Raw genomic sequence first — 248,947 nt, forward strand, 5'->3', positions numbered from 1 at the left:
GTCAGCTCTTCGGGGACGCCCTGCCCGCGGAGTCCTCCCTGGCGCTGAGATCATGGCGCCCGTTTTCTCCCTTTGCCTCCCCCGACAGCTCCCGACCCTGCCCAGCTGCGGCTGCCCCTGCTGCAGGATGATGTCAGCGCCAGCCAATCAGGGCGCGCCGGGCCACCCGGGCCGGCCCGGCCATTGGCTGCCGCGCCGCTCCCGCCCCCCTCCTGACTCGGGCTCCGCCGCGCTTCGCTGCGGAGCCGCAGCCAAGGCACAAGTGCGGGGAGGGGAATAGGAGGGGAAGGGAAAAAAAAAAAAAACCCTACACAAAAAACCGACAACCAAACCCACCAAGACGCCAGCCGCCATTTCGCGCAACAACAGGCAGAACCCGAGCGAACAGCCCCAGCCAAGCGCCCTAAGGAGAGAGAGAAAGAAACAAGAGACACACGCACAGAAGAGTTAGACAGGAAAAAAAAAATACCCATAGACTCCGCCATGATCACAAGAGGTTTAATCGCCCCCCCTCCTCCCTCAGACTTAATGCCCCATTACAGCCGCCTCCTCTGCGTCCAACCAGCTAGCAGATCCCTTCACCTCGGCTCCCTCCTGCCGCAGCAGCAGCTCTTTAGAGCCCCAAACTCTCTGTGCCCAAGGTGTGGGGGGACGCTAGTCTATGGCGCTGCTGCTAACTGCTTCTCCAGTCACCCGAAAGTGGCGGCTCCATCGAGGCAGGGTAAGAGCTGCCAGCCCAGCTTTTATCTGGTGCCCCGAGTTTGCGCACTGAAGAAGGCTCGCTCAGCCCCTGGTGGGCGTCGAACGAAACCCCAGCCGCCGCCTCCCCTCCCTCCATCAGCCGTAGCGCTGGAGGGGCTGAAGCCGGGCAAGGGCGGCAGGGCGGCGTAGGGGTACAGCGGAGAGGAGATATGGTGGTTAGAAAGACAGGCTGCTTACGAACGGCAGGAGCTGTGTTTGCCCTGAAAGGCTGAGCGAGCTCCTGGCAGTGGCAGCGCCCGCTGGTCTGGATGGAAGCGCGCCATTCCTACTCCCCGAGCGCTGTTCCCTAACAGGCAAACGAGGCTCGTTCTCTGCTTTTCTCATTCATTGCAGAACAGAAATGCCTTCAGCGAGTGCTATCGCATTCGCTCTGAGGAAAAAAAGCTTTCTCCCACTTGCCTTTGAGTCCTAAACGCTTCGGGGAAGATTCTCAGCCTCGAGTGTCTTACTGAAAGTTTCAGCCAAAACCTCCCGAGCAGGTCTGCAAAAATTCCCGCTCCTTTCTCGCTCCCCTCTTCCCCTCCCCTCAGGTAGCTCTTCTGCGTGTGTGAGATCCAGCGGGTCTGCCCGGCTTTTCGCGCAGTTTAGGCCGAAAATGTGCTGTTAGAGATTCATAAAGAACACGTATGCTGACAGCATCGACGGTCGTGAGGAAGAAGCCGGAGGTTGGGGGTGTGAGAGCGGCCGAGGAGGGACTTTTGGCGTTTATTCCTCCGAGGATGCAGCTCTGACTCAGACACCCTCGCTCCCGCCCGCGCTCGGCCCCACAACAGGCCGGGACGGAGCCCCCGCCCCTCCCGCGCGGGCTGCGCCGCCGGGGCTGCGGATCGCCCCCGGCGCCAGCCCCCGCTGCCGCCGCCCCTCCTCCGCTGCCCTACTTCCCTCCTCACGGCCCCCCTGCCCAGCCCCTGCCGCAGTCTGGTGCCGCGGCCGCGCCCAGACCCCGGAGCCGTTCTGCGTGTTGCAAAATGGACTCTGAGGGCTCGGCGGGCGCGGGCTGCGCTCCCGGCCCGTAAGCAAAATGGCGGCTGTTTGGCTTCGCCTTGGTAACCCTGCCCCTGTCAGGCGGGGCGGGTGAGCCCCGTGCAGGGGGAGGGAGGGGAGAGCGGACGCCATTTTCCCAGAGAGAGGCAGTGACATAGAAGGGAGCGTAGGAGGCTGGAGGGAGGGAGGCACGGGAGCAGCGGCGGCAGCAGCGGGGTTTGTACACAGGTCCCAGGGCAAAGGCGCCTTTGAGCTGGTCCCTGTAGGGTTCTGCGCACTGAGCTAGGTTTGGGGGGAGGGGGGGTCTCCTCTTTCCCTTTCTTTTACTAGAGCCTGCTGAGGGCTGAGTCCTGCCTAGGGTAGGGATATCCGCAGTGGGGCTGTTGCATTGTTTTGGTTGGGATAGAGAAGGGGCTCAGCTGAGGGGTCCTGCTGCCTGGCCTGTGACCATTACAGGTGAGTCTTTGGTTATTACGAGCATATTCTGCTCTGGGTGCTTTGGGGGAGGGGGGGGGTGGAAAAAGAGTGAAATGCGACGGGAATGTCTCATTACCTTCGGTGCGAGTATAACTCCTTCCCACCCTGAAATATGTTTAATTTCTGTTTAAGTTGCCTTGAATTTGCTTTTCCTTTTGTGGGGTTTGGTTAAAAAATGGCAGGCTGTCGCTATATCTTATGAATATGGCGGGTTACTGTAACTGGAGGAGCTGAGGAGAATTTTTTGGCAGTTACGCCAGATTTATGCATTATGCTCGGAAAATGAGCCAAAAGGAGCTATTATGTGACAACATAGGCTTCCTTGGGCTGGCGGTTTTCAGAACGGGTTTGTGCGTTATTGGGACTGCGTATTGAGTTTTATGAAGCTTGGGGAAGCCTATTCTTTTCCTCCATCCTGTATATTTTTGCTTTGTGGTACTAAAATGGCTCTTTATAGGCCTAATCTCTTTGCCTTCCACACCCCCGCCTCCCTGCCTGCCTCCCTGTTAATATCTCCGCTTCGTGGTGTAACCTGGACAAACGGAGAGCTGTCCCGAGGAGTTTCTGTGCCAATTTAAAAGGGGATCATTCTCCCCACCCCCTTTCTCGAGGCTGTAAGGAGTTGGAGTGGTGCACCCCTTTCTCGCTTTAGTTTCTGCAGCCGGTGTTCGTGTTCCCTGGGTGGCATATTTCATTCTCTTTCCTGAAGCTGTAAGTGTCGGTGGGTTCGGCCGTATTGCTGCAGACACCGGGGAAGAGAAACAAACGGTTCACTGTGTACTACTAAATAGGGTAGAGAAACATAATATAGCCTGATTATAAAGGTCCTGTATTCCCCCATACTCGGCTATTAGGGAACGTGCGGTGTCTGAAAGCCCTGAGGTCCCTAAAATGCTACATACTACGTGTCGTCAAAAGCAGAAGTTCAGTGCTGCATCTAGATTTACGAATGTTTTAGTCTGTTTATTTACAGCAGTTTAAAGGAATAATAACGAAGCATTTTTGTTACTCAGGGTTCAGATCAGAGAACAGCAAGAGATATCCATGGCAGTACTTGCAATGCATGATTAATTGGTTATTATCACTATACTTTTGAAGTTACTTTTTTTAAAATGTGGAGCAAATTTATTAATTTCCCTCTTTTGTCCTTTAGAGATTCTAAAAATGGCGGCCTCAGGCTGATGTTGTGGTAATCTAATCAGCTCGGGTCCTCCACACCCCATGCAGTGCGTTTGTCTGCAGCATATTAGTGTCTTACTATGTTAAAAAGAAAAGGCTGTTCCCTTCAAATAACGTACAAAACAGCTCTTGGCTTTTACTGCGATTTAAAAATGCTGTGTTCCAGCTGATTAATTTTATTGGTTATGTGTGTGAAAGGCAAGTGAACGAGACCACTCTTGTCGGGGAGAAGGGGGGTGGAAGGAGGCAACAGACTCAGGCAGCTCCTTCGAGGGGTGTGTGTGGTGCTCTAAGGTACTCTGGGTGTCGGTTTGGTAAATTGGAAAGGCTCCTGCGTTTGTGATCGATACGGTGCAGCTGTCTGTCCTGCTAACGGCATAGAATCAGTAATATTTATCAACCACAGTCGTGGATTACGGTCACTAAGACACTCGGCTAAATTCTTCGTGGAAACACATTTGTGAACGTCACGTTCATCTTCCAGGAAATACCTTCACTGGACATCGGTGTAGTAATTCCATATATTCATAGTTAGAGAATACAGAATGAACTGAAGGGAATAATGCACGCGAGATTATAACCTGTTACTTTATTTAAAGACACAGAATTTCTTCTGCTGCCATGTAATTTTGGCATTGCATTTTTTTCTTCAATTTTATATATTGCTAGATAAATTGTGTATGTGATAACACACACACAAGTCCTGAGGGAAGGTGCGATTCCTAACGTCTAATTTTTTTCCTAAATGAAATATGAACCATTTAGTATCACCACTATAAATATGTTTGAGTGGGGGGAAGGGAGGTCACAAGGATTCATTATTTGGTAGTTGGTGTAGTCTGCTCTGATACATACTATAGCAGCTGCAAATTGTATGTTTTAAGCAACAATAACAAAAAATAAATTTTCCCCTTTTTTTTAATGCCTGTCTTTAGTCTTGTCCTTTAAATTAATGAGATATGAAGTCCTATTCCAGTATAGCTTTAGAACCTTCTGGATTTAAGAAATCAAAAGTGAGGTGTTGAAGTGGCAAAGCTGTCTTCAATCTGTGATGAATTTTAATTTAAATACCATTTAGAAGCACTGATGTAGGATTTGAGGTATACCTGAAGTTGAACAGTAGGATAGACTTTTAGGGTATTGTTAATGCATGCCTTTAATGTGTTTTGAGGGCAAAGGCTGAGTGGTTTCATTAATTCTCCAGTAATGCATGCTCCCATCATCTTTATTTATATAAATACAATTTTTTCTTCTAAGCCATGTCTTATTATTTAAAAGTACATGAAAAAGACAAAGAATATATGGGCCTTTATGGAAACCTTTTGCCTTTTTCTTTCCTTGCCTTCAATTGGAAGCTGCTGTTCTTGATATTCTACAGTCTGCAGCTCTTCATGGCTTCTGTCATGTTCTCAAGCAGATATCTGATTGACAATTAGAGGAAAATAACCTTGGACACTTTACAAAAAGTGTTTGGGGAAGGGTAATGAAATAACCAAAAATACTAATTTTCAAATTTTACAGTTTGTTTTATGCACTAAGAACCTCTTGGGAATTTAGAGATCTTCCAGAGTTTTCCTGTATGAGTTTTAATGACTCAGTTTGCCTTCGTGACTCAGTTTCTCCATTTGTATAAACAGATCTCTGATTTGTTTTAAGGAGATGAGACTACAAAACAAATTCTACCTTTATTTTTTAACTCCATTGATGTTTTTATTTATATATTCATAAAGAATGAAATACCCCCCAACCCCCAAAACTAATACTAGCTTCTTGAAAGAGGGAAGATCTGAAATCTAAATTCTTTTTTTTTTTTTTTTTTTAAGAATTCTGTTCCACAAACATTGTGTCACAAATGCAATAATGTGGATTGGATTTATGAATCCATTTATATTAAAGTTTTACATATCTAAAGGAGAATGTTGCTTAATTGTCACTTAGGCTTTTGGGTGAGTGTTTTTGCTGTCTGGGAAATTCCAGGGGGGAAATAATACTGACTCTTTAGACTAAATCTAGGGAAAGTTTCTCTTAGGACTAAGTAACCTCTTCAGGTTACTCTGAGGTAATGAAACTCCTGATTTCTCTTGGACAGCATACACAACTATTAAAGTTCTTCTGGAAAGCAGCAGAAGTGCAGAAATCAATGTCACTCTAAAGGCTGAAGTGTTTCTCCAGTTCTGTTCTTGCTTTGACTAAGGACAGTGTTAATTTTGCATGCATGCTAATACTAATTTTAGTAAGGACTATTTGTGGGACTGAGTTAAGGAGTGGTGTATGTAATTGTAGAATCATGGTATTGTTCTAACTAAATTAATGTAAATGAAGGTTTAATGAAAGTATTTTGCTGTTGTCATGTGACATTCTAACAAAATTTAGTGGGAGGGATGTAGATGGGTAAAGATATAAAATAGAAGGCAATTCAGACTTCTACAGAGATCCTAAAGAGGTGCATCTGTGTTATTTGCCTCGTGACTTCCATGCAGATGAGCATTTGTGAATCTCTCAAAACCAGACTTTGTTGGAGAGTGTTTTTTCAACAGGTACACTGTTGAAGTGTTTCCACTGTGCAAACAGTTCTGATTTATTGCTGAGAGTGACATTTCAGGCATCTCTGGGGGAAAAAATTTCCACAGATGAGAAACGTGGATTAGGGAAAAAATCCTCAATTCTGTGCTTCCAGATTCTGGATTCTTTAAAATATTAACTGTAGTGGTCTTTTGAATGGTGCAAAATGGATATTTCTATCTGCTTCAGTGTTCATATTTTCTTAGTAACAGAAGAGTTGTACCCACAAGACCTAATCTCTTTGAGGATCCAAAATTCTGCTCATGACCTTCACATTACAGAAAAAACCTGCTGTAGTTGTGTTCAAAGGAAAGCTGCTGTTAACCTTTAAAGCATAACAAACAAGTACTTAAAAGAAACCTTTTCAAGGTTTCATATACTTGCTAGGAGATACTGCTATTATATGTATTTCCTTCTGCAAATCTTAATGTAATAATGAAACAGGATTTAAGCTGTGTTGGTTGTTAGAAAATTTTAAGAAGACCTTTGAAGACAGTTAGTTTTATTGCACAGAGTATATGTTTTTAACATGCCTGACCTAAGTGGTTTTGTATCTTACTTTTCAAAATTAAAATATGGGTAGGAACTACAGTAAATTAGTGTCTATTCAAGTTATGTGCTTGAAAAGTGAATGTGAAGAATATATTATAGTAGCACACAGATTGCATCCTGTGCAAGTAGGGTATGTTTGTTACTTTTGCATATTGTATTACCAGAGTGCTGCCTCTTGTTTCATGTGATAGTTCATACACTGCTCAGATGGAGATCCAGTGCTGTAAAACCTGAGTGAGACTTTAAAGGGACCGGCAATTCTGCAAATCAGGCACTTCCAAAATAGTATTGTTCCTAGTTTGAGAATTTAAAATTAGCACTTGGATAGTTTAGGTAGTACAATTTCATATTGCAGGCTCAGGTTAAGGAAAGCTTTTTTATTTTATTCTCATTTGTAGTTGTGTTTTTTGTGTTTTATGCCATCATAATCTAGGTAATCATTCACTTTTCTATCTTCATCACAAAAGTAAATTGCCTTCAAGTTCAAAGACAAAATGATAAGACTAAATTTTAATGACATTATTGTACTTTATATTGCAACTTAAGAAGGAAGCCATATAATCTGTTGTTGGCCTCCTTATCATAGAATGGTGTGGAGATGGAAGGGACCTTCAAAACCACTTTGTTCCAGCGCCCGTGCCATGGGCAGGGACACCTTCCCCTGAGCTGGCTGCTCAGAGGCTCATCAGAGTGTGCCCTTGAACTTCCAGGAGTGGGACATGTGCTGCTTCCCTGCACAACGTGTTTCTGGTGCCTCAGCAGCCTCTCTGGGTAGGATTTCTTCCTACCATCTCATCTAAATCTCTCATCTTCCAGTTTAAAACTGTTCCCCCTTGTCCCGTTACTATCTACTCATGTAAAAAGTCACTCTCCCTCTTTTTTATAAGCCCCTTCTAGGTACTGAAAGGTTTCATTGAGGCATTTGGAGCCTTCTCTTCTCCAGACTGAACAACCCCTGTTCTCTGAGCCTTTGTAGGAGAGGTGCTTAGGCCTCTGGATTATCCCTGTGACCTCCTCTGGATCTGTGCTAACAGATCCACTTCTTTCTAGTGCTGCAGACACCAGAGCTTGACAGAGAACTGCAGGTGGAGTAGAGGGGCAGAGTCACCTCCCTTGACCTGCTGCCCACACTGCTTTTGGTGCAGCCCAGGGCATGGCTGACTTTGTGAGCTGAGAGTGCACGCTGTGAGTTGTGTGGTGCTGCTCACAAACCAGCACCTGGCAGCCTCTGTCCTCCTCAGGGCTCCTTCTCCACCCCTGCTCTGGCCAGCCTGCCCTTGTGCTTCCTTGGCACAGGGGCAGCTCCTTGCACTTGGCTCGACTGAACTTTGTGAGGGTCACACAGGCCCACCTCTCAGGCCTGTCAGGGTCCCTCTGGATGACGTCCCTTCCCTCCAGCATGTTGGCCACCCCTCAGAGCCTCATGTCATGGACAGACTTGCTGACAATGTGTTTAATCCATGTCACCAACAAAGGTTTTAAACAGCCATGGTCCCACTAGCAGTGTGTGAGGAATGCCACTCAGCACTTGTCTCCACTTTGACATCGAGCTTGGCAGCTTTTGCAGCTTGTACAAGTGCAGCCATGCAGCCAGCTCCTTATCCACCAAATGCTCCATCCATCACTTCATGTGTCTCTCCATTTCAGAGTTAAAGATTATTTATCACTCACAGAAACTGATCAAACTAATAGCCTGTATTTGCCACTGAAGACTTCAACTTCATGTAGAATGGTAGATTCAGGTTTTTTTACCTTGAGGAGTTCTGAATATTTCACTTTGTTTGGTGTTCATTACTTTTTAACTCTTCTAAATTGATAGGACTGGAGATACCTTCTGACTGTTGGTGATGCTGTTAGCTTGCCTTGGGTAGACAGAGGGGCCTAACTTCTAATTAGAAAGGTTATAATGGGCCTGAGCTGAAAACTGTAGCACAAAACAGGTGATAGTCAAGTCTAGATGGTTAATCCTGTTTTAACTACTGCTTTAAAGAAAATTTTCTAATAAGGAGTGGTTTTAGTCAGTTCTGCTTGAACTGAAGACTTGAGAATTACGGCAACTTATATATAACTTTTGAGGTAGGTACAGAGTGATTACATGTCTCTTTTGGTTTCCAAACCTATCATTCTAGAACTGTGAAAGAAACATGAATACTTTATATATAATTCATAAACAATACAGTAGTTATTTTACTGGTGATAAGGGTGAGGTTCCTCCCTCAAATGCCTTACCAAGTGATTCCACTGAAATTTTTCCTTTTGCTTAGGATAGGAACGTTTGATGGAAAACTTTAATATCTTTAATATTATGAAGGATTTTCATGAATGACTGTGTTGTGGGGTTCTTTTAAATGCTTGTTCCCTGTCTTACTTTCCAGTGATCTCTTTTGTGCTGAAAGACAAAAGCCAACACTGCTTTTTGTTCCCCTCTGTGTGGCAGTAGTAGTGAAAATTAAAGCTGTTTATTGAGCTTCCATCATTAGGCAGAATTTCTTTGTGCTTGTTTAAAAATCAGGTATTTTATGTCTCTGTTACTATAATTGAAAAATGTACTGAAGCCTCCATTGAAAACACAAAGCTATGGAGTTAAAATGCAGGGAATGGAAATTTCTTAACTCAAATAATACAGTTTTGCAAAATAATTGTAAATAGTTGAAAATAAATTCAGTTTTGTTTTCTTGAAAGTCAGAAGGATCTTTTGATCGTACACTTCTGTAATTTTTCTGTGTCTTTGAACATGAAATAGTCCCTCCATCTGTTCTCTCATGTTTTCTTGCCAGTATCCTCCCCAAGTTTTTGTAAAGAACATTGAAATACTGCCAAATTGTTATGAAAATATATAGTCCAGGTTGAACTGTAGTTAATGGACTTCTTCTGACTGCCAGAAAGAATTAGAAGTTTGTGTTTGAAAGAATGTGACTCTCTGACTTGCTTGTGTTTTGATTCCTAGGCATAGGTGTAGCAGTTAGATGAATGTCTACAAATTGCTTCCATGAGTAAAAGTAGAACCACTGTTGAGCTATTTAGGTAAATCAAGTGTCAGGGATAAAAAAGAGGAGCTAGTTTTTGAAATCTACATAAGTGAAATCATATCAAAAATATGCTGAGCTGAAGTCAGACTTGAAATATATAAAAAGAATTTACTTCTTCTGTAGTAGGTAGCTAATAATTGCAGTAGACTCCCAAGTCTTATTGAGCAGCATAGAAAAAATTAATTAGCTTATTTGGGATCATGAAGCCCACAAAATATTTATACTGTTGAAGGCAATGCCAATATTTATTTTTAGCCACCTGTTTTTTCACCCCAAAATCTGTACTTGTTGGGAGGAATGTTGGTGACTGAATTGCCATGAGGTATACTGTTATATTTAATAAAAAATAAATAGACTTAGCCCATGCAGTTGTAGATGTGAATTTGGGTATTCTTACAGAATGTGGACTGTATATACTTGCAGAAAGCCTTTATTTTTTAGGATGTTTGTCAGAATAATAATGTAAGATAACAGATAAAATGTTTTCATTGCTAAGTCACAGGCAGTTTGTCTAAGTTTAATCAACAGCTTTTTATCATTTTGTGCTAGATGGAGAAATACTCATTTGCAGTAAAATAGCTGATGCAAAAAAATGACATAAAGCCAAGATATTTTTACTGGGAAACTACTTTATTAATGTTCCTAGCCTTTGAATTTTTCTTTAAAGGCATTTTAGACTTTTCAGTAATAGACTGAAATGACAGGCTAATGTTAGGTAGATAATATAAACTTCTCCAGGCAATATGCAATATTGCTATGAAAACATAATTTTGCACCTCTTCATGTGCTGTGGTTGTTTTGTATTTTACAGTTCCTTGGCTCTCCAGCTCAAATAATTGATGGTTTTTGAATGGCTAGGACTTTCTTGTGTAATTTATTTCAGAAGTATGGCAGATGTTTAGTAAACCTACTGACATCAAGCAATTGGCAGTTAATTTTCAGTCCTGGGTGTTGAGTTCTGCAAATAGAAAACCTAAAATCTGCAAGTGTGGTGTGTGTTAGTATATCTCTGTTTACTGTTTCTTTCATTGATTCCTTTTCAATAAACTAATCCTTATTCTCTCTGTAACTGCTTTTACCTTTATTTCCTTTCTACCACTCATTCTTTTTCTCTTCCTAGTCCCCTATTTTGTCTAACTTCCACTGAGAGAAGAAAAGGAGTGAAGAGAGAGAAGAGGTAAGGTCAAGCCTTCATGTTTAAGGGACTAGCATAAATATTTGAGGAAGAGACCTTGCTTTCATTCACAGCAGTAAGCAAGAGCAGCACTGTAGTAAAGGAAAGTAGCTTATGTCCCATGGAAAGCAGCTTTGGTGTGTAGCAGAGGCTTGGCCAAACTGGCAGCCTGACTTGGTTTGTGCTCCCAAGCATGGCTTGCTTTGTGCAGGCTGGAGTCTGTGTAGTGAAGCTGTCACCTGTGTACCAAGGAAAACCTTGTGATGTGATGGAAACTCCAATTTTTTATGCATCTTGGATACCATGAAGGGGGCAGGGGTTTTTATTTCCGTCTTTTAGGTACTAAAGTCTGACCAATTCATAAAGTTTGGCTGTCATTCCAAATGTGACTGTGGTCTTTATTGAATGTAAAATCCTGCATTTGTCTCAGGGTGTTCCTAAGCTGAATCAGAGAAGTTGTGGATGTCCCACACTGGAAGTGTTGAAGCCCAGGTTGCATGGGGACCCTGAGCAACCTGGTAGCAGAGGTGTCCCTGCCTATGGCAGGGATGTTGGAACTGGATCATCTTTCAGGTCACTTCAGACCCAGGCCATTCTGTGATTCTGTGCTAGTGAATTTTGCTTATTGGCACTATTTTAAAAGCATAGTTTGAGGAGGAGTCTTACTTTGTAGTTGGTTGTAGTAACAGTGCTTCTTAAATAAGTTGGTCCAATGATTAAGTAGGTCTGTGTCAGTACAACCAATAATGTGATAAAACAGAAATTTGACAGAGCTGGGAACTTGGTGCCCTTGAGCTCTCTGTAGCTTTCTGGAAGTCCAAAAGGAGCTGGGGTTAGCTATGAGCAGTGTCCTGTGAGGAGCAGAACAATAATGATTTTAGCCATCATCTGTCATGTGTGACTTCAAACCAGCCACAGCAAGTACTTTTTTGGGTTTTTGTCTGTCTGACAGGGTACATGAGAAAAGTTGGATGGACATGAGTACTGACAATGTGCAGGTGACCCTGAAGGGTACTGAGGGGCTTGTGAGTGAGGCTAGAAGCAGTTAATATTGTGAGGAGGAAGAAGATACTGCTGAGAGGGACATAGAGAACATTAAATCAGTGGGAATGCTGGAGCACACACTCCAAATACCAGATTTCTTCTAGAAAAGGTTGTTTCTTCTATATGATTTGCAGGACTTGGTCATTAATTGGTCTTAATATGTATATTTGAGTGTGCCTACTGTGTCTTATTTTTCCTACTCCCTTTTTTTTTGTTTCAGCACAAATTAGAAGTAAGCTATCTGTTAGGTTACCACAGAAAGCAGCAAACAGTAGCAGAGGTCTGAATTTGGACTTGCAGTTGTTTCTAAGTCTGTGCAGTTCTTACTGCAGTGGTGTAACATCTGGAAGTTGGATATCCATCCTCATCTCTTAGGAAATCTTTACAGTTATGGAGCATGCTAGGGGAAACAGAGAAAACTTCTTTGTATGTAGGATTAGTCATTTATTCATGTATTATGCTTCTAGGTCTGATTAAAGGCATGTTACCTCTTGAGAAACAGACAGCAATGAATAAATATTGATTATACATTTATTTTATGGTATGTGTATATATGCTGCTTTTTTTTCATAATTGTGTGTTGATACAAGTATATACATATGCACACGTGCACAGTAGAGTTCATTATTTGAATGGTACCTAGAGTGTGCCATTAAAATGCCAGTGTCTCTTGCTAATTTTAAAATAATCTCATTTCTTGTTAGACTTGTATGCTCAGAGCAGCAGTAGAAAGCAGCAGTTTAGAAAAGCATGATTTTATTTAATGAAACCTTCTTTAAATCTTCCCTTATTCCTTTCCAATTAAAAAGAAAGTTAAAAAATCAAACCCAAGAAACAAACAGAACCCAGCACACACCTCCCAAATCAAAAACAAAAAAAATTCCAAAGGAGGGGAAAACCTGTAGGTAGGAAAGCCAAGTAATAAAGCTTAGTTTGTTGGCCTTGTGACAGTTGAGGACATGAGTTTTCACTCTGTGTTTGTGGAGCCTGACAAACTATTGATAGTTGCATTTTTAATTAGATTTCTGCTGTATAGATTTTTGTGTGGATTTCTTGTGGATTTCTTGTGGTCGGGGGTGGTTCCCATGAGCATGCATTAAAATGATTGGCCTGTAAATGTGAAGGAAAGAATGACAAGAATTGCTTTTGCTCATGATTGCAAAACGTGTGTACACACATGATGTAATTGCAGGGAGGAGGAGAATGTTACGGTTGCATTCTCAATAAATGCAGCTCACGCATAGAAGATGCATGCTGAGGTAATAAAATGCAATAAAACAGAATGCTAACTTTTGGTCCCCTATTACCTGAGATGGCTTTGTATAAGCAAGTGACAATAAGATATGCAGGAGTCAGCAGAGGTCTGAAAGCAGTAATACAGTCTTGGAAATCTTTGCATCTTCCCTGAAAGGCCTTACTGATATGGGAAGCAATAATTAGTTTTGTAGTGGTCCTTTGTAACTTTGGAGCTAACCTGGACTCACAGTAGTGTGAATTTTCTACTGGGAGCAAATGGAAATTAAGAGTGCAACACTTATACATTCAAATTGACTTGAAGTTACAGCCAGGTTAGCATTGCATGCTGGTTAAACTGAAAGGTCTTGCTTAACTTAAGACTGTCATGTTTGTGTGTTTTAACACTGATTTATTTTTTATCTGTAAATCTTGTAACTCTTCTTCTTTGGTCATTGCTTGAGAGGAATATTGACTGTTTCAACAATTTTATTTGTTGCTTCAAGTTGATTCCCTTAAGATTCGTACACATCTCATGAAAATGAGCTTTCTATATGTGTGTGTTGTGATACTTAATATAGCTCCAGGAAATGGTTATTATTTTTTTGCCTGGATTTAAAGGTGTGAGGGAAGGGCTTTACCAGTACTCAGAGTTTAGCAAAAGGGAGCCTCTTCTGTGCTTGTGTTGAGGGGAAATAAGCTCTTATAATCATGAGGTGAACTGTCCATTGCTGGGTAAATTGGAAAACAATGAAACTTTTTAGATGTTGGAGGGGGGGACTGACAATTATTCCTGGCCATTTCAGGTACTCAGTTTACTACATATGGGAAAGTGACTGCTTTCACCTTTGATGTATTTTGTAATTCACTTTTCAAGTTACATAATTTTGCTTTTAAGGAAAGAGTTGTCATATGTAGATAGCTTAGAAGGTTTTAATTAATTTTTCTTCAACTGTAGTTACGTGGATTTTGTATATAGGCCTTGTGAAAGTACAGAGTAGAGAGATGGTAATTTGGTTACTGTATAAATCCTTCTGTAGTGACATGAGTTAAGGAGTTCATGGGTGAAGTTGCATGCATCAGTAGAAAATCTAAATAATTATTTATCTTAAACCAGCACTGTTGCATCTAATGGAATAGCCTGGTTATGGGCTAATTAGAATTAGATTTTTCTCCTTAAACTTCTATGTTTAGGAAGATCCTGGTAATTTGCTTTGCAGAGCCATTCTGTGATGAAATCTCCCAAATCTTGAAACATCTAAACCATCTAATAACTATTTTTTTATCTTGTAATTTTTGATGGGTGATAACTGCAGAGGAAAATATTGAAGAACTTTACATGTATACAAAATTCATAAAAACAGGAACAAAAAGATTTAGTGTTTTTGTAATGCCTAGTGATGTGAGAAACTTGAACTGATCTAGCAATCCATGTACTTAAGTTAGTGTAGTCTTCTGTGTATGTGGGAAAATTCTTATATTTGAGATAGGATATAATTTAATTGTAAGCTTAATTCCATGTTCCACTTACATCCCTTTATAAATTAGGAAACAAATGTTAAGTTTCAAGTTGCTTTGAATCTCTTCCTCTCTTCTAGAGTAAATGTATTTTTTCTAACTTCTGTATACTTTTTGTATTTGTCACATGACAACAATCTGGAAATTGTTCATGGGAAGGGAAAAGCAAGGAACAGTGACACTGCCTGTAAAAAGTTGTCAGATGTGAAGAAGAATAGCAGAAACAGCTTTTATTTTTTCCTCTTTGGTTTTTGTAGTATTGGACATAAACATTGTTAAAAAAACCCCAACAAACTAGACACCCTCATCATAATATAATATTTCTGTAAGTGTTGTAAGTAGTAATGCTGTCTTGATATATTAGTGTCTCTTTAGGATTTTTTTAATGTTTAAGACAAATAAATTGTTAATGGTGTTGCCACCATCTCTTACTGATTTTTATGAAAAGTTTTGTAGGTGCATTTAGACAAGAGCTTTAGTATTCTTAGGCATACAGCAAAGGCTCTAGCAGGTTTAACACTACTGATGTGACACTGAATTACTGATGTAGTTTCAGGAGATCACACCCTGGCCTTCTTCAAGGTTGAGCTCTCTGTATTTGGGGGTTTTTCCTCCTTTGGGTACAAGTGGCAAAGTTAAGTTTCTTCTCCTGATGACAAGTGATCTTAGCAGGACATGAGAGAAAGGAAACCTGTGGTCTCTGCTAGACCACAGAATAATGTTGTTGTAATGGAATACCTCAGGGATAATGTATGAGTTATTTCCTGTTCTTTAAAGCATAAATTGTGTTCTCTTTACAAAGCCACAGAGATTAATATTTTGGAATGTATTGCGCTCTTACACTTCTGGTTTTTGAGTACAATTAATTTATACAAAAAAGGGTCCTGGTGTCATAAACAAAGTGGAATTATGGTGAGGCTTCAGGTATTTTAGACTTAATGCAGCTGTTGTCAAAAAGCTCCTGTGTATTCTCTAGGGGCAAAGAGAAGTGCCATTTGAAGTGTAAATCAGTATGAGTGAATGGTGAAGTGTGATGGGTGTGAAGAGGTTGATCTTGCACAAGATAAATGTTTTAACCAGAAATTTGTCTGGGTTTTAGATGAACATTTTATTATTAGGGCAAGATAAACTTTTTTACTGCACTAAATAAAAGCAAAATTTATTTGAATAAGGGATTTTTTTCCTCCTATAATAAAGCTGTAGGGTGACCATGAGAAAATTTGGTGAATTTAGGAAATTGCCAAAATGCTTTCAGAGCTTAGAGTGTACTGTTACTAATGGAGTAGACTATAACAAAATTGTTGTTAATTAAGGTACAATAGATGAGCCACTTTGCCCAGTAAAGAGCTGATCAATGAACTTTGGACTAGCAGTTTTTATATGGTGGCTTTTAACTCTGTGACCCTGAAATTAACTGGAATAACCAGTGTGGTCTTCCTGTCTTTCAAGTTCATGTACTGCTTGAAGAAAGACTTTCTTAAACAGTAAGTTGTGGAAATGAATGTACCTATGAAAACAGCTTCTTAAAGGCCATGGATGACAGTTTGTCAGAGTTCTGAAAGAATAATTACTTGAAATAGATGGATACTTGCAGGAGTTGGAAAGTACCAAATCATGACAGCAGATAGTATTTTATGACTCATCTAAAATACCAAGCTTCAAAGGATAAGCAATCTCTTCATAGATAAAATTCCCCAGTGGTTGTGTTACTTTCTTTCTGAACTTATAAAAATACTGGGAATATTAGTATGTCATGACAGTGCTTCTGATTCTGACATGGTGGAAAATAATTATTTTCCATCATTCTAAATTTAACATCACTGTAGGGATCATAATTGGATGGCCTATATATAAGGTCACAGTTTTGTTTAATAAGTGGGTGTAGTGTTATTAATTTATCCTAGATCTCCCCCCACTCTCATTACAGGCATTTGTTGAGGATGGCTACTCATAATTAATGAGCAATATTTGTTTGAATTAACTTGGCCATGTAGGTATTGCAAGCCAGTGACTGCCTTCATTCTTCCATACTGAACTGTAGGCAAAGGAAAAGCTTTAGGGAGTTCTGTGTGTGTAATGAAGGTGATAAAAACCAGTGAGTATTGCAATCATGTTCCACTTCCTTTTAGATAAAACATATGTTTAATGCTCTTCAGGCAAAAACATCTTGATTTCTCAAGTTTCTGACCTTACTCAGTGTAGATCAGGTTAGAATTTTTTCCTGAATTCTGACAAACTGTATTTGAATAACTTGCCATATGGCAGGAAGTTGGTTTTGGTTGAGTCCTCCGTTTTTTTGTTGAGTTTTTGTTGTTGTTGTTTTTGTTGAGTCCCCCCTTTTTTTGTTGAGTTTTTTTAGCTCGAATGGTGGTGTATTTGCATTGTCCTGAATGGGGGCATGGGTTAGCCATTGATTTCCAGTCTATACATAGCTATAAAACATTCATGGCTCTTCTTTTTCTGCATTATGTTTTAAAAAAGCCCCAAAATCACTTGATTATCAGATTCAAGTGATGTTCACTGACAACACAGAGAAGATCTGCTTACCAAATCCATGATGGTTGGGTAGTCTCAGTTGTTTTATGTAAGTTTGGAGATGTCACAGCCCATGACAGAGCTTTCTAAATTTGTTCCTCACTTCCTTCAGTCTTCAGGGCATTTTTGCCTGCGTTGTTTTACAGCTGATGCTCTAACTGGTTAGAAGTGTTTAAAGAAAATCTTTTAAGAAAAACCACACCATCAACAAAATCAAGTTTAAGTGCAAGAAATACCTAAGTGAGGATCTTGATCCCAGACAATGTTGTCTAATATGTCTTTTAGACCTACATTGACCCATTAAAGCTGTTTTTTAAGAATTACCTAATGACAGGCATCAAGTAAAAACTCCATTCTGCTGATGATTTGGTAGCATAGGTCACACTGCAGGGAGTACTGGAACAGCAATTAGCCCTGGCCTAGCTGATTTACCTGGATTTAGAAAATTCATGGTTTCTTTAAAGTTGTGTAAATTTTTTACTTTTTTAGAAGATGGGAACTAAATGGTGAGTTGATGTTTCCTTTAAGTTGTAGGTACACCCATTCAGGGTTCTGCCCTATGAGTAGAGTTAGCTATATGGTGGGAAAATGAGTGCTCACTTAAACTGTTAAATGGGCTTATGGGTTTTTCAACCCTTCTATTGAAAATATTCTATACCTGCTTTTGATTTAACATATTTTTCTTGCTACTTATTCTTGACAATAATATATTTTTTCTTAATTGTTTTGCGTAGCTAGTGATGCATTTTTTTACTTGTGGTATTTAGTAAGAAAATGCTCAGTATTTAAATGAGGAAAGCAAAATATTCCAAAGGCTACTTGGCCCAAAAGCTTTCTAGTTCATTGTATTTGATGTCTCACGTAATAGGACCAAATCACACCTTTTGCTGTCTAGGAGAGTGAACTAGCTGTAGGTTTAGGCACTTCAGACATCTTGGCATGTTCTGAAGTTAATTGCCAATCTTCACTAGTGTTAAAAAATTTAGGAAGTTAGATGAAGACTTGCTGCTATCTCATACTTTAGAGATGTCTTGTACATGCCACTTTGTCATCTTGAAGGTGCTGACCTAATCAATAAAAGAAGACAATTCAGATTTAATTCACAGGGTTTATCTGAAGTCCATTTCTCACCGGGGCTTGTGCTTTTTGTCAGTGTAGTGTTTAGCAAGAATAACGTGTTGAAATGAAGTTCAGCCAGGATAGGTGCTGGATTCTACACCCGGAATGGGGCAGCCAAGGATGTATGGACAGACTGGGAATGAGAGGCTGGAGAGCAGCAGCCACAGTAAGGGACTGGGGATCCTGGTCCTGACGGTCTGAACAGAGCCAGGAGGGCCACCCATGTCCAGGGGCATCAGGCACAGCAGCACCAGCTGGGCAAGAGAGGGGATTGTCCTGCTCTGCTCTGCACTGGGGTGGCCTCATCTCGAGTGCTGGGGGCCGTTTTGGGCACCTAAATATAGAAAAGACATTAAACTATTAGTGCCAAAGGTGGTGAAGGGCCTTGAGGAGAAGCTGTATAAGGAGTGGCTGAGGTCACTGGCTCTGTCCAGCCTGGAGGAGACTGAGGGGAGACCTCACTGCAGTTACAACTCCCTCATGAGGGGAGGAGGAGGGGCAGACCCTGATCTCTGCTCTGTGGTGACAGTGACACTGAGGGAGTGGCCTGAAGTTGTGCTGGGGGAGGTTTGGGTTCAGCACTACGAAAAGGGCTTTGAACAGGCTCCCCAGGGCAGTGGTCACAGCACCAGCCTGACCCAGCTCAAGAAGCTTTTGGACAGTGCTCTCAGGCACATGGGGGGACTCCTGGGAGTGGTGCTGTGCATGGCCAGGAGCTGGTCTTGATGATCCTCGTGGGTTCCTTCAAACTCAGCACATTCTGTGATTCTGTGAAAATACATTGATCTCAAAATTGTTGTGCTCATGTAGACATCAGCTAAGATACAACATTTTGTGGTATGAGAGGAGTGTCTTTATTAGGCACAGTATGTGCTTCATTGCGAAGTGGTTTGTGGTCTTGCAATTTTGACATTTTGGTGAGAGTTTGCAATTATTCATTATGTAACTGCTGAAGGTACTGGGCTACTTTACTCAAGTTACCTAGTCATGTGTAAAACCTGGTCTGTATTTGTGTATAAAAGTGCATTAATTTACTCATCTGTAAATAGCTGAGAGCTGTTCACATTTCTCTTGGGTGGGTGTTCTGCCCTGTGTAGTAAGGAAAGTGGGGGACTGGTAGTAACTGGCATACAGGTTGGATCCTACATTCACTCGTGTGAGTCAAGCAGATTGCAGTTTACTCTGCAGTTAAAAACTACTACTGATTATTTTTATTTTACTCCTTTAAAAAAAATCACTTCCAAAAGTGGTACTGAACAGGCACAGTATCTTCTAATGGTGATTTATTAAAATGGAAAAGGTTTCCTATCATTATTGTGAATTATTAGAATTATTTTGTTTTTTTAAAAATACTACATGGCAGTTAAGACATTTGTTTTCTTTTTTTAAGCGCAAAACAAAAGAGAACAGTGCTGGCTAAGACTTAGTTGCGAATTCTCTAACTAGGTTTCTATTGAAAGGTACAGCAACTAAGCTTTGACAGCAGAGGGCCAGTCTCTGGCACTTCCCTCATTGTGCTGGGGTTTTTAATCAGAAATTTGAATGATTGTCCATTTGTAATATGTTCAGGTTCAGGTGTTAAGATCATCACTCTCTTTAAAGAGGTTTATTTGCAGTTAATTTTAGAGAAGATTGAATGTTCTCCTTTTGCTTGTGTAAAATACAACTAGCGAAGTAATTGTGACAGATATAAATGGCAAATTTTAAAAATAAAATACATGATGTAAAATTGCCTGGGTTTGAAATGAGCTGACTTAATCTGGTGCATGTTGTGTTTTGTTTTTGGCAGGGTTTGTGGATGCACTTAGATGTTTGCAATGAGCACTGTGGCTGGCATGCCCCAGTGTTTTGGATACCAATGCATAGGACTCCGTAGTAATCGAATTTATCAGAAACGAACGTCATGAGCATAGTGATCCCATTGGGGGTTGACACAGCAGATACTTCTTATTTGGAAATGGCTGCAGGCTCAGAGTAAGTATGTGAACATAATTTGTAAGTGCTCTTGCCTATTTTTTAATTACTTTACTTTTTCCTTCATGGCCATTTTTTGAATACTGTTGGAGAAAACTTAAAGAATTTCCTTAGTTTTGTTGAGTTTTTAATTACTTAAATTAATAACTGTCACTTCATTTTATGTCAATTTCTTCCACTTTAGGGGAGCAAAGGAGAGAAGCTGAATGTTTCTACAAGTGCATGTTTTTCTTGCTTATCAGACTGACAAATAAAGATGCTCCTTGGTTTACTTCTCATCCTTCAAATATTTTGCCATTTCAGTTTCCTTTTTAACTACATGTAAAAAATTTTTTTGATTTTGCACGTTAGAAAGATAAAATAATTTGGTGCATTAAACTGCAAGAAAGTAGTAGTAATCAAGAAAAGTGTGTGAAGATATGGTATTAGCATTTCAGCTAGGCCTTCATTTTAAGAAATGAAGGCCTAGCTGAAATGCTAATACCATATCTTCAGAAAGTTATTTCTAATTGTAAAGCCAGTAGAAAATGATTTAGTAACTGTGTATAAAGGGTTACAAAAGAGCTAGTGAAATCTTGTATTCAGTAAACTCTGACTTTGCACCAAATATTGTAGTGTAGTGAGTTTCTGGGTTTTAGAGGATGGGGAGGGTGACATGTGGGGTTTTTTTTAGGGTTGGGGGGAGCTGTTCTTGTGCATGTGTGGTTTTTTGTGTTGTGGTTCTTTTCTGTTTTTTCCCCCTAGTCTCCTGTACAGTATTGATGGGCTAAGGTTTAGAAACTGTTGATCTCTGACTGGATACATTTCTTGTCAAGCAAGCCTTTCTGTGTGTGTAGCACACAGAATGTTTAAGAAGCAAGTGGTTTTTCTTCCAAACTTTGAAGGAAAGTTTTAGGAGAACTCTAGAACAGCTTTTTAAAGGGATGTTGCTCTACTGTGCTTCCAGGTATATATGAGGCTATTCTAGGTTTGTGCCATTTATTTGAAGAGAACAAAGAATTTGCAATTCAAATTTTTTTTTTGTTACAATAAATTTTTAAGTTGTTTTATCTTTTTATATTATAAATACTCTTAACCTTGGGGCAAAAAAAATTTTAACTGTAGTGAACCATTCACATTTCTTTTCATTTTTTTTCCTGTGCTTTTCTTTTATGTTTAGAGAGGGTCATGATTCCTGAGGTTGCTGACATTCCTTGCAGACACAGCATGTCATGCTGAAATGAAAATAAATAAATTTAGTTGTCAGTATAAACAAGATAGAGTTCACAGTGTTTTATTTGGTGGATACTGTCGCAGAGTGACCCAGTTAGGAGCTGCTTTTCTTCAGATGTCAAGTGGCTGTTACCACTTAGATTAATTCTTGTCATCTCTGCCGTGCTCACACTGAAGTGTGTGCAGGTGCATGATTGGTGTACACTGATTTAAAAGCCATGTCGCTGTCACAAGAAGTGTGACACAAAGGTGTGTCCCTAATCTACCAGCTTACACGGTTGTAAACCCTTGCTATCACAATCCGTGTGGCTTACTCTTTGTTCTTGTGCATTTTCTTGCCGAGGGTAGCATGTTGGGCGTGGGGTGTATTAGTAACAGTCCTAGAGGGTCTTTGAGCACGTTGTGGGGTTTTCCCAGGAGGGAGGAGCTAGAATTTTTTCGTTGTGACTGGCAGGTCGGATATTGCTTCATATTGCTGAAGCATGAGCAAACGCAGGAATGGGGGAGTGGCACACTTGATTATGCAGCAGAAGCAGCTTAGGGAAAAGCTCTTTGTGTAGTGCAGTCTGCTAGTGCTGAAAGATTTTTCCTTATGTTTTGAACCAAGGCATAAGCCTATTAAAAGAGGGGATATTTTATATGATTAATAGTTCCACATATTTTAATAATTGTAGCAAATAGCTGTGTGTGGAGTAGCCTAGTAAGAGGTTTAAGGATCTTAAAAATAGGGTGAATTAGTTTGTTTATGTTGCATGTACGTAAGTGGGGTCTTCCAGATAGATCTTTGTGTCATTGTAGTAAAAACATACTTGGCCTTTATGATCTTACTAAAGATGGGGATTTGTAACATCTTAGTGGTAAGGTGCTTGTACTTGCAAGCCGAACAAGCCATTTCTGAAGGTCCAAAATACTCTTCCTTCAGAGAGTGCTTGTGGAGTTCAGAGTGTAAATATAAGCTACACATTGGGAAATGCCATTGATGGTACTGCTTTTGTGGTTATATCCATACATGTTTTTTAGGGAGAAGGCCTGTATGATAAACCTCACAATCACAGTGTAGAGATCACAGTACTGAGTTCAGTATCCAGGAGAGAACATTGGTGCAGTCTTACCTACAGATAGGATCAGGCCAGCCTGTACTTGCAGGGCCTGCTGCAAGGTGCTTAGGTAGCAGAACCCACTCCCTGCTAGAGAAGCAGTCCTTGCTTCTTGTTGTCTGGCTGTCATGTGTCTTTGGTTAGATCAAGTGTCTTGAAATAGAAAATGTTGTTTCTCATACAAAATATATTGTGTTCTTTTGTCTGAGATGGCCTTCAGCTAGATGCTGTTCAGGTGTGCTGGTACAAACAGAAAACAAACCTAAACTCCTTGAAAATTAGACCCATCAAACTGGATTGTGGAAGGTGGATGTTGCTGAGAGGTTGCATTTGGAGTTCAGACAAATGTTCAGGAAGTACTTGTAGTATGCTTAGCTCACAGCCTAAAGCTTGGATACCCCACCTGCCTTTGAGCATTTTAGTGAGATTTTGTTTCCTGCTTGAACATCTATAAATTTATGGAAGTGGTTGATGGCCCCAAATTCTAACTGACTGTATTTTTGGGTATTAGTCAAAAATTGTGTGCTTTTTTTTTCTTAATTTATTACTGAATGGTCAGAAGCAAACAATGTTTAAAAGGAGTGGAATGAGGGAGGTGACATTTTAGAGACGAATTGGCTTCCTTTGAATCATTGCAGGTTGATTTCCTTTATACAGGTTAACTAACTATAAAAGTGTAGTGACTGAGGTTTTGTAAATGAACTGGTCTCGGGTGTTGCTTTTAGTTTCTCACTAATGCCATCTGCTGGCAACATGCAGAATATTTTGTTTCCATTTTAGAAATGAATGGTAGGAAATGACTCAGAACATGAAGTTGTTTCACTTGCTAAATGAAAATTCTCTCAAGGCTCTTTTTTTTTTTAAATACGGGCATCTCTGCTTTTTTAACTGATTTTAGAAAATACTATATTTCTGTTTTCAGGGTACAGGAATGTCTTAAAATCACTGCAGACCAAGATGTGCCAAGCTTTTTGTTTTGTTCACTGTGAACATTTTTCACAGTTTTGAATTGCTGACCACAGTGCTTAACAAGTATATATATTTTAGCAAAATACCATGGTCAGTTTATCACAGTAATATTTATTTATTTAGGAAATAACATTTTGATCAAGCTTCATATATACTGTGTTGCAATACAAACACTGTAGTTCGGATGAAAACCAAAAATACAATAAATATCTTTTAGTTATGCAGTAAGACAGCAGTTGTTTGAGGTGAAGCTGAAAAATGTGGTATGATCAGAGGACTGACAGAATTAGTACCTCAGTCTCTGACAGAATTGGCTAATGGCCAAAATACAAGCAAGGAAAGCCTTACAGTGTTTTCACAGCTCTGAATGCTCACATGTTTTCCTCCTGAAACCTTGCTTTCTGGGATGGCTGTAGGAATGCCAGTGGTGAAATGAGGGGTGTCTGTCTGTAGTACAGTAGTTAGTGCCTTGCTGCTTGGGCCCTGGTACCTGAGCCCAAAAAATCTAAAACTTGATTTTTAAATTAGGTAGCGTCTCATGCTTTAATCATCTGTACAATTAAATATTTTACCAAGAGGCATTTCTTCTCAAAGCCTATTCTGAGATGCCTGTTTCAGAAGAAGGGTTTGACCTTTGAACAGACATGTGTAGAGAGGGCATATTTTCTGTTTGAGGTCAAGCACATGGTTGGCAAAGCCAGGAATGATAAGGAATTCAGTAACCTGTTTGTCAGAGTTGATTTTGTCTGTGGCTCTCTGAAGAATGGTGCTCATTCTGTACTGTTTTATGCCATCTATATCACTTTCCTGTTGACTGTAAAGGAAATCTGTGATGGCTCATTTCTAGTTTAAGTGAATGCTCTTGGAGCTCCTTCCCTTAGTTCTTGGTTTGTTCCCCACTTCCCCAGCCCAGTGCAGTGGGTAAGTGGAACAGTAACAGTTACATTCAGAGCTCTAGTGAGCATCTGTTATGATTGAAAGTAGTGTCTGTGCCTGGATAAGCATTTTAAAAAAGTTTTACTGAAAGCTGATTGTGCTCCAAAATTTTTAATAGTTGCCTTTCTGTATCACCTGATTTTGCTCCCACCATTTTTCTAGTTTGCCTTGTTCAAGTAAAGATGTGCCTTTTTCTTAGTAACATTGTTCTCTGAATCTGCTTTATGAGTGTTAAAACAGTTGGTGATAAATGAATGTTTCTGAAAGCTTTACACTTTTGCTTCCCACCACTGTTATGCCTGTAAATATTAAATTTTGTTCTCTTAAGTGGTTTATAAATGGCTGGATTAATAAGAAATGGGTGTAGGGTGTTGGGTGTATTGTCTTGCCTCAGATCTTGAAAGGGACCTGGACTATCTTTTTGATGACTTCTGTAGTCAGATGATGAAATACACAACCTCCTTTTTAGGACACTTTCATTGTTATCTTTCACTGAATGTTCCTGTGTTTAAGTAGCTGGTATTTAGATCATAGTAATACTTATTTTTAATGAAGGAAACTCTCCTAAATTAATCCAGGATGGATTGTACCAGAATCCCCTCCTGCCTGTCCTTAGTAAGCCTTCCTGCTCTGAAAACAGAGTATTTTTCAGCAAGACCTAGGTTGAGCATTGAACACAGAGTGGATAAGAGTGCCTGTGCTGCTGCTTGTCCCACTCAGGAGATGGGGAGGAGCAGCAGTAGAAGCAGTGCAGTGGTCAAGACATCCTTGTTCCTGGAGAAGTTAATTTCTGCCATAGTCATGATGGATGTGTGGCTAATGCCTCGTTCACTGGCATTTTGGTTGGCTGGGTCATCACTAGGATTACTGGAGCACAGAAAAGATGTGTGATTACTGCACAGATGTGTTGGTAAATAGGTAAAAGCAAATTGGTTGGACAGGCACAGTTTTTCATCTTTTGTCTTTATTTTAGTAATGAGCTTGAGTTCTAAGCTGCTTCTAGAAGCTAATTATAACAAATTCCAAATAAAATTGTATTTTCAAGTTGTGAAAGAGTGTAAGAGAGTAAGTGAGGATTTTTCTGCATTTATGAGGTAACAAAGAACAAGTGCTGTCAGATTTGGTTTGTCTTATGCTAGTCAGAAGTTGTATTTTTAACGTTTGTACTTCACATGATTTTTGTGCTCACATGTTTGTTCATTCTCTCAAAAAAAAGGCAGCTGATGACTGTTGGAGACAGTAATCTTTTTAATTTTTTTTTTCCTTTGGACTCTAGAAACAAAAGCCCTCCCCCAGAAGTGCTTTTACCTAGTTTCTTCTTAAACAATTTTATCATTAGGGTATTAACCTCACATGGGAAAAAGCTCTTAAGAAGAAATGGGCCACCAAACCCATTAGTAGGACACTTTCAGAGATGTGAAAATACTGCATTTTGTTCAGAAAGTTAATGATTAATTTTTTTTTCCAAAAAGTAACAAATGTAGGTTTCTGGTGCCCTTTTAAAACAAACTAATATTGCTTCATGGCATAACAAAAAGTCTCTATTAATGTGTAAGAAAAAATCCCATCAGTATCTCTTTTAATTTAAGATTTAATTTAAGTTTATTTTAAAAATTACCTCAAGGAATTAGTAAGATATGTGAGAGGCAATAGAATTCACACATAACAGAAATAAAATTAGAAAACTGAGCCAGACCTGATTTGTAATGTGAATCACATCCGGGTCAGTTCTAAATGTTGATATTTTGTGGCGCCTTTTTTTTTGTTTTGTTTAAAAGAAACCTGCATTAGTAACCTGGATTCATTTCTCTTGGTGTTATTAAATCATATGGTGCAGTGAAAATACTGCAAGTTATCTCAGTCATGCACACATGAACAGCTGCTCAAGAAAGGCCGTGAAGATGTAATTTTTTGTGCTCAAATAGATCTTCCTGTTCTAGTATTCCTTTATCTTTCTTGTTTTGTATTGCGGTTTAGTGTATATAAGCCACGGTTTGTATATTGAAGGAGGCACTGCCTTTGATACAAAACCTTGTCTTGCAAATTATCAGCTTTTTCTTTCTATCTAGAGATAAATAAATAGAAGCTGCCTTGTTTAGGTGCTTAGCCCTGGTCAGATGTGTGCTCGTAGGAGCAGCCGGTGCGGTGGTGCCCGCGCTGCCGCTGTGTGCCGCTGCAGGGCTCGATGGATGTGCGGGCCGGAACGCAGCGTCCGTGCTCGGGCTGAATTCCCTTGGGCAGCTTTGCTGCCGTCAGCGAGCGGCCGCCGGGGCTTGGAGTTTGTTACTGCCCCCATACTGCTTTAAACACAATCAGCAGGAGTTAATTAGAAGTTGTGCAGCAAGTACCTCCAATTTATTAATATAAATCACATAGTAATTGCATTTGTTGCTCTTCTGTCTTTTGCCTTGCAGACCAGAATCTGTAGAAGCTAGCCCTGTGGTAGTTGAAAAATCGAACAGTTATCCACACCAGTTGTATACCAGCGGCTCGCATTCACACAGTTACATTGGTTTGCCCTATGCAGTAAGTTTTGTGCAAAGTATTCTGTACATAATTCATTATGGAAAAATATGCTGGTTTTATCTGGAAAAACTGATTCATGCTTATCTTTCTGTATCTTATTGGGAGTTGGGTAGGTCAGATAAAAATGGTCTGTCAGAAGCAGAACATAGTGAACTTAAAGGTATAGCATAGTTGAGAAGTTAGAAAATAAGATTGAATTGGGATATAAAACATAAATACAAAATTTAAAATATTTTAAATATATAAAATTGGATATAAAAATACAAAATCTTAACCTTTTACTAGAAAATTAAGAAGCCTGAAGTTCTTGCTTGAATAGCCATCAGTGTATAAGCATTTACAATAAATTACCTTTTCACAAAATTCCAGGACCATAACTATGGTGCTCGGCCTCCTCCAACGCCTCCAGCTTCTCCTCCTCCATCAGTGCTTATAAGCAAGAATGAAGTAGGCATATTTACCACTCCCAACTTTGATGAAACCTCCAGTGCTACTACCATCAGTACGTCAGAGGATGGAAGCTATGGAACAGATATTACCAGATGCATTTGTGGCTTTACACATGATGATGGATATATGATCTGTTGTGACAAATGCAGGTAATGCATATTAAAATAACTTTAAAAGTAAAAATTACTTAAGGCTGCACTGAAAGTGAATGTAACTAAATGGTGTTTTAGTTATGATGAGTCACAAAAAATTTCCTCCATCAAAAAAGTGCTTGAAGGTTGTGTGTTTTTCTAATAGGCAACATAGTCAGTTAAGGCCAGCGATTATTTTATAATTTAATTCTGGTCATTCTTGGCTACTCATTAATTCGGTCATGCCTTTGCTTGTGCATTGCTGCTTAATAAGGGTACACCTTTTTTCCCCTCTAAAAAGGATGTCTGTGGTACTCTGTCCCAAGTTATTTGTTAGTAGAGTAAAATGAAGACCCAGGCATTACTTAATGTGCATGTACTAATAAGGCATCTTGGTGAATTATGTAAATGTAAATCAAAGAACTTGAAGGATGCAAAATAATGTGAAAGAAACTTCTTGAGTATTGATTTCTCTGTGCATGATCTTTCTGATTACTCTTCATTTTTCAAAGGATTTGGTTAATAAGTATGAAAACACTAACCTAGGTTCTTAGTGGAGAAGCTGAAGTTAAATATTTTAGACTTCTGAGTTTATGCTTAAGCACCTACTTGATCGCAGTATAGTAAGAGATTGCTTTTGAATACTTGGAATTGGAAAAATAAGAATATAAGTTTTTAGAGCTGATACACTTAACAGGAGAAAACAAATGTTATGTTTCTGCTCTATTAGCCTGTCTTTTTAAATTTGGTTAATGAATACTGCTGGATTTGTTAGATCTTTGTGTATTATAAAACAATAGTTATAGCTACTTATAATATTAATTTGAGCTCCATTCTTCTCTCTGCTTATGTAATAAGCTTGTTAGTAATTTCTCATGGTCCTAAATTCTGATAATCTTGCTCATTCTTTTGAAATGTATTAAGATGTTCTTCCAGCAGTGGAGTTGTAGGCAGTCACCAGTTAGGTAGAGTCTTTCTCCTTTGAAGAAGAGATTCTCTGTGAGGAGCTGAATTTACCACAACTCTTTCCAAGTGGGAAGATAACTCTTTTTGTGTCCCTCATCCTTCTAGCAGTGTAGGGCTGAGTATAAACTACTGGTTTAGGTTAGACTTCAGTCTAGCAAGCAGTCTCTTCCCTGACTCTGGGAAGAAGTTAAAGCTCTTTCTTTGCTGTGCAGCAGTACTACCAGTTTATAACTGGGTGTATAAAAATGTGTATTTATTTTTCTCTTAAAATATATAAGGAAATAAAACTGTTTCTTAGTGTATATTTCTCTAGATAGAAATATTTTACGTACCCTTTTCTAAAAGGGAATTGAATCCTTTTGTTTAAAACCAAACCTCTTGTTGCTATGTAAAACATAAGTCTTGTTACTGAGGGTATTTGTCTCTATCTTGTTCTCTGTTGTGATAATTTACCATTTGTTTTCTGATGTTGGAGAAAAATTTCCAAGAGAGAAAATGAGTCAGCTAGCAGAGTGGTGGCAGAGATAGTGATTGAGATGTAGTTTTAAGCTGTATTGAATCTGAGTAAAGATGACAATGAAAAAAAAAAAGAGCAGCTTACCTTCTCTATGTATTGTGCATGCAATTTTTTAAATTGTTCTTTAAAGTAGGGATTTTGTTTTGATCTTTTCATAGTGTCTGGCAGCACATTGACTGCATGGGAATTGACAGACAGCATATTCCTGACATATATCTGTGTGAACGTTGCCAACCCAGGTGAGTAGTTTGGTTGATTTTGAACTCTGAAACAGAATGGAACAGTGCACAACTGGTATTTTTCCAAGTATCTGAACATTTAGTTACTTTACTGTTTGTTCTGTAATAGTCAATGGGAAATGCCAGAGGTGTGTTTTAATACTTAAATGTGCTGATTTATTTTCTAATTTCAGGAGTTTAGATAAAGAAAGAGCAGTGCTGTTGCAACGAAGGAAACGGGAAAATATGTCAGGTGAGTAAAATGTAAAGCTCTTTTCTTAGTAAAGGTGATAAAATAAGTATAAATTTATATATAAAGACTTCAGAGCACATACATGGTTCCTACAGTTTTGAGAGCCTTCAGCATATAAGGTTCAGTAAATCAATGCCTTTTACTTGATTGTATTTTACCAAGATAACATAGTATCAGAATTGTTGTAGCTCCACCTGTTTTATTAATGGTTTTCAGCACTGTGGGTTTTTTATAGCAGTGTGGAATAATTCAATCTGTTCAATAGTGATCAAGTTTCTTAATAAGCAATGTTGCTTTTATAATAACTGCAACTCCTTTAACTAAGGTGCTGAAAAAAAATGTGGAAAAGCTTTAAGTTTCTTCTCTTGGAATGAGAGAGGATTTCTAAGTCTTCTTTCATTCTGGAAAAAAGTTTCAGGGAGAAATCCTAATTCTTATATGTTGGATGTAGATTGGGTGTTTTGGTATGGCTCTGGAGTTTTTTGGACAATGGGAAAAGTTGTTAAACCAAGTCAATATGATGTAGGTAATAATGATGTTTTGAGGGGTTTTTGCCTTTGATAACCAAGGTGGCATGTAGTGCAAGTACCCATTTCAGTCTGGGTATTTTATGCAAGTAGTTCTTGAACTTTGAAATCTTGAACAGGATTTCAAAACTCACCTGGCCTAAATTGTCAGGAGTTCTGTCTGGCCATTACCAAAGCGTGTTGTAGAATTCTTGGTTGACAGCTGGTACTTTCAAGCTCTATTACAAAAGTAATAACCTGGGAGGAGGTCATCCCCTAAATGTAACATGTTTTACTTCCAGATCATGTCTCTGAAGTAGTGGAGTGTGTGTGTGTATTTTAAGATTTCTTTTAAAATTACCATGTAAATATGGTCCTGCTTCCCATGTCATCTGGCTTCAGAAAGTCTGAGGGGTGTGTGGCACAACTGTGCTTCTTGGTGCAGTTGACGCATGGTGTTGTCTGCTACTAAGTTGTCTAAAGTCCTTTAAAGGTGTTAATGACCTACTTACAAAACCAGGGTCACTTTTTGTCTTGCCTGTTTTCATTTTAACAAAACCAAGCTTAATTTATACAGTTTTCCTTGCCCTACTAGGTCAATCAAATTTAAATTGTGAAAATTTTTGGAATTTAAAATTATTTTTGTTGATTCTGTTGAAATAGTAGAACAAGTAGATTTATAATTCATTTGGAGTTGATGAGTTCACTGACTGCTCTGATATTACTGTGAGGTTGGACTTGAATTTTCATAACAAATAGGGGAAGTTGATGATCTGAGCTATTTAATCTCTTGGGATTTGCAGGCACACTATCTGGTCATTTACTGGTAAATTTAAGGGAAGAGAGATTAAAAATCTTAGGAGGAGCTGATGAGATCTTCCTTTGAAGTTAGTGTTTAACCCTCCTCAGTCTTGATCAGTGTTCTAAATCTGTTACATGAATTCAGTAGGAAAGGAAATACTAAATGTTAAGCCAAAGTATCAAAACAGTTGAAAAGAAAGACAAATTCTGGTTCTCTTTAATCTAAAATGTGATCAAAGTGCAGTATTGATTACTGTGATTTATAATACATAACTTGAATGTCTGTGTTTACACCTCTTGATTTCCATTTAGCTTGGGTGAATATATTTTGTGTTGACTGCTGTACAGTTTGGTTGGACTCAGTGATTTTGAGTAAAAACTGAGACCTGTGTGAGACATTAGTAAAATGGGCAGTTTTCACAGATGATTTCAAGTAGGAAAAGCAAAAGTGGCTTTTGGTGGCCATCAATTTGAATGGATCTTTTCAATGTTTTAGATACTCAACAGAAGCAGAATGTTACTTTTAGCTTAATTATTAGTAATTTACAGGTGTTTGATAAAAGATAGGACTGCATAATTTGCTCTTTAATGAATAAGTCTGTATATATAGGGCTTTTCACTTAAATATGAGAATTCTTTAGAGTAAAATCTCTTTGTTGTAAAGATTTCTAAAGAGTTACTGATTTAACCTTTGGATGAAACACAGCTAACAGTGGGGAGAAAGTAGTAGATCAGTTAGTTTGCTCCAAGAAAAGAGCTTTTAATTGAACATTGCACATGATAGAAAATTTTGTGTGTTAAGCTTTTATGTGTAACCACATCATGCTTTTTCTTGCAATGTTCTTAGCCCATTCTTCTGGGCCCTGTGGTTGTATGAGATGGTGTTGATTTTGTTTTTCTGGTATAAAAGTCCAGTTCTGGTGCAGCTCAGTGTGCAGTGGATTTCTGACTGTGGTTCAGTGAACTGAGCACCTTTGTCAAGCCAATACTCCCTCAGTTTTATACTGGATGTTTTGGGCTTTGCTGTTTGTTTTGGGCTTTTGGGTTTTTTGATGTTTTTTTTTTTTAAGATGAGATATCTTGATGTATAACATAAACAAGGATGTTGCTTCAAGCTGTTTGGCCTTGAAATTGCTGCTGTCAAGATCACTTGCTGCTTATGGGTAAATTAATCTGGGCCCAGAACTTGTGAAATTTGGAGAGTTTGTGTCTTTGCTTCTGACTGCAAGCTCAAGATCTCCCCTTAGTATGCTTTACCAAGGCTCTTCAAAGTGAAAGCAGGTTATGTAGGTTAGAGAGGAGTGTCTCAAAACAACTCCATGTAATTACATGTTCAGCTGAGGTAATTATTTTTTACAGTAAGTTAGAGCACAGTGCAGACAGCAATACTGAAATGTTGCTTCCCTAAGGAAAACAGTGTTTTGTGGGGTTTGGGGCAAGGGGAGAGGTATGTGGCTGTGATGTCATGATTCTGTAGGCACTAGTGTATGGACTGCAGACACTGACAATTTTAAGTTTCTGTTTCCCAGGCATTGGTTATTCTGCTATTTATTCTTCTTTGATTAGACGTTTCTTCTTTCCTTGTGCTTTTTATGCTCATTTAGACAATATTCTCAGCAGAGATGTTAACAAATTCAGTAAACATCATAAATTCCTAGCTTATGAAATACAATTATGTGCCTGATAAGGTGTTCAAAAGAATAACCATGATGCTAAGATGAGATTGTTTGCTATGCACAGAAGAATCCTGTTAAGGAATGTTGTGAGCAGGAAAAATCCAGAGTAACCAGAGTAGCTGGAGTTCTTTATTTAGTAAAGAGGGTTTTGAGAATTAGGACTGCTGAGTGCACTGATTAAAGCAACATCCTTCTGAGAGCAGAAGGAATGTTTTCTCTGCTCTCATATTAAGTATTTGTAAAGCCTGCTTCTGTGGTGTGTGAGAAAGTTTTGTTTAGTGTGAAGTGTATTTACTGAATGCAGAATATTTGGAAAAGCTGCTAAAATCTGAGAAGCCTGTACTGAGCACATGCAAACAACAGTCTCTTATCTGTGTGCATCATCTCTCTTCCAATCCTCCCCATCCTTCACAGCCTTTCATCTTGACAGAACTAGGGTAATCCTGTTTCAGGTCAGGATATGTGTTTGTCTGACATAAATGCTGATGTATGCTAGATTTCAGGCTTTGGCCTTTAGGTCTGTGAGAGCACAGCACAGAGAAAAAGTATCTGTCAGTTTATGTCTGATCATCTCTTTTCTCTTCCTGAGCAGCAGAACGTTACTGTTAGGGGATTTTGAGTACAAAAGGCTTTTGGCTAAATTGACGTATTAACCCTGAAAAAGGCACTTGACAGTGCAAATTGCAGCTGAAATAGTTGATTATGACTATGACATGTGATTAATTAATAGAGCTTCACAAGAAATGCTGGCCAGTCATTAATTTTAATCCCTTCCAGAATTCAGTCATCTGAGAGAATCCAAATGCTGTATTACAAGTAAAAGCTATATATAAGTAAATGTGTTAACAGATTTTTTTACCTTTTTTGTTCTAGTTCTAATTTTGTTTAAAATGGAATATGGTCTTTAATTCCATTCAAAGAATGGAATTTAATCTGGTAACTTTTTCTTACCTTGCATTACAAACCTGTCTTAATTACCAGTTTCTCATTGGTCCTTCATTTTCATGCTGTTGCAACTGTTGGTGAATTTTGCATATGAGTTCTTGGAGCATTTGTCATTATGAATTTTTGTACTTTGGAAACAGATGTAGAGTAACTAGTGAGTGTTCTAGTGTTCTTTCTGCAGTACTTGATTATTTAGAGTGTTCTTTGTTTTCAAGATGGGGACACCAGTGCAACAGAGAGTGGTGATGAGGTTCCTGTGGAACTGTATACGGCTTATCAACACACACCAACGACAATTACTTTAACTGCTACAAGAGTTACAAAAGTCAATGATAAGAAGAGGAAAAAAAGTGGAGAGAAAGAACAGAACATAGCAAAATGTAAAAAAGTAAGTGAATGTAATTTCTCTTATTACTTTGTGTTATAATTTATAGCTATGTGACATTTCTTACCAAGAGACACTGATTTAAAAATCAGGCTATTTTACTACCTGGGTTTAGCTTGAAATATATTACTCTGCAGTAAATTAGTGTCTTCCTGGGTGCCTGACCCCCACGACTTCTCCTTATTTCAAGTTAATATATCCTGCCTGGGCATGTTCAGTTTTATAAAGGAGGCAGAATCTCCCCACAGGAATTGCATTTACTGGACCATTTGAAATAGTTAGAGGTGGTGCAGAACAAGCTTTGGGTTACCCAAAGAAGAATTCCTTGGAAGTCTTCATTTGTGGTGGTTTTAAGTACAGAAATGTTTGCCATTGGTTGTCCATTTATTTGAGTAGAAATTGTGTAGAAGTGTGCTGTAAGAAAGCTAGCTGCTAAACTAGAGTAAAAAAATAATGACATTATGCTGTTTAGCTGCAGATGTACAAACTATATATGTGAAGACAAAACATATGTGAGGAAGTAAAGTACATGAAACTTCCTGAACAAGTGGTTTTCATGGTTACTTTCCTTGGCTTGGATGAGAATTTTGTTTTTTAAAACTTCAAAGTCAGAATAAGTTATTGATGTCTTTTTTGCTATCTTTAGTAAAATGTTTCCTTTTGATTGAATAATTCTCAATACAAATCAATTGCCATGTATTCCTCTGTTACCTCTGATATTTTAGCTTGGATTCTGAATTTCTGGAGAATCAAGTTGTAATGTGAGAGGAAGGTAGAGGTACCTGACTACTGTGCACTTAGTTAGGAATGCTGAATGCTTTTAAAATACATTTTGTGAGACATAACCTCTTACCTTCTTGAGATTTCAGCATAGTTTGTTCTTTTCTTTTCATCTTTCGTGTTTAATTAAAAAGTTGTTCATTAATAGCTTTTCAATTCCTTAAGAGATTTTGTATTTCCTCCAGTGAATATGAATATCTTCATTTTATTCCAGGCGTTTCGAGAAGGATCCAGGAAGTCTTCAAGAGTAAAGGTAATGTGATTTTGTTTGGGTTTTGTTTCGTACCTTAACTGTATGTTACTTAAATAATAAGCATCAAGAATATAATTGGGGCTGTACACTAAGAACTGTTCTCTCTTGGTAGCTAATATATTACATATGCATCATAGTGATTTTAAATTAAGGCATGAGCACTACATCTCTGCCCTCTGAAATTAACTGAAATAATTAGTGCAAATTTTTATTTCAAGAGCCAGTGGATTAATTGGGGCTCATGTGTGCTATGCAAGGGAGTAAAATTGAGTGAACGTTTCATTTAAATTTAGTGGCTCCAGCTTTTCATAACTGTTTAGCAGCAAAGTAATGAAGTAGCTGTACTGAATTTGAAAGCTAAGTTAGTGGTTCTGCTCTGTCAAACCTCCATCTACACCTGGTGGGACTCCTGTATATCTGGCAGGATTTTAGTCACTGGTACTGGCATAGTCTGAGGGAATTGTATTGGGATGTCTGCTTTGTAAGATTTAAATGTTACAGCAGTCTTTAAATTTTCTGTGATATAAAAATGTGCATGGTGTGAGAACTAGGTATTTCCATAGTTCATTCATACTTGGAATATATAAAAACAAGTGGGATGCAATTTATGCTTCAAATGTCTAAGATGTGCCTTGGGAAACAGTGAAGATGGATTGGGGAAGAAAAGTCTCTAATTTTGTGGGTTTTTTTTAATATGGTGCTTGTAAGGTTCCATTGTTTTTTCATGGCTGTCTTAGCATCACACCTTTGAAATGCTGTTTGTGTGTATGGTTTTCTTCATGCACAAAAGAAATGTAACCAGGTCAATTGAATTGCTGAACTACTTGTGTTTTATTAATGTTTAATAGTGTCTCTGCTCAGGTGGATAGAAAAGGGAGCGTTGGCTGGCTGCTGCTGTCCGTAAGGAGCTTTGGTTGGCTGCAGCCTGGCTGCTGCTTGTGAGGTCTGGAGGTACAATGGCACTTTCTTTAAAAGTGAAAGGATCTGAAGCACTACAGAAGGAAATTGTATAGTGAGGAGCAGATAAGGAGGGAAAAATTTGATGTGTAAAGCCTGTAGCATTAGAGTCACAACCTTAATGTAGCAGGTGTACGATTAATGAAGTTTAGTAAGTTATGCAGCAGAAGAAAAGATACAGCATGATCTTTGAAGTTGAAAGGAGAATTAATATAAAGTCTGTGTATTACAGGATAAAAGCTGGAGTTCTCTGTATTTGCATATGTTTCACAAAAGTTGAGTGGGCAGGGAGACCTGACCCTCCAACTCCTGCACTTAAATTCGTGATGCAGTGCAGTTGTGGGAGGAAACAATGTCACTCTCCATTCTCATCCCACTAAGAGCAGGAATCACTGTTGAGGAGGGAAAGCATTCCTGAACTTGGGTGATACTTACTAAATAATAAAATTCTTGAAAGGACAAATGTAATGGGACTGAATTTATCTCAATGTTTTTAAGTAATACAAAGTTTTATACTAGACTTGCTAAAGAAACCCAGCCTGTAAATCAGTGGCATACCTTTGCCCATCATTTTGTGTCTTGTTACAGAATTTTTCTTTTAATATCTTGCCTTCTAATATCTGGTGACTTACTTCAATTTTTAGGGCTCAGCTCCAGAGATTGATCCTACTGACAGTTCGAACTTTGGATGGGAAACTAAAATCAAGGCATGGATGGATCGCTATGAAGAAGCAAATAATAACCAATACAGTGAAGGTGTCCAGAGGGAGGCACAAAAAATAGCTCTCAGATTAGGCAATGGAAATGACAAAAAAGCAGTCAGCACCAGCAATCTGATTTTCAAACCTCCAGTAGAGGTAATGAGCTGTGCCTTGTTGTGTTACTGCATGATGTGTTTGTACATGACATTAGATGCCTTAAAGAAACCCCAAGCAACCAAAAAACCCCAAACCAAAACAATAAAAAAAGCCACAGGAGAAAACACAAAAAAGGGACTTCGCATTCACTTTTTGTTCCTTGTCTCACCAGATTTGAGCATCAGAATTTTAACATATTTTTCAGATTTTTATACATTCTGTACCACCCTGGTTATGTTTACATTTGCATATCATTTATCCTAAAAAGTAGCTGAGGTGTTCGTTTCAGCCTGAATATTGGGTTGCCCTTAGACTGTCTCTTGAGACATAGCTTTAGTCAGCTTTGCTGCTGTTTCTCTCTGAGAGATACCTGGAGTTGTTAGAGTAGAAAGAACCAATGGAACTGAATTTATTTTTTTCCCCCTACTATGTGTATCATGATGTTATTGTCAACATTTTTCTTAAGGTGTGGTAGGTGTTCTGGATGTTCATGGGTGGTATTTCTGATAGTGATTCTTTTTTGACTCATCCTGTAATTTCTAGTTAATGAGGAAGTTGTGCAGTGCTTTTTTCTAGCCTTATTTATCAGTAACTTACCAGTTACTTACACACTTAAAATCAGAGCCATGTAAAAAACTTAGTATTTTGTAGCAGAAATCTGGAGGAGTAGTTACTGTAGCAGATTAATGGAAGCATCTTTGCTTCTTTTTCTCAAAGACCATCATGGCATATGGGACACCCTCCTTAGAGGATTATCCCTACTTACAGAGCCTTTTGCCTACATAGAGGCTACTTCCTTTTTCATTGGTGATGGCAGTTATGAGAGGTGTGAGTTCACTAATTGCCAGGGTATGTATTGGTTTTTAATTAAAGCCATCCTTCCATCTAAAAATATGAAAATTAATTTGGAAACTCTGTCAGGATTCTTTTTTTTTTTTCAATTATTACGTTATTCCCTGTTTTGATTTTTCTTTAATGAGTTGTGAATGTCTGCATGTTTTGTTTTGTTCAAAGGAATTGTAGCTTTTTGAAAGTGTTGTGCAGAACAATGCAGCAGTTCATCCTAGTCATGGTGAGAGTTAAGTGCACTAAAGGCTATAGTACTTGAATTGTAAAAACATGAATATGTTGGTTTTTAGCCATGTCCTGGAGAGCTAAGGCCAAAGCATTCCTTGTGTCTAAATTGATAACTAGTGGCGTTGCTAGGTGAGCAAGACAGCTTGGTCAGTTCAGTTGGAGGTTTAATTACAAAAAGAAGGGGCTTTTTTAGTTCATATAAAATTGTTAAATAGTTGTGAAAATATAATATGCTATTAATGGAAAAATGGTAGAAAGTAAAAATTTATAAATGAATCTGTGTCTTTACAGAGTTATGTGCAAAAAAACAAGAAAATTTTAAAGGCTGCCAAAGACTTGCCTCCTGATGCACTTATTATTGAATACAGAGGAAAGTTCATGCTGAGAGAACAATTTGAAGCTAATGGATATTTCTTTAAAAGGTTTGTTCATTCTTTATGTTTCAGTCAAGTGATTGTTAAAATGATGCTTGCCAAACTGTTGCTTCAAGTACAAGTGGATCTTAGTTACCAGCAGTGTCTTGTATTTTACTTTGTGTGATTAAAAGTAATGACAACTCTGGAACCTTTTCTGTCCCCTTCTCTTCTGGATATCCTTACAGATTTATTCAGGAGCTAGTTTTCTCTTTTTTGTTCCTTCCTACTTATAGAATTCTTGCATGCTCAGCTGGGTAGTTGTTCACCTTAAACCAGGAAATAGACAGGTTCTGCCATCATAGAATAATGACTATATTAATGGTAAAGGCTTTATCCTTTATGAGAGAAATGGATTTTAAGTCCACAAGGCTGAGAATGAAATTGGACACAGGTCAGCTTGGGGCTGTTTTACTGCTAGAGTTCTCTAGTTAGTTTACTGAGCAGTGTGTGGCTGCTTCCTTCTTCCTGTGGGTTGGTTTTGATGCTGCCACTAACTGCATGAACACACCTCCTCAGAAATTTGCAGAATGCCTCTTGAAGGAGATGGAGCTTTTGCTCAGTAAAGATACAAGGTTCCTTGGAACTTGGAATAGCAGAATTTAAAGTATGACTTTATAAAGTATTTGGAGGCCCCTTTCCTTCAGGAGGGTTGGTGCTAGTGATGCTGCAGGTGTTAGGCAGGGATGTGGTGGTCTTACTTTTTAAAAAAACTGTTCTATGTGGCTTATAAATTTCTGAGTTTCATTTTAGGGCCTGTCATAAAAAAAGTTTAAGAAATTTGAAAAACTTTACCAGAGTGTCTTCCATGTCTAGTGCTTGCTCTGTTAATGTTCTCCCTGTGGATCCTATGCAGATGATACAGGGCTGTAACTCCATCTTGAGGTATTCTGAGAATATATGTGGGGAATATATCTGCTAAAATCATGAAGCTTGAACATGTCATTCTTAGATTAGCCTCCAAATTTGGTGTATTGTACCAAGCATCATGTTACAAAGCTGACTAATAAGGAGAATAAGCACTGTTTATCATCTTGAAAAATTAATGAAATTCCCAATTTTCTTGTGTGTTTTTCAGGCCGTACCCATTTGTTTTGTTTTACTCCAAATTCCATGGGCTAGAAATGTGTGTTGATGCAAGAACTTTTGGAAATGAGGCTCGATTTATCAGGCGTTCATGTACACCAAATGCAGAGGTGAGCACCTTTAGAAAGTTAAACTAGGTTTCATTTACTTAGGAATCTCCTTTTCCATGAGATTCCTGATAATCTGAGCAATCCCTACACTTTTTATACAAGAACTTGAAAGTAATTCATGATAATATAATAACATTCTCTTGATTACAGGTGAGGCATGTAATTGAAGATGGAACAATTCATCTTTATATTTACTCCATCCATAACATTCCAAAGGGAGCAGAGATTACCATAGCATTTGATTTTGATTATGGAAATTGGTAAGTATTTGAGAATACTGTTCTAAAATACCTCTAGTGCTCAGTAAGTTACTTTGCAATTCAGAATGACTTTGGTTTTGCATCATTTACTCTCTTGCATGTTTTAATAACAGAAAGCTCCTTAGGCACTGTATTTACAATGAACAGTGTGTGTGGGCAGAGTTGTGTATTTTTATTACTGCATTCTGTGGCCTGCTCTTCAGCCAGCTTGGATGCAGTGCTGTGCAGACCTGCCTTTGCTGTGTGACCACAGAGCGCGTGTGCTAATCAGCACGGGTTCACACTATCTCAAGATACTGGGCACTGTTCAGAGTTGTAGACATACTCCTTCTAAAAATACATAGTAGTTGTGTTTAGTACCAGTGACAGCCTGTTTCAGTTGAACAGGTTTGAATTTCCTGTTTATTCAAGTGGAGCTTAAAATTGTGCTAAGTGACACTGAGTTTGGTGTGCTCGTGCTGTAAATTGTGTCTGCCATTTTTGCATATAAAATGAACTGTCTAACTTCATGCATCTGTTTTATGTTGGTTATATTTCCTCTTAGGATTATGCTCAGGTTTTAGATGTCTTTTGGCCTTCAAGCAGAATACTAACTTGAATTTAAAAGAATTCTGTGTGGCAGAGCTAAAGGATTAACCTGTAGATAAGGTTTTTGAGTTACAGTAGCATTTCATTTACTTAGGAATCTCCTTTTCCATGAGATTCCTGATAATCTGAGCAATTTAATGTTTAATGTGAAATATCAGTGATTTAGTATTGAAGGGTCTCATTGCTGTACAGCCTAATCAAATATGCCTTCTTGCATTTAATTACTTACAGTAAATACAAAGTGGATTGTGCTTGCCTCAAAGAAAATCCTGAGTGTCCAGTTCTCAGACGTTCCGAGCCTACAGAAAACATCAATACTGGATATGAAACTAGAAGGAAAAAGGGAAAGAAAGAGAAAGATGTTTCGAGAGAAAAAGAGACTCAAAATCAGAACATCACATTGGATTGTGAAGGAGCAACCACCAAAATGAAAATTGCAGATAATAAACAGAGGAAGCTCTCTCCCCTCAGGCTGTCCATTTCTAATAATCAGGTACTGACACAAGATGCTCAGAAATAATTTAAACTTTCTCATTTGAGAGTGATTTTTGATCTGTGTTTTGTGTCATGCTTTCAAGAAATGATAGCTGGTATATGGAATCTTCTCCTGATCTTTTTATGTAATATACTGTGCTTATATAGAACATTCACAGGAGAACTTGTATTGTTTTTCAAAATTGAAGAGTAGGAATTGTGGGAAGAATAAAGCTGTTAAAAGTGCATTTACATTTTCCCATACACTTTCTTTATGGTAGCACCATATGTATCACCCTAGGAAAAAGCTACTAATTGCCTGGTGTCTATGTTTAGATATATATATTTTAGGACAAACTTTAAATCTTTGTCTAGTCCTTTATGTAAAAGTGAAATTGCATATAGGACTAGTGAACACTTAATTAGTTTCAAAGTTACATTTTCATGCTTGTTTTTTCTTTGAAAACAGAAAACCATTGTTAGTTAGGTAACTTCTGTGTTTCCATATGATGTGGCACCATCATTAGATTCTATGGTGAATGTTCAAATGGAAAATGTGACTTCAATTGAGTACACTTCAGAGCTGAGTAAAACTTCAATTACTTCTGTGTAATTGATAACATCTATTTTGGCATTCATTCCATTTCACTAAAAGTAACGCTTTTTTGTGGGTGGATAATATAAAGCTCCTAACTATTTAACTGATTATAAAATGATTAGAGCAGTGGCCTGTTGTTAGTGTCCTAAAGTTTCCTTTGTTTTGAAGGTTTCATTCTGATAATTCTTTTTGCTTGGTGGGATGAGGGAGTGGGGATGGAACACTTTTCATCCTGATTTGTTAGTTTGGCTGCTTCTGATGTAGTGATCTGAGGATTTTTAGTTCTTTGTAGCTTTCAGTTCACTCTAATTTACCAAAGGAGTAGAATTTCTGTAAAACAGTCGCTTCCATCTTGCAGGAGCCAGATTTTATCGATGATATAGAAGAAAAAACTCCCATTAGCAATGAAGTAGAAATGGAATCAGAGGAGCAGATTGCAGAAAGGAAAAGGAAGATGGTAAGTTGGGAAGCAAGTAGCTGCCTAAAAGGCATCATTAAGGCTTAGTGACACCTGCTCTTCCCATGCTAATTGCTGCCTTTTTGTGGGCTTGTACAATCTGAGCATGTGCAAAGTCAGATCCTTACATGAACTTAGCCTTAAAATGCAAGGCTTGCTATTTGAGAACAGTTCATCTGGGTTCATCACTGCATTCTGACAAAAATCTGCTTTTATCTTCAATTGTATATCATTTTTTAGTGTCTTTAGATGATTTCTGCAATGCCTGTTTTAGATCTCATTATTTGCTCTTTTATTATTGCTTGTGATTTGTAATGGCTATTTTTATAGCTAGCATTGGGAATTAAGATTTTCCCCTATTTTATTTTAATTCCCTACTTGAATAAAAAGTCACAGAAATCCTAATTTTTGGATTTTGATAGAGCAGTATCAATAAATCTAATATCTTAACATCTGCCTTTTTTTTGGTTAAGTGTTCAAAAAATTAAGCAAGTTCTTAAATTCAAAGTAGGATTTTCTTGTTTGTCAAGCTGGTATGGATGCAAGCCTTTCTTCAGAAGTCTAGTATTTGCAGTGATTGTAACATATGCCTTTAATCTGAGCTTCTCCTGAACTTGATCTTCATGTCAGACATATACTGAACATGTTTAGAAGTACTTAAAAAAAAATAGGAGTGAGAGTAATTACATATTTAAATATATGGAAGATTACGACTAAAACTGATCATGATTATTGTTAAATCCATCAGACAAGAGAAGAACGGAAAATGGAAGCTATCCTGCAAGCTTTTGCCAGACTAGAAAAAAGAGAAAAAAGAAGAGAACAGGCTTTGGAAAGAATCAGCACAGCAAAAACGGAGGTTAAATCAGAATGCAAGGAAGCACAGATTCTCAATGATGCTGAGTTTATTCAGGTAGTTATCTGGAGCTTTATTATAAAGGTAGCTTTTAACATTGCCTATTTTATCAATTTGGCTGGCACGCTGCATGTTAAGATGTATGTATTTTTTTTTTAATCTCTGAACTCAATTATATGTAACCAAAATGTTCTTTGACATTACATTTTATTGGCTTCTGAATTTTTTCCAGGTAAGATCCATATAGAATTCTTTAGTGAAGAATTTCAGTTACATGAATTTATGCAAACATACACACACCCACAACAGCTGTGTAATTCAGTCTGTCTTTGAAGTTCAGGATGGAACATTTATCAGTGTTGACTTTAGCCACAGGAGGTGACTGTCCTTAGGCACCCTCTGTAACCAATGGAGAGATACTTGTTTTTTCAGTGGGTTTTTCAGGAACACATAGTATTCTAATCTTTCTGTCATTTTAAAGCAAATGGGTTAGTAAAGTGGTTTTTTCCTGAGTTCGTGCAGATGATACTTCATGTTTTATAACAGATTTTAACTCTGTTGTTAATGGATGCTTCTTAGTTTGCAAATACTAATTGAATGATTCCCAGTCCAGGTTGTTTCCCTGAGCTGTGTGTGTCAGCATTCTCTTAAGTACCTTTTGTGACAAAGCTAAACACCTAGCTAAACTATGAATTGCCAAAAGAATATTCGATTGAAAGACACGGTGATATAAGCGGTTGATTTCTAGCTTAGGGATGAATGAATGTCGTGATCTGACTGGTGATGGGTGTGTGTGAGCACTGCTGATGATGATACAGCTGGTGCTTGGGAGGAAGCTACAGGAAATGCTGTAATTTCCCTTCAAGAAGGAGAGAATTGTTGTAGTTCTGACAACAAAAATGAGATTGAGACTTCCTTCTGTAAAAGAAGAGGGAACTAACTTCTTTTTTTTCCTGAGAAAGATAAGTAGCTCTAAACATGTATGGGATCTGATTACTTGACTTTTGCCTTGTCCCAGGAACCGGCAAAAGAAGAAACTGCCACCAAGCCCACCCCAGCCAAAGTTAACAGAACTAAGCAGAGGAAAAGCTTCTCCCGGAGCAGAACTCACATCGGGCAGCAGCGCAGGCGGCACAGGACCGTCAGCATGTGCTCAGATATCCAGCCCTCCTCTCCTGATGTGGAGGTCACTTCACAGCACAACGAAACTGAGAATGCAGCACTGGTAGCTGAGCCTGAAACAGAAACTGTTGTTACAGAAATGGTTACTGAAACAGAAGCTCCAGCACTTAGTAAATGCCCTACAAAGTATCCAAAAACAAAGAAGGTAAGTCTCTTGAGGGATGAGGAAAAGATGGACCTTAACAGTTTTTAAAAAATTATAGGCTGCTTCATCAGCGTGCAACTGCGTGTATGCACTGTTTTTAAAATGTTTACTCGTTTCTTGAAAAATCACCATTGTATAGTCACTCATTGGTAATAGATTAAAATATGTGTAACATCGTTTGGTGGAAGTTAGTTTGGATTGAAGACACTTCCAAAATACATCTTCAGAGCAGTTTGGGAACAAAATGTTTTCTAAATGAGCTTTCTAAATGGATTGAAATAATATACATAACCAAAATATAATTAAAGCTGAATTTAAAGAGAAACCCAAAGAAATAAAAGTTGCCTTTCTTCCTTTGTTCATTGTATGCTTCAGATAGCAAACAATATCTCCAAGAAACTCACTAACTCCTTGTACTTCTCAGCTGTCTGTTCTGAAGTAAATGGATCTAAACACCCCAAATGTGTATGTGCATGTCTGGAGGCAAAATTCTTTACTCTTTAATGCTGCTTTGCTGTAAAATTTCTTTCCATTAGACTGCATTGCAAAAAAGTTGTACGAAATGGCACAATATTAAAAGACACTCAGAAATCTTAAATCTGCAAGTACAACTAAAGCAGTACAGCTTTCTGCTTTAAACTTCACAGAATGCATTAAAAAGTATTTGTAGTGTGATTTATAAGAAAACTTTAATCAGTGGAGGAAAAGGGCGGGTGGGGAGTGAAAGGTCAAAACTTCTTGTCAAAAGAAAAATAACAATTTTAAGATGGTTTTCTATCTTAAACCCCCAAACATAATTTAGATTAGTTTTTTTCAAAAGGTCCCTGAGTCATTCTGTAACACTGCTTGTTTGCATCACTGTTACATTCTTGTGAGGGGGAACACTTACTTTCTTGCCTGTTGCATAGCAGAAAAGAACGAAGAAATGTTTAATACTCTGAAACAGCAACAAAGTGCAGTCAAATTCAGGCTCCAGGTATCTGTGAAATGTCTCTGCATTGCATCCATTGTACCCTAAGTGCAGAGAAGGTCTTGCTTTAAAAATTAATCAAATAAAAATGGATTTTAAAAAGACAAAATAAAATTTATTATGATAATTTGTGTTAAAGTCTTGATATCATATTAATATTTACTGTTGTGTGTCCTTAATTTTGAATCACTGTAAAATCTAGGAGGTTAGTTTATCTGTTAATAAAAACTAAAATTTACTGGCATATTTTTTTTAAAACACTGAACTAGCTAGGAAATACTAGCCTTTTTGGACCAGTGTATCTTTGTGTTCAATTACACCTCATTTACTACTACAGTTGGAGAGTGTTGAAGGCAGGTGCCTGATGTGTTGACTGAGGCACAGTCCTGACAGTATGGAAATCTGATGAGGAGCTTCTTTAATTTTGCTCTGTTAATGTTACACTATTTCTCCTCAGCCTGGTACTCAGGCACAAGTTGAAATTTTGTTTTGGAATTCTGTTACTGAATTGACATCCTAATTACAGTTGATCTAGGCACTTTTATTGTAATGTTCAGTGAGAATTAAATGCAGAAGAACTAAGTGTAGTTTACAACAAAAGGAAATAACTAAACACCCCTGCCCCTCCCCCAAACTGGTGTGTCAGCAAACCTGTACTGATTTCTTCTGCTGTTCCCATGATTTCACTAAAACTGAGCTCATTCTTGCCAGGTCTTCTTAAACTTGGAGCCTGGAAACTGTATCTGGTTTGTGTAGTAGTTGACTAGATGAATAATTCAACTAAACACAAAAAGCCACTGGTAAACACACTCATAAAACACTAATTTTTTTTCTATCTCTGTTTAGCACTTGGTTAGTGAATGGTTGAGTGAAAAGAGTGATAAAGCAGGGAAGCCTACAGACACTGTGCCAGAAAGGCCTCTACGCATAACCACGGACCCTGAAGTTCTGGCTACCCAGCTGAACTCCTTACCTGGCCTCACTTACAGCCCACACGTGTATTCAACTCCAAAGCACTATATCCGTTTTACTTCTCCATTCCTTTCAGAAAAGAGGAGGAAAAAAGAACCTGTGGAAAACATTACTGGCTCTTGTAAAAAGGTAATGCTTCTCTTCGTTATGGTGTTCTATCCCATATTAATTAAAAAGAAGTCTTTATTTATTAACATAAATTCAGGCAGAAAAAGGCTGTTTGGGAAACCAGTCATACTACACATTTTGAAATGTTCATCGTTAAAGTTTTAAGTTGCTAATTGGAACTCCTTGGTTTTTTACAGCGTTGGTTGAAGCAGGCTTTGGAAGAAGAAAACTCAACAACGATTGATAGATTTAATTCACCATCACAAGAGAGATCTAGAAGTCCAGCCATCAATGGTGAACATAAAAGTCCTTTATTACTGAATGACAGCTGTTCCTTAACAGGTGTGAAGCTTTCATAAATACACTGCATAAGTGCTATGATGAAGTAGCTGGTTGTGGAGCACTGTTTTTAAATTGATGACTTGATGAAAATTCCAGGGATGGATATTTTCATAGTTGTGTAGTAGTTGGGAATTTTTCCCCCTTTAATGTGTATTAGATAAGAAACCGTTATATATCCTAGCATTTACAGTCAACAAAAGACTAATGGTTTTCTATTAGTATTAAGAGGTCAGGTTATAAATTTAATTTTCTATGCTTTCTCTATACTTAGAATCCCTTTAAAATTCAGTATGCCAATGTAGCACAGAGGGGGGAAAAGCTGTGTAATCTTCTAGGCATAATAGAAAATTGGAGTGCACTGAAACTACCTTTTAGCTGAACAGTCTTAAAAATGCATAGGAGTTGACTTGGCCTTCTCTGGAGACATAGGCAGTTCTTCCCAGCATCCTAGCACACTAAATTCCCTTACTGATATATCTGTAGGCTGCTAAGAGTTTATTTTTCAGGAAGCCTGTAGGCTGTTAAAAGTTTATCTCTCAGCAAGCCTGCCCTTCTGAGATTTTTTTGATCTTAAAATTCTTTAATTTGGAATGAACAATTTCATTACCTAAAGTAAAGCAACTGTGATTGTTCTATCTAGAAATCATACAACTTTTTTCTAATTTTAACACACAGATCTAACCACACCACTAAAAAAACGAAGACTGTATCAGCTGTTGGAGTCTGCTTTCTCAGAAACCTCCACACCTACTCCTTCTCCCTATGCCACACCAACCCATGCTGACATCACTGCCTCCGAGCCATCGTTGTTTGCCACTCCTCCCCGGGTAAAAACAGAGGATGAGGCTTGTCGAAATGGTTACAAACCCATCTATTCACCAGTTACTCCTGTAACTCCATGTATACATGGAAATACCATGCACTTTGAGGTGAGATTTGTCATGAATTCTAGAGCGTTCAGAGAAAGTGTTCAGACATTGCAGTGTAAATCTGTAGTTTGTACTCCTGCTACGTAATGGGGGAGAGGTATTTCTTTAGGCTAAAAAATTAATTGACTTGCAATTTCTTCTTGTTTATTTAGAATATTTCCTCACCTGACAGTTCCCCAGAAATAAAAAGGCGAGCTTACAGTCAAGAGGTAAGGAAATCTGCAAAACCTGCAAATGGTATCATTGCAAGTTCCTGAGAATTTAAAGGCTAACTTCCCCATAGATTTTACTTGCTTACTCCTTTATATTTCCACTTTACCTCTTATATTTTCTGTTTTAAACCGATTTTTCTCTGTATCACTTAAAAATCATTATTTGGATCAGGATCCCCTTTTATAATGGAAAGGAGTAACTACTGCAATTTGTAAATAGGAACAGAAAGAGAACACTTTGCTTTCCAGGCTGTAGTTAGATTCAGATTAACATTTCTCCTTGTTACCAGCATTTCTTAATTGTTTGTGTGGATCCCAGTTATGCTCAAAGTGAAAGAGCAGAGCAGAAGGTTAGTAAGTCAGCATAGGTGGTGGATTAGTTGAAGGAGTGCTGTTGGAATGTGCCTGGGCATTCCCAGCCTGCAGGGGGCATGTGTCTTGCCATGGGGCTTCATCCTAAAATTCAGAGGTGTCTTGGAAACACTTCCTTGTCCTGCTTTGAAATAGGTGTTTTGACACTGAGGGAGGATTGCTTTTACATTGAAGCAAGTGCTTTCAAGCTTTCTGGCCTGGGACTTGCTCCTTTTGAAGCTCTTCCCCTTCCTCTGTCAGTCATAAATAAACCCTGACACTTAATATTTCTTTGTATTTTGGTTAATGTACATTTATTAAAATGCTTTCACATAATACATGGGAATAGTAAAACTAAGAATCTGGCTGTAGAATTGTTTCTTAAAAATTGATAAATTAATGGTACTGGCAGGCCTTTAATCCCACTTAACAGCACATCTGAATGTCAGATGGGTTTGATGGAGCATGAAAAAATAGTTACATGTTTTTTCTTCATGCAGGGCTATGACAGAGCATCGATTCTAGCACTGAATTCTTTCAGAAATTCCAACCTGACAGAAATGGGCCTGCAAGAAATAAAGACTATTGGATATTCTAGTCCAAGGAACAGAACTGATGTCACACGGCAGTGCACTGGAGAAATGGAATCTGTGTCAGACCTCCAGCTGGGACTCGAAGTAATTGAGCAAAGTGCACTGCATAAAAACCTGGAAGCCCCCACACATGATAGGACTGATTCAAACAGCCAATTAGAAACTGCTCATTGTGGACGGGGCACAATTTATTCTTCCTGGGTAAAAAGTCCTGACAGGACAGGTGTAAATTTCTCAATGAATTCTAATTTGAGGGACTTGACCCCTTCACATCAGTTGGAGGTAGGAGGTGGATTCAGAATAAACGAGTCAAAGTGCCTGATTCAAGACGATGCAAGAGGCATGTTGATGGAAGCATCTGTTTTTTGTACTTCAGAAGATGGAATTGCACCTGGCTTTGGAAGGACTGTCAATAACGACAATTTGATGGATGGAAATTGCACACCCCAGAACCCTCCACAAAAGAAAAAGGTTATACATTTAAGAATCATTTGGTCTGTCTTCCATTGTCTGCTGATGATGTTTTTATAACAGAAAGAACCCCAGTGTAATAAAAACCAACTCATGGCTCATGTTTACGTACTGCAGTGTAGTAGACATTCAGGAGAAGTATTGAAGGGCAAAGAGCAAAGCTGCATAAAACTATTAGTAAATTTATTTTTTCAACGTAAAAGATACAAATTCTATTTCATATGAGTCTTAAATGAATTGCCCAATAAATAATTGCTTTTCAGGTTTGAAAATGGTTGCTTATGCCACCTGGTGTTACAATGCTCTGTTATACAGAATATATACTATCGTCTTAGAGACCACATACTGTGAACATCTGTTATAAATTACTGCAAGAAGTTGCAAGAATAGATTTGTGTTACTCAGACTTGAAAGTTAAAACTACACAGAAATCCTTAGTTCCAAGAAATATTTTTCTTGGCTTAATTTGAAAAATAAGCTCAATCTAAATTTGCTGCTCTCATGAAACAGTTGTAGATAAGTGATATTGTCATGGCTAACTCAAACCAGGATTGGAAGTTACTTTGTGTAATTCTTAGACTGCATTGTACTGTCAGGTTGACTCCCTTTGCAGAAAGAATGACAAAGATGGAAGGCAGTGGGCTCCAATGTACCAGTTTGCCTGTTCTCCCTCATCACACACTCTAGTAATTTTTCTTGTTTGAAAGGTGTGATTTATTTTCTTTACAAAGTAGTGGTGAGGAGGTTGAGGTTTTCTGCATGTGTACATGCCTGCACAATGGGGTTCAGGGCTTTTTGGTCACATTGCAGCCCCTTGTATATTCCTGCTCCTCTGGGGCATCCTGCTGTGGAGCATTGAGGAGTCTTCCTTCAGTAGTTCTTCATCAGGACTGGATTTTTGTTTACTTGCTTCAAGCTGAGACATAAATGGAGCGATATTGTAGGAGCTCTGATCTTACCCGGTCACGGCCCTGAGAATTTGATAGATTGTGTGTGTGTTACTGCAGCCCTGCTATTTTGGCATACCAGAGAAGAAAACAGAAGCCAAAATTCCTGTAAATTGACAGTCTTCTTTTTCTGAAGGCTAAATAAGCCTTCACAAATCCCAGCAGCACTTAGTACTTCAGTAGCCTTCCCCAAGTCCCTTGCTGGCAGGGATTGTTCCAGGTTGTTACTGCTGAGAGCTTACGCTGCACTAATCCTCCACTAAAGGAAGGTGTGGCTGCCCCTGACACCCCCAGTCCCAAGGTTCTTGTCTAACAGGCTCAGTTTGAAGAAACAGCCAGAGCAAATTGCATCTGTACCCCTGAAAGAGAAGGGGGTTTAGGATTTCTGAGGACACACAAAAATTTGAAACCTTAGATAGTATAAAAAAAGAGCTGGTGGGCTAGATCCCACCTAAGGTGAAAGGTGAGGATTCGGGAATTTTGTAGGAGACTCATAAAAGCCTTTTCCCTAGAGTCATGTAAGATGGCAATATCTTTAGGTAGGTCTTTGTAGGATGTTTTTGCATATTTCTGTATTTTTGTGGACATTTGCTCCTGTTTTCCCTTACTATTGCACAAGTCCTTTATCAATACAGACCTGTACATTGTGCCACACTACATGGGTTTCCTAACATTTAAGCTTTCTTTAAAGCAGTATTCTTTAGGGGGTCCCTGTTACATGATGTGGAAATAATACTAAATTGTTTGAAAGTGAGATCAGTTCTTTACCTGAACTTTTTTATGTAAAATCAGGTATTTTTCACTGTTTTTACCCTGACATATGGATGGGTCTCTAATATATATGTTTGAAAGCAAACAAACAAAACCTCTTAGGACTGGAAACAGCAGCTGCTTTGGTTTTTCTCTCTGTTCAGAAATGGATGTCCAGTTTTTGAAGGATTTAGCCAGTTAAACGTTATTTTTTTTCATTATTGCACTTTAGTTTGTTGGTTTGGATGCTGTATGGGTTCAGAGCAGGATGTTGATAACTAGAAGAAAATCTGTAGAATTAAATGTGATTTTTACCAAACTAGTGTAGTTACTCAATAAAGTAGGTCTGAAGGTCAATATTTTAGCTTTGTAATTCAAATCCTGAAGATTCATGGTGAAAACATTTGAGCCTGTATTTTTTTCACTGAAGGCAATTTACTAACCACCAAAACTGGTTTCTCTTACATGGAACTTTGGTGTAGTGATTGTATATACATAATATATGAAATAGGAACCATGTGTTGTTATTTTTAGTAATAGAGTTAGCTTAAAAATATGTTCTTAATCAGTCTGTCTTAAAGGGCAGTAAAGACAAATTCAAAATAAATGGGAAAAGTAAGTTGCAAATTCTGGATGTTAAAAGGCATGAAGAGTTTAGTGAATGCTTTGATATATGAAGCAGAAGGGTAGTGGGTTCTCATGCAAGGGAGTCAGTCTGAGACCTGGATGTGACATCTCTTGAAATTAGCTTTACTAGATCAGTGTAATAGTAAAATTCTGCAGTTCAGGAGAAACCACAGAGTCCTTTGTAACCACAGCCAAGAGAATGACTTCAGCAGTGGACCTTTTGCTGACCTGTGTCATCTGCTTCTTCTCTGAGGCACAACACATAATGCTTCTCTTGGCAGAAGCATTTTTTTAGTATCGCCTTTACAGTTGGTATAGTAGCTCAGTACTCTGTAAATTCCACTGCAGCTGTGGTGAAATATCTTCAGTTAATTGCTGTCCTTTTTTTTTAACCAGTTACATGGTACATATTACTGAAATACACAGTTCATTTAATAGAAACTGTGATAAAGAAAATGGGTAAAAGTTCCTTTCTAATGTTTGTTTGTGGGTTGTTTTTTCTCTTCAGGTGTCCTTGTTAGAATACCGCAAGAGGCAGCGTGAAGCTCGGAAAAGTGGCTCCAAGCCAGACAGCTTCCCCCTGGTTACTGTATCTCCTCATGCTGCTGGTGCAGGAAATACAAGCAGTAATAATGGTGCTAGTGATGGGTATAACAACAGTGCTGAAAATGGGGAGCAAACTGAAAACACTGCAAGCCTGCCTTTACCACTGCCAACTGCTGTTTATAATGCAGCTCCAGAGGACACTGGCAACAACTGTGCAGTTAAGGAATCTTCCTCCAGTGAGAAGAGTGAACCAGAAGTTCAGTGGTGAGCCCACAAAACTACAGGATTTCAGTTTAATTTGGAAGAATTATTTATATGAATCTAAGTGTTTGGTATTTGAAATCTATTTTTCATTAAGACTGCTGTTGCAGGTTACTGGCTGGAAGCTCTTCTTCCAGCTCAGTGAAGAGTTGTCTTACCTTTAATCTCAGAAATACAGCAGACACCTCATAATGATTCAATTACATGAAGAATTACCCACAAGATATTTATTAAATTATTTTAACTTATCTTCTAATGGCAAAATAGGTATTGGTTTGAGCCTTTGTGTCCTTGTATTTCCACTGCTTTGTCTGTGAGATGAAGAGAATTCTCCTGTTAAATCTCAAAGCCTTTCCAGAAGTACTGTAGGGCATAAGGTGCAGCAGGAGAAAAATCTATGCTGATTGGCAAAGGCTTCTGGAAGACTTTAGGAGGTGTGGTTTTCAGTCCTGGCTGGAATGTGTGTGGGATGTTTGCTGTTGCTTAATTGCCCAGTGCAGGGCTGAGTGCAGCCTGGCCAGCAGCTCCTGCTCAGCTGGGAGCATGTGGTGACACAGCATTGTTGGTGTTTGCTCAGTGCTTCCCTTTTTGCAGACCATATGGGCAGTGTGTGCAATGCCAGATACCCAGACAATCCAGATCCTGAGGAGAGGTGGAGTGTGGATGGGGAGAAGATGGACTTCAGTCTGTGTAAAACACTGCACAGATTTTTCACTGAGATTTAGTAGCTTTAAAATAGGTCAGCTGTAGTGACACCATCTCCAAAACATTACTAGTGCAAAATAAATCCTGCTGATGTTCTTTGTACTGTAGTGATGATGAACCATGGGCTTAGGAGTTGAACATCCTTCCACTCAGATGCTCCAGCTGTTCCAGAAAAGAAGATTTTGTAAGCCATTTGACAGGAGAACATAACAGCCACTTTTCAGTGGAACACTGAAGACTGCACTTAAGTTCCCTGTGCAGAAGCTACTGTCCTGAATTGTGGAAACAGGCTAAACAAGAAGAATTTACTACTTAGATTTTGCAGTAACGCTGCAGAGCAGCACCAAAACTTATTTCAGTGCAGCAATGTTATAAACTGATGCCATACATCCTTGCCAGAAAGGAAAATAGTTTTGTGGAGCACTGTCACTTAGGATGTTCTTGGTCAGGTTGTGATTATAAGAGAGATGTGACTGTTGCTGCATACCCACTGTCTAGCAATTGAAGTTTAGAAGTTTAGACAGAGAGATTTGTAGTTGCACACCATTTAGAGCTGTGCACCCGCTATTAAAGAGCAGATTCTAACAACAAACAAACAAAATTACTACTTCCACTTCTGGGCAATGACAGTTTTCTGCAAATTGAGACTATGAACCAGTAACTGTGACCTTTATTTTTTTTACTTTTCTGTTGTTTAGACAGAGAAGAACTCAGAGATCTACAGATACTTCCTTAATAAGAGGAAATGCCAGTTTTTTAATGTAACATTGTTGCAGGAAATGACTGTATTTAAAGTGGGAGAAAATAGATACAAACCACTTAAGTAATAATATTCCTTATGCACAACCAGTTATTTGGTTGTTACATGCAGCCAACACTATAGATTTTCTCTGACTCTTTATTTGCATATACCTTGTCCTAAATTTGGGCCATGGGAGTACATCCTCTTAAATTTAAAATGGCCTTCTCTTGCAGGACTGCATCAACCTCTGTGGAACAAGTGAGAGAACGAAGTTACCAGAGAGCTTTACTTCTCAGTGATCATAGGAAAGACAAGGACAGTGGTGAGTTGATTCATTGTTTTGAAGATACATCAGTCTAACCAGTTCCCCTGTGGTAATCTGTAACAATTCTAATAATGTGTTTGGGTCTGCTTCATCTGTAGGGGGAGAATCACCTTGTAGGCCATGCTCACCATCTCATGTTCAGTCTCCATCTCATTCAAATCTCATTTCCCAGTTGCAGCTTAAGGCCCCTTCTTTCACTGAAATTACAGAAGGTCAGTAAGCAGATGACCTTATATGACACTTGAGATATTCAATGGTCTAACAGCAGCTTTAATAGCTCTTTTAAAGTCAAATATAAAGTGCTTAGTGATTTCTGCAAAAGATTTAATTTTCCCACTTTGATATTTATGTCTGCTTTATCTCTGTAGAACCTGATTCTGAAAATCCAGAGCCAACTTCTGAATGTCCGTCCCCAGATACTTCCCAAAGGACTTGTAAGAGTCCATCAAAAGCAAGCAAGGTAATGCAAGGTGTTTGCACAACATGCATAGGAATAGCTCCATCCAGCTCTGATTCACCTTTAAAAATGTTAATTGTAGGATTTACTGCTTTGGTGACATACACACATTCATCTATCTGTGCAGTAATTCAACATAGGTAGACATTTGCAAGAATATTTGTCCATATACACTAAAAAGGGGGTTTATTTGCTGTGCTTTCAGTAGGTTTACATGTTTATGGATGAGAGAAGAGATTGTATCTGTGCTGTTCTGAGGTGTGAACGCTGAAGAACTGGCACTCAGAACCAACAGCAGTGATGTGACTTTACCCTTAACAGGAGCTTGCTCTTGCTCTGCAAGAGTTTGGCATTGTTTGGCAGTCTGATAATATGGAGAAAGATGTTGAATAGTGAAGTGATTCAGGTTGTCATGTTTAGTCTGTTTGCTTTCACTACCTCAGCTTTAAAATGTTAAGTCGCTCTGAAACTTGCTTTATTCCTGTAAGTGGTCTTCTCTGGAATTACTTCTTTCTGATTCAGAAATCTACAACTTTTAACAAAGAATGGATTCAGACTTTGACCTAATGGATCATATTTCTGTTACAACTTTAAAATACACTTCAGTAGTCTTTGACTTGGAAGAATTATTGATATATACTTGATAAAAATATTACCTTCTCAAGCTTACTCTGTTACTGATGTTTTTCTCGCACCAAATGCATATCCTTCACTTTAGCACTTCTTTTCACAATCTGGGGAGGAGAGTGTTCTGAGATGTTCTTTTTTGTTGCACGCATGGTTGAACATTTCAGACATTGAGCACTGACTGCCTTTCTTTCCATTCCAGCCCTCTTCACCGAGTCCTGTAGTTTCAGCACAGCCTCTTGGGAAAACACCCACCAAACCCGATTCGCACTGGGAAACTGCAGCTGCTGCACCCGAGACTGAAAGTGCGAATCCGCCCAAAGCTGAGCTGCAGCAGAAACAGCTGACAAACAACGTCCAAGCACTTTCAAAAACTCATCCATCTCAGTCACATCTGCGCAGCTCTGCTGAGCAACTTTCACATTCACAGAAGTTGCCTTCCGCACCTTTGAAGCTGCATTGCCCCCCTTCGCCTCACATAGAAAATCCCCCCAAGTCCTCCACCCCCCACGCGCCTGTGCAGCACGGTTACCTTTCACCAAAGCCTCACTCACAGCAGCTGGGATCTCCATACCGACCTCATCACCCACAGTCGCCTCAAGTTGGGACGCCTCAGAGGGAAACACACAGGAACTTCTACCCGGCGGCGCCGGCCCTCCAGCCCAGTAACCAGGCACAGGCTGGCGGCCCCCTCTTCCCTCAGACATCATCAGGACAATCTTCAGCTTCCTACAGCCAGTTTAACCAACAAAATTTGAACAGCAATGCGCCACCTCCCCCACCCCCTCCGCCCCCTTCTTCCACTTACTATCAAAGCCAGCAGCCCTCTGGAAACTTCCAGAGCTACAGCCAGCTGAAGGGCAGCATACCCCAACAGACTGTGTTTTCATCTGGACCAAATCAAGCACTTCCTGGCACTGCGGGTCAGCAAACGGTGCCGGGCCACCACGTAGCTGCAGGGCATTTTTTGTCCTCTCAGAACCCCAGTATTCATCACCAGGCATCGGCATCTGCTGCTCCTCCTCCTCCTCCTCCACCACCTGCTCCAGGACCCCACCTTGTCCAGCAGCAAAGTACTCATCAGCAGCACTCTGTAGCACATGTTGTCGGTCCGGTTCATGCCATGGCAGTGGCTCCTGGATCACACATTCATTCTCAAGCTGCTGGTCACCATTTGCCACCGCCACCTCCGCCACCGGGTCCTCTCCCCCACCACCAACCTCCCCATCCCTCGACGGGACACCAAGGTTTGCAAGCACAACACCAGCACGTTGTAAACTCGGCACCGCCTCCCCCGCCGCCCCCTCCCTCCGGCGTCATGGGCTCGGGGCACCACCCCTCATCAGCACAAGGGTTACACCACCCCTCTCATCAAGGACCCCCCCATTTCCCTTCCAATGCCCACACAAGCGTCTCCTCCTATTCCTCTCAAGCCCCACATCACACAACGTTAGGACCTGGACCTCAACATCAGCCTGCTGGCACAGGACCTCATTGCCCACTCCCTGGTCAGGGTCCTCACATCCAACCTCAAGGACCAAACAGTATTGCAACACCCACTGCTTCCGGCTTCTGCCCGCACCCCGGCTCCGTGAGCCTGCCCCACGGAGTGCAGGGGCAGCAGCAGGCCTCGCCCGTGCCAGGACAGATCCCCATCCACAGAGCACAGGTGCCACCCACCTTCCAGAACAATTACCATGGCTCGGGGTGGCATTAAAACAGATCCCTTTAGTTATAAACATTTTTAAAATGTTCTGTAATATAAACTGTGTATATTTAATATGTACCTATTCAAGGTACTTTTTAAAGCTTGTACATGATACTTTGTATAAAAGCAAACACCAGTGCTCTTCCATTGTATCCTTTCCATTTTTTGCTTTTTAAAATTCCTGAAAACGTGCTGTTAAGCCAGTATTAGGTATTTCTTTTTATTTTGTAAGTGGACATTCCAGCTGTTTTTTCTGGCAGTAGGTTTGATGCTGCATAATGTTTAAAATTTTATTGTTGCAGTTAAATTCATTTAGTGAAAGTTTTCTATATTACTTTTATACATATGTAATTAAATAAGTACACAGGCTAAGTGATGGCACTAACAATTTTTTTTTCCATTTTCTGTCAACAGTTTTTTGTGTGCATAGAGATAGGAAACAATGCAATACAGATTTTTATAGTTTTGGTGTGGACATGGCTTTTTGTTTCATCAGTTATTTGCAGAAATTGTAATTTAATGTATAGACTGTTTCTAATGTCTCGGACGAGTGCTGTAAATACTGTATTTCTTTCGCTTGTAAAGTTGCTTAAAGCTTCTTTCATTTGATATAGTATTGTATATAATAAGTCTTTTGCAAAAAAAAGTGTGATCTTTGTGAAAGTAGTACAGTATATGATCTTTAATTTTTTTTAATATACTGTCACATTGCAGCACTGGTTGGGCATTTTAATTCATGTTAATAAATCACAATTATGTCAGTTTTACCTACTTGTCCTGAAAGGGTGCTATATCAGCAGGAAAGTGACCTTAAGTCTCTGATCATCCCTGCTCCCTGTGAGGCTCTTCACTTCTCTGCAGTTTCCAGCTGTGGCTTTCCTGCTGTAGCACAGACAGATGTGGAACAGCCTGGTCTTTCCCCTGCTCCATTCAGAGGTTGAGGAATGATCACCCCCAGCACAGCAGAGTCCTGGGTCAGTTTACCATGAGGGTCAGCAGGGGCACTGATGGGCATTTTTATGCTAGAGGTGACCTTGGTCACAGAGAGGGAAGCACCTGCCCACTGCAGGACCTTCCTGCTGGGAGGAGCTGTGTGGCAGTCTGGGGTTTTCCTAAGGGAAGTGATTGATTCCTGCTGCTCCAAGCAGCACTAAGATGGTGCTGTTGTGCTCCTCAGTGCAGTCTGTCTGGGTGAGGCTGTCCCTCCATGTCAGCAGGAGCTGCTCTCAGTGCTGCTCACACAGCAGGAGCTGCTCAATGGCTCCAGCTCAGAGCAGAGAGCAGAACCTGTGAGTGAGGAACGCTGAAATGCCACAGGAGGGAAAGTAGCTGCTCCTACCCACTAAAGAAAGAGTTAAAAAAGGGGGCCACCTTAAATTCTAATTTGCTTCTAACTACAGAAGAATCTTGCTAGTTAAAATCATACACTAGAAATGCTTTCCTGAACACCTGCTGGCTCTGCAGCATGCACACAAGTTCACATTTTACACTAGCTTGTGTAGTGTAGGACAGCATAAGGCTCTCAAAAATAGCAAAAAAGCCCAATGCACCCTCTGTGCAGTTGCACAGACACTGATTCTGATGTGCATCATCCTGTCTAGCCCAGCATCCAGATCTGGTTGCCTCTCTTCCAAACCTCCAGCAACAAAATAATTTCAAACACAAGAGAACGTTAAATACCCACTGTGCTTGGCAAGGTCTGAGTGCAGTGCAGGGAGCTGCTGCTCTGGGGAGCACAACAGCACAAGGCCTGGGCAGGGCTCCCAGTGCTGCTGCAGCACCAAGGCCGGGCAGAGGCAGAGCTCTGCCAGCCTTGGGCTGCCCCTGGCACTTGAGTGCAGTGCCAGCATTTGCTGTGTAGTCAGGAATGCATTTGTAACCAGGCACCGCAGAGCTGGGCTGGGTGTGAAGCTGAATGTAACTTTTACCTCCATTGTGGCACCGTCCTGAGCAGCGTTGTCCTTGCAGCCACAAAGAGCAGTTCCAGGATGAGGGTGAAGGGACTCGGTCCTGAAACCCAACTGCTGCAGGGGCCTCAGCACTGGACATGGACAAGAGAGTTTCACACTGTGGTGCCTTGGCAGTCTCTGGAGGAGTGGCTGCCCCAGCTCGGGACAGCACAATCGTTCCCTTGTTTACAGGACACAGCTGGTAGGAAAGACGCTTTTTTTTTTGGTCACATTTCACCAGCAAACCACTCCCAGCCACAGCCCCTCCTGCCACAGGGCCTGTGGGGCTGCTCTGACCCACACCAGGTGATGTGTTCCATAAATGAACGCGGGAGCTCCTTTCTCTGGCCAGGACAGGCCAGCCCCCACCTCCCACCCCTCCAGCACCCCCACGGCTGAGTCGTGGCTAGGCAAAGAGTCCAATGACCAGCAACACTGTCTGAAAAAACAAAACACTTTAATTAGACAACTGCAAGCACCTCAAACAACTGGTTATTGTTACAGCATGGGGCTATCTTCTCACAATCTAGTTATTGCAAAGGCATGTGAATAAATTTTATATGGACAAAGTCAAGAAAAAAGTGGCACTGTAGTTACATGAAGATCAGGAGTAAGCTTACATTCATCCCACTGACTTCTAAAAGAGGCCCAAACACACCTCCGTACTGTACATTCTAAAATCTGTATTGCCTATAAGCTTCAGCCTATGCAGCTTTTTTCCTAGGAAACACATAATTGTTGCGTGCAACTTACAATGGGCAGTCGTATGTCTGCGGATGGGAAAGAATAAAGCTAGTGCAATTTGTTTTAGAAACATGTAAAGCTATGAATGGAATGAGCATGATCTTGCTTCTTGGATTATTTTACCCACTGCACTGTAAATATCTGCAGCTATATCCTTCCTTAACTGATGCCAAGCACACACTTTTATTATAAAAGATCAGTAATTCTACACAGAGAGTGGTTCTCATGCTCTACTTTTAATTTTTTTTCTTTTTCTTAAGGTATAGTACAACTTACAGTGCTTATAAAAAGGCAACACCATATGGTACCATGTCTTCACTATCACATTGTAAGGGAAATTGCTATTTTTCTTTTCTTAAAAGCACTTAAAATAGGCAAAAGTTCTAAAAGGGAGTGCTAAATGATAATGCATACTTTATTAGAAAGAAGTCTAGCCTTCCTTTAAAGTGCCGTTTGGGGAATGAAATCCTGTAAACCAGAGCCACTTTGTTTAAAACCCAATGAACAGGAACTGCTACAGAATAGAAAGTTTACACAATTCCTTAAAGCAGTTTAAAGTCCACTACATGCAATTGGTTTGCTATAAAGCTCTCTAAAACTTAGTCGCTTTACTCTGAAATTGAGTCCCCAGTCCCATATTTAAATGGAAATAAACATTTACAGGGTGCATTTACATACACTATAATACAAGAATGACATCCCTTTGCCAGAAGATAAAATTGTACAATTCCTTGCCGTAACTCAGTTCTGACTTGATAAATTTCTTACACTCGTAAATTATATAATATGCATCAGCTAAAATATTTTTTTTTCATAAATAGTTACAAAACTTGCCAAAACACATGGGGGGAAGTTTCTTTTGTTCAAAAATCTGACATCTGAATGTCACACAACACAAGAAACAATGCTTAAAGACACGTTAAGTGTTTTCTGAAGAAAGTGGGTGAGTAAACTACTAGCTGAGGACAAAAAGACTACCCTTCCCCAAGAACACAGTGCACAAAAAGCAAAATGTCAAACAGTACCTCAAGCAAAATAAAGGTCTGAGGATTGAAGCCAGCTCACGTGTGATCCTGCTAAAGATTTTGTGACAGTCACCATTTAGGTCCAACGCATTAGAAAGTGGTTGCTGGCTTTTTTTTTTTTTTTTTTTTTTTTTTTTTTTTTTTTTTTTTACAGCTGGAAGATTCTGCTAAGAATTCAGCCACGGATGCCTAAGGCATTCTCCAGCTGAAGCACGTTTCTCTGGGACCATTTCTAGCATGGGGATCAGGAAATCTGTAAACTGTGCAGCATCTTCATGAGGCCAACCATACTTCTCCACAAGCACATCAAAAAGACTCCAAGGTTTCAACTTGGTAATGTGTCGGAGTTCTCCTGCAAACAGAAATATTGATTGCATTAGAAAAACACCCTTTTACTCGTGTCAGTGACTAATCCCTGTTTTGTTTCTCTCCCACTCTGCATTCACAGCACCTTGCCCGGGCTGGCAGTCGCTGTTTAGGAAGGGGAGTGCACACCAAGCTTGCTCAAGGTCATCACAGGAGATGGGTGTGTTCCATGTCCAAGCCAAAAACTGTTCCTACAGCCATCAATCAGCACGCTACACCTGGACTCCAGTGATGCTTCCTGCTGATTTCACTCTCCTGTGCACACAGGCACTCATGCTCCCACCATGGCCAAACCTCACTGCAGGCCTCTCCTTCTTCATCAGCCAAGGAACCCAAATTTCACAGAATCTGCTCCAATCCCAAGATGGAGGGCTCAAAACACAGGTCCTTGCCTCACCACGTGGCATTTGCCAGCAATGCAGCACAGCACTGATTCATCCCTAGCCAAGCCAAGCAGAGGTTCGGTGCTCCAGATTCTGCTCCATCTCCCAGGCAGACACCTCCAGAAAGGCTGGTCTGAGTCCTCCTGAGAGGGAGGCACCTGCTGCTGCCCAGGTCTCTCAACCAACCACCAACAAAAACGGTGGCAGCAGCTCAGGACTGGAGCTCCCCCCAAGAGGGGAGACTTTGCCAACCTGACCAGAAGGAAGGAGGTGAGAACTGTTCTGCCATTCAAACCAGCAACACTACCCAGGTCTGTCCATGGGTCATCCAGCACGATGGGGAAAACTCTTCAGGTTCCTGCTCCCCCCCTGTGTAGAAATGAGGCCCAAAGCCATGAGATTGCCATGAGGTACGTGGGGAAGGGATTGCTGTGGGCACAAGAGGGACGAGCAGCTGCCAGGCCAAATGAGCCTCACTGCTGCCACCAGGATACTGATCTGTCACCTTGTACCACAGCCTCTGCAATCCAGGCTCTCAATAGCCCTCATTCACACGTGGTGTGGCTGCCCTCTCACCACTCACGATGGCAGTAACAGGGAATTTCACTACAGTCACACCTCCTGTTCTCCCAAAAGTGTAAATCTGACATGGGACATCCTCCTTGGAGAGGATGAGAATAGGACCCCACCTTGCAAACAAGTCAACAGGCTTGCTCCTCTCTCCCCCCCCAAGCAGGGACATCTCTTTGGCAACATCTGCCTTCTGTGTCAGACCACAGCCAGGAACACCTGTGTGCAGTGCACTTACACTCTGCAGATGCAGTGCATTTATCACCAACAATCTAATGAATCTCTGGCCTCTTGCTGCAGCAAAGTACTGCAGCTGGCCATGAATCTGTGTATGTGAAAGCTCTTTCTGAATGTGACCAGACTTAAGAGTGCCTGATCTGTTCTGATCAGGAATTAAGCCCTGGCACACCCAGCCCCTCTGATGTTTGGGCACCAGCTGAAACACAAGGGCAGATGTTTTCTGCTGAATTTCTATACTCTTAATGCAACCATCTTGAGCATGTGTATAAGGCAGACAGTCTGCACTGGACACTGCAAAAATCACTTGAGAGACCCCTGTGGTGCTTCTGCACTCAGGAGAGTGCTGGGGTCTCACCCAACACTGGAGGCTTCACAAGCTCACTCCAGCACCTGGGATGGGGCACCCAGGCCACACTGCTTGTCAGCCAAGTGGTTTGTCAGTGTGCTGCTTGTCCCTGCTGTAACCTACTGCCCATAAAATGCCATCTGACACCAGCTCACAGCCAGAGCTCCTGCACATCCCTGTGGCAAGGGAAGCTCCAGGGCAGGAGAAGTAACCCGTGTCCATCTGACTGCCCCAGGGGCTGAACACCTCACTGCAATGATTTAAAAGCCCCAAAGGCTCAGCAGGCCCTGTTTCTGCTGCCTCAGCCCTCAGCAGCAGGTCCTAGGCAGAGTGCAGGGCCTGAAAAAGCAGCTCCAGCTGCTGTCACAAAGCCCCACAAGAGCAGGAGTGCAAACAATCCATCACCCACAAGCTGCAGAAACAGGAGCTCGAGGTGTGCTGCCCACAGGAGGAACAGCAGCAGAGGCCATGTTATGGTTACTGTGTGCACACTCACAGTGCAGGCAGGTCCCACCTGCACCCACAGACACAGAAAGGTTTTGCTTTGGGCCCACAGCTGCCCCACACAACAGGGAGCACAGCACACCTTGGAGCAGCATCTTCATTTCCAGGCTCACTCTCAGTCCTTTAAATCTTTGTGCAACCCTGAAACTTGACTGTTGAAAATCTTACCTTTTCTAAGGTTTCCAAAAGAGTGCATTGGTGACTGCTTACAAGAACAGGTAGTAAATTATGTAAAAGGAATGCATGAAGTCAAATTACTGCCCAAAAGTGACAGAAAAATGACTTGGTATTGACTGCAAGCAAAAAGCTACTAGGAAAAAAATCATGTCCATGGTTTCTCCAGCTCCCAGCATTCACTGCAAGGGCTGCTGTAATCGCGTACCAAACAAGGCTCAGCTCGGAGGGAGGGTGGGTGTGTGTTCCCATCCAGCACTGTCATCATCTTTGCACTCACATTTTGTCATTTCCAGCATCTTTCCCCTCTCAGATCTAAGGTAAGGTTGCACAATGAGGCTCCTGTGCCACTGTGGAAGGAGAGTTCTGCTGTTTGAGTACTCCTCATTGTGTGACTGCCCATGCTATGCCCAGCACAATACTCAGCAGTTTTTCTGCTAAGGAATAAACTCTTTTAGCACTGTGGCTGAAGTTTTTCAAAGAAATTCCATGAAGATTGCAAAAGCCTTTAAGAAGACAGGATTCAGTAAAAAGTATCTGTGTGGGGGCCACGCTTAAACTAGTGCTTTAGTTTTCAGTAAGGATCATGATGCTAACTATGGAAACAAAATAGGCTAAGTAAAAAGAAAATCAACACCACTTAAGTGGACACAAAGTCTTAGAAATAATTTTCATGTGGGTCCTTCTCACTTCCATCCAAAGCATGAGAAGAGCACAGGAAATGGAGGTGCCTGCCAACTCATATTTTCACCTAGCTCAAGATGTTTGTATCATGTAGCTGGAGGAGAGCAAGGCTGTGCCTACATTTAAGGGAGAAATTTAAAAAGCACAAGCCCCACCAGTCTGACACCATCTGTATTCAGGGCATCAGCATGCATTTTCAGAGAAGTGCTAAAAATGTAATACTGAGAGCTTCCTCAGAGAAGCTCTTTATTTGGATTTTTGATAGTGAAGCACACAGGAGATAATCTGCAGAGGACAACAGAGTTGTCAGAGTTGTAAAACTCCTGTTGCCAAAGCAGAGGCAGCAATGATCGCTCTGAAAAAGGAAATGTTAAGCCAGAAGGAAATTACTAAAAAAAATTTCTGAAGGACCAGGGGAGAAAAATGCTATTTAAAGCTGTCTCTGCTGACCTTAACACCGAAAAAAACAGAGCTAGTCTGTAAAATTTGTCAAAGACACATTTAAGATGTGTCACCAGGCAAGAGGAGGATGGATCATTGAACAGTGAGACATGGATGATGTGAAGAACTGGGGAAGCAGCAATGGGATTTAATCTGCTGCTACACATCTATGACATGATCCTGAGAACCAATTCCAGGGCTGGTGGAGCAGTGGTGGAAGTGAGGAGCATGGGGGGAGCCCTCCTCCCCCTCCAGGACATCACAGTGAGTGCTTCTCATGGCTCAGCTTCCAAAGCAAAGCCAGCCCCAGGCCAGCACCTTGCATAGGTTTAGCTCACAAGGAAACAGGACCAGCAAATACCAGAAGAAATATAGAAGGGAACATGGTCTAGGAATAACAAAAATATTTTACATTTTAATGCCAAAACATATTAATAATTCTTACAGTCAAAACAGCTTCCATGAAGACACTGAAGAAGTGGACTCCCTGGAGTCTTTTACTGGGCTCAATCAAGATGAGACTCTATAAAAATATGTGAGCATTTGTGTCACAGTATAAGAAGCAACTTAAAAATGCTTTTCCTCTTTTAAATGCATCCTCCTATTAGAATGTCTAAAACTGCTTCAGGCAATTACTGAGAAAGGACTTGATCCTCCAAACTCTAAGTTACTAGCACCTTTCTTTTTGTGCCTGGGACTTCAGTAGCACAACTCAGATGTTTACAGCACCTCTCTGAGGTCACACTTGCTCATGAACAGGAGCAAAACTCAAACTAATTTTCACCCAAGACTGATGTTTTCAAAACAGGAGCTCAAAGCAAGATTTCTAAGCCCACCCTCAGACCACAGTGAGAAATTCTCCAAGAGCCCCAGGCCTGTACCATGAGGCTTATCCCTAGTGCTCAAGCCACAAGAAGTTGAGTACAGAATGCAGCAGCCTGCTGGCCAACTCTGCACCTCCCTCTCACACCCTGCCAGCCCCCCCACACAAATCCCAGCTGGGGACAGCAGAGGCTGGCAGTGCTGGCGTGGCCAGGGAAAAGGAAAAGGGTGCCCGATGCAAAGAAAGATGCTCAAGGAAGGACACTTGGCACCTCCAGTTTTGTTCCACAAACATTTCAGCTTCCCCAGCCTGCAACAGCAGAATAACTGTTGGGTATGACCTGAAAAAGCAGCTTGGTTTGTTACTCCTTTGCCTTGCATTTGGGATCCTCTGGTTTAAGCAGAAACAGGTGGGATCCAGTCTACTTAATCTTCCACAGCAAACTTGCACCTTTATGGTGTGTGGTTGGTGAACCAAGCCTTTAATCCTGCCTTAAGTCCCACCCTGAGGATGCAAGAGGCACCCCCAGTGCCTCTGAGCAGTGTCACTGATGTTCAGGCCTAGAGGACAACACTGACACTCTGCAGCTGAAGACGCTCATGGAAGCACCAGGGCCTCTCCACATCACAGGAATTTTACAAACTGCCCTCTCCTGTGCCCTGCCCACACTGCAGCTACTGAGTAACTGCTGGGTCACTTTACAGTTCTGCCACATCACTAGAAAATGCCAACCTGTCTGCTGTAAGGTGAAAAATAGGAATGTGAGATACATTCCAGCAGCTGCAATCCCTGACTGGAGGTGCTGCAGGGAATCTCCTGCCCAGCTCTTACTGCTTGACACATTTCCAGACCCATGGGCTTGACTTTGCACACCTCAGTTACCAGGAGACTGTTTGAAGCCCTCTGACACAGGCCCCCTTCTCTGCCCCCCGAGGCAGCTCCTGAAGCTCATCACTGCCTGCTGTGCAGGGAAACACTTGTTTAAATCCACCCTCTGCAAATTCCACTGCCTTTCCCCCAGCTCTTACACGGTGAGTGCTGGCAAACAGCAGCTCTGCCTTCAGCTCATCCACTGACTTTCTGATTACACAAACCTCACTCCACACTCAGAAGCCCCATCAGCCTCCCCCAAAGGGCAGCTGCTCCCTCTGAGATCACCACTGCTGCTCTGCACTGCAATGCCATTGGCAGCCTCCTTAAGGACACAGAGGCACAGGGAGTCAGTCCCTGCTGCAGCAGGAGTATCCAGCACAGAGCAGGGGGGAGGGGCAGTCACCGCTGGGAGGCCATGGGAGGCTGAATCACTGATTGTGTTCAGCCTCACAACCCTGAGCTCCAGAGCCGCCAGCTCAGCCCCCGGACACCAACACCTCACTGGGCAGCCCTGGGCAGGGCAATCCCCAGCTCTGTCAGCAGCAAAGTGCCCTCCCAGCTGTGCTGACAGCCCAGGATGCTGCTGACAGAGCCTGTCCCTCCACACAGCACAGGCTGTCTCACAGCTGAGGGGATGCAACACACCTGGGGCATCACCACATCCCCCACAAGTCAAACCCTGCCCTCAAGAGCAGCCTGGGCCAATTCCATCTGCCCTGCCTGCTCCCTGGGTATGACAGCAGCTCAGTGCCCACTGCCCAGGTATTCCCTTCCTGCCTCTCTCATCCCTTACCAGTAGCACCTGCTGGACACCACTAGCTGGGATCCAAAGCTGCTGGCAGATGATTCTTCACCACACCACAAGCCATGCATCACTTGAGTCCTCACACTTACAGGAACATTAGACAACAGATTCACACAGACACTTGTTAACATCCACACTTTGCTGAGTACATCCCCAAATGAATTTGAAATGAAATTCTGAAATGAACACCTCAAACTGGGGCTTTTCCCAGAAAGCCAAGTTTACATCACAGATCTTCTTTAGTAAGTGCTCTCCATTTAAATGGATCTATTTCTTCAGTACCAATAAATGAACATATTCTCCTTTTGGATAGTATTATGCTTTAAATTAGTGTTGCATAAATACCGTTACCTTTTTTGGTGAAAAACTCCTTGGAATATTTCCCCAACATAGCGTATTTTCGAGGGATTTTTCCCAGCAGTTCAATGATCAATGCTATGTGGTCTGCATTGGAGAACATTGCCAGCAAAACAGAAACATACAACAGTTTAATCAGTACATTGCATGCACACACTAACACTGGCCCGGTACAGACAGAAATAGATTGATCCTGGTAAAAAACACATGAGCACACTGCTCACTCAGTGGCTACTTTGGAAGGATGCTTTCAGCAAAACTTCCTTCTCAAAACAATGAGTGGCAGCTGCCACAAACAAATTTTGCCATGTAATTTAAAATGTACCAATAGTTATTTTTCAGAACATTTGGGTAAAAAAAAAAAATTCAGAGATTCGTGGGAATTTTGCTTTTAAAAATAGAAAATTTTGTTGTGTGATTTCAGGAAATGCTCCTTGCTGGGACATGATGCAACCAGCCACAGCAATTCCACTTCTGTCTGCGTCACGGCACCTTTCAAAAAGAAGAGGTACTACCTCTGCGATTGAAGAATTCCCGAGAATATTTTCCAGATAGAGCAAAGTGCCTTGGGATATTGCCTAGCAGCTCTATGATGTGTGCTATGTGGTCTATGAGGGAGAGAAAAAAAGGATACGGGAGTGGAAGGGGCAGGGAAAGGATGGGATAAAAAAGAAGAGGAAAGAAACTGGAATTAGTAAAAAATCAGAAATAGTTTCAAATCAACAATGTTTGCAGCAAATCCATGCAGAGGTTTCCAGGATCAGCAGAGCTCTGGCATCATTAGTAGCATTTAGGAACAATGAATGATGCCCACATAACCACTGCAAAGAGCATTTACAAGCAAACAAGCATGAAAATGGACAGGTATACAGATGGAAGCAGGAGTTAACTCTGATTTAAAAAAAAATAATTAGTAATTGCCTAATACAAATAAAAATACACAATGTAAACATTATTCCAGTGTCACTCTTTAAGAGAATAATAGAATAAAGTTCAAATTTGTCGTTTCTTTTCTAAACTAAAATGTTGTTATTTTCAATCAGGTTTCCACACATATGCAATCTTACAAGAAGGGTAGTTTAATTCCTTCAGGCAGTTGTTAAGTAGATGAATATCTGCAGAAGGCAGTTTTTGCCCACCCACTGCTAGTGGTGGCACTTAAAACTAAAAAGAAAAAAAATCATATTTATACTCTGAAAACAACGTTTATGAACAGCTCTACTCAAATACAAAAACACCACTGGTAAGCTCACTGGAAATTTAAGAGAAGGTGTATGAAAATATGAAGAAACTCTCACAATACCTCAAAAGAGTCATACCTTCATCCCTGGAATAGTCTTCACCAGAGTGTGGCTCAAACAAGTAATCTCCAGTCGCCAGCTCAAACGCCTACAACGCAACAGACACAGTCAGGGGCTGCAGAAATAACGCCTTCCATCGAGAGGTGTCAGCACAACATCACAGCTCCCTCACAAACCACAGGAATCCACACTCAGCTCCAGCCTGAGACTGATCTGAGACTCAGGAGCAGCCACTTACCTGGGGACATCACTCCTGCAGAGCAGCAGCAGCAGCACAAACCCAGGCTCTGCACAGAGCCCCACATCCAGCCCTCTGTGGGGCTGGAGCCTGCCCATCCCCAGGCACTCTGGCCATGCAGGTGGGATGAAGGAAGGAATCACACACAGGGCCAGAGTGCAGCCCTGCCCTGCAGCCCTGGCAGTGCTGCTCTGAGCCAGCCTTAAACACAGCCTCACCCACTTGTGTGCAGTGTGGTGGTTGTGTCAGCCACCTGAACACATCAGGCATTTCAAAATATAATAATATATATAAATAATACAATATAATATATATAATAAAAGCTACACATGTATCTGACGGGTATTTACCTAGCAGGATGCACGCTGGAGGCTGAATTAAAGAAGTCTGAATCACAAATAAAATCCATTTATGACTATAACTTATCACTTGAAATTAGCCAACAAAAAAATCCATTCATGTCTATAATTAATCACTTGAATTAGCTTCTTGGATTACTCTAAATCTGAAAGAGTTTTTTGAAACACTTCAATGGTGGGAGTAAATGGCAAGATAGATACTGATGAGGAATCCAGAACAGACACCAGGACATCAGATCCCCTCAGAGCAGGCAGGGATGCTAGCCCTGTGTTAGGTGAGGGTAAAATTGACTTTCTCTGTATGGGTGTAATGAACATGAAAAGCTGCAAAGCTCTGAAGCACCTATGAGAGCCCATACTTGTGTCCAGACGTGGATTCATCTGATCTAATTTGTTAAGCTAGTCTCTTTCAGCTCTGGCTCACCAATTGCCCAAGCAGCCACAGGGATCTAATTCCTTCCAGGTGGTTTAAACATCAAACTATTTTCCGTGTCCAAGACATGGGAAAACAACCGATCCAGAAAAGCATTCCAAAAATCAGGCAGAGCTTCCGAGCACAATTCTAGGATGGGATTCCACTCCATTAGAACATTTACTACAAAATACTTGTCTCCTGAAAATAGGCACTTTTCTGTTCCAATTTACAAACTGGAGTTGTTAAATCACCTGTAAATTTAGCCTATTTATGAGCATTTGGCTTCTTCAAGCTGTGAACTGCAGTGTCATCCAAGTGGGCTACAGCCAACATAACTCATTGCAATCACACATGGCAGCCAAGAAAACAGGAACACCCCTTGATGACATTTCTGCTGATCCTATGAACAGGCCTTTAACTTCTAAAGTTACTACCACTAATAAACAGTCATTCACTACTTTTCTTATTCCACTCTTAGCTCAGGATTGACAGTTTGCATTGTACAGCTGAAAACAATTTTATTTCATAAAATACCAGGTTTCTAAACTGAAATAAATGTTAAGAGCAGCCAGAAGTGATCACTGGGGTAGATCTCTGAACACACCACAGAGAACAGTGTTATTCTCCTGAAGTGAGACACAGAAGACCCAAGTGTCCTCTCTGTATCTCATGGCAATAAATTTATTCATAGGGAGAGCTGGAGCAGCTTTCCCAGGAGAGCACACACCAGTGGGGCTGATTCCCAAGGACATTGAGGAACTCCCTGCTATTACACACAGATCCCTGGAGAAGAATGGAAATGCAGCTGAATTTAGCCACAAGGGTAGACTACACAAGAATATAGTTTCTGTCCATAAAATGAAGTATTAATAGCTTGATATGTCTGTGTGGGACTTAAAAGATTAAACTGAAAAACTGTGAAAACTGTTTATAGAAAAGCACAAGAGGTAAGCATACTGCTGTGATGCTCTGAATTTCAGATCAGTTTGTGTATCACAAGAGCTGAAAATTCCCATAGATTTGGGGTATTTTTTTAGTATACCACCTTCTCACTGAACAAAAACCACAGCTTTTGAAAGTGACAATGATGCTTCTCTTTTCCTTTTGTACAGCTCTGACTGCATGCCCAGGATGGGCTGGGGCCACAGCACTTCACACATTGGATTTTCTGACTCTCCCCAAAGGACTCCAAGAACAAAACCACTTCTGACTCAGATGCACACAAGGACAGCCCAGAGGCAGGTGCTGTGGTGTTTGCAATGATGGTTCTTAGCATCCATGGAAGACAATGTCTCACAGGTTCATCTGTGGCAACCTCGTAGTAGTTCCCAGCTACTTTCAGGACAGACTAGCTACACTGGGCAAGATAAATGAAATTAATTTGTCCTCACATAAAAAAGAATAAAACCAGACCAAGGTTTTTGTCATAAAGAATCTGTGCTAGAGATAAATTAGTGCTAGAGATATAGAGATTAGTGCTATCTGTGCTAGAGATAAACACATTTATAAATGTGTTTATAACACATAAATAGCTGTAATAAACACATAAATAGCTATAAGAAGGACAATCCCATCTCTGGATTGTATCAGTTTTTCTGCTCTTTAAAGCACTCTCCAAAGGGGCGGTGCCCTGGAAAGCCCAGGCTGGGATGGAGTGGGAGCCATGGAAGAGCCACAGCTCTGGCTGTGCCACCACACTCTGGCTGCTCTGGGCATCCTCAGCACCCACCCACACCTGACGCCCACCTGCAGGCACAGACAACCCCCAGACCCCACAAGGGAGGTCACTGACACTCTGTGATGACACAGGGAGACCCCAAGGGCAGCACAGTGACCACGGGTCTGCTCTGCCCAGCCCTGACCAGTCTGGGGCCACCAGTGTGACAGTGACCCTGTCCAAGTGGGGAGAGGTCAGGGAGGAGCTGAGGCATTACAGGGGCTGAGCAGAGGAGGCAGGAGGGGAGGCTGGCAGGGCTGGGTCTGCTCAGGGGGGAGAAGGGATTTAATTGCTGCACTCCAATGCCTGAAGGCAACAGTGGAGAAAAACAAGTTCAACTCTCCCCAGTGAAGAGACAACACAGGCAGCAAGATGGGAAATTCCAATCAAACATGAGGGAAAAAATTCTTTGGTGAGACTGCCTGAGTACTGGGACAGGCTGCTCAGAAAGGCTGTGGAAATGCCATTGTTATAGGTACATCCTGAGGTATGTACCCCTCACCTGGACATGGCACTGAGTGACCTCATCTAGCTTTGACAACAACCCTTGTTCAAGAAGGAGATCACTTTAAACCTAAATTTGTCTATAATTTCTGTGACGGTGTTCACAGGGGTTCTTGGATGAGGGAAGAGATGAGGATATGGCTCCATGTTTCAGAAGGCTTGATTTATTATTTTATGATATATATTACATTAAAACTATACTAAAAGAAGAAAAGGATTTCATCAGAAGGCTAGCTAAGAATAGAAAGGAATGATAACAAAAGCTTCTGTCTCAGACAGAGTCTGAGCCAGCTGTGATTGGCCATTAATTAGAAACAACCACATGAGACCAATCTCAGATGCACCTGTTGCATTCCACAGCAGCAGATAATCATTGTTTACATTTTGTTCCTGAGGCCTCTCAGCTTCTCAGGAGGAAAAATCCTAAGGAAAGGATTTTCCATATAGGATGTCTGTGACAAATTTCCAGGATGCTACAAATACAGACTAACTATATTTACTTATTTTCCCTTTGAAAGTAATAAGTTCTAAAAACAAGTTTCTTGACAGAAATTACAACTCTAAAATACCATGATTTTTTAACTTAATGTTGACATTTACCTCAAGACAAGTCAGCATTTCATTTATTATATGGAGATAAAAAATTAGCTACATCACACTCAACATATGGCACAGAAGCCCAAGGCAACATCCATCTTTACTGAGTGTTCTGGCAATTTCTACTTACCACTTTCCTAAGGTTCTCACAGAAAACCAGCCTAGACTGCTTTTCTCCATCTGCAGATGGTGAACCTTTCACAGAAATGGTTACACTGCTGTTTTATAGGCTCTGAAGAGGCTCTATGTATGTGAACCTAGCACAGCACAGACCTGCTGCCATCACTACATAATGGAGCCATATCTAAACACACAATTGGAAATAGCTACAATTTCACTGTGTGACAGCTGTGCACTCAATCTGCTGATTGAAAAATGGATGCATGCCTAGGGAAAGCTTTCTGGGAGAGGACTGGAAGAACAATTCACTTGGACTGCATCAGCCTCCCTGAATTGAAGCCCCAGCTGAAAAAGAACAACAAGCTATAGGCCAGAATTATTATTTTGACAGATGAGATGCAGCTCTTGGCCAGAGCTTCTCCTACCCAGCTGAAATGAAGAGATGTGAATGTGAAGACTGTAACTGCTTTAAAAGCAGGCTTGGTTTTAAGAGCACTGTTCCACAGGTTGGTGGGAGCACAGAAAGAAGATCAGAAAGCTTTCTGAGATACACACACCAACTGATAGCTTGTTCTCCCATGGACATCTCACCCTGAAGAGCCAGGCAATGGAAGAGTATGAAAGGCATTTTGCATGGTTAGTGCTTGTAAGGAAGGCCAAATATACAAACCAGAGACTTGCATGGGATGCTTGGAAAGGAAACAAGGTCATTTTATTTGCTGTACTCCAATCTTGGAATCATGCATGCTGAGTGGCTGTTTTGGAAAGTCAGCTCCTCTGGGAAATCATTTTCTTTTGAGTGTTTCAGGTTGTCCACCCACCACCTTCAGGAAGGTGTACAGCGAGTAATAACAGCATTCTGTACTGGATCTGCCTACTGAAAAATACGTGCATAGCAACTTCAGCTTCTTCTCCCCTCGAAACCACATTTCTGATTTTCAATTTTTCCTCAAAATACTGCTTCTGTGCAGACTGAAGCTTGTCATCACACCTTTGGTATGTGCCACTCACACATACTGACATGATGATACTCGTGATCCCATGGAGACATGATCATTTCTTCCCTGCTTACAACAGTGAAGAGTAGTTAAGGACAGCTCCCTCTCCACTCCACACTGGAGAACAGCACACAAAGAAATAAACTGGGGGCACAAGCCTGCAAGGCACCCACAAGCACTAACATGTAGGTTTAATTTTAACATAACCTAGGATAGCCTGTTCATTCTCCATTCAGTTCCTCCGAGTTCTCTCACACAAACAGAAAAGGCCATGAATAAACCCCAGTGCTGTAAACTTGCCTTGTAGTAGCACATCCTTTGTTTTGAAAGCTCTTTGTCTGTCCCCTCTCCATCACACCTTGCAGTGTTTTCTTTCATCATCTGTCTTCTCTTTGGGTAGATAAAATACCAAGTACAATTTTCACCTTCTCTGACTTCCTGCTGATCTATGGCTGTCATTTGTTTGCTAGGTGTCATTACAAAGAGAGGATATTGCAGGAATCACAACCCTCCACCAAAAACACCTCAGAAAAGTGTTAAAAACTTAAAAAGCTTTGTTCATGTCCCAGCCTGTGACACAGTCACCTCTTGCCAGCAGCTCAAACCAAAGATAATGAGCAAAAGTCAGATGATGAGATTCATCACTTCAGGTGCTTTTCCTGTCCCCAATCCAAGGAGACTGGAACAAGGAAAAGCAGTGGAATGATGGTGCTTGCAGTCATTTCCAGAAGCAATACAAAAGGATGCTGTCTGCTAGTACTAGCTCCCTTATCTTGCCAGGATTTCTTGGCAGCAGCAGTGGAGTACTGTGTTCTGTGTTTTCTGGGATTTAGGAAATGCTAAATCACTCAGAGTCTGTTCAGTTGCTGCTCTAAAGAAAGTAACCCGCTCAATACTTTAATGTGGAAATTCAAACCAATACAACTAAATCATCAAGGATGTTTTCAATCCTGTCAAAGGCACTGCTGCCTCCAAATCCATTCCCTTTTTTTGGGTGAAAATGAGAGATGCACCTCCCTGCTGGCAGAATTTAATTAGGGCTTAGTACAGGAAGGGAACATCTTCTAGAATTTAGTAAATGTGGAGAGATTCCCAGTGCGTAGCTCTCCATGAGAGCAGCTCTCAGTTCCACATAAACAGTCCACAATGTTAAAAGAAAAATAAAAGGGTACTGTACAATTTCCTTAACCAAACTTAAGTGGGTCCAGCAAATGACAGCAACCATCATTCCAACCAAGATCACCAAAGTCTAGAGACAAAATATAAGTTACACTTTGTGGAATTCTTTGCCAAGCACTGAGCAAGCAAACGACTCCACTGAGGTCTGGAAAAGCCCACTGACACACACCTCTTTCACAGCACTTCATGCATGCTCTGCACTGATTATAAGCCTCCAAAGATCTGCATCATCCTCTTTCTTCCCATCCTTATTTTTTTCCTGAGCAATTCTGCAACTCAGATCACCTGAGCAGAGGACTGGTACTGGTCTGAGGATATTCACACTCATCCTTTAAACCTGATTAAGAGAAGTTTGGGGCACAAGAACTGGGCCATGCCAAACCATCTAAAATTAGAAGATTCAGCTCACAGGCTGCTGGCTTACAATGCTACTTATTCACTGACATAACACCAAAGAAACAGCACTGCAAGATTATTAGCCCTGAGTTATCTTGCCCTCTTTTGTTGTTTGGGTAGAGCCCTTACATGGCTCTGATTACAAACACTCCCAGCACAGGTAACCCTGACCAGAAACTGGCTAGTCCCATACTAAAATCAATACAAATAAAACAGGACTTTTCCTTCCTGGAAGCTGCATCAAAACCATCACACTCCTGGCTAGACAAAGCCATCCCAAACTAAGTGAGGCCAGGTAAGGAATGCTCTCCATTCAGACACAATGTACCATGTCCCAGAAGATTCATAATGGAATATTCTGGAAGTTGCTGTGCACACAGAACACAGATGCTTTGCATGTTCAGGGCCTGATTATCAGAGGTCTTGTTTAAAAACTTCACCTTCATCCTTATTATTAAAGACTGTGTAAAATGCACTGGCAACTGGTATGATGGAAAAACACATTCTACTGCTGCTGAGATAAAACACAATCTTCTGTGCTTAACACACTTCATGCCATAAATACAAGCCAATACAAGAACCAGCAGCTGGGCCACTGATGGTCAGTGCTACCCTCAGTGAGCAAGATTATTTCATTAGCAAGGAAAATGCAGTGAAAACTTTAGGCTCAAATGGAGATCTATAAAGTACAAGACCAAGTTAAGACCCCAGGTGAATCCTGGTACCAAACATTCCAAGTCATCCTTCATATAATCCAGGACACATATAGATTTGTGAGTTTTATATACACATAAATCTATAACACAGACACCCTACAAACACTAAGTTCCAAGAAATGCCCTTTTTTTGCCATTTTTTAAATGGAGATGTGAGCTAGAATATCTGACAGTAGTGGACACAAAATACATGGAGAAAATCTACTTTGCCAGTTAAGCAGTGTTCATGTGTGCTTGGTGCTGTCACATTAGGTAAAGTATGGATGGATGGAAACTTGCCAAGGAAAAGTAATGGCAATACTGCTGGACCACTCATTTTGCACAGTACTGCTTCCAAAATGTCCTTAATGACTCAGGACTTGTACTAGCAGAGTTGCCTCTGCTCTCCTTTGGGAGTCCTGGACATCAAGGCTAACAGGGTATCTGAGCTGTATTTTGGCTGAAAATAAGCACCATCTGCTCCAGCAGACAATCCCTTTGAAAACACAGTAAACATGGAACAGAGTGAATTAAATATGAAACAAGAGCAAGATAATCTAGAAGGGCATTTTCTGAATCAAATCTAGGTACAACAAGGAAACCAACCTTGAGAAAGCAAGTAGAGGCATTAAAACACTTTGGCACTTCACAGTCCTTGACTGCCTTAGGGATGGGAGAGGTTCACATCATAATTTCCAAAGACAGCCTAAATAAATTTGGGAGTTTGCAGTTCCACATCAGGAATGCTTTCCTGGCTGTTAATCTCTATTACAAGTCCTCTGCAGGAAGAGGTATTAAGGCCTCCAAGGCAATCCCTACCTCAGAGCTGTTTTCCATCTGATACAGGATCAGCATCCCCAATGCTCTGACCCATTTTCTCAGCCACACAGCAATGCAAACACTTTCTAGGGGCTTTTAAATGATGATTTTTTTTCTGTGAGCTTGAGAGGCTGCTCTCTATTTTTTACACAACTATACCATGATGACAATTATATTCAACAATTGTATGTAAGTGCTGTAATGTTGTAAAATTTCTACTGCATTTCTTAAGGGCAAAAACCTAAAGACTGTGACAGAAGACAGAATTACAGCACTTCTGCCTCAAATGCTTTACTATCTGCAAGGCTTACATAACAAAAAAAGCAGAACTACATTTTTCTCTTTAAAATAATGAAATTTCATGCATAATTGTGAATCTGAGTTAAGGTACCTCCAGTGGCAGTGATGCTTTAGGCCTTTTTCTTTCCCTGAGCTTGAAGAAAGCAGGAACACTTACATAACACAGAGGAGAAGTTGTAATAGGCTGGGAAACCCCAAGTATTGCAAGAATATTACATTCCTTAGATGTGATATTGCTATTTAGTACCCCTCTATCTTTAAATACAGTTCTAGGTAGACCTCAGCCTGCTTTATGTGCCTTTAGTTCCAAGACTAAAAGACTTTATAGGACTATAAAATTAGCAGTGACAGGTACAACTTGAAGATGAATGCAGGGTGTCCAATAAAATAAAAGATTATCAAGTTCAACTGAGGTTTACAAAATACTAGGTAAAAGAAAAAAGTCTCTATAATGACTTTGTAGTTAGCTAAGAGAAGAATAACTTAAGGAATTAAAGAACAAACTGTGGAATATTTTATATGCTTTGTTTCCAATGTAATAGAAAAATTCTCCATTTTGTAAATTTTGGAAATGGATGGGTTTGCTGTGTACTAAAGAAAAAGCTAGTATTAAACTCCAGAGCAGACATACTTTAATTTCACTTATGGGTTAGCTAGTTCCAACACATGGCTTGCTGAACTTCTAGTATCTGTAGAATTTTATGTTCCTTTCAATCCTCCTCCTCCTCTCCCTCCGAGCTGTGTAATTCTTCTCATCACCCACACATGCAAACTGTGTCTAGTATTTGATCTTCTCCTCCTCCTCCTCACACACTTACTCTTATCAGACATGTATTTGTAAAATATAAAGATTTTATTAAGATTTTACTTTTAAAATAGGCAAAGGTATTTCTAAATTTGTTTTTTTGGATATACATACTATCTTAAATGAGAGGATGCAGCTTGTTCATCCTCATTGAGATATTAGGGTGTTTCAGAAAGTTGCATGATCAAGTTTTCACTTTTTCTGTTCTATAAAGACTCTTAAAAAGCTGTAATTTCAGTTGTGTTAAAACTAATTCCACAGAATGTTACCACATATTTTATGCCAATAAACTGAATTCCTACTCTTGAAAGTTTAGAACCAAGCCTAATCCAATCCATGTTTTCACTGCACTTGGCACCAATTTAAAGTATTTCCCTATTTTTGCTAAATCACAGCTAACAGTAGCCCAGGTTCTAAGACTGCAATGAAACAAAAAGTTGTACTTTTTTAGTTACATTTTGTCATTCAGAATAGACACATATTTTTTCTCTAAACTTGCATGTTTCTGGCTACAAGTTTAAAATCATCACATGAAAATTAGATGTGCTCTCCAAAATATTTCCTTTTGATTAAGAAGGCTTGAGAAATTGAAAGAAAGGGAAGAAATCATCAGCAGCGATCTGATACAGCATCATTTATGATAATGTATTTGTGTCAAAACATCAAAAACATCCCCATCAGGCTTCCTTACTAAATAAACAACTGTTTTAAGAGCTTTACTCTTGTAAAATACACATTGCATTGTTCTTACCATACATGCTGTACTCCAGATATCAGCAGGTGTACTGTAACCTGCTCCTATTAAAACCTCTATGGATCTGTACTGTCTTGTCTGGATGTCTTCTGTGAAGTGTTTGTGCTAAAATAGAAAGAACCACATTAATGGGAAAAAAGCACTATAAAAAGACCTGTTCTAAACAGTGAACAGCTAAAATGATGTAGTTCCACTTACCACCCAGCAGGCATTCCCCAGGTCAGCAATTTTAACTCTAATTTTATCTGCATTCCTTGGGTCCAGGGGATTCACCAGTAAGTCAGCAGCACGAGTTTTTGCTAACACAAGCAAAATGCAGAACAGTTAGAATGTTAAGCCCACTATTCATTATCTCTAAGCAGTTTTGCCTTGACACTTTGTTCAGTGTTGTCATACACTGAATACATGACAATAATTTGCTGAATGTTACAAGAAATTTAAGCAACATAAATAGGATTTCTTCCCCTGATTTCTAAATATCCTTATACATTTCAAGTGCAAATTTTTTGCATTTTTTTAGCTGCCAAATGACTCTTACTACAATAACCAGAGGAGCTTCTAAGCAAAACCAGTGTATGTTTCCAGGAACAGATTCAGACAGAAAATGTGAAAACTCAGACTCCAAGAACTCACCCACTACACACATGAAAGATATGTTCTTGGAACAATTTGGTTGAGAAATCCTGCACTTCCATGCCTGGCTACAGTAAAAATCTGGCTGAATTCCTCCTTTTTTTTTTTTTTTTAACCTATCCCAAGGTGTAAAAGACTCACCAAAACCTGGCTAATTTGAGAGCCTAGAGGGCTGTCATCCTTTTCACAAATAATTCAGCACTTAAAAGTTCACTGAAGGTTCTATTTGCCTCAATTATGATCCAGACTAAAAAGGCAGAACTTTGATCTTGCAATCTTTAGAGGCTCTTGGGACACTGAAACCTTAACACCCCCAGCAGAGGTGCTGCTTTTCTCTGTTTTGACATTCCACCTGCTAGTTCCTAAACTGGGAAGAAAGCAGATGAAGGCACAAGACAGAAGCAGGTACCACACATCACAGGGAAGCACAGGAGTGGTCTCTGTTTCCTTGCCCCAAAGCTGCAAGGTGTAAATTGGAAGCTGAAGGTAAGATAAGAAAGAGGTACTAGATCCAAGCACTTGTGGCTGCAGTGACCTGATAAGCTGGTGAAAGCCTTGGAACAGGAAAATACACCAGACATGGCACAAGGACAAAAATGCTGGATGTCTAATGGAGAATTAGGAGTGACTGAAATCAGATGGAGATCTTCAACTGCTGGCACAGGAAGCCTGAATGGGTCATCAGAGCACTGAATTTTAGCCAACCAGAAAAGAAAGTGGTAGGGCCCACCAGAGGAGAGAGGGAATGAAAATATAGAAACAGCAAAAGGCAGAGGGGGCAGTGACCACAACAAACAGCCCTCTAAAAAAGCTGGAATGGAGTCCAAGACTCAAGTTTATAAAAAGCATCAACATAAGGACAGAAGTAAAACACTCAAAAGATAGGAACTAGTAAGACTAGTAAGCTTAATACTAAAGTCTTCCCTTAAAAACATGCTGCATAGTACAGTGCAATATTTTTAACACAATCACATGCACTACTGAAGAAATAACAGGACCTTTCTCAGTTCAGTAGTCTTTGCAAAAAAAAAAAAAAAAAAGACAATGCTGGATAAATCCTTCCCACATGTGTTGCTGAAGGATTGCAGTAAATATAGTCAAATGAAGGGGGGAAAAATGCCCCATGACTAAGACATCTGAATATGACATTATGCAACAGCTTTCTTCAACCTCTTCCTAAGAGAGGGACATGAGCTGGCAATAGGGAAGTGCCTACACTTTTGTGTTTTTCTAAAAAGTTGTGATGCTTAAATCCTGTCTCTTCTTGGATTCTGTATTTGACAAACACAGATCATTTACAACTGAAAGTGAAGGCAGAGTAAGTGCATTTTCTAGAAAATACTCTCAAAAAAGCATCCAGATAAGTTTAACCTTTGAACAAAATTAGTGAACACTTCTGTGTCCTAGTTCCACAAAAACTAGGAAATATCACCTTAATTCTCACAATCTCTGCATGACAATGTACTTAGCAAACATTCAAACACTGGAGAGAGGAGGAGGAGAGTCGTGAGGAAATTAGAGATCTATCTTCAGGGCATTTGGTCACGCAGTGAAAACTTGAGAAAAACAAAACTGCTCATCCACTAAACACAAACTGGTTTGTGCACCAAATAAAGCAATAATCCCAAAAAAAATAAGATGAGACCATGCCACTTAACAATGCATAGCAATGCCTAGAGAAAGAGGAACAAATGAAAGTCTACTTCAGTACAAAAAAAGGAGAATAAAGATATGATGAAAAATTATGTAGCACCATTTAAAAATATTAAATAGCCTCTAACTCCTGTATGCTTCTTTCTAAATACCTTCACCTGTTTTATTACTGTTATACTCAATGTTATTATTGATGCCATTAATATCTGTAACATTCAGCTTTTCTCCCTTCTTCAAAAAAGTCAACTATCACTGAATTTACCGTCTGTCTTCTCTCGTTGCAAGAAAGGTGTGAGAACTGATGGGATAACATCAAGGAGGAATAAAGCAGGTTTTTTTCCCCAGCTAGGGAGCTAAGCTGTTTCCATGAGGACAAAAGCAGCTTTAATCTCTGAAGACATGAGGATTTTACCCACCACCCCAGGAAAACAGCAGTGGAGTCCTTCTGCCTATATGCAGCTGGCAAAACAAAAGAAGAAACTACCAGGCATTCAGGAATCTCCTCTGTATTGTTTCAGGGACTTGAGAGTGTAAGGAGGTGGACTAAAGCCTTATTTGCCAGGATGTTCCAGAAATGCAGTTCTACTGAGCTGTATTTTATTTCACATTTCTTACTTTACCTTACCTGTCAGACCCTCTAATAAACTGTGTGAATTGCTCTTCTAAAGTCTTAAACCCAGAAATACACTTGACTGCATTTTTCAATGCAGCTCAAATTCATCTGTGACAATGTTGATGTCAAGCTTGGTGATCTTCTCCCTAAGCTCCCATTTTCTTCTATCTGCTCACAGATTTAGAATCTCAGTATTTTCTTTATTAAAGCTGAAACCCATATATTTATCATTTAACCACTGGCACTATAAATAAGATCTATGTGTAATATCCTGAAGCTATTTAATTCAATGGCAAAAATCCAGCTCTTTGCAGTGACACCAAGATTTCACCTTCCATGTCTTCAAATGGATTTACAGGCAAAAGTTCTGGACTGATGGCCAGAATTTAAATGTCCAAACCCATGCTGAATATAGAAACACCATAATGAGTTGAGGGTTGGCAACATGCCCTGCTGAGTATTAATAAAAGGTTAAAACAGGAACTGTTTGACACAGAAAGAACAATTAATGAATGAAAACACAGCATAATACAGAATTTTTTCAATATGACTGAGAAAAGATGTGACAATAAGTAACAGATAGAAGCAGCAGCCAGACAAGCTCAAACTTGCTACAATTCTTCTAAAACAATTCAGAGTACTAAGCAGTGGAACACGCTTCAATCACACTGGATTATAATTTCATTTGTCTATTTAAGAACAGGTATTTTTCTTTTTGAAAAATACTTTTTAAGCCAACAATAAATGTTACTGGGCTTAAAAGATGGTGTATTAGTGACTTGTTATCAAAGGACATCAGGTTTCATGATCTCATGCTCATCTACCTTCAAACTACAGGAACGATGTTTATTTGCAACTATAGATTTCCTTTTCTCTTTCATAAGCAAACTGACTTGTCAATGCAAATGTTTATTCTACAATAATTTGTTTATCTAATACCCCTTCAAAGCAAGTTCTAGAGTGGAAAATAACCCATAAATTACAGTTCTGCAACAAAACCCATCCAATTCACCTAAACAATCTTTTCTTAACCTAACCACTGCCTTTGCATTCCATTTACCTGCCTCTTTTAATGCAATACACACCCATGCTACTAGACAAAAGCCATTAAGAGGAACACTTACTTTTTGGCAAATCCCCAGTGCTGGACGCTGAAACCGTTCTGCTCCTGTCATGAGATGGGCTGCTCTCCTCCCTTTCAGTTACAGTGGATCCTTCAGACACAGCAGAACCACAGGCTACAGACTCCAGAGCCCCAGAGAACACCGACGCTGAAAATTCCGAGAATTGGGACTCTGGAATTTTATGACGTCCATTTGGCAATTCACCATTAAACTGTTCATAGGAGCTGCTATAAGAGTAATCACTTTTTGCATTTGGATCATCAAGATTATACTCCTCTGGATTTGGACATTCTTCCTCTTCTTCTTCCTCATCTTCAATCTGTTGTTCCAATAGGAATGGGCCATTCACAATATGGCCGTTTGTTTTGGGGGATTCTATCCACTTAGGGTCTGTAGAGTCAGTGTTGACAAGCTCCTGCTCAACATCATCATCCTTTTCAGTGTTTTCCTTCTCTGTGTCTTCTTTTTCATCCTGATCTTCTGCTTCACCTGAAAAATTTCAGCAAGCAACACATTGCATCACATGTCAATAAACCAGACTAAAATTAGGCAATCGTAATTTTTAACTATTCAGTAACTACCTGACTTCTGACATATCACACAAGGAAACACCAAATATCACTGAAATATGCAAAGCTTCAAATCTAAATTAAAGGTAAAAGGATGGTCTTACTAGACTGCTGGAAAAATAAAAAATAGGAAGGGCTTCAGGAGGGAATAATCCAGAAGAGAATGATGTTATGAAGGGAAGATGAATAAGGCCTTGAATGCAAGCTTTTAAAAATCTAGAATTCAACGTATGTCAATGGAGTCATCACAGAAGCAGGAAAACTCTTTGTAAAAGCAGAACTAAAACAAACCAAACTGAACTACAGTCTCAGTAGTTACATCTTTATCAGGACTGAAGAGCTGACAAGAAAATCAGGGAAGCCAGAATGGAGCTGGACCATAACGATTGTGGTCCAAGTCACCAGGGCTGAACAGGAATTTTAACAAGTGAAGAAGTTGCAATCTTTGTTACCTGAGAGATCATTACAACAAACACTGTAAGAAGAAAAAGGGAAAGAGCAATAATGACTCCAACTATGTCAATAACATTATAGAAAAATGCCTCTTATTGTTCTTCTATTTCATCAGGATACTCAGTTATTCCACTCAATGTGGCATGGTGACTGTTATGTGCTTTTTTGAATACTTTATAGCTATACACTACTATTCATGGCTTTCTTCACTTCTGTAGTAACTTTGATTTTTCTTTACCTTTTGAGGTTTTGTAGTTACAATTTTAACTACAAGAGAAAATGAACTTAATTATTGGAGATTTTGTTCACTGCACCAGATACAACACAGCACAGTTACACTTTCTGCTCTGAAACAGTAAAATCAGGGGCAATAAAAACAAGTAATACTGACCATCATCATTTCCAGGTTCTTCATCTACTACCTCTTCTATATCAGCTGTTTTTAGTTTCACCTCTGGGTGGTACTCATCCTCTTGTTCATTTGATGGTACAGCTGAGGTTACATTTTCTTCTATTTTTTTCCTTTCAGCTTCCCGCTCTAGTTCTTCTATTTCCTGCAGGCGTTTTTCCAGCAGCTCAGCTTGCCTCTTCTGCTTTTTCTTCAGTTTTTTCTTTTTGTTTTTGGATATTTTTCCAACCTGAAATATTAATACCAAAGAAAGAAAAAACAAAAGTAATTATTTTCAAGCCATCTCCAAACTAATTTACAGTTTGATTACCATTTTTTTTTGAAAATACTAGATGGCAACTAATTTAGTAATTATATTACTTTTTCCAATTTACTTCAAATCAAGAATGATACAGGATTACATGAGGCAAAAGTCCACCAAAATTTTACACAGTAAATCATGTTTTTTACATGGTCATCATTAGATATAAAATCAAAATACATCTATACATCTAAGATGTCATAATAAAATTCTTATAATCCCACAACCTTGATAAACACAACAATCTTAAACTTCAATCCAGATTAACAGATGATACTGTATGTGGAAAATAATCAAGCGTCATATTAGCTGTTTACAGAGAAATTCAATACCTTGTTTCTCTCTCTTAATAATGCAGTTATTAACCAGCAAAAGTATTCTGAGCAAAAAGACACAAGAAAACTAAAGAGACTGGAAACAGTGAATTCTAAATAAAACCTGGGGTTTTTTCAGCTATTTTCTAGTGAAAGGAATGCATTTTTATTACTCTCTTCTGGCCCAAAACATATGAATTACAAACAGCAGACGGCCATTATGAAGTTTCTCATTTTATATAACATAAGGATTGAAAAACTCAGGTACAACAACAAGGAAATGAAAAGTGAATGCATTTTAACAGAATTGTGGCTTCCATTTCTACCATCTGATAAATGAGATCTATTCATTTTTCATTCATTGTTTAAATATCACAATAAGAAATCCTCATATAATCAAAAAATAAAGTACAAGGAAAAGCAAAAAACATTTCCTCAAAGCTTTATCTGTTAATACTGTTATTTTCATAAAAAGCCATGGGATCACCTAAACAAGACATTAAATTTCACAACCCTAATAATTTTCATCCATGTTGTATACCCACTGAAATTATACATGTTCTGTACACACAGAAAGCAGCTTTGACCACAGATATTTCTGAACAGCTGTATTACCACTGGTTATTTCCTATATGCATGTGGCAAAGAGATCTTTCAAACCTCAGAAAATTGCCTCAACTTTCAGGCCTTGATGATTAAGGCCTTTATGCCCTTAAGATATCTGCAATGCACAATATTTAGTGCATTCTCCCATTTTTGTCAGGATTTGGACAAATGGGTTATTCCTCAAGAGAAGAAAACAGCAATGCTTAACTTAGTTTGACAAAGCTATAGAACTAAATGTCTGTGAGAATTTCCATCACAGAAATACTGTGTTTAAAACTGGTAAGGCCACAGACATGAAAAGAAAAATGTTCTTTGAAAGATAAAAGCTTTATTCAAAGGAAGCTCTTAAAAAGGGTTGAGGCTACTAACAGTCTAATACATATTAAAAGCCAGAGAAGCACAGAAAATAAGGCAGTTAAATTGTATTATATAACAATACTTACAGGCTTTTGTTGTGGAGCTGTACTCACTAAAAAGACAAAAAATAAATTGTAAATAAAATAAAGGTTTTCTTTTTCAAAAACAGCTTTTTAAAAGCAAAAACAAGTAGAAATAATTTTAAAATACCTTTAACTAAATAAGGCAGTGCTAAGTTTACTTTGTTAGCCAGATTTTTTACTCTTTACAAGTACATGCTGCCTGAAATCATTTGATGTCTCCATTAGAGCATCTGGGATTGGAAGGAGCTAACAGCTATCTGTGTTCACTGTGCTGTGCTTGGCACACAGCTCATGAAATTTAAAAAAAAAAAATTAAAAAAAGCTGAACCATTAAGAGTGGATAGAAATCATGGAACGGCAGAGCAGGTATAGACTGGTTTAAACAGTTCAGGGAATATTAGCAAAAATACAACTACTGTGTTGTACCCAACAGAAAAGCCAAATACTCATGTGTCTTACTCTGCAACGAGGCAGTTTGATTGCTAGGGCTGGAGGCATGAAGAAGTGCCTAAGGCAAAAACCACAGCATATCACAGAAAAAGCAGCTCCAGCACAGGCCTCTCTGAGCAGGATCCCAGCAGTGACTGGCTCTGATGGGATTGCAGTACTGGCACACTCACAGAGCACCACAAGGCACATTAAACCTCCCCTGTGATCAAAACCAACAGAAATATCCAAAACCAGGAGACAGAAGCAAGAGGAACTGAAAATGGGAGAACCTCTCACAAACTTCTTCAGACACACAGGCCTATGGCAATTAAGGAATGCCAAAAAAAATACAGAGTTGTTTCATAGGTTCAGATCCTGCTGCTAAGCTCAGGGAAAAACCTGCTTGAATGCCCCTGAAAGGGCAAGGTTTTCAAAAAGATTCTTAAATCTGAGCACTATCATTGTTATAAAAAGAGAAATTATACACAACCTATTCTATGTGTTGCTGTAAAGGCAACACATGCTCAGCTCCCGTGTGGAAAGCCATATATTTAATTACAATTTGCTAAGAACCAAGTGTGATAAGAATGCCATTCCTTAAAATAATACTTATTTTAATGTCAGGAAGCAATATAAAGGCTGCATGAACAAAATCAAGTTATTTCCCATATAAATAACAAAATATCTAGCTATGTGATTACACATTATGTCAAATTCAATATAATACATTCACCATTTATACAACTTTTCATCTGAAAGTACATCTGAAATGCTAATCCAGTGAACTGGATCCTGATCACTGTATTTGCTCCCAATATAGGAAGTATTTTTAACATACCTCACAGATTTTAATCTGTGATATATTTTCTGACAACATAGCAAAGGGAATTATTTTTCCACTGCCTGTAGCTGATGTGCTCAACTGGCAAATTAGTAGCAACCACAGTACTGAAAATATATAGTACATAGTACTAAAAAGAAAATTACTAGAAAAGCTACACTTCCTCTTTGCTAATTGCTGTGAACTTTTTTACCTTGCCTACTCCTAGCTAAACATAAGGCACAGTTCTATCAAAACTCTTGGCAAACTTAACATAAAACATTTTACAGGAACCCCCAGGAAAACCCCTAGGAAAATGGGCTTATCATGCGTTCAGTTAGTTACAACAAATTCCACTTTTAAGGGTGAAAAACTATGAATGTAAAACTTTTCATTGATTCTTAAAAGTAAGTTACAACAGACAAAACGGCAGATGATTTCACAAGGATTGTGGTGAACTTATAACAGAACTAGACATAATTTAGGTAAGATTAGTAACTGTTGTCAATATTAGAGATGTAAGCTTCCAATGTGACTAAAACCCAGGCATTAAGGGTTGTGGGATGGGAGGGGAGTAAGTTTACACCAATAAATCTTTTTCTGTTTCTGGGGACCCTGAAAACTTGAACATGCAAAACCAGCACAAAATCATTTCCTGACAGCTTCAAGAGCAGGGATAAGAATTAAACAGACATGCATTTTTCACATGCAATTATTTAAAATGTGAATTCTCACTGGATAAAATACTGCTAGCAATACTGTTCTGCTGGCAGTTTCCCACACTGCATTTGAACATGCTGCTCATACCTGCAGAGCCAGAGGGGGGAGGAGCCCCAGCCTTCTGCCACTCGGTGGCCTCAGCTGCCATCCTGCGCACGTAGGCATCGTCCACACACATCAGGATGTTCTCGGGCTTTATGTCCGTGTGGATGATCTTGCACTTGCTGTGCAGGTAATCTAGACCCTGAAGGACCTAATAACAGAGGGAATTTTTAAAAAATCTGCTTGAAACTGCAACAAAATTAATTAAGAAACTCAACTTTCAACTGCATTTTAAAATAAGGCTGATTTTATCACATTGCTCAAAAGTACCCAGAAATTGGAAAAAATACGTTACCAAGTAGTAGCATAAACACGTAATTTTCCACTGCAGCATGGAATTACAGAAGCTTATGAAGCAAAATTGTTTGATGCACAGTAACACCAGTGCAATCTCACCCCACTGAGATTAAAATAAAATTATCTCAGATAGTAGTAAGAGTTCAGTTCAAATATTGTAATTCAAACCTTCAAACTGTTAACAATTGTGGAAAAACCTGATTAGAGTATTAACTAAACTTACCTGTCGAATTATGCTTTTAACACAACGGATGGGAAGGCCTTGATAATTGGACTTGATTATCCATTTTAGAAGATGATGTCCAAGTACTTCAAAGACCATGCAGACATCTGCAATTTAATTAAGGATAACTTCCAAATAAACTTGTTCATGAGATCAAGTTTGCCTGTGTTCTGGCTAAAGGAGTCATCATCCCCTTTAGAGGGAAAATGATTCCCCCAAAAATGAGCATGGCAAATGCTTTGGTACCTTGTTTCAATTATACATAAACCCATACAGAACCAGTGTCCAACTGCAGAGCAAATTAAAATAAAACATTTTAATTACACAAATCTTGTCCATCACTTCTACATGTTAACAACAGCACTAGGGTGAATAATTAAGAAAGTAATTGTAAAAAGTAACTAATTAATTCTTCTTTTCTTTGAGACAGCTGAAAGTAATGATTTGGCCTATGATCTCTATTTTTTTAATAAATTTTAAATTACATTAATAGAAGGTTTTAATAACAAAAGTGTGCAGCAACCATGCTTTAGAAAATGAACCATAATAACCGTTTTTTATTAAGCTGAATAGTCACTTAACAACAAATACTAACATAGTATGAGAATGGATCTCTTAAAGCCTACAGTTTTAAATGCAGAGAATAATGGCAATCACCAAAGAACTCTCAAACAAAGAAATGCAGAACTCAGAAACAACATGCAAAAAACACAATAAATAGACACAGCGTTTACTACTGGCTCCTGACAGAGGCAAACAGTCAATTATCAGGGGAGATGATTAGGACAAAACATGATGTAGGAACTTCCAGTGATTTCTGCTTCAAGGGCTTTCTAAGTTAAGAGATTCTACACCCACACGCCTGGGTAGGTTATCTTTCTATTGAGAAAATCTTCAAGTACTGAAGCTAATTTAAAGTTTTGCCATCACAACATTCTGGCAAGTTAAACAATTAGACTACATCCAATTAATCCTCAAATGTGAGCTAGGAATGACCTTAATATACCTGGAAATCAGAAAACATGTTAAAATCTTAACTACATGATACTATAACCTTGTGATGAACAATATAATGCAAATAACCAAAAATTAATTACTGCAGGAAAATCTTGATTTTCTGACTAGGTCAGAGACCATTCATATGGGAGACCACTTCTACAATGTTAGAAATCTTACCTAACTTCTTTAAGTTTTATTAACTAGAGTCTTGGCAATTATCTTAAGAGCCACTGTCTTGTGTTAAAATGAGACTTACCTTGTCTGTCAGTTTGTCACACACATTCTCCTCAAGTACCTACCTATATACATAAAGGTAATGCAAGTTTTAACATCTGCATCGTCTATACTGAAGTTACACCAATAGTAAAAGGTCTCAAGACTGGTCAAAGCACACTGTAACACAACTGCTGCCAACAGTTAATCTCATTTCACATTCCTGAATTCCTGTTTTAGAGGAGACACTGAATAGTCCTTTCTCACTCACATCAGCTGGGTGAGCTCAGAACTCCATCCCATTCAGGAGAGGAAACAGCCTTGGTTACTTTACCCCACAATGAACACGAGTCACTGCAGAGCACACAGCCATCAGAGAGGATGAGCAGAGAGCATGAGCTCTGCAGGGCTTATTAACTGAGCCCACACAGTCAAGCTGCAAAGCTACAGCAGCACAGATTGCAAAAAGGACACTGCAACATTCAGAAATGAAATATAGGACACCCGCCCACAGTCCTTCAGACCATGCTGCTGCACTCTCCAACGCACATTCCTGGCATTCCTTGCACTTACAGAAATGTTAAGCATTGCCAGTGACCAGAAGAGAGAGGGATGTAGGGAAGTAAACAGCTGAGAGGCAAGGGAGAGCACCAAGAAGGAAGGTGTAAGAGGAATGGCAGAGGCAGGCAGGAAGAGGGAAGGTCATCAGAAAGTGATGTCTACCTGAAAAAAAAGATTGCAACATTCTGCAAGGAGGACTTGGACAAACTCAAGGGACACTCCATACTGGAGAGACAACTGGAAGGAAGAGAAGATACAGAGCAGGCTCAGTGTTGGGAGTAGGATATGCAGAAATGTGTCTGCTGTCTGATTTACTACCCTGATCTGAAAAACATTAACCTTAAGCCAGACTGCCCAGAACAAAGAGTTTGGGAAAAGCTCTGTATTAACTACTAGGAAAGCAGCCTTGCAAGTTCCAGGATCCTCCTACAGCACCAATAACCTGACTGGTGAGAAGGTCCAAAAAACTCCTGCAGCAAAAAAACCCTGAAGCCCACCTAGGAGACATGCTTCTTGTGAAATTCTCTTCAAAGCAGCACAGGGGATGGCTCACAGGACAAAACCAAGCACAGCAGCAAAAGAGAGAGTAAATCTAACATTAATCAGCTGACAAGTACTGGGAGCTGTTCTTTCTTGACTCAAATCCTACCTGTAACTATCCATCTATAAATACACATTACTTAAGCATTTAGAAATATGACAAAGGATAAAGGCTAGTTAAGCTCTAGGACCAGCACAGAAAACTTCAGGATGCATCTCAGTTGCTTCTGGATTGGCAGCATTTAGACACTATGACATAATTATCTATATTCTTTGGAGATACATTTATTACAATCACTCATATCATCAGACAATGTCTGATTGTGTGGGAATGCTTCCTTCTTTATTTTTTCCATTTGTCTCTCAAAACTTGTTCCATTATATGATTATCTGAATCTTTCATTTAAAAAACGCTACACTGAAATGAACATTTACTGCAGTTCTAATAAATGTCCACTGCAAAAAAACATAATAATTCACACTTATTGAAAACACCAAAGTGCCCAAGATCATGAATTCTGTTATTTCATGAAAAAGTCATAATTGCAATCTTTCAAAAATAAACAAGTAGGTAAAAAATTACCAGCCTAGTGCAGCATCCCACATTATTAAAATTCCTCTGTACATAAGCACTTACTGCAGCTCCTAGGAGAGAGAGGACAGTTTGCAGTCACACAGTGCAGGCCAATGGCTCTGCACAATCCCAGCTCTGTTCTCCATGGTTCTTGATAATCTTCTCTGTTTGGAAGCTCCATGACATTTTATGGTATTAGCCATCCAAAGGATTCACCCACCTCTCTTCTGTCTCGTTTTAGCTTTTAAATGCATTCCATAACCAATAATCAAGCCTCTATGAAACATATGTGGTTTTATTTTACAGTCAAGCAACAGATATTTAGTGACTTGCCCAAAGGAAGCTGGAAACAGCAGAGCATGGAAAAGGTATCAAATTACTCTATTGCTCTCAACCTGTGCAACTCAGTGACAATAATGTAGCACTAATATGGCATTTTAAAAAGTAAACAGCACCAAAACACTAAAATCAATTACCTGCTCCATCCTAAGAGAACCCACACCAAAGATTATTTTCCCTAGAACTTAAAAAGGAGCTGATGAAATAATGCAACCAACTACTGCTCAAATAACTCGGATGCACAAGCTCAGGAAAACTCAATGCATAAGATACTTGGTATCATATTTTTGCTGGCAGTCAGGACTTTGACAGGCTTTCAGATGCAATTTAAATGTGAGTCCAGAATCAGTCCATCCTGTACACTGGTACTTTTCTGGAAAATGTACTTTTCAGTAAGGCAGGAACATCTGCCTTCTACATAAAAATTTCTGTACCGCCAGTTTTCAACGTGAAGGCAAAACTGAAATAGAATAAATCAACATCAGCTGTCCAGTTTTAATCTACCAATACAAAGCTACCTCACCCCTTATTTTTCACTGGCACATGGTCTCTTTTGGCCTTCTCAGTCTAAGTGCTATAGTGCAATAAGATATAAGCTTGGATATGATTTCAAAGTATTATCACTAACAAAATTTACTTTTCACACCTAGAAACAGCCCTCACCTTTAATACAGTGGTATACATGTGAATCTTATCAAGAATTTAAGAATATTATTGGGAAATTGCTCTGATAAAGAGATAAGAGTTACTTCTATGTATAGCTATAAATGCTTTATTGTACTCCTTATTTCATATTAGTGTTTACAATAAAACAGTAAATCAAAATTCTTGGTTTCTAAAAATAATTATTCTTCAACTGTACTACAGTCAGATGAAAACAGATAAAAATGGGGAAAGGTAAAGGAGATTAGACACTAGTCTGTAACTGAGAACACCTGACCCCACACTCATTCTCAGCACATAACCAAAGGCTCCAAAACCAATGCCAAGAGACACATCAGTGGGATGAAAGCTGCTTGCACACTCACATGCTTTCTAGTGAGCACTCAGATTTACTGACAGTCACCTTCTACATTCCTCTCCTAGGAGATGGGAGTTGGTAAAAGGTGCCTTAATCTGATCTGCTGAAGGCACAGCACCAAAATCAATGTACAATCAGGCTCTCCAGAGCAGGAACTGTCTCTCTGGCAGTGGGACCCATGAACAATGAGGTCTGCTACTGGGCTCCAAACACAACATGCACACACATAAGTCCAGCTGTAACAGTAAATGAAAGCACAGTAATATAATAAGCCACTAAACAACCTAATATAATCAGCAAGGAGAACTCAGTTTAGCTCGACTCTAAAATCAAATTTATTCACAGACCCAAAATTTACACTGAGAATTAGTTGGTTGTATTTTACTTTATCTCTCTCTTTTTCCATCACCCCTGTTTTGTTTTTTTAAAGAAAGCTTTCAAAGACAAAGCTTTACAACAAGCTTGCCAAAAACAAGGTTAACACCTGGCCAAAAGATGATTACATGAACAAGAGAAGCATCTCCATGACCTCACACTTCTTACAAGAAAAAACAGCTTTTTCATGACACTGACAATTTCTCTTTACCAGTCTAGAACAAAAAAAATATTTCTTGGAAGCTTCAGTAATTACAAATGTTTTCAGTAAACTCCATTTTTTAAGCAATCTATCTCTACTTCTACCAGACCATGAAAGGATATATAAGACTTATTTTTTAATTCTGCATTGTGTTTAGAAAAGCTAAGTTACTTTCACTCCATAGAGTGCCTTCCACACTGCACTTCTCTTGGCATCTACATACATTTTGGTGTTTATACTTTGTATATTTAAAGTAAGATTAACTAGAAAAAAGCCAGTACTAAATGCTTACTTATTTCAGTAGAATTTTTAATGAGAATGCCATGTTCTCAAAAGGATACGAATTCCATTCATTCCAGAAATTTTGAAGTCATCAATGAGCTGTACAACCATATCCTTGTTGGGATCATTAGGGTCACTTTCACGAACCTAAACCAAGAATGCAAACACTGATATTTCAGGAAAAAATCCACTGTAAAATACTGATTAGTTAGATTTCCACACAAACTTAAGTATTTTGGGGCATATGAGTTAATATGTTAAAACATATTAACTCATAATAAGCCAGATGTTTAGAGGACAATATGTAAAAAAAAAAACAAAAACAAGAGTCTAAAAAAATTCTCACTGCTTTTTTAAATTCCTTATTACAGTTATTATTATTATTGAATACTGTACTGCAATAGTGATACTTACACATTTGAGTAACTTTATTTCATCCAAGGCTGTCTCCGTATAATGCTGGGCACTTTTTACAACTTTCATTGCAACAAACCTTTTTCCCCTTGAAAAGAAGAGAAACATTTTCAACATGTACACTGATCTAAAACAAACATACTTTAAAGGTTGGGAAATTTTAAATAGAATATTTCATAGTCTAATGCATTTGTACAGAAAATGATGAAATTACACGAAACAACAACTTTTAACAACACTGTGTTAACAGTGTAATTATTGATATTTTACTCTCCTTGATGCTAATGTCTCTACAAGAGGAATCTGCTTATACATTTTATCATTTAATGAAGGTAATTACATTTTTTCATTAAAGATACAAAAGAAATAAAAATATAAGTCTATTCTGGCATGCTCAAGACAACACACAAATTCAATAAGCAAAGCTAATTTGTCAAAGAAAATAGAATTACATTTATTTCTGAGAGCTTTTATAAACTACACTGTTAATCAAGAGAAAAATAAGACTGTAGACATATTTTTGCACAAAAGGATAGCAAACATTTATATAACTTTATCATGCACATAAAACAGAAGTAACTGCAAACAAAATAAAGAAATGTATTAAGAAAAACGTTTAAGTATGTGGAAAACAAATAGTTTTCTTACTGCATATCCCAGCATAGCCAGACTGTAGAGAAGTGTCCCCATCCTAACTTTCTAATGACATGATACCGGCCATTGAAAAGGTCACCAATTTTCACTGGATGATAGCCTCCTTTCATGAAAAAACAAGTAGAAAAAAGAATATTTAGAAAATAAACAAGAACTCCCAGGTTTTCAAGTAATTTTCTTGTAGTATAAATTTTCCACTTTAAATTGTCCTGTACTATAAATAGGAAATATAAAGAAGACTCTAATGGTAAAAATTCTGCCTTGCTTGGCCTGGAGGGAAAAAACTCATGTCCTGTAACTACTGTAGAGTTTATTCACCCTTCTCTCTTATGGCTTTTATTTATGGTAATATAACCATCTGTTCTCTATTTCCTCAGGCTTATCTTTCACTTCACAGACAGTAAAGAAAATATCTACATTATTTCTTTATCATATTTGAAGCCTCTCCAGTCAACATATTTTGGATGATTGCAGAATCTCAACAGAGATTGTTTTAATTCCCATTTGCTTTCGAGTAATAAAAGCAGCAATAAAATACTTCCTGAGAAAATGTTAAGAACAATGCAGACTTCACTGATGCTCTTCTACTTGGCTCCTGATCCACAGCAGCAATGCATTTTTCTGACATCTGAGGGTTTTACAGCGAGGAGGAAGAAGAGAAAGCAGGCAGCTCTGGGCTGTGTCTGAACTGCTTTTCCATTACTGAAGTCTGCAGTCCAAATTTAAACCACTACCCAGGTTCTCCACAGCCCCATGAGGCAGAAAGGCCAACAGGACAGAGCAAGCTGGAACTCAGGTTTCTAGAGCTGTAATGAAGCCTTTTATTTCCTCTGTATTTTGGGAGACATTCTTACTCTTAGTTAAACACAGGGAAGACAATGAACACACAAGGTTTTTATTCAGACCTTAACTCACCAACAATAACATCCCTAATTTTGCCTAAATTGCAGACAAATAATAAAGCTGCACCATGCAACCCTCCAGGACACCAGCAGCAGACTCAGAGCAGCTTTCAAGGAACCACTTATTTATCTCTTTCTGATCCTTCACAACGTCATGCCCAACTGTAGCAGGATCCTCAGTTACTGACTAATCCATCTAGAATCAGGAAAACCTCCAACTACTTTCTCGAAGTTTCTGGATCTGTTTTGAATCCCCTGAAAATCCTGTTAGAACTGGTTAAGACAACAATGTGAATTTATAACTTAACTCCTTGAATTTAAAACAGAAACTTCTCTCTTATCTCCTTTTATCTGTGGGAACAGTGATGTCAAATCTGGATATATTTTTGTTCTCTTTTTGCTAATAACATCTTCTGCCTTAACAGAAGTTCAACAGTTCTTTTATGAACTCTCCCATGCTGCCAGAGCAGAATAATAAATTTAACACAACTGTGCTGCAGAATTATAACGATTACATACTCAGGAGAAGGATAAAGCTTAAATGACACATTGTGTTAGATGCTGGTGTGCCTCACAAACTCTACAACACACACAGCTTTGATAAATGTGTGCTGAGGTGTAACTGCCGGCTTAGCAAACAGTAGACACAGCATCCCCAAAAGCTGACCCTTCCCTTGGGGCACACCTCCCCAGCCCTCCCATCACTAGGAAGGAAATGCTCATGGAAGCTGCCAGGACAACTCACCCAGCCCAGAAAAATGATACTTTCACTCCCACTGCTGAGGTGTGCCACTCTCAGTAAGGATGCCCACACTGGCTAGTGGGAATTCCTTATTTCCAAATAAAAACCCAAATCACGTTTGGAACACCTGACTGGATCTACCCTCCAGTAGAGAAGGGGGGACCTGGACTTGCTGAGAGTAAGGGTTGAATATTATACTGCCTATCTGCAAACAGAAACAGCATCAGCCACAGATGAAGCCTGAGTCTACTGCAGCCTCACTATCACAGAAATTTTGCTGAATAAACACAAATACATGAATTGGTACTGATACAAAAATTGGAAACCAAACTAAATTTGATTTTGTCTATTTAAGCATCCTTCTAGTAACAGCTGATGGAGATATTTAACAATCTGGATGAATATAATCATTATTTAAGACAGCTATTGAGTGGTTTAATACAAACAAACAAAAATCTAATTACTTGGTAATTTTTTTCCCCACAAAATTCTATGCAGGATGATGAAGTCATAGATGCAACAGGAAAGTTAAGAGAACATACAGGAATTTTACCTTTCCATTACTGAAAAGGTATGCACTTGTGAAGTGAATCAAATCTGATGACCTGCAAAATTTATATGAGATTTCCACACAGATACACCATCACAGATAAAAATATGTAGCTAGGAATAGTTTAGGCAAACAAGAGCCTTTTACGTCTGACTCTACACATAGCTTTTGGCATACTTGTACTTCAAAGGGTCAAAAATAATGAAAAACTTGTGATGGTTCCTTCCCATAAGACACAGAAAAGGAAACAGCACAGAGAGGAAATCAGACAAAGACACCAAAGTTAATAAACTGAGGCTTGGTAAGTTATTTTAGTAAGCTCTACATGTTGGTAGCATAACAATACTATATATGTAAAACTATGTTGTTTTTTTGATTCCTACACCAGTGTCACAACTAATTATAACAATACACCAGCATAAGTGACAAATGCCAGCAGTGGGAGCATATATAGCATGTGAGTGTATATATTTCACAAGATACTTTCCACTGTCCTAAGTCACAGCAGGAGCAGTTTTGGAAATAATCTGTTACCATTCCTGTACATGTTACTCTCTGATTATTCCTATCAGCACCATATGCATTTACAGGTTGTGGACAACCAGGTAACAACTCACTTAAGTTATATGTATATCAAAAACTGGTGCCATCCTATGGTGAATGTAACCATTTAAATTCTCCATGATACCTGAAGTATTTCTAAGTATTAGTAACAAGAAAGCATCTATGTAAAATTAACAAGCTGATAAAAATTATGTGCTTTTGGGAAAACAATACTGGCATTTGAAACTATGCCATGTACAAGTGGCACTGCTGATAAATTAACACAAAATACCCACCTTGTTGTACTGCAGCACATACAGAAGAAAAAAAGTGTCTCTCACAGCTAGCTAGCTACATGCATGCAAGAAGGAGGGGCAGAAAAATGAGGTCATTATTCCTGAATGTCTCCTGAATGTATTGGTAATTGTAGCTGGCTCGTTCTATGTTTGTATAGGGAATTATTCCCTTTGTGAACTGGATGAATGGGAGACATCTCCAGGGGGCAGAGAAGATGATCAGAGAAGCAAAAAATTCTGATTACATCCATGACACAACAGACTCTTGCAAAAAAAAAAATCACCAAGTGTTTCAAGGCTTTTCAGAGAAGAAAAAGTAGCTTAACAAAGTACCCCCCAAAAAACCATGCAGTTGGACGATTGATATTTCCATTCCTCAAATAAATATTTGAAAAGCATTTCATGCAAATTCAGTAACACAAACAGAAGTAATGTCACAGACTCAAACAGGCCCTGGAGGAAGCCCCCAGGGAACGGAAGTCAGTCTGCTTTTCACAGATGGCTGCTAGTCAGTCTCTTTCACATCAGGTGCTAATACAAACTGATCCAATTCCCTCATTAAAAAACACTACTATGACTATTTACTAATCACCATGTAATGTGGTCAAGATGCAAGCCCAGCACACAGTAACATACCCTTAAAAATAAAAGTAGTAACAAAAATACTCTACAGGAAGTACAGCTAACAGACCGTATGCTGAATTCCTGAAAAAAATAATTATATACTCATTATCAAAATTCCCCTCCTATAAAAATTCAGACTGGGGCTGAGAAGAGATGAAGTATGCTCTGGGCCTCAGTCAAAAACCCTGGAAGACTGCCATTTTGAAGACAAATTTAGGAATAAAAAAGACACTCCAGCAGTAAATGGTAATTTCCAAATCTTTATCTTCCCCTCGCTACCCAAAACAGAAAAAGATACTCAAACTAGTAACACATCTCTCCAAAAAATGGAAAATGCATCTAAAAGCCATTTGGGAGTTCTTTACCAAACAACTCATTCCCTATACAGAACATAAAATATATAAACGAATCCCCACGTGGTCATGGAATTCAGATTCTTATGGAGACCCTCCCTTCAGCTGCATGCCAGCAGACTGAAAGAAGGAAATGCAGTGCTCAGTCTTACAGGAAATTAGGGTCAGAAAATAAGCAAATCCTCTACTGAAGAAACAAAAGCACTGCTCTCATAGATAGAAACAAGTAATGATCATGACATCCAAATGAACCAAAGCCTGAACCATCCTTAATGTACTTTAAAAAATTCAAAGCCTCAGGATCAGAAGAATTCAGAGGAACCTTTATGCATACAGAAGTTCCCTTTAATTTTTCAGGAAGCCTACAAGTATTGTTAGTGTAATGTATTTTATTTCAGAAGGATACAGACCTCACTACTGACCTGCTCTAGTAAAACAGGTAACTCACAAGCAGGCTCTCTACTTAGACTATTTTTTTGTTTTGTGATCTAGCTTCTGCAGAAGGTGACATTTTTGCAAAGGATACTGGAAAACAGACAACAATGAATTGTTTGAAACTAATGCAGCCCTTACTTCAGGAAAGAATAAAGTCAGAGCTTTGAAATGCTTAATCTCAAGGAAATACAGATGTTTATGAGTACACAGATGTTTAAACAAACCCTTATTCACTGATGGAACACGTTAAAGACACCAAAAGAGTTATCTTACGCAACAAATGTGTTTTAACACAAATAAAAAAAAAACAAACCAAAATACTTGAGCATGGTTCAGCTACATGTTTTTTTCTTCCCACCTGGAGACTTTGACATCTAGTTTGAGTTTACTGTTTGGCTTTCACTATTAGCATTTTTGAGCCACTTACACAATTGAAATATAATATATTAATAAAACTTCTTACACCAAAATGAAATAGTCACTTTCCATTGTTAAATATGTAAATACAAAACACTTTTCCAGGCTAGGAAGAGGAATCCTTGAAATGGCACATTTCCAGGCTTACACAGAAACTTCTGATTAAGAAGACATTATCACATTTGACACAGGAAGTGGGTTTTGGTATGAGGAATACAGAATACCAGATACAGTCAGTGTGCATAGAGTGCTTTTTGACTATTCAAAAATACTGATCTGAAGAAATAAAATTCTGATGTATGTATTCTTGAAATCTACTACAACAGGTAACCCAGAGTTGACACAACTTTTATTTATCATTTTTCATCTAAGTACAGTGTACACTCTACCCTAATGGGAACAGATTTGCAACTTTAGCAGTGACATTACAATAAATTTAAGTATTGACACTGTTGTACCACACTCATGCTTTTATGCATTTAACCAAATTTAAAATCTGAATATAACCAATTCAAAAATTAAGGAAATTGAGTTAAAATGAAGATGTAGAGAGCCTCAGACAACACTGAGAGCTGTGAAAGACACCATGTGGAAAAGAAGCATGTAACATCTTAGGCTAGTGCAAGTGAGAGAAGAAAGGAAAAATAAAGGATACAGTTTAAAAATAAATTTAGGAAATGCTCCTAAAAGCACCAAGGCATTTTGGAGTATGAGTTGCTTGTCTTGGTTTGGGTGTTTTTGTTTCTCTTACAACTCACATGAATCAAGGGAAGTTGATTCTCTAGTCTTATAATTGGGACATCAGGAAGAATACAGGGATGCCACACTTGTGTATGTATTGAAAAATGCATAAACAAGCTATGGCTAAGTGAAAAAGTAATGCTGAAGACAATTATAGATTAGGAACAGCTCATCATTTCAGGTCGTGATGCATAATTGTTTCAGGACCTGAAATGATGAGCTGTTCCTAATTGTTGTACAAGTAAATTCCATAATTAAAGATCATCTCTTTAAAAATCCCAGAACCAGACTGGCATGGCAGTGTTCAGCCTCAGCAGCAGTGACCTGCACTCACCTTTACAGTAATCTGCGGGATCCTCCTGCTCCTCATCGTCGGAGCCCAGAATCTCCTCCTCGGGCTCGGGCGGGGCGGGCTCCGGCAGGGGCGGCGGCGGGGGCGGCGGCGGAGGCGGCGGAGCTGAGGGAGCTTTCTGCTGAGGCTCGGGCCTGCAATGCACAGAGAGCACACTGAGCACAGGGCCGCGGCAACGGGGTACCCAGCCCTGCAGGGGTGATGAACAACCAGAGAGCACACGGAGCACAGAGCCACCGCAATGGGGTACCCAGCCCTGCAGGGGTGATGAACAACCAGAGAGCACACGGAGCACAGAGCCACGGCAATGGGGTACCCAGCCCTGCAGGGGTGATGAACAACCAGAGAGCACACTGAGCACAGGGCCACCGCAATGGGGTACCCAGCCCTGCAGGGGTGATGAAAAACCAGTGAAGCATCTCACGTTCTCACTGTCACCTCTCACATCCCCTCTGGGACACCGGGGAGACGTGCACAGAGAGGAACCTGGCCAAACCAAGAGCAGCTCCCACGTGAAAGAGCTTGCAAAGACTCAAAGTACAGAATCAGAAACACACGAGCTTTTGAAATCCCTGATGAGCAAATGACATATAGAATCAGATACAGAAGTATAGTATAATCAGTACGGAATCAGATACAGAACAGCTTTTGAAATCCCTGACGTTAGACTCATCTTCTTGAGCACAACTGGGAAGAAATACCTTTGCAAAGAACATCAAGATATTCAAAAGCTCCTGCCTGCTAGCTGAAGGAGGAAAGATCTCATTAATACACAGCAAGAAACAATCTAGAGACACTGACCCAAGCCTTAATGTACTTCTCATCTGTAGCTCCTGCCAACACTGTGGAAAGCTGAACCAGTATACAAAATACTGAAACGTCTATTAGAAAGTAAGAGAAAAAAACTCATCTTCCTAGGTAGTCTATGATGCTCATATCAGGGCATATAATATGCTTTAATGTGCACTAATTATTTTTTTAAAAACCAAAACAAAATCACCAAGGTCTGACACCACCAGGCAAGAGATGAGGTTGGTTTTGTCTTGCAGCGCCTTTTTTTTTTTAAATAAACAACGAAAGTGAAATTAAATTTTATATCCTGTTCCAAAGAAAGCTGTACTGGGTTACTACAAATTACTCACATTTCAAAACTGGCTATTTTCCATATACTTCAGTCCAGGCTTGAAGTGATATGACCTCTGTCATATAATTAAGAAAGCCTTTCCCAAACAGGTTGATGCTGTTATTTTTTGTATTCATGCCTCTTGCAATAAAAAGTATACACTTTCGAAATACATTTGCAAAATAATTTAAGCATTTGTGGCATCAAAAGCTGCTATAACTTACATTTACATCTACTTCAAATTAACCACATCTAAAAAACACCATACTAACAGTATTTTGTCCTTTGTGAAATAAAAAAAGATAAATCTGTAGTTGGCTGATATTTCAGCACCTAGAATTAAGATCCAAATACTTCCTTCATCATGAGTAAAAACTGTACTTATGTTTATCCCACTTCTAAGTCATCTTCCTCATAATTCCTTTTCCTGTTAACACACTGCAATTGTTCAAGACAGACAGACAGACCCTTTGGAGTCAAAGAGAACACAGCTGGTCAGAAACAAATGCCACTGGCAACACTCACCACCTGCACAGCAGCTGCTATTACGCCTTTGCTTAAAAGGACATCACTGCAAGCTGCATTGCATACTAAACTCATCTGCCTGCTACCCCTTTCACATAATAAAATTCTTCAGTCAATAAATGGTCAGATTTAAAAAGGGGTATTTTGAACTAATTTATCAAGTATTTAAGTTATTATGAGAATCTAATGAAGTAAAATAATTTACATCAGTTTTAACCACATGGAACTAGAAAAAAGAGGAATCCATTAGTAGGATAAAAAATAAAAATATTCACAGGTGTTTCTACTTAAAATTATGCTGGTTGTTTGCCTCCCTCTTTCATTTTTGGCTCCCAACAGATGTCTTTATCTGGTACACTGAGAGGAAACTGCAAATGGAAGGTTCAGCACATTCTCTGTCTAGCTAATCCTACTAACAAACCAGATTTCTGACCTTCCTGGTTTCATGGTGCCCAGCAAGCTCCCAGTGACAGCTCCTACACCTGATCTGAAGCTTAAACCCAACAAACCATCACAAAAGGACCTACATTACAAACCCTGAAACTTCATCTGCTGGGCACAGGACCATTTTGGATACATAGATCAAGAACTAAGAACACCTAAAAATAAAAAAATACTGGTTGGACTTGATGGTCCTAAAAGTCTTTTCCAGCCTAAATGATTCTACAAGGCAAGAAGAAGGATGCTCAGTGAAATAGCCTGTACTTCATCCATGTGTCTGAAAGCAGGGTGCCAGGAACACAGGCACATCCATCAGTGCCTGGACTCCTTATTTTGGATGGTACAATCATCCTACTTTGTTCTGACCACAAATATCCATATAACTATTTTGGTCACATGAAATGGTACAACTATAGAAAATGCAGGTAGGGTAGGGAAATGCAGTGTGGTGGTAAGTTCAAAAGTTCACTGAAATAGGTTAAGAAAACAGGGTTATTCTGAGTCCTTCTCAAGGTACTGTATTTGATTTTGGTTTGAAAGGGGTTATTTTTCCTGTCTTCTATCCCAGTTGATTTTTATATTCTGAAGTGTTTTCTTACTATCCTTTGTGGACACCAGAAAGGAAGTAAAGATATTACTGTATTTCCTTTCAGAGTTATTTATGATTTTTATCTGCAAATAACAAAACACTGCTTTAAATTGAGGAAGATCTTGGGTTTATCCATTTAGCTTTGCTTGTGTCTTCTGGAGCAATCAAATATTAGTACAGAAAGATGAGAGGAAAGGAAAGAAACATACTGAGTTACATCAGTATGACTGCTAATTCTGTATTTTGGCAATTTTTTCCTCTAGTTTAGAATTCTTAGCAAGAGATTCCTATAGTTCTTTGGTTTTTTTCACTTTTACTTTTCTAGGATATATGTAAAGATCAAGTCTTCAACACTTCACTTGATGGCTTAAATTCTGCCTACAGGTTGAGTAACTCATCCTGGCATCCCCAATGCAATTTCTTCTTCTGCCAACTCATAGTTTCACAGTGTTAGGAAGGGCATCAATGAGAGAACTCCAGTTTTGCTATTTCTGAATGGCCTTTTATTGAATTGCAAAGATAAGCTATGATGAATGCTTCAACAACACCTTCATTTGCAATTTAGGGCATGAATTGTTTATTCAGCTTAGATTTCATTTTTTCCAGTACAGTCTGCTAAATGTAAATTATTTTTTCTTTTGAGCAGACTTTAAAATACTGTTGACATTAAAAAATCCAACCATTTAGAAACCTGTGAGTCACAAACACAATCTCCGTTTCCTTTTCAGAAATATAATTGTCAAATACTATTAGGACATAAAAAGCTGTTCAACAACCACTATTTCAAGTTATTAGTCTTTCTTATTCCTAAAATGCCATGTAATGATATGCATTAGGTAACACATGCATGCAGAGATTAATATTAAACTTGTTTTTCTTTTTTCTGAAGTAATCACTTGGTACTCTGTGGTCTACCATTATTAGACTGTTCATGACCACCCAAGCATAAACACTTAATTAACACAAGAAGACACACTATTTCTAGACTCTCAGTATTTTGTCAGCAGGTATGCAGAGAACTGACCATCTCCACTGGCTACAATGACAAACCTTATAATTATACTGAAAGAAACACTAAAAACAATTAGCAAACACTAGCCAGCATTTTTTGGTCTTTTAATTACTGCCTTTTCCATGGGCAAAAATAAATTTACAGCAAAGTCCAATCAAAACACAATTAAATCCTATTTTTAAACTGCTCTTAGAGGGAATACTTAGTAAAATACAGAAGAAAAGCTGAAATATTTCTCCTCCACAGTGAACTTGAAGCAAAATGCGTCAAAACCCTGCATGGAATCTTACAAAAAATCAACTGCCCACTGTTATGAAACATAACATTTCTGACAATTTAATTTTACTGTTCTCCCTGATGGACATGTTGCTCCATGCTACCACTGGGTAACAGAGAACAGTAAAAGCAATCTCCTTAACACTCAAGCCTTAAAATGTTGAGAATATTATACTATTAGAAATCCAGAAAATTCCATTCTTTTTTTGCTGTTGTTGATGTTCTGGGGTCATTTGCTATTCTTCTGTTCTGGAAAAGGTAAAACAAGAGCAGTGAGAGTGACTAAAATCACAAAATGCCTTCCATATGGGAAGCATCTGAACATACCAGAACTCCCCAGCCAAGAAAACAAGACAGCAGAGTGCTACAAAATCCAGAGAGATAAAGAGAAAGCAAATAGGAAATGGCTGTCCACTGCCTCATCCCATACAAATTGAGCCAAGTTGACAGAAAACTCAAAAAAAAAAAAAAGACTCATGCAATATGATGGTAAAAACTAAGGTGAACTTTTTTCCCTTAGGTATCACGGATATGAGAAGTTATTTAAGTCCAAACAGGGCTCAAAAAAACTCATGGAGGTGACTGATGGCAAAGGCAGGACTGGTGTGATTTGTGAAGCCCAGCAGCCTGGAATGTGGAACAGCACGCAGCACACCAGGGCACAAGCCTGCACTCCTCCCCAGGAGCTGCTCCTGGCCAAGGGGAATGCGGGAGCACTGGGGTCTGTCCTCCTGCAGTCACTCCCTCTTCACACATTCCCTTATTTTCCTCAACTAATGAATGATTTCCATCACTAAAAACCAAAAGAGACTTCGGGCCTCTTTATCCGAAACCCTCAGAGACAAAAAAACTACGTTTTCATTATGAAGTAATGGATAAGAATGTCTTACACGTAACACTGTTACAGAAGACTACCTGAGGAAAACCTCCTGTTCCCGTGAGGAACAGGCATACAAAAACAAGAATTCCTCTCTATGAACACTCTGCACTCATAGTGACTACTTTAGGTAAACAAAGCTTTACCTTCAAAGTGGCTAAAACCTGCATCTGATTCTCCTACCTTTAGGAAAGCAACATTTCAGAAGGAAATCAGACTGTGTCAAATTAAAAAAAAAAAAAACTTGGGAAAAAGAAATTTATCAGATTAAGAACTACCTCAATCTGAGGGAAAAACAAAACTTCCTTTTAAGATTTTCAGATGAACACAACCAAAGACATTTTTCACTAACAGGAAATGTGAATAAAATTAGGTCAAATGACTTCTTCATATATCAAATAAAATATGGAACAAACTAGATTCTAGTTTATATGAACCTTTTGCCATGTCCATAGAGGTTCTACAGGAAATTTCAATCTGAAGTGGTAAAAAGAGGAAGCAAGGGAGAGGGTGAGCATCAGAAGAATTACACTGTAAGCCTCCTAAGAGATAGGAGCTTTACAAAATCTACTAGTGAGTGTGGGTCCATCTCTCCAACTCCTAAAAGCAAAAGCAAGGCTCTCACAGTTCTGCAGTTAAAAGTCTGAATCCCCATACATAAATTTCTTACAGCTGTTATTAATTGCTGAAAGTCTCAGCTATTTGGATCTCTTTCTTGTTTGTACAAATGGTGTCTGCTTTACGAGCTGAATTCTTGCCTGCTCTTTTTTCTCAAATGCAAATTTAGCTTAATTAGACAGGTGCCTTCTAACACTGAGCTCTTTGAACCGGAGGCAGCCTTAAATGGAGGCTTTCTGAATAAATTCACACACATAAAACAAACAACAAAAAACATAAGAAAGATCAAAAGAACTCTGAAGTTATCACTCAAGGAACAAAATTATGTTCCATGTTTCAAGTAAGATTTTAAGTGGATTGTAATTCAGAATATTTTTAAATTTTAATAGCAATGGCAAATCATTTGTAATTTAATCATTCTTTTTAATTATGCCAGAGGTCATCTTACTGTTTTCAGAAACAGTCTACAAACCCAGAAGGAAACAGGGCATAAGATGTGTTTTTAACCAACTCCAAGAAATTGTTGATGTGAACTTCCAGAGACAGCTTTGCCATACCTGAAAAGCACTATTTGTGTTCTTACTGTAGTACAAAACAGCACCACCATCTCCAATTCTAGGAAATTTATGCATAAAAAGAGAGAGCACTGGTATGTCACAAGCATGAAGCAATTTCTACATCTGGTCATTATAAAAAAAAATTCTAATTCCTCCTGGGACTGTTAACATTCCTTCCAAAGATACCATCCTACCATCAAACATTAATAGAAGCAGCAGTAAAATCCCTCCCAGAAGGGAGCAGGCTGAGACATGGTAGCTTTAACCTCAAACAGCAACACAGAATTTTTCATTCCCATCTTACTTGCCAGTCTTTGGGAGGCCACCTTGGGCTTGAATGGATACTCAAATTCCCAGTGAAATGCCAAGGAATGCTGCCTTCTTCCATTCCAAACAACAGCTACTGTAAACAAATGCCATTTCACCAGCAAGTGCTGCAGTTTTACCACAGCCCAGCCCAGCCCAGCCCAGCATCACAGGAAGGGCACACTGCCAAGGGCACAGCTGAGGGCACCCAGCAGCAGCCTGCCATTACACCAAATCACACCCAGCACGAAGCAGTAAAGTCCGCTAAGTTTAGGAGGGAGCTCTTATGGCCTTTCTCTGATAAAGTTACACCGTGTTCCCAGAAGGAACTGGTTTCGAGCTCTGAAAGTCAGTCCCAAATGAAATTTTGTTCTCAAACAAATGCCATTCTGTTAAAACATTCTTAAGTCAGTAAACCAGAAGCCAAATGTACCCAGAAAGCCTCCAGCTTCATTGGACTTTAGTATGTTTTCTTCCTCAAATACTGTTTTTCTCACAGAGCTGTATTTTCCAGACAAGTATCCATTACAGACTTGCAAAGGAAAAAAAGTGAACAGTTAATTAAAAAACACAGACCCACCTGGCAGCACAAAAAGAAAATATATAAATAGATACTTGGCAGCTTGTACCTTACCTGTCTTTCTAGTCACCAGTAAAGTGTGGTAAAGGCTGAGAATGTTAAAATCATAGAATATTTTGAGATGGAATGGACCAACCAGCATCATCAAATCCATCTCCTGGTCCTTCAGAGGACAGCCCCAGAAAACACATTCTGTTTTGTCCAAATGTTTCTTAACTCTTAACTTCACACTCACCCCTGTGACCATTTCCCTGGGGTTCCAGGGCCCAGCCACTGTCTGTGAGAAGAACTTTTTCCCAATATAAAACCTAAACCTCCTTGGCTCATGTCATGCCATTTCTTCAAGCTGATTACACCAGTGAAGAAATCAGTAACACACCTTCTGCAGAAGAGGTGACTGTCAGATCCAGCTTCACAGAGAGACATCAGGCACTGGGCAACCTGAGACCTTCCAACAGGCATGTCTGGGTGGAGATCCAGGTCCCAGCTGATGCTGTGACTCCAGCAGCTATCATGGAATGAGTTCTGAGGCACGACCAGACCAACCCTGAGCAAGTGCTCACTGCTGAGGCTGGGGATGAGGGTGCCTCTTTGTGCCCTTCTGCACCAGCTACTGACTCTGCCCATTGCCTCTGTTAGCAGCCCCCAGATGTCATGGTCTGGTTTCTGGGTACCATGCACTTGATTTTTACACTCTGACAGTGGAATGGCCTCTGTGGAGAGGAGTCTTTCCCCATTCCCTGTTTGCCTGCTGTGGCTTCACTCACTAGGGGCTGTACTTCATAGGCATGGGGGTGGTTACACCAAGTTTTAATCTCCAACCACTGCTCTGGCAACACCCAAGTCTCATCAGGAGGTCCCACAAGAGCTTTTGGCTAAAAAAAAAAAAAATAGAAATTCCAAAGAGCCAAAGTGGAGAAATAGAGCTGTCATAAATCCATGTATTATGTACTGTTCAATGAAGAATACAGTTTTCTATATATACATCCTAACAGGTCAAAATAAAACTTCCACCTGAAGTAAATCACATATGGAATACCACTCCAATGCAATGATAAAAAAATGCTAAAAAATAACCTAGTCTCATAAACCACACATGAAGCTTCAACTTCTTCACATCCTCTTGCAACAAGAATCCCTTCTCACCTGCAAGGCTTCTTCCACTTCTGACCAACAAGACAACCTGACACAGAACACTATCAGATGGTGACAGCAATGGCCACTATTTAAACTTCTTTCTCCCCTCACCATGAACGCACGATGGATTGCTTTTAACAGAATGACTCACGAGTGTATAAATGGAAATTAATTTTTGACTTTCATTCTGGAATGTTATGTTGTAGTATTTAATTTCTGCCTTTCTCTCTGGCATGTTAAATTATAGTGTCTCTAGTCTTTCTATTAATAAGATATATTCAGGAAACATGCTGTTGTTGCTTCAGTATCCTACAGTTGCCACTAGCAACAAATTTACATGTTTTGAAGGAGAGGGGGAAGAATCACCCTCTGCTCTCCAACAGCCCTGACCCCGGTGAAGTCAGCAGACTGAACCTGATTTGACCAAAACCACTTAAGTGACTGACCATTTAAGGTCAAATATGGACTGAAATATGTATTCATAACTAAATTACAAAATACAAGATTTAATCTTTATCACAAGACAATAACTCCTTCAAGGAAGTATATATTCCATTTATTCGTTAGAAACCATATGAAGACAACTAAGGACAAATAAAGCAAAATGAGCTGAAGTAAACTGACAAATACAGTGTTTCACTCTCCCTTTTACCCATTTAACAGCCTAGTAGAAAGGATTTCATAGGAACAGTGAAGTTGTAACCCTTCACTTGACATCAAATGCAGTCGAGCAGCAGAGTACTTCTTGCCTTTGGTTGGTTGGTTTTTTTTCCTGACCCCTAAAGCACCCTGGAAAAATGTAATCCTGACTTCATGTGATCATCTCAGTGCAAAAATGCATTTTTCATGTCCCCATTTACTTAATGTTTAGAAGACCCATTCATCCCATTAAGGGAAATGCATCATGCTCTGGATTATGTCTGGGAACTCAATTCTTCAGGCAATGAGAGAAGGGGAAGCAGAGAGGCATTTTGCATTGGACTTAACTGGCAGGTGAAAAAACCAGAGCCTGAAGGAACAAGACTGCATGACTAAGCCAGCAATTAGAAGAACCTCTCTGTCTGCTGCAAATACAAACATTTGCTGCAGTGATAAATTCTGAATGCTCCAGTTGGAATTCTACTGATACCAGACTTCTCATTAACCTTCTTTTCAAGAAGCCAGAACAAGCATTTTACATGAACTCTTTACATTAACACAACTCCTTTTCACTAACAGGTTTTCTTTCTAAATAAAGAATTGCACTCAATCCTTCAAAAAACACACAACTCCTCTCCCAGACTTCCAAATCCCAGCAGCATTTCCTCTATAAAACCAGAGTTTTAATAAATCTCTTCACAATTCCTACTAGCATTTATGGAAGTACCCAGCTTCCATTGCAGTATCATTAAAACTGATAAAAGCAAGCTAAACAAGCAACTCAAAACATTTTAACTATCAGACATAAATTGCAAAGATGCCTGTAATGCAAAAACTTTTTGCTAGTGTTCAATAGTCAGTTATACTCTTCAATTTTAGGTATATGTGGTCATAAGTACAACACATGAAATGTCTACTTTGAGTTTCTCTCTGTATATCGCTCATTCCTGTTAATTTAACACTAATTTTCCTAAAAGAAATAAGTAAAAGCAGCAAAAAGATTGCAGAGTCCAGCTGCAGTCAAAAGCAAGCAAATGGAAAACTAACAGATGTTTTTCACAAAAATTCATTATTACCCAAATACAGATAAATAACAAGCAGCTGGTTTTAGCTTCATGACCATTTACTAAATCTTTCTGTCTTCTTGTCTTCATAGATACAGTAGCAGTTATTACTCTTCAAAAACAAGAAAATACTTTATATTTGGATAACTTTGATAAACTGATCTTTAGGAAAGCAGTTACTTATGCTCCTTGGCTTAAAAAGTTTCTTTTTTTAAGTGCCTAGATCTCTGATTTTTTTTTTAAGTTTACTTTTCATACTTCTTAATGCAAAACTGAAGTTGATCTCTTGGCCAGCAACCTCACAGAACATGGCATATTTTATTTATTTCATGCAGATGTTGTTTCCAAAAGCCATTGCATTCAGCATGCTCTCCTGTCACACTCACTCAATGAAGAGGTTGTCATTCTCACTCTCTAAGACACCTCCATGTGCCCTTTGCCTTTCCAGATGTTTCCAGGGAAATGCCCTTCCACCCCTTATTCACATCAAACATTTGTCTTGGGGGTTGTAGAGGCAATTTTGGACCTTTCCATTATTTTTAAAGCTTGCAAGTGAAGGATGTCTCATTTGGATCTTCAATAAGGCAAGCAGCTATTTCAGTAGAGTTAGGAAAGTCACCCCAGTATTACAGAGCACTGTCCAGCTGGCTTGAATGAGGCAGTTTTGTATACTAAATACTGTGATAATTCCTGTTGAGATTTTCAGAATCTATTTTGTGTCAGCAAGTCTGAGAATAAGGGTTATCAGACCATCTGACTCATCCCAGCCTTGGCATGCTTTACCTCACAGCATGGATGCTGGATGACTCACTTATTGGAATATTCCTACTTCCAACAGCAAGAGAGAGTCTCATCCATGGTGGAAAAGCACTCAAGGAATCCCAGCTGTCGTGATATCCCAGATGAACTGCCTCCCTTGTGGAGAAGATGCAAGTATTCAAGAGGCACTTGTCTCCAGAGTGGGATTTTTCCATATCCTGCGTCTCACTACCAGAACACTGTGCCTGAAGCTTCCTCTACACTAGGGCAGTAAACTCTACAGCTCAGGAAAGGAAATTCACCTTGTAAATGTAAATTCTGGACCCAGTTTACAAGAGGACAGCAACTATTACTTCCACAAGGCTACAGCCTCCAGATCAATTCTTTTCCAGAGGTAACCTTATCTCAGGGTTTGTCATGGAAGGACAATGATGTCTGCTGCACCTCATCCCACACAGAGCTCTGGAAAACTGAACAACTTTCCTGTTCTAGGTTTCAAAAGTCAAATGCCCAGGATAATTGGCATGGCACAGTAAAGATCAGAAACACTGTGGTGCTGAGTTCTAATGGCAGTAAAGAACAGTGATAGCATGACTTCAAACCTGTAACATTTTACAAGCAGAAACTGAGGTCCAAGGAATGTGGCAAGCTTACTTCTGCTGAAAATGTAAATGTTAAGGTGTTATGGTGGTGACAAAGCTTCTGATCTGACTGGTGCTAAAACTATGACACATTACATATGTTTGTGATGTGCCAGTGCTGTGACTTTCACTGAGACAGTGTCAAAGGCAAGCTGAAGTCTTCTCTGCCACTGGCTCAGTAACAAGCCTCAGAGAAGTCTTCAAGCTGTGGAGACTCTCAGCAATAATGAATGCTAAAGAGCTGAAGAAAACTCTAAGTTGAACCACTTTGTTCCAGGAGATGAGGCTAAGAACTGGAAATATAGAAGGATCATCTCCCCTTATGTACCTATGGTTCCTGCAGAGGCAAAGTTGGTTTCCTCCCCCTGAATGAAGATGTGAATATGCAGTCAGTGCCACTCTGCACACAGGCTATCACCAAGTTCTGATTCGCTAAACCTCTGAAAACATGATAGCTGAAGCACAGGCTGATTGCAGGATGGGATGGAGATATCCCACTATGAAATGAGACATCCTTAAATCATCAGCATGACAAGGCAGGCAAGCCTTGGACAGCTGTAAAATGCCTTTGAGCTTAATCCTGATTGATAGCGTGGGTGCCAGACATAGGAAAAGGCTAATATTCCTCCATGAACATTTCATCTACTTGGATTTCTAGAGGAGTTCCAGCTAGGGTAAATCAGTTCCCTTTAGACATTTGATGAATTGTTGCTAGGCAACATCAGACACAGACTAACTGTATAGTGCCAGGGTTGGGAAAGAAAGATGATGATTCATAGGGATGAACAGAGCCCTTCACACTTCTAAAGAATACTGCTTCCAGTTTGGTTAATCTTCTCAGAAGGTTTGACTTCTCAGAACATCCCACTTCACTGAGGTGGTGCAGTACTTTGCATGTAGGAGGAATACAGAAATGCAAAGAGATCACAGAATCACTGGGGTCAGAAAAGACCTTTAAGGTCATCAAATCCAATCATCAACCCAGCACTGTCAAGTCCATCAATAACTCATGTCCCTAAGTGGCACATGTACACATCCTTTAACACCTCCAGGGTTAGTGACTCAACCACCCACTCAGCAGTCAAGATGAACAAAGCTTCACCCTAGTCACATCAGAACTGCAGGATGAAGAAATCCCTCCCCTAAATGACTCCCAGTACTGAGTACCACTGAAGGATAACAGAGGGTCGAAAAACCAAACAAGCAATCTTTTGCAAATCCAGAACCAGACCAACAGGACTGCCATAAAAAAAGAAAACCACTTTTTTTTAAGTCTTTGTGACTCTCTAATTTCTCTGTGAAAATCATTTGAAAGAAGTTCAGAAGGTGAAACTAGAAGGAAAATGCTAGGAGACTATGCCTCAGTCTATTTTGTCCCTGTTCTGCCTCAGGACAAAACTCCCTTGGTCCTCAGTACACACTGCTATTTCCATGCAAATATATCAGTTATAACTGTGTATATATTTAACAACAGCTTTCTATAATATTAGATAAAATGAACAATTATTTTTCTATTGCAAACAGCAAACAATAAGTTTCAATTTCAATTGTTAGACATATCTACCTATCCAACAAATTTATAAAAATTGCTGCATGTTTTTGTGCCTTGAAATACATTTCCTGTCTAAAAATGTAGGTCTGCATCTCTTCCCTTGCATAAAAATACCAACCACAGCACAGCATCAGCCTCTCTCCCAGTGCCACCGTGTTGCCATGGAAACTGGACCCGATTTCTACTGCCAACATAGGTTCCATGTAAGCAGGAAATGAGCTTAAGTAATATTTATATAATATGCAACAGAGAACATATATACAACATTTAGATTTCATTGGAAGCCTCTAGACAGGCTGAAGCAGCTTTAAGTAGTCTCAGATTGTTTCTATCAGACATTCAAAGTATATTTTCATTACTAGCCTCAAAAGCATAGCATAGGAAATGCACACATATGTGGAATTCAGTATATTCCTTTCTTCTTGTTTTCACTTGAAAAGACAGACAAGCTCCACACTTCATAAGTAAACAAAATTATGTGTTGAAAAACACTAGAAGTTAATTTATTCCTTTAAGAGCCTTACTCTCAAAAAGGCATGATAGGAGACTACGAAGGCTGGTTTTGTAACATAATCTGAAACAAAGGAAAGCCAACCTAACCGTCAGTATTTCCCATGGCATGTCTTTCTTCTCTTTCCCTCCGCCCCATTTAAAAAAATTTCCTATCAAAATATTGCTATAAAAACACTGCCCCACAATTCTGGTGGGGGTTTGGTGTTAGTTTTTTACTCTGAATACAAGCTGTGTATACCCACAGTCATAGAAGGGACCTCTGGTGATCATCTGGTCCAACATCCCTGCCACTCCAGCCAAACCACCTAGAGCCAGCTGTCCAGAACCTCCTCCAGATGGCTTTTTTGGAACATCTCCAAGGATGGAGATCCTACCACGTCTCTCATGGGCAACCAACCCGTGCTGGTGCTCAGCTTTCAGCACCAGGCATGAGATCGGGAGACACAACTTCTAAACAACAAACAACCCACTGAATGATGGCCAAAATACATTTTCAATACCAAAACAACTTTGTTAGGCAGCCCACTGTAAAATGACATAACACAAAGTACCTTTCAAGCATACTTAAAGGGGTGGTAAAGAGACTTTCACTATGTCTAATTTCCCTCAACTCTCTTAGACTCTCTCAGAACACTTTTTCAAAGGTAACATGTTTTGAAAAGAACTACTGGTCTTGAGCAATTTTTTTTTGGTCTGGAAGAATTTCTTACTAGAAATATTAGAGTGGGCAACAGAGGCAACATTAATTCTCTATGTGCAGACAACCTCAGGAAGACTGAAAAGCTGGCTTGATCTGCACAATCAGAAACATAATTTTTACTTCAAGTAGCTAGTTCTTCCCTATATTATAAAGCCAATACTCAAAATCTATTCCCACAGTCAAGTCTTCCCCTCTTTCTGAGCTATATAACTTTGCTTCCAAACAAAATGCATTAAAGTTGAAAACATTAACTGGAGTGAATTATCTTGAGGGCAGAAATCCCATAAAAAGGAGCAGATGCAGGAACACTTGAGCACAACAATATTAGAAAGGCCATTCTAGGTCAGTTCAGTGATCCACACAGACCAATAACCTATATTTAGAAAAACAGCTACATGCAGATGTCAGAGGAAAAGCATAAGAGCAAACCAAGCACACAGGGATCCTTCCTCCTGTAAGCAGGTCTCCAGAAAATAGCAGCTCAGAGGCCACCAGATGGGATTCCTGTGTATTTAGTAACTCCCACCTGATGTTTACTCCATAAATCTATCCAGTTCTCCTCTGAGCAAATGGAAACTTCTAACATCCATCTCAGATGGCACAGCATGAAATTCCAGAGCATACTTACACCTCTTCCAAAAGATCATCACCTCATGTTTGTTCTGTATCTGCCAGAACAACTCAGAGCTTCAACTGAGATCCTCAGAATCTTGTCCTGAAAGCCTGCAAACATTCATTCTGCAGTCACCTTCTTCCTGGCACACAATTTCAGAGACATCTACTGTATACCCTCTGCCATCTGTTTGTCAGCCTTGAAGATTCCTACTCAATTTTGTCTTTTCTCACAGGAAAGCTGCTCTACAATTCAAGATCCTTCCCTTCACTCTTCCCTGAACCCTGTCATGCTGCACTCTTTGTACACAATATTCCACAGGCAATGTGTGCAGGGTGTATATTTTGGTACAATGACATTTTCTACCATGTTGTCTCCTCCTTAATTTCTAATCATGTATTTGCCTCTTTTTATCACAACTGAACACGAAGCTGATGCTTTTATGAAGCATCTATTTAAACAGCATTCACTAAATAATGATTATCACCTCAGGATCCTTTATTATGAAGTTACAATTATTTTTCAGTGTGCATTGCTTCAACATTTCTTAGGCTGAATTTCATTTGCCATCCTGACATCCAAAATGCTAGTATTGAGTAAAGTGAACTGGGCCTGATGTAGCTTTTTTGACCAAGATCCACCAAGATACATGGAAGAGAAGAAATGCACATACTTCCATCACATAATATAATCAAACGAAGTTTCTTTGCATCTTTGGGAAAGCAAAGGTTTAATTGATTTTTTATTTGTTTCTAACATCCTAGGTCTATGACTAGCTCATATAGCTGTGACTCCCCAGAACTGTCTATTTATTTCATCATGAGAGTGTGATTATGGTATGAGTTATTAGATCTTTAAATAGAAGTAGATTAATCAGTAGCACTAAAAGGAAATGACATTTCCTTTTAAAATATCATTTTCCATTAAAATAATTATGTATCTCATGAATTTTAAATAAGTAAGATTCCAGAATTGCAAAGAGACCAGAAATTAAAAATATTTACCAAAGACTCCTGCTTTGCTTTAGTTAAGTTGGACAGCCCCACAAAACATGTGCTTTGCAAAAGAATGCAAAGAAGACATATTCTCTAAAGTAATTTCATCTTTGACTCAAATATATTACTCAGGTGTCTTTCTTGAAAAAAATATGCAATTTTTAATATAACCTGTGACTTCAAAATAGTTATCTCTAAACTTGAATTTCTATGATGTGATGAAATAATTGTCACTGACAGGAAGAAAGTATCAACATGAAATACCAGGTAGTACCAACCAAATTAGAATAATTGCAATCATAATTGCGATTCTGAAGCCATTTGCCAGGAAGATAAAATGTACCTACCTAATTTAGAAAGGTGAGGAGATGAGAAACTAGAACTTAGAAACCTAGCTGACTTCAACTATCAACAGCAATGGCAGGAAAAGGGGGCAATTACACATTAGGTGACTACTAAAGAATAGGTATTTAATTTCAAATGAATGACTGCTATATTAATAAATAAATAAACTTTATTTTAAATAATTTTTTATGGAGAGATTATGACAATTGAGAGATAAGGTTGCTTAAATTCAAGTGACAACTGTTTACACTCCCAGAATATGAATAAAGCAAACCAAACATGTCACAAAATTCAGTTTTGATCAGAAAAACTATACTGCTTTGAAAACAGCTGCACTAAAAATATCCTAGCAACAAATGGTGAAGATAATTGAGAACAATTTTTAAATCAATAGTTGGGGTTTTATTGTTAGCTATTTGCAGAAGTCAAAAATCAGTATAGGCCAGAGAGCTCCAAGCTTACAGCAGATTTTGGCTTAGCAGTCCAGAGAAGACAGCAGTTTCTTCAAGCAATTTATAAATTAGTAGAAGGCTTCCATGTGTTTGTAGCAAGGCAATATACTGAAAATTTTATTAAGTTTTGCAGTGCAGTACGTTTTAATTTCACTTGATTATTATTACGACTGTGAAGAAATCTCAACTTTATAATGTTATTTATTATTTTTCAGGTGATCGGAATGCATCCAAATAAAGATCCCACAAAACTGCAGCAAGCTGCAACTTAATCCAGTAACATAAAAAAGTAATTTTCCCTTCAGCTATTTCTGCACAGACTGCTATTCTCTCAGAAATGCCTGTTATTTACCTATGTCTTTCATTAAATAAAAAGTAAAAAATCTTTATGAATCATTACGATCTATAAAAATGAATAATAAACCAATTCTAGTTTGAAAGCAGCTGCTCTTCATGCAAATGAGAACTCCAGTACCAGAGTGATCTTTGTTCACAGTGTGAGCATTCAGCAGCATTCTCAGCTGCACCTTCCACAAAAGGTGTACTTTCCACTGCACATGAACAATGTGCATTTGTCAGTACTGTGAGGAATTTTAGGATACACTGGGCAAAACAGAAAGATCACTGTAACAAATACAACTAAATGAACAGGAATGAATCCTTAAATGAAAACTGCTTTTTAAATATAAAATACTAGTTTGCACTTAAAATTCATGGTAAACCTCAGGAAGTTTGCTTTTTTCTTAAAATTTGTTTTCTGTCAGATCCCTCTGGAAAAATTACAACACTACCTTAAGTGCTAACACACAATCACATCCATTTGAAATAGTTTCAAAATGTATTGCCTAATAATCAATGACCAGAAGCAAAATTTTTATAATGAAGTGGGTTTTAAGACCTATGGATATTTGGTGTTTGGTTTTTTTTAATCTGTAAAATAAAATACCAATCTAAGCTAGGACAAAGGTAGGTGAAGGAATATTTCCCTGCTATCTTCAAGGCTGTGCTCACTGCAGCCTCTCCACACAGAGCCTTCAGCTGACCCAGCCCAACAAGAGCAGAAAACAGTCAAAGGATATAAACAGGAAGATACATTCATTTATTTCCTGTAAATTTTCTGACTCTGCCAAATGTTTAGATCAATTAAAGGAAAACAGACGTCAGAAATGTGACTTAGCTCATGTTTTCTTGCCTGGTTTTGAACTGTGGCTGGAAGTGCAGGTACCACAGCCTCCACTAAAAAAAAAGGCTTTTGGCTCAAGAGTAGGGATCACAGCAAGAGGAGTGTGTAGGTACAAAGATTTTACTTCAGCTGTGAAGCAAAAAAACCCTACATTGTTTTGCGCCTTCAGCCTCTGCTCCTCCTTTTTTGCCATTTATTTCAGCTAATTGTATTTATTACTCAGTTAAGTAATACATTATCATGAAAGTAAATCACAATCTTCCTGACAAAATGTCAGGAATAGACAAAAATTAAGCACTGCCTCTCCCCTTTTGCAAAGTACAGGCTGGTTAAGGACCTATGAAAAACTTATATGCAAAACAGGGTCCTTAAAACCCACAGCCCTATATGTTCTATTCTGCAAAAAATTTTGTTCATGTTGAGGGAATTCTCAGGAACCAGAAACAATGTCAGCAAAACTGCTGTTATAGTTTTAAAAAAATAGCGCCATAATTTGCATTGTAATCAATGTGCAGTGCAAAACCTGTGCAGACTCCACAGTGAAATAAACAACATTATTTGGTCCTTACAAAACAAATCTATGATTTCAGAGCACACAGATCCTGGGGATGAGGACCTTTGGAATCATAATGTGAGACTTTATTCCAGATGTCCTCTAAGAAACACAGAAAATTATCTGAAAACAGGTTTGAGGGAAATGCAAAGCTTTCAATTTTCTTTAGATTACCTGTCAATTGTAAACTTATATCAGGCTTAAGAAGGATCTTCTTTTAAAACTCAAATACAGCAGTCAGGCTGCATGTCTGTACAGGAATGGTTCTTTAGGAAAAGGCAGAAATATTGGAAAACATAACTTGTTTGTTGCAGTGTTACTTCCCCTGCTCTACTTACTGTTGTTTAAGTCTTTTTGAGTTGGGTTCATTTTTTTTTAAATTCTTTAGAGAAGATGAGAATCAGGATGCATGTGCTCTTAGTGCTACGCTACACCTGGGAGGGAGCTCAAACTGCATTCTCCTACTCATATGCCCTGGAAACCAAGTAAATCACCTGAAAGGCAGCTGCAGACTGCCCTGCCTCCATTCCCAGTGCTGGAGGAGCCAGGACAGAAACAAGTAAAGCACTAGCCCTTTTTTTTGGTTAATAAAGCAGAGAATACTGGTGTGGCAACTTGCATGAAATGAGTTGCTACCTTTTGCTCTTTTCAGCTTCTAACAGTTCTGCAAGGCTAAATAACTGAGCATATGATTCCATGCCTAAAAAAGGTTTATAGATTTAGGTTGAATAGAAATCCCTACAATGATGGTAATACACTGACATTTTGGTTTTTTAACTTAAATTACATAGCTCTTTGAAAGACACTGGAAGAAACTCACTAGGGGGAAGTAATTCACTGTTGGAAAAGATCAATTCTAAAAATGAACAGACTGCCTAAACTGCTAAAACTCTTGTTAAAATCCCCAGATTTACCAAGCAATCTATCTGAAAACCACAGGTATTTGAAACAGGGTATATTTAGCCTATGGCTGATAATAAATCTACAGTTCTTCTGCCTGCTTCCTTCTTCTGAGACAGAATAACAATTAGGAACTATGCTCAAATGATTTGCTCAAATTAAAACTTCACAGAATTTTTTTAATTGTAAAATTGCATGAGCTTAAATACAACTAGTAAGTTCATCTTCTACAAGCTAAAAATTACTGCAAATCAAATAAAAGGGCATGTAATGATTACATTATTAACTATGCTGCTGCAATAGTGACCACAAAGACTGGGCAAACTCCTCTGCAAGAAGTTAAATGCTTAAGCCCAAAATGAAAATGTGGCTATAAACAATGTGCTCTTCCGTATTTTTCCTCTAAATCAAAATAATAAAAAAATAAATTTAAAAAATCAAGTAAAAATGTATTTTCTTAGAAATACACTCCTGCAGGTCCCACTTTCGCAGCTCAATAACCAGTTCAAACCAAAGGAGGCCATGTTTTGCAGAACCAGCCACCTAAAATAAACATGCAAAAAGGACAGGAAAGTTCAGAAATTACTGCTGCAAGAGTGTATGAATAGAACAGCAAGTGACAGTTTTGGAAGTCTGCTTTCCAAACAGCAGAATCTGCCCTCAATTCTCCCAGGATACAGCCTGTAGTTAAATCAAAACATGTCTGAATACAGGGTCTAATCCACTCTGAAGCTTATAGATGTGGGCACACTCTTCTGCCATGATAGGCCATTTTTCAGAAAGACTTTAACTCTTAACACTTACAGCTTTTAAAGTGTTATCTGTTTTACTCCTCACACCTAATCTACAACAATTCGGGAACATTGCAAATAATTATGTAATTTTAAAAGGACAAGTAATCCTGAATGGTAGGATAAAGAAACATTGCATGAAAACTTTAAAAGGACAGTCAAACAACAGAATGCAAAATAAAGTCACTCAGCATTTTTTATCAGACTCAGCCTTCACCTGCAAGTGCACCACAGTGGTATTAAAACTGTAAAGGCCTAAAGATAAAAACAGCAATAATCTTTTCATAAACAGTTCTTGATACTGGGAATGATAACCACACTAATATTCAGGCTTAAGAGTTGCTCAACCAGACTGACAGTGAGCTGGTTCTCGTTAAGGAAGAAAAAGAGGAAAAAGTTCTAAGCCCAAAGATATGTTCACTTTTTAAAAGTAATTTAATTTAATGAAAGCAAAAGGTATTCTGTAATTTCAACAGTTTGCATTGCAAAGTTATTTCAGGAAAACACCCTCTTGCTTCTATCTGTCCAGAAGATGGACAAAGGATTTCTCCATAGTTGTGACAATGATCCTTCTGCACAGAGACAACACAGAAATCTTCAGATGAAGGCTCACAGACCTGACTTCACTTCTCCAGGAGACGCCTTTCAGCACTTCCCCAGGGCCAGCTGCCCCAGAACAACCCCATGTTCACTGCAGGGAGACCTCTCCAGCAGGCTGCTGCCAGCCCTGGGGCTCAGCTCCGTGTGCGGCTGCCCAGCAGGGCGAGACCTGCACAGCCCTCGCCCACTCTGGGTGCCAGCAATTTGGGAAGCGCATGGTACATGTGAGCAGTGCCTGAGCAGGTCCACTCTGAAGAGGTGGCACAGGTATCCAGGGTGCACTCTGAAGGCACAGGGAGGGATGCTCAGGGAGTGCCCGTGAGGTTCTGTCACTACTCCTCTACCCACACAGTAAGGTCAGACCACTATAGATAATGGCAGCCTTATCAGCACAACCAGGGAGCTTCAGCAGAAAAGTGGAGATGCCACCTTTGAACATAAAAGCTGAGTGCTTTTGAAGGACCTACTGCTCATATTATGGATTTTGAAGGACCTATTGCTCATGTTATGGATTCTCCTCTCAAAATTACAGTATGAGGGGAAAAAAATTGCTATAGTAACAAATTATAACATGAAGGCATCCAGTTCAGACTCTCATCTTATACTTAAGATTACAAAAATGTTCTCCTAAGAAACAGGATTGTTGCATTTCCTGGAGATGGGTACAATTACTGAATGTATACTTACATCAAAACAAAGCCTGGAGTTTAAGTCACTTGCCATAATATTACACTCTCTCCAAAATCAAAGGAGTTCTTTTTAAGTAAAAGCGAGTATCCCAGGCAGGGCCTGACAGTCAATAGGCTGATTAAGAAAGGAGGTTCTTTGTAACCACACTGCAGAACAGTCTGTGTAAAAAACAGGCTAAAGATAAACTTGAATATTGTGAGAAAGAGTCCAGAAAAACAGAACAAATTAACTGTGTTTTCCTTCTTTCAGAAGGAAGAAACTGCAGACCAGGGTCACACAACTTCTACAACACCTAAATCCAATTTCACACCACCTGCCTTCAAAGCTGCAAATGGGTCTGGCTGAGTATAATCTTACTCTTCAGTACTGCTCATGAACTGTCATTCAAATTAAAAAAAAATAATAAAATTAAAAATATGGACAAGTGGGTGTGACATTCAGGCAGCATGTGCTACACATACACAGTGGTGAAAGGGAACTCAGCTGTCGATAAGGCACTATTAACATCTATAAAAAACTTTACAACTAAGCTTATAAAAATGGCTTTTCCTATTGCTACAAAAAAGCAGTGGTATAACATTTTACACAAGGTTATTTCCAGCATTCTAAAGCATTGCTAAAGAGCATTTGCTCTGGACAAACAATGCATCATTGAAAATGGCTTGTAGCATTCAGTAAATAAATTAGTGTGTGGGTACAACCAAAAACTGTATGGCAGTACTATGCAAACAGAGACTGAAGTTATTGCAAGACTGTAGTCACATTTCAGTGAGAGAGATTGAAACTAAGCTGGGAAATCAAAACAGAGATCTGAAACACACACAAGTGACAAGATGAATGTGATGTCAGCTACCATATGCGAGAATCAGAGAACGGAATTTGTACACCAGTTATGAAAACAGGAAAGCTATAGCTGAATCTACTTAGATTTAAAATGGACTCCATTCATCTGTAGGAACAGGCTATAGGATAGCTTGAAATTTCTTTACTGTAACAGAAGCAAATCTTTAATTAAAACGAAAAGAGAACTTCTGAATTTTTTAAATTCTTAATTTTTAAGCCAACTTAAAATCAGGATTGCAACCTAAAGCCATTAAGCCCTGAGGTTAATTCAGTAAATTAGAAAGACAACAGAATAGAAATTTTCCAAGAATTAGTACTCATCTCACAACACTAAATTCAGGCTTTGGGTCTCTTGAACTCCAAAACACTGTCATGACTTTGTTAACTCTGTATGTACTCCCAGCCCTTCTATTTCTATAAAGTACATATAAAATGTATACCATGCATATATAACCTCAAAACCAGGTAAATGCTGAAAGGGTTTTTCCGGTTTTGTGTGGACCCCATGACCCTCCATCAATCTCACATATACTGTTAGTTACACTGCCATTGAAATCAAGAATTATGTTGCACCCATTTAAGAGTTTTTTACTTAGAAACACACACATGCCCCTAAAACAGAACAACTTCAGAATACAGAAAGATGTAGGATTACCTATCTCCCTTCTGCAAGTTCCTTATGAAGCTTGAAAACCTGTACATCTTCCTTTTGGAATTTAAATATTTTCCTTGCTGGTTCTTACTTTCAACATAAAACTACCATCTATGTCAGAAGATTCTGTAGGTGGTTAAAACTATGTGATTATGCCTTTAGATGATTAACCTACGATTTAACATGAGATGTGAAGTTTTGTTCTGTTTTGTCCTTTCCACCTCAGTCTGCCTTGAAAGGATTCAACAACTCTGCCACTTTAATTAAAACAGTGAGAACTAGTAATGCACATCTGACTCATGCAAAACAGAGAATATACCAGACTATAAATTTTATTTAAAAAACATAAAGAGCTGGATGAGTTCAAAAATATTTCTGAAAGTAGGAAGGGAACATTTCAGAAGACCTTCATAACTTCTGTATTCATTTCAAAAATGAGGTACAAGTTCATTTCTTCTTTATTCTGTACATGGCATGTCCAAGTGAACAATCATTATACAGAGAATAGTTACTGCCTTTAGTGTAGCACCTGAAATGGCTTCAACAACTTTCTGCTCACCATTTCAAAACAGTCTTCACAAGGACAGAAATATTTTCTGGAAAAAGAACACCAAGCTTGTGATTTTTACTATATACTATTGATCACTTCCAAACCCACACATATCAACTTTTTCTTATCTACAGACATGAGACTGTAATTGAAGATCGACATTAACCAAGATCTTGAAAAATATAGCATAAATTTGCAACTCTCAGTACTTTGTGTACTGAGTATATCAATCACTTTCCATATGTGATTTAACCCATCTTGTACAATTTTAATATAAAACAGCACAACTGTTATTCTACCTGTAGAGGTACAATAATCAACTTCAAAAACATTTTTCTTACCTGAACAGTTCAAACATTATCAGTGCCAAGTGTAGTTCATTAATGTTCAATAAGAAAAAAAAAAGATAGATTTACTCATGCCATTTACAGATTATAACTTTTTTTTTTTCCCAAAATAAAACTTATCTTGACAATCCAAGTAGCTACTTTGAGTTCTGCTAACAGAACAGTTACACTGAGTCACATTAAAGTTCCATCTACTTTGTCCATTATCCTGCTCCTGACAGTGGCTGAAAGTGGACACCTTGGGAAGTGTACAGGAACGATCAAAACAACAGCCAAACACTGGCCCACTCTGCAACAATTTGCTATAGGGGCCACAGATAAAATCTTTATATTTATCAGTCTTCAGTGAAGTATTTTTCTACAAACTTGCTCAGTCACTCCTTGAACTGATAAAAGTTTAACATTCTGCGCCAAGAACTTCTACCCACTTAACTGCCCGTATCTGAAGAATAATTTCCTTTCTGTTTGTTCAAAAATTGCATGCAAGCTTCCTCTGTGGGAAGATATAGGAAAAAAATTATTTGCTTTTTTAATTTTGCTCACCATTTAATATTTTCTATGTAATTTCTCTCAATAATTTTATTCTTTCTGAGATGAAACCCATATTTAAGGCACAAGATAGTGCTTATTCACCAATTCCTTTCCTGACAGTTTCTAACATCATCCTTACAGTCCTTCTAAAGCACTGAGCTGCGACTTCTGTGGACCCAGCGTTCCTTGAATCTGGGTAAGCCTGTCATGTCACCAGCACCAAAATCCTGTTACAGGATAACTGCACTAGATCCCATCAGTAGATGTCAAAGGTTTTCCCCCCACGAGCTTCATTTCACATTTCTTACTCCTTTATGCACATTATTTCCCTCTTATAGCATTTTTTTCTGAAATTTTTTCAGCAATCCCTCAATTTTACCATCCAGACCGTACCAGTATGACTATGGTCAAACTCCCTACTTCAAGTTTTTCACCTCCCTCCTCTCTCTTGCTCAATCCACCAAAAAGCCCCTAAAGCAAAACCAATCAGGTTTAATGCAGCAAACAGAAGAGTCACCAGTGATACAGCTGAGGCAAGATAGGACACAGAATAAACATCACCAGAAGGAGGAATCAATACCTGCCCCTCCTTCCCATTTCTGATGGCAGAAACCAATCTCCCCTTTTCCTCTCCTGGGGCTGAGAGTGGATCTGTGGCTCAGTCACACATATGAGGTCAATCCAAACTCAGAGCTGCTGTCAAAGAGGCAATTTTGCTCCTCCCTCTCACAGCCATGGGCACACAGACCCGCCCTCTGTCCCAGCACTCCTTCATCCATGTCTTTTGGAAGTTGTCCTAACAGCCTGAAACATAACAGGCCAGTTGAAAAGTAAGCACAAAAAAATAACTTGATGTGGACAGAGGATGGAAAAGTTACTTCAATGGCAACGAGCTCTTGGATTTGCTGCTATTCAGTGTATCTTTTGAGTGATATTTATTAGAATTATCACTAAAATCTCTACAATTCACTTGCATCCAGCTCAATTCTTCCAGTGGACTTCTGCTTCTTTCCAGGCACTTCCTCTGCCTGTGTTTGTGTTCACACCACTGTGCATGTGGCTCCCTAATCCAGACAAAAACCTGCTCCCATCCTCTGTGGCAATTTTCAGGCTCATCAAACCTTTATCCAACTGATTACATCAAAAGCACCAGTGCCAGCACTAAAGATAAACAGAAGAAACCAGTGTTGGGTATAAGGCAACACTTCAATCACTGGCTTAAGCCTACTGTGAAACTGTGGCCTTGTGTTGTTTTTTAAACATGAAATATCTTCTCTGCAAAATTTTATACAGAATCTTAAGAACTATGCAGTAACACTGCAGTACAAATGGCTTAAAGGGTAAATACACACAGATCATTATGGACTTACGAAGAGCAAAACTCAGGTGAGCTGGATGATTCACCCTAACATTTCTCCTGCCAATGATACTGAAATAAATATATATACACACAAATCTTCTCATACTCCTGATCTGTGCAGTATGACTTGTATTGAAAATCATTAGCACTCTATGTAGATTTCAGCATCATCTTAACTAAGTCTTATTGACCTGATTAATTCAACATTCTCTATTGTAAATTGCAATAAAGGAATGCAGCATTTTTTGAATAGACACTGTTTTGAACAATGTTGAGAGTATATACACAGGTGAATATTTTATAATGACAGATATTGTAGGCACTTGAGCCAAAACACTTACTAGAGGCAAAGTAAAACTTTACTTACTCAGAGTACGTAAAACTTACATTTTACTTTATTAACAGAGTTCCTTTGCCAGGTGTTGCCTTTCATCTCAGGATGAAACCCAATCATGCAATATTTTTAGTCACTGGTACTTGAAGGTCCCTGCTTTTAAACTGCTTCAGAGAGAGCAAATGCCATCACCCTAAGTCACCTTGTCAAAAGCTCAGTGACGTGCACATATTTTTCTTCTATCTCCATAAAGAGCTATCAACAAGGCTGCCCTGTCCCCTGGGGTTACTAAAATTTAGATCAAATGTCCTTTCATACGAGCATGATCTAGCTATGCACTGTTCTAACTTTAAAGTTAAACACCTTTCCTGGAACAAAAACATAACATTTTAGACACAGTGAACTTGAAACCATTATTATGGTCTGTGGCAGTTACCTTCATGTTTCAAATGAGTCTTTGACAGCTTTTACATCTCTAGCTTCTGGCTGACATACCCAACTCACTGAAACAGGCAAAACCACATAAGGTAATTCTCTAGGGTATTTTGGTGGGGTTTTCTCTTACAATTCAGAAAAAAAATTTTCTTGACAGTGTTACTGTTAAACTAGGGTTGAAATTCAGAAAAAAATTAATTCCAAGACTGGTCTAAAAAAGCCATTATATTGATTACAGATCAGAACACATTTTCTCATTCCACAAATAACTATTTGTTGCCATGCATGATACTTCCAGGAGGATGTTACACTGAACACATCATTCTAACAGGACTGCCAATGCCTTGTTTTGGCAATATTCTCCTTTTTAGAAATATAGAGGTGATGCATCACATGTGCTGGACATTTAATCTTTGTAGGTCAAAATGTCACATATTTCTTTTGTAAATATCAATGACTACATTGTCAAAACTTTATCAAACAGAAACAGACTGCCTTAAAAGTTCCACTGCTGCCAGGAAGCACTGCTGAGACAAGAAATCAAACACCTTATACCACACATATTGATTGTTGCTGTTGATCTGTGAATTAGACGATGCTGGATAAATTAATGCTGAAAAGAAATTATAAAAATGGAAACCATCAAAATGCAAGGATAGCAGCTGTCCTGGACACTTCTGGAGAGAAGTAATAAAAGGTCATGCTCACGATGTTCTTATCAGACAACGAGGATCCAGAAGAAAAACCCCATGACAGTCTCAACTTTCATCCCCCCAAACTGGAAGGAACTGGGTGATAAAGCTCTACAAGACCAAATGAGCCCATTTTGTAGGTGAGTTCTTTTTCCACATCAGCCTTCAAGGAGTGGCTGACTTTGCAATTCCTGAGTGGGAACCATGTACCCAAGAATATTTCATAGTTTTTCTTACTGCTGTTTCATTTGAATGTACCTTAAACCCAAAATACCCACGCAGTATGTTAAGGTAAAGATTGCACTATCTGATAATTAAGATGAAAGAAATGTCTGCCTACGTAGCAGGTAGACATTGAAGGATTGCTAAATAACTCAGTTAGGTGGAACTGTGCATGAACTTTATTAGGCATTTGATTATTCAATATGCTGAAAGACATTCCATATTCTTAATACAAATGAGGTTTCATCTAGATCATCATATTCTGTTATGCCAGAATTTCTGTTAAAACCCGAAATTTCAATTGCAACATTTTCTTTTAACTACTGCTATAATGATTGCCAACTGCAGCTATAATGGCAAGGACTACAAGAAAAAATACACAAAATAATGGTGAAGCACTAAGGCTGCCTTAGAATAGTAACAAGAGAATCCTAGGTGAAGTTCTAAAAACCTAAACACGAATGTTATGCTCCCATACAGCATTCAGGCTCCGGCACTCACCTGATTCCCCAGTGAACTAACTCAGCTCATTGTGGTGAAAACTTTTTGGGGCAAAGAGGACTTCAGGAGGTTGGGGCTAGTGGGGAAAGCTGGACCACTCATTTGGCTGCAAAGCACTGAGGCTGCAGTGAGCCCTTCCCACAGAGCCACACACCACAGGGATTAATCCCTGCTAGTTCAGTGGGAAGCATAAGGAATCTGGGTAAGCCTGTCATGTCACCAGCACCAAAATCCTGTTACAGGATTTGCCAAGCAGAAATGCAGCAACTATCCACCTCAAAGACAGCTGGGACAGTGTAAGCTATCACCAGCTCTGTAGGTACTTGTTTCTGTGCAAGAAATCAGCCTTCCTGTAGCAAAGCAAACAGAACAAGGAACTAATACTATACCCACAATTCATTAATCATTAATCCCAGTACTAGCAGACACTAATTGCCTAACAAGGAGGGCAGCAGCATTGCCACACTAACCAAGCAATCCTCCCATTCACAAGCATGGCTCGGTCACGGTGTGCACACACACAGTGAGCACCTGCCAAAAGCTACAGAACAACTGCTGTTTCCTGCTGTTACACCAAAAATTCCAAGAAAGAACAAGCCTCATCAAAAGGTAAATCAAAGTACGTTAAAGCCAGTAAAGAATTATCATAATCATGCCTTAGTTCCTCACTGACCCATAACTGCACAACACAACATGGAGAAATAAAAATGACAGTAAAAATGGACACAAGAGTGATCAAAATGGCTTAGAAGTTAAAGCAGTATGAATACAACAACGTTTGAGAACCAAACACAGGCCTTGTGCTTTGACTGTCACAGGCTGGCATCATTTCAGCCACAGCACAATCACATCCTGAGGGACAGTAATGACTTTTGGTGCTCTGCTTAAAACCCTAAGGACTATCCAAATAAATAGTTATTGATGAGTCCTGGAGGGAGATAGATCAAGCTTTCCTCAGGCAAGGATGTTCTAATCATCAGCCTGCTAAAAGTAAGCTAGAAACAAGAGTATTAGATGGGGACAGATAGCTTCAATCAATGTGGGCATAAATTAATGCTGCTCATTGAAACCAGAGTTTTGCCAGCCTCAGTCAGTATCTGTTTCTTTTAGCCAATGCTTTAATGTTTGCAAACTGCAAGTGTAACAACAGTGGAAACAAGATAAGGAGTCATCAAAACAATGCTGAGGTATTAGGACTGACTTAAAACAAGGGCAAGAGAATATCAGGTGGATTTTCAAATTTTGTTTGAAAAAGACTGAAATATACTAAACCAAGCTAAACACATAAAAATTTTAAATATATATCTTGTGCCTTTACATTTCAAAAAATTTCTCAGAAAAAACAACTGAGGAAAAAACCCCTTCTCTTCAGACAATATACATATCATTATATGTATATCCAATCCCTCCATACTTGCTTGCAAAAAAGATATATATGCATCTTTCATACTAAGAATCCCAGTCTTGAAGAAAAATCAAATCACTTGAAAGGAAAGTTCCAAATAGACAAACCACAGTCATACAATTAAAGACATGCTAGCAATCTCCTGTGAATAAAACACTCCGTGTTTATATTGTTAATGAACCTAATTACACTACAACACCACCATCATGTTAATTATGTTTATGGATTCCAGCTCAACAAGAGCCTGGATTGTCCTGAAATATGCAGATAAAACCACTTGCAGTTGACTAAAACAAAAAGAAACCTTGAGCAATACACAATATGACCTATGCAAAGCACAGTATATTCAACAGATTTTGGAAAAATTAAACTAGTCATGTCAGCAACACTGGAACAGTAATAAGTAATATTGAGACATTTGCCAAATTTAACTGGCAGGAAGCTCATAAAACTAAGAAAACTATACTGCCCAATGAAATATTTATTGCAATAGTATGATGAACCAAAGCATTTGACACTGTCCCACACAATACCCTTACTTTAAACTAGAGGGACATGAACTTGACAGATGGACCACTTGTGGATAAGAACTGGCTGGAGGGATGCAGCCCTAGGGTGGTGATCAACAGCTCGAGGTCCAAGAGGGGAGCAGAGAGGGCTGGGGTGTATTGTGTCCTGGGCTGCACCCAAAGCAGCACAGCCAGCAAGTCAAGGCGCTTCTCCTCCCCTACTCCACATCCACCTGGAGTTCTGTGTCCAGATCTGGAACACCCACCTTAAGAAGGATATAGATCTGCTGGAAGGAGTCCAGAGTAGGCCACCAGGATGGTCAGAGGGCTGGAAGAGCCCCTCTGCTAAGCAGACAGGCTGAGAGAAGGCTCTGGCAACACCTTAGAGAACCTTCCAGTAGCCAAAGGGAGCTGAAGGAAAGCTAAAGAGGAACTTCTTACAAGGACACGTTGTGACAGGACAAGGAGGAATGGCTTCAAACTGAAAGAGGGCAGGTTCACTGAGCATGCTGAAGCACTGGAACAGGTTTTCCATCCAGAAGATGTACCACAAACCTGGAAGTCTTCAAGGCCAGGTTGGATGGGGCTTTGAGCAACCTGGACTCAAGTGGAATGTGTCCTTGCCCATTTTAGAGAGAGTGGAACTAGACAGTCTTGAAGGTCTCTTCCATCCAAAAGCATTTTATGATTCCCTAACCATTACTCTCCCTTATATTTCATTTTACTCCTTTGTAAAATAAACTGTGCACTTCATGGCTCCTTTGCATTCTGAAGTCAAATCAACATAGAAAATGACTTACAAGCCCTCAACTTTACATGTTCCTACCTAGTTAATGATTCAATCCCAACAAATCACCTCCACTGACATTTTGTTGACATCACCCATAACCGCTACAAAACAGCAATTTAAATCCTCCAATCTGGCACAAGGAAAGCAATCTGTATTTCACCAGTTATAACAGTTTCTACTACATTCCACAAAATAACATTTTAATTAAAAGCAGACTTTTGCATTGCTATGGAATTATGGGATTGAATACTAGCAACAAATGTGCCAAAATATAATTAGAAAGAAACTTGAAAACTCCCAATCTTCTCTTATATTTTAAATTAGAAAACTCTGATTTTCAGCTCTGGAGGATCTGATTTAAAAAGCATTAAATTACTTGGGAACAAAAGATAAAATTAGATGTATAATGCTCATGGCTTTGGGACAAAAGGTCAACTATGCTCTTAAGCAATTCCACCTGTAAAACAGTGTGTAAACAAATAGTAGCTTCCTGTAATACCTTATATTTGCTGTACTTCACAGAATCATAAACTCACAGAATTGTTTGGGTTGGAAGGGACACTAAAGCTCATCCAGTTCAACTCCCCTACCATGGGCAAAGAGGACACTTCTGACTGGGAGGGACTGCTCTGTGCCCAGCCCAGTCTGGCCTTGAACTCTTCCAAAGAAGGACCATGAGGATGGTGAAGGGTCTGGAGGGGAAACCACATGAGGAGAGGCTGAGGTCACTTGGTTTGGCCACTCTGGAGGAGACTGAGGGGAGACCTCACTGCAGTCTTCAACTTCCTCAAGAGGGGAAACTGGGGCAGGTACTGATCTCTTCACTCTTGTGACCACTGACAGGACTAGAGGGAATGGCCGGAAGGTGCGTCAGGGGAAGTTTAAACTGGCCATCAGGAAAGGATTCTTCCCCCAGAGGGTGCTTGGGCTCTGAACAGGCTCCCCAGGGCAGTGATCACAGCACCAGCCTGGCAGAGCTCAAGAAGTGTTTGGACAGTGCTCTCAGGCACATGGGGTGACTCTTGGTGTGTCCTGTGCAGGACCAGGAGTTGGACTCAATGATCCTGATGGGTCCCTTCCAACTCAGCATTTTCTAAGATTCTATGATAATAAATTTCTCCTCCAATCAATTAAACTACTCACAAGAATTCATTTACAGATTGCAGCAAGCACAATACAAATCACCAAGGTTTACATTTCAATAAAAATAGCTGTAGCCCACTAATTATTGTAATGTGCCTATCCTAACAAACACACAATGGCTATGCATTTTACAAGTAAAGTGCACTAGTATCTAAAGCATCTCTAAGCATGGAAAGGAAGGTTATCAGGAGGAAACAATATGGATTCAACAAGAGGAAACCATGTGTGACCAATCTGATTCCCTCCTACAGTGACATGTCTGGCTTGGGATGGTAAAAAGGAGAGACAAGAAGAATGAAGGCTGGAGTGGGAGCTAAAGGGAAAGCTGTACAATAAATCTCCCACTGTATTATTTCCACACAGAACCCCACTGCAACTGAATCTCAGATTACTTTCTGCAGGCAACACTACACACACATGAACTATTAGTTGTGAACAAAACAAGGTCTCAGAAGAAGTTTAGAGAACCAAGAAGTTGTTACTCTCAGAAGCTTTCAGGAGTTAAGGAAGATAGGTTTTTTTCATCTGACTCCTACATGTTTAGACCAATGGAGCAGGGTGATGAAAAACCACATGAATACCTAGCAAAGCTTTCTAAAGAAGAAAAGCAACATTTAGAAGGAGGAATAAAAGCTACAACCAAAACCCAGGATAGTCTTAATCTAAACGCTCTTGCCATAGAGAATCCAGTGGAAACCTGGCAGAAGCCTTGAAAGACAGATCTTAAAGCAGCTCACACCTGTCCACGGGAAAGATCTGACAAGAACTATTTGCAGTAAAGGGCAAGAGTCCTCAGATACGATACAGAATGAGCTGGAAACAAACTGCACCGCCCAAGAAGCTAATACAGTAGTGTAGTACACACATTATTTTTTTTTAAGTTGTATTTTAGGTATAGTATTTTTATCCTCCAAATTTTATGTCTGTGATTGAGGTACTCTCTAAGCATTCAGTATTTGGCTGCAGTCAAGGCTGAGACTTGGGCTGAATACCCTTCTTTCAGTCTCAGAAAAAAAGGAACATTAGGTCTTTTACACAACAGCTGAAAAAGCAGGGGAAAAAACCAGAAAAAAAATGCTGTGCCTGTGATTTCAGGAGAGAGTTGCGTGGGGTTTTTTGGGTGTTGTTTTTTGAATTTTAAGGGGGGTTTTTTTAGTACAGTACTTGCTAGACAGGCAGACTCGAAAACATCAGCAAAATAGCTGCTTGTTGCACTTTGTTTCTACTCTGCTCAAGCAAACGAGCTCTGTTTATATGTTTTGTGTAAATAAACAGCACTGCACATATACACACAAACACTCCCAACCTTCAAATCATATATTTCACTTCCTGAGAAGAACAACTTGGCAAAGTCTCAAGTATTAGCTATCTCCTGGGCTCTGAGAGTAGAAGTAATACATGCCAGGTTTTCTGAATGCTGATGTCAGATAGCCAGATATTGACTAACACACATTGTGGCTCTGTGTCTTTTGCCTGCTCAGCTACCTTGCAAAGGAACTGAACAGTATCTCGATGTCTGCAACTCAGATTAACAACTGGCCTTCCAGTCCACCTCAGAGACATAGCCTTGTTTAGAATGAGAGTAATGCGATGCTTTTTGCCTTTTTTAAAGTGGCACTTTTTGACCACTATTACCAGCCACCTCCTTTCTGGACCAGACCACAGAGCATAGGATGTGAGACAGTTTATGGTTCAGAGGTGTTTACTATTACTATGCATCCCTGTGTTACCTCAAATGGATTCTGTGACAAGCACAGATACCAGGCCAGCAGAGGAAGGAGCACTGCTTGGTTTTGGTCATGCCTGAACTTTGCCTTCATTAGAGGTATGAGCTTGACACATCCAGCACTGAACGTCTGAAGCACAGAGTATGCATCTAACACATGGTAAGAATATACATCACTCTTCCTTTCCAGAAACATAGGTCTAAAAACTAAATAGAGTTACACAACAGACAAAACTCTGTAATATCTAACTTCCAGGAGACTGAGAAGGAGTAGCAAAGCACTGGTGCATTTCATATCCTCAGCTAATTTCAATCTCTTGGATGCCCATATCAGATGACCAAGAATGCAAACAGACCTAGATCCACTTTTGACAGGTGGTACTAGGTCCCTGGGAGACCAGTGTTAGGTTATCTGATTGAATAGAAACAGATCCAGCAAAGATCAGAAGCAAAACAACAGGTCAAACCTAACATCCTCAAGAGCAAAAATGGAGCATGTGAATCAGCTACTCCCACGACTATCAATTAGACCATACTCCCCCAGTGTAAAACCTACCAAGATGAGTCAAAACTCTTCCAAAAAAACACCCTGAAAACTAAAGGTTATTGCCTTAAGGGGTATGGGACTTATTATGGGATGTAGGGAGAAAGAACATTTTGGGATTGTGTAAAACTTACCACAGTACTGTGAGAATAAGCAAAATGCCATGAAATGTTCAGGGGAAGGTACTAGACATGAAGGAAGACTGGCATAGAAGTGCTAAGGGAGAAATAAGTAAGAGAAAATAGCAGGCAAGAAGGATAAATGGGGCAGGTCCAGTACAAATAAGCATCTGGTCCTTGCACCTGTCCGTGATCATGACAGTCCATCCCATACTGTCACTAAAACCCTATACCTGTCTTCTTTGTGGATACATTTTCTATTTTGAGTGTGTGAACTCAAGCCAATTTCAAATCAGACTGGCCAGTAAATAAGGTCCAAGTACCAGCAACTCAAGTGAGAATATGAATCTTGAGGGCTCATGCGTTTAAGAGCTACAAACTACTTAAAGAATTTAAAATTGGCTAAGAGAGAACACAGAGTTTTGTGTGCGAGTTTCTGTGAAAATTCCACCAGTGGACTTCCACTGTGAGGAGTTGGAAAGGAGGAAAACAACAAGGCTGTCCATGCAGTTCTTGCCTCAATGCTCTGTGTCTATGTGGGTGCCAATAAAAGGTCTGGTTTGAGTCTCTGCTGCCCTGCACAGTCAGCTGTGGATACATTTTCTGCATGTGAGTGTGTGCATGCACACACACCTGTGGGGAGGCCATGCTCCTCACTGCCTGGCCCTGGGGACACAGCACTCACCAACTCAGCTACAACAGGAGATACTGCCCTGGGACACAGCACCCTGCACTCACCAACTCAGCTACAACAGGAGATACTGCCCTGGGACACAGCACCCTGCACTCACCAACTCAGCTACAACAGGAGATATTGCCCTGGGACACAGCATCCTGCACTCACCAACTCAGCTACAACAGGAGATACTGCCCTGGGACACAGCATCCTGCACTCACCAACTCAGCTACAACAGGAGATACTGCCCTGGGACACAGCATCCTGCACTCACCAACTCAGCTACAACAGGAGATATTGCCCTGGGACACAGCATCCTGCACTCCTATTCAGCTACAGGAGATATTGCCCTGGGACACAGAGCCCTCCATGTCTGGCTACCTCTAACAACTGGCAGGGCTAGAAGAACACATACCTTTAGCAAGTTTCTTAGCAAAGCTATCAGTAACACTTTGAAGGTGAAGTGTCTAAATCTGCCTTAGGGTTTGACTTTGGGGTAGTCTTTAAGACTTTTAGTTGCAGACTGTTTAAGCTGTCCTGGCATCTGTTGGAACACACTCCATGCAGTTCTGCTAAGGCATTTTTTAAAGCCCTGAGTATTAAAATGATAGTAAAAAAAATGCATTGGCATTCTCGGACACTGTCCTGCTTCAACTGGATGACTTCTGGTTCTTTTAATAGCCCTTGAAATTCCTATGTGCTAAACACATTTGAAAAGAATCTTGACCAGTTCTTTCCTTTATGTTTTCTTTCCAAGCCAGGATTCATTTAACCGAAAAGTAACATAAATAAAGCAGACATACAGGTGAAACAAAGTACATAGAAATAAAACTATAGAAATATATTCAATAAGATTGCCTTGGAGAAACCTGTGAAGAGATTTCCATAAAGAACAACACCACTTTAAATATTAATGGTCTGCACAAAAAATCCCATGTAGTCACTGACAGCACACTGCAGTTGAGGTGCCCAAGGAATAGGATCTAAGCTAATTCATTGTGTCAGTAATCCACTCACAAATATCAAGAGTTCTTGAGAGAAAGAGGAAGAGTTTTTCCTTGACCACCAATAATGTCTCTGTAAGTTCATTCTTTTACTTTAGTTCTGGAACATAAGCATTCTGAGGATGGCTGTATCTCTCTTTATTTGGCTTTCTAGACTAATACTCTGAAACATTAATTACCTGGAAAAGAGCCGAGTGAGATTTTAAAGTCCATGAAGACTGGTTGTACTCTTATTTACAACAGAATGAAAGCTTTTAATTGATAAAAATGTACTTCAGAATCACTATGGCTGATGATCTTTTTCATACCTTAGGGAAGTCTTGGTCCAAAGCTGTATTAGTCTTCTTGGAAGCTGGCACTTGTCATAGCTGAGGCACACAGCAGCAGTGGAAATTCCTGATTCTTGTCACATATGAAACAGGAGCTGTCAGAAAGGCTTTGCACTGTCACACTGGGGATGACAAAGCACCACTCAGAGGAAACCACCACACGTGGTCTCCTAAGGGTAAGGTAATCCTTTTATAGAAGGATTCATAAAGAGCAGAGCTAATGCCAAACATCTTCCATTCTAGTTCATGGCATGAAATAAACAGAGGTGGATGGTGTCTGGTATGTGGGCACAGCAGGAACTGAACGCTTCTGTGGACAGTGCCTGCAGCAGCTGAAGACAACAATGAGAATCTGTAGGTCCTGGTGCTGGATAGAGAATAACAGAAGAGCTGTCCACTGAAACCCACAGAAATGTCAAACACCTTTCCATCTGCACCAAAAAAAAAACGCAAAACAAAAAAACCCACAAACACCTGCTGGGTATTTTCTGACACAGCAGTTGCAAGAGAAAATAATGCTGTCTCTTTATAGTAGTATCAATGACAAAAATAACACTCCCAGTTTCTGCCAGAACTAGTAAAAGTTAAGCTTTGACAACACAGGACAGAAATGAAGTTTAATAAGAGTTTCTGCTGCAATTATATGACCTTCTTTGCCCACAGAAAAGACAAACACTATCACCACACACAGCAGAACTGAACCACAGAAGGATGAGCCTTTGCCTTCTTAGAAAGGCTGCGACCACCCCGCTAGATTTGGGGCACAGGAAGTTGCTTCAGGAAAACAAAGCAATGAATTCTTAAAAGGCTTCATGTTACTCCAAATAAGAAGTAGGTTCAAGAAATACTCCTTTCCATGGAATTAGACTGCACCAAGCTTGGGGAAAACAAGTCTGGAAGACCAACCAGCCCAACACTACATTACAAATGTTTCACAACTCTCAAGAGAAGAAAATACCAATTTATGGTACTTATTAGCAGATATCAAGACAAAATTACGACACTTTTATTAATACAGAGAGGTTATTTAAAGTGCCTTCATTAAACACAATGGTCAAAACTTCATACAAATAGAACATCTACATGAGATGTGGTTCTGGTTTTGAACATTGTCCAGTCAGGAAAAAGAAGCAATCAACCAGCTGACCTAAAGCTATAACCAGACAAGGAAAGCTCTGTAGATATATTTTGGTGAAGAACACAGGCAGAGCTTGGAGCTGCACACATTTCTTTGGTAACTGAAGCTTTAAAGACTAAAGAGAGAGAAAGGGAATGAAGCAGAAAAAAAAGGAAATCACAGTTCACTATCCATCTATGCACAAATATCAGCATGAGTTTGGCAGGCATCCTAGGTGAGATAAATTTCATCTGTTTTTAAGGTAACAGTGACTGCTTAGATTTTGTCAGAGATCACCCAAGACTAAAGGTGAGTTTTGAAGAAAATAGAGAAGCACCTAAGGCAGATACTGGTTCAGGAGTGTAAAATTCCTGAAGAAATAACTAGTAAAAGACCTTCTGGTCACAACACCCTTTGGACAGAAAAGCTATTTTTCAGTCCACTGGAAAGTTTAGATATCCTCCAAATTGTACAGCAGGATTCACATAAAGTCAAAAGCTGAGAGATGGCACAATTTCCTGATAATATGCATATAAAACAAAATATGCAACAAAATGGAATGCTTAAATCTGCATGCACTTGTTTAATATGTTCTTAGCATCCCTCAGTAACTACATCAATTCTGGATCAGTGAAAACACATGTATCACCACACAGTAAACTCACTGAATCATATTAATATCTAAACATTTTATTATTAATTTTTAAGTATATAATATGAATATACATACAATATGAATACACAGAAAACCACAGATTAGTTTATCCTGTAACACACTACAGCAACTACAGAAATGAAAGCTTTGGGCATAAATACACATTGTTTTATGCAATCTATCAGGTAACATTCCTTTACCATCCACCTAGGGGCTGGAGTGGACATTTTAGTGAAGGCATGACCGAGACAGTGATTAGGCAAAATGTTTCAGGTCATGAAACAGACTAAACCTGCAATACAAAATGCTTTGCTTAAAATTATCCATTACTTTTTCCCCAGACATTTTACCTGGGATAGAACTGGAATACCTTAGAAAGTATATTGTGCAAGTCATGGTTTTCCAGTCTTTTACATACCTTTTGTTTCAGCCATTCAATAACTGTGTTCAAACCACCACTGGATTGCTTGAGTTAGTTTCCAGTGAATAGTTCTCATATAGGAAAACCTGATACAACACCCCACAACTTTCCATCTCTCCCTTTCACAAAATTCTCTCATTTTAGTTCCAACAGGAACTGACAAAATCTGAGGTTTTACTTTTCAGAAGGTGTATTAGAAATTTCCCTATAATAAATACCTCACAAATACCTGCATGATGAAAAGTTGCTAATAATTTTTAAAAAATTATTGAAGAAAAAAATTAAGTAGTGCACAGGCCATCTGAGTAGTAGGGATACTAAGTATATATTTCACTTGTAATTTTTTTACCTATAGCAGAAATACCAGACAGAATAAAGCGAGCAGAAAATATATTTATAGCAGAAATAAACTGAGTCTATCCCTGGAAAGCAAAATACACTTAAAATTCTTAATCTTTTCAAAGCCTACTGATAGAGGCACTACCAGTTTTAAAAAAAAAAAAGTACAGTGTCCCCTAAAAATATCACCTCAACATGCTCCACAAGTGGCTGCTTCTATATAAGCTATTTCCATTTTTTCCTACACAAGGACAATGGCATGTTGCAACATTCCTTGCCTCCACATCCCTTTCATATTTCACTTTAAAGCCTCACATGCTAAAACAAGTGAGACTGTGGAACCTTTAATATGAAAGCCACACAAAACATAGGATTTATTTTGGTCCAGAACTGGCAATCTAAAATTAAGCACCTAGTGTAAGAGAGCTCTACAGGTACATTGTCACCCAACAGAGCTGGTGTGGACTAAAGTGCCTCCCTGGACAAACAGCTTAGGGCCCACACTCAGCTAGGGTGATTTTCTTTCTACTTCTGAGATAAAATACAACAAACAGAATAAGCTTGTAATTTTGGGGGGGAAAGGGGGGACGAAATATATATTGGTCACTGTTACCATTTATTAAAAAAATCAGAAAAGTTATAGCTGTATGACCACTAAAACTAGATTTGAACTGTCCTGCAATGGAAGATGTACAAAATTTCTTTTATCCTACTAAAAAGAACCAGTAGAAAAAAAAAAACAGAAAAAGAGATAAAGAAAATACAGTATTTTGAAAATGTGTTTTAAAGTTACTGGAACTGATAAAATAGTTGCATTATTCTGATAGCTATTTTTTTCCAGTGTAAGTTACATAAATAATAGAATCATTATCTTATAATGTCCTGTTATCTAACAATTATTCCAAACCATTTATCTGACATACAGCAATATCAGCTTACACATCATGTTGTTAGCTGATGGTTCTACTTTTAAACATTACTTCTATATTTATTACAAGTTACACTTCTACCTTAAAAGTAGTAGCATCCATGACTAAATTTAAAAAAGAAATACACACACACAAAAACAGAATAAAAAAAATCACTGATGTTCCGAAACCCGGAGGAATCTTTCAACATCATAACTTGTTTCACAATGCCTCCTCTAAAAACTAGCATCAGGTCTGTCAGAAAAGGAAGAAGACAGTACTCAGCCTCCATCTTTTTCCTTCTTTCTCATTATTTCAGATTTCTTCCTCCTTTACTTTATCCCTGAATGCCTCCCTGGCATGACCTGATGAACAAACTATGTAAAAGCAGTGAGAAATGCATTAATTTGCTCTGCAAAGATAAATTACAAAGATAGAGGGGTATACATACCCCAAGGCTTAAAAGAAAACCCAACAAAAAGCCAAAGCAAAACCACCATTATTCCTTAAAACTTGCCTGCGCCACCTGACATCAAATACATCCACACAGATTAACACAAACTTGTCATTTGAATTATCTTCCCTTTACTGCTATTCATGAAACCCCCCAAAATGATGAAAATTGAATTATGCACATACCAGCTACCTACTTTAAGACTATTCATGAGTGGCTGCTATTATTTTTTTCAAAAAACACTGAAGCAGAAACTCATTTCAAAGAAACATGCATATGCAGCATTTGTATGAAGAGAGAAAAAGAGCAGGTCAGACACTTCAGACTGATCAGGCCTTGCTAATAACCTTTATGAGAAAATGCTCCATGGTAAAACTACACTACTGACACAAATTTAGAATCCAAAATCAGAGCTGAAGAAATAACAAGTTCTTTGTCCTAAATGTGAAAAAGAAAAGTACTACATACAGGAAGTCTTAAGTCTTAAGAGTATCAAGTCATCCAGGTGAAAGAATTAACTTTCCTCAAAAAGAAACAGAAACTTGCCAAGAGTTCCACACAGCCCCTAAAAAGGGGGGGAAATCTGTGCAGCTGAAAGCATTCCTTATACTGCAGATGAGAAGAGTGCACAACTCATACACCAGAAATAAAAGTATTTTTATTTTCCTGGAGGGCTCCTGGAAGACCATCCCATCTCCATCTGGGGGCTGCTACCTGCTCCCTCAGGACATTTGGAGCAGTAACCTCATGCAGCCCCCGGGGAAACACTAAGAACATGTTTAATTACTACTCATTAGATAAGGAAACCAGGTGAGTGTCACATCGTAAGCACGCTGTAGGAAAACATATCAAACACATCCATGGTCTCCTTCAGGCCCAGCATCCAAACAAATCAATTCAGCACAGCAGCTGCAGTGCGTTACCTGATCCCCACCCACGTGCACGCTCACATCCCCAGTTACCTGGGTTACCTTATCAACAAGGAACAGGACTTTGGCCCAGGGCAGCATTAACTACCTGGAAATTCAGGACATAGAGACTCTGCCTGATTGTGTCTGCTCAGGAAATATCCCATAGCATGCCAAAACACAAGTATCTTAATCTCATCACCTCAATTCTGCAACTTCAGTTCTTCTAGGGAGAAGGTAAGTGGAAAGGAAGGATGAATCTTTGAAAAATGTCTCAGGTTTGTATTAATTTACTTTTCAAGGCTGCCAAACATCTCAGAGGTTCCTCAACAAAAAGGTTCAACTTTCTTGCTAATGTATTCTAAAAGGTTCTTAAATTCATAACAAACAACTATCCTAAGAGAACGCTGCAGGATTTCTAAAATGCTGAGCCTCCATAACAGCAAAACCATCCATTATATCCCAGCTTTCTTCTCATCAGTAAGATGTGACAGCATGATGAACTTGCCAAATGAGCAGGAAAACCTACAAACACTGAACTGTCTTGTAAAAACAAAGACCAGCCAAAGAAGGAGGCAAGTAATGGGCTTCTCTCTCCTTCCTCCTGTATTCCCATTTCATCAGGCTCTGTAAATGCACAGAGCACCTCCTCTCCCCTCCCCTCTGGCTATGCAAGCGCTGTCTAGCAGCCTCTGCTAGCGTGGAAAACAAGCAACAAGCCATGGACTCTTTCAGATCTTCACACAGCATTCCCACACGGAGAACTCAAGCTTCACAAGAAGCACAACCACTAGGAGCAAGGATTAAAACCAGCAATAAATAAATAGGCAAGAATTCATTCCCTTTCTGTAATTTTCAAGAACATGAATATTCTCATGTCTGTATGGCATAAACACACATTGCACTTCTTCTACAGAGCAGATTAGGCCAGTTTAACAGTACAGACACTCAATATTATAATTATTTCTTTTTAAAAAATCTTATATATTCATTTTCAAAGAGCCTTGAAAGGAACTGGCAGCTAATAGGATAGACAGCACTGTTTCATAACAGCTTGCAAAAAAATTCAGTCTATTTTTAGATGGGTGAAAAGAATGTGGTTATTTAAAAAAAAAAAAAAAACAAAAACCCTCCTATGAAATAAAGATGTTTTCATTTATAACTGACCATGCAGCTGATATGTTAAACCAATCTCCAGGTGAACAGTACCATATATTTAAATCCTCAAAATAAATTTGTGTGCATATACAACAGCCACATTTTAATCTTTATTGCGAGATAACACATCATGCTGTTTAAAAAATCTTACTTTTTAATGAATCTCATTCAAATGAATCTCAGACAAATGCATCTTTTTCTAATTGTGTTAAGATCTTTTTAAAGGACCTCTTCATCTAGGACTACCATTAGTACAACCATGAGCATGTTCTGCTCAAAACCAGACTGATCAGATGTCGGGTGCTGCATAACACTCATATTGCTAAAATAATAAGTATCCGTATTATACGCCAAATTCCCACACGCAATGCCAACGTAAGTCTTTCCAAAAATCAAGTTAACACCTGTTTCCTTTACTATTTTCACTCCATCATCCTCCCTGTTACCACCACCATTTTAAATCTTGTATTTAAAAATTTTAGGCATAAGAGTGGGATAAAGGTTAAAAAATAAACACTTGCATTTTCTCTTCTCATTCTTAATTTTGTACAAGTAAATACTAAAATCTCTCTCAAAGCTCTTCTTATATATCTCCATTTTGGAAAGGTGACTTAACATCCCATTCCCCCCCACCATTTTCTGAATCTCTTATTGCTGGTATTTTGTTATAACCACAGCTGGTGAAAGACAATGCAGTTTGCTTCTACATATCATACCTAAATATACTTATAAATCAAAATAAATTGCTCATTTTGGTTTTTCAAACCACCCATGCCACACAGCACTCGTTCATTTTGAAAGATGTCTTTTAGTCTGTTTCCTTAAGATAGCATTTAGTGCCTTATCATGTCTCTCTGTGCTAAGCCATTCAATAAAATAAACTTCAGCTCATCATTTCAGCCGAACACAGTTTGAGAGCTTAAAATTAACAATATTTTTTTGCCAACATCCAATATTAAAATGGTGAAATGGAACACTGAGAGGGTCTTTTGCATACAGCCAAAATGTTTATTGTAAATAATGGAGGGGAAATGGTATTATGTTTCTCTAAACAAGCAGTTTCAAAACCAAAAATGCCCTAAAATGCAGCTGCAAGCAAAACAGAAGTGAGCAGGGCTGGTTTATTTAAAATCAACAAAATAATCACCAGGAGGCTATTCCACGTCAGAACACTTAAATGTACATTTAGTACCTTGAAGTATTTCCCTAAAAATGAAAGAGCTACTTGAAATAGCACTAATCTGATTGACAGATAAAATAATTGCTTTAAAAACACTTCTGAGTCATTTTGTCCTTACCTGCAGGCATGAACCATTACTGCATGCAGCGACTGCTCCATTTCCTAGCACAGACTTGAACGGGGATCACATCTATCTTACAGAATGTGACTAATAGGGGGGATTTGCGATTCCTGAGCTACTTTCCAAAGGACACTCCCTTTTCCACATACCCGGGCACGAAGCGCTCGGCCAAGTTCTATTTGCTACCGATGCTCAGGGGCAGGAGCAGCGCGGGGTCTGCGCGGCGCCGCTCGCCCGCCTGACAGGCGCGGGGTCTGCACCAGCCAGCCCCGCCGCGATCCGCATGCTGCAGCCCGCCGGGCTCCGGGCACGGCCGGCCGCCCGCAACCGCGGCCAGAAGGCACAAAGCTGGGCCGGGAGGGCAGGCTGGGTGGGCACGGTGCGAGATCCAGCATGCAGCACACGCGGACAATGCCAGCAGCCCCGCGGAGGCAGAGGGAGAAGCCCCGCGTTCATGCGGACGGGGATGCGGCCGTACCTTTCTGGAGAGGACGACTTCTCAGAGTTAACTGACATCAGCAGCTCAGTCTTCTGCTTGATTTCTGGAAAAATCAGAAAACGTTCACCACCGACGCCTCCTGCCCTCGCCTTCCGGAGGTCTCCCTTCCCTGCGCCCTTTTGTCCGCCGGAGGCCCGGGACGCGGCGCTGTGCGAGGCCGCCCAGCCGCGCTCGGAGGGCCGGGCCCGCGCACATGACCGCGCACGGCGGGCGGAACCATCGCCGAGCGGGGGGCGCCGCTCCGCGCCCGAGCCCGCGGGGGCAGCGCGGGGGCCGCGCCACCGCTGCCGCCGGCGGGGGGGACGCGGGGGGTGCCCGCCGAGGGAGAAAACCCCGAAACAAAAGATTCCCGGCACGGATCGTCCTCCCGGGTAGCGTGCTAGGAGGTACTGCACACCCGCCAAAGCCTCCAGATCTAAAGCCCTGAAAAATATGGCTCTTTGAATCATTTTTGTCACAAAAAGCGAGGTATCAAATCACTACTTTCACACACGGGTAAGAAACCAGACGTGGAAAACGCTAGGCACACCTGGATTTTTGTTTTTAGTGGTCTGCCTCTAATGCCCCCAAATACACTTTGAAAAGTAATATTTTCTTTTTATTTTCTTTTTTTTTTTTAACACCTAGTGATTCCCCCAGAGGGTGGCTGGGCTCTGAACAGGCTCCCCAGGGCAGCGGTCACAGCTCCAGCCTCACACAGCTCAAGAAGCGTTCGGACAACGCTCTCAGGCACATGGGGTGACTCTGGGGAATGGGGCCATGCATGGCCAGGAGCTGGGCTTGACAATCCAGGGGGGTTCCTTCCCACTGAGCACATTCTGTGATGCTGTGATCACCAGGCCAGCACCTGTAAGGCCTGGGCTGGTCCCTCGTTCCCAAATGCTGGCAGCACACCCTGGCACGGACACCCGGCGCGCTGTCACCAAGGGGAGATGCACCCTGCCACCGCTTCACAAGATCCAGATAAGCAGAACAGACACTGCTGAAAAGTGAATTCACCAGGTGCTCTGGAGTCGAGGTTTGTGATCCAAAAAAACCCAAAAGAACAAAGGGATGTGAGCCTCATTTTAAGACCATATCCTCGCTGGAGACCGTAGTGCCACCTGTGGTAATACTGGTAAGATCTGAGCAACACTATGTCCACTTGTGAACTGCCACAGTAAACCTGAACTGTTTGGGATTAACCATTCCACAGTGGAAGACCTCCAATCTGACTTTTCTTCCTCTCTTCATACATATCTCAGGTACAAAGCCACTGAAATTTGTGAAAACATAAGAAGAAAAGCTGTGTAATTTGATTGATAATTGTTTTTTCAACCACAGTTACAAAAGTATTATTACTATCTGAATGATAACTCTCATGTTCTGGTGGAAGGCTTGCAAGCTAGCAAGTGATCATCACCTTTTTAAGCATATGCCACTTGTTCTTCCCAAAACATACTGATCAGAAGAACATCCAACAAGTATCTCAGTTCTCACATCCAAAGCAGACACTTCTTGGATCTTTGAAAACATATCTGTGAAATGTCATTATGTTCACAGCTGGCTCCACTACATGACTGCAAGTACCATAAAAAACTTCTTTTACTGTTGTCCATCCCAGGCAGCAAGTGGTCCTACAGTCACAGCTACTGGGATACTTCTCTGCACACCCAGACACACATCCCAATGCAGGGATGAACTGAAGTTAATTTCTCTACCACAGAGCCCTGACACCGACTGACTATAAATATAGTCCTCAACTTCAAAGTCCAATAAATTTTTAATTCCTTCTGAAGATGCTTATAAATTAAAATTGATTACATAAACAGATATTAAAAAGGCAGGATTTCATAGCAAAACAAAATCCCCAGAGTTTGGAAGGAAGTGATCAAATTATTTATTCCATAACTAAGCCTCCACATAGGCTTTGCAATGGATGTCCAGAGATTATAATACTAAGTACACCACAAGATGCTAAAAATAAATCCAAGATATAAGTTATTTCACCACGAACTTTGAGTCCCTGGATTCTCTATAAGATGTACAGACATTTCTCCATGATGGTATTAAACCACATAATTTAATTTTACTTCTAGTAACCAAGTGACAACAAAGACTTATTCAATATAGCTGCAAGAAGAATTTCAATAAAATGAGACCTCATAGGAAAAAAAAATTCCAATGTCTTAATGAGCATTCTACTCCACAATTAGAGAACACTCATCACAAGGTTTGGGGGTTTTTCTTTCCTGTTTCTCTTCCGTCAATTTGAAATATTTTCTTATTTTGGATTAACCAATCTTCTGTCTCTGCTACCTGAGATTTTTTCAAGTGGACCCCTTTTGCTCATTTTTAAAAGCAAATCTGTACCGTTACATATCCATATGGCACCAGCAAACTCAAGCTGATACCATCACTATCACTCCTCATACAAAACTGATTGTGGGAATATTACCAAAATACGACACATGAGTTTTACACTAAGTGCCTTTAGGCCATAAGAGAATAACGGCTGCAGAAACAGCAATGTTCTCATTTGTTTATTTTGATTATTTATAAATTACATATCCAGAATTCTGGGATAATTTACAGAATTTATTAGAAATTATTTAGAATATTAGAATTTATTTAGAATTATATCCCAAGTCCAAATAACACAACAGAAAAATCCCTTCACACTGCAGCTGCCACAGCACCATTCTATCGGCCTTTGAGTCTAGAAGAATGCAAATTATAGCAGTATTTGTTGAACTCAAAGTAACAGAAAAAGAAAAGAGAAGAAAAAGGAAAGTTTTACAATTGAACAGGTCTTCCTGGAGGTTTCTTGGTTCAAGACCCCCCAACCTAACACAGCACTAACATTTCCACTTTACCTCAAGTACAGTGCCACAAAGGCAAAGGCTGGGCTGTTCAGGACCTGCACCTCTTACAGATTCAAGGAACCACACCTTTAAAAGGTTTCATGAGTAGATTCAATAACTGTACTGATCAGCACCCAGAGGTACAGGGAACTTCTGCTGAGTGAGCAACCATTTACATCCTGACTGAGGAGTTTTGGGTTGTCCTAATTTCTGAGGCCACAAAAAAGTTAGCACTCTATATAGAACCACATCCAGAACAGATCATAACACTGACTGAATAAAAGCTGAAGATGAATGAAAATTAGAGCTTGCACATCTCAAAGCAGCAGTTAATGCAGTAAATTTTTTCGGCTACAAAATACCAATAAATTCAGGTATGGGGTAGTATTGTTGTCACCAACTCCTCAGTCATTGCATGCACTTCATCAGCCCACTTTGAGTCATTTTGCACTGTGCACAGATCAAGTGGCAGAAAACTGGCTCTCAGCCAATGCCTGAGAGAAGCAGATACACTAAGTCTCTAAAGCCATACTATTCAAGCTGTGATTGAATGAAAACAAAAACCAGAAAGGCTCTACACTGCCCAAAATGGCTTCCTAATCATCATGACTGTTGTTCTTTCAAACCAAAGCAGAGCCGAAACTAACCAAAATTTCTTTTTCTTAGCCTAGATGTTTGCCTCTTCTGATACATTCAAGTGGAAATTGTGTGTTAAGACCTAGAGAAAAAGGCATCAGATGAAGTTAAAGCAAGAAGGCATTTGCTAAGCCAAAAAATAAAAAGACCAGAGTCTTGGAAAAATGGAGAGGAGAGTCCTAGAAAGAGATGCTGGCGGTTTCTGAACTCACAGAGGATTTGTCGGAGAGCATCATATCAAAAGCTCCGAGCAACCTGAAGTTTCCATACCAAATTTAGAACAAACCACCTCAGAAATAATAAGGGAAGAAACTCTCCACACAAGATGAAGAAGAGAAATTCTGTTATTTCAGCAGTGTGAAAGAAGAACAAAAGAAAATTATGTGGGAACTAGGGATATCTACATAATCTGGAAAAAAGAAGAGAGGAGCAGAATTAGCCTGGAGTTTTGTTTATTTGTTCTGTCAATTAAAAAGAAATACACAAGAACTCTCCACAATAAAAGAAAATAAAAAATCCTAGCAGCTGTTTAGGCACAGATGGGGAAGTGTGGACAAGGTATATGGCACTGCACAAACTGTTCCCTGTGACATATGGGTAGATATCAGAGTCACCACGATCTCAAAGTCAACTGACAGAAGTCACTGTTTCACTAAAAATTTATTCATGTCTACCGCAAACAGATTATCTTGATGGTCTACAACATGTTCATCAGTCAAGATTAAAATATCTTAATGACAGTGCATGTATTAAATTTATCCAGGGCAGAGATCCACTGTTGCAGAACTCAACTAATACAGCTTCTTCCTCCCACCACCCCCGTGTCTTTTGGGAGCAAAGAAGAGACAAAGTAGCATCTAAACATAAATACCTTCAATTTTTTGCAATGTAGACCATGCCATACAAGTTTCCATATACCCTTTTTAAAATAAATATTATACTAAACAGATGCGAGTTAAATATACTTCATTTTTAATTACTAGGTAGGCTCGTCCACCCATTTTGTTAGTCAAATCAGATCATAAACTAGCAGGTTTAGTGCTTTTCTTCCATTTTCTGTGTGGTGTATGTTAGGACACAAGCTTGAGGTGCTTTTAATGTTTCTCCTACGCTATCTTTAAACATGGACTTCCTTATCAATATCCATCCTAGTATATTCTCCACTGAATTTTCCATCCTTGCATCACAATTACAGCTGCTTGGATCTTACAATTTGCCTATAAAACCCTAATCCTACTGCAAGTTGACTACTTCCAGTATTACTCTTAAAAGAAATAGTCCTGCCTCCCAAATGAATCTATGAAGACAGATCTGAAACTATTAAACAAATCAAATTAATCAAACTGCCTATTCTAAGTAATTTTTCAGCCTTGAAGTCATAAAGTGCACTAGAAACCTTGGTATCAGTAATGTGATTTTATGTGGACAGATCTATGTTTGAGCTTTGGATAATTGTGCAAGTGACATGCTAAACAGCACAAAAGGCAATAAATTTAAATTCTCCCAATGAGGCACTGGGCCCTAGACAAAATGAGACAGCTTTGCACACAACTTGAGAAATTCACTGCTTTATATGTTTTAGATCACGTACTTTTAAAATAAATAGTTCCAAAAGACTGCTAGAATCACAGGCTGTGTGATGAAAATGGGATTCAAAATGGCACAAACACAGAGCAAGCCTAAATTTGATAAGCATATGAATACTAAATGAGGTAGTATTGAAGCATAAAGAGTATAACTGCCCTAAAATAAAATCTTCTCCCAGATGTTAGTAAGATTTTGAAATGATGAAAAAAAAATAGAAGGTTTATGGACTTCTTCAGGTCTCTCATGCGTAACATTCACATCAATACTGAGACACAAGCCAGCAACTGCCTCACTGAAGAATAAGTGACAGAAAAAACAGCTGTTTACGATCTCCTCTTGAGGAGATTACATTAATATTCTTAGTATTTTTCCTCTTCAATATGTTAAATAGTATTTCTGCTCAGAGCATGAGGAAATTAGAACTTTTAAGGTTATGCCATACTTGTAATATTAAAATCACCATTTTAAGAAACTCTTTACTTCCAAATGATAAAGCAAACTCTCTCCTTTCCTAAAGAAATGTATTAGAAAAAGTCAGTAATATTGAAATGCATTTTAATTTTTAACCATTTTTGTAAGAGTTGTGTTTTAGTTACTGCGCTGAATGTACAGAATGCTTTGAAAACAACACTTCCTTGTCTCACACACAAGTTCTAGAGACCAGATAACAGATACAAAGGGAAGTTTTTCCTCTCTACACTACACAAGTTCAACTACAGCTCAGTCCCACTCATGCTCAGCTCAGCAGACAATATCTAGAGTCAAGACCTAATGACGGAAAAAAAAATACAGAATTTTTTTTTAAGTCTTTCATTTTCTCTTGCATAAAGGGGAAGATGGATTTACTCAGTATCTACAGCTACATTCAATGGACTTCATGTTAATAGTACACACTCTTTTGGGGTTTTTGAGAAACTATATGTTGCATCTAATCTTCTCCTAGTGATCTGAGCCACTGCCTTTTACATTTCTGATAAGACTTAAAAGTACTAGAACCATATGCTCAGGTATTTTAAAAAACACATTCATAGTAATATCTTTGTTGTCCTTCTAAACAGTTTTCCACACATGAGCTGTGGTTGAAAAATAATACTTCACAAAATATTCTGAGGAAAATATCTTCCTTGAAAATGGCTGCTAGTCCCACCCAGTACTAACTTTTGGTTAGTACCCAGAAGTTAAGTCTACCCTAATTCTTAAAGCCAGGCATCCTTCACATGCAGATGACACTGCCAGTTGCTTAGCAGAGTTCTCCTTAACAGAAATAGAGGCCAAAGCTGCTCTGAAAAACAGTACATAGCTTAAATGGTAGTTGTTGCCTTACTTTTGCAGAAGAAAATGGAAGACTATCTACTGAAAACTTACAAAAAATGGTATTTCATTCAAGAAAAATTACAACAGCAGTATTATTTTTACAACTTCATTTCACTGAACCTTCACCATGAGGAGGACACTGAAAAACACAGAATACACAGAGGAGTGAAACGTGGCAGGAAGGAAGCACACACTGCAGATCACAAGAGTGAAAACAAGCTTGAGAACAAGCTTGTTTCTACTTCTCCAAAAAGGAAAAACGGAATGCAAAATGCACAGAAGAATTTGCCTTTTACTTGTTTAAATAATTAGTTTCCAAATATATAAATATACATAATTGATGTAAGTTAGACCTCTGAAGAATTTTTAATGCAGTCAGATTATATATTAATAATTTTGAAGGAAGTTTGTAGATAAATTTGAGGAAGCATTAGATATTTCAGAAAAAAAGCATTATTACATGCTACAATTACTCAATAAATGGCCCATTATGAACATAGGGAAGCAGAATTATTTATGTTTAACTAGTTAAACATAACTATTAATTGGAATTTCTTTTAGTCATTCACATAACATAACTAAGCCTGGTTGACATGATCTGGTACTTGATCTATTAACAGACTGTAATATTCCTTAATAAAGTGTTTACTGAAACACAAAGGTGACAATAAGAGGAATTCTTCATTCTCACAGTTCTGCTGGGTCTGGCAGCATTTGCTGTACCAGATGTATGCCCAGCACCACGTTGCTTTTCCCTCCTTCCTCCCATCTCAGGCCAATAAACAACTCTGACCAAAGTTTCTTTGAAAATCCATGCTTTTACAAAAAGCCATTCTGCAAAGAAAAAAAAATTCTTCATTTTGCATAACTGTTTGTCAGATTAAGTACCAGGAAGCACACCAAAGAAAGCACTCTTCACCCCAAATGTATCTGTGGTAGTTACTTCCTAATTACTGATGTATTGAACTTTATTATTTATACATGTTTAAGGTTTATGAGAACAGTTTTGTTTGGAGGGGACAGGGACAGAGTTGAGAGCATTTCCTAGAGCTGCCAGAAAACAGAAAGCTTATTCCTACAAGTTTATTAATTTTAGGGGAAAAAGAACAAACAACCCAAGCCAAAATATTCTTAAGTATGTTAAAGGATATCCTTTGTCCTTTTAAAATCAGCTGCCAATTGCTTCCTATTACTAGGCAAAAAACCATACTTCCATACAGAAATAGCTGAACACAAGGTAGCTAAAGACAGAGTGAATAAAAAACTTATTACTCTGTTAGATAAAACACAGTAAGTAATTTGCTATATTTCCAAATCTTGTCTAGAGGCAAGTGCTTTGCCAAGCATACATGGACAGCTTTTCTGCTGAAGCTGAAAAAAATTCAAGTTCCAGCCAAATAATCAGTGTTAGACACCCTCAAACTACAGAATTTCTAATATCTTCACTATCTTAACTCAATGGACAGAGTGAATGATTTCTGACTTCTAATCCAAAATATTTCTATTTTATTCCCTTTATATTCTTGAGTACAATTATTACTGTGTTAGGATCCTTCTGATAATAGCATTTTCTTTCAGGTCTATAATTGGCCTGAATGTGTTAAGTGCTGTTCAAATTTTCAACTGCTATTATTTTTCCATCATTGTTATGTGCTTTATTTTCAAAATTCAAGGAGAAAAAATTGCTCTAATGTAGCAGATTGACAATTCCAGTTTTAAAGGAAAAACAGGTTTCTATTCATCCAAACTGAGTCAAGCATATGTTACCTTATAAAGACTAAAGCAGTGACTCATAGAACCTTGCACACACTGATTCCTCCCTCTCCTAGGAGATGAAGCTACATGATTTACCCAAAAGGATTAAATGAGGTCACAGTTATTGAATACATATTATAACCTTAAACTTCAGGTTAGAATTTCTTCTTAGTCTTATTTTTCAGAACCATTCACTGTTCTAAAAAGCCTTATATTTTTACTTTTCCTAACAAAATTTACAGATAGAAATCCTTACAGTAGAAATGTTTTTAAATTGAGATATTTAGCACATTTGCTGTATGCTTTTCAATATGTTTTTATATTGTGATTATTATCACAGTATCTACACAACTGATTTTTCCAAATATTCTTGCAAGCTTTTTGACATTTCTTATCCAACACATCATCAGGCTCTTATACTCCTTGAATTTTCAGATGCAAAGACATTCTCAGCCCTGTTCCTCTAGGACATGGGAAGGACTTGTTTCACCTTTTCCTGGGTTCATAAGAGTACACACAGTTCTCAGAAAAAGCTCCATCAAAAAATCACATCATTCCAAGCCCAAAGCAAGCTAAAAATCTTTCCACTTTAGCAGTGATTTGTGCCCCACTGGGACATGGGCCCATATGGTGATCAGCTTACCTGAAGTCTAAGTCTTGAGGAACACTGGACAGGTTACAGAGTTATCTCTGTCAAAATTCACATAAAATGTTTCATATTGTTTATAACAGAGACAAGGGGCAGAATAGGGAAACAAAAAGTGTTTTGCATGAAGGAATAAGAGCAAGAGAAGCATCCTCAGCAGCCATTAAAAGTGCCAAAATCAAGATATTGATGCCAGCTGTACCATGGCACACTCACCAAGTAACATCATATACTCCTGGCTTTACCTCTAGTTCCTACATTTGGACACAGTACAACTCCTGTGTAAATAAGGCTGACCATGTCCACTCAGCAGTACAGGCTCAAACCAGGAAGGATTTGTCTCACAGCAAATATTAAACAATATTAAACAAACCTCGAAATTCTCTATCTGAGCAGTCAGCCACCCTTCAAGTATGTTCTTTGCAGTTTGTTCCTTGTTGAAAATACAACTGAAGGGCCAATGCAAGCTCTGAAATCCTGCTCGAGCCTGTCAGACCAACATCAATTACTGCAAAAGAAGGCTTTGGATCTGTGGCACCTGCACACACCTTTGCTATCTCGGAGGTAAAGCACACAACTGGCAGAAGAAATTCAACATGAAAGCACCACCACTTCCCAGCCACTGGAGATGCAGGAGCAGTGACTGCAGCCATCCCTGCCTCTGGCACGTGCATGTGCCCTCCTGCTGCCAGCACCACACTGACAGCAAGAAAACCCTGAGACACTGCCTGGAAGGAAATCACTGTCTGCTGTAACACACACCCCCAGTAACAGATAAAGCTGCAGTGATCACACCTGGGAACAAAGACAATTCTCTGTTAACACAGCATCATTTTATTACCTTAGATTTTTTCGTTAAATAAATGGATCTACCTATTCTTAAATTACATCTTGATCAAGTTTAATCTTTTGGAAACAGTATCGTCAGTAAAGCTGTAACACAGAAAAATTAAATTTCAGAATTATTACTGGAGATAAAACTGTAACGAGATAAAATTGTAACGATGACAAATTTTAAATACGCATGCAGTGCCCACAAAAGGAGGGACCATCTAATTATATTGCAAGTGTTTTTCTCACACATACCATCTTCACTCTTTAATTGCCAATGCTCTGGATTTACATAGCAACATGAACATACTGGGGATTTTTCTACTGGGCTTCTCTGGAGTGCAATGGACATAGCAGTAACACAGGAAAATATTTCCTTAAACAAAAACCCCACACTGATAACTTGGCACTCAGCCAGCTGACACTTCCCGTTTTTAAGGAACGGAAATACCTTTCATTCTTCAGATGCCTGTCTTTGTGAAGTCTGACTGTAATTACCACATAATACATATATATCCTGAATATCTGTAATTGGAAATATTGGAAAGGACATACTACATTCACAAAAGTGGAAAGAGAAAATGTGTGGTGTTTCCAGGTAAAGGAATGCTATGAAAGCTTTCTAGTCCTGAAGGACTTCTATTAGGAATATTTTTAACGTTATACATAAAATATACAACATGCATGCAAATACATGTCAAAATATCCCCTTGCTTTGTTTTTGCTCTCTTCTTCAAAGAAAATGGATTATTTAAAAAAAATTATACCAATGCAAAAACAATAAATGAGTGAAGTGGAATCTGGAGAAGTATCTATAAATTCTTCTGTAAGATGTGAGATTTTTAAAAATCTGATCAGAAGAAAATTCTGGCTACTAAGGACAAAATATTTTTATAGGAAAGAACAGAGTTGAAAGCAATCCCAATAAGGGAGGTATTTACATAAAACAGAGGTTTGTCCAGACCTGATGAGATCTGATCCTGCAATTAGTAAAGCTATTTAGGTCTATGCTGCTTGCCTTTTTTCCTGTTGTTCATTAATATCTCATCTACACTGTATCATAATCAGCCACTGCTGATGTAAAATTACAAGTGTTCTTGGCTGGCCTGCAAAACTACCTCTTAAACAATAAGACTTTCAAGGTTGGTTTTTTTTAGCTCTGCTTTTTTTCTTTTCACACCCTCTCCTCTTCTCCATCTGACTTCCCCATCACTTATTCAGCAATCATATGAGAAACCTGCTATTGTCTTGCCTAAAAAGCTGGCTACAAATAGTTTCTTCTGTAGTGAAGACACAGCGATGTAGGTGGCGAGAAATCACCCCGTGCTCTTCGAGCGTGTGCTGATGTCACTGTGGTACCTCCATCCTCTCCAGGACTGCATGGTGCAGCTTTGATTGCAGGGTGTGCTGGCGGCGCAGGACATCAGCCAGCCTGTCCCCAGCCTTCTCCTCCCTGCAATCTTTGTCCCAGCCCATGGCAGCAGTGCCACCTGCCCAAACTGATGGCTGGCATCTCCAAACCAGGCACTCAGGGCTTCTACACGTGCCCGTCTTTTCTGGGAATCTCTGCTGCTCAGAGGGACCCCGACATGTGTTAAAAGTCTCTTTTCCCAGCCCGGCAGTTGAAGGAGGAGTCAGAATTCTTCAGCTGTAGTTTTCAAGGTTGTTTATTTTCCTGTTTTCTGTAACATCCTGAGATCTGTTCAGCAGGTCAGTCCAAGGCACACTGACCGCCCTCAGAGGCGGTGCTGTCTTTTATACTAAAAACTACATGTACATTATTTACAATAACTTCCCAGTACCTATCACCTATGTTAGACAGTATGCTCCTACCTTAAACCAACCCAAAAGTGCCAGCATCACACAGAACATGGATGCTAGGAAGAAGAAGAAAGAAGGACAAAACATGCCCAAATTCCTCCCTCTTGGGACCCCAAATCTCCATTGTAAAAATCTTAAAATTCTACTTTTCAACCTGTGATAAACTAACTACTATTCTACTTAAACCCTCCTGACTTGCAATTCTTCATACAAAGGTGGTAATTTGCTCCATGGGTCAAAATCAAAGTGGCAGGTGTCTTGGGCAGGGGCTGGAGCCATCCAGGACAATGGATGCCAGAGGGATGTCCTGGCAAGACAGGTCTTCAACAGCACAGTCCTAAGTTTGGCAGTGGTTAGAGCAACATTTAAACAATATACAATGCTGTAAGGGCTGCCAACAGTGTCAGTTACGTCTTTCATAAAAATAAAACCCTATTGAACTAAAAGAAACCGTTTTAGAAACTGATCAGTGCAGATAATCACAAATACATCAAAAGGAAAAAGAAAATGGGAAGACAGATTGGCAGATAACACTCTACCTCCTATTTTAGATTTTGCTGAGGACTCAGAGCAAGGGTTCAACCTTACCGCATTTCCCTTTATATAAAACACAGGTGAACAAACTGAAAACCTTGTTGAATAAAATAAAATAACCTGATGAAAGAGCATGATAAGTTGTACTATCTGAATTCTCTTCCAGTTTCACTATCCTATTCACCATTCCCTAAAGTATCTAAGTTTACAGTCACAGATGATACATGCTTGAAAATCAGATTATTCAAGTTTCAACAGGACTGGCAGGTCTAGCCCAGACAAACCTCACCAATGATCATCCTGGCTCCCATACAAGGAAGGAAACATATTTCAAAGATTATGTATGTTTAAGTGCCACTACTACTTCAACTTATCTTTGGGAAACATGGAATGTGACTACATTTATATCACCTTTATTTGCTCCTGGTATTTAACACCCATAAGGAGAAATTATGAATAAGCATCATAAGAAAAGACCATATAACAAATTGACTCTAAATAGTGTGATTTTCCTAAGTTATGAGAATCACCAGTATAGCTTCAAATGTTAATTAGAAGGAAAAGAAATGTTAACATGAAGGAAAAGTTGGGAAAATGGGCAGAAATCACTGAGAGCAGAGAAAGAGTGAAGCAATAGAAAAATACAGCAAAATTTCTGGAAGAAAGAGAAGGAACATTGACAGAGAAAAGGTATATTGCCAAGGCAAATATAGACAGCTGAAGACAGTAGACAAAGAAAGATGAGAAAGCTCAGGAGAGTGTAGGAAGAAAACCAAACTGAAAAAGATGAGGACTAAAACTTGCAAGGGAAAACACTAAATGCAGCAAATGTGTTCAAGTGAGCTGATGTGAGGTTGTTAGGGAGAAGGACAACAAGAGCATTTTGAATATTTTAGGGAGGACTGATGTGAGCTTTCCTATCCAGTGTCTAGAGGGTACCCCAGAATATGCACTGGAAAATAACATTGCTTTCCACCCAAAAGGACATAACAGCAAGGACATTACCACTCTGCCCCCATGGCTGCACTGCTGCTTCTACTCAAACAAGCACCCAAGCAATGACAAGAAAAGCTGAGGCATGGCAGATCTGCAAGTTGCACCTATCATCTTACATTTAAAACCATGTTTTGGAGATGTCTATACACTGGAAAATATGGTATCTTGAGTACAAAATGTATTTAGAGAACCTGCAGCATCTAATTTTTTACATTCAAAATTCAGCTTTTGCCCATTGTGAATAAGGCAGTATAAGAACATCATGGAAACAAGAAGTAAAACATACATTTAAAAATTGGATCTTCTTCAGAGTTTTGATTAGTTACTCTTCGTGCTTATTATATAGAAGACTAGGGAAAAGAACTTGCTTTTTTTACTTTTTAAATATGCAACACCCACAAATTGCTACGTTAAAGTTGGAAAAACTTCCCAGCAAAATGAGTCAGCAAACCATTCCTCCAACAAGAATAAAGAAAGGGCAAGACTTAACATTGCCCTGGTTTATTTTTACTTAGAAATATCATTAGGAAAAAATGATTGAAAGTGATAAAATATTCAGACTTCATCCCTCTAAGATAATTATTACAATTATTTCATCCCTCTGTTAATATCCTTGAGAAAGCACACAAGGGAGCTAGATAAAGAAAAGGCCACATCCAGAAGAAGTGTAAATTAAATTATTTTATGTTAAGCTTGTGTATGTCCAACAGTCCTCTTAAAAATCTAGCTGGAACAGTTGCAAAAGCTACTAAACCCAGCATTTGTAGGTGTATAAATCTCTAGCACACTGTCAAGATCATTAAGGATATCAGCATTATTTTTAAGAAGGAAAAAATGGCTTTCCTACAATTCTACTTGTTCCACTGGCTGAACAGGCACAATGAGAATTCTCAACCACTGACTTTTAGACAGATTAAACAAATTCTGCCTACTAGTGTCTTCGTCTGAGCTACCAAGCTTCTTTTACCACAGACAGGGAAATTGCCTGTGTTGAGAGTTGAGCTCGTTACCTGGTTAATCTAACCCCAAACAGGCTGAATCCCCCAAGTGCCAGCATCTCCCCACCAGCAATAAAGAAGTTTACATAAGTATAACCAGACAGAATGTGGATGCCTACACTGAAGACAGCCACATGAGAGCAAGTGAATCCCACTTCTACTGCACAGATTCAGGTGGTTCTATCAATTCAGATAATCTTCACCCGTTTGGTTACCAACTTCTGCTGCCATTTAATGTGGGATTAAAATATCACTTTATCACTCATCTTTGTGTATTAATGACAGCAAATCACTTTCCTTCTATAAGGTATAAACAGAGAAAGAAGACTATGGTTTGGATGGTTTTTTAGTCTGTTGAACAGTCACTCAGCTGTTCAATTTTTTAAATTGCTGTCATTCATTGCAATCCACACAAAATAAAAGTTAGAACAGGTACTAATATACCTCCAGTAGTACAAAAATCCCCTTACACAGACACAAGTCATCAATCACATTAACATTTCATCTTGATTGAAAAAGGACATAACATGGATATGACAAAGTTTGAAAACAGGAAACACACAACTAACCAGGGAGAGTATCAGTGGAGAAAAAGTGGAGTGCTTTAAAAAGTTCATAGAAAATTGTAAGAATACACAGGCATGTTGGCTGAGAAAAATAATTTTTAAAAAGTAGACAGGGAAAAACAAATTTCTATTGTATTTCCTCCTTATATTTATGCAAAGAAACAAAAGAACTAATTTTTTTAAGTAATATGGCAAGATAGATGAGGAACTACACAACAGCACAGAGAAATTTAAATACTGATGGGAATGCACTCAGGCTGATAGAGTTAAATGGGATAAATCTAAGCAGATATATTTGTGGATTAAGAGACACATACAGGACTGTAAGAACATTTTCAGACACATAATGCCCCTAATCTCTATTTATATGAAACTCCTGGTTACCAAGCCAAATGTTTAAAGCCTGTGATGGGTAAAGGCCATTGTAGAATCATTATTTTTATTTACTGTCCTAGAAAATTTTAAATTTGAAGGGCAATAAATATATTGCTACTGTTGGCAGCACAAGAGAATTATCAGTGTAGCCATTGTGTTATTTCCAGAGCATGAGTGATCCAGCACAGGTATGGCCACAGTTCTGCAGGCAGGGCCAGGCTCTGAAAAATTCTGGATGCTGCCACAATTATAGGAACCATTATGGACCATTTTCAACTCAGTTGTGCTTTCTTTTTTTTCTTTTAAACTTTGAAGCTAATGCCACACTATCTGTTCACATACAACCACGTGAATTCCTGACAGAAGACAAAGTTTTAGACACACAGCAGGTTCAAGGAGCAGAATCCACATCAGAAAGACTGAATCATCTTGTAATAGGGCATATTTTAGCAAACATCAGTTGAAAAGTAGCTGAACAGAACAGTTAAACAGTAGAAAACTTAATCCTGTAACCATTCCATAAAATAAGGTTTCAACAAATCTACTAGCAGGCAGCAGAATGATAGAATAAAATTGAATCTTCCACAGTCCAAGTAACAGGCAAAAGAGAAATAGGTCAATCAACAAAGATCTCATCTTTTGCTGTGTGGCAAAATCTATCCCAGAGTGCTGACATATAGTGTTTTTTGTCCTGACTTACCACTTTTATAATAAATGTTTATATTAAAATAAATAACACAACATTTTAAAATATAAATATACAATTAGAATTCAAACCAGGAGTATGATCATTAAAGTGAAAATATTACCTTTCTTATAGCTAGCTTTTATTATTAAACCATGTCACAAAGTATAAATTATTTTATTCTGCCAATTAACCTGCAGTGTCAGACCAGTGAAATATCTTTAAAGAAGATAATGAGAGGCTGTCTAGCAATGGCACAGGTTGGCTCATGCCTGGCATGCTGCCATGCATACAGACTGGCACCACAGCAGCTAAAATTACCTCTCCATCACACTGCTGACAATAGCATGCACATACTGAGTGTCCAAGCAAGAATAACTGCATGAGATAATCAGAGTTTAAAAACAAACACACACAACATACAACCATACCCCAAGTACTTTCTGTGCATTTCAGGCACAGCACCCACAAGAATCAGTCAACTGGAGGATTATGGGGAGAGTTTCTTTCCTTCTACTTTTTTTTCCTTTTCTGTTTTTTTGGTTGGTTGGTTTTGGTTTTTTTAACTTCTCCTCTGAGATGGAGACATCAGTATTTTGCACCACAGCCTGAAAGAGCAGAGGGTTCACACAGGTGAAGTGAAGTCACTGCAAGTCATTTAAGTCATTACAGAACACCAGAAATGCCTAACTTGACCATTTGGGCATACTTGTAGAGGGCTGGTGTATGTGCAACTTGTGCAGAGCCTTTTTTTGTCTCCTCCCTCTTGCCCTTGGACAGACACAACAATCAAATATTCAAGACTGCTGCTAATTTCACAAATTTTGCCTTAATTCTTTCAAAGTTGAGAGCCAAGATTTGTCCCTCTTTGCCAGCCAAGGAGGTTTTGGCAAAGCTAAAACAGGCACAAGTATGAGACCGAAATTTAACCACACTTAGGGGGTAACTAGCAGAGATAAAATCCTGCATCATTAGCTGCTAACACATGACAAAGGCAAACGTGATCTGCATGTACTTACTCACATGTGGTGTCATGAACCACAATCCCAGTTTAAGCCCTCTGTCAGGCTTTTACTCATCTCTCCTTACTTCATTGAGAGTATGTAGTCTTGAATCACATCAAGGATTCCTTTTTTTTTGTCTTGTTCTTAAGACTATTTTTGTATACCAAATAGACTATCTCTATATATTTAAGCTGTGTGTTAACCTATTAAGATCTGCCCAGAGAGAATGTGCTCAGAGAACATGTTTTAAAATACTAGTCTCCTTTATACTGTTCATTTTCTCAAATAGCTTCATTATATGGTGGCATTGTTGTGACTGGCTCAAAAAGCAGCCACTTTCTACTAAAAATTAAAAGAATAAGTAAATTGTTATGTATGAATGAGGACAAGCATGGTGAATAGCTGTGTTTTCCATTTTTGAACACAAAGCTACGTATCCCACAGCTACTTGAAAATATTGCTCCAGATTAAGTCATATTCACTTCAGCTCACCTGACCCTGTGGGTCAGCCTGGTGTTTCCATGTTTGAAGAGCTCACAGCAGGTTTCACCACACCTTAACAATGCTGACACAAGAGCCATCTCAGTCTTGCTTTACCCATAGAACTAGACTGGCTCTCTAGAAAAGGAGGACATGTTCATCACTGACCTGAGTTCTGCCCTGTAAGACTCATTCTGACAAAGTATAATGAAAACATTCATTAGTTTGGCAGAGAGGAAAAGGGGTTGAAATCAATATTTTATTACAGCCCGTGTTTAAATCCCTCTAGTAATCCCTCTTCCTTTGCAGTTTGCTTTACTGTTTAAAAAAAACCCATTAGTCATCTTTTTCCTGCAGCATTCCTCAGGGCAGACTGATTATAATAGTGCCTTCTCTCTCTTTGTAAGCAAAATGCTGTGGAGGAGACTTGGCACTGATGGTGCTCTTGAAGCACTGCTTTCCTCTCACCTCAGAGACAGCTGTACTGCACACAGCTCCTCACAAAACCACAATCAGGACCAGTAAGTACCAGGATACATTTGTGATTTATTGACACAGCACTGTTAAGTTCATTTGAAATTCAAAATGCACATTTTTCCAGTGACTGTGCAGAGTGTCATCTGTCAGGGAGACCCCAGACATGTTTCCCTTTTGAGGACTATTGTACTGCCTTCCAGTTAAAATCACTTTCTTTTTCTTTGCACATTAGTGAGTACTTTCTGTACCTTCACAAAGAAATGCTAGGATAAGTGTGTTCCAAATATGTATCTACATTATGGTATTAAAGCCTTTTTGAGACACATTTTCATGCTAAGTCCTTATTTTTACCTTTTACAGCACTACAGCAGCCATGGAGCATTTTTGACAGACTTCAAAACTTACTAAAACTCCAGTTTTTCATATTCTAGCTCCAACACTGCCATCAGACACAATTCACAGCAAACACTGAGGATCCATCCCCTCTACACCAGCCAAAACATCTTACATAATAATGAAGTGTTCTTATACAGAGTTTACATTACATTACCCTCAGATAGGGTTAGAACACACTGTTCCATATAAAACATAGAGACAAAACTGCTTCCCTGATGGAGAGCTTATGGGCTAAGAACACAAGGAGTGTACCATGGGGGAAGAGAAGGCAAGCATGGCAAGATAAAAACATTCATAAGTGCGTCTGCACAAGTAACATTTATCATTAGAGTAATGCAATTGCCAACCAAATCCATCATCTCTCCTCAACTCCTCATGGCGGTGATGGCAAGAAATGGCTAAGGAGGTTGAAAAAGAGGAGTGCAGCAGCTACAAATGTTCGTGATGAAGGGTATTTATAGGACAGGAACACCACAGGAAGAAGAATGGAGCGTTTACAGGAGATAAGGAATGAGTGGGCAAGGTTTACAAGGCTGACAGATACGAAGAGACAGAAAATGCAATCAGATTTGCACATGAGGGAGGAACACAGTGGGCAAGTGCAGATAATAGGAAAAAAAATCATCTGGCTCAGTTTAGAGCAAATGCTGATGGAAGAAATTTTGAATGGATACTTCAGTCAAAATAAGAAATAGAATTCGTTGTGTGTGCTTCTTGGGAGGACTCAAAGGGATGATCCTGCAGTGACTGACTTGGTAGATATGGTATACATATTTCCTTTCTCACATAAATTTTTTTACCTGCTTGGGAAGCTGCCTTTTAGTATATAAATATATTTTACTGCTCCCAGCCTCAATCAAGATGCTCTTCTGCATTTTGTATTTTAAGTCACAGCACAATATCATGTACTTTTTTTGAGGGGTTTTTTGAGGGGTTGGGGTATTTCTTAATTCTTTTAAGAGCTTTCATGATTCCATACCAACTTCACATGGAATGAACCAGCAGTCTAACACAACTTCATCTGCAATATGTTATCTTTAGCAGCACAATGTTCTTTAACATATGGAATTAATGTTATGCAGAATTTGAAGAAGAGATTGGTAATAATCTTGCTGCAATGCCTCTGAGAGCAGGAATGGGAAAATACTATGAATTAAATGACTGTCTTCTAGAACCATGTACTTTAAAATACCTCCCTGTTGTTGGTTTCATGACTTCACTAGATAAAACTATACTGATTTCTAAAATAAACGTGTATTTCTTTACATCTCTACTGAATTCTGTATTCACTTACTTATATGTCTGAATAGTAGGATATGTCAGGATTATTTAACCTTTAAAAAACAGTGCATACATCTAACACTATGGATATCTGTTTTTTGCCTCTAAGTATGTAGCAATATAGAGAAACTGCTAACCATCATTTATATTCTAATGTTTTCTTGAATCACACATTTCTGTATCATGAACTGGGCAATTGCACAGTGCCACTGACTGCTAGTAATGATCAACCATGACACATGACCAGTCAACATTTCCTTTCTGCAGCTGAACCCAAAACACAAAAGATGCTAAATTACTCAACTAGTTCTCCAAAAGATAATCACAGCTTTCATTCCCAGATTCTCCAATAACTTCAGAGATCCAAGTAGCCTCCACCCACTCCAACCTTCACTCTGAATCTACTCTGAGAGGGTGCTAGGCATCATTTGAAGGACAAATTTGGTATGCAGAATTTCTAACTTTATGTGGCTTGCCAAATCATGCAGAAGAAAGGTTAACAACTTTATTTATCTTTAAAAACCCCAAAAAAACAAAGGTCATACACCTAATGCTTTTTTAGAAAGAAACACCAGCTAATAAATGAAGATCAAAACCTTTTTTGTCTGTTGATTGCTTTTCTTCTCATTCTTGATCAGAAAGTCCTGTTTTAAGTAAAATTCTGCTAATTAAATGTAATGATCTTATAGCATTATCACTGTCAAAACCACTACCTGCTCACTGAGAAGAGTCCCCAAAGACTTCAAATTGTAAGTCATCAACACAGGGATGAGTGTGTAATCATCAGGACAAACCAGTTCAAGGTCCTTGCTTTTCTACCTTCAAGACAATTGAGTAAAACAAGTTCAATGAGAACAGATCCAGAAGTGAGAAAAATAACACAGAATGAATTGACTCAAACCACTGAGTCTTCAGTGCAGCTGTCACACACATCAAAGCCTTAGGGACATCTGCAACATTTATGTTGAAAAGTTTATGTAGCTTCTGATGGCTTTATGTTTGCATGTGGTGTGCGTACAACTCTGAATCTCAGAAGGTCCCACCTCTTCAGTGAGGTCCTAACTGATCAGTGTATTTAATCTATATCCCATTAAAAATGAAGAAGGTAAGTAGAAAGGCAGAGATGTAACTTCTGAAACCTAGTGGGACAGGGCTTCACAGGATAATGCTTTAATATTTGTAGACCATCAATCGAAACAGGGAAGGCCATATTTAAGGGAATTCATTTTCAAGGCAATACTTCCTTCAATTACCCAAGAATAAATTGACTATTGTATATTTAACCATTACAGTCAAAGAATGCAATAATGTAGAAGTATTGTCATTCTCTTTGAATTAAATATCACAAGCAATCCCCAGATTGGGTTTGTGCTTGAGGTATTTTTTCCTATGGGAAGGACAAATCTCAAAATTCAGAACTACTGATACTGATGAGGGAGTTCATGAGTTACCCTGAGTGAGAAATGTCCAACAGGGCTTCAAGAGCCCTCAGCCCACAATTTCTTTCAAGAAGGCAGCACAAGAGAGATTCTAAAACCTATTAAGATGGCAATTTTAGAGAATGTGAAGTAATTTTCTCTGTTGGAGAGCTGGCATATACTGAGCTATCACAATGTTCAGTATTATTTACAGAAAACAATTACAGACCTTACCATTATCTGAAAGATAAGTTACTATATCAGGTTTAGACTTCTGCAAAATGAAATACAGGTTTAGGAAAAAAAAATGAAACAAAAAAATTACATCATTCTCCATGTTAGAGCAAAAACCATATATACAATATGACAGCTCAATGTGTCTCTGCAAGCCTGTGCATTGTGCTCTGGCAGGACCCTGCTTGCAGGTCCTGTATAAGTTCCTCTTCCTTATATCAGTGGCCTCTGTTCTGAAAGAGCATCAATGCCAGCAGGGAAATCCTTCAGACAAAACCTTTGAAGTAATGAGGTTCAAACCAAAATTTTTTCCCTTGCAAGGCAGACTAACAATCAAATACTGCTCCAAATTTAAACACCTTGAGAACATTTATAAGAATTGATCTTTTCCCTTTACTTACAGGCTATTATTAGTTAGTTATTTTCTTACCAAAGCACTGGAAAAGCTTCCTGTCTCCTATGATGTATTAGGGCTTCAAGTTTATAACTATACAGTTCATGCAAAAGTACTGCTATGTAGAAGAACTGACATCTTCAGTCATCTCTAACATAAGTATCAAGAGGTTGCACAATAAGCAAATTATTTTTAAAGCACATATGGTAAAAGATAAGTAAAAGCTTTGTCAATGCACGTGAACCTGACAAACAATTCCACTTTGGAAATTCTGTAGTAGACAGATCTATCACTTGAAGGCATAAAAAATAAAAAAATATTTGTTCTGTTTAAAACATCACAAGTGTTAAACCCACTCTCTCATTTTTGATCTGCGTTAGATCTTACAATTAATGCCTGCTTTGATGGAGAACCTGACTGTACAAATATTCTGAGTGCCTAAGACAGTATTTAACTTTCATTTGGTAATTTAATAACTGTAAATGAGATGCACATAAACAAAGAATTTGTTTGGAGAGCTCCATCAGCTGATGTCTGAAATGGGAATGAAAGGTCCCCTTTGTCTACCTAAAAGATGTTTTTCCAAGTGACCTCTGGCATGTCACTTAAATTGAAAGGAGGAGTCTGAAGCTTTCATGAATCTGAGGTTATATTCCTATGTGACCTTTGCTAAAGACTTGGAATTCACCCAGCATAAGTTATTCCAAAAAACATCAGTTTGTTAAATTTAGAATATCAAATGGGCTATAAGTAACATCAAAAATGAACAACATGTAGAGTCCAAAACAAAATTAAATGTAGGTCTCATGCAAAACAAAATTGTCTGGTTTACTGATGTCTTTCAAATAATGATTCAAGAACACTTGATTTGAATACTTCAAGTATTTTTAGCAAGTAGCTAAAAATCAGTACAAGACTGAGATTATAAATCTAATCATATTCATCTCCTTATATGGATTTATTAAATTACCAAAGGCCTTGATTTCAGTTCATCACTAGCAGCAGCACAATCATATAATGAAGCAAATTCAGACTGGCTCATGCTGGAATAATCCACATTGAGTTTGCACTTTAATTACTCATTTTTCAGCCTGCTATAAGCTACTGTAGGGTTTTCCTTTACAAGTTAGGGGTTTTTTTCTCCCGTCAGTGTCTAAATAAGTAGCTGAGTAGTCTTTGGGTTTTTATTTCCATGGAAGCCTCTACAAATATGAATAAATGCCCTAATGCCTGGCTTATAACGTCATTCCCCAAATTTGACCCAGAAAAACTTAATATGCCAATTTCTATGATTAATTTTTTTATTAAAAATTCCCAAGCAGCCACCTTAGTGATCTAATTTATTTAAAGTTAAATTAGCTTTCTCTCCCTGTTGTTCTGGCATTAAAATTAAGCTGTGTCCCACTGCAGTTTTGGTGTTTTAACCTGATATAGGTAACTAGCACTTGGATTGCTCTTCTCACACAACTGAATACAAAGCCTTCCAACTACCTCTGCCCACTCCATACCTCTCACCTCAGCACAAGTGCAAAATGCCACATCTAAGGCAGTTCCATCACCCTAATGGTATTGAAAAGCTAAGTAACACAGTATTAGCTTCACTCACACTAGTGATTTCTTTATGCATTCTTAAATAATACCACACAAGCTAAAGAGCAGCATAAAATTCCTAAGTATGGCTCTCTGAAATTCTAACACTGGGGCACCTCAACGTACATATTGCAGTCCTGAAACACCCCATCTTCAAAGTCATATCCACACCCCTGGTCACTGCAGTTTAGATATGCAGATAAATCTGTAGTCTAAAGCCAAAAATAAAGCAGTGTAGGAACACCTAATTCTTGCCTAAAGTTCAGGCTTAAAAGCACAATGATGACATTTCCATAAGCTTTGCTTTCTACAGCCATTCCACCACAGCCTGGCAGTGAGTCACAAATGCAGTCACAAATCACAAATCCCTGTTAGACACAAGTTCCAGGTTTGCAGAACACAAAAGCCATTTTCCAAAGCAGCACAGCATAATAATAATCTTCACAGCAGCACAGCTCCCTCTCCAGCACAACGTAAGTCCACAGCAGGACATGGAATAACAAGGTTATCCAGGAGTAGTTTTTCTTAATGACAATTCTGATTAGTATTTATGGTGATTTCGGGAAAAATTTAACCAACTACATAATTTAAGTAAGAGAGAAGTACCCTTTGCATCTTCCCTCCCACACTAATTTTCACATTTAGTAATATTTATTAAGATATATTTGGATTATATTCTTTAATTGTTAAAATATTGAGATTTTGAGTATGTTAACTACAAAAATTCAAAAGAGTGGGTAGAAATAACTTGCAAAAATAATTAATCACAAGTACACTATCATAAACAAATTACATAATTAACAGAACCTGATTGCCCATGATTTAAGCTTTTTTCCTCGCCACTGTCTTACTCCAGTCACTGCAAGCTTCTCCACTACCCTTGAAATACACCTTTCTGACACAGGACAGCAAAACTCCAATACCTGCCCAAAGCAGAAGTGTTCATCCAGCACTCCCTGCCCAGCAGGAAATTCCAATGCATTCTCATGGTTTGTCTTTGAGACCCAGATCTCCTGATCTGGTTTTAACACTAGTCTAGAGAAAGATCAGTCCTAGCCACTTGCAAACCTGTTAGGTCCCTGGAAGATTGTGAAACTCTCAACTTCCCTGGAATACCACCTGTACTTAGAAGTTACAAAAACATGTATTCTAGCATTCACACTCTTTTCAGTCTAGGACTGATTTATATGCACATCAAGGGATTTCTTAACATGCAAAGCTCATCTTAGCCCCTCAACATGCTAACAGGGAGATTTAGTTACATTAGGTGATGCACTTTAAAGCAAATTAAAATAATGTCTTAAATCTACCACAGCATGAAGAAGAGAAACCTCTTTTTACCTCACAGACTATTTTAGACAAAAGCATAAGCCAATGCCCTCTTGGCACTAAAATCCACCAAAGCAAAATGTAATTTTTACACTGAAGAATGAAAAGAAAAGTTTTGTTCAAAGAAAACCTCACTGTAGAAGAGGGCAGCACTCACAGAAAATCTGAGCAGGACAATAGGAGGGATATTTCACCCATCTCAAAGTAGCACACTACTTAAGTTGCTCATTCTTCAAGTGAAAAAAATCAGGCTGTGTAATATATCTCAATAGTTACAAAGCCAGTTGCATTTTTATTACGTAGTCCCCATGCTCCTAGCAACAAACTACAAAATATCTAATTCTAAGAAACACTCTAAATAGTGCATTTTTGACTGATTTTATCAGTCATGCCATACAAACAGAACGTGGAAAGAAGTAAACCCAAGCACGCAGCTGACTAATGCCCAGTATTCTGCTTGCTGCCACAGAACTGCCAAACCTTTCTGGAAAGATTTGGAAAAAAAATTTTAAAAATATTTAAAATACACAAAAGGGTACTAAAAGACGCAGCTTTTTTTTCCTATGGTTGTGGAACTGACTTCCTTTTACTATTTGCATTTGTGTTTATATTCAAATTGTTCATAAGCACACAGATAATCAGCTGTTTAGCCAGCTAAAACTTCAATTGTGTCATGTAAACAGGACTTATAAAGAGCTGTGTGAATGATATGTCAAACTTCATTCATGCTTGACAGAGCAGACACCTTTCACTGCAGGAGAAATGAAATCAACATGTAGTTTTTAAACAGGTAATTACTTGGACACAAATGGAAACAAAGCTTAATATAATGGGAACACAATAGATTCTATAGCATGTAACTCGGTTGACTTTCCAGACAAGATCTTGGACCTAGGCTACTTGGACAATTTTGCCTGAGACAACATAAACATATAGGAGAAAACTCAATACAAAAGAAACACTATTTTAGTTTGTATTCAGGATTCAACTAAATGAGCCCTGTAGCCAAACTGCATTGCATTTGCTCTTCTTTTACAAAGTAAAAAACAAGTAAGGAAAATAATTCTACTACACACAAATAAATGTTTTTGTATTGCAGCTACCAAAACAGATCCACTTTGCTGAATCCATTTTTCAAAAGCATGCAGTACTGAATAGGAATGAAAATCCACAAAGGCAGCAGATGGATTCAGATGATTTTGGAGCAAAAGCCACTGCCATCTTCCAAAATCTTTCAGATCACCACCAAAACTCATTGTCAACTTTGTGTTTATTGTAGTTCTGCAAAATCACAGCAAGTCATTTTCCCCTGCCTGTCATATCACAATTAAGGGGCCACTGAAAAACAGACAAACCACAAACACTTTTTATTTCAGGGTCTACAAAAACACACATACTGGCAGCAGCTCCTGAGCACAAATCATAAGGGACAGGAAGAATCGCTGAACTACTTTACACACTTCTGGTGATTTTAAAGAAACAACAGATCAGTTAGCCTGGGTGCTGAGCGTTCAACCTGTGCTGCTTTCCAGGAGCCACATGTGGCCCAGGGCAGAAGCAGCTGCAGTCCCTGCTCCCCAGGGCTGTACTGCCGCCAGACACAACACCAGGCACTGCTCTGCTGGGTCACCGGCAGGCACAAACCAAGGGCACACCTACAGAATTTACTCTGTCTTCAAGAAGCAGAAGGGAAAATAACAAAACTGTTATTTGCATAGGGAAAAAAAAAAAAAAAACATTAAAAGCATGTGAAATCTGTAAACTTTAAAGTGGAAAGCACAGCAAAAAAAAAAAAAAAAAGTTAAAATTGCCTTAAATGAAGGGAATTAAAGCCAGCATTTGCAGCATGCGAGGCAGACATGAAAACAGACATCCCACAAAGCATCCCACTTTCTGATCTGTCTTAGACAAAAGCACAGGGCTGTCTACAGAGCACCAGTCCTGATGGGATACTTGCTGAGGCAAGTAGTTCCAGCAGTCCATCTCTTGGCTTTTGCTATGTTTTTGGATATTTTAAATTATCTGAGGATTCTTGTTTCCAAAGGAAAAAAACTCTCCCAGACATAAATGTGATCAGGGACCAGCTTAGTGATTAATCCAGCTGAAATTAGTCAAAGACAATTCAGCTTTTACAAGAACAAAGGCAATCAGTACTCACTCTTAATAGGATTAATCAGTAGGAAAAAAATACTCAAATGAAATACAATTCAAATATTAGGAAAAAAATTCACAATAAAGAAAGCCTGATGGCACTGAAGTCCAAGGAATGTTCAGGTTGTGTCATGGATGTCCTTGTCCCTATAGAACCAGGAGCTGCCTCAAGAGGCAAGGGAGCAACACTAAGGTAGAAAATCACAGAAAAGTATTAGAAAACTATTAAAGGGAGACTTTTTTGAAAAGACTCAGATATGGTAAGCCTGTGGTAACACAGACACCAGACCATCACAGAAAGCAAAGCACTCAGAACAACGATGCCAGGAGGGCATGGACACACTGTGCAAAGTACATGCCACACCTGGAAGAAAAACTGTTAAGCAGCAATGACATAACATTATTTTTGGATGAAATAAACCCTGAGAAAAAGGACAGCTAAGAGAATTCCAAGTGTTTCTTCGTGGTAGAAGAAATACCATCAGGATTCAAAACTGACACAATGACAGAAAATACACTTTAATACATAACACAGGCAAGTTTCTGCCTTGCATTAACACAGGCCACCTCAAACATAACCAAGGTACTTCACCTACAGAAACATGCAATGATGAATTACCAGGAAGAGGAATAACAGCAAGAAAGTCAGCATTGGATTCTGGATCAGAGTCTAAAAACCTTTAACAGCATTTGCCAACTCATTCTGCCTGCTAAGTGAATTTTAGCATTTACACTCCCTGCTCAGTTATCCCAGACAATATCAATGTGGCTTTACTGATCCCTATGCCTATAGCCATGAAGCACTTTCACACAGCCTCTAACAGTATACTGCATAAATTATAAATTATTAAACTTAATAAAAACCTTAATAGCAGCAGACTCTACAGGCATAGGTCTTACCACAATACAAAGTTTTGGAAATACTTTTCTTTTATCCCAGTAGTGTTTAAATGTCTACTGTAACAGAGTAAGATTAAACCACCCACTCTTACAGAGGCAGTGCATGCAAAGAACCATGTTAGAGCAACAATACCACCATGTACAATGTAATTACCTACCTCAAAAAGTAAATGGAAAAGAAAACTGAATTAAACCTGTAAAAAAACTTAACCAAACAAAAAATAAAAATCCTTAATGGCACAATCCTTAATTGCCTAGACCTCATATACTACACATAGCAACTTATGAGAACACCACCCCTGAATGTAGGAAGCACCACTCACAACCTCTCTGAACAAACAGCCCAGTCTGATCTATGACAGTTTACTGGGCACAAAGATCATCAAATCAAGAATCTTCAATACCACTTGAAAAGCAGCACTTGAAGGGAATGCTTGTGCTGTATCAACCGCACCAGAAATAGATCAGGAGAAATTGCATGACATAAGGACTGAGAAACAGTCACTGCAAAACCCTAATAGACAGCAGACAAAAAGAAGAAAGGCAAAATATAAATCACTCCAAGATAAATTAGTTCCTCTAGCACCTGCCTGATTAAATGATTATAAGTCCTAACAAAATAAAGGCTAAGTATTAAAGCAATGACAGCATTACCTGCTCAGAACTACCCAAGGGCCACAGCAGAGTTACTGACATGCCCATTACTGACAGGACAAAGCATTGGAAACAAACCCCAAAAAGGTAAAACACCCAGGAATAAAGCCTAACAAGAGCACAGCATACTACACAGATGTTTCAAAAATGCACGTGGAGAGGTGCAGGCAGGATGGAGCAGCAGACAGGGGCTCCAGTAAAACCACACTGAAGCAGAAATGTCACTGTTACCACATGCCAGCAATTTCATTATATGTATTCCCAAAGTAATAACCCAAACAGGAGCTTGAGCAGGAACACCAGCAAAAGCATCTTCAATCACCATGCTGAAAAAAGACATACATATCTAAATAAAAGGAGCAGACACCTCAGATAAGACAAGCCCTGTGACATGGGAAATGGTTTCTGTATGGCTTAGCTGAGCAAGTCTCTTCTCTCTCACATACACACCCAGCCTGTATGCTGTACAGGGGCACCCACACCAGAGAAGATAAAATCAGCACACCCATTAGTAAGTGTCTGCTTGTAAGAGACAATTACATATTTCATTATTTCACCCACAGCCATAAGTAAATTCATATTGATTTTAAATCGAGTAGTTTGAAATGTTTCGTGTTCACATCAATAAAGATTTGTTTCTCAAGTAACGTTGATACAACCCAACTTATTCTAACTGGTAGGTTAAAACAAGCTTCATCAAGAAGTGGTATGATAATAGTTCACCTTTGCAAATGTCTAACAGGTATTGCAGAAACACAAAAAAGAGAAAACCACATTTCCTCTCTATCCAAGCAAATACACCCAGCTGTCCTCAGTCACCAATCACCCACACGAAGTGCTTTGGAAGAACATTTCCTCTCTACATCAAGAAAATTTTGCATACAACAAGTTGTAATGTTTTCACTTCAATCAAACCTACTCCTTAGTGCCCCATTTTAGATGACAACTTGAACTGCATGTATTGGAAATTTTTTAATTGATATTGCCACCTAGCGGCCTGTTTCAACAATATTAAATAATCATAAAAGCCAGCAGGAGAACATCAACATCTACAAGAATTTTCCCAAGACCCATCAAATATAGTTTTTCATCAGTATAGAAAAATCTGATTCTGCTTTCCACCCAAAACAAAGGAAATCCTAAATGACTACATACAGAATTAAGCCTAAGGTAGTACATACTCCCCAAAATAAAATTATTTCTATGGCCAGAATAAAACAGCATCATAAAATCATTTGGTTTGTGTTACGCAATAATGCAATATTAAAAAACTTTCCAAGCACATAATTCCAGAGAAGTACCACTATGAAAATCTATGTATAAAGTTTACTTTTTTCACTTTCTTGAGCACAAAATAGAGAAAAGGAACATATTTCCCATCTCTTTGGTCCTCAGTTTAATGTAGGTCTGCTGTTGTGTTTCATGTCAAGATGATCTGAATAGACTAAATACAGAAATTAAAATGCAGAACAAGTCCTAATATAAAAGAAAACAATTTTCAAAACAATTCTGCTGGCAAGTGCATCTTAGTTCATGTGGGGTGTTTGCAGGGGTCCCAGGGCGAGGGAAGAGATGAGAATCTTGACTTCATTTTCAGAAGGCTGATTATTTTATGATATCTATTATAGTAAAAGAAAATTATATATTATAACTGTACTAAAAGAATAAAAGAAAGGATTTCATCAGAAGGCTAGCCAGAAAAAGAAAGGAATGAGAATAAAATCCTGTGACTGACCAGAGAGTCAAGACAGCTGGACTGTGATTGGCCAGTAATTAAAAACAACCACATGAGACCAATCAAAGATGCACCTGTTGCATTCCACAGCAGCAGATAATTATTGTTTTTCTGTTCCTCTGAGGCTTCTCAGGAGAAAAATCATGGCAAAGGGATTTTTCAGAAAATATCATGGCAACAAGTTATATGAGAAAAGAAAAACTAGACAGGAAGTTCTTAGTATGTATGCAACTTTTCCATTGTTATTTCATATAATAATAAAATCGTTTAGGTTGGAAAAGACTGTGCATAAGTTAATGGTTCCATCAACTGGAACCATTGACTTACTATCACCATGTTCACCACTAAACCACGTCCCTAAGTGCCACATCCATGTGCCTTTTGAACACTCCCACAGGGGGTGATTCCCTCACTTCACTGGGCAGTCCATTCCTTTGGCAATCTGACCACCCCTTCAGTGAAGAAACTTCTAGTACTCAATCTAAGCCTCCCCTGGTGCAACTTGAGGCCATTTCCTCTGCTCCTGTCTCCTGTTCCCTGGGACAAGAGGCCAACCCCCCTGACCACAGCCTCCTGTCATGCAGCTGTAGGGAGTGATAAGGTCACAGCCCTGAGCCCCCTTTCCTCCAGGCTGAACACCCTCAGCTGCTCCTCATCAGACTTGTGCTCAGACCCTTCCCCAGCTCTGTTCCCTTCTCTGGACTCTCTCCAGCCCCTCAATGTCCTTCTTGTACAGAGGGGCCCAAACCGAGCACAGGATTGAGCTGTGGCCTCACCAGTGCCGAGCACAGGGGGACAATCCCTGCCCTGGTGCTGTGGCCACGCTGCTGTTTGTAAAACCCAGGGTGCCTTTGGCCTTCTTGGGCAGCCTCAGCCAGGCACACACAGCTCACTGTGATCCAAACCAACACACAAAATACAGTCCTACAGTCACAGATAACCCTGCTCTTTGTTCACACCACAGCCATCTTCAGTATCTCATGGAAGCATTGGTGTTTATCATGTAGCATTAGTAAAAACTGATTGATAAAACAGTAATTTTCATACTTTCTGCTTCTACGTACCTATTTCTAAAGGACAAAAATACTTACTTTTTACCTTGCTGCTTAAAAACCCTACATAATTTTCATGTGTCTGTGCATCCAAGCTTTTTTCACAGCATGAGGTTCAGCAAGACCAATGCCAGGTCCTACAGTTTGGTCACAACAGCCCCAGGCAGCACTACAGGCTTGGGGCGGAGTTTCTGGAAAGCAGCCCAGCGGAAAAGGACCTGGGGGTGCTGGTGTACAGTGGCTGAACAGGAACCAGTGTATGCTCAGGTGGCCAAGAAGGCCAATGGTATTACTATAGCATAGTTCACAAATATATATATATATTTACATACACATAGAGAGAGAGACTGGTTATTACTCCACATTTTTATACATTTTATATAAAAACCACACTGATGTCATAATCAGAAAAAAAATTATTATTTTCCTTAACCTTGGGGAGATACACAGACCAGGTCTTTTGCTTATACTATCATCCTCTAAAAAACTCAAAAGATCTCTCCATTATTTCCTGCCATGTTTCTGATCTGCTTCAGAACACCAAGTATTTCTATAATGAAGCTAATACCTTGAAAATGTGTTCAAGCCCTTTCAACTATATTTAGCTAAAAAGTTTATCCAATGTTTAGTCAGTTCAGTGCTACATAGCTCTGTCCTCTTATATCTCAAAGCCCTTAGAGTTTCTTTCGTGACTGCAGGTTCAAAAGTTCTATTGCAAGAAGAAATAAAAGCTTTCTAATGAGGTGCTGAATAACTACATGTTAAATGTTAAGAAAACCAAAAGCTACTCTGCAAACGACCAAAATTTAAAGACATTACTTCAACAAGATGCAGCTTTCAAAGGTCTCTCCAAAGCTTATTTGCAAGTGAGAACTTTCCCACTACCCAGATTTTCCCACTAGCTACTACTGCAGCTCCCAGCAAGGAAATAATTCAGGATAAAAATAAAATAGTTTAGGATTATAGAGACTTTCTGTAAAAACAAAGCAGGTTGTATTGGAATCTTAAAGCTAACCCTCTTAAAATTTCTGAAATGTAGAGGAAGAACCTCTTTCTCTGGCAGCATCCAGGCTACCTGAACCGAACAGTGATTGCTGCTTACCACGGATCACACTAAGCAAGGTCATGGAGCCAATAAAAATGCTGCTGCCATTGTTTGTAATGGGCCAGAGGCTTTGTGTTAAGGTGAGCCTTGGGACTTTCCACATTCTGACTGAAGGTTTGGCCTGTCTGGAGATTTGTTTTAGCATTAAACAGCACCAGACCACTGATCAAAGGAGTATTCCCTACTTTTTCAGCTACTGTTTCACCTTGTACAGTTGTGCAGCATAGCACCCATTGTTATACATGTATCTGGAACTAATAGAGCAATAATAATTATTCTGTGTAAATAATTATTTAAGATGCTGGAACAAAACGCAGTATAAAGGGTTCAAGAGATGGAACCACTGCAGAGGACTAGAGTGTGACAGGATGATACAGAGACTTGGGGCTACAAACACCTCACCAGTGTTCTGCTGGCTGCAGAACTGCACCCACAGAAGTAACAAAGAACAAGCATCAAACTGTTGTGAAATGCAACATTATATAGTAAATCTGGATGGCTTGACACTGATTGTAACATGGATTTACAAGGCAGCACAGAAATAACCTGCAGAATCACATAAAAATTATTCAAATGGATTTCAGAATAGGGAGTAAAAAGCTACCAACATCAAGGTCATAGACCTTTTAGCAGGGCCAGGAGGCTGATGACTGGTGATATCCCTCCCTTCTCCCAAATGAAAGCATCCATCCCAGAAGGGTAGGCATGGCACTGGGGAAAGAGCAGGTACTACAAAGTTTGGGAATTTATCATCTTGTCTGTAAGCAGCAAACACTGATATCACTGTAACTCAACTATCAATGATGATTTGGTTGGACCTTTAAGACCTTCTAGCAACCTCTCTGAAACCTGACTGCAACAAAGTAGTAGGAGAGACTCCGAGATTTGGAAGGGCAGATTCAGATGGATCCATTAGTAGCTATTTAATCTGCAGAGCAATACATGTCCAAGCTGCATTAATGGAATACCTCAGCAGCTGGTGGATGCAGATCATGCTGCAAACATGGGAGACAAGCAGTCAAGAACTTCAGGCTGAGAAAGCACACAGCTGGAATACTCATTAGACTCCCTGCTTCCCAGCCTCCAAAAGAGTGAGTTCAAAATTAATTTATCATCCTGTAAATAAGACAATATGTTACTTGGAGGGGAAATAGCAAGCCATTTTATTTATACATACAAACACACAGACATGCTCTCTTCACCTCACTAAGTCCCCATTTCCAATTTTCTTACTTATTAGAGCATTTTGGGCGCCTGCTCACATTAACTGGAGCACATGCACATATTTTCCCCATCAGTGAAACCCTGCATTGAACATCAGTCTTTCCCTCCTCTGCTGAAGTAACAGTCCCCCTACTCTGGCTCTGCCCTGTCTTCTATTTCCTTTCTCCAAACACCCCCCTTTATATTCCTGTATATGTGCTAAAATAAGGCAATGTCATATACACTCACTGACTCTTCATTCTGATATTCTAGGTATATTCTGTTTACTGGCAGCAAATATGGCCTTTGCTGCTTTCCATTGCTGCTGATAAAAGCCAAAATTCAATTTTTTCCTATGAAATGGGGTGAATATGCATTTAGTTCTTGATTAGTTTTTATTTGCATGTAATCTATAATAACTCAGTTTGAATGAAACCAGATCATCTTAAAAACAAGGCAGCTTACTCCTTTTTATTTCACTTATTTATAATTGCCATACATTGATGAGAGCACCACAAGAAGCAAACACAAGAAGAAAGGTGAAGATACTGGGCAAAGAAGTGAGAGGGGACCAATTTTTCTACTTTGTGGTTTTCAGCCTCTCCTGGAACACTAAGATTACACACTTCAATCCTGCTATGAGATTAAAGGGACTTTATCTACTGAGTTTAAATGATATTTAAAGACTCACAAATTAAGTTTCCTATGTAAAGGCAACAGCTTATGTACATGCACATACATAACTATTACTCATTACTGCTACCAATGCAAATCAGCCATGAAATATGAAGTATAATGTATTTTCTCAAAAATAAAATATTGGCAGAATTGACACAAACTGTGAAAAAAAAATCAATTAAGGATACAAGCACCAAAAGCAATAAAATCTTTTACTTAGTTCTGCAGTATGATTTTAAAGCAGCTCCTTTATTACCAATGTAAATTTCATAGCATCAACATTGAACTATCACTCCAGAACAAAATCTGAGAAAAAGTTTGAAAAGCCGACTCTGAGAATTAAGATTTTTCTTGCTGGATATTGCTCTTTTGCAGCAATCTTTGCTAAGTCAAACATGCCAGGATCTGGTGCACCACAGTTCAGAGTTTAACATAGTCATTTAAACCATACACAGTTTCAATTCAGCTTAACACCTTGGGCTGTGAACTGTAATTAGGGAAAAGCTGGCACATATTCAGTTCCACTGCCCTTGCACATTAACATCATTATGCCTTAAAAACATTCTGAATAAACCAACAGGACAAGCATGTTCTCTGCACTTTGCCCATCAGGTCCTGATGCTAAGAAACAACTCACAGAGGTCCCATGAGGACTGGTTTGCTTTTTAAAATTTTTGGCTAACTCTTACATTATTTTCATTATTTTTGCCATAATTAAACATACACTGTATAGATTTAAGAGAGACATTGTCATCATACATATAATGCCACTTTCTGATTTAAAATCTCAGTCAAATTCTTCTACTTAAATGCATGTCTTCCATAAGAATTCCCACTTATTGAAGAAATCAGATGAAGTGATTTTTAGCAATCTATGCATCTCACAAATAAACAGAAAAGCTAATTATTTGCTGACACTTAACTTTCTGGTGTTAAAACCATCATAAGAGGACTTTCTTTTACCATTTCATAGTTTTATTTTTAAAGTGGCTTTACTATTTGACATACTTACCGAAAATGTTGTTTGTTTTTAAGTGGGAAAGGAGCATAACAATGCAAATATATCAAATTGTCTGATTCACATTGATTCAGCACAACTGAAAGAGTGAATTATTCCTTTTTACATGTATAGCCCCAAGTTATCATGTTCCTTTTTCATCATTTGCAAAGGCAGACTATCAGACAAATCCATTTTAAAAGGCCTAGAATTTTAAATATAAAATGAATTCCACTCACCAGACACTGATACATACAGTGATCCCACACACTGATGTATAGAAACAGAAAAACTTTAAAAATAAATCTGTGGTTTTGCTTCAATATATGTATTCAGCTGTAGTTTATTTTAATGTTCCTTTTAGTTGCAGCTATTAAAAATACTCTGTTTTCACTGGCATGGCAAAGCACAAGTCAAGGATTAGGACAAGCAGCTTGTGCAAAGAAGGTACAAGTGGAAGAGAAAGGGAGTCTGATCTACTTAAACTTTATCTCAAGTTTTCATAATGCTACAATTAGGACAAGATATGGCAGTGTATGAGATACAAGCTACTGAGAGTCACTCTGGAAACACAAAATTAGATCAAAATGATAACATCTAAAAGAGTAACATCTTTACTCCCAAGACAAATATTCTCATTACACAAAACTGATTCTCTGGTTTCAGAAATAAACATTCGAGAACACAAGTATCCTACTCTGCAATTATAAGAACAGGATAAATAATTTTATTTCCTGTACCATGTTTCTTATACAATATGTTAAAAATTAGTCAAACTTCGTTGCAGCATTTTTAGATAAACTAACCAATTCTCAAAAACGCTTGTTTTAGACAAATTAAGAAAAATTGGTATTGTATATTGGTATAAATCATTTCAACCTTGTCTTTAAATGCTGGATTTACTAAACAGCTTGGATTAGCAGTGAGAATGCAACAATTAGAAGTAACTGGTCCATACTAAACATCAAAGCACTTATGTAACAGGTATCTGGTAATTCTTTAAAGCTTTATCTCACATTTTAAGTCCACTTGAGATTCACACACTGTGTTTTCACATCCTGCTTCTCCAAGAGCCTGGACAGGCTGGTGTGCCCAAACCATGTCTGCCCACAAAAGCCTTGCTGAGTTCAGCACAAAGCTCCCAACTCCCAGCACTGCTCATTCCTCATTAAAGAGTGTCTCTATGAAATGCACACTGTGGAAGCAACTATCAAAAATCTCTGTGTTTCATCTTCTCAACACTGTTGACACAATCCAACTTACACATCACTATATAGAAAACATTTCTGGGAAACAAAAAAATAAACACTAAAATCTCTAATTAACTTTAAAAAGAGAGGCAATGCCCTAAAAGTGTTTGACTGGAACGTGATTAGATGTCTAGGGAGCAGCATAATGGACTTGGACACCAACATGTGCTGAGACACTGTTACTAATATACAAAACAGGTCACACCTTGAAAAAAAAGTCAAATGCTTTTTCAGATGTTTTTTCAGATACTATTATCCATTCAGATGATTTTTATTCTTTTGAGCCAGAACTCCTAATAGTATCATGGAGTTCCTGGTTGTATGCAGGTTTCCCTGACACTTTACAACATTCACCAGGGAATAAATCCTGGCAAAAGGGATCTGTCATAATGTGCCTTCTGACACCAGGAAGGAAACTTGAAAGAAAGCTTAAGCCTCTGATTTCCTCAGGGCTCCCTCTTTCATAAAAGTGCTGAATTGTGACTGCTGCACTGAAAAGAAATATCATTTAATGACCCATACAGCCTCATTCTAACCCAATCACCATTGTTTTGTAACTCAGTTACCTGGCAGCAGCCAAGCAGCATGCTGATACCTGTGTGTCAGTGAAACTTGATAGCAACACTTGCCTTTTAATCACTCACCTTCCAACTCCATCAGTCTGCTGCTTTTGATCATGCTAACAAGGGTTGTAAAGCTACTGGCCAGCCCTTACATACCAAAGCCTAGCACAGCCTATAATCTCACAATTGACACTTGCACATGGCAGGGTGAAATAGGCTTGAAATTCCTGAGGCATGTTGACTCTTACTTCACAGGTGAGTGAGCTACTGAGCTGTTACATAACCATGAGAACTGAAACCTGAAAATAAAGCTACTTGTTCACAGCAACTGAGGAAATAATCTGCATTCTTAGATTCACAATTTTAAATCAATCCCAGGCTCATTTTGGCATCAAACTCAGACCTGCAGATGGCATCAAAGCCTACAGGAAAGAAGCATTTCAAGCATGCCCATTCCTTCAGTATTTTTCACTCCCTGAAAGCCTCTCACCCTATCATCATAACCCTCCTGTTCTTGGGCATGAAAGCTCTTCTCAACACACCTCTACTCATTCCCTGTGCACTGGGATTTAGGAGCTAAGTCCAGTTTCACAGCTCCTTCCTGAGCCAGGTACAGCAGTGTCACACATTAGCCACCCTGTCTGGATCCAGGCTCACAGATCCTTCAGGCTTGTGAATACCATCAGATGCTGCAAGTGATCCACACAGGTGGCCTTGAAAATCTAAGGGCTGCCACACTAATTTAGGTCAAACACACACCCAGGCCAGTATTGTACCACTGGGTGCCAGAAACGTGCTTGGAGATGAGTACACAGGTGGGTCACTCTGTATTAGGACAAATTCACTTGACAGGTCTTCAGCAAACAGGGGCTTGGAAAATCAAACTGCACTGACAATAGCATTCCTAAAAACTACTGATGGTGCTGATTACCTGTCTTAGCCTTCTTAAACCCAGCTGTAACTTAGACTGTACAACATATTGCAAAGCCACATTCTGTCTCTTATACTGCACTAAAAGAAGCTGGGTTGGATTTTTTCCCACTGGAGTCATTCTTTGAATATCACTGTTTTGTAATGAGTAAAGGTAAGTTATTCTTCTTCCATTTCTCTACCTGTAATGATTTCTTAGGCGTATCAAAATAATTCTTAATCACCTTTACATAATTTATGACTAGTACATTTCAGATAAGCTGCCCAATATCCTCAATCACCTTTACTACCTTCTTCTTTGAGCAGTTTTCAGTTCTACATAATCTTTTTTGAAACAGTACAATGTAAACGATGTAATCATCATAAATGTAAACCACCATTTATAAAGAAGCACAATTTATTTTAAACCATTAGCTTTCAAACATTAAAATGGCCATAAAAAAGAGTACACTTTATTTATTACATATTTAGTCAAGTACCTTACTTAGGTCTCAGCTGCACTTAACTGCATTCTTTTAATTACTTCTTACTTGGATTTTAATGATTTTTATTAATTACTTGGATTTTTTTAATGATTTTAATGTTGTTTTAAAAAATTGACATCCCAGTCTGTGATGAAGGAATAACATCACATACAGGTGAGCAACAACAGGGACGTAACAGGCCGCAGACAAACACTTATTACACAGAGAAATTACTGGGGTGAAACATGAGACCAGAAAAAGCAGAGCATTGCAAAGGGAAGAAATATGTCCCAAGAGAGTTTTCTTTACAAACATGAATACAAAATCAATACAATTTTAATACCGTTTGAAAAGTAGTAAGCAAGCGATTTTAACACTGGAATTTAAGGTACATGTACTGCAGCTACACTGCTCTGACCTTTATCACTGCAACAAGAACAGTAGAGACATAATTTTTTTTTCCTCAGGGATAGGAAAATATAATTGACCTCTAGCGATGGAATACTCCCTTCCATTTTAGAAAACTGCAAACTAAGCATTGATAATAGCTCAAGGCAACTGAAGCCCTTGGTTCTTTTAATCTCCTACATTCAAATGATCGACTTCTAATTAACTAACTTCTGTTGAGGAAAAACAGTGAGGCACCAATACTATCAAGAAGCATTATTTCACCAAGGTGTATTCAGTAATTTCCCTTTAACCAAGAAGCTCAAGATAAGATTCCTTTAGCATTAACACTCAGAGACTTCCTCAGCAGAACATTACTTCATTATGGAGGACATCGATACAACAGTCAAAAGTCTGCCAGCTGCTTTGCTGTACAAAATCAGAGTACGTGGTATTTAGACTTACACACTACTTTAATCATAGGATTTTCCAATGTATAAGTTAAAATGAAAGCAGTACACATGAAATGTAGAAAAAGTTAGCACCTTTACAGAGGTTCACTTTGAAATTTATACCACCCTTTTCAGCCAAAAAGCTTGTTCAGAATACCTTCTTTAAATACAAAAAGTTCTTCTATGGTTTTCTTAGGCTCAGATGCAGACTGCTGCAATTCTGTTCTGTTACATGTGCTTTATTATATTAGCCTTCTTTTTCCAGCCACTTCTGCAGATTATCAGAGATCCATCCAAACACAATAGTTTATAAAGGCAGAGTACATCCTAAAAGGTGTGTTACTGGGGTAGACAGTGGACACAAGAAGCCCTGCCAACTTCAAACAGGACCATCCCTCTTACACTTACCATATGCTGTAACTGTTAACAGATTAAAAGTGAAAAATGAGGTAACAAGGATAAGGATTGTGGAGAAGAGGAAAAATAAAATCTTGCTAGGAAAACCAGGAAGCAAGGGTTATCACTTCAAATATATGAAGGATGAGACAAACAGAACTTTAAAGATATAAATACTGGGAACTGTAATGACAGGTAGAGAGACAATGTTTTGTTTCTTCAAATATTAGTAACTTTTATTTTCTTTTTAAACAACCCAGTAAAACAATGCCCATTCACAAAGTCCCCATAGGCAATTAGAACAGAATTAGTTATTGATTATTAAAATATAGGCTAGATTGCAAAGATAAGAGTCTAGTAGAATCACAACAAAAGCAATTACTACCAAAAGGGAAGGGATCAATTATGAATACAACTGCTATATAGTTGCATTTTCATTTTATCATTTAATTTTCTTTGGTAGAGAACTCAGGTCACCTCGGTCACTTTCATTAGATATTGGCACAACTTTGGGTTCTACTCTTCTGAATCTTGCCTAATCCTCCTCTTTAAAAGCTTTTAAAAATTTAACGCTAGTTTCTCTGACATTCTTCAGTAAATTATCCCAAGAAGAAAAGAAAACAACAGCTTGAGGGGCAGATACAAAACCACTGCAGACTGTGGGAGTGTACAGCCACTCTCACACAGAAAGGCCAAGAGCTACACCCATGGCCTTTGGTCAGTGCCCAGAATACATTCAGCCACTGTTCATGGGAACAACAACTACCTCATAGATGCTGCTTCTAAGAAAAAAAAATACTTTAAGAGACTGGAAAACACTGTGGTAGAAAAACAGTAACAAACAAAAGCAGTGCATGACTTTTACACATTTAAGATTCCACAATAATGAAATATATCCGAAGCCTTGATAGCTGTACAATACTTGTGGATTCAAGTTAGACATCTGGAAGTGCACAGTGCAGAAATCTGGCACTTCCCATGTTAGCCAACACAGATGTGCTGCACCACTGCAAAGTAACAGCCCATGGTCTATTCCACCTGCTCTAAAGTACTGCTTAAAAACAAAACCAAAATCAACCTTGGTATTCGGATTTATACTTTTGTATCAAAATATGCAGCACACTAATCTTCTCTCCATAGGTTCACACACCATCATCTCGATTATGGTTTTTTTTTACTTACCAAATGCTTTCTTTTAACTTTGAATAAAGACGTACAGTTGACATGCCAAAGAGGACAACTCTAACTGGGTATTCACTTGGGTTTTGTCACATTCACTTACAAATAAAGTCAAGCAAAAAAATATATCCAAGGTACAAGTTTACCCCAGTTGAAGCCTGTACTGCTCTGAACATAAAGAGCCTACCATTCTGCAAAATGCAAAAGGCAGATGCACCTGAGGCCATCTGTTAGCACTAAGTGAAGGACACCAAACAGGCTTGTCTGCCTGTAAGCAAGTTTATCTCTGAACAGACTCAGGCACCTGTCAAAATCACTATTTCACAGACCTCTCTCAATGCAGGCCTCCACTTTAAGGAGAAATAAATCACAGAGGATCCAAACTAATTTCGATTAATCTTTTGTCCAGCTGAAAATATATGTGAGTAGTTTGAACACACTGCATGTAAATTCATCTATTACAACCAAAATTAAGTGCTAACTTATAATAGTACAGTGAGATACTCTGTTTCAGTAGCCTGGATGTTTGATTTCAAAGTAAAGCCATCCAAATAAATTTTATTATTACAGGTAAGTATAGGTATAGCCTTGAATCAAGACAAAGTGCTTCCTCCTAAAAATATAAGGCACTCAGCTTCTATTTTCTTTTTTTCTTAACAAAAAAAAAACCCAGATTCACCTCCACCAATTCTCATTGACTTAGGGGGTCAACACTGAGGAGCTACAGGACCAATCTCACAGCTTTCTTTGGCAAATAAGGTCATAACTGACAAAAAGCTATTCAAAGTTCTGCAATTTTCTATTCTTGTGTCATCACCTTCATACTCTTCAAACAAAAGCCTGCAAGTAAGCTACAATAAGATGTAACTCTCCTAGCCAATTTTACAAGAGAAGTCCTGCAGTGTCCTTTGAAGCACATTGTTAACAGCAACAATGGAAGTTACTCCATAAAGCTTTGGCCTGACATAGAAAAGTTTTCATAAGAACCACAGTAAAGAAAAAAAAGTGCTTTGGACTCAAAACTAAGTTACAACCTATGGTATAGAATCTCCACCCCTCAAATCAACATTTTCATTTGCAGATACTGTGCATTTGATGTGCATCACTGATACCATATGACTCTAAAATACTAGAATATGCTGTAGCAGCTGAATTTAAAGTAAAGCTAGAAACAGGACCAAAGAGATACTGAAAATGTCTGATACTGTTTTTACTTGGGGGTCTCAACCATTTGCAAGGAGACTTAAAAACTTGAAAGGAGTTTTGCTTTCATGTAGAAGCACAAAACAGAGTAGGTCATCAGAGCACAGGAGTGGTATGAAGAGAAAACATACACAGCAGAAGAGAAGAGACGGCTCTTGTCAGCTACAGCAAAACCACTTGTTTCATAAGGCAACTGATCGGATTGGAGCCCTGCATCTGGAAACGCCGACTCAGCCAGGCAAATGGCCAGCTCCTGACTGTGCACCCTCACTTAACAGCAGCCAGTTTCTTCAGCAAACAAAAAGACTACCAGTTCTGTACTTATTATGTCTCTGTGAGAGCAAACTTTTAACAAACTCACTCAGTAAAACATCCCTAGAAGTGATGTTAGCTCCCCTAAGAAGCGCATTGACTGCTTTATCACCTATGAGTAGAAGTTTATTAACAACCTTGTGGTTAACACTTAACTGAAAGCTTCAAAAATAACTCTGAACCTAGAGCTACAATGAAATTTAACCTATTTCTGTTTTCAAACTGGCAAAAGACAAATCCATGTAACACTACAAACTCAAAGTTTTTGGAAACAAGGGAATCAATTACTGCATATCTCGCACATAACATTTGTTTCCATTGCAGTAACTCCAAATTCAAACAACTGAAAGCACAATACAGCTTTTACACAATGCTGAAGGAAACAGCATGAGTGGAACAGGATGTGAACAAAAGTCTAGCTGCCAAAGTCTAATCACCACTATACCAGCACCTCATCTATGTTATTTTTCCCCATCCTAATGGGGAAAAAAAAAGCACTCATTCATTGTAACTAGGAAAAATAAAGCAGACCAAACACTTCATGGTCAGAGATAAATTGTTATTTCTTCCAGCAGAAGTCACAAAAAGACCTTGCCCCTTGAATCACTTGCCATAGCAGAGAGCAGCATCTCTCCCCACCACATATAGCCATCCATCCACCATCCACTGCTTCCCAGTTCTAAGACTAGCCAGCTAGGAGGAGAGAGCAATGAGTGACATCAGGATGTATTTCCCTGTCAGAACAAAGCAGGTAGACTGAATTCCTAAGAAACGAAAACAAAGACAAGAGCCTATTGGCAACTTAATGAGTCACCAGTAAAGTCCCACTGCCCAAAACACAGTGAAAGTTAGTGACACAAGCATGTAATCCTTCATGGACAAAAAATGAAAATAGTCCAAAGCCACAGTGTCGTAGGAAAGAATGAAGTGTGAACACTGTAAAGATGGAAGAATGTTCCTATGTGGTTCAGTGAGCAAGTATCATGAGAAAAGATAACTGGACAGTGACAAGAACATGAAGGGCTAGCGGAAGACAAGAAGGGGAAAACAAAGAACAACTTCTGTTCTTATCTGTAGGATTAACAGAAACTTAAACCAAAGAGATACTGGTATCAGCATAGCTGGCGATTAGACACATCTGGGAAGGGGAAATAGTCTGATGGTACCGAGGAGGATGAGAAAAGGACTGCCTGTAGATGGGACAATGATGCAGAAAGACACCTCGGAACAGAAAGCACTGGGAAAGGAGACCACAAAGATGAGAGAACTGGAGGGAGAGCCAAGAGGGACACGTGGGCTGGGCAGATCCCCCACAAGCCGGGGGTTCTCAGGGCCGGCGGCCGGAGCGCCGGGCGCGTTCCACGGGGCACCGGGCGGCCCGGCCCGAGGGATGCTGAGCCCGGCGCCCTGGCTGAGGACGGTGCCCGAGCGGCCGTGGTGACACCCCCGTGGGCGAGCCGGCCCGGGCGGGCGCCGTGCCTGCCGGGGGAGCCGCGGTGCGTCCGCGGGACCGGCAGCCGGGACGGCCCGGGGGTTACGGCAGCGACGCGCGAGGGGAGCACAGACAACGGAGGGGGCGCGGGGGACGCTCCGTCCCGACGGGTCGGGGGTCCCCATACTCACTTTTTGTGAGACGCCGGGTGCTTGTCCCTCCTGCCGGCCGCCGCGGACTGCTTGGGCCGCCGCCTGCGGGCCTGCAGGGCCAGCACTGCCGGGAGAAGAGAACAGCCGGGAGCCGGCGTGAGCAGCGGCGGCCGCGCAGCCCCCCCCGCTCCGCCCTCCCGCCCGGCACAGCAGCGCGGTACCTTTGCGCGAGTTCATCGCCCCGCGCCGCGCGATGCTCGGCGGGCGCGCCGCTGCCCGGCTCCGCTCCCGGCTCCGCTCCCGGCTCCGCTCCCGGCCCCGCCGCCAGCCGCGACCGCGCGCCCGGCACCGTCCGGCAGCATCGGCACCGCCGCCCCGCGCCGCCGCCGCCGCTGCGCAGGCGCGGGGGAGCGGCGGGGCCGCGGCCGGAAAGGCGCGGGCGGGGCGGGGCGCGGCAGGTGGCGGCGGGCGGGCGCACCTGAGGCGGGAGCGGCCCCGCCGAGGTGGGGCTTTGTCGGGCGGCCGAGCCAAAGGGAAATGAATTCTGCCAAGTTTTGGGTCGTCATGGGAGTAGCGGAGCGATCCGCCCTGGTGCTGTGCCACGTTGGGAGCTGTGGGAAGGGGCAGAGGAGAGAGGCGGCGGGCTCTCTCCACGGCAGCAGCTGGGGCGAGATCAGCTTTAGCTTGTCCCGAAACCTGTGTGGGGTGAGGTGCCAGAACCAATTAACCTCGTGGCCAAATCCAGGGAAATTAGATTTCCTTAATTCTGATTCTCACTAAGTTGTTTGATTATCATGACGAACAGCTCTTGGCAATGGGTTTTTTCCTGCCAAAGGCATCTTGCTGCCGATGGTGCCAGGCGCTGCTCTGATTTGGCATAGTAATGACCCAGTGAACACTGTCACTTCTTACCTGAGCTGTGCTTGACAGTGTTATGACTGAAATTTTGTGCCATCTATACCTTAGTGCCTGGGGCCAACATGATCTGGGTCATAGCCAAAGCTCCAGACTAAGAGTGAGGCTTGTCTGGGTTATCTTCCCATGCCAGTGGAATTCCAAGGCATACTAACTGAAATGGAACAGGGGATGGTCATTAAAGTTTGAGGCAGAACTGCCTCCCTAAGTGGCAACTCAAAGAATCCACAAGGATGAAGATCCTAAAAACAGCTACAGTCAAGACATGAGAGTGAAGGGAACTAGCAGTAATTGCTGGTCTTAAGTAATTGGATCATTGAGATTTCATTTAGACAGAAAATTGAATCCCTAGGTCTGGTTAGTTCAGCTTAGGAGGGGTAAAGCCATAGAAGCATGAAGCTAGACAACCCAAAAAGGAGGCACTACACTGTATAATGTTTTTTTGTCTGACTAGAGAGCCTGGTGAACAGAAAACAATAGGACCATGAAGTTACTAAACTGCAGCTCTCATAAGGCATCCCAGCTGCATTTCTAAAGCCAAATATTTTCTGTGTCCCATCCTCCATCATAAAAGTACACAGGAAATAAACATTTTCAGTATAAACTGCTACCAGTAATATGCAACACTGGTAGGTTACATTTCTCCCTTACTGTAGTTAGTCTTTTAGTTCAGTGTGATGGGTTAGGTTACAGAAGGCTTTATTGAAATTTTGAAGGCTTTCTGCTAAGAAAGTTTAGGTGCATGAAAATTAATGAGCTGAATGCTAAGAAAGCAGATTTTGTATTTACTCATTATTTCCAGGCAAATTTTAACTTCACTGGTTAAATTTTGTGTGTGCATGAATACCTGTTGCTGTGTAGTGAATGACAAAGAGCAGCTGATAATGGAGAAAATAGTAAGACTTGCTTTTTTTCTTTGTCAGGGCAGTGCTGCATTAACTATGGTTCTAGAGCAGAAACCATACAAGGGTCATGGTCATCTTTTCAGCAACTTGTGCCATTCTATTTGCTTTAACAGGAGTTTTATATGTAGAACTGATTGGACAATTGTGTCTTAGATAAGTACAGGGAGCTTTGCTTACATCAACAGGATTATAAATCCACCAGATCTGGAGTCAGGAAGGAATTTCCCTCACGAGCATAATGTCAGCAACATAATCAGGGCAAGGGAACAATCTGCCAGCACACAGAGAAAGGAATTGTTAGGACTAGGTGGGAGTATACTATGCACACAATTTCATTCAGTTCTAGTGGAAACATATTTTGGGACTGTATTTTATCGGGGTTTTGTTGTTTTCTTCCTCCCCAACCCTCCCAAGCATCACTCAGAGGATGATCATGCAGAAGTGCAAAAAATCACTGAGACTCTCTGTGTATGTATAGAGGATTACCATGTGCAATTAACAGACTGGAGAATAAATTAAGGTCAGTAGAGGATAAACATATTTCAGAAAATGAAAAAACAAAAACCAACAAGCCCCCACCCTATTTCTCAGACACAAGAGAATAACTCCCTGAGAAGACAAATAGTAAACGATTTTTTTTTAAATCACAAGAATAATTTTATTTATGTGCTTGTTAAGAAAGAGTCTACCCTGTTTATTTGAATCCACTCATTTAAGGGAAATTTTCCATCTTTATTTAAATATACATCTTTTTCAAAAGGAAATGATGAACCAAGAGAGAAGAAGACTAAATAGCAAAAGGAAGCATTTGCAAAATCATTGTTCAACATAAAGGTGGAATGAGCCAGAATGTATCTGCCTGTATTCTCTCTCTGAACACTTTATGGGAACACTGTCTGGTTGCAGGGATTACCACAGAGCTCATTCCCTCAGGGAAAGGCACTGTGAGGTTCAGGCGACATGACCTATGCAGAAGGGAGGGACAACAGCAGATTTAGGTGATCTTAGGTGCAAACGCCAGGAGAGAAGAAGAATTAAGTATGAAATTATGGAATGGTATTCTTCCCTGTCTGTAGTATAGCTTGGCTCTGTCTATAGCTTGGCTTTGATACCCAGAGATGTTTGGTTTGTTTCCTTTTCACCTAGCTTTGCAATATTCCCTTACATATGAAGACTAACTTCTCCTTTTGTACAGAATAAGAAGTTACCTAGTAGCAGTCCTATAAACATGATACTGTCATCCATCTGAGAATAACTGAAAATTCTTCCTTCAGCAGAGGGATGTTAGAAAATTTTGCTCTGATTTCTGTACCACTTCCTTTTAGCACTGCTTTTCCCACTCTGTAGTAGCATGGGCTCATATTCTTATTTCTGCACTTCTCAGAAATCAGGATATGAGCCAACTTCACACTGCTCTTGCACAGAATGGAACAAAGATGAAATAACACATAAGGCAGAGGAAGGAAAAAACCCAGCAAAACGATAAGTGGTGGAAAAAGGAAAAAGAAAAATGTAGTGAAAGGAAATTCTCAATTCCAGGCGAGCTCTCATTAATATGCAAGTCCAGCCTTCTCATCCTCTTGCCTTTCATTGTTGTCTCTTGTTCCTTCAGTTCCCACCCCCACTCTGAATTTCTTTAAGTATGACACACCCAAGCAGGCACACAAACAATGAGTCTGTCCTTCTCTTGCTCACTTGAAGAATTTTCTATCTCCCAAAGTGGTTTTTTCCTTCTCCAGTATATAAACAAAGCAAAGAGGACAATTCTCAGCTTGGTTTTGAGCAACACAGACAACAACAAACTTACAGATAGGAAGGATTAAGCAACAGTAACTAAGTAGCTGAGTTTCTTGTAAGGTCAAGACTATTGGCTCATCAGTGCCTCAGTATAACTAGTTAACATTAATAGGAGCATTGCACAAGTTAAACAAGAAAAGTAGTCTATTATCTCAGTAGTGTAATGAGAAAAAATAGCAGGAAGCATGAGTTGGGATTTCCAAAAAAAACAGGAGGTCAGAAATTCCTCAGTTTAGATTCCTGGCTCATTCACTGATTCATTGTGCCCTTCCTAAAGCAAATTAAATGACTCAGCTGACTAATTTTCTTCATCTATAAAATGGTACACTGCATGCCAGCTACACAGCGTTTACATTGGTAGAGAACTCTTGTTTATCAAGTTAATTTGGATTACTAATAAAAGAAGAAAGACATAAAGGACAAAGCAGACCGGTTTAACACCAATTTGACATGAAATTAAAGACTAACCTGTGCCCAGGAATAGCTGCATCAACCCAGATATGTATTGAATGTTGTTTAAAATAGGGCATGAACTGGCATGACTTAACTCAGATCTGAAATAGAATTAAAACAGACTCTGGCAATATTTTTATGAAAATATTTCTTCTAGTGTTGAAGCACGCAGATTTTCAGAATGACTCATTCTAGCTTCCCCCATTACTTCCAGCAGACTCCCAAACACCCCTTCAATTAAACTCCCTCCAGTTTCCTGGGTCCTTGTCTTAAATTTCCTCATTAGACTCCACTCTTGGTTCCCAGCTCTTTAGCCAGCTTGCCCTTCTCATCTTGACCTGCATCAGCTCCTTTTTCAAATATATTGTCTTTTTTTTTTTTTTTTTTTTTTTTAATTCTGTTTAAATTGGATAGTTTCTTCCTTCATGCTGATTAGAGGTCAGCAAGGGAAGAAAGGATCACTGAAAGATTAACAACTGCTCTCATTTTTCTGCTCAACCTAGACACAAGCAATTATAGCAAAAGTTTCTCAGCAGTGATGCAGTGGTGTTTTGGATTCAGTCCTACAACTTCTTTGTGACTGGCAGCTATGCAGTCTGGTTGTGCATGTGAGAGATTCATCTGCTAAGTAAGCATGGAATATTTTCAAACTTAATTATTAAACACTCACATGTCTCCAACATGCACAAGATGCTCTTTTACAAAATCTCATCATTTGCCCACATTTAAGCAGATTTTCCTAAGGATTTCAATGGCACATCTTTGATATTAAGGCGTTTTTCTATGAAATCTCAGCCTCCTACTCAAAGGTAGGGATTGCCAACCAACGAGATGAGAATCCATTAGCAATCAGATGCAGGGGTTACCCTGTTTCCCTTTCTCTTGACTTGGACTACACAAACAAATGTCACAATTAAAACAATAAGGGAGAAGCCATAAGCTTAAGCACAATGATAGAGGAAGAAATGGACTCATTTTCTCTAGGAGAGTAAAGCTTCTTTCTTCCCTGTAACCTCCCCTGTACTTTTACTTTATACAAGATGTTTTCACAGCCTTCAGAAAAATCAGACACCAGCTGACTAGTAGGATGATGCCATGTTATGTCAGTAGTACCCCAAACTCCTTTCTTCACACATCCTGCAGTGTGACATCGCTGCAACGCCCTCACCAACTCCCTCCTGGGACATTCACAGCCACTGCCCCACTGCTGCTCAGTGAGCACCAGTGCTCCTTTGCAAACTTCCAGATTACAATAAAATCAACTCCTGGGGGGAGAATGGCCTGCAAAGCAACACTGGCCAAACCAGTTTGCCTGGGTACAGTTCCCGAGCTTCATCTCAACAGCAGATTTGTCCTGTTTCATAGGAAACAACCATTTGGTAGAGGATAGCTCAGTTACACTGTCAACATGCATCAGCAGCTACAGTTATCAGGGTACTATTGTTTGCCATTAATGCACAGAACATTGCCTCTTTTGCTCAATTAGTTTTGACTACATACAGAATCCAAGGAACAACTGGGGTAGAGAGGCATTTCCAAGAAGTGGCTGAGGATTCTTTTCATATTATCAAAACAGCATTCTTTTAAAAGTATTATTTCATTACTCAGCATGGGATATTTCATTCCATATGATTAAAGTTTTACAAAGTTAACAGTAACTGGATCTTGCAAAGTGAAATGCCAGCCAGCTTCATAGTCATAGGCATTACCAGCCTGGTTCATAACTGGTATGAACTAGCCATTCAGTTTCATTCTCTCTAGATAAGTCTATAACATATCTATACCATGTAAAACAGCTACAGGAATTTTTTCAAAAGCTGAAAATCTTACAGCTAATTGTTAAAATAAAAGCAGAAATAGCTTAACTTGTTAGCCAACATTGTTAGCCTTCACAAAGAACACTCATGAATGAACCTTGTTATTTTCAAAGAACTGGAGAAAGACTGATTATCCACCTCTAGGCATGGGAAATTCCCTGTGCTCCTACTGAAAGATGCATAACATCAAATCACAGTGAAAATATTATAAACAGTCAGCTATGTTCATTCAAATCACAGAGAATTAATCTACTGCAATCTGGCCTTGTGCGTCGTTTCTTAGAAATTAATTCCGTGGGCTTGATTTTTTGGGTTTGATTTAATCATGTTTTACGCCCACTTTGCCATTCATTGTAGTAACACAAATGACTGTGGTAGGAAATATTCACATGCTTTTGCCTTCAGAGCTGCAAACTATTATAATAAACATTAAGAATGTAAATATTGTCACCAAAGAGTATGTCTTCATTGCACTGTTTACTCAAGTCAGGCCTTTAAAATCCCTACACTGTTGGAATATATTCACACAACAAGTCTGTATTATTTACAGTAACTTCTAAGCCATGAAGATTTTTACCCTTTTTCCAGAATACTCAATGCCTTACTAGCTGGGCTGCCCTGGTACAGATAAACCACATAACTAAAGGATTATGGCTATTTCAGTCCCTAGTAAGGAAGAAATCCAGTGTAGGACAATGATTTCTTCATTCTTCAGATACATGACTTTAACTTGTTTTGAAAATAAGGGGGTTTATTTTCTTCAAACACTAGTTGCAATAGGTATATAAGTCCATTTCCTAAAACCACCTCCTCTGTTCTGACTTATGCATTATTCTTAAAGTAAGCACAGAATTGCAGAAAACTGCAGAAAAAGCAGAATGGCAAGAAGCAATTGCAAAATGGTGACAGATTGTGTATCTGATTAGTTGATGGTAGGATACATCCAAATCAACATGTTTACCAACATGCTTGGCACTATTTGCATTCAGTGAACAATGCACTAGACCATTTATATGGGAACAGAAGCAAGGAATTATACTGTGAAGTCAATACACCCACAGCATGCCTCTTATCATTGAAAACCCAGGAGAACAGAGGGCCTTTTCTGTCTCTTCCTTTGAACTGTAGTTGAAAAGCATGCGGAAATATGATGATGTTGATGGCTTTTTGTAGCCAGCAATTTATCTAAGACTCTTGTGGTTATAACAACAATGGTTGGACTTGATGATCTTAAAGGTCTTTTCCAACCTAAACAATTCAAAGAGACTATGATCTTTGCCTGCCCTGATCAAATTTTTGAACAAGGTTCTTTGTCCTTTGTTTTCCCCAAAATAATACATAGTTCAAGATTAAGAATTCTGTTACAAACTGAAGTATTGTATGAAATAGTACTGGGAATTTACCTGCAAATAAAAAATTTGCAGAAATCTTATTTGCAGTGAAATTAATCTCAATTGCAATGGAAGTCTGCATTGCCAGCATACTATTATCTTTTTCTGGTCCTCATATAAAAGGATTACATATGTCCAAATAGTCTTTCATTTCAGGAGTTAATGATTGGCTGTTATTCTTTAAAATCTGGAATTGCCTAGCCAGCTGAAGAACCTGATTATGGGAACTACAGGTCCCCTGGATATCACATACAACCTGGTAAAAATGTGGGTGCTACAGCTTATTGGACATGAGGGGAAAGAGCAGCTCAAGAAATGGTTCTTGATTTTGTAATATGCATTCTAACTTTCCAGTTGTTCTCTAAACTCTTGGCAACTACTGCTCATCTCCCTTTTCACAACTCGAGATGCACATTAGGCCCATGTCCAAGGTTTGTTTGCAGCAAGTTATCCTTGAATCTTTGTTGGTATTGTTTTGTTGGGAGTTTTTAATTGTTGTTGGATAAGGGTCCTTTTCACCAAATGTGTATCTGATTTGGCCCACAGAGAGAAGAAAGAAAAAAAAGTGTCACCCTATAACACTTTGTATCATGCTGAGCCTTAAATTAATATTTTATGTGCTTACTCTGCTTTCATTTCATCTCTTTTTTCTGTTCAGAAACAGTTGTATCCCATGCTGCCAGTGTACAGAGCCTATAGTATTTCATATTAATGCATTCTTACACAGGGACTGGGATGGTTAGGGAGGCCCTTGCTGAGGGATGGGAGCTGTCAGATAAAAGGGATGTTTACCAGTTAAGGTTTCAAACAGCAGTGCCATGAGAATATATTAATCAGCTGGAGATCTCAGACTGGAAGAGGAAACAACTTTTCCCAGTATCTGGTAAAAGACCATTTTAGTCTAGCAGGCAATTAGCCAGCCATTGAATGGAGAGAGACAGTAAGCTGTAGGACAGATACAGGGAGTTCTCTCCAACAATTTCACTGACCATTGTGATTTTCCTCATATTTCAGTCATTTGTAAGACTCATCAAGCAAGAACAGGGAAAATACATAGTTGAACATTAAAAGGATCCTGAATTATAATGCCAAAGCTAGCTAAAAATAAATCAGATTCTTATCTTTTTGGCTCGAAGGCATCCTGGAACTAAAAGAGACAAGAGACCAGGCAAATTCAAAATTATTTCTTCACTTAACACAAGTGGGACTTAGCATGGGCACTCTCTGGAACAGTGCTTTAATGGTAGCAGTTGTGTGACACTCACAAAATTCAGGTGTAGATAAAAAGGCAGGCACTTGGTTCTCACTAAGCATCTAATCCCAGCTTTCAGCAAGTTTAACAGTTACCAGTTAAACCATGCCTAGAGAAAATCCTTAATTGCAGAGGTAAATTTTCACCAATTGGAATTTATATTGGATTCTATGTGCACATACCCAACAGAATAAGGGTCCCAAGGGGAAAAAGGAACAGAAGTTACAACTCCTGCCCATAACCAAAGGAACAGTCATACTATGCTGTCTGCTATCCCCCATACCAATTAATTCCTGCACAGGTTATGTTGTGGTGATGCTGTAATTCTATCCATCTTCCATCCAGTGGCTGTTATCAGTTCTGTTTCTGTGTGAGCCAGTCTGTCCTTTGGTAATGTCATGGTGTCTGTCCATTTGGTTGTTTTTGAGACCTGCTCCACATCACAGTTACCACTTCACAACCTCTGCAGCAGGAATTTCTTACAGTACAGCCCTTTCTGCCCCTCTCTAAAATCTGATCCAAACTGTTCTGCCTCAAAAGCTGTCCAGTGTGAATGGACATGCGGATGTACCTTATTTTCTTTTCCTGATATTGAATGACTCCCTGCTTGATTCTTTTATTATCAGATTTACAAAAAGTGTTTATCTGTAAGAGTTTGCCATCCTGAATTATCTTTTTTCCTGTGCTCACCCTGAGGACCACCAGAAGGTTGTGCAAGTCTCCAGCTAGCTCACAGCATGCCCAGGCACAGCTGTCCCAGAAGTCTCTTTCTGCATTGCTTAAATGAAATAGCTGTAAAGAAATAGAGAAAGTAATGTGAAAACAGGGACTTAAACTGCTGTATGGTCGCTCATGGAAAATGGGTAAGCAGACAGACAAAAATAGAAGTTGTCTTGAAGTGTGCAAGGCCACAGAATAGTGCTGCAATTGATGTTCACTCCACTAAATAGGTGGGATGGATACCAAATGACTTTAATTTATCCACTTAGCTAGGCAGATAAGACTAGACTCAGGAGAGTTCAAGAACATTTTCTAATATGACTTTTTCAGGAAGAGATTGCAAGGAATAAAAGTATAAGCCATGCTTCCTCTCCTGCCCTATTTTTGGACAACACTGGCCTTGTGTAACTCTCAACTTTTCATCTCTCTGAGAAGAAATACTTCAGAGTTTCATCACAGTAATTTTAGGTTTTTGTTGTCAGGAACAAACATGCCTTCCTGAAGTTTTTTAAAAGCCCACAGCAGACAAAGATCCAGGTGCAACTTGCATAAGCAGGTCTATGTTAGCTCTAAATGAGCCAGTCTGGGTACTACAGCAGCAGCCTGTTATTGGGGCCCTGTGGTTACTCTGTGCTAAATTAGTGAATTAATGAACTAGTAACTAGAAAATGAGCAGGCTACACTACTGGATAAATGCAAGTCAACTAGTTAAAATTAGCTTAAATTTGTTTGGAAAATCTGTAGTTACTCTACAAAGATGTACAAAGCTGAGAACTGTGTCTGTGATCTTGGACCTTAAATTGCACTCTGCCATGTAACAGTATATTACAGTCTCATTGCCAGCAGACCACTGAGTTGGAATTCAGGACCTGGAATCCCCAGCTATTTCTCAGCCTTACACTGAAATGAAATCCAACCAAGCTTGACCTTCTCCACCATCTGGTTTCATGGGTGGAATAAGAATTGGGCATGAGGCCAGCAAGCAGCAATGCTGTGCTCTGGCATGGTCTCTGATCAGGAGGAATTAAGAAGCTAGGGTTTGGTTATACTGAGCAGCACAACACTCTGCAGTTTAGACTGGACTGGGAAAGTTTAGACTGTTTTAGATTAATCATGTGTTGAATACTGTGTGTATAAAAACCTTTTTCTTTCCTAAATTTAATGACTGCTTAATCATGCTTCCCCAGCAGACAGTAAAAGAGCATAAACACTTTAGATTCTTTCCCCATTTTCCTTAGAATAGTCTATCATTAATTTCCTCTTTCTTAAGAGTTATTTTGTGGAGGTTTCTAGGCTTGACCTCTGGATAACCATCCCTCGTTGTATATCGCAACATTTCACCCCATATATTTAAGCACTTAGACTTTAAACAACTCTATTTTTACTACATTCATCTTTTAAGGAATGTTTAATTTAATTAATGAGGTCATGGCACCCTAAGTCCCAACTTCTGTTGGCAATGTTCAAAAACTTTCCAAAAAGCTATCTAAAAAGTATCATGTTTGTTGTCATGCTGCATTTATGTTTGTTTCCTAAGCAATACAACAAAGACATCTATTAATGAAGAGCAAACACTCAGTTAACCACAGACAGTTTTTTAATCAAGTAGCATTTAATTAAATTGGAAAAATATCCTTTTGTAGGGCCCAAAATGTGGAACCTAAATAGAGATATATGTCAAATTGCTCTTCTTTGAAAAAGTACTACAGCTTGCAAGACAGTAATTTCAAAATGCCAAGAAACATTAGCACCAGAACACTTGAAATGCCAGAAATTTTTAGTTAAGTTTTTAGAGTTTTCATGCTAAATAACTTTTTCATCTCATAACTCATTTAACCTCTTTCTTAATTTCTTTTTCTGAAGTGGAAAATTATTTGTTTCTACTAAGTGCAATCAATCCCATACTCTAAGTTAAGTAAAACATCTACATTTAACATCCCTACAGCTATCTAAATTGGTTTTTTACTCCTGTTTTAATTTTTAGTGGGATTTCTATAGTATTTTCTTAGCATATTTTCCAAGAAAACAAGATTTGTATGAAGGGCTGGACTCCCTCTGATATATTATTTTATTAATTGCCTGATTTCAAATGAAGCTGGGATTGTCTGCCCCTTATTAGTCTCAAAGTTACTGTGAGGACACTGGGGTAGCCACTACTAATGTGTCTCTTGACAGCAAATGAAGGGGAACTGAGGAGCCTTCTACTCTGTTTGGCAGGATTTGAATGAGTCAACCCATTCTCCTACTGTGGTCCCAGCAACAAGCTGGAAAAAGGCAAGCAGAGGGTGTACAAATGATGTACAAATGATGTACAAATGATGTACAAATGACTGGAATTATGTACAAATTACCAGAATTACAAGGTGGGGGAAAGGCATCTGAGATATAGAAGGGAGCTGAGGGTATTGGAAGGAAGTCTAGGAAGCAAAGAAAAAGGCTGAAAGAATATTTTGATGGCATCATGGTGGGAAGTTGTAAAGAGCACAGAATACAAATTTATTAAAAAACAACCTGCATTAGTTTTACTACTCATGAAACACAGTAGTGGTTTCATGGTTCAGCACTGTCTTATTTTTGGTGAGAAAAACTCAGCATGCCTTTATCAATATGCAGTTATTGACCATGGGGGGATTTAAGCGACTTGCCCTTGTAATTTTTGCAGTTTTTAAAAAAGTTCTGAAAAATCCTGAAACTGAATTCTTTTAACTTGGGTAGAGCTGGCTACCTTGAGCTACCTGGAGCTGATCTAGATACCTGGAGTTAAACTTCTGAAAATTTGTCTGCAGTGTGTTCTAGGAGATTTTTTTTTTCTCAGTATCAGTTCAATGGCAAATACTGTGTGCTGCTAGAGGATGCAGATGCTGTTCACACACTACATAAATGCATTTTGTAAAAATACACACTTAGGAAGGCTTTTTTAAGGGATCTCTTCTGAATGTATCTAAGGAAGTATGTGATTGAACAGCTCTGTAGAGGGATGCTTCACAATGTGTTAAGGAGCTTTGGTGGTTTATTAGACTGTACGGTTGTCAGAGAGAAAGCATTGGAAATACAATGCATTTGTACATGATTATTCATGTCGTAATTGCCACTCTATCCTCGACTGTATGTCTGTAATGGGAAAAGTAACACCAGGAAAATGAGTTGAATTATTATTTGTAGCCCTGCAGTGACTAACAGTGGCACGAAAACCTAATGGACCTATGAAAGAACACTCTGTCTGCAGAGGAGTGTGCTGTGCACAGGAAAGTGTCTGTACAGAGCCTGCCCACCCAGGGCTGCTGTGTGGTGTCAGGGCAGCAGGCAGCACAGTGTTTCTGTGGGGGCTGTTTACCTAGCTTGGTATCCTGATTTTCAAATGGGACTTTCCTACTGCACTGGAAAGAGTTTTTCACACTTTCTCACTTTGTAAAAGGCAGTTCCAGACCCTATTGTAAGGAGGTGTGTAGAGCCAAATAGCTGCTGATTAATGCCTTCTCTTCTGTGCCTGGAGAATTTTATGGATTACAGTGAATAACAGGCTAATTTGTTTCCTAAAGCATAACTTGATATAAATGTGATTTTCGGCACTACCTAACTTGGGTTAATGGAGTGTTGCTTCAATGTATTGTGTTTCTGGCATGTTCTGACTGTATCCATAATGTCTTTGTGTGACCTGAACTTCCTATTCATTACAAATTGGTGAATAGCAGTAAGCAGTTCAACAAACAGGTATTTCTTAAGCTGTCAAACTGAAAGCCTGCATAACCTAAAGAGAAGTGCAATCAGACCTGCCAACTGTAAACAATAAATACTTCTAAAATGTAGAATGGCTTACAAATAAAATAAAACTGAAAAGTTAGCTTGACCTGCAGCTCAGCTGTAGTTTATGAAAACATTAAGAATGTTTTCATAAGAAAACAAAAGAATGAAGGCAGCACCAGTGCCTGGTAACAACTCCCTGCTTTTCTGCTTTTTTCTCTTTCTGGTGCTTCCACGCACAGTGTAACACACTACAAGCATACAAAAGGAAAGGGCTGCAGGGTTCCTTGAATTGTTCCAGTCAACTCTCTTCATGTTTGACTGCTAACTCCCATGCATAGAGATTAGAGGGAGACTGGAATAGATTTAAAAGTCTATTAAGAAGCTGAAGCAGCAGCAGAGAAAGAAGTAGGTGCTCATTGCTTCATGCAGAAGCCTGAAAATGTACAGGTACTCTCCCTGTTTGGCCCTTCCTTTCACCTTCTCTCTGTAAGAAATTATTCAGAAATTTTTGAGTCTGCACACACTTATATCTGAATTTAAAAAGCTAATGTCAGTTTATTAGTTAATTTTTCCTCCAGAATCTGCATTCTTCCAAACTATTTTATCTGTTCCTGCAGGAGTTTCAGAATTACTTTGGACATAATGTTATGTGCTGCACATTTCTATTTGATTTTCTGTAGCATCATTTACTGAGGCTAGACAGGAAAATGCCCAGACTTTCCAAACTGGAGCACCAGACTGCTGTGATAGTCTGGTCATTTTTTTGTGTGTATGTGGTAGAAATAGATCCACCCTTGCTTCTATTTCTACAGAATAAAGCCATCAATCCCAACTGTATCAGCACAGAATTTTTACCCACACCCACAGGCAGCAGGCAAACACTGGTCAACAACAGAAAAAAGTAACAATATATTAAGAAGTTCATTTAGATATTATTTTAAAGAAAGGGTTTTATTCTTGGAAAAAGTAGTATGACTGGCAGTGAACCAATTGTCAGGGAACAGAAAATAAGGAGCTGAGTTTATTAGTCAAGGCTGTTTGTCTTTTATAGCAATTCATCAAAAACATGCATGTGTTGGAAGCCCTAGAAAGATTAAAAGGTATTTTTTCAGTCCTGGAAGAGGAGACTGTCCTTTCAAGGACACAATGGTGCTTTTCAAAAGAGCAGTGACTGTAAAACTTGTCCATCAATGGAAGGCTCCTTTCAGAGCAAATCTCACTCTACTGCTTTAGGGAGCTATTCTCTAACATTCACAATTGACTAAAATTATTGTTGCATAAAATATCTGTAAATTTTACTTCTTTGATATGAGTAAAAGACAGGGGAAAACGCAGATAAAACTTAAGCAATCACCTTCTGAATGGTGTCTGTTGAACCAGGCTCCTCCCTCACCACAAGCTAAGAAGAAGAAGAAAGAAAACTCTGGACTTCAGTATTGAGGGCTTGCTTGTCTGACTTACCCCAGCTCAAACTGTGACTGGCCAATGGGACTTCAGCCAAAAACACTTCACCTCTCATTCTCTTTTCCCTGCTTTTTCTATTCCACTTCAACACACAGTTTCCACAGAAACAGAGCAGCACAAATAGCACAGGTTTTGGGTGCCTTTCTGGAGAAGTAAATGTAACAAAACAGTCTGCATTTAATGTCTCATTTTGCTGAAAAGCTTTATTACATTCAGAGGTTATCTGGATACTAAAAATTATATTTAGAATTCTCTCCTTTTTAAACCTTGTGTAGTAACTCCATGGATTGTCTGACAAACTGGCACCAGAAATATGAATCTAATACTCTATTTTATCACTTGGTTTAGGGCTTTTTCAGATTTCTTTCCTCCTCACTATTCATCAGCAACATTGACAAGGAACAGAATCAGGCAAACCACTGTAGCAGCCCACTATCCAGCTTCCACTGTGCCCCACAGCCAAACTTAGCATGATGTACAAATTATCCCTAACACTGCACTTATTTCATAGCTACAGGGTAATTTTGTACACTGAAAAATACAGTGAAGGTGGTTGCTCTCAGAACATATTCCATGTTCCCAGCTGACCAGCTAGCACGTACGTGAGAGGATTCTGCTCCTCATCCTTACCTGCATAGGACCCCTTATTTATGTGCCCCTAGTATGGCTGCACTGGCCCAGTGAATGCTCAGATAAAACAAACTGCTGTGAAATTACACACTTAATATTACCTATTTCCTATTGGAAACCATGAATATTTTCTGTACTGCTTCTACAGAGTAGCCTGAAGTCAGTTGTGCTCTTTTTGTCAAGCAGCCAGGAGGACCCAGGGATTACTTTTGCCAGTGCTAATCACTGTGAACAACTCCATATGTGAATGATGAATGCCAGAGGTCTCCTTCATATATCCCAGTATCTTCAAACAGCAAGAAAGTGATGGGTGATAGAAAGGTGAAAGATTATTTGTATTCTGGATTTTATTGTCTACATGCAGAATAAGGCACATAAAGAAGGAGTACTACATTGTGGCTATAATCTGCGAGTTAGCCAAACTCAGGTACCAGGATTTTCTCTATGGATGATGAAGAATGAGAGTTTAAAGTCATTCATAACTGAGTAAAAAATACCCCAGGTATTCCCACTATCCATTTCACTTTCACATCCGTGAATCTTTGATATGAATGCTGTGACTTCTTAACAGTTTTTAGTGGCCAGATCCAGTTTGCACTGAGGAAAACGGGCATTTTACCAGGAGCTTAATAAGGTACAAAATTTCACAGCAGTAACAGTGATCAAAGGCAGCTAAAATAATTCATGGAAAGCCCAGTGTGACAGCAGGCACAGGCAAGGCAGGCAGGCATGTAAAGAGCACACTCTGCTACCCTGCAGGCCTCCCCATGAATGCAGCATGAGCTGACAGGAGAGCTCATTTCTCCCTCCACCTTTGTAGCCTTGGCTTTTCCTGCTGTGTGTGAGGCAGCAGCTTTGCTGCAAGAGAGGGTCCCACCCAGCATCACTCCCCACCCTGCTCCTCTGCAGCCCTCATCAGCCCTGTGGGCAGCTCACACTTCAGCCTCTGTCCCGTCCCAGCTGTTCCCTCCTCCTCTGAACAAATACAAGGAAGGTCTTTCAGCCCTTAAAGGCTTTCTGAGATAATTGTGAATAGGGGCAGAAATACAGAATTATTCCTCCAACCCAGATCCCTATTTCCTATTGTGTTTGCTCTTTACCATCTCTGCAAAAGCTGAAGGCTGCCACTCAGATCTGTGGGTGATCACATCCTGTTTTGTCTACACTGCTGCAAAGCTTTACAGCACCCCTGAGTCAATTGCCTAATGGTGAAATTAAGGTAAAAAGAGAAAACATATTTCACAGTTACCTCCCAGTCCTATGCTTAAGGTTGATTTTCTATAGTCAAATGCATTCTTATTTTAAAATCAGCCTGTAGAGCACATTAATTTTTTTAGATATGAACAAACTTGGTCAAAAAAAAAAAACAAACCCTCTCTGCCTAAAATTCTCCTCATCTCTCTAGATAAGATGCTTCTCCACCTTTCTTCGATTGCCAACTAATTGACAAATGGATTTAGAGATTAATTTCAAAACTAAGCAGCTTTTTATTTAAAAGAAAATAATGGGTGAAGGGAAAAGGGGAAGCATCAACTTAAAGGTGATGGCCTATTCAAGTCCTATAAACTGATAACTTGTTTTCTTGGAAAACCATTTTTGTCATTATTTTGGAAATCTGCATGATTCATTTTGGACTGTTTTCAAAGTTCCTCAAGGAACCTTCTCGCTGAAATTGCGTTGTGAACAAAATTCTGTATTTTCAAAAAAATCTCTTCTTCATACTTTTATATTTTTAAATTTTGCATGGTAATGAGTTATCACCCCCACTTTTTGCTTCATGCAAGGCCTCAAAATAAGCACGAAAAATGCAAAAAACCTACATATGAAAAATACATTAGGCTTTTAATAGTTCTTTGGTTTTAGTTCTCTGTGGTGCTATTAGTGGCAGGTAAAAATCAGGTTAGTTAAGTGCAGCTGGTGCAAAGGGGTGTAAAATTACAACTTATCTGCCTGATTGTCTGTGCCCCTGGGAGGCATAAAACTGAACAAGAGTGAGAGCAGTTATTGCTGCTCTATTTTATTAGCTTTTTCTATAGACTGGGAACATCTCAACTTTGTACCTTCAGATTTCAACGAGCATCTTTGGAGGAGATTGACTCAAGATGCTTCTCACTTGCGTTCTCTTCCTAGCCAGATTTATGCTCCCATCTGCTGAGATGTGCTATCCTGATTTCCCCTGCTAGGGAGCCTGAGAGTAGGAAGACATCACAAACTTATTAGAGCTTGCTCATATTTTTTTTCCACAAAACAAACCTCCTTTAGGTTACATTTAACAAAGTTTCTATGGGAATATACTGATACATTGTAATAGAGATTAAGATAATATTGTAATGATACCAACTGATGGATATATTAGATAATTTATAATAGAAGGGGTTTTAATTGTTAAACCAACCAGAGGAAAAAAAATCAAGCTCAAACCACATTTTTTTTTATATATTTTACAGTATAACTCTGTATGTAAAAGGAGCACTTGACTAATGGAAAGAGAAAGAGGTCATGACTGTGAGCCCTTTGCCAGCTTCCATTTGGAAACCATGTTAAGGGTAGATCATAACAGGAGGTGACTGAGAAAGCCATCTTCAGTGAACTCTACTGATGGTCTCTACCTGCCAGGGTGGATCAGTTTTATCTCTGAAGCAGACCTTCAGAGCATTTCCCTCTTTCCAGACCCTGAATCATAGGAAGGGTGATCTCGTGCATTTTGTCTGTGATTCTCAGACACAGTCAATTCTTTAATATGTCAGAGAATTCTTTTCTGAATATATTAGAAGACTTGGGAAACACATAGGAATGATCTTATTAATCTATTTACCTTGTGGTAGCACCTGCAGGTCCTTCAAAATGCTGGTTCTTCAGTGTATGAGGTACTTCATACCACTCCAAATTCCACCTGAGCTGATGGTAGGGGATGATAGATGAACACGTAGTCAACAGGGAAAACTAAGAGAAGGGTAATTATCATACCAAGCACAGTTGTAAGATAGAAGCTACTTAATTACTGACAAGGATTTTGAAGACAAGGAGGTACTTAATGTAGGAATTTTGAGGAGGAAAAATAAGTATTTTAGGGAAGCTCTCCTGCAAAAGATAGAAGCAAGAAGTTACATGACAGAAAAAGTTGGGCCAATGCATGGTAGAAGTCTTGCTGAACATTTTCCCCAGCCAGATATTTTCAGCAAGATGTTTCTGCCTGGGAGAGGTGAAGAAACAACTTTTCAAAATACCACAGCCATAGTCAATGGCCAAATGACAGCAATGTTCAATTAACACATAGTTGATGTTCTAGCACTGGCTTCCTCCTTGGCACTACAGCTGTCAGAAGTGCCATTATCTGCCTTGTCAATCACTAACCTCCATTGCTGCTTCCAGTCCACTGTTCACCTCTCCTCAGAAGTGTACTGAAGCCATTCCTGATATCCCTACTAGGATCTGGTAGGTTAATTAAGTTCAAAGTGTGAAGGCTGGACAGGGAGTGGGTAAACTAAAGCTCTGTAGAAAAGACAAAGATTTCATCCCCTAGGGCTTTATAAAATAAATCTCCATAGATCCATCTCTGCTCAGACCTAAGGAGAGCTGCATCTTTGCTCCTTTCTTTTTTCCTATATGAGGTCTTTTATAAGCTAGTCATTGAGGAATTCATGCATACCTGGGATTTTTTAAATTCCGAGCAAAGTACTCCATTGCGTTACTTTCTTATTCTACTCCATGAGAGAAGGTAAGTACAAGAGATGAGAAAATAAGTTACCCATATACATATACCAGTTGTAAGTCTCATCACTAAGACTGTGAACACAATACAACTAGAGAATAAGAAGTATGAGACACTAAATTATTAATAGCCTGGCTCAGAGGAAGTCTGAGACAGGCTGGGATTGGGACATGACACACAGGGTCTTAAAAATAAGGACAAATCCACGTGTTGAAGTTAATGAAAATACTTTCCTTGCACCAGTGCTTAAAATAGAAAAGAGGGTAGAAGATGACATTCTGACTGTATCAGAAAGCACTGATCGCACAGATCTGGCCTGGTTTTTAAAGTGATTTACATAGTTACAGTGTAGGTTTTCAATGGTACATTCCCCTGTCCTGGGACTAATGTTCAATTAGCGCCACGTGTTTCAGATGCCAGGAGGCGCAGGAAGGCCTCATCTCGTGTTCACGATTCCCTGCTTTGGCTATAGCCGCCTTTCAGAAATTAAACTTTTGTTCTGCACAGCTGCAGTTCTTCCGTACATCCCCGCCTGCCTACCCCAGCCTCTTCCCAGGCATCCCGAGCGGGCCGGCGGTGTCGGAAGCGTGGGAAGCAGGAGCAGCCCCTGGCCCGGTCCCACCTCCCGGCCCGGCTCCGCTCCCCACCCGGCGTCAGCGCGGCGGGGCCGGCCGGGGGCGGGCGCAGCCTGGGGCCGCCTCCGCCCGCGCGAGGCTGGGCCGGGCCCGTTCCGCACCGCCTCCGCCGCCCGCCCCGCCGCGCTGACGCCCGGGCCGTCCTCCCGTGCCGCCGTGCGGGTAAGTGGCTCCCCCTCGGCGGCTCCTGCCTAGCGGCGGGCGGAGCCGCACTCTCCCTTCCCCGGCAGCCGCGCAGGGCTCCGCGGTGGGGCCGGGTGGGGGCTCTGCCTCGGGGAACTTCGCCGGCGCTGGGCTATCCCCAGACGCCCCCGTGTTGCGCCGCGTGTTGCCGGGACCCCCGCGGCAGAGCCCTTCCTCCTGCCTCGGCCCCGTGCCCCGCCTGCCCCGGCCCCAGCCCCAGCGCGTCCTCCCGCCCTGCCCCGGCAGCCTCGGCGCTCGCAGCGGCTCTTCCGGCGCTGTGGCGGCGGCTCGGCCCGGCCCGGCCCGGCCCGCGAGCTCCGAGCGCCGCTGCCCTCCGCGCTAGGCTTGGCCTTGGGGCGCTGCTGCGGCAGCATCGCGCTCCTCTCGGTCGCCTTTTAATCGCACGTGCCTCGTCTCATGAGGAAGCGGCTTCGCACCTCGGCTCCTCAGCGCCCTGCAGCCCCCGCCGTGCCCGCCTGACTGGTGCCGCGCCAGCAGTAATCGCTCGGCGGCTCTTGTTGCAGAGAGTCAAGTGTTTTATTTGTAGTAGTAAACTCAGTCTCTGTTAGAACATCGAAATTGCTGCGGAGTTGATGTTTATGCAGATTCTGGCTTTTATGGAAACACCTGTTAGGAAAAGGGCCGAGACAATTGAGCAGCTGTCAAAAAATAATAGGAGCCTCTCACTAGCAGCCTGCGCAAGCGAGGCAGTGTGTGCCCGCTCGCTTCAGCGTGCTCCTTCAGGCAATTATCCTGCAGAATTCATCCCGACGATGGCTGCCGTGGGGCACAGCATAGCACTCTGTAGTATGTGAGTCACTGTTGTGCTGTGAGAATAGTCTGTGTGTGACAGCTCCGGAGTGTTTGTGCCCAACATCAAATTATCGTAACAGTCTGTATAAATCAATAACTAGGTATTACAGTTTTGTTTAAGAAGCACGAGATTTCTCTTCTTACTACCTTTGGCAGATGTCTCAGAGGATTTCACTGTGCTGAATGCTGTTTTGTTCGCTGTGTGAAGATGCAAGCCATCTAAAAGCCATTTCCACTTCAGTGCTTTATCACCCAGCCTCTGTAAATTTTGGTACATGGGAAGAGAGTCTGGAAACAGCAGTGAATTGCTTCACTTGGCTATGACTTTTATCTGTTGTTCCTCTTGAAAGAAGGATTTTATGAACTTTTATTTGAAGACAGACTAAAATTGGTGCTTTCAGCTTGAAGGTACATTGCTTTGCTAATTGTTCTGCTTTCGTGCGTGTGTGTTTTACCACTCTTCATCCCATACATACACTTAATTTTCTAACTCTCTCCTTATTTCCCTTTTGTTCATTTATTTTTGTAGCACTCATTTTCAGTTCTTCACTTGAGCAAAACATTTCAGGCATTTCTAAAACAGTTGTTCCTGCCTTTTTAGCCTAATCTGGTGATCTCTTCACTGAGGTGTCCAGGCCATGAAGTCAGCCCTGACTAACAGCTAACTGGTAACAATTACTTCCCAACCCAGCAAATGCTGATTGTCAAGTTAGTTGTGGGACTTCCTTTAACATGCCCTTTAAAATTGGATAGATTATGCTATTTAGTGGCTGGAGAAATAATACAAGATGATGTATGTAGTTCTAAAATACTGCTCCCTGCCTAGATTAATTTCTCAGTAACAGCTAAATCCTATTAATTTAGAAACTTGGTTGTTGTGGACAAAATTGACTTGACATGGGGAATTTGATTTTTTGCCGGTTAACTTTTAATTACCAGTTGGTTGGTGATATATTATGAAGACCTGAGATCCCACAACTACCTAAACACACACTTGGAGAAAACTCCTTTCTTCCCCTTTCCTCCTTGGCCCTCAGGTGATGCTCTGGCCCTTGGGGAAGGCAGTGGTAGTGCAGGAGGTTGGAGTTGGTGTATCGAGATTTCTTTCTGCTGCTCAGTTCTTCTGCTCCCATGTGAGTGTTCTCCATGGGCCCCTCAAGTGTCCCTGTCCCAGCGTGGGCACCTCCACAGGTCAGTCCCATCAGGAGTGTCCCTGCTTCAGTGAGGAGAGTTTCCTTCCAGGAGTGCATCTCCAGCTGTGTCCTCAGCAGTTGTCCCCTTCTCCATGCTTCCCTGTGCCTTTTTGAGCGCTCTGTCACGTGTTCCCTCTGTGCTTTCTTTTGCCTTTGCTGCCACTGGCAGCTTCTCCCTTTCTCAGATGAACTGGAGCAGGGGAGCCATGTACTTGTTGCCTGAGTTGGAGGGTGGCAGGCAGTGGGTTTATGGAGCCAGCTGAACTGGTCGTGGCCCACACAGAGCAGTTTATGGCCTCCTCCTGCTACCAAAACCTGCACTTCATCCTCAGTACACTCCTGTGCCAATTGGGTGATGCTGGAAGAAAGGTCCTGTCCATGCCTAATTCTAGGAACCCTGGTTTCCTTTTATACACTTAGAAATAAAACCAAAGTTCTTCCCTGTAGCTTGCTAAATGGCAGTAATGTGTTGTGTCACTAGGATGGTTATACTTGGGCAGTTGTATTTAACATGTCTGTCTGAGTCCATATGTGATTGCATTCATATATGTTCCATAATATTTTTTCCATAAAACCTTCTCAAAGAGTTATTTGCCTCTTTTTTTCAGATCTGAAGGCAGTGGTTCTGCTGACACAAAGGCTGCAACTCTGAGCCCTATTCCACCAGCGTGAGTAGTCACGTTCTTCTCAGAGATTGTTTAATTTCCTTGTTGTTTTGTTTGTCTCACTGATTCAATGATTTTGGAATCTCGTCTCTCTTATCTTTTGGGCTGAATTGATGCCACCTTGAATTCTGTATAGCGTTGTGTGTGTTGGAAGCACATAGAAAACAAAGACATGAGATATCAGGTGGGAACTCAGCTGTTCTCTCTCTGTCTTTGCAAGATGGAATCTTGATAGAGAAGGGAATAATTGAGAGTAGTCATGTTAAAGAGAAGGCTTGGGAGCCAGCAGTTTCTTAGGCACTAAACTGCTGCTGACAGCAGAGCCTGCGTGTGCACAGGCCTGCAGGCAGCCATGGTAAGGGTGGGCAAGAGTGGTGATGGTGGTAAATGCTCAGTGTGGTATTGAGTCCTACTCTGCTGTAGTCCAGCATGCATGCTGCCCTCAATGTCTTCCTTCTTTCTCCCCAAGGACATATTGTTTCTAAGTGTTCAAAATGTTTACTTGATGTTTAACTTAAATGCAGAAAGTTTATGGTTTTCCTGAAAAGTTGCACAGGGCAGAGTCCTTGGAGTGAAGTGCCTATGTATTGATATTGCTCTTAGACAGAAAATAAGCCTTTCTTCTTCTTTTCCAGGGCTTCCTATCCTACCCTGTGCCTTAAACATGGAAACTGTAGAAGTGAATAGTGTATCCTTGAAACGTCCTCGCTCTGAGGATGATGTGGCCAATGCAGATGAAATTAAAAGACAGAAGATCTTGGAGAAGTCCAAGGCAGAGAACGACTCTGGGCAGAGTATTGAGAATGTAACAGAACAACCCGAGGACACGAAAAGTGAAATAATCCCCACTGAGGAAAGTGAGGAGCAGGAAGAGGAGGAACTAGAGGATAGTGATGAAGATGGAGATCCAGAGAGCTTTGCAGACATGATGAAGCATGGACTGACAGAAAGCGATGTTGGCATAACTAAATTTGTTAGCTCTCACAAAGGGTTTTCTGGAATCTTAAAAGAGAGGTAACTCTTTGTCCTCTTTCATATGTTAATTCCTTGTGTAGCGCAGCTGTAGTTCTCCATTTTCCTTTTTGGACTCACAGATTGAAGCTGGATTAAGTGAGGTTCATTACTTTATTTACTGCTAAGGAAAGGTTTAATTTAGGACTTTTCTAGATTGTGGGTTGGTTTTTTGTTGTTTTTTTTTTGTGTGTTTAGGGTTTTTTTGGTGTGTGTTTGGTTTTTTGTTTTCTTGTTTTTTGTTTTTTTGGTTTTTTTTTTTTAATTTATTTTCCTGTCAAATGGAGCTCTGAAGAAGGAAGCTTTATATGAGTAGAGATACATGATTACACTGACCTTTGCTGTTTCCTTTGCTCTCTGGCAGTAGCAGAAACATAAAACCTTATGCAGTACACCCACCTTTTGTACCTCTTCTCAGTGCTCATATGGGATGCACTGAAAAATGGCATCAAAACCATCTTTCTTTGATTCTTTGTTTCTCTCTGACTCTTTTATCCTAATGTCTGTAAACAAGGATAGTTAGGCTTTAAATTATTGTCTGCTCAGTTAGGCTTTAAATTATTGTCTGCTCACTAATGTCATTTACATAGAAGGGAGTTTCAAAATTCAGGATGTGGAATTTATTATACATATACATTATATATTTATTAAGATGTTTGGTGCTTAGTAGCTTTTTAAAATGAAACTTCTAGATTTTTAAAATTAAAGAATAGCTTTGAATAAAACAGAATGCAAATACTAAAGGTCACTGAAGTGAGAATCACTGTTTCTCTGACTTAGCAAAGCAGTTCAGGTTGCTTTGTTTACACACTGAAAAGTTCCTGTGTTTAAATACTGGCTTCATACATAGATAATTTTAAATAAAATGATATATATGTATGTATGGATTTAATCTTTATTTGCAGCATTAAGCAGCTAGTGTAATTCTTCTCTGTGAAACATAGTCTGTGCTGAACCTTCTTCTGGGAAATCTGCCAGTTTTGGTTGGCCAAAGGTAGCCATGTGGTAGAAAACTCGTGGGTTTGTAGGGTTTTTTTTTGGATTCTAGTTTTTAACACCTATTATTAATTCACTCTTGGCATTTTTATGGAGCCATCACTAGCATGTCTAGACAGCTGCAGATAATACAGGAGAGGACACTCCTCAGGAAGGAATTCTACCAGTATGTTGTGTATCTGCACAGAGGGGCAAAAGGGGGCTTGGGTGAGGTACAGTAGAAAGCTTCCCATGGTGAAGTTTTATTAATCTTTCAACATTGATAGAATAAGAATTATTCTCTTTTTTTTACCACTTTGCTAGCAAATGCTGCTTAAAATCATTTAGCAGTTGCAACACAAACCAACTGTGCTCTGTTATAGTTGGGCTGTTTTTATTATTAGACATGAGTGACTGAATCGAAAATGTCAAAGTAAAATTCTTTTTTGCTGTCATAAAGTATGCAGAGTAACTTTATTTGAATGTTCTGTACAACTGAATATATAAGCAAGGCTGAATTTGTCCTGCCTTCTGTAGAGTGCCTAAAATGCACTTTATTTTGCAGGTGATTTCCAGTGTCAGAGATAATGCAGTAGTTAATGCATTGCACATTATGGCAATGCAGTAGAGTCTTAATTGCCAGTAATGACTGGGATTGAGGATAAGCATTACTGATTTATTCAAACTGGTGAGAGAATGACTCAGGCTAAATACAGCAGGGTTTGGTGATCTGCAAAGAAGTCTGCTGCATTTGCCTGTGTGTTCCTGTGGTATCCTTCTGGGGGGTGGAAATAGGTACAGCTTTCTCATGGTTGTTAAGTTTGTTCTAAATTAATTGATTTACACAGATTGAGGATTTTTCAGTGAATTATGGAAACAGCTTTTTAGGAAAGGACTTTATGTGATGTGGGATTTTTATTACAAATGTAATGCATGTTTCTTTCTATCAGATACTCAGACTTTGTTGTCCATGAAATAGGCAAAGATGGACGTGTGAGCCATTTAGATGACTTTTCTGTTCCAGTGGATGATGAGGTAAATTCTGAGATAGATTTGGTAATAGCTATGCTTCTTAATGTTCCTTAAGCAAGAACATTGAAAAACTGGAAGGTACTCCAGGAGGGTTATTGGACGTTTGTTTTTTCTCCCCAAATATGTATTAGGACCCATCAGAAGAAACATTTACAGTTCTGTCAGACGAAGACAAGCAGCGTTTAGAGGAGCTCCAGCTTTTTAAGAATAAGGAAACTAGTGTTGCCATAGAGGTAAAATTAATAAATGATATCAAGTTTGGGATGGGGCAGAGAGAGGCTGAGGGAGGGAGTAGAAGGTACATCCTTTCTAATGTGTGTAAGGTATAATAGCAGTCTGAGCATGATGTGACAGATAACCCTAAACTGGACACAGTTTGGTGTTTAATTATTTGAAGTCTTACAGATGTACTCAAATTCATGCATGTGTGAGTTGTTACTTTGATTTTGGTGAGATTATACACAGGAACTTCAATATAGGTTTTAATTCCTGTGGTGGTAAGATTACCTTGCAGTATTTTGTTTTCCTTCTAGTATATTGTTTTAAAGAATAAGGAGATGTACATAAAACATCTATCCTGATGGAACACTACTTTGTAGTGATTTAATAGAAAAGATGATTAATATGCTTTTCTGTAACAAGAAAGATAAGAAAATTGATATTTTTAAATATTCAAATATTCCATATATTGAAAGAATAACTATTGAGCTAAATTTGGGACATGGAGATGAGTAGGATTATACCTGGTAGTTTCAAAGAAGCATTCACACACTGAATAATCTTATCTAGCTAATTTTTTTTCCTTTAAGGCATCCTCCCCTTTTGTATTAATTTATTTGGTTTCTGCATGTATGTGCATTAACACAGGTAATTGAGGACACCAAAGAAAAAAGAACCATCATCCATCAGGCTGTGAAGTCCTTGTTTCCAGGACTAGAGACTAAAACAGAAGATAGAGATGGAAAGAAATACATTATTGCTTATCATGCTGCTGGGAAAAAAGCATTGGCAAGTGAGTTTCAGTATCACAGCAGATGGGTAAAGTAAATGCTAAAATTATCTCAAAAGTTAGAATTGTTAGCAAGTACTTCAAGTGAGTGTGCTTCCTAATGTAGTCTTACTTCATTTTTCCTTCGTTTCAGCTGATGCTGTGTATCTGAAATGATTAGGACCACAAGAAATGCTTTAAATTTAAATTTCTACTTGTTTTTCTTTCCAAATAATTCATCCAATACAGCCATATTAGAAGAGAGAATATTATCTTGTACTTCAGTGGGAATAGGCAAAACAGAGACTTTATTTGCAGTACTTTTTGAATTTAACTTTCATGATCTTAACTGTATGTGTAAGTGTGTGTTGTGGGTGTAAGAGGTTGTAGTTGGAAAATGTACATTAGATTGATAAATGGTGTAATGTTCACTGTCTTGAATACCAATGACAAAATTCTCAATGACTTGAATAGAGACAAGCATCTTTTTGTTTTCTCAGAGTTATAGTTTCATATAAACTTAGCTTACGATGATCATTACTTCTGCTTCCAAGGCTAATGATATTTGCAGAAAATGATCTTTATTCATTATAGATCACAGTTAATCTTTCGAAATAGTCAAAGTCATGAAGGATTTTCAAAATGAAATGTTATCCACTTTAATCTAGCAAAATACTGTTTTGGATACTAGGAATAAATTAACATGTTTTACATCTTTTAATGTTACTAAAAATTTGTTGCTACTATAAGTTTAGAGGATTATCTACCTGCAGAATGGTGCACATTTAACCAAAGATAGTAAGGTTTGGTTTAAATTGGTTGTATTCCTCTGTCATTTCAACTTACTACAAATGATGGTATGTAAACCTAACCCTTTAATTTTAAAGACAAAGAAGATGGAAGAACGATAAAGAAATAGAGTAATTTAAAATGGGGAATAAAGTAATTTCCCCTGTAATTTAGTTGTTTAAGGCTTGTTATAAGCAAATATGGGAATGTTGTATTTTTATTGGTCCAATTATAATGTGTTTGTCTTATTTAGTCATGTTTAGAAAATGTGTATGTTTGCATGCTTTATGCATGGATTATGTATACTTACCAGCACAGAATTCTCCTCAGCCAGTTTTGTTCTGCTCGTTTGTAATGGTTTTTCCTCCACCTTTTCCTTCTGCTGCTTCTATTCTTTAACCACTGTTACAGTCAAGTGGATGTTTTTAAGCTGATTTAAGGGATAATATATAAAAGAATTTAAGTATTTGAAACATGATGAAAAGAATTTAGTGGTGTGTCTCTAGGATTAAAACATAATGTGGAGCACTATCTTGTGATGCAGAGAAGCATCATCTATTTATCTATGTAAACTTGGATTCCTCAGCTGTGATGCTGCAGGCACCTGTGCATTTGTTGGTGGAGGTGTCAGGTTCTGTGAGTGTGTGCAAATGCTTATGGATGTAAGATTGAAGTTCTTTTTAGTCAGGATTATATATATCTTCCTTGTTTATATAGGCACAAACATGTCTTAGTCATGAATGGACTCCCCAGGCAAGAAACATTTCAGAAGTGTAGAATATTGGATTATTAGCTGAGATGCCTGATTACTTTGTTGATAACATAAAACATTACCAAATGTGCTTCCTAAAATTTAAAATCAGATGCTGCTTTGTTTCTATAGTCAGTTTATCCTCCAAATACTTAAAATTACTAAATTGTCAGTAAACTGTTGTTCCATCATTGTCCACAAATTAAGTTTGTTGCATCTCCAATTGAAGCTTTCCATATGTTCACTGTTTGCCTCTGCACGATTCCATTCCATAATTGTCTAAATTGCTGTCATCCACCACCTAGCTGTTGGATGCTCCCTGAAGCATAAACAATCCCATGACCATAAACCTGCATGTTCACCTCTAAAAACCCTTTGACAGTCTAAAAATTAAATGCTACTCTTTTGTACTCTTTATGCTCTGCATTGGGACAGAGGTCAGAACTGCAACAGGTAAGAGACGTTGACATTTCATACTAACAAAAATGAAATGCCAACCATTATGACCTCCTAAATAGCAACAGGACTGGCCAAACTTGTAACAATTTCTTAAAAATCCCTACACATAAGTATTACTTAAAATGCCCTGAAACAGCCAAGAATTAGGCTTATTCTGCCTCTTTTTTGTAGTGCAGTATAGGCAGTATTCATTTGGTGCAGAGAAAGTCTGCTAGTAATAAGTGATATGAATTACCAATTTTTTCAGTTCATGTTGACAACTAGAGTAAATTTCCCCCATGGATTTCAGTTAGCCAAGCCTTTGCCCTTCAGCCCCTACTTCAGACACTACTATCTGTCTTTATACAACTTTAAAAACATTTATCACACACCCTGCTATTAAAAAAGAGCTTCCAAGCTTTGAGTTTCAGCAAAAAGTTTAGAAATACAATTTTATTGTCAGAAATGTAGCATGACTCTGAAACAGCAATAAGAACTGCAAATTGTCCCACTGCTCTGTCTACCCAGTTGAATGCTTTGCAGTATTGGGTGAGGAATGGTTGAGTATCAGGACTGTGGCTGCAGCCTCTTTTGGATAGGATCATGGCTGTGAGGCCCAAAGCATGAGGAGCCCATTGGTCTGTGTGGTACCTACAGAATCCTTTTAGTGTAGAGCACATTAGGGCTCACTTCTTGACATGTGTTGAAATGACCATGTGCAAGATGTAACAGTTAAATATAAAGAATGGTTCCAGCTGGAGGGGGTTCTCCTTTGTGAATTGAGCTCTGCCTTACTCTCTTCTCTTCTAATTGCTGAGATCTTAGTGGAGAACTTTGCTCTTCCAGCTGAGTGCACTGTTGCATTGACTGAGTTTGAGTAGTGCTGGCTCAGAAGGGGAGACCAGCAGGAGTATGAGGTCTCCAGTTCAGGTCCAGTGAAACTCTGTGGGAGGGGGGCTGTGCTTAGAAACCGATGGTGCAAGGCAAGTGATGCAATAATTCTAGGTGACTAAAACCTGTGCATATATATTTTTATACTGTAGCATCCAAAATTGTCTTTGCAGAAGTGTGTGCGTGAATGGCAGCTTCTCAAAAACAAGCAAGAATTAAACATACTTACTATCTGTGTGGTATATCTGGACTTTGTAAAACTGGTGTGAAAAAAAGAGCAGTATTTCCCAAGAACTTCCTTCCTGCATTGGTGTTTGTACATTGAAATAAGGCTGGCTTTTTCAGTTAGCTTTTCCTGTTATAAAAGATGCTTAGGCCTTTTTTTTACAAAACCAGGTATGTCTGCTTAGTCACAGCAAGAGATAAGGGACTTCCTGTTTAAAACAAAACAAATCCTTAGTTTTGTTCTTAAATAACAAGGAATTGATAAACCTCAGAATTGAAGGAACCTCACAGTTGGTTGCTAAACCTCTGTCGAATCAGTCTCCCTTCCCATTAATGCCATCAACAGTGGGTTATTGGAAACTGAAAGTTTTATCTCTGGTGGTTTTTAATGTGCAAAAAAGAGCTTAACAAGTCATTGACAGTTCCCTTCTTCTACAGAAAATGTCAAATAATAGCACAGAATAGTAAATCAGTTGTTAATCTGTGGGACCTGAAGTTATTTCGGCCTCTGGCCTTTTCTAAGCATGGCACCATACCTGCCATGGATTGTATGTTCATGTCTCTTTTGTACCAGATTTCTTGCTCCCATTGGATTTTGAAAAAGAACCATCTTAAAACAATTTTTTGAGCATGACCTCTTAGGGTTTTGTAGTGATATGATTCATTCTTTTGTATGACACACAGAAAAAATACTACAGAAATAAAGAATGTGTCTGTACTATAAATAATAATGGTAGTCTTCCCACAAACAGGGATCCAGTGGTTCTCAACTATTAATTATAGAAGGAGCTAGAAGAAACGTGGTGTAGCTTCTATTGCTGAAAGTCAGTATAATGATAATGTTTTTGAGAAATTTAATCAGGTGATACAGCAATTAAATGACAAGGCTATATTTTCAGATAATTTCATGATAAAGGAACTGTCACTATTTCATTCAGGATTTTCTAGGTGACAGAACTGAATAAAGAGAAGTTTACAGTCCAGTGAAAGGGGAAGTCTTTTCAATGTGCTTTACAGCTTTTGCTGTCAGTAATTAACTCTTTCCTTTTCATTTTTTTAAAGCAGATGGGAATTAGCAGAAATTGTATCTTGCATATTTAAAGTAAATGTGGTTGCAGTGGCAAATATATTAAATTTTTTTTAAAAGTGACACTTTAACCTTTTTGCTTTTAAAGATCCAAGAAAGCACTCTTGGCCAAAATCTAGGGGAAGCTACTGCCATTTTGTACTGTACAAGGAGAACAAGGACACTATGGATGCCATCAATGTCCTGTCCAAATTTTTAAGGTAAGGCTGTTGTTTCTGCCATCCTGGCTGGCATGCAGCCCTCTCCCGCCATGTTTCTTGTTGCTGTAAACATTATGCTTCATAATTATGTAAGAGCAACACAAGTGATTGCTGTTCTCTAATTTGTAGACAGCTTAAAGTGAAAAGTTACTTTAAAATATCAAATTTAAAATATCGAAGTTTTGTGAGGAGGTGAGAATGGAACAAAATGAGCCTAAGAAATTTTAAAGACTACTCTACTGCTTCAATGGAAAAAGTCCTCAATTTACATTGGCTGATCTGAGAAAGGCTTGGCAGCTGAAAGCCTCAATGTACGTAACGTGAATTAAAAGCCATTTTTTCCCCAGTGTGTGAATATATGCAAGTATGTTATGAACCTGTCAGATATTGTTGTGATAATATGCTGATCAGTTCCTAAGCAGTTACAGTTGATAAACTGTTGTTCCATGTATTAATTTCTCCATGGCAACACAGGCTTAGTTCCTTTCACCCCATCAAGTGCAGAAACAAAGAGATTTGCCAAAGCGTGACATGAGCACAGTGAATTGCAGAGGAAGAACAGTTTTAAAATTGGGTCAGTTCAGTGATCAACTCATAAGGAAACTTCCCCACTTTTCCCTTTGCCCTTCTTGTCCAAAAAACAAATTTGTAATCTAGACCTTAACCAGTGAACTACTTAGTATTGGTATTGAGAACAAAATGGCAAGGGCATAGTTAGGTGTAAGACTGCATTTAATGGCAATCCTGCTACCCCCTGGAGCCCTTAACTGGCATAACTGGAAATACTCCATCTAACACAGGCTGTAAAGTACAAAGTGAAAAAGAAAGGAAATTTTCCTCTCAGGGAGAGGAGTGGATCAAATTTTAAATTAACTTCTCATAGTCTCTCATAATGTGCAGGCATGGTATTCAAACAAACAGGTTTGAAGTTTAAGGAAGAAGTGGACACGATATTTTTTTTTTCAGTGAAGTTGGTGGTGACTGTTCATTTCTTTCTCCAGTTAATATAAAGAAGTACTTCAAATTTCATATTTTGCAAGCACTGTTGTGTTAAAAGTTAATTGTCTACATATAATTAAAACAGAAGTTTTCTTGTGTTTTATGTACTCATGGGTGAGATTAGAAAATGTCACACACATGTCAAATTGTAACCCAGTTCTGAGGAATGTAGGTATATTTTTCTATTTTTAATTTATAAGATTAATAATTATAGACAATTATGCTTAAAATTATGCTTGATCTCTTGCTATTTTAATATACATAATATCTGTTACTGTTGCTTTTAAGAGTGAAGCCAAACATATTTTCTTACATGGGAACTAAAGATAAAAGGGCTATAACAGTTCAAGAGATCGCTGTTCTCAGGTGAGTAAAAGTACAGTCTGGAGGATTTGCACTTCTGCTGTGGTAGCTTGGATAAATACCTAAAAGACTCAGTGACACAAATGGCAGGTACAGGTCCTGACCTTGTAAAGCACAGGTGGAAGATGCCACAATCCTTTTGTATTCTGTGATTACTGGTGATATTTTCAGTCAGTGGTGCTCTGAGTCACGGGCTGGTTACGTGTACTTGGCTGAGGCAGGGGGACAGATTGCCTGCCTGCTCTTAGGCTGCTTGGATCTCATGCAACAGCAGAAAAACAGAATGACATGGTGAAAATTATGTCCCACTTTCTTCCTGGCTTTTGTTTCCCCCTCTCTACAGCTAGAATCCTATTTTCTTTCCCACTGTACTCTCTGAACAGTGCCATAGAAGGCTGACACTGCCCTTGCTCATCTGTGAATAGCCAGAAGGGGCAAAAAATTATGAGGAGTTTTTCCTGCCTTCACCTACTCCTTTAAGTCACCTTTTAAGAGAAAATAAAATTTACTTTGTCATATTCTAAGATAATTATATGTTTTCTGGGCACTTTAGGTTAGTGTTAGATCCATAACTGGGAATGGCAGATGTCTCCCAGACATGTATTGCAATATTGTTTTAGCTGGCTGGAATATCCCACCTGCACTACTTTTTACAACTTTTGGAAAACCACATTCCTTGAGTGAGGAATTCACAGCTTGAAAGCCAGAGGCTTGATCAAATCCTTGTTAAAAGGAGGGCATCCACTACTGAACTGCTCATATATTTTCTCCCAATGTTCTGTATGTGTGTGCATTAACATATATAAAAAGAAATTCTGATTTATCAATTGTGAGATGCCCCAGATTCACGTTAATGCAAGGTAGCTTTGCAAATTGGTAACAGTTAACCAGATGTGTGGTGAAGCCATCTCAGCTGCTCTTCCATTAACTTTTTAACATTATCACATTGTGTTGTGTCCAAGATCTCCAGAGTGCTGTAGGTGTTGTGCGGTGTCTGCTCCGTGGTGCCACAGCCCCTGACTCTCCTGCACAGGGGAGGGGACATTGCCAGTTGCCAGCCTGCTCTAAGCTGAGTATGCTGGCCATGCTGCTTCATAAACTCCACTATCCTGGTAAAAAAATTAGCAGAAATCTCCAAGAGCAGCTTGGTGATGCAAAGAACAGGGTATGCTTCCAAAAATACCAGCAACAGAAATGGCAGATCAGTGACATGTTGGATTCCATGTTCCTTCATCTGCACTAGGCATACACAGTAGCTAATTTTATTTAACTCTTTATTTATAGCTGTGCTGACTGGGGTATATGTATTCATGAAATAGTTACTCAGATTATGCAGAGTTCAGCTTGTGGGGTACAGTATACATCCATACTGCAATATAGATGTGAAAAAACAGTGCTAACAGTCTGTCACAGTATACATTTTCTTTTGTATGAGTACCCTTAAGAATTATATTATTATCTTCCTTTTAGGTCTTTCATTAAAGTATTTTGAAAAGGCAACACTAGAAAATTGGGGAAACTGGACTCACTGTTTTTCATTTTGTAATGGCAGCATTTCTGTATTTATCTGCTTTTCTAAGCATAGGTTGGTCACTGATGTCTGTTTCTTTTTAGAATCACTGCACAAAGACTTGCTCATTTGAATAAATGTTTGATGAACTTCAAATTAGGAAATTTCAGTTACAAGAACCATCCCCTGAAATTGGGAGAACTGCAAGGGAACCATTTCACTGTTGTTCTCAGGTAGTATGTTAGTAGGTATTTAGATGGTTCTGTTAAAAGGTTTTTTTCTTTAAATAGATAAAGAAGTTTTTTTTATTTAAATTAATGTTGAGCTTTAATATAATGGGCATCTCAAAATAGCATAAACCCTTAATCTGTCTATAACTTTTTTTTAATGCTAGAAACATAACAGGAACTGATGAGCAGATAGAGCAAGCAATGCATTCACTCAGGGAAATTGGATTTATTAATTACTATGGAATGCAAAGATTTGGAACCACAGCTGTTCCTACTTATCAAATTGGCAGGTATGTGTTGCTTTCATCCTCCCCCCTTCTTTTTTTTTTAAATTTTACTCTTATCACCCTGTAACTTAATGTATTTTTGGGAACATTTTTCTAACATATTGCCTGTACCAGTTTTAAATTTAGATTCAAGAAAGATCTTGTTTCTGAACTTGCTTCAGCAGTTATCTTGCATAATAGCACTACTTTTAATATTGCATAAGTCTAAACACTAATACATATTTTTTGGATAAGTTGGCTAAATCCTTTTAAAATATTTCTAGTCAATTCTTAATATACTTTCCTGTTTGAATCCTAGAGCTATTCTACAGAACAACTGGAATGAAGTAATGGATTTGATATTAAAGCCACGACCAGGAGGTGAGAACTGAAAAATGATACATCCTGTGTTTCTGCCTCTTCTCCAGTAAGCATATGTTTAGGAAAAGCTTGAGCCAGTTTAGCAGTGGAGAAGCAATCTTCAGACTCTCCCTTTTCTGCCTCACTTTCCTTGCTGTGCAGTTCCTTGCAGTGGGACTAGAAAGGGACCTGAATACTTAGTGTTTGCTCCATGTGACCTCAAGTGTTCTATGATTCTGTTCATCTCTAATTACCATGACTGCAACTTTAATTTTTCAACTGCTTTAACAAAAGGTGAGATGGATGCTTTTTTTGGTGTATAGTTAAAATGTTTTCATTTTACATCCTTGTTCTAGCTGAAAAGGGATATTTAGTCAAATGCAGAGAAGAATGGGCAAAGACTAAAGATCCAGCAGCAGCCCTCAAGAAACTGCCTGTAAAAAGGTGCGTGGAAGGACAGCTTCTACGTGGACTCTTAAAGTATGGAATGAAGAACATAATCTCTGCATTTGGCATAGTGAGTGTAAAAGTTGGGTGGTATTACTTGAATAAACATTCTTTTGATGGTATCAGGATGAATTTAAAATAGACTCATTGATGCTTGATGAGTTGAAAGTTAAGTTTAAAAATCTTTACATTTATCCTGCCTTTTTGCTGGAAGTACTGCTGTGGAGTAACTGATGACATCTCTAATTAATGTATGCATAATGAGCTTTCCAATTTATACAACAGTTTCTCTGGTATGTGGGCAGCAATACAGCTATACTTAGTAGCTGTGTATAATACAGATCTGAGAATTGTGCAAATGTTCAGTTTCAGTGTTTTTCTGTTGCTTTAAAAGTATAAATCAAACTGATGGTGGGCTAATGAATCAGCCTGATATGGAGGTGATGGATCCACTTGTCATTTTCAAGTGCTGTAATCAAGATCAAGTCTTTGAAGAAAATATCTCATCACTAGCAAACTACTGGGCTCATTGTAAGATTTGGGGGATAATTTCTTGTTTATGAAGAAGATAATTAGAATAACACAGTGCTTTCACAGCTGCAGAGTTTACTTAAGATTTCAGGAGCTTGAATATGAATTCAGTGTTTTATAATAGACCTGTATGTTTGACCTGTAGAGTTAAAAGTGTTGGGTTTTTTTTTTTGTAAATTTAAGCACAGTTCTTTTTTGTGCAGATTTCAAATGTGTAAAAACATTATTTCTTCACATATCCTTTTCTCAAACATAGAACAAAAATCAAGAAATTGTATATCAAAAATATATTAAAAAAAGAAATGTATATCAAGAAATTGTGCATGCCTTTTTGCCAGATAAGGTAACATTTCAAATATGCACCTTTTTGGTTGTGATCGTCAGAAAAACCAAAAAATACCTCTATCTAATGTTTAATATATTTATCTAGTGTTTAATTTTTTTTCTTTACCTCTAGATACCAAGAAATAATCGTTTAATGTACATTCATAGCTACCAGAGTTATGTGTGGAATAATATGGTGAGCAAGAGAATAGAAGAATATGGGCTTAAAGCTGTACCAGGAGATCTCATACTTAAAGGAGGTAAAATCAGCCAAAGCCAGTGATGCTGTATAGTTCAGATTCCTAGGCAAACAAGGCATATAGTTTGTGTTGTGTCAGTGTTTGTCTGATACTGCTTACGTAGCTTCTTTTCTCTCACCAGTTTTGGCCCAGTGATAGCTGAATCCCTAGGCCTGTTTTAGACAAATTGTGCAAGGGATTGGAAGTTAGGTATTACACTTCCATGAGCTGTTTGTTAGCTTCTTTTTTCAAATAACTGGATAGGGAAGAGAGATTATGGAGGACTGATTATTCTCAAAAATGACCTCAATCCTAGTTGAGCTGTGAAGGACTGTGGAAGGACATGATGAAATTTTTACTTCAAAAGTTTTTGATTGCTCCACTCAGTTAAAACTTTTTTTGCTTGTATTTGCTCTGGCATTTCCTACATTCTCCTTTATGTATGCCTGGTGCATGGAAGGGGCTGTTCCTCTAGCAGTCCTTCCTTCATGTAGTTTTAAGTCACTGGAAGCCAGGCTGTGATTCTGCCAGTAACTGTGACAGCCTTGGAGGCTGTTACTTCTTTTCTTAGAAATGTTGTCTGTTAAGTGGAGATAAAACATGGTAGTTATCTTTCTCAGAGTAAGATTATTTCAATCAAAGGCTTTATTTTAAATTTAGCTGAAGTTCACTGTCACAGGCATCATCTTTACTGGTAACTTCATTTTTCTGTCCTGACTTTAGCCACAGCTGTTCACATTGAAGAAGGAGATGTTGATAACTACACTATCCATGATGTAGTGATGCCATTGCCTGGATTTGATGTTATTTATCCAAAGCACAAAAGTAAGTCTGACTGTTAACTGAAGTACTTACTCTGAAAACATAAGTTTTCTTTGAGATTGTTCTTTAAAGGAAGATTGGATCTACTCAACCTTGGTGACTTTTAAAGCAATACATCACTTCAGATCTCTAAAACATTAATGTCAGCCTTTTGTTGCTGCCAGGGTGCTCTGCTCAGTCTCCTTCCCGCTGGGAATCCCAGATGACTGCAGAGCAGAGTTTCTCACTAAGCTGTACCACTGCAAGGATTTAATCAGGTACAGGATTTTGTCCTTGATGAATTTCATGAGGTTCCTCTTGGCCCATTCCTGTTGTGCCTCAGTCCCTCTGAATGGCAGTCCTCTCCTTGCATGTACTGAATACCACCCCAGCTTGGTTTAGCCCACAGATTGGTTGGGGTAAATTCCAGTTCTCCTCCACTATTTCACAGGACACATCTCAGTTCCTTGAGGAACTCTGCTTTTAGGTAGAGCTGCAATAAGTAGTGACTATACTGTGAGATGCTGAGCCAGACAGCTGTTACCCACTTACAGTCCACCCATTGTAGTGTTCCAACCTGGGACACAAAAGTGCTGTGGGAATGCATTGACAGCCTTGCTGGAGGCAGGCAGCAGTCCCTACTCTCCCCTCATCCATAGGTGTTGTAATTTCATCATAGAAGACAGTAGTCTTGGTGGGTTTTTTACTTTTTCTTTTTCTCCCCCTTTCTTTTTCTCCCTTTTTCTTTTTCTTTTTTTTTTTTTCCTCCCTTTTTCTTTTTTTCTCCCTTTTTCTTTTTATCCACCCATTGTAATGTTCTAACCTGGGACACAAAGGTGCTGTGGGAATGCATTGGGAATGCATTGACATTCCCACAGCACCTCCCCTCATCCATAGGTGTTGTAATTTCATCATAGAAGACAGTAGTCTTGGTGGGTTTTTTACTTTTTCTTTTTCTCTCCCGTATTAAAACCACAGTCATTGTGTGCCCAGAGAGGATTAACTCCATTATTTTTCCCAGGGACCAGAGTGAGCCTGACTGGTCTGTAACTCCCTAATTATCATTCCTGCTCTTTCTGGAGTTGGGTGCAAGCACTTGATTTTCCACAGTTGTCTGGGACATCCCTAGATCTGCACAATCTCTGAGATGATATAGAAAAACTTCACCATGACATGAGGCAGCTCTCTCAGCCTCTCTAACCCTTCTCCCACTTCTGGTAGTCCCTCTTTCTTAACCTTGCCTCTAAGAAGAGAGGCCTGGGGCACTTTGCTGATCAAGGCTGAGGCAAAAAGACAGACTATCAGCCTGATGTCTGTCACTAGACCAGCTGCCCTGTTTAGCACCAGGTTTAGCTTTCCCTGCAGTCTTTCAGTCCTTATGTTGCAGCTGAACTCCTCCTGGTCTTGATGCCATTTGCTGCTTTCAACTGTAGCTGAGCTCTGGCTTTCCTAACACCATTTCTGTGTGCATGGACAAAGAGCTATAGTTGCTCTTTGTAGCTGGCCCCAGGTTTCACCTGTTCTGTGTTACAGATGAGGTCAGTCATGAGTTCCCTGCACATTTTCCTCAATATTGGATTGAACTGTTCTTGTACTGTCAATTTGTCAACTGATTTCTCTCTGCTGCTTTTAAATGAGAGAGTAATGGGTAGTCTGGCCCTTTTTTCCCCCATGTACCTGAGATTAGTCCTGTGAAGTCTAGAAAATCGGAAAGCATATATGAGTTAGCATTTAAATGTCAATAAAGTATGTTGTAAATTTTGTTTTCAGCTGAAATTTTATTTGATGCGTTCTTTGTTACTGCCTGTACTAACCAGGGTGTAGAAGTAAACAGGCAATAAGATCTGCAGTAATTTTAAACTTCTGTGCAGCATTTATCCCATCTATGCTGAAAACTACTAGATGTAAGAGAAAGGAACAATCCATTAAAACAGTTTAAATTTGCCACACTACATTCTCTCCTATTAAATATTTTCCTCTCTTGCAGTTGGTGAGGCCTACAAGGACATGCTGGTAGCTGACAACCTTGATATCAACAACATGAGGCATAAAATCAGAGATTACTCACTTTCTGGAGCATACAGAAAAATTATCATTCGGCCTCAGAATGTCAATTGGTGAGTGGGAGCATAAGGGAAATTACACTTGAGTTGACAGCATAGAGTTGATTTAAGTACAAAACAACATGAGACTGATCCATGGGACAAGCACACAGACTGAAACATCGGTAGAAAGGAATCTCTCTGCCCTTCTCTCATGTTTTTAATGCAGCTGAAGTGGAACTATACCCTTATTTCTTCCTTGGTTCTCATTCTGTGGTGGAGGAGTATCAAGACATCTTATCTAGTTGTTCACTCCTTCCAAGGGCTTGCCTGAACACTTCATAGGTAATTACTTATGTTGAGAAAATGGTAGAAAATACTCAAAACAGGGGTTTTTTGTAGTCTTGCTATGAGAAAGTTGGTCTCCAATTACCTGTCAGTCAGAAAAATTTGTATCACTTAACCCTACTAAATCATTGTTTTTAGAGATGCAATCTAGTTTTCATATGGCAGCTGAATAAATGCCTTTTAAACTGGGAACTGTACAAATGTGCAGAAAGACATGATCAGTGATGCATAGAATTAAATATATAGAGGGTTTAGGAGGGAGCACAAAAATAGAAATACTTATATACTTGAAACATCAGCACTAATTAATATTAAGCTTGTCTACTTACCAGTTAGTTTTTCAGCCTCATGTTTACATATGGGATTTCCTTTAAATGAATGGTAGAAACTATGAAATGTGTCTTAGCCCTTTCAAAGTTTGGATGACTATTGAAAGGCTTCAGTCCTGCTAGCTACTCTTGGAGTTGACACCATTCTTCCCTTAATTTCATGAACTATACTTCTTGTATAGTTGGAAATTCTGACAGCACACAAGGGCAAACAGATGAATTATGCAAAGAAACTTCTCACTAACTTAAAATTGTTTTTTTAATAATCTCCATAAAGCCAAGGCAAGTCTTCTACATAAAGCTCTACCCATTATTTTGCCTAGTTCAATTTCAGTTGTAAATTCCAAATTGCAATAATAATAAAATAGTGTTATAATAACACATATTTATATAAAATGTGTAAACCTAAATAATTTAAAATAATAATAAATTTTATGTATATTATAAAGGGAAGTTGTTGCATATGATGATCCTAAAATCCCATTATTTACTACGGATCTGGATAAACTGGAAGGAAAACCATTACCAGTTCTCCCTACAGGTAAGTTGATTTTTTGCTGGTTTGCTTAAATGGAAGTTTGATCTGGATGTTGCTTTCAACTGCTACATATTCAAAGCTCCTTTAAGGAAGAGCTTGCATTTAACTATTGACTGTTAAGCAGTGGTAACAATGACATCTAAGGCCAGGCATCTGAATAAGGACCCTGATTTCTCAAGGGTGCAAGCCAGTCCTCCAGCATCTCTTTTGACTGTTACATTTTCTTACAGGCATCTGTAAAATCAAGTAAATGCTTAATAGTAAATGTCTGCAACTAACAAAGATGGAATTAAGTCACAAATTGTCTGTATACTAAACTTGTATTATTGGTGCTGAGCACAGATGACTGAAATACTTAACTGTGATCACTAGGTGTTTTAACACTGCTTTCCAGAAAAGTGAAGACAGGCTAGGAATTGAGTCTGAAAGAACAAATGTTTGCTTTTAGAAGAAGAAAACTCTGAAACCATGACTTTGTCCTGAGAGAAAATGTTAAAAAATGGTTTCACGGAATTTTTCACTGTGGAGTATAAACAGGAGTGTGATGATGGTGGTTGTTTTGCTTTATGGGCAGGGGAAGTTGGTTGTGGAAGCTGTTAGTTCAGTTTAGATGGCATCCAGAATAAGCATTATATATGCCCTTAACACCCCTTATTTTTGCTTTTTGTCTCTTGTACCTGCTAATAGATGGCAAATTCAGGGCACTAAAGATGGAGTTCTCCCTTCCCCCATCCACTTATGCCACCATGGCGATTCGAGAAGTTTTGAAAATGGACACAAGCATAAAGAACCAAACACAACTGAACACGACCTGGCTGCGCTGAATGAACTGCAGAATGACTTAATTTTAACAAAGTGTTTTCTTATTTACACGTTCTGTACAAATCTTTAAAGAGTCACAGTAAGAGATTTGTATTTTTTTAAGTTTTTTTAGTGCTAGCATTTAACTTCAGTAGTCCTTGGCAAGATGGTGACTGTAATATAATACAGATTTTAGTGACTGGTGATTTTTACTGAATGAGTAAGTTACCTGAGCTGTAACATGGGTGCATCTTTAGAATTGTGCTTATAATGGCATTAGACTTGGAAGAATGTTTAGCTTGCTTTCTTTGGGCAAGCACTGAATGTTTTCAAGAGGAAGACTTCTGCCACGCTTGAAGTCTTCTCAAATATAATGCATTACATGGGGAAAGAAGAATCACAACAAAATTAAGATACTGATGAACATACGTATTGCTGGAGTTTTGCTGGTAGCATTTGCACTGATCCGGTAGCAGATTCTGTTAGCAGGGCTTTTGTGTGCTGTAAAGCTGTACAGCTCTTTTAAATAGTTCGACTTTTCATTGAGAAAATACTTGTATTTTCCAGCTAATACCTGTACCAAAGAACAGGTACTAAAAATAAACTAACCTGAAACTCTGAGCAGTAGGTGCTTCCTTTGCGTCTGTCCCTTGCCCCTTGTTGGCGGGGAACGAGCCGGCCTTCGTCTTGGGGGAAAAAAAAACATTGTGCAGCTGTTCTAAAGAGACCTGGCCTTTTCAGCCAAGTGCAAACCTGTGCTGCAGTCCTGTCGCCCGCCACAGCGGCTGCGTGCGGAGGGGCGGGGAGGCCGCGAGGTGCAAGGCCGCGGCCCTGGGGCCGAGACAGCCCCCGAGCGGGCGGGCTGCGGCTGTGGCCGGGCCGTGTCCCTGTGAGCACGGGGCGGGGACAGCCCTAGAACCGGCGGGCCGCGGCTCTGGCCGGGCTGTGTCCCTTTCAGCACGGGCCAGCCCCAGAGCCGGCGGAATGCAGCTCTCGCCGGGCCGTGTCCCTGTAAGCACGGGCAGAGCCAGCCCCCGAGCCGGCGGCACAGCCGGTGGGCCGCGGCTCTGGCCGGGCCGTGTCTCTGTGAGCTCGGGCCGGGGCAGCCCCGAGCCGGTGGGCAGTGGCTCCGCCGGGCCGTGTCCCTGTGAGCTCGGGCCGGGGCAGCCCCGAGCCGGTGGGCAGTGGCTCCGCCGGGCCGTGTCCCTGTGAGCTCGGGCCGGGGCAGCCCCGAGCCGGTGGGCAGTGGCTCTGGCCGGGCCGTGTCTCTGTGAGCTCGGGCCGGGGCAGCCCCGAGCCGGTGGGCAGTGGCTCTGGCCGGGCCGTGTCCCTGTGAGCGCGGGCCGGGGCAGCCCCGAGCCGGTGGGCAGTGGCTCCGCCGGGCCGTGTCCCTGTGAGCGCGGGCCGGGGCAGCCCCGAGCCGGCGGACGGGCAGCGGGGCCCCGGGAGCTGCTCCGCGCCTGCGCCCCGCGCTCCGTCACCCGCGGCGCTGCTGACGCGGCGGAGGTGGCGCCGCGGCCGCCGGGCCCCGCGGGGAGCGCGCTGAGGGCTCCGGGCGGCGGCTCCCGCGCCCTCCTGTCCCCGCGGCGCCGTCCTGCGAGGAGAAGCGGCGGCTCGTCGGCCGTGGTGGGGAGGAAGGGCTCGCCGAGCCGCCTCCCGGCTGAGGGGCTGCCCGGCCGCCCAGCCCGGGCCGCGGTCGGTGGCGCTCCGCTCGCAGCCTCCCGGAGCCCGCAGAGCCTCCAGCCGGCCCTCGGATGGGCCCGGCCCTCTGGCCCAGGTGGGTGCTGAGCCGCGGGGCAGAGCAGGCAGCTGGCGGGAGGGATGCGCCCACACACCTGTTCCTGTCTTGTGTAACCCCATCCTTTCCACTAAATATGCAAAGAGTACCGTTTGGTTAGTTTTTTCCTGCTGTATGATGTTTACATTGCTGCAAACAGGAATTTTACTGCTCTGCTTTCTTTATTCGATTATTCCTCTGCAGCACCTTTGGTCACTCAGTTTGTTCAGCCTCGTGCTCTCTATTGCCTCTGCAACTCCGGCTCATTAGCGGCGCCGCTTTCTCACTGCTGCTGTCAGTTTAACAGGGATTTTAACTTAATCAAAGGTAGTAGCAGACAAATTGCAAGCGTATCAGGTTTTATTTTTAAATTCTGTTTTGAAAGTGACACGAAGAAGTTGAGGATTGAACTGCCAACTAGCCAAACAGTTATCATTGTTGCCTTTTTTGTTTCACTGTGAACATCCTTTCTATGTCAGGTTTCTCTGGATGCTGTCAAATGTGTGGATCAGGAAGTGTCTTTTAAGTTATACTGTGTGGGGTTTTTTTTGGTAAACATTTCAGTGATGTATTTGCTTTCCAAATTATTGTAAGGCCCACATGGATACTTTGCTAATAACACAACTGTCATGAGTTGGTAACTCTGAAATTTCCTAAACTTGTGAAAAGGGAAAGTGGAACATTTTCTTCCTTTGCATTTAACAATCTTTTTGTAGTTTTCAATAAATTTTCTATTTTATTTATGTAGGAACTACATATTTCTTGAACTATTTTTAATAAAATTCATGCTTTTGGGGAAGGAAGAAATTAACAGATGTGTTTCTCTTCAGAAGTTAATATATAATAAATCACCAGTTGGATATGTCAGCAAGGTTTTATTAGACCTGACTTAAGCCAGCAAATTGTCTCACTTAAGGCAGTATAATTCATGAATATGGTATTTCAGTCTCAGTTTAAATTGAACTGCCCAGCTTTTCATGGAGTTTTGTTCCTCAATAGATAATGTTTGTGCTTAGTGTTGGCTAATTAGAAATTGTATACTCAGTATTGCAGAAAAAGAAACCATGGCAAGCATTGCTGTTGGAAAGAAAGAAGTCACTAGAGATCTAGATCACTGTGATATTCCATACTATGTTTCTGAATTTGTGGAAAGAGAACTTGGAAATGACTATGATTCCCTGGGGAAGCTAGACAGCCTGATTGAAAAGCTATCTGAAAACAAAAAGCACTTAGAAGAACAGGTAAGCATCTTTCTGCTTCATTTTGTTTCTTCTTCTGAACATGCTGTAGAACTGATTGAGAATCTGAAACGAAGTGAAATGTATCAGTGGGCCTGATACACAGTGGCACTGCTCTGCACAGTGCTGTGGTTTTGTGTCTGCCTTAACACATCTCCCAACACAGGTACTTACAGTTTCGTCAGAAGTCCCTAAAAGAATTCAGAATGCCTTAAAGAATGCAGAAGATTCCAAAAAGTCTCTGAGTCAGCTTCTGGAGGAGGAGACTGCTCTGTCAGAGTCCATCAACAGGCACTTGCTGGAAGCTGAGCCATGGATGGAGGACCTGGATGTGCTGATAGGTCAGGTGGAGGAGATCGAGCGACACCTGGCCTACCTCCAGTGGATTTCTCGCATAGAAGAGCTCAGGTACTTCTGAGTGCTGTGTGTGTGTTCTGAGACTGGTGACCTGCTTTTTCCCCTTATTAAAATATTTCAAATTCAAGAAAGTTTTGTCTTTACTTTTCAATATCCGAATTATTCTTTTCTGTTATTGTTAATGAATATTTGGCCTTGTCTTTTTGGTGTTTTGTAGTGATAGCATTCAGCAATATCTGATGACCAACAATGTTCCAGAGGCAGCCAGTACTCTAGCATTCATGGCAGAGCTGGATATTAAACTTCAGGACTCATCTTGTTCTCATCTTCTTGCTTTTGTGAGATCCACTGTTAAATTCTGGCATAAAATCCTTAAGGACAAATTGACAAGGTAAGAGAGATACTGAGACCCCCTTATCTTTACATTGTACTGTCAATTGGTGTCCAAGTGTGTTTATATTTTGTGTTGCAGTGACTTTGAGGAGGTGCTGACCCAGCTCCGCTGGCCCTTTGTGGGGCCACCTCAGTCCCAGGCATTTGGCCTTGCTGCACCAGCCAACGCTCCTGAGGTGTACAGCAACCTGGAGATGCTGTTCTGTCAGCTTCTGAAACTGCAAACCTCGTATCCTTTTCAATTCTTGCAGTGTATTTTAGCAAGAATAAAAACTGTTAGAGATGCACATCCTCAAGTAGAATTATTTAAAATTTTATTCTCCCTAAAGACAGAAGGTAACTTATGTTACTTTGTATTAACATTAGAACGTTGTGGGGATTTGGTTTTGTTTTATTTGGGATTTTTTTTTGGCATTTAGAAAATGCCAAGTGCCAAAGTTGTCCTTTTTGTCAGTAGCAACATTTTAACTCAAAGTCATCAGGTCCAGTGCTCTCATGGTAGCTGACAGTGTAGGTTGCATGAGGATTTGGCCTTACACTGTTTGGAACCATTACCCATGCATGTTAATGAAAAAATGGTGATGTGTGTTTTATTAGACATAGTTAATGGTTTTCCTTTTATAGCCTTATGTGAAATAACCTTTAATCGCTTTACTATGTCCTGCCCCAGAAGAAAAAAAAAGGGAAAACATACATATCTTGGGAGAGACTTTACAAAAAGGGGAGACTGCAGGAGGATTTCTGTTGTGCAGAAGAATAGTCTGCCTTTGAGGTTGCTCATAGGGCACTGCTGCTCATTCTGTCCCTGATCTTTATGAATTAAATAATTCACAAAAGATCAGTTAAAACTAAAGCTCAACTAAACCTTTGAACCTTTGTGTGTGTGTGACTGTGGCTTGTGGCTGCCTTTTTTTTTTTTTTTTTTTTTTTAAATAGTGTAGTGGAAAGATGCAAGGCCATTGTGCACAATCCTGAGTTGGTAACAATTTTGGTTTGGCAGAGTGGCTCACTTAAATCCATTACATGAAAATGGGAAATCATGTGTTACATTAATTAATCCCAGGAGTCTTTATTCTCCCTTAACAAATATGAGTAAGTGTGTAACTCTTGGACAGCCACTGTGTTTGTTTCTGACAATGGTGGATTGCTGGCTTCTTACAAATTTTCTAAATCAAACAGACTTAAGGGACATGTTTTGTCATTGAATAAATAAACCCTAAAGGCCTGAGTTATATTTAATACTACATAAAGTAGAATATTTTGAGTATCTTTTATAAGGAATTGTATTGTTTTCATAGTACTGCCTTCAGTCAATAGTGTAGAACTGAGCAGTGTTCATTTTTGTAAGCCTATCCTATTGAAATGATGATGCTGGGGTAATTCAAAACTTACATCCATCCTTGACTGTCAATCTTAGAGATGAGCTGTTAACCAAACCCAAGCAATTGCCAGAAAAGTACCCTTTACCCCCTTCACCACCAGTCATCCTTCCAATGCAAATCATGCTGAATCCTCTTCAGAAAAGATTCAAGTATCATTTCACTGGAAATAAACAAACCAATGTTCTTAACAAGGTATGGGAGAAAGTGGTTTGACATTTCGAAACTGCTTTGTAAGCAGCCTCTAGATTGCTGTGTTTAAATTGTATAGATTTCACATTTTCCAAACTCAGGATTCTTCAAAACTGTGCAGCTCTTGTGCCAACCTAAGTGTGGACAGACATCAAGATAGCACTTGGAGACCTTTCAGAGACACAGGCATGTTCTCTGGGTGAGGCAATATTTTTCGTTTGCCCAGATCCTTCATAAAGCATCGTTACAATCTTAGACTGACTCCCATCTGTTCACAGGTTTTGATTAATTTCCTCTGTCTTGTTGCAAATGGTTTTGCACTGTTCTGTATTTCTTGAGCTCAAAGGCTGTGACTTTGATTTTTGGCACTGTGTTTTGCTACCTTCATGTAACTGAAAATGTTGGATATGAAATGTGATTAGTCTAAAGGTATTGTTAAATAATTATTTTTTTTACCGGGTTGAATTTTTAAGTTGACATAAAAGAAGAGATGCTGAGTTTATCAGTTGGAAACTGACTCATTTTTTGTGTGAATTGCCTTCAAAGACTGAGGATTTTTATCTGAGAATTACCATTGGAATAGGTTTCATTGCATTTATGCCAGTGGAGCAGAGTTTAAGAGCTGTTTTGTAACAGTCCTGTTGCCCAGGTCTGCTTATGATCACCATCTTGTGTAAATCTAAATACATTTGCAATCTTGACAGATTGCTACTAAAATACTGTTGTGTATGTTAGTGGGAAAGAGGTGTTTTAGATATGAACGAAATTATTTTTAAAGGAAATGGAAAATCTATGTTCAAGACAATGAATTTGCAAACAATAGGTGAACAATTATTTTAAAAATAAGAACTTAGTAAGAAAATGTTACAGGGAATCTATTGTCAGGTCAGAAAGATATTTCAACAGGGCATTGCTGAAATTTGGTTTGGGTTTTTTGTTTAGTAATTACTTGGATAATGCAATAAAGAAAATATCAATGTGAAATATTTAAAAGACAGCAACCTGGACAAGATTAACAGTATTTCAGAGGAGAGGCTCAGAGTTCACAGTGACCTTGCCCAGCTGGGGAAGGACTGTCCAAAAACTCAACAACCCAAGCATGATAAAATTAATGAGACAAGTGAAAATGAATACAGAGGTGAGAAACAGACACACAGAATGTGAGTGCACCTCAGCAGAATGTTCTTTAGCTGTTGGGAGTGAGGAAACAGGAACTGCTTCCAGTTGCACTAACGCTGAGTGTTCATCCATACCTGCAGCCCATACTTTAAAGTGTCAAAACTTGAAAAAACTTAAAGGCATTAAAATGTGAAATGAGAGGGTGATAGATTCCCCAGTTCTAGGGGGAAAAGGTGGGGCTGAGGTTAGGTACAATAACAATAAAAGCAGAGCTTTTCTCAGGAGCACATCCTTTTTGTTGTACCAAGAAATAAGGGCCACACAGGAGAACAGGAAGGAGTATATGAAGTAGAAACAAGGCTCTCATGAGTGAGAAAGAAGTAGAGAAAGGGAAAATAAAAATGCAACTTTTGCTTGAGAAACACAATATTTGGTACATTTAAGACAATGAAAATCCAGAAATACTTTTCTGATAATGCTTTTATGTAAATGAAAGTTAAGTAAAACAGAGTAAAAAACTTGTGTGACCTGAGATCACAAGAAGGCAACGAAAGAGAGTTGCATTTTTTAGAAATTTGTCCTAAAATACTAGTAGCACTTGAATAGATGTTTGGATGCATTTAATAATTTCTTTTCTTTTTTTAAATAAGCCTGAGTGGTATTTAACACAAGTACTTATGTGGATCGGAAATCATTCGAAGTTCCTTGATGACAAAATCCAGCCAATACTGGACAAGGCAGGATCTTCAGTCAATGCTGGGGTAAGTAATGAAATGGTTTGTAAATGTGAATATAAATATCTAAGTCAGCTTCTGATAGATATTTGGCCCATTTCCACTGAAATGTGTACGTGGTGAGACTTAGTCTAGTAGCAGTTTCTTGTGTACATGTTTGCACATGTCAGTACTTCCTGTCTCTGACATTCACTTCTTTACTTCCAAAGCTTGAATTCTCTCGTGCTCTAGTGATGCTGGTTTTGGAGAAGTTGGCTGCAGATATTCCCTGCCTGTTGTATGATGACACACTCTTCTGTCACCTCGTGGATGAGGTCCTTCTGTTTGAGAGAGAGTTATACAGTGTCCATGGTTATCTCAGCAGCCTTCCCAGCTGCATGCATATTCTGTCAGAAGAATCCTGCTTCCAGAGGTGGCTAACAGTGGAAAAAAAATGTAAGACTTCCAGTGCATTTTGTTGGCCTTTATATTGCGTAGTCAGAAAATATGTGTCTACTTACACAGCTATCCTTCTTAAATAGCATAAGTCACTTGGGCAGGGCTACTGCCAAAAACATATGAATTTTTATGCTCTGTAATTATTCTGAATAAAAATTGATTTGGTTTCAACAGTGCCTCTGTATTTTGTGGGACTCTTGCCCCTAAGCTGTATGCAAATCAAGTAGGCTTATTTTTAGACAAATGTTATGTGTGTGCAGACAGAGAGGGACTTTAAATTGAAATAAGGGCAAGGTATTAGTTTTGAGAAATGAAGAAGAAATATATTGGAAAAGAGCAAGCCAACTATGAAAAAACAAAAACCAAACCCCCCAATCAATTCTGGCATTTAACTCTGTTAACAGCATTGCAAATGCAGATACATTGAAGCTGCTTTTGTATGAAACAAGTTGTCAGTAATTTTTATAAACTGAAAATGCAAAATTTAACTTACTAGAGATAAGGCTTTTATGTTAGTATACTTTAGAGGGGATTTGTTAGATTTTTTTAAATTAAAAACTTAACTTAAAAGTTTTTTGCATTTCAGTTGCTCTTCAGAAAATGGACTCTATGCTTTCATCAGAGGCTGCATGGGTATCACAGTACAAAGATATCACTGATGTAGATGAAATGAAAGTTCCAGACTGTGCTGAAACTTTTATGACTCTCTTGTTAGTTATAACAGGTAATTATATCTATGGGCATTGCTCTTGTTTGTAATGAACAGTAAAAAACCTTCAGCTAACAGATTTCTTAACTAGTTTACTAAATGTTCGTTGTCAGCAGTAGTCACCAAATAAACTTGCAAAGCTGTGATATTTGCAGTTTAATAAAAACTTCCTGTTTGTTTTGTATTTTGGACTAACTCATGCATGAGTAATCTTGACCTAGTGGCATGTTTGTGAAATAAGAATTATAAATATACGTTTGATATTAACCATATTCTCTCATAGTTGGCAGAATATAATTTGTTGCAATTCAGTAATAAATTCTAATAGTTCTTTTGAATCTGTATCAATTCAGAAGCTATTAAGTAACTTCTATTTTTTTTGCAACAGTACATAAGAGCGAGTTTGTTTTCAGGAGACCATTGCATCTTCAATGGCTTTGTCCTTCTCTGTGTGAAGATGCTTTAGGGGCCACGCTGCAGGGTGTGGTTTTATCACACATTGCCTCAAGTGTTAGAGTACAAACTGCTCGTGGAATCAGGAGGGGGAAGAAAGTCTGCATGTTTAGCTTTTGCATGGGCAGTTTCCCTGAAAACATTGAAATATTGGCTGGTTTAAATACTGACATCTAAATACTGACTCTATGATGTTCTCATAGGCATGAGGTGGTGCGTGTATGTACCTGATGCCTGTAATGTTTCTTTTTGAAAAGCTTTTATTTAATGTTGGAAAGCCTAAAAACATTTTATTAATGTCTTTCCAGACAGATACAAGAATCTTCCAACAGCTTCCAGAAAACTGCAGTTCCTGGGCCTACAGAAGGAGTTGGTTGATGATTTCAGGATACGATTAACTCAAGTGATGAAGGAGGAGACAAGAGCTTCCTTAGGATTCCGATACTGTGCAATCCTTAATGCTGTTAACTACATAGCAACAGTGCTGGCAGACTGGGCTGACAATGTAGTAAGTAAATATTCTTCTTTAGGAAAAAAATACTTTAAAATGGACTTGGGATGTTTGTTTTGTAACAAACATTTTATTTTCAGCGCTTTTTAGGTGTATTCAGGAGAATTAATTACTGAAAAAGTAGAATGAGATATAAATTTGGATTTAGTAAAAGATGTATAAATAAGGACAGGTTACTGTTTGAAGCCTAAGCTGCCAATTATAAACTTTCTAGGGAAATGCAGAGAGAGTTTGAGAAATGGAATAATCTGAAGAGACCAAAAAACCTAGTCTCTTTTACATGCTTTTTATTGTAAAAAAAAAAAAGAATTGAATTTGAAGATCTCAGAACCAGAGCAGCAGCCTTTGCCTGGTGCTTGAACTCCTCCCATGGCAGGAGAGCTTAGACAGATCCATGTGTGTGTCTGTGCAGCAGCACAGTTCAGGTGTGGCCCAGAAAGGCCACTCACTGATCACTGGGAATTAGTGACTGCTGTACAACAGCCTGGTGGCAGCACGGCCTGGTGAGGAATTGCAGCTTTGCTGCAGCTGTTGCTGAAGGTCAAAAATCCTTTTACACATGGAGTGTGCAGAATAAGGCATTGTGTGGGCTGTGGGCTGCCTCCAAACTCTTACTGTCTTCACAGGAACCTGTGGCTCTAGCAGGGGATAATCTTGACTTGATAGGACAGCAGCCTTCATGTTGTTTAACTGCATCTACTAGTGTCTTGATCTGCTTTAAAGCAAAACCAACAAGCTGTTGCCACAATGAACTCAATAAACTAAATTTATTTTCTTGCTGTTGTCAGCACAGTAAATTTATGATTCAATGAATAATCATTGCTTAAAAAATTACAATTAAAGTTTAATTTTGCAAATCTTAAAGAGGCCAAGGTAGGGTTTTTTAAAAGCATGCTGCTGTCAATCTTAAAATATCTTTTCAGTATTTCTTTAGATCTCTTTCCTTTACCTATCTGCTGTTGTATCTGAAACCAGTATCAGTTCCATCACTAGGATTAAACCACCATGTTTTGTTTTTCACTAAATCAGGACCACAGGGAAAGATAAGAAAGTGTTTTTAAAATCTTAAATTTTTAACTTTATAAATGTGCCAGAGGAAAGTGTTTTCTACAACTGTCTAACAAAGTACCAATGAAAAGTTCAAGGAGTAAGATTATTTTCTGTGCTGTTCCTCTGGTTTTGTTTGCCTAGTTCTTCTTGCAGCTGCAGCAGGCTGAGCTAGAGGTCCGTGCAGAAAGTGACACCATGAGCCAGCTCCAGCTGGGCCAGCTGGCGTCCATGGAGAGCTCTGTCTTTGATGACATGATCAACCTCCTGGAGCGCCTCAAGCACGACATGCTGACACGACAAGTAGATCATGTCTTCAGAGAGGTCAAAGATGCTGCAAAGCTCTACAAAAAAGAGAGGTGATTCTGTTTATTTAATCTCTTTGCATATTACAGGATTATTTCCTGTTAAAAATATTGAGGTAAGTAAAGGCAAGAATAGATAATAGGTGGTATTTTTTTTCTGGAGTAGGAAAGCTGCAGGGTAATAAGTTCTGGAAAATTCTCTTTATTCTTATCTGGGGACAATTGTCATGCTATGATTTCTAAAGTAGTTCCACAATTACTGGATGTATTAGTTTAAAATGCTAGGAAAGATTCTGGATAGTTCTAGTTTTCTATTTTGAGCAGGAATTATTTTCTTCATAGTAGTATTGAGGATTTTATGCAAAATGACCTGTCATGACTGTTCTGTCTTCACAGACTCCTAGGGCTTCTTAAATATTTTCTTTTGAGTAGAATTTCTGAAGTATTTCATAAAAGGAATAGAACTCAATGATTTTCAGATTAGATGGGGTTCCCTAGAATGACATGTTCAGAGATTTATAACTAAAGCATGTGTTTGAATTTCATTTCATTAAATGAAATTCAAACACAGCATTAGACTGATAACTTTTAGATTAGAAATGGGAAAGGATTCTCTGAAACATTGTAAATGGGTAAGATTTTTTTTCAAAGGGTAATTTGAACTTCAGTTGTTGTAACATGAATAATTTCACTCTAATGACTGCAGTGCAATGGTTTCTTTAGGTGGTTGTCCTTACCCTCTCAAGCAGAGCAAGCAGTGATGTCCCTGTCGAGCACGGCGTGCCCGATGCTGCAGACGCTGCGAGACCGTTTGCTGCAGCTGGAGCAGCAGCTCTGCCACTCACTGTTCAAAATCTTCTGGCAAATGCTTGCAGAGAAAGTGGATCTGCACATCTATCAGGAGGTGGGTATCAGAGTGACCTGTGCAGTGCCAGGTGTGTGTTAGTGCCTGGCTCAAACAGCAGATGCTCCTCTTTGTGTTTGCAGATCATTATGGCAAATCATTTCAATGAAGGAGGAGCAGCACAACTCCACTTCGACATGAGTCGGAATTTGTTCCCCCTGTTTTCACATTACTGCAAGAGGCCAGAAAACTACTTCAAGCAGTAAGTAGGCAAACTTGTGATCTACTGGTATTTCAGAAGTGAGTGTCCAGAGAAATGAAAATGTTCTACTTAAACCAAGATTTTTTCAGTGAGTTTTGATCCACACTTTAAAAGTGTGGATCGTTTATGTGTGTGATGTTTTCAACTATGGAAGTTGATTCTGCAGCATATACTCACACAGCAACAGACTGTGCCATGTGTCTTGGAGTATTTTGTGCAGTCAGGATGTCTAGATAAAATTATGGAAGGATTATTAAGTAGCACAAACCTCTGATTCTGGGGCCAAAGAAACTAGTGAAAGATACAGTTACAACGCAACAAACTTTATTGTTAGAAGGACCACTTTAAACTATTTTCCTCAGGATTGCCTTGTGAGGCAGTCTACTTGCTGTCAGGGATGAGAAGCTGCTACTTTATTTCTGGTTAGTCTATTTCACTAGCCCAGAGTGTCCTCAATAGACCAGCATCAAAATCCTCAGCTGATTGAGGCTGAAATCTGAATATTTTTAAACCAACATGGAGCATGGAAGGGCTTTTTGTTACACTTAAATTTGTGCTGCTTACATTAATCCATGTAACTTTTCCTCTAGCATAAAAGAAGCCTGCATTATCCTGAACCTGAATATTGGCTCTGCCTTGCTTCTGAAGGATGTCCTGCAGTCAGCTTCAGAAAATGAACCATTAAAGCCCAGCCAGCCATCTGCAACAGCAGCACTAAATGAACTTGGAGTTTATAAACTCGCTCAAAGGGATGTTGAGATTCTTCTCAGTTTGAGAGCTAACTGGCCAAATGCAGGAAAATAAAGACTTCAAAAATGGTTAATAACGTGGTCTAGATTACATATTCCAAGCAAAAATCTTGTAATATGCTTATTTCTTTCATTTCTTATGCTGATTGTTTTAATTAAATCTTATGCCTTATTCTACACAGTTCAAAGAAAAAATTCAAAATGCTACTGACTTGGTGTTGAATTGTGCAGGTCTTATTTTCCATGGCCACCTTGCCATTGGAAGCTAACACTGTTCATCTCTAATGGATAGTCTGCCATGTCTGCATCATTCTAAGGAACAGAGTATTTACAGTATAAATGCAGTTTTGTACAACATGGGCTAATGTCCTCTATGAACTGGTCAGTCTTGAGTTAAACACAGATGTTTGATATCTCCAAATCCTAGATAATGGATGTTCTGTATTAAAATGTAGATAATAAATGCAGAAGGAAGGAATATGTCACTGCTTTCTTCATAGAAATTAAGATAGTCTTTTACTGAAAAAACAATAGCCTAATTTCTTTAAAAAAGTTTCTCCTTATAAATTGAACATTGTCTGCTAAGTCTGAAAATACCACTTGGAAGTGCTACCTGCATTTACATGTGGACATTTGTCATAACTTGTTGAAGTTGTTTTTTCCTTAAAAATACCCAAAAATCAAAATGCAGCACAAGCCCAAAAACCAACTTTATTTTATTCAGTGCTAATGAGCCAACAGGTAACAATCCTTTACTGTAAACTATAACCCGAAGGAGGAAATTCCAAAATACTATTTCAGTTGCAAAAGAGATCTCTACTATTTTTTAAAAACCATCTAATTATATTAAGAACAGCAATTCTTAACTATACTCCCTCCAGTGCCTGCTGGACGTGCACATGTTCTTGTCACTTGTCATCTTCAGCTGATTGCTCCACTGAAGGGCAGGGAAGATGAGAAAAAGAGAAAAGAGAATATTGCTTAAAATCAACTCTTCACAGCTGACAAACCAGAAGAAAAAATGGGGAAGATGCCTGTTTTTAATGTATATAGCAGACCACTGCTGAAACTAATACACAGACCAGCTCTCCAGCATCTTTTTCTTCCTAAGACAGAAAAAGAAAATCTCTAGTTAGATAATGAGGATAATTAGTTCCTTACCTTTCAGCAATTGCAACAGTTACTAAAACATTGCTCCTAGAACCATACCTTGACTGTGAGGAATTATTTGAACTCTGAACCTATTTCATTTCAAGCTGTGCTACCATCCCTGACAAAGATGACAACAGGCTTTCACTGTTCCACATTTCTAGATCAGTATTTTAACCCCTGGGCTGCCTGATGACCTTTACTCTGACCTGAGGGGTGGGTACCATGAGAGGATCCTGAAACTGAGGATGGAGGGCATGGAGTTTAGTTCACCTTACAGCAAGGCAAGAAGGTCAGGCACTAACTGACCTCTTTTTCTAAATCTTGCAATGCAAAGTGACACAGTCGAGCTTAAACTAGCAATAAATTATGTCTTAATTATGTAAGCTTTGTAAATAAAAAATAAATCTCAAAATATCTCATATGCATATTCCCCCCCCCAAAAAACCCCCAGAAACCGACACCACAATTTCAATTAAACTTACATTCCTTCCTTGAATTCATCCAGTGTGATCTCCACATCGTCTTCTAGCTCCAAATCCTCAGTGCTCAGGCCCAAAGTTTTAAGGGCTAAAGTTAACAAAAGAGAATTTCTTATGCGAGTTTTTGGAAAGACAAATTTAAACTTAAAGGTGCCTAGATCTAACAGGAGGTAAATGTGTGTAACATAACAACACATAACTTAAATGCAGGAAACTTAACCACATGTAACTTTTTTCAACTTTCCAAGTTCCAGGTTGTGTGGGCAGCTGTGTTGATAATTTTGAAGTATACAGATGGGTAACTTTCAGGCTATTTTAACAGTTCTGTGCAAGGGAGCAGTTTGGTGTGGCCGGGAGCAGGCGGACGCACCTTCCCTGTACTGCGCGGGCCGGATGGAGCCCTGGCCCAGGACATCCAGCAGGCCGAACATGGCCTCCACGTTGGCCTCGTCCATGAGGAACGGGTACTCGCCCTCGGCTCGCCTGCCAGCCTTCACCCGCTCCAGCACCTGGATCAGGAACTCTCGTGGCCGCTCTGCAAGGAGGTCAGAGTGCCCGCGGGCACCGGGCCTCAGCCGGGGCGCGGAGGCCGCGCAGCCCCGCCGCCCCCGCTGCCCCCGCTGCCGGCGGGGCCGGGCCTGCGCGCACCGGGCCGGTGGAAGAGCAGCAGCGCTCCGAGGCGGTGCAGCAGCTCGGGCAGCCGGTGCCGCCGCAGGTACTCGCGGCTCTCCTCCTCCCCCGCCGCCATCCCGCGCTGCCGGGGCGGCGTGAGGGGAGCAGCGGCGGGAGCCGGGCGGGCACGGGCGGGAGCCGGGCGAGCAGAGGAGCCCGAGGCGGCGCCTCCGGCCGCGGGACGCTCCGCGGGGGCAGCGGGAAGGGGGAAGGAAGAACTGACTGACTTTCCTGGAAGTCGTCACGGTAGCACCGGAACAGCCACGCCTCGCTCCCCGCTGGGTCCCGGCTCTGCCTTGGTTCGTGGGGAAAGCGAATGGCCCGCGGTCGGTCCTTGGTAACGCCTGTGCGGTTGCTGAGGGCCTGTTAGTCCGGAGGACACTCATGGTATCCCTCTCAATGCATATAAATGTCCCAAAGGGCCCTGCCAAGAGGATGTATCAGACTCTCTTCAGTGGTGCCAGACACATGACGGGGAGCATTGGCCATAAAGTGAAACACAAGAAGTTCCACCTCAGCATGAGGAAGAACTTCCTTACGTTGAGGGCGGTAGAGCACTGGAACAGGCTGCCTGGGGCAGTGGCGGAGTCTCCCTCTCCGGAGACATTCCGAACCCGCCGGGATGTGCTCCGGTGTCACCGGCGGCAGTGACCGTGTCCTGGCAGCGGGGCTGGCCGTGATCTCCAGGGCTCCCTCCCAACCCCAAGGGTTCTGTGATTCTGTGTTCTCACCTCCAGCCACGTCTCCCTCCACCGGCGGTTCCACCTTCCTCACCTCCCGCCGTTCCCAGGCGCAGCCCCGGTTCATCCCGCCCTGGGAGGGGCTGCCAGGATGTTCCCGGAGTTCTACGAGGGGCAAAACCAGTGGCCAGCAACTGAGAGTAATAGAGTTTACATTTTAAAACCATTATTAATCTTGCAACATAACCTAAGCAAAACTGAAGAGACATCAAAGAAGCTTTTGACTGTACTACCCACTGCTAATAGGACAACCATAATCAAGTAAACCATCCCACTAAAAAAATAAATTAAGGAAATCTACAATGATATAGCTATCTACCATCAAATAAAATCAGACAATGATAAATCAGCATATAGTAAAGAGGGATAGTATTCCTGTGAAAAATCTAGTGCTAAATATAGTTAACTATTTGCCAAAACTAAAATATCACAAGACATTAATAGAATTCACTTAATTTTTTCTTAGATAAAGTGGGAGAAAGGCAGCATCCAAAGCTGCAGAGATTGTACAGCCATGTGCTGTCTGTATTCTCTGTTATTTTAAACTGACTATGCTACCTGCTTTTAGTCTCAATTAGGGCTAGAGGAACTGGAGGTTTGTAGCAGTTGCCTCTTATGAGAGTTGCCAGGCAGTGATGGAAACCTCCTTCTCCTGAGTAAAACATTCCATACTTACTCAATCCATTCCTGCATTTGTCTTGCTATGCCTTTCTGCAGAGTTTGCAAAGGATTAGCAAAAATTTTTCCTAAAAAAGAGCCATAGGAGAAAGTGTACATTGAAATGTGGAGAAGTACAAGCAGGAGAAGAGCTGGTCAGCAGAGGAGAAATAAAGATGTGGAAAATACATTCTTGAAGATGAGAACCTAAGGATAGGAAGACTGACAGGAAAAGAAGGAGCAAGTGAAATACTGGTAGGTAGGTAGGTAGGTAGGTAGGTAGGTAGGTAGGTAGGTAGGTAGGTAGGTCAGTGTTTGGGTCAAGGAAACCAGCATCTGGGAAAGGATGTTTCTCCTTTAGTAGTCAACAAAGATAAACAGTAGGAAATACATGTTAAGGCTAAAACTTTAAGAATAAGCACAGGAATTATGGATTTAAGTGTGTCTCCCTGAGGAATGGTTAAAAAAAAAATCTCTAAACAGAGCAATTACAGTTTGATTTACAACTAGAAATGTATTTTTAAAAATTCTGTTTCACTATTAGGGAATTACAATTTATTTACTCAAAAATATTCTGATGAAGAATCATGTATTTATTATTTACATAAGAAATTATTATCCTCAGTTCATATAATGATAGTACCAGCTATATATATGGATCCTAAAGTATGATATTTCAGGATAATTTGCAAGGAGCTCCCATGGGCTATTGTAAGGTAAACTGAACTTCTGGTAGCTGAGAAAAACAGGATTTGACACACACCTGAAAGTATTTTGGGTTCATTATAGAGATGCTGCTAAGTAAGTTTTAATAAAGAACTAAAGGACCAAATTATTTTCATCTGTTTAAAGCATCCTGGTTATATAAATTAGATTTCTTTAAAAGGCTTAATACCTGTTGTGATAGAAGCTGAGCCTTTTACAGAATATCACTAGTAATTTAAGCCTTTTATCTAATTTAATTGGGCTAAATAGACTACAATGAGCCTTTAAGAGTTGTAATGAAGAGAAACAGGGCTGCAGGTCAGATATGCAGCTGGTTCCAGAACAACCATTTGTCTTGCAGGGTAAAACAGGCAGATGGACGTGTTCTTTCAAATGGGAGTGCCAAAAGATTGAAATCTTGGTCTGTGGGAGAAGACAGGAGCAACACAGGCTGGGAAGAATCCCTCGATGTGCCACAGGCTTCCTGTGCACAGCTGCTGAGAGCAGCTCCTTGAGGGCTTTGCTTCCCTCTGCTGCCCTGGCTTTGGGAAGCACTCAGTTAGGAGGGATTGGTGCTGCCATTGCTGTGGCTGCTTTGGCAGAGCTCCACTGCAGCTTCCCTCTGGGTGTCCCCAAGGACTTCCAAAACACAGGTGAGCTCCTCATCAGGGGAGTTTATATTGTACATTTACAGAGGAAAGTGCTCAGCTACAGAAATATTGAGCTTCTGAGTACTGATTATCCCAACAGCCAGAACTGCTTTTTTTTGTTGTTTTTACTGTACAGAACAGCAGAATAATTAAGTTGAAATTTTCCTCTGGAGATCATGTGGTCAACTCCCTTTCCTCTTCAAACTGGGCTAATTTCAAAGACCAGCTCAAGTTGTTCACAGCCTTGTCAAGTTTTTACTGTCTCCAGAATGGAGACTCCCCAACACCATTTGCTCTGTGTTCCAGTGCTCAGCTGCACGGGGATGGTACCAGCCTGTATCTTTGGACCAAGCCCAGCTTTTCCCACAGAGATGCAGGATAAGCAGTCCTTCACTGAGACATCCTGGGGATAGCACCTCACTGCCCAAACTGTGCCCAAAGCTCTGAGCACAGACCTGTCCAGTTAAGAACTGAAGCCAAGGTAGCAATGAGTGCATCTCTGTCACCTCCCTGTCCTCTGTCACCGAGTTACCTACCACATGTACTGGGGCCCAATTTTACTTTTCCTTCCATGTTAAAGTACTGGAAGTGTCCTTCACATCCCTCCCCAATTCCAACTCCAGCTGAGCTTTGGGTTTTCCTGTTTCTGTTTCAGCATGCCTGGGCAGTGGTTATTCCTCTATGGTAGTTCACCCCTGCTTCCACAGTCTGTGTCCTTGCCTTTTGCCTCTGGCTTTGTCAGGAGCTCTCCATTCAGCCATGCTGTCCTTCTCCTGTGTCTGCTCAGCTCCCTGCAGGTCAGACTGGACTGTTCCTGTGCTGCAGCTGGCTCTCCTGGGCCCTTTAGGTCAGTCTCCTGCAGGATTCTGCCAACAAAATGTCTGCAGGAGACAAAGTCTGCTCTCCTGAATTCCAGGACTGCAGTTCAACTGTTTATCTTCCTTACTTCCCTCAGAACTGTAAGCTTTGCTACACTGCAGTCGCTGCTGCCAAGGCTGCCAGCAGTGTCAGTGCTCCCAGCAGCCCTTCCCTATGTGTGAGCAGCATGTCTAGCATAGCCCCACTCGCCTTGTTGAGCCCTTCTGTCAAAAAACTGTCCTTGATGTACTGCAGGATCACCACTTGTGCCATCCCAGTCCTCTCCACAAGAACAAGAGCCCACAGTCATCAGTCTAAGCTGTGAATGTTGGCTTTTTTCATCCTTTCCCTCAGTCAGCTGCAAAATAAAGGTGAAACCTGCCATCAGAAATCATGTACTGGGAAAAATAAATCAGAATTACAGAAATACTTCTTGTTTCTGAGTCAAGGAGAAGAATAAGTCACAACATGCCAAGATTGAGATCAGAAGACGTTACTGTAACAGAACTGTCCACTTCTCAGAGGGCTGAAAAGCCACAAAACTGATTTCCTGGAACTATGGTTGGACTCCTGCTGAAGGCAAAGGGGAAAAAAGAAGTTACTTGAGCAGGAGCCTGCTTTCTTTGAGATACACAGTGTATTTCCCGTGTAAGTATGGCTCTGAGCCCATGGCTCTTCAAAGCACAGAAACTTTTATTCCAGCAGTATCTGTAGAGTGAGCTCACACTCCACAGAGTGGGAGAGATCAGAGGTCCATCTCCATTGCCTCAGTGTCTCTGACACCCCATAGTTCAAACAGACATTCTGAGCAACAAAAAGGTGGGCATGCAGTTAGGAAGCAGAAGTACGGATTGTGCATCTCCAAAGGTTTGTGTTTCTGAAGAGTAACCCCTGACTTTTCCCGTACTTGATTGCAAATCCACACATCTGCTCTAACTGTAGTCACATCAGTCAGTACTTTGTAAAAGCAGCGTTACCAGGAAGAGCACTTGGTGTTACAAACACAAATCCTAAAGAAAAGTAACATGGAAGGAGTAGCTCAAGGCAAGATTATAAAAACAACAAAAACCCCAAATGCCCAGGAAACCACACCACAAAACTCCCCAACTGATTATGGATCAAAAGAAGAGAAAACTAAAGAAAAAGGAAGGCAAATAATTGCAGTTTAAGACTGAAGCTGACCAGAGGGGAAGGTTTTTTGTGTAGGCTGTTGAGAACACCTTAGAACTGAGGCTATATATAGGCTATATATATATATATATATATATATATATATATATATTCCGCAGCTGTGGTGGAAAAGGCAAAGAGGTTGAGCCTGTGTAGTCATTTCCCAGTAGTGACCTATCTCACTCACCTGTGCCATGGTGCTCCAAATCAGCACTGAGGTAATTTCCCTCTGGGAAGGGATGATGGTTTCTGTTCTGCAGTGATGTCTCCTCCATCAGTTTTATCTGCTGCCTCAGTGGGGCCAGGCTGGAAACGGGCAGACACAGACTGGGGACTCCCAGGGCTGCACTCGTGTTCATCAGGCCATTCTTTGTACTTACACCAAAAGCCTTCACACCTGTGGGTTCTGTAAATGCACTTTGTCCACAATAAACAGCTTTTCTGAAATCTACCCTTGTGGTGTCACATCAACCATGTTAGCAACTGCTCCAAGTTAGTCAAACCCAGACTGAATTTCAGAGCTCAACATGGCACATTTGGGAAATGGCAAAGGGCACAGCTGAAGGTAGTGTCCCATCTCAAATCCCTGCTGGTGTCCCTACCCTCAAATCAAGGAAACGGATTATTATTGCTGGCAAACTTCTCCTAAAGCTTCTCTTCTCCTTTCTGTAGGGACAACAGATCACAGACCAGACCTAAATATTTTTGGGTCAGCCATAAACAACAATACCCCCATAGAAAAGAATCCAGCTTGTGTCATTTGTGGTGCCTTACAAAATGAGAACAAGAGCTCAGCACCGCCTGCCATGGATCCTCCAGGCAAGGGGCAGACTGGCACCTGCTGCTCAATGATCAGCTTTAGATTTCTTCTACTTAGAAGAAATGTCTTTTAAAAGAGATGTGCATTTGCTTTGAATAGTTGCTTTCAGGAAGTATTCACGGAGCAAAACAGCATAGAAAGATTTGCATGAAATAACCATTCTTGTGTTTTGAAGTCTGAATGTGTTGTATGACTCTCCTCCAAATATTTCTGGAATCAGTATTTGGCATTTTTTCCAATTGTGAATCCTGACAGATTTGGAAGAATAAAACAGATCCTGGTTGCACACAGCAATGACTTCCTTCTAAAATAAATAGTTCCATGGTAAAAACAGAAGCATAAAAATGAGAGTGCAATGAATAAAGAAGTTACAGTGTGGTTTGCTTCTCTCTAAAATGGGTGATATTTAGAGCATGTTAGAGAATACGAGCAGGAGAGGAGTGCTACAAGCAGAACACTTGTGCATAACCAAAAAAGGAGGGGAAACCCAGCTCCAAATATGAGAACAGCTTATAGATAATTCCAACACACCCAAAAGAGCTAAAAAACTACAGATTCATTTTTGGGAAGTCAGTAGTCTTCAACCTTTGCTGGCCATAGGCAGTGATGGCAAGCAGTTAATATATCAGCCATATTCTGTTTTCTTGGCTGTAGTTTGAATTTCTAATGGCTGCTAGAAATAGCAAAGCATCTTATAAACACAGAGTTATCTTTAGCCATACATGGAGACCACTTTTATCAGATGAAACTTCAGCATCTACTACTATTTAATGATATTATATTTTTCTGTACTGAAAAAGATAAACTAAAGATTAAAAAAAAAAGCTTTCAAAATACAAGTATCTCAGTATCTCAGATCAAGGCATTAACTGGACAGTAAAGAAGAAATTCAGGATTAGCTTTTGTGACAGGAATCAGAAAGTGCAAGACATTACACATAAAGCTGTTTACCTAGAAGGTAAAATTTCCCTCTTTCAATTCCCTTTTCCTGCAAGGCAGCCCAGCTTCCTATCTCCTCTGCCAGTTCTGAGTGTGTGCACACCAAATGCAGTTTGCAATCCAA

The 248,947-nt window shown here is 39.6% G+C and overlaps 5 protein-coding genes across 14 annotated transcripts; 3 read left to right on the forward strand and 2 right to left on the reverse strand.

The window, feature by feature from the left end:
- Positions 1 to 1,966: 1,966 nt before the first annotated feature.
- KMT2E (lysine methyltransferase 2E (inactive)) lies at positions 1,967 to 57,233 on the forward strand. 4 transcript variants are annotated; one of them, XM_059472895.1, is made up of 27 exons: positions 1,967 to 2,202; positions 10,666 to 10,722; positions 19,958 to 20,142; positions 26,771 to 26,882; positions 27,252 to 27,481; positions 29,105 to 29,185; positions 29,359 to 29,417; positions 33,561 to 33,733; positions 34,725 to 34,763; positions 36,365 to 36,577; positions 37,946 to 38,076; positions 39,146 to 39,263; positions 39,414 to 39,523; positions 40,343 to 40,604; positions 41,542 to 41,640; positions 42,389 to 42,553; positions 43,515 to 43,823; positions 45,640 to 45,894; positions 46,071 to 46,215; positions 46,891 to 47,144; positions 47,297 to 47,353; positions 48,208 to 48,771; positions 51,604 to 51,905; positions 53,583 to 53,671; positions 53,773 to 53,886; positions 54,043 to 54,134; positions 54,961 to 57,233. In XM_059472895.1, exons 3-27 carry the CDS (start codon positions 20,072 to 20,074, stop codon positions 56,473 to 56,475), a joined length of 5,559 nt encoding a protein of 1,852 aa, XP_059328878.1. In that variant the 5' UTR covers positions 1,967 to 2,202; positions 10,666 to 10,722; positions 19,958 to 20,071; the 3' UTR covers positions 56,476 to 57,233. The 4 variants fall into 4 exon arrangements, with proteins under 4 accessions (XP_059328878.1, XP_059328877.1, XP_059328879.1 ...); XM_059472894.1 differs by lacking the exon at positions 10,666 to 10,722 and having other exon boundaries at positions 1,968 to 2,202; XM_059472896.1 differs by lacking the exons at positions 10,666 to 10,722; positions 47,297 to 47,353 and having other exon boundaries at positions 1,968 to 2,202.
- Positions 57,234 to 58,855: 1,622 nt separating this feature from the next.
- On the reverse strand, positions 58,856 to 187,033 carry SRPK2 (SRSF protein kinase 2). 7 transcript variants are annotated; one of them, XM_059471687.1, is made up of 17 exons: positions 186,892 to 187,033; positions 186,710 to 186,794; positions 99,765 to 99,916; positions 93,822 to 93,930; positions 93,174 to 93,261; positions 92,819 to 92,906; positions 87,654 to 87,760; positions 87,119 to 87,284; positions 85,066 to 85,091; positions 83,384 to 83,630; positions 81,971 to 82,459; positions 78,146 to 78,246; positions 77,945 to 78,052; positions 68,070 to 68,139; positions 67,266 to 67,358; positions 66,745 to 66,837; positions 58,856 to 60,536 (listed from the first exon to the last, which is right to left on the reverse strand). In XM_059471687.1, exons 1-17 carry the CDS (start codon positions 186,905 to 186,907, stop codon positions 60,352 to 60,354), a joined length of 2,223 nt encoding a protein of 740 aa, XP_059327670.1. In that variant the 5' UTR covers positions 186,908 to 187,033; the 3' UTR covers positions 58,856 to 60,351. The 7 variants fall into 7 exon arrangements, 6 of the variants coding, with proteins under 6 accessions (XP_059327670.1, XP_059327664.1, XP_059327666.1 ...); XR_009418457.1 differs by lacking the exon at positions 67,266 to 67,358 and having other exon boundaries at positions 68,054 to 68,139; XM_059471681.1 differs by lacking the exon at positions 67,266 to 67,358.
- Positions 187,034 to 206,245: 19,212 nt separating this feature from the next.
- Positions 206,246 to 228,095, forward strand: PUS7 (pseudouridine synthase 7). Its single transcript, XM_059473219.1, has 20 exons — positions 206,246 to 206,267; positions 207,258 to 207,509; positions 207,703 to 207,769; positions 208,903 to 208,962; positions 209,595 to 209,973; positions 211,896 to 211,980; positions 212,109 to 212,210; positions 212,845 to 212,989; positions 214,941 to 214,958; positions 217,235 to 217,346; positions 218,634 to 218,711; positions 220,323 to 220,451; positions 220,613 to 220,738; positions 221,034 to 221,095; positions 221,431 to 221,591; positions 222,510 to 222,636; positions 223,339 to 223,440; positions 225,404 to 225,533; positions 226,585 to 226,676; positions 227,361 to 228,095. Exons 5-20 carry the CDS (start codon positions 209,624 to 209,626, stop codon positions 227,495 to 227,497), a joined length of 1,956 nt encoding a protein of 651 aa, XP_059329202.1. The 5' UTR covers positions 206,246 to 206,267; positions 207,258 to 207,509; positions 207,703 to 207,769; positions 208,903 to 208,962; positions 209,595 to 209,623; the 3' UTR covers positions 227,498 to 228,095.
- A 915-nt stretch (positions 228,096 to 229,010) lies between these two features.
- Positions 229,011 to 240,459, forward strand: RINT1 (RAD50 interactor 1). The gene is made up of 14 exons (XM_059473074.1): positions 229,011 to 229,251; positions 230,297 to 230,492; positions 230,656 to 230,897; positions 231,064 to 231,237; positions 231,319 to 231,468; positions 232,657 to 232,813; positions 234,580 to 234,690; positions 234,873 to 235,098; positions 235,688 to 235,825; positions 236,572 to 236,771; positions 237,966 to 238,180; positions 238,850 to 239,030; positions 239,114 to 239,232; positions 239,823 to 240,459. Exons 1-14 carry the CDS (start codon positions 229,229 to 229,231, stop codon positions 240,034 to 240,036), a joined length of 2,346 nt encoding a protein of 781 aa, XP_059329057.1. The 5' UTR covers positions 229,011 to 229,228; the 3' UTR covers positions 240,037 to 240,459.
- Positions 240,460 to 240,667: 208 nt separating this feature from the next.
- On the reverse strand, positions 240,668 to 242,469 carry EFCAB10 (EF-hand calcium binding domain 10). The gene is made up of 4 exons (XM_059473075.1): positions 242,261 to 242,469; positions 241,983 to 242,147; positions 241,616 to 241,700; positions 240,668 to 241,087 (listed from the first exon to the last, which is right to left on the reverse strand). Exons 1-4 carry the CDS (start codon positions 242,358 to 242,360, stop codon positions 241,051 to 241,053), a joined length of 387 nt encoding a protein of 128 aa, XP_059329058.1. The 5' UTR covers positions 242,361 to 242,469; the 3' UTR covers positions 240,668 to 241,050.
- Between the last annotated feature and the right edge of the window lie 6,478 nt (positions 242,470 to 248,947).

Source organism: Ammospiza nelsoni, chromosome 5, assembly GCF_027579445.1.
Source record: "Ammospiza nelsoni isolate bAmmNel1 chromosome 5, bAmmNel1.pri, whole genome shotgun sequence".
In the NCBI taxonomy this organism is placed as follows: Eukaryota; Metazoa; Chordata; class Aves; order Passeriformes; family Passerellidae; genus Ammospiza; species Ammospiza nelsoni.

Excerpts from the sequence above, each read along its gene's own strand:
- SRPK2 (XM_059471687.1), bottom strand. Across the intron at positions 99,917-186,709 it reads CACCCGGCGTCTCACAAAAA|GCCCGAGCCTCAGCAGAAAG; the intron begins GTGAGTATGGGG and ends TGTGCATTGCAG. Across the intron at positions 83,631-85,065 it reads CAGCTCCACAACAAAAGCCT|GTTGGAAAAATATCCAAAAA; the intron begins GTAAGTATTGTT and ends TTAATATTTCAG.
- PUS7 (XM_059473219.1), top strand. The coding sequence starts at position 209,624 with ATGGAAACTGTAGAAGTGAATAGTGTATCCTTGAAACGTCCTCGCTCT. Across the intron at positions 211,981-212,108 it reads CTGTTCCAGTGGATGATGAG|GACCCATCAGAAGAAACATT; the intron begins GTAAATTCTGAG and ends AATATGTATTAG. Across the intron at positions 222,637-223,338 it reads AGATCTCATACTTAAAGGAG|CCACAGCTGTTCACATTGAA; the intron begins GTAAAATCAGCC and ends TCCTGACTTTAG.
- RINT1 (XM_059473074.1), top strand. The coding sequence starts at position 229,229 with ATGGGCCCGGCCCTCTGGCCCAG. Across the intron at positions 231,238-231,318 it reads CTTAAGGACAAATTGACAAG|TGACTTTGAGGAGGTGCTGA; the intron begins GTAAGAGAGATA and ends TTTGTGTTGCAG. Across the intron at positions 236,772-237,965 it reads CAGACTGGGCTGACAATGTA|TTCTTCTTGCAGCTGCAGCA; the intron begins GTAAGTAAATAT and ends TTGTTTGCCTAG.
- EFCAB10 (XM_059473075.1), bottom strand. The coding sequence starts at position 242,360 with ATGGCGGCGGGGGAGGAGGAGAGCCGCGAGTACCTGCGGCGGCACCGG. Across the intron at positions 242,148-242,260 it reads GCTGCTCTTCCACCGGCCCG|AGCGGCCACGAGAGTTCCTG; the intron begins GTGCGCGCAGGC and ends ACCTCCTTGCAG. Across the intron at positions 241,701-241,982 it reads GCCCGCGCAGTACAGGGAAG|CCCTTAAAACTTTGGGCCTG; the intron begins GTGCGTCCGCCT and ends TGTTAACTTTAG.
- KMT2E (XM_059472895.1), top strand. The coding sequence starts at position 20,072 with ATGAGCATAGTGATCCCATTGGGGGTTGACACAGCAGATACTTCTTAT. Across the intron at positions 41,641-42,388 it reads CAGAAAGGAAAAGGAAGATG|ACAAGAGAAGAACGGAAAAT; the intron begins GTAAGTTGGGAA and ends TAAATCCATCAG. Across the intron at positions 48,772-51,603 it reads ACCCTCCACAAAAGAAAAAG|GTGTCCTTGTTAGAATACCG; the intron begins GTTATACATTTA and ends TTTTCTCTTCAG.